The sequence below is a fragment of the Lagopus muta genome, chromosome 12 (assembly GCF_023343835.1).
Source record: "Lagopus muta isolate bLagMut1 chromosome 12, bLagMut1 primary, whole genome shotgun sequence".
In the NCBI taxonomy this organism is placed as follows: domain Eukaryota; kingdom Metazoa; phylum Chordata; class Aves; order Galliformes; family Phasianidae; genus Lagopus; species Lagopus muta.
The window spans coordinates 1,736,584-2,000,312 of NC_064444.1; the positions used below are offsets into that span (position 1 = coordinate 1,736,584).

Genomic DNA, 263,729 nt, shown 5'->3' on the forward strand with positions numbered 1-263,729 from the left:
ACGTTGCTTGCTGTTTTTCACTACAGGTACAAAGAGAAGCAGAGCGAGTTCCACTTCCAGTATAACTAAACCAAACCTGAGCACGAAAAGGAGAATCCTTATTCTTCCCAGTTTGTCCCCTTCCACACTGAACAACCTACCTCTAAAATTCACCTCCTTCTCAACAGTCTGCTCTGCCCAACTGAATTCACTTTTCTCATCCCGCACGAGGTGCATGTTTCTATCACCCAAAGCCACATGCTTACTTAGACTCTAGCTTGGTAGGATGAGCAGACAGCAAAAATGACCCATACCCTGAAAGCCTTCTATGGCTGCTGCTCAACTGAAGGCTTTTTTTTTTTTTGAGGTTAGAAAACCCATTTGCTTTTGGGCTTGTCAACTTCTACCCCTCTCTGGGAATCCATGGAATTACACCCATGGTCCCGACCACAGGAGGCTCAGCCACGTGGTGCCTTACAAGAAGTCATGAGGAAAGACAGAGCCCAGCCTGTGCAAGGAATTAAGCAAGGCGGAGGAGAGCACGGCCCAATTTACCACCAATACACTCTTTTTACATTCAAACAACGCTTCGTGTGTCCTATGGGCAAAAACCACCGCGACCACAAGTCTGCTAAATGTGAATGGTTGTATGGAGAGGTCCTGTTACAAGCCATGGAGGTCTGTCGTGGGGTTACAGATGGTTTATAGCCTCACTGTTCTTCAGGCAGTTGACTTCAGGGTAGAAAAGAGACCTCTGGAAAGCGTGCAAAAAAGAAAATCATATGTACCTTATAGCTATAAATATCATAGACCCAAACTGTGAGGTCCTTCTGCTGGCAAGTGGTCAAGGCACTCAGTGTAGAGAAACTGGATCTCCCACCCATGATCGAATCCAGTCTTGGTGGGGAACTTTCTGAATGAGAGAAAACGTGAGCCTGCTTCCAAAGCCACGCGGCTCAGACCTGAGTTATGAGCTCTCTGGTGATGCGAGAATAAAAGATGCTAAAATAAAACAAGAAAACAGACGTAGGTGGAAGCATCGAGGTCAGAGACAGGAGGAAAGGAAAACCAAAGAAGCAAAGGGCAAAAGGCAAGGGGAGAAGTTTTCCTCACCCACATATCAGACTCAGTAATACTACTGGGGGAGATCATGGACATCCTTTGTACAAGCAAACCCAAAGCTTGTGAACTTGAGAAGATTCCCATTGAAAAGCTGTGCTTATTCTTGTAAAACATCAATATTAATGACATCAGGGAAACTTCACAACAGCTACACTTCTCTTTGTATAACCAATGGTAGCTTGCTGTACAGCCAAAATTTGGTATTCTGAAAATAACACAGTCAGCATTGCCCCTTTATGGTAACATTTTTAACTGGTAGCACTCTACAAAACTTCCCTACCATTCCCAGATAGAGCCCTTTTTTCTTGACATGTAGGAGCCTTTCGGGAAGAATTTTGTTTTTCAGCTGTTTATAGTCATCCTCCATTCACAAGCCAAGACCTCAGCAGGGCTGGCTCATGGGAACCAAGGATTCACCTGCAGTCTTCCTTACAAAGACTATTTTTATGCTTGGCGGATGCATTTGGTTTTATTAGAAGTGATAAATGTGATCTAGAGGAGGTTCTGTTCCCAACCAAAGACACAGAGCAGAAAAGATGCAACTTGGGAAGGATGCAGCTGAACGGAGAGGGAAGAAAGCTGAGGAATAAGTGACAGCGCCATAACACGTTTATCACTTCCCAGCCCATCCTCACTAGTTTTGCTCATTCTGAAAGAGGATAAGGATTCTGGGCGAGCAGGAATAAAAAATTAAATTAAATTAAAAAAAAATAAGGAAAGGTTTCCTTCTGTTAAGCTCGATTGAATTTCCGCAGTGGGAAGGCAGGTTGGGGTGATGTCATCCCACCTCCTGCTTTCCATCAGTTGGACACATGGAGTGTGTATCACCACTTAGAGGGGAAAACCCAGAGCAGCAGAGGAGCTGGGGAAAGGAAACAAGCTGATCTCTTACTCCAATGCAAAGCATTACTGCGAGCTTCTTGCATTCAGGTACCACTTTGCTGCCCTCACGATGTAGTGATAAATGATCAAATCAGTATTTTCCAGGCAGAGCTCCAAGCCAAATCAAAACCTGAATTAATCCTTAAGGCTTCCTGATGGACCGTCCCATGGAATTGGTCTTTCAGAGCTGGATCTATGCTGGAGCATGCCCTGGTTCCAACAACTCACTGCCTTAAGGACACAGGTTCCTTCCCTCCTTCCACCCTTTCCTGATTAGGGCTGTTCTGGCTAGTTTGAAAGGATGGAAGAGGAGGCAGAAGGCTTTGAAGACATCTACTGTGTAGCATGTGTTACCAGCACGTAGTTTCCTGGAACCAGCACTGCGTCTCTACCAGAAATAACCTCAAATTAATTTGAGGAAACAAGTGCTGGACCATTAGAATTAAGAAGTCTGCTTCAGTGCAAGCATCAGCATGAGCCCTGGGCCCAAGGCTGTGCCTCTTAGCAAGCTGACTCCCCATAGGAAGAATTTGCTTTTCTCCCAGGCTCTGGAAGCAGTACCTGGAGCTGATGGCCTCTCCAAATCCACCCCACATCAGTGGAGACATTGGGGTTACAGGAACGAGCTGCAGGGCCTTTGGGGCAGGGCACCAAGCCTGGCACCCATCTCAACCACACCTGGCTGCTGAGTGCAGGGCCACCCCAGAGAACAGCAGGGATGTTGGCACGTGTGACATCTGCAGCACAGTCATTTGGGGGATAACTGTGGAGGAAAATGCCACTTGAGCATCTGTCCCCATCCCCCTGTGGTGCTGCAGACACTGCCCCACAGCCAGAGCTCTGTGTTCCTGCACTGCTGAGCACATCTGGGAGCGCAGCTACTGGGAACAAAGCAACAGCTGGAGCAGGAAATTAAGAGCTGAACGAGATCAAACTGCCACTGTGGAGCTCCGCCAGCCTCGGGAAGCTTCAGAGCACAATTAGAAGTGCAAAAGGTTTTGTTTGCTACAACTCAGAGACAAAACACGTCTAACTTTATCTGAAAGGATTGCTGCAAACCCAAAGCAGAGCCTCCGCTTCCCAAGCAAACACAGAGGAGACCAAGAAAACAGAACCAGAGACAGTTCATCCCAGCATTAGCTTCTCACAATTAAATCCGCGTGTGTTCGTGCAGAGCAGCTCACTGAAATTTAAGCAAATAGCAGCAAACCTCAAAGAACAGGAGAAATCTCAGTGCATCCCCAAAGTATGCAGCAGTGGAGTGTTGCAGAGATGCCAACTGGCAGGAAACGAGGAGGGAACACAGTATTCCTAAGAAACCTCCTCATTTTTCCCATTGATGATCCGAGCCAATCTAAAGGAGCTAAAACCTTTCCCCTAAATCAGGGTAAGAGGGAAAGAAAACACTGTAATTTCAAAATGAGCAGACCACACAGTAAAAGAGAAATTAAAATAGCAACTGAGAAAGCAAGCCTATATTTCCTCCATCTTTCCTTGTTGCACTGTTTACTCAGGATTCCCCTGTATGGAAGGCACCAATTCCAGCTCTGCCCATGGCCCACTCCAGCTGGGTTGGCCCAACACAATGGCTGTGGTCAGTGCTCACCTTTGGGCAAAGCCCTCAAGCTTTAGGATAAAGGGATGTGCCAATGGGTGGCAGAAAGGACAGAGGAGCCACTGTTAGAGCACCAGTCCACAAAACACAGAACGATGAAGGCTGGAAAAGACCTCAAAGATCACCCAGTCCAACTATGGACCCATCCCCATCGCGCCCACGTGAAGCCAATTTTCAGCAAACCAAGTACAATTGTTTGGCTGCTGTTTGCCAAGGAGAGAAGCATGAGTAAGGAGGGATTGGCTGGAGCTGCTGGACCAGAGAGATGAGCTCCTAGCACAGTGCAAGGCTCCCAAACTGACCTGGAGAAGGCAATAAGGAGAAGTGCTGTGCCCTTGGTTGAAATCACAGAGCTCACCTGCAGGATGCAGCAAGGTGCTGCTTTACCAGAGAGAAAGGACAGGTAAGTATCTTCCAAAAAGCCACTGAGGATCAGGAAACCAACGGCAGCTCTTAGAAACAGCTTCCTCAGACACAATAGGTGGAGCCAACTGCAGCCAGAGAGAATCACTTCTGCAAAACCCATCCCAGAAGCAGCTATTGCTCAAACCCACAACCCAGCAGCTCCAAACACTTACACAGAGGCAGCAGCTGCCCTGCTCAGGGATGGAGCTGGAAAACAGCCTCAGGTCCGGACCAGATCGCTTTGCTGCAGCACGAAGAGCCCCAGCAGCTCCCTCAGGAGACCTCACACAGTGGTGGTGGTGTCACCTCCAGCCATGTGCTGCCATCTCCCCAGCTGGGTCCTGCTAGCAGATCCTCCCCAGCTGCACTGCTGATGCTGCTGAGTGCCCAAACTCCTCTCAGAGGCACTCAGAGCTCCCTGCTTTGCTCGGGGAGCTGCAATCCACCAGGGACACAGATGCCTCCAAGCCCTGCTGCATCTGCCCGCGCCCTATTTAAACACCAGCCCTGGTACCACAGGCAATTTCTCCTCCTGAATTCCTTGCATATTTTCTCTCGGTCAAAAAATTAGCCAAATAATTTCAGGGAAAGAAAAAAAAAAGAAAAAAAAAAAAAAAAGCAGCAAACCACAGTGTTCTAACCAGGGGGTGTTTACACTGTGCCTTACAGCCCATGCACCGAGCTCTGCTGCCACCAGAGCTGACAGAGGCAGTCCCAGCACAGCTTGTTTGTTTGCTCTGGTGCTGCTAGCGCTGATTTCAGAGCAGAGAAATAAAAGCAACAAAAAAAAGACAACAAAAATAATTAGTTTGCATACGGAAGCATTACAATATATGAAATATGAGTGGGTGTGGGTGTGCTTTCCTGAATCACAGCCCTCATTCTGTCACCCCTTGCATGCATTTATACCCATGGCAGGCTGAGATCTGGGCACACATGTGCTTTGACAGCAGCTCACACAGCACCGAGCCGCTCCTGCTGCTGCTCTCAGGAGGCACAGAAGGATGCTCACCACCCAAAGGGAGCCCTCCATCTAGCAAAACCCTTATTGTCAGTCCATTGTTCTGTGTGAGAAATAAGCTGATGCCAAAGCTCTGGCCACAGTGCATGCTGGAGCAGCTGGGATGAGTGCCATGGGAACCCCCCAGCCCCATGGGGGCACAGCTCTGAGCTCCCCCATATCACTGCTGCAAGAGGGAAGCCAAAGGAAACCATCACAGCAAGGGCAATAAGCTTCAGCAGCTGCCTTAGGGCAGCTCCACTAACGCCTGCAGCACTCTGCAGGATGCACGAGCCATGAGATACATCCCAGTCCTGGTGCAAGAACTCAATTCCAGCAGCTCTGCAAGCCTCATCCCACTCCCCCTCCCAGCAACACTTGCTCTGACCCACGGCTCCCCAAACAGCCCCATTTGTTTGCTTGGCTGTCTCAATCTGCAGCACTGCCAAGAGAACCTGGTGCAGCTCTGGCAGAGACAGCACAACATCCCCCTTGTCCGAGCTGGCACCAGCCCTATACAACCCAACCACAGGCACAGATCCTCCAGCAAGGAGCTCCAAGCCTTTGGCAGCGTCCTGCACCGTCTGCACAGGAGGGTTCTGCCTGTCTGCAGCATCCTTCTCATCACTGGAGGCATCAAAGGGAGTGTGATGTGGTTTGTTAGGGTGGGGGGAAAGCTCAAAGGATCCTTTCTGCAGGAATACAGGCCCCTTGTAGACAAATGGTTTTTAATCCACGGATCACCTTTGCTGCTTAGTTTACGCTGACGGCTTCGCTTGACCTCTGCATACATAAGTGGCCTGAAAGTTCCCCCAAGCCACTTATTTACACCTACAAACCACCACTTTCTGTTTTACTTAAAACACCAGAGCATAGCCAGCGATGCTTTATTTTGATATTCCCCAGGACCAAACTGTTTGTTGGGTTCAGGGAATACTTGGGACTGGAAAAACTGACACCAGACAGAAACAGGATGCACCTTCGGGATCCGTCCTCTCTACAGCTGCACCATAAGACACAAGAAAAGGGAAAGACCTGGAGATCGGGGGAACACAGTGCTGGCTGCCCTGGGCTGCGCTGTGCTTTCTCAGTGGCTTTGCGTTCTCCTCCTCTGCCCTTTCTTCCTTTCTCCTCCAGTCCTCCGTTACCTCATTTGCACTTCTCTCTGCTTCTTGTTCTGAGTAGGTCCCACACTCAGCATGACAGATCGCAGCTACAGCCCCAGGCGCTTCCGCAATTGTCATGAATCTCTCTTTTAATCACCCAGACGCACCCAAAGAGCCTCCATGGGGAGCTAAGCACTCCATCTCCTACACCACTTCCCCCTCTGCTATGGAACTGGTGCCATACTGAGCAGAGCTCCCTGAAAGCACCTTGCCCAGATGTAGAGTTAAAGACAGAATTTGCAAAAAGAAACCTTTCAGCATCCACATGGAAAGTCCTTTTTGGCTGAAAACCTTTGAGCTTATTCTTAGCCTTAAAGGAATTCAGATTTGTGGGAAATCTTTGGTGGGGGAAAGGAGGGGGGGGGCTGGACAAGCCTACACCCAAATCAGACCCAAACCAAACCCATCTCCCCAGACTCACATTGCTGCCCCATCACTTCCCCTCCTGCCCAAACCCTGGGCACATAACCAGGGATTTCCCACTCCTGGACACCAACTCATTCTGTTCATCCCTACAACTCCGTGGGCTACAACTGGATAAAGTTCACTCTTTCCTGATTGAATTACAAAGATTCTCTCCCTTTTACATTTCTTCATGCTATTCCTGTCACAACCAACCAGCACATGCAGCAGCACTGACCATGGCTGCATTCCGGTTTCTGCACCCACCTGCAGAGACAGGAGGGAGCACAAGGATTAATGCAACACTTAATCTCAACACCTGGGGTCCTCCCTGGGGGAAACTTTTACTGCCTAATAGCCACCTGCATGCCCCATCCCTGCTTTTCCAATGGGAGCTGCCAGCTGAGAGCCCATCCAACATCCCACCACTTGGTTCACAACGCACACCCAACAAACGCCACACTGCACGGAAATATCTGCACAGGAGCTCAGCTGTCAAAGCGTGCACAGCTTATTGAATAAACGCACGCACTTTGCTGTGAAAAATTAGCCTCTGGAAATCCCTGGCTGTGGGGAATCATGCTGGACACAGAGCCCTTTCTCTGACATGAAATATTCTGCTAGCCGGCGCTCTGCGCTCCCGCGGACAGGATGTGGTCAGCGTATCTTCCCCTCTCTTCCTCGCCTGAGGAGCTGGCTGTGTGCTCTGGCTTTCATTGCAACACCTTCGTTACCCCGACGGCCTTTCCCAGACGCTTCCTTATGTCACAGCTCAGCCCACGGGATGTTAACGCGATGGAACGGTTCGTAAAGGTCAGCGCCGCTCGGGGATGCTCTGGGATGTCTGGATTCCTTCAGGATTCCCCTCGCTCCAACGAGGTTGGAATGAGGGAAGGGGGGCAGCGAGGCTCCAGGTGCAGCCCACCCCAACCCCCCACCCACCTCCCCTATGGGCGTCTGGTTCAAACCCTGCACACACCGTAGGGGCAAGCAGGTGGTCATGAGACATGGAGCTGCTGTCAGGAATTTTCTCCACCATGGTTTGAGGTTATGTAGTTCATTATTTTTTTCAGTCTCCCTTTTCTTTTCTTGAAAATAATCGGTTTGCTCAGATTCTTGCGGCGAAAAGCTTCCAGTAAGTTCCAGTGTGGAATCTAGGCAGAGGGACAGATTATCTGCCTGCAGTAGGACACCTCACTTAGAGCAGCCTAATAACATAAAAATGATATATTTTAAGTCCTGCTCCCTCAATAATACCTTTTAATGTACTCAACTTATTTTAACATTATAAATAAAAGTGCTGGCACACAGCAAGGTTTCTTTTGGAAGGGGGAACGATGTGCTCTCCAGCTCCATAGCTTCTCCGAGCTCCGGCTGCCAACCTCAGCACTGGAAATCCAACTTACTTTAATAAGCAAAATATTCCATTTTCCATGTATTGTTGCTCTTCAGAATGGATCCAGTTCCTGGGAGTGACGATGAAAGGCTGCAGATTTCTTCAGAGCAAGAGGTGAACCTCATCTAAACCACATTACAGCCTATTGCTACGAGGCTCTGACCATCTTTTGGGCAGTCTTCTCCTGGAGGAGCAGCTCCGATCTGCCATGATGGCCTCACCTCCATCAGCAGCTGCTGAAGGTTTGGTCACTCCTTCCATATCGGTCTCTGCACCACAAAAGCCAGAAGATAATTTCAAGCCCAAATCATCCTGTTGCTTGGAGTCTCAAAACACTGGAAAACTGGAAACGCAAGCCCAAAACTTGGTACCTTGAGCTCATCTTTTAATGTGGGAGGTTGAAAACAGCCCTGAAAAGATACTATCAGTGGTGTTTTCCAGAGCTTCGTGAACAAAACTTTCTCTACTTTTTGTTTTTAATAATTCCAATGAAAATTGGAAGCTCTGGGGGAATTTTTCCACAAGTACTAACACATTGCCTACATCCCCTTGGATGCAGGTCTGTTAGTGCAGGGATGGCTCATGTGGTGCTGACAGTGCTAAGCACCTCGTTCTCCAGGAAAGAAGAGCTGGGAGCTTTTTGCTGGAGGGAAGGGGGAAAAAAAAAAAAAGAGAAAGAAAGAAGGAAACTTGGCAACTTTGAACTGAATTGGGGGGAACGAGGCCGTATCGCTAGCACCCGCATTCACAGATGGCCGAGAATGCAAATACCTACTCATAATATGGCTCCAGATGTACCAGAAACTCACTATTGCCCTCAGGCATTCTGGAGGCAGGTTGGCTCCCCGGATAAATCACTCTGTTGCTTCCAATGACTTCATCGCAAAGAAGGGTGGCCACTGGGCTTGGGGGGTTGCTGGCAGCCGCGCCGAGCTGCTCTCCAATATTCCCTGGCTCAATCATCTCCCCAAGCCCCATTATCTCCAGTCGTGCACAGAGCTCATCTCGCTGCTCCACGGAGATTCCCCAGGCACCGGCTTCCATACGATAGGTTTTTCTTTTGCCAAAAAAACACTGAACAACATTGACCTCCACATTCTGGCATCACCGCTTCTCATGGAACACGCGTCTACTTTCACATCCAACTAGGATAACTGAGGCTGTTTTTGTTGTAATTCTGATACAGCTGCATGACTGAAGAGTCATAGATGGAGCTGTTGTGGAGTAATTGACCTGGTCTGCTGCTCCCCAGCACGATGATCGCAAGCAGACCAGCTGAAGGGTGGGTGTGGAACTGGCGCTGCTAAACCAAGGGGTCCCCACCCCATCAACTTCTCCTTCCCCATGGGCTCTGCATTAATAAAAAAGGGTGTGCCGATATTACACCAACAAACCAGAGCGGGATTTCAGTTGCATAAAGCGGGTGAGCAAGTGCTTGGGGCCTGGGAATGGCAATGGAAAGATACCCTGGGATAACGCTCTCAAGCATCTGCACAGCAACGCCAGTTCAAACCAGGCAGTCCAGGTGTGTCCATTTGCACCATACCTTATCCTAATACTCATGGCCTTGCTTTCTCCAATTGGGCTTCATTACCCAAAGGTCCTACAGAGCTCAGACTCCAAGAAACGCGCTGAGTACCCATCACGGAGGGAGCTGAGTTCATGATTAGCATTCCTTGGTGGGACCATAATACAAAAGCTACTCGTGATTTGTAGTGTCCACCCCTGGAGCTGAAAGCAGAGACTGCTGGAACAGTCTCAGTGCAGCCGTCTGAACGGGTGCAGCTGCAAACCCCTATAAACTTCCCAGCCGCGTCGGCGACAGCCAGTTGCTCTGCTGAAGTTGGATTGGAGCAGAGGTCCGGCGCTTTGAAGAAGGTAAGGTCTGTCTCAAAACATTTGTATTTTGAGACATGGCTTCATTCCAGCTCAGGAAAAAACAAGCTGAGAATTTTGAGCTCTTTGCAAAGAGGCAACAAAGTCACGGGGAAAGAAATCCTTCACCTCGAGTCAACCAAAACGTTCCACTGCACTTTACACGCCACATGTGTGCTCACACCTATAAGAGTTGGGTATAAACTTTCAAGAGGAAACATAAGGTAACGGAGTATGAGAAAAACGTTAGACATTTTCTTTGCAACGTACATCTCAAAATGAGAAGTCTCCCCTCATTTTTAAGACCTTCTTCTCTCGCAGACAGACAACAGCAGATCCAACTTCCCAAATCACATCGAGGCTGAGTTACAACTGCTCTATCTCAGCCAGCCTCCACGCTAACAAATACATCCTGATCCTATCAATCCTCGCAAGGCTTCTGGAGTGGCTTTTGTTTATAGAGGCGAGACCTACAGCAGGACACTCAAAATATCTCACACTCTGCTATGCTGCAGTGCCTTCTTGACTGGCATGTTCAAAGACACTTGGAATAGATATGACAAGGATCAGAGCTCACGAACGTTCTCCTGTCAGGGGGAATACACACACAAAGCCAGTAGTGATAAAAGGAAGGCAGGATGGTGAAAAGATGACAGTTTCATGAAAGGCACTGGCATCATCCAGCAACAGGAAAGCCTCACTGTAGGAACTTTATCCTGTTTCTACAGCTTTTGAATTTAACGCTTCACTGAAGTCTCTGTGCAGAAATACCAAGCTCTACAGAAATGAGGGAAGGGGAATGTCACTGGCTGTATTTCACCAACAGCAGTTTTACAACCATTTCCCCTTCATGCCCTTTCTTACATTTGTGCCACTGTTACCAACCAAGGAGCTCCCAGGTGAATGTAGCAACACAAAACTGTGACTTTCCTCCTTTGCAGAACCACAACTGAGAGGGCAGTGGTGTTACTGCCTTCCAAGGGGACAGATCTACCCTCTCTGTTCTTCTTTCCCTCCGTTCATCTCGCCCACAGATTTCAATTCCAGATCAGGCTCACCATGCAAAACCTCTCCCAGCTTCAAGACCATAAAGCTCAACTCCGTTTCTTAAGTCAACGATACGGCAATAGCAGAACTTGGTTTTGGGCAAAAATAAAACCTCCGAGGAAAAATCAGAGAGTATTAAATTAATGGAGACTTGAGACAGGAGAACTATACACAAGTCAGACTAGATGGCCTTTGTGGTCTTTTCCCACCTTAACAATTCCACAACCCTAAGTTGCATTGCTGTGTTTTTTTTTCCCTCACGGAGCATTTCAGGTCTTGAGAAGCTAAATGGGCAAGGTAGAGCTTCCTCATTTAGCACAGCTCCTTGGAAATAATAACAGCAAATAGCAGTTACAGGCAATGCTAGTGAGTAGATGGTCTATAGCAGGCTGCTGCCTTTCTACCAGGGCAGGAAAGTGCTCACGGTTGGGGCAGGACAGCACGGCCCTGGCTCCGTATCAGTTTTAAGCAAACGAGTTTCTAGGCTGGCAGAAAGAAGGTGAGAACAAACCTGCCTAAATCCAACAGCAATAACAGGGAGAAGCAGGGCAGGCATCACGTTTGGAGAATCATAATTCAAGGGCTTACTTCGCACGGTGTGGAAAAAAGAAAAACCTAGCAATGATCTCAGAGCCCAGAACTTGATGAATTTATGAACCATCCACATCACAGCAGGTTGGAAGCCCTGACTTCAGGAATGATCAGCACCAGGGAAAATTCAACCCTCCCTGGAACGTGCCCCAGTTTGGAGATCAACATCACCAGGGATCTCATCCTTGGCTTCGCAGAAGAGTACGATAAGGAAAGATTTGCTCACGTGCATACTTTTGAGAGGTCTCAGTGTGTTCAAACTTGGCTATACTTCGGCGCTTAAATACACTCCAGACCTGGATGGCTCAAAGGGACAGCATTGTTTGAAATCTCCAGACCTCCAGGAAATAAATGGAAAACTTTTCTACTTAGCATACAACAGGGGTCAAGAGCAGAGCATGTGTACAGCGCGTGAGCGCCGAGATGTACATTTAGGAAAACAGACTCGTGCATCTACGTTGGAGGGGTCACGGCCTGCTTAATCACTGGAGGACCATCTCCTCCACCCCAGCACATAGCAGGGAGGGAAAATGGGGGGACTGCTATGCTACACATGTGGTCCAGGAAAACCAAAGTCATACAGCCGCCCTTTCCAATGCAAGATGATGGATGTGAAGCGATGCATGAAGCCAGCACAAGCTACATCCCTCCTTGCAGTGAAGGGGAAAGGGGAGAAGCGGACTGACTCAGATTTGCAGTCTGCTCTGCCATCTGCTCCTGGAACAGCAGACTTGTATAGCAGCCATTACACAGGGTGTGTGGAAAAGCTACAGTCTGATGCCAATCCTCGTTGGTTGGAGTTCTGGGACTATATTTAGTCCTTTTGGAGAGCAAAGGGGTGTTATTGGTTGTTACTAGCACAAAAACATGTGATACAGTCAGTAACAGCATTTGATTCCACTGGACCACAGCATCATGTGATGCCTTCTAACGTCCACACTCCACATTTCTGACCTCCCAAGCAATTTTTAGCATTATTTTTTTTCTTATTCCTTGCATGATGCATAAAGCACCGACCAAAGAGAGATTTGCTGCGTACCGAAATTTAGATCCACCGTGCCCCACGCAGATCAGAGCAAAACAGCTTGGGGTTGGGAAATACAATCCACTACACGATGGGGTTTAACCCATAAATCTATGGTTTCACTGGCACAGCTGCTATGTTGTAACATCAGACTAGACATCAATAAGGAAAGAGTTTGCTGGCACTGCGGAAGCCTATCATGTGGCTCAGCTAATTAAAAACTGACCTCGTCCACAATCATTAAAATGTTGTAATCACATGCCTGCAAGAGATTAGATGTAGAAACAGACCTCCCCGTGCTCCCATGGATCGGCAGATGAATGAGTCTAGCTGAAGGGCCTGATGCTCAACCTTTTCTCTGAGCACACAAGCTCTGCATTTGTCAGAGATGAGGACCCGGAGGCTGGCTGTTTGCTGCTTCCTCTCTTTCCAAGCTTTTGCCAGGCATGGAGGAGTGGCATCAACTTCCTCCTATTTCACCAAACGCTTTTTACTTGAGCTGGGTTGCAGCCACGGTGCCAGGGCTAATATATCTTAAGCAGTACTGAGGTGATTTAGGTGGGGGTGATACCATCAGCTATCAGGGGACAGATTCCAGCCCTGGCACTCAATCCTTGACAGGTACATGAAGACAGAGAAATTGATTTTCAATTCTCTTGAAACTTTGTACTCCCCCTTAGTTAATCTCTGGAGTAGGCGCACTCAGCAGAATGGGAAAAGTTAATTAAGGGCAGATGAAAGATGATGGAAGCAGAAGAATGGATAAGAGGGGACAGATAAGAGACAGCGTGTTCCTTGGAGGATGGCAAGAAGGCGCATCGAGAGCTCACATGTGGGATTTTGCTATCCTGGTGCTTGAAATCCTGGTTTACAGGCTCCTCTAAGGTAAAAAATTGCTTTTCCTGAAGCTGCTAGAAGTGCCACAGCATTACTGCCATACCTCTCGGCTGCACCTACACACTGAGCATCTGTCCCCGTTCAGAAAGGGAAGAGGCCAGAAATTCCTCAAAACTGGGGGAAAGCAAAGGAAAACAAAGCAACAAGAAATCATGCTCAAACACAACAGTAACAGCCTATTTACCTAGCTGGCTAATAACTGGAAACACAGACCTTTATAAATCCTTCAGTTCTTCACAAATTCATTAGATTTGTATTGTTGGAATATCTGTACTCCTACACAGTTCAATGCTTGGTTACTCTTTTCAAACTCAGATCCAAGGAGCAACCTGTGGAGCCCATCACCCCAATGGGATTCTGCCCTCTGACAATCTGGTTTGCTGGTTTAACTGGGCATGTCACTTGTGCATTCTGAGAAATAACATCTAGCTCTTCTTCCCTCCTTGCTTCATACATCTATCGGTGATTTGAAAACCCATTCTGGGGGAAACTGCTCCAAAATGTTTAAATTCATCCCACCTCCGGATTCCTTCTTATTTTGCTATGCCCCTTATGAGATGAACTTACTAGAATGGAGGACCACATTTCAGGCAAAGGCATTCAGCCGATTTATATAATGGCAAGATATTTTCCATGTGTTTTGTATGCTTCTTAACACTTCTGTTTGCTTTTTTTGACCACTGTTGTGTTCCGAGCCAAAGGCTACACTGAGCAACCACAAAGAAGTTTAAGTACTTCTTCCCGATTAATATAATAAACTTAGAGGAGAAAAACTGTAGAAGCAGCTCCAATTATTCCCTCTGCTGTGGCTTACTTGGCATTTGTCAGTACAGAATTCATCTCTCCTTAGCTTATTTCAGCTTCCTCCTAGCACCCAAACAGCACTTGGTTCCAATGCCACGTTGAAGCTGGAAGTATTCCAGCACAGAGACCAGGCAGCCAAAGGCTACTGCACGTCCCATCCTGCTGGGCCGCTGCTGGGGATGGGGGCAAGAGGGGAATGACCCTCTTCAAAGCAGTGCAAACTGAAATACAGCACAGTTACCCAGTATTTGCTGGGTGCAGAAGAGAAAGAGCAAGCTCCAAGGGAAGGAGACAGCACGCACCCAGTACCTTCACCTTACTGGTTGCTTAAATGCAAAGTACTACAAGCCAGCACGTTAACCAGCAATGCATTGCAAAGGCAGATATACAATCATCATTCTGAACCTGTGCATTCCACTTAAAGAGGAACTCAAGGTCTTCCAAGTGTTTCCATAAAATCAAAAATGCTTACAATGTTTAGATGCTAATGGGAAATCCAGGCTCAAACCAGACACAAGGGAGTCAGCCTTCAGGAAGCCTACAAACAGGAGGGAGTCGGTTCTTTACAAGGGTAGATAATGGCAGGACAAGGGGAAATGGTTTTAAGTTGAAGGAAGGAAGATTGAGGTTGGATGTCAGGGGGAAGGTCTTTACAGAGAGAGTGGTGAGGTGCTGGAACAGCTGCCCAGAGAGGCTGTGATGCCCCGTCCATCCCTGGAGGTGTTCAAGGCCAGGTTGGATGGGGCCCTGGGCAGCCTGGTCTACTATTTAATGTAGAGGTGGGTGGCCCTGCCTGCAGCAGGAGTGTTGGAGCTTCACAATCCTTGAGATCCCTTCCAACCCAAGCCATTCTGTGATACTATAAAGCCAGGGCACTCCGGGACAGAAAACAATCCTCAGTGGTTCATACAGAGGAGAATACAGAAAAGCAGGAAATGGGCACACAAATGTTGTGCAACAATGTAGATTTCTTCAAAATTGTCTTAATGAAGACTTATCTTCCAATCTATGAGCTACAGCACTGAAACATCCTCTCCGATTGCAGCCAGAAGTGCACTGATTTCTTAACAGATGTTGATAATTATTTAGAATTAGTATTTAACTAAGCTCAGGCATACAAATGTCCTCTGCAGCCTGGTTTAGCAAAAAAGCTATTTGACTCGGGATGTGTCTCACAGGGTTCGTTCTGCTGATGTACTGCAGAGAAGTTTGTCTTGGTAATTGCAATTACCTGAAATTCGGATAATCCCCATAGAAGGATGCAATTGCCAGGGCTGCTCCATCCAAACTAAACTCTATGGCTAGACCATTTATATTTAGACTACCAATTAATACTGTGCTTTTGTTTTGCTCTCTGTAGCCCATTAAAGGCTGCAGTTCTCGGTTCAGCGCCAACCTGAATGACATTATTTCTTGGAAGGACGCACGCTGACTGGCACAAAGTCAGTATTTACCCTGGATCACAAACACTCTATGTCAGGATTTCAATGTGTCACTCCCTGGGAGTTCACAAATACCCCAGATCTTCTACTGAAGGAAGTGTCACCAGCGTGCCAGGTTGCTGCTTTCTGCTCCACCACGAGTGGAAATGCTGCATCTCGCAATGGGGGAAACGTGATGAGGAGGGCAGCCTCTCCTATTTCACTCTGGGGTTATTTCTACTCACATCTCCCTGGATGGACTCCATCACACGCCATCCTTCCCTCTCATAGCCCCAGATCTAACCTGCAGTTCTTCTGTTCCCCATCCAGCCCAATTCTCTCTCCTGGCAAGAGAGCTTCCTCCTCTACATCTCTTCCAATATCAAATGGAATTTTACATGTCTTCACCTGACCAGCAAGTCACGCAGTCCTTTCCTTGCCAGAAAGCTCCTTTCAAGCCTCACTCAAGCAAAGCTTTTTCATTGCTCTTCTATGCTATTTCCTTGCACCACTCAAAGAACACACTACAGAAGGATAACTTAGCATTCTTGCACAATTTTCTATTATAGAATGTTGTTCTTCCATCATTCTGAAAAGCAGAAAAGCTCTTAAATAGAAAGACCAGCTCCCAGAGGGCCGTTGGATTTACTAAGCATTGACAGTGCTCATACAACAGAAGAGAAAGAGGAGCTCCTTCTCTAAAATGCACATGATCTAAACTAGAGATGACAGGATTACGGCTGTGTTAAGCAGTGATCTGGCACTGCACAGCCCCCAGAAGATGACATGTTCCCAATCCTTACAGGCCAAATAGATGTACAGTATAAAACAAGCTCCAAATGAAATGTTTCTTGGAGAATTATATACTTTTTTTTCCCCCCTTAAATATTTCGGCTCCAATTCAGCCTGTTATTTCAGCATGAGACTGGTCTCTCTGGACACAAGGTTAGCCCCATGCCTTAACCAAGGAACGTGCTTCAGATGCACTGCTGAACTGTGACCCTATCGATGACGTTGGGTCACAAAGCATGCTTTACAGCAGGGGAGGCTCTCAAACCAGAGAGATGGAGCACAAACCAAGATCCAACCTCCAGCTGCGTTGGGCGTTTATTTTCATTTTACTCTTTAACATCTCAACACTGAGTGGTGTCATGCAGAAACTGTGCATATATCCAGCAGGATCACTCTAAGGAGACCCAAGTGTGCAAAAGCAGCAGCTGAACTTAAGTGCTGTTTTTTACATAGAATAGAAGCAGCTGGCTGTGGAAGCTTCATTCAGTATGACGTGTAGGCATTAAGAGCTGCAAGGTTGTCATTATGTAGCTGTGCAGCTCAACTTCATTGCAGAGGTCAGCACTGCCTTGACTGAGCATTGGGTACTGACCCAAGTAGTGCCATATGCAATGCAGCGATGGTGTTAAACAAAGTTCAGACTATCCAACAAGGCAGAGCCAAAGAGGAAGGTTTTACGGACCCCTTTTACACCAGCATACTTCCTAACACCAGCAGCTTTGTGCCAGCCCAATGATACTTAAGGTTCTTAATTCCAAATCCAGAGCTATTGCATACCCCAGGTTACACCACAGTGCAACAGCCTTGACCAGGCAGATTAACTTCCCACAGATATGGCAATAAATGGCACTTAGAGCTGCTAACCCACTAACTAATAATATATTTTGTCAACAAACAGGTTTGGCAATGGGTCCAGTCCTTCAGCATTCTGACAACCACATTATAAAGCCCCATTCACAACCTGAACGCAGCCTCTGCATTAAGCCCAGCACAAGTTCTGGCTCCTAATGAGCAGCTCTAGAACTTCCCCTTACTATAGAAGCCTTACATTAGAACCATCTCTTACAACTACTCCTCTATCTCAGTCAACTGCCACGTGTTCCCAGCCCCTGTTTGAGTCATTTCTCAAAGTCATCATGCACCTCCTCTGGGACCAAAAGGCCAAAGACCAAAAGGGAAGAGGTCATCCAATGGTGAGGACTGGCACATCCCCTAGCTACGATGCTCTCATGTTCCTTTAGCTCTACAGATAGCAAAGCTGTTGCACAATAGGCAAAAATAAATGTGCTTAGAGACTTTTTATCTTAGCAAAGAATAAACGCGTTGCTTTCTGATAACATCAAAAATCCACAGAATGGGAAAACTCTAGGAGGAAACTGAACACTGTAAAATCCTGGAAAATAATTAATAGATTTTTCTGTGCTTTCATAATAGCATTCACTTGGGTAACCATAAAAAATGATTATTATGGTAATAAAACAGGATGAATAATTTATTATAAATCGCAGACAAACTGTTCCCTTCCAGAATTCTAAGATGACTGCATGCATATGAAAATAATCTCTTAAATGTGTACGCTCGTCCTAACTGTTGGGAAAGAAGACATCTGCCATCCTCTATAGTTTTATTGGATTTCATTTCTCTTTTCTAAAGTTTTCCTAGGGAATTCAAATTCATAAAGCTGATCCTATTGGCACCCTGCTGTATCTGTGAGATTGCTTAACCTGCTTCTTCCCACTTGTTTAGCACAGGGCTCGGTTTTGTTGCCTGCTGCATTCTGAAACACGCAGAACAAGTTGGGAAAATGCTCACTGGCCCCTCCCTATTATATATTATATATTGCACCTCCTCCACTGATATCCAGCATACACTTGCTTGCAAATCTTGGCTGCAAACAACAGCATTCAGAACTGCAGGCATCTTTCTACATGGACTGACCATCACTGAGAAACCAGTTAAGGCACAGAGAATAAGCAAACCACTTACTTGCCAGACACCGCAATTGGAGGGGATCTTTTATCACAGAGCTCAGTTGTTAAAGCCTTTGCAAACCCAAATGTTATTAAAAAAAAAGCTAATCACAAAGGGGCCATCCTGGTGCAGTCCTCCAGCCTCATCATAGCCTACACCTCTCCTCATCAGTAACAAACGAAGCCCCAGCTGTAGCCTCAATCTCCACCACCACCAATTGTTTCCTGCTCCACTCTTTCTTCTGCTGCCCCCAAGATCTACATCCTGCACAGCTTGGGTCATAGGCCAACGTTAGCCTTCACTACACCCATGTGCTCAACAAAGAACCTTCCATTCTCAGGGTTTTCCTCTTAGTCGATGCACTGAGTAACAACACTGAAAGCACTTAAAAAATAAAAAAAGCACACTACTGTTCCTCTGTCTATTCAAACGCTTTTGGCTCGTTCATTGACATCTGTATCATCTCATGCGTGTGCGCTTGTTTCAACTTCTCCATAGCTTTACTGGAGCCCTATTGGCAATTACATGAAATTCATCTTCGTAGCAAAAACATTTTTCCTTTCTTTCTTCTGGAGACAGATGGCTGGAAGTTGGGTATTCCAAATAACGGGTTTAACCAGGCACTATCCAGGACTGTGTTACATTTTGAGCTCACACTGAGGTCCCATGAGAAGCCTACAGAAGGAGATATCTTCTTTTAAGCTCCAGCCCTCTCACCAGACAAAACAGGATCCCTCCATCTTCCCAAGCACACAGTGCTGCTGACAACAGAGAAAAGCAAGGAGGGAGAACATGGCAAAGTCCCAGCGATGAGCCAGGTCCTGAGAGGGACACACAATAGCCCTATGGTTACTACACGAGCAAAGCCATCCTCTCTTCGTATCTGCTATGGCAGTAGGCTCAACAGAAGCCCTGAGTTACCGTAACGCAGAGATTACCAGTGAGAACAAACACGAGCAATAAGCAAAGCTCCTTCCAAAACATACAGCCACAACTCACTATTTGAAACCTAACAAATTACCTATTGAGAAAAGTAGAAGCCTGATCTTAATAAAGCATAACTGCTTGGTTTGGCTTCCACAGATGTTAGAAATGTTCACAATCTGGAATTAAATGGGACTAATCTGAACAGTAAATACGAACCATCATTCGGGCTATATCTGTAACCCTCCAGTTCACTTCACAGCTCATTTTTCTGGAGTTCAACAAGCTACACATAAACCTTAGAGAAAGAAAAAGGATTCGCTTCATGTCTAATGCAATCCATTAAATAAGTCCTCACACACACGCCATCATAAAATTCAATTTATTATAGTTTGTAAAATGTGATTCCCCTCCGTGATAATTAAAAAGATATTGTAATAAAAGTCTTCGGTCTTCATGCACTCGCATTTGTCAAGATTTGATTTTTATCTGAGCAGAAAGATTGTAAGGACACGGAATCACTCGTACAGCCCTTAGGCAGCCCTAGGTGAGCCACATCCATACAGGAAATTGAGCGCCTGAAGATCCCTCCGCCTCTTCCAATGCACACAGATCCTAGGTACAAATGGGGGATTAACTCTGCTTTGGGTTCAATGAGCTCAGAGCTGGTGCTACAGGAATGGCAGAAGAACCAGAGGTGCTGCTCCATCCAACCTGTGTTGTTAGCTACTATCCTGGATCTCCCTACCTGGTTTCCAAATGAAGGAGCCCAGTAGCTTCCTGTTTAGCTGAAAATGTGTGCAACGCACAGTCATTTCTCCCTGACTCAAGTAGGAACAGAAGGAGAGTTTCCTTGTGCACGCTTCCAAGCCTACCTTCAATGCCAGAGAAACCTCGCGCTCTCTTGGCACCTCCGCAGGGCACAGCACCATCCCTTCATGGCTTTTTCCTGGCTCCTTCCTCCTCTCCTGACACATCCACACACACAAAACCCATCCAGGACTCCAGCCCTGTGCTCAGCCACACACGAGAAAACCCACAGTAAGATGCAGTAGATGCCCCATCCCTGCAGACGCCCAGGGAGAGGCTGGAGGGGCTCTGAGCACTGATGGAGCCGTGGCTGTCCCTGTTCATTGCAGGGTAATGGGACCAGGTGGCCTCCTGAGGTCCATTCCAACTTATTTTTAGGTGTCTTTATTGCACAACTAGTCAGAAAGCACTATAGTATTCCCAATCCTCTTGTCCACACGACACCTACAGGCCTGTAAATTTATTTGTTCATATCCAGCCACACATAAAAACCCAAAATCTCTGTAAAGAATTTAAGACCTTGAAGCAGGATACCTCAATCCAGATAAGTCAGTGTAGAAACAGAACACAAACTGTGAGCTATTTGGAACAGAGCCTAAGAGCAAAGCATGACAATAGATGGAGACTAAAGAGCACAAGGACCATTGCTACCATATGGAGACCAGTATTTGCTTTGCAGAATCCAACCAGCAAGATCATTTATTTATTTTTGCACAGTGTCAGGCCAGGACTGAAAGGGAAATCATGCAAAGAGCAGCACAGGAGACAGCATAAAGGCTTGTCTCTTTTGTAGGCACTCTGGCAAAGTAAAGACTCTAACAGCACTATGCATTTAAACAGCCCCACTGCAATGCCAAGTGATAATGCAAAAAAAAAAACCCAAAATCAAGCAACCAGCACTGTGTAATATGTATTAATTTACATATATATGCTTGGTTTTTTAAACAGGAGTACCCTGAAGTCATCTTCTACACCTTCCTCTGCAGTTTTTAGTAGGTGAGCACAGATGCTGCTGCCTGCATGCAAACTTCTGACATGAATGCTAGCCCTGGTGTGTGAGCAGAAGGAAAGCAGGTGAAACCTGCCAGCTCTTCTCCCCTGCTCCAGAACTCATGCAGTGCACTGATTCATCGATTACAAACAGCTTAGAAGGACATATCTGCTTACATAGCTTGAATTATCCACTCACAAAAGCCACCAAGGCCACGATGCCTCACAGAAAAGCAGGTAGAGCAAAAGCACAGCGATGGTCAGTCCTAATTTCTCACCAGCGCTCCAAAAACCCACATCTGGTTCTGTGGAAGGCCATCCCTTGCGGCTCATCTCTGAGCTGCACACGAGAGGGCACTGTTCTGTAGCTCAGGGGTTGGAGCACAAATTCATTGCGCTGCAGATGGAACTCTGTGCGAGCATCACACAATTAAACCTCCTCCAGGGAATTCACCGTGTGGCCAAAGGCAAACCTGGCAATTGGTTCAGCATCTGCAAACACCTCAGGTGATCACTTGTCATGAACAGAAAACGAGAAGAAAAAGCCAGTTATCTTACCACAACTGTTCAATGTTATCACTTTCCTATTGCAAACCCACAGATGACAGTGCAGGAGACAACAGCTTTTTGCTGAGGATATCAGTGCTGGACTCATCGTGGCACAAAGAGCTTCAGAGGAACACGAGGTCCAGCCCAAGCTATTGGAGCTTGGCTGAATATTTCAGGATGAAACAAATGCTCTAATTTGAGTATGCGAGGCCGAAGGAACCTCTAATTGAATCCAGCAGTAAAGCAACTGGTTGCAAAGCAGTGACACCACCGAGGCACCAGGCTTGGGCATCAGACGGAGGTGTTGCCAATGCTCCCAGGACCTCAATGTGCTGTTAGTTGAGTGCAGGGGATGTGGAAGGAACAGAAGCAGAGCAGCAAAGCAGCAAGCAGGTGCAGGAGGTTAGGAAGCACACAGAGCTGCTTCTCCTCCAGAATAAACACTGCAGAAGTTCCTTCATTTTAGCAAAGCCATCCCAGATCTGCCAGGCAATGCATGGACTGCACTTTCAGCTTTGCCCCCTGACTGACATCCCTCCGACTGCTGCTGGGTTTGTGACATTCACCCCTCTCTGAGTACAACACACACCATTGCCTACAGCCTTCCTCCCCTCCTCCTGTAATTCACCCAAACCAGATTAGCAGGAAAGACGTTTTTATTATTTAAAACACAGGCATCCTCCCCCCCCATCAAGACCCACTTTTAGGCTTCCTTATTCCTCCTGCAGCACGCGTTGACAGATGCCGCATTCCTCTCACCACCATATGTTTCTGTTACAGGGGAAAGACAGCAGCAGACTACGGCCTGGAAACACAAGTGAGGCAGGAAATTGCTATCTGTTCATTTGATATAAAGAGAAATATATGCACGGCTCCTCCAAAGACAATAGCAATAGGAACTGTGGCCAATGCCTTCGTATCCGATTACCTGTATCCCAGAGCATTTTATTACTCCCTTCTTCACCTATAAGATTTACAAAGCTAAAATGTAAGAGGCCAAACCCCATATCTGCCTAATCATTGTGTCTGTCTCGCGTACGCTTTCTCCTCTTTGTATGCAAGAAGAATGAGCCCCTCACCATAGGACAAGCAGAGCATTGTGCCCCAGTCCTACTGAGCACAGGCAGCTCATCTCTCCATCCTACACGGCAGCCCAGCCTATGCCAACCCTCAGTTCCCACATGGCACCTCAGCCCATGCCAACCCTCCATCCTACGTGGCATCCCACCCCATCTGCCACCATTCCATCCCTCCAGCCCACATGGCAGCCTAGCCCATCCATCCTACACAGCATCCCAGCCCATCCCTCTGCCCCATCCAACAACAGGACTTCCCAGCAGGAGCGTTGTATAAAGCTTCTGGATGAGAGGCATCCTGCAAGTGCCAAGTCTATCGGCCAGTGGAGGCTTTCCTTGTATTAAATAACCTGAAGATGGCCTCAGTCCAGCAGTGTTTGTGTTACCAAGGACAAAGCGCATGCCTGGAACAAAAATTTGTTGTCCTTACGTGGCCTGTGAACTTCCTGAACTCATCTGAGCCTACGAATCAGGAGTTCATCGCTACATGCCACACTGGGGGATATTCAAGTCTCCCTTGCCAATGCTCTGTATTGCTATGGAGTCATTATATCATCATCTGTATTTCAGAAAGATGTTTCAAACATCTGGTTAGCTTTAAATGCACAAAACCACATGCATGCATCAGTGTTCTTCACGTTAATCTGCTTCTCCCATGGTTACGAGGGAACGCAAGAGCAGATGAACCTCAATGACTCCTGACTGATGACGGCTGCTCTGTTTACATTTCACCTGACAACACCAAGGTATTTCCTCCCCATCTGCAGCCAAACAACAACAGCAAAGAATGAGCACCACCAAAACGCCTAAATGCCAGTCAGGGAGCCCAAGCCTGCTGTTTCCAGGCCACGAGAGCTGCGGAGGTGATAACATCACAGCAACAAACAGCATCCTTCAACCCTATTCCAAAGGGATGCAGATGGAGAACATTATTTTACCTATTGCTTAGAGGCACTAAGCTCCAATTTGGGAACCATTTAACGCAACAGTGATGATTAAACCAGAAAGCGAGCAATCTCCTGCTTGCTCAATTCCACGATAATAGAAGCAGAATGGAATTTGATCAAGAAGAAAAGTGGGCTCCTGTTGGGCTGCCAGAAAAGCACTGTTGGTTTAAGGATCTCCAGGGAACAGAGCATCAGTGAGATCAGTTCCCCAACTCCACCACAACACAGCATAGCACTGGATGAGAACAAGAAATCCCAAGCAATGCACTTGATCTGAAAACACGCTTCTAAATGAAAACCCCAAAACGTTTTCTTTTGCTAAAAGGAATGCTTTCCTCAGGGGATGACATAAGAGATATTGGGAGAGTGGGGAAGGGGAAAGATGATCACCTCTCTGCCTCACTACAAGCACCTCCTCTGATAAGAGCTCTGGGAAATAGCAGAGTATCTACAAGCTAGGTGTCTCAAAGAGAAGATAGGGATGAAAGGAAAGATAAATACACCAAGAGCTTCCCTTGCCTCAACAGTTGGCCTATACCTCAGAGCTCCTGGAACAAGGTGAAAAACCACGGCACGTTGTAAAGACAATTTAAGATGCTTAATAAAAACTGCTCTATTTGGCCAGCCTTCGACCTAGTTATCATCTACCTTGAGCTGTGACAAGAGGCAACTCCAGAGCCCTACAGCTGATAGCATACACCAGCTCCAAGTGCTTCAACTCCTTTGGAGAAGATACCAGTGAAGATGTGAAAACAGCTGTGCCTGCACTGCCTGCTGCCACACTCCAGCCAACGAGGACACGGTCACAAGTCTCAGTCCCTCCCCAAAATACATCAGTTCTTTCCATTGGAATATAACAGAGTTTGCAAAGCTTTATGGACAAATGCACTGGAGTCCTGCAAGGGATGGTGCTATCATTCTGACCTCCTGCAGCACACCAACCACTACGGTCATCCAAGCACTCAGCTGTGCAAAGCCCAAAAACTGAAGCCCTACAACCACAACCTCGTTTGAGCTCTGGCTAAATGTCCCTCCCTGTGCACACAGCTAAGCATCAAGAGATGGTAAGTTCTCTGTAGTGCTCAAACACGTGCTTCACATCTATGACAATGTGCTAGATTCTGCTTCCAGCTAGGATTCACAATGTAACATTTCCTTGTTTCCAAAGCTTCCCCCCCAATTATCCCCATGCATAAATACCGAATCACTTCTTTTTTTTCTCCCCATAAATTCAATGAATTAAATATCTCGTTTTCCCCAGCTCTCACGTTGTCTATAGCTTTCCCCTTCCCCCTTGACTGCATTGACAGCCCGTTACAAAATAAACAAGATCCAGCCCACAGCGTGATGAGAACACACAGCCCTCCTATACACACAACCCAGTATTGCCATGACCTCTTTTTTGCCGGCTGGGAGCACGGGGACCTCACCCTGTGACAGCCCCATCCCTTGGCACGAGCATTTATCTCCCCACCAGCTCCACAGGTACCGCCTGCCTGCACAGCTCTCACATGTGGAACTGCATCAAAGCACGTTGAGTTTCCGTGGGCTGAACTTACCAAAGCCTTCCAGACCACATGGCATCGCTTCTGCGCTCCCTGCTCTGCGCTTCCCAGCCAAAACATGAGCTGTACAAAAGCTTTATCAGCAGTAATTCCATCTTGACTCTAGGTTGCTGATGAGACGATGGAATAACAATGTGCCAAACTCCACACGGCCCAGCTAGCAACCTCTCTTGTTTCATGAGGGTTCCCTGATGATGACTATTTTTTTCAGATGTATCGGCCAATTCTTAATCTACTTGGTATGTGTGCTTGATGCTGTAAATTGCTAATTGCCTTCTTAAGATTCAAGTCCAGCACTTCCAAAAAATACCTAACTGTATTTCATCCACTTTTGTCAACCAGCTGAAAGAATAACAAGTTCTGCATGGCAGTTGGCCTCCATTAAAAAGCATCCAACAAAACCCACATTTGTCCACAACTGGAACAGTTGATCAGTGCTTTCTTCTCCTTACAGAGAAACTCCCAGGAAAACAGAGCAGTCAATCAAGCAGCAATGTTCACTCTTTTGGGAAGCCCAGTCTATCTGGGTGTCAAAGGCAAGAGCTGAGCTTTCCAAAAAGAGAAAAGCATCTATGAGAACAGGGCACACAGAGCAGAGAATTTGGGAATCCCTTGAGATAATCATCACTCAATAACAGCTCTCCAGAAGCGCACACATTAATTGGTAACAGCCTCAAGCACGCTCAGAACTGAAAGGTAAATAAAGTCTTCATATTCCCCTCATGTTGATCAAGTAACACTCTGCTCGTTTATCCTGCAAATCCAGCCCTCAGCTGAAGCCATAACAATCTACAAACAGCCCATCCACACGCTCCCTATCATTCAGCTCTGATGAGCAGCCTACACGGGCAGACCCAACGGGTTGCTACCAAGTGCCACTCCATCAGTCAACCCAGGGCAGATGCTTTCATTCCCATCCCAGCACTGACAATCAAAGGCTTCCATACATCCCACATCTGCCCAACCTGCCTGCCAGTTGCCCACCAAACAGCTATAAACATCCAACAGCTCTCTGTGCTGAGTAATCGGGAGAGAATTCGCCGGCGGCCGTGCGAGTGCTTTCAACGTGGATCCTCTTGTGAATATTTACTCGCGCAAGTATGCGACGTGATGTTGCTTTCCCACAAATGTTCTTGCCAATGCAGATTCGCTCATCTGAAGCGGTTGGGGAATAAACAAAGGAGTGTGGTCAGAAAGAGCAGCGCAGCGGCGAATTCGAGATGGAAAAACGTCGATGGTGGATGAGCCCGAGCGCGGCGAGGAGCGGCTCGGTGCCCATTGCACTCATCGTTTGCTCAGCAATTTGCCTTCCCCCTGTGGCAAGAGGGCAAATCCGACCCCCTTTCTTCTCCCCTCTATGCTCCTGCAGCCAAACGCTCGTTTCCAAGCGGAAATAGCGGAATGTAGCATACTGTAGTAAATACCAATAGGAAAACATATGAAAACGATCACATAAATGGGTGAAGCACTTCATGCAATTTAATTGTATAGCCAGAACTCAGCATTGCCTCACACCCTGCAGTCACCAGGGAGCACCGCAACCTCAAAGCGATGAAAGGAGGTTGAGGATCGGTTTGACAAGAAGTATTACAGTGCTGCAGACACTTCAGGAGTGTGGGATGTCTCAGGTCACACGAGGGGCTTTCCTCCTGACACGATGCATCCCTGATAAGAAACAGCTGGGAAGGCAACCCCAGCCCTCTGCATGGGCACAGCAATGCAGAATGCAGGAACGCAACGGCAATCAGCAGAAGAGCCAGTGCCCTTTGTGCAGCCTTGGCCTCCTACACCTCCAAAACCTCTATTATTAAGGAAACAAGGATTTCAGAAGGACGACACAAGACCTCCTCATGCTGCACAGCTCACTCCAAACACCACAATATCCGGCCCCTATTTCCACGAGCCCCATCACCCTCTGGTTTCCATGAGCACAAACATCTTGTGGCAGTTAGAAAACATGGGAACTTCCAAAAGCAAGGTTAAACACCAAACAGAGCCATCAGACCAAACATTTTTGCTTCAGACCACTTCAGAAGGCACAGAGCAACCCAGCAACCTATTGCACTTTTGATGAAAGAAAAAAAATAAATAAATACCTGGTGCTGGCATCCAGGAGATGGGTTCACACAAGACAGAATCAGCGTGTTGAATCAATAATCCTGCCCAAAAAAAGAAAGAATAATCAATACTTGTTCAGAATTTAAAAATAGAAGATATCTAACTCAAAAGCTTTCAAGTAGAATAGCTTTGGAACACTCTTGTTCAGTAAGGAAGAGGAGCTTTGGGTCACTTGAAGTCATGAACTCTGTCCTCTATTAAGCTCTGTAATAATATTGATTATTCACCCTCCTTCTATGGTCTCAAACCAAGATTTTTGTGCTAACATAAGCCTTTAGAAAAAATGTTGGATGGGGAAGCTTCATGAACAGGCTTCTTCAGCAGCTGGTTCCTCTATGTCAGCATGGAGCCTATCAGATAATTTCTTGATAACACAAACACTAACAGTGACCATCCCACCCCACAGGAATCTGTAAAAATTGTCATGACAGACTGCTTTCTTTCCATTGTTACTTATTTTACCATTTCAATGTGCAAAGAAGTTATGCGACAATAAAAACATTCAAGCAAAGAACTAAAACTTCAGGGACAGCACTGCAGTCTCCATTAACAGTGTCCTCCGCAAGCAGAAATGTCTGCAACCATCCTGATTTCTTGTGGCAGCAAGAACAGGGCTCAAAACCCAAATGCAATGAGGAGCCAGGTGAACTCCTTAACTGCTGGAGATGAGAAGGGCTTCTCTTTTTGAGGTTGGAACTAGATGACGATCTTTAAGGACTTTCCAACCCAAGCCATGCTATGATTCCAGTCCCTACAGTGAGTGGACAGCAGCAACAGCATCCCCATGCCAACCTGCAGTCCCTATCATGCTCCCCCCATTGCTTCCAGCTCCAAACTGGATCATTGCTTTAAAGCCTCAGCACCCCAAGGCTCACATTACAAACAAGGAATAAATCCCAAGCCACTCAGACGGTGGAGAAATCCAGAATGAAACTATTAGACTCACAGAATCATTCAGGCTGGAAGAGACCTCTGAGACCCTCAAGTCCAACCTCAACCCGTCCCACTGTGCCCACGTCCCTCAGTGCCACATTTCCATGGTTCTGGGACACCTACAGGGATGGTGACTCCACCACCTCCCTGGGCAACCTGTGCTGGTGCCTGACTGCTCTTTTGGAAAAGTTTCTCCTAATATCCAGCCTGGTGCAACGTGAGCCCATCACCTCTCATCCCATTGCTGCTACCTGGGAGAAGACACCCACTCCCACCTTTCTTCCAGGGAGCCAACTGGTTTTACCCAGAACCCAGCTGACAGAAGGCAAGCTGAAGCACCCCTATGTTTATTTACTGTCAATATCACAATCTGCAGCAATTGACTCACAACTTTCAAGTGTGCGGGGCTGGCAGAGCTGCAAATCCTACTGACTCATCACACGGATGGGGAATCCTGGGGGTTACAACGCCTCCCCATTCACTGCAGCCATCAGAGACTTCTTCTCTACGGCAAGCAGAACTCTGTTGCACAACCAACCATGCAAAGCGCCCTCCTCAAACACAGCCAGCATTTTGAAATCACAGAAAGAATGCTGAAAAGATAAATATTTACGGGCTTTGATGAACTGCAGCAGTGCACTAATGAAATCAAGACTTGATGTGCTTGGACCGCCCTTCACCCAAAAGGAGCAAGGCTCCATTGCAAATATCTGTAATTGCAAATTGCTGTGCGTTTGAGTGATTGATGCAGCCTCAATGGCAGGGAGCACACGTGGTGGATCAGAGGGCAAGCTGTTAATTGACACTAAGACAGCCGTGCTGACACTAAGGAGCCCAGCAGCACTGGGAAGCAAACCTCACCCATGCACCAAAACCCCATGGAGCTCCTGCAGTGCAGGAAGCAATGGAAGCCCGGTGCAGAGCAGCTCTGAAGTGCAGCTCCCTTCTGCAACCCTCACGACCAACTCTCACTATTCCACACATTCCAGCTAAATGCTTTTCATGTTGCATTATAATCCCCTGGCCAAAAAAGAAGAAAAAAAAAAACACCAGATAAGCAATGCCTGCCTACAAGTGTTACGATCGCATTTCTAACACATCTGAACTTCAAAAGAGACCAAACAGAAGTAGTGCTCATCCCAGCCAATACTCGCTCCTGCTCCCACCTCCATTGCCTTTCAGGTGTCTGATAATCAGGTTATGCCATGAAAAGACGTGCAAATTAAAGGATTCCCCAACTGCTCTGAGGTGGCTGATAAGCTTCTTACCCACTGACCTTCTAAACCCCTGAAATGATCAGCAAGTGAGATTACCAAAAAAAAAAGGGAAGAAAAAAGAAAACATGTGGTAGCACATCCGAATGTGATGGTCTTAAAAGGAAATAAAAGCTCTCTGCAGACTCTGTGTCCTCTAAACCCATTCTGCCAGCAGATCAAAGCCACGTTGTAGAGTCTCCACCTCAACACTGGGGCAGAATCTAGGTCAGCATCCTCCTGTAGGAGCTGACACATTAATCAGTGGTGCTTCCACTGGGGTTTGGACTTCTATATAGGAGCTGGCAGCCACCACCTTCAGCAACTCAATACTCCTTCGAAGACTCAAAGAGCCAAAAGTTACGCTTGAAAAGCACTTAGAAGCTGATTGGAAAAACAAGGTGGGTTTTGCCCTTACACAAAGTAAGAAAAGTACCAAAAAAAAAATATCAAGAAATTAAAATAACACCACGTGTCAGTCCCAGCAGTCATCCAATGCAGCACTTCCTACACAGCACTTCCCAACAGAGAGCCCTTCCCATGCAGGTAGATGGACCAGCTCCACGTCCTGCACACATGGGAGCAGCCACCAGCCCATCCCTGTTGGGATCTGAAATGGGAACCAGTCACAGGGAGCTTTGGGGACACTGGATTTCAAGTGAGACCACCTCTGCTGGCTGGAAACTCATTTTCTCATCCCAGTTCTTCAAGATAGGACTGGGGACAGGGTTCCTCTTGGCTGCAATAAAGGAACTTCAGTTTTTCTGCCTGAATAGCCCATAGAGACTTCCATTTGTTTTAACATTACTTGGTGGAAAAGAATGAGGTCCAGCTTGAGCCATTCGCAGCCCCCAGAGAGGCAGAGTGGTGGGAGGGGAACCTTTGCTATCCAAAAAGAAATGTTTTGTCTCCATTCCATTCGGAAGAAAAAAAGAAAAATCATATTAAAATCCTCATGCTGGAAGGTCTTGTTTTCATTCCTTTGTGGAACTAAACCACATTTTAATCCCCCACATTTGTCCAAAGCATCAGTTGGCTTTCTGGTCACCAATAACTCTCACTCCACCCCCAGTCTGCACCAAGGGCCGTCCCCAGCAATGGAGCAGCTGCACTCAGCTTCCCATCCTCTCCTTAGCAGAGGGCTTGGTTTTGTTTTCCCATTTGCATCGGTTTTGTATCCACGTGTCTGGCTTTATTGCATCTCCTCACTCTCCTGACCCAGCACCTCTCCCAGAGATTGCCATCTCACTCTATGAGATACTGATCTCAGAACAACAACAAAACTAACAAAGAAGGCTTCAAGGCCCTGCCATTGCATGGGAAAGATGGGCTCCAAGTTAACGGCTTGAATTAACAAGGCAGTAAAACTCAAAACGACCTTCTTTGTAGTTGTTGGCACCAGAGGAAACATCCAATCTGTCCCTTTTACTTCTTCTTTTTTTGTTTGCATGGCTGAAGATGGGTGAACGGAGAGCTGCTGATGGTATCAACTGCTCCATTTCAATTTTCATCTCTAAGAAAGAGAAGACAAACCTTCTCCTTCCCAAACCAGGCACTTCTCCAAGGCAGAGCTTTTAATGAATGATAAACGGTATAATTAAGCCTTAACGAGGCCGTCCACAAAGCAGCAGTAACCGTAGAAAAGGCTTTACAAAGAACATCGGGGAAAACATAGACACTATTAAAGTCACATTTCAACAGCATCCTAGTATTTCTCAGCACGGGAAATCATTAGGGGGCCAAAGCAACGCCTCTGCTGGGATCACATTGCTTGGGATTTGCACTGGGTGCGATGCCAGCTGCAGGACCACAGCACAACCCAGAGCCTCGTCCCCCGAGCCCTCCTGTTTCCTACCCCAGCTGTTAGCTCTTCTATTTTCCACCCAAACAGCTCCAAAAGGTTGTTTGCAACCAGTGCTGCTGTTTCGGAAACGTGCACCCCCACGTGTCCCATAAATCAAATCGGGTCGTTTAATCAAAGCTTTACTGTTTGCATCAATAGAAGTACAAGAAGCACTTCCCATGGACAGCCCAGCTCCTCATCCCCCAGCCCCACATCTGCCCTGTGCTCTCCAAAGCCACCACTGAGAGGACAGGAAAGAACTGCAGCAGGTGCTTAATGGGAAATGGCTCTTAATGGAAACGGCTTTCTTTCCCAGAGACACACACTGCAGCATGGATGTAGGCACTTGCTGCAGAGCCATCAAGATGAGGAGCACTAAATCAGGCTTTCAAAGCTCTTCACATACCCAACAGGTGAAAGGGAGCCTTGCAAATCAAACCTCCAGAGAGGCTCCTCACAATCACAGCTCAGCTGCTATCTAATCCTAGGAACACCTGGGGACTGCTGACACTATGGCCATTTTAAACATTTCCAGGTTTGCAATAATCTGCCTCCGAACAGGCAGGATGAGCAGCGCTTAGGAGAGCTCAGCCACTCAGTGTGGATTTCCGAGGCTCCATCAGACACCCCCCATTCTTCCTATTCGAGACTTGGCTCTGAAAGGGCCAGAGTGAGAAGGCTGATGTGGAGCAGATTGCAGCTACAAAGCAGACAATGCTGCAGAGGGATGGGCTCCCACAAAGAGCAGTGAGGGCTGCACTTGTTCCCTTATTGCAAGGCACAAAAGACAATATTTAGTTGCTTTCTTCAAGTAGAAAGTAACACAGTGCATCATCATGTAATTCCCTGCAATTGCCAGGGGGCAGCTGCCCTCCATCAGGCATAGAGGGTCACAAGGAGAAGAATAGAGAGAGACAATATCAGCATCCAGCAACAAGAAGAGACTTGGTACATCTACCACCAGCTCTTGGAAACCATAGACAGGCCCTGGTAAGAGGTAACACTCAGACATACCTTCTGGTGATGCTGAGGAGCTGAGACCAATCAGGATGAAGCTTTGCAAGAAAGAGAGAGCAAAACCACGAGCTACTTTGCTGCTAAAGAATGGCCCCCTGAAGCTGCAGCAGTTCCTGTATTCCAAGATCTCAGACACAGGGCTGAGAAATGCCCCCAGACAACAGGGGAGCATTGCAGCTGAGCCCCAGCTCAGGACAGGCAGCACAGTAGCACCAGGGACTGGAGACGGAGCAGAACCAAACCACAGCTCAGCCTCCCACCCACACACCAGGAAATCACAACCCATTAGCATCAAATAAAGGCACTTTCAGGACATAAAGGAGACACTTCACTGACCTGCAGGGCTCGTAGGTGCCGTTCTGGAAAGCAAGGGCAGTGCTGGGAGATGCTGAGGGCTGCAGCCAGGTCCCAAAGGAGATGATGAACTCCACGAGGTCACCATCAGCCCAAGCACAGCACCAAACAACCCAAATCCGGACAGAAGACTTTCACAAGAGGGAAAAGCTCCCTGCCCAGCTCCCACCTTGGTGCTGCTGTCAAGGAGAAACAAAAGCCGGCTCTACTCGGCTCCTGCCCATTTATAGCCCCCAGGCAGGGGGAGGGCAAAAATTGCTCCTCTGCAGCCAGCTGGGAGTTGGGCAGGGCTCTGCCAACCTGTGATCCCTTCCACCTGACCACAGTCACTGATTGCCCACCCGTGCGAGCACAGGCAGCACCTGCACAAGGGCTGCTCTCATGGCTGTGGGTGTCTGCAGTTGCTCTGGGACTTGCTTTGCAGCACTGCTGTCTGCTCATGATACAGATGCTTCTGGAACTCCTTGCACGCATGGCAAGAGCAAGGGGCTCTTGCAAGCTCTTCTGCAAGACCTGGCTAAGAGGGCTGTGTTGCATAGCTAACAATGGTGACTGTGCTGAAAAACAGTTTTGCAGCTGAGAATTTGCTCTATCAAACGGCGTTATTGTGCTCTTTGTAGCTGTTGTGCTTTCCATGGAAACAAATAGGAGGCATTAACTCTCTGAGCAACCCACATAAAAGCAATGAAGAACCTTCCAGAACGTGCCATAGGCGCATCTGCATTTCCCAACACAGAATTTGCCTCACCACCTTCACAGTAGAGCATTTTTTTTCTAGTATCCAGTCTAAATCTACCCTCTTCCAGTTTAAAACCATTTCCCCTCATCCTGTCACCACAATGCAGCTCCAACGGCAGCACCCACAGCAAACATTGCTGCTATGGCTCATAAAGTGCTTTATGAGCAGCAGCTGGGAGCACACACAGCAGCTGACATGTGTCCTTCCCCCTCCCCCCAAACCACTGCCCTGGGGAACGGGCACAGCTCTCCCTGCCTTCTTCCACTTGGGCTGCTCCACCTTTGCTCAAGATCTGTGCAAACGCAGCCACCCTCTTGCTGCCCACAGATGGGTTCCTGTGCAAAAGCAGGGATGGCAGCTATCAACCACAGCTGCCTTAACCCTGCTCCAAAAGCAGCCTTGAGTTTCCTTCCCAATTGCAGCCAACTGAAGCATGGAAGGTGCTCTCCCAAAGCTGCTGGATGGCATCGTACCGTTATGGGCACCACAGCCCTGGGGCCGAATCCCAACCACCTCCTCACTCCTCCTGAGCCTTTTTGCTGACTGCAGTGCGTTCACGGATGCGCAGAAAATGCAGAAGGACCCCGAGAGATCGCACAGCAAAATGCTATTTCTGGATGGCAGCAATGACAGCTCCACACCAGCCTTGCGTTTGCAGACTGACTTATGGGATGCAGTTCCTGTGGAGCGACCTTTAGCCACGCAGTAATGGTGTCAATTCTGCTTTTGGAAGAGCGGCGAGGCTGGGAAGTGCCAAGATTCCCCAGCAAAAGGCGGCCAGGAGAAAGCCAGCTGTGACACCCCTACAAATATGCTCTATATGAATGCTGGAGGGCTCGATGGAAACTGGAGAGCACACCTCTGGTATTTGCAATGTATGCATTTTTTTTCCGAGACCGAGGCCCGTTTCTGTGGGGTTATAAATCAGCCATAATAAAAATTAATTCTCAGCACAAAACACTGCCCCAAAGAAATTATTATTTTTTAACAGATTTTTTTTTTTTTTTTAAATATAATTTTTGGTCACATTTCCATTTTGGGTTCTGCTCCTGAATGTTTCTTCTCCCACCTGTGCAGTCCTGAGATCTTGCAGAAAATGGGCTCAGACCCAACAGCCTGGATGTGACAAACTGCATACAGAGGCCATGTCTGCCCCTGGGCCCTGTGGGATGTGTGCACACTGCTGACAGAGGTGCTGTGTGTGCAAGCAGCAATTGCATTTCCCAACCGTCCTGTGCCATGGAGCAGATTCCCCTTTTTATGAAGATAAACCAGAACTCAGCCAATATTTAACGACTGGAGAGGATTTCCAGCCACAAATGTGAGGCCCTGGCAAGCATTGGCTGAGAGCATTTCCTCTGCCCCATGTGTGCATGTGAGCAGCACTGGTTGGCAGACAAGGCATTGCCAGGCTCAGGATGGACAGCCACCCCGACGTGAGATGGATGGCTGCCCAGAGCCAAGAACCGGGGGGGGGGGAAAGGTTGAAATTCCAATAAAACTCAATCTGCAGAAAATGGGAAAGGTCAAACAGTGCCACGGCAGTGCTGTCTTTCATTTAGTTTTGGACAGGGCACAAGCCAGTCTTTCAGGGAGGAACATAGTGCTGATGCCGTCGGATTTTTCGTGTACATTTTGCAGCTGGCAGTGGGAATGGGGCTGGTGGAGGTCCCTATGCAGGCACTGCACAGCACGTCCCCTCCTGCAGCACAGGCACGTCCTGCAGGCAGCATCCCACAGGTCCTGGCAAGTCCAAGTGCCTGCACATCAGGGTAGGAAAGCGGCTCCCACACAGCTTCCTTTGGCTGCAGGAGATGCTGATCCCTTGAGAGGATGCTGCCTGCTGGTCTCAATGCAGGGACACCCTGGCAGCTCCCAGTATGGTCAGCAATTTGGGACTCATCGCTTCTAATCAGTGCCCAAAGCCTCACAGCTCTGTATATGGGAAAATGCAGGGGAAATCCCCTCTCTGCTGGGGAATTCCTGTCCCAAAAGCAATCCCAGCACCTGCCTGGAGCACCTTGCAAGGGTTTCCTTTGGATGACCAGCAGAAAAATTGAAAGAGAAGATGACAACAAGAAAAAACTGAGCTGGAAGAGGATGAAAGCCACTTCCAGTCCATTCCAGGGCACTTCCAGCAGGCGCAGCCCACACCACACAGCACCTTCCCTCTGCCCCAAGCACATCAGCAGTGCCAATGCCATGGGAAAGCCTATGGAAACCTCCCCAGGTTCTCTGCCTCACTCCCCTCTGCTTTTCAGCTCTTTGGCATCACAGCATAACAGCCCACAGAGCCACACTCCTACCTGCAGCTTCTTCCTGCTTGGGAGTCAGCAAAGGTGAGAAAAGGCAACAAATAAATAAGCAGCAAAGAAAGCTGCCATCTAAGAATAAAATTAAGCCGGGGAAGATTTCAAACGTCAGAGTTTGCACCATCCCCTTCTCATGTGCCCTTGAACAAAGACAGATAGTGAAATACCTCTGAAATAGGAAAAACATATATATTTAAAATGTGATCTGAACGCTGCTAGCACAGGGCAGCAGCAGGAGATGCATTATCTCTCTTCCCAGGACAAAGGGCTCATTAATCATCTTGCACTATTCCACGCACTGCACCTTATCTCATCTTGCTCCCTACGCTCCCTTTCACAGGACATCCGTGAGCAGAAGTGACAGCAGTAAAGCATTCATTCACATCATTCTGTATTGATTCCCCTTGCCAAAATGGGTTTAATAGTGATAGAGATGCTGACACTGCATCAGAAGGTGGTCACCTCCTGGGTGGGATCTGTCTGTGGCACTGAGCTGGGGATAGGAAACAAAACCCTGCAGCAATGAGGAACAACATGAGGCAGAAAGGGAGGTGGAGCACAAGGGCACGATGCAGGAATTAAGGCAGAAGAACTCAAGGTCTGTTCTCCCTTGGGAGAACGAACCATCAGCAAATAGGGCAGATCAGGTCCTGCCCCAGCAGCAGAAATCTGCCCGATAGCAGCATGAAATCTGAAGCCCAGCATGGATGGATGCAGCTCAGCCTCGTAACGCCATCTCATTAATAGCACCCTTCACCATTTCCCTGCTGGAAAGCCACTCCTGCAGCACACGGGAATGGCTGCAGGTGGAGAGAGGCAGCTGCACTGGGATGGGGGTCCTGGAGCACATCCCATCAGCAATGACCACGAGTGGACGGAGGGCAACATCACTGCAAGAGCAGAGATTGGGATTAGGGTCCAGGATGGGCGTTTGCTGCAGGAAAATGATGGGAAACACCTTAGGATTAAAAGGATCACAGGAATCCCTTGCAGTCCCCAGGGTGCAGGCTGATCTCACTGCTCCTGGCAGAGGACAGGCTGAAGCTTTTTGCTCCTGTGCTGCAGAGAGCCTCGCACTGCACCCGTAGGTGCTGCACCCCCACCAGCAGGAACACTCCTAGGGCACTACAGCAATTTAAATAATGCAAAATAGGGGCTGTCTGCAGAGAGAAGCAGCCCGGCAATGAAGTAATGACCTTCAGAAAGGTGGAGACTGATGAGTTATGAACCCACCGCCGCTCCCCCCGCGGCCGAACTCATGTATACACTTATGCAATGATTTATTTGCATCCCGCACGAAAACAAATGGATGTTTTACATATTTATATCGTAAGACAAACCAATATTTAAACTGATCAAAGACAGCGGCAGATCTGGAGGCGATTAGAGTAAGTGTTTGTTTAACTGAGGTCACGCCGCACTCGGTGCGGGTGAGGCTGCGGATCTGCTGTGCACATGTGGGTGCATGGAAGGGCAGCAGTGTGCTGGGAGCCTGAGCACAACCCAGCACAGCTCTCAGGTACACGCTGGAAATCCACACAGCCAGGGTTCCGAGTTGCAAAGCTGCAAGCTGCCTGCTTGCAGAGGGAGGTGCTTAATTCTGCCAAGCGGAGCTGGCACACCAAGGCTGTCCTCGAAGGGATTTTCCCCTGCAGGAGAAGCACCAAACTGCAGCACTGGGCAGGTGCCCCCGTGGAAATGGGCAAGGGGTAAAATAGATCCCACTTCTACTTGCAGAAGAAGCCTACCTTGGGTGAGCAGCCTGCTCCAGCCGGCTGACAGGGATGCACAGTGCCTTGGGGCAGCGCTGTGCTGGGATTTGACATCTGGGGCCCTGCTGGCGGAAGGGAAACGCTCCTCCATCCGTTTCACGGCATGTTGAATTGGAAACAGCATAGATCTCTTCCACCCCCTTGTCATCCCGGCTCTCTGCAACTCATTTCCTCCGCCCTGACCCCTTTTGGCACCTGGGTCACAGCGGGGAGGGATGGGGCTGAATCCTGCAGCTGTCTGCAGGGGCACATCCCTGACGAGCCCACGTGTCCCACGCAAGGGACAAGATGCTCCATTGCCCCCATGTCTGCAGCAGGCTCTGAGAGCCGATTCTCCACCTGATTCAGACAGGATGGGTCCCAGTTGGCTCTGGGGGTGGATGCAGTGCTGCTGATGTGCATTCTGCTTTTCAGCACACAGCTTCACTTCAGGTGGAAGGCTCCCCAGGAGGGCTGAGAGCTCAGCAACCACGGGAGTCTTCTGCAGTGCGGTGCTATGAAGGGCAGGCACTGCCTCAACGCCCTGACACCAAGCACCTCGGTGATGCTTTGGGGTGGACAAAGCCAGGCAGCAAGAAGGGGGCTCTGCTGCAAGCTGTCCCCTCCCCACACATCCTCACCATCCCCAAGAAATGGCTGAGATCTGAGTATTTGTCTTTCCCCTCCTTTTTGCAGCACACAGAGGTGTGCGGGCATCAGTGTGATCGCAGGGTCACACAGTCTGTGCACTGCAGAAAAGCAATTATTTGGTCTGCAAAAGGATTTTGATACAGAAGAGCAAAAGAAGTAAGACTTCCTGTAGCCAAATTCCTGCATAATACATAAAAGACACATAAAAGGGCAGCGACTTCAAACAGCATCTTCCAGAAACAGCAGACAAACGAGGAGCCGTGATTTTCTATCAGACAGGGATGAGGATCAGCCTCCCCCTAAAGGAAGAGCCCTCTGCAGGACCCTCGTGTTTCCAAGACCCGTCTCCCTGCAGCACATAGGCACAACCTGTGCATATCCAGTCCCACAGGAACACTGCTGGATGGCAATGGAACCAGGATAAACAAACGACCCCAAAACAAAAGGATGCACGCCCCTTATGCCAGCCACCAGCATCCCTTTGCTGTGCATGCATTCCCTTTGCTGTGCATGCATTCCCTTCAGCTCCCAGCTCTTGGCAAAGCCAACCCCAGTGCTCCACCTGCACCCCCCAAACCCTCTGCAAAGCCTTTGGAAAAGGACAGATTTCATCCTTCTTATCTCAACTCCGGAGACAACATTTATCTTCTCTGACAGAAATCAACTTGGGACGCGGGCGAGGAGATGAATTAAAGGCCAGCAGACCCAGGAGGGCCCGCACAACTTGGAGGGGAAGTCTGCACCATCAGCATTTGGTTCCAGTTTGTCCCTCTGCTCGACACTTTGTCAGCACTTGGGGGAGACTGAGCAGGCCATGCAGAGCACAGAGCTTGGAGCTGCAATACGTGACATTCATGGGATGGGGGCTGCATCCCTACCATGTCCCCCTGAGCTCTCCATGCTGTCCTGCAGCCACGTTGCTGCTGGCTCCCAGGCCAGCTGGGCTGCAGGACAGGGATGAAATAATATTTGGATGTGCTCAGTGGTAACAAGAAGAGTTTGCTTGCAGTGGCGTTGCATGCTGGCAGGTTGAGAAGGGTTTCAGGAAGATTAGAGGTCACTGGTGTCACCCCATGGGTAGAGAAGCAGTATTTGGTAAAGAAGGACGGGTTCCTCTGCCACGTGGCGTCCTGCTCGAGGTGGAGAAGTGATGCTGAAATGGTGGAACAGGTCCTAAAAGTCTCAGAGATGCTGGACATTGAGTGGCAAAAGGGTTCTAAGTGGGAATCTGCACCTCCAGGCCAGCAGAATTGGTCTCAAAGTGAGCAATGAGTGAAACAGGCAAATCCCACCCTGAGCATCAGCAGGTCAGACACATCTGTCTTCCTGGCATCAGGATCCAGAGCTGAAATGCCCCCATTTAGAGAAGTGTGGCAGCAGCTCCAGGAATGGAGAGTGAACCCAAGCAAATTCCCTGCCCACAGCAGAGCTCCAGGTTGTGCAGACTTGGCTCCTTTCTCTAGGAAAAGCTCTGTGCTCCCATGCCCTGCACAGCGCACATTCAGAACAAAGAGGGAGCAGGTGCTGCTCCATAAAGATAGGAGACATCTGATGCTCTCCCTGCGCACTGCACGTGGGTGAACAACTGTGTCTGAATCAAAAACCTCCTCTTGGTTCACCCAGAGCCTCAGCTGCTCTCTGCAGCACTCACACATCCAACACCCAGCTCAACAGAGCCCACTGCAAACTGCAATGAGCCAGGGATCTCCAGCCAGGCAGAGCAGCCCAGGCTCAAAAAACAGTGTCCTGCCATGGAGAGGGTGTCTCTGCTGACCTTCCTCTATCAAAGCTTCCAAGTTCTGTTTGCTTGGTTCCTTCTTCACAGTTCACTGGAGCTGACATACCATTGACGTCTGTGCGACCCATTGCACTGAGATCCAATGGCCAAACAGCCCCTGAGGCACAGAGCAGCCCAGCAAAACAGGTCCTTGGTGGTGGCTTCTGTAGACCCCATGCCCAGAGTCCAATCTCTGTGGAGAACTTGGAGCTCTTCAGTGATAGAGGTTCATTCTCCACCACGTGTTGGTGATGCCATCATTGGCTTCAATGTTTGATCCTTTACACGTGCTCTGGGGAAATGATGGGTGATGGTTCACAGGTAGACTTGATGACCTCAGAGGTCTTTTCCAACCTTAATGATGCTACAGCTCTATGCTCAGTGTGCTCCCTTCCCTCCCCACCTTCCTGGGAACCTCAGCAGTGACATCCCAGCTTCTGACTTCAGTGCCATTGGAAATTCCTTCCAGCAGGGCAGCACTTGGCTTCTGTAGGAGCTTCTGTGGGCAGAGCAGCATAGAGGGAATGAATTCACTGCTTCCCTGAAATAACTGCTGCACAAAACACACCTCTATAAAAGGATGCAGCTGCCATCCACCGTTGCACAAACCTAACTAAAAAAGAAACCAGAAAAGCAGTGGTTCCCTCCCTCGATCCCACAAAGAGACTGCAAAGTCCTGGGGGGCAGGCACTGCTATTCCCCACTGATAGAATGTGGGGGGAAGCAGGAGCCGGTCCTCTCCAGCATCTTCATGCCTGCAGGTGTTCACCCATAGTGCAAGGCTGGGACTACACCCTGCCAGCAGGATGCAGGCTCAGGATGTCCTGAATGCTCCTGAGAAGAGCAGCCCTGCTGTGCTCAGTGTGGAGCTGCCATCCACTTTAATGCTGTTTTTCAGAAATTCACGCTGCTGATTGGAACGAAACCCACATCCTCTCATGGCAAAGCCTCCATCCATCGGAGCAGCAGGAAATGATGATTCACTCTTGTAAGGAACAGAGGCCCTGTCGACATAAAGGGCCGGGGAAGAAGAGAAAGAACAATATCATGGGCTTGGAAAAGAGACTTTGGGTGTGGGTTGGGACCACGATAGAGCTCAGTGAAAGCTGACAGGGATACAGCTCCCCTGCAGGTAGGGACATGCAGCACTCCCCACTCACCATTCTCCAACACCTTTCCAATGGATAAAAACACACACACACAGAAAACCCACCTGAGAGCTGTCCTTGTTTCTTACAAAGGCTTCTGCAGAGGCCTCAGAGCCACAGTGAGCAGAATGTGAGTCTGTTCTGGTAATGCACAAAGCATCCCACTGCTGGGAATGGAGCAGGATGCTGGGGCCGGCAAGCAGGGACTCTCCGAGGGCTGGGCAGGGCTCTGCCTCACTCCTGCCTTTGAAGGGCTCTTCTCATGTTGTTTGAAAGTTTGTTTATCCATCTGGTTGTAATTCTGCTGAGGTTTGGGTGTTTTATAGTTAACGAGAAAACGTTTTATGCACCCCAAGCTACAGCAAGAAGGAGAAAGGGTGGAGGCTCCTGGAAGCTGCTGCTACGGACAGCTGAACAAAGCACATTTCCTGCAAGGCAGTCTGAGCTTTGAGTCTCAGCACTTGGGTCCTCCAATGGGCCCCACAGCACAGATGCTGTCCCCGTTTCCCTGCTCCTTTGGCTCAGAAGGCTGTCGGTGGGGACCAGCCCTCACACTCCTATTTTGCCCATTACCGCTCCCCAAACTGCCTCTGGCATGTTGCAGACCTCCAGAAAACCTCTTCACGTGAGGACTGTGTGACAGCGAAAGTGGACAGTGCATTCACTTACTAGAACACACAGATTAATAAACCTATTGCTGTGCTTTTAGATGGGATCACTGGAACTGAGACACATCCTCGGTGACCCACACATCCATTCTGCTCCCATTGCCTCCTCCATCCAGCTCCTTCCTAGCTGAAGATCTGCCTGAGCAGATACAGCTCTCAAAGGAGCACTGAGCTTAGTCAAGGCCTTATCCTGAGTGCTGTAGCAGCACAGCCCGTCCTTTCCTTACCATTTTCACCCTGTGGGTCCCTCTTCAGTCAAATCTGCTTGCCTGTGCACCATAAGGTTCTAACTATCAGCTCCCAGCTATCAGCTGAAGGATTAATTCCTCTTGCTGCCTTGCTTGAGAAATGCTCGTGCCCCTTGGTCATGGTCAGACTGAGTCATTTTCTGGCCAGACAACAGCAAAACTCTGCTGAATGGACAAGCAAAGCCCAAGGACCAGTTTGGTCCTGAAATCAACTACAAACAAATCATTCATCCACTGCGAATGAAGTTTTCCCAGCAGAGAGAGGGGAGAAGTTCCAGGCTTAGCACACAGCCTTTATGTGCTGAGAACTGTCCTTCTCAGCACACTCCTCTCACTGTTCTCACCCTGTGCTTTATTGCAGTCACGTAAGACAGCAGTGACTTCAGCACACTGCAAAGCAGAGGTGATGCACAGCCTATACAGCAACTACAGGCTGTGTAACCTCAGATCTGAGGTCTCTAGGATTAAATGAGTTTGGGGTATTTTATCATTTTTGACAGCAGGTGAAACACTGGAATAAAACCCATTGGGAGCAAATGCCAGGTCGGATGCTGGCAGGTCTGCAACCCCACTCAGCACCTAGCAGAGGAAGAGGGGATGGAGGAGTTGCCATCAGCACCCTCCAGTCCTCCAGCCCAAGAGCTCTCGTGGCCCTGCTCCCCCCAGGACACACATTCACCCATCCATAAAGAACAGAAAGGAATAGTAATCTGGTTTCACTGCAGCCACCTGGGGCTGCACTAAGCTGAGCATGCAGTGACTTGCTGGCAACATCATTTTGAGGGCAGCTGGGTTGTGTTTTGGCCCAGAATTTTCAGTGGTGGCACTGAAAGAGATCCTCCAGTCTCCTATCCTCCCAGTGCCTCTGGGAGCTTGAGAAATACAATGGGTGCTGCTGGATCTCTGGAGCTAATTAAATGAGCACCCATGCTCAGTGGGCAGAGGAAGCTTGCTGAGCATGGGTACATCAGCATCGCCCAGGTGTCTGCTCAGCAGGCTGTGCCCAGCTCACATCGAGTCATGGAAAGCCCCCTCCAGATATCCAGGGCAGAAATGCAGTGATTTTTCCATACCTGCAGTCCCTCAATGCTGTGCCCAAGTTTTGACCCCCACTGCGATGCCACTGCGAGGACAGCAAAGAGGGAGATGGAAACCTCAGCTGGATGCAGGGAAGGGGCTGCTGCTTCCCCTTGGCTTGCTCAAGAAACTGCTGGGCTGCCAGTGCAGGAACAGGGCAGCAGCAGCAGGACCTGCAAGACTTTGCAACCAAGAAGAAAAGATCTGACGAAGGGAAAAGCAAAATTAATAAACCCCCTTTTGTTCTGCCCAGCCCAGCTGAGGGAGGCTGATACAAAAAGCACGGAGAACTGAAGCAGAGGGAGCAGCTCCCTCGCCTGCCAGTTGTGTTGTTCAAATCCAGATCGCTCAGTAGGAAAACAAACCCCAAAGCCAACACCATCCCCGTGCACTCACATCCTTGCTCTGCCTTGCCCAAAAGCCACGAGATGCTCTCTCCCACCCTGAAGTCATCCCAGCACCGCTCTCTCACTGGCGGTTATTAACGGGTTTTAATCTGATGCTGAAGAGGTGAGGCCGTCAGTGCTGCGGGTAACAGCTGTCTCTGATTAACTCTGCCTTGTGGAGTCGGTTTCGTTTGGAAGCCCACAGCCAACTCGAAACTCCCTTTGGAAGGCCTTGGTGCCATTGTGCGAAGGGAAAAAATAATAAGAGGAATCTCAGGAGGAGATTAATTTATCATCCGCTGCTCGTTAACGTGTGTCCACAGGATGAACCTCTGTCACAAGACAGGGGAAAAGCCAGCCTTGGTCAAAGCCAATCTGGAGATTTCCTCAATCCCCGAGGAAAACAAATATCTGCTAATCTCAGAGTCTCTGAGCCAGAGCTGGATATCCATTAGACTGGGCAAAAGCCAAAACTTCAACTCTAGTCCTCTGCTTTTCCTTTTCTCTGTTGGCTCTTTGTATGTTTTTCAGCTAAGGGGTGAAGTGCTCGGTGACACCTCAGGTGCCAACAGCAGTGATGGTCCCTTTGGGGCACCACCTGGCTCTGCTGGAGCTCAAGCATCACCTGGCCGTTCCAACACAACCTGTGTCATGTTGCCAAGCCACCAGCCATGCCTTGGGCTGAAACATAGCAAAGTTATCCAAAAGGGACAAGGCGAGTGACCTCCAACACACATTCCTCTCCTTGGGATCTCCTGAGCTGTACCTCACCTGCACAGCAGCACACAGATGGAACCAGCTGGAAGAGAGGGCTGACATTTTTTTAACAGCCTTGTTTCAACTGATTGATGATAATCCTAGGAGAGGGGTAGGACATCTTGTTACATTTGCTTATGCCCAGCCTGAAATGATATTCACAGAGAAAGAAAACACCACCACTGAACCCTGTCTGGGTAAGCCTTGAATCTTTACACCTGCTTCCTAAGCCCCAGGACAGAGATTTTAGTTGCAAGGAAACCAACAGAGATACAACCAAGCAACAAAAAAAAAAACAAACAAAAACCCACTGACTGACCCAGAGGTTTGCCTCTCCAAACTGCAACCTACCCAGCTGACGACAGATTCCAAGACACTGCAATGGCCCTGGTATCTAAATCCTATGCATGGAGACCTCAAAGGGTGGCAAAATACGCCAATACAGCTCTTCTCTTCTGACATCCATCACACAGGATGCTGCTGAGCGCACATCCGTGTCATCAGGCTCCAGTCAACAGTCCAACCTTGCCACCTCTGGTCAATGTTATCAGTCCAACCTCATCATCTCTCACCAATGCCATCAATCCAACCTCAACAACCTGGTCAACATCACTGGTTTAACCTCACCACACCTTGCCAACATCACTGGTCCAACCTCATCACCTCTGGTCAATGCCACAGACCCAACATTGCCACGTCTGATCATCGTCGTTGGTCTAATGTTGCCACCAAGCCAACATCACTTTGCATCAAGCACAGGGCTCTGCCACAGCTCTCTGAGGATGGGCACCTGCTGTGGGGCTGCTGCTCACCCTCCTGCTATTGCCCTGAACCACAAAGCCACCAGCTCCAGCATCCACCACAGCATGAGATGAGCCTGATTATCCCAACTGCTCGCTGTACTGGTGAAGGAACGGTCATTTCTGCATGAAATCTCAGTTCATTTTTAACACAACATTTGCATAAGCCTTTTTCTTTCTGGTTGATTGTAAAACACGGCCCAAGGTTTCCTTCAAAGTGAGAAAAGTGTTATTGTAAGGGGTGAGAGGGTAAAACACATTGGAAAGAAAAAACCAGAGCTATGCAAACCTCAAGTCTTTTCCAGCTCTGCAGACAGAAATTACTGGAGTTCAAATCACTGCTATTTCTTGGAATAGCACCTGGGAGGAGGTTTAACTCTCTGAACAAGCATTATTAATTTTTTAAAAAGGGAGTTTTAGTAGCTTAATTCTTCAGAGGAATATAATTCCTGTATTATTAACACCACCAGGGATTATTAAAAATGGCGAAAGCAAATTAAAATCTAATCCTGTTCTCACCATTTCCTGACTTGTGCTTTTCCCATCCTGGAGCACGAGATGCTGCAGAGGAACAGAGCACAGGATGGGCTGAGGGGAGCTCAGCATGAGCTGGAGAATTTGCTTTTAAGCCTCTGCCACTGCTTTGCATTTCCCATTCCCACTTGTTTTCACTTTCTGGTACACACACACTGGGGAGAACAACACTGGGAGTTCCCATAGCAAATAGAAACTGAAAAGATCCATCTGCTTAGCTCAGGTTTTAGAGGGCCCCTGCCTGCCCCTGTGAGCCCTCGCTCTCCAGCAGGTGACTGCACAGGCAATTACAGTTCCACAAGTGTTCTTAAATAGACGTGACAGAAATCACCTTGCCTTGAGCTCCTGGGTGCAGAGCACTGCCCTCTCACCACCAAGCAAAGCCTTTATCCAGCAGCAGAACAAAGCCGCCCAGTGAGGAGGACTGGAACCAGTGTGCATCCATGTGTGCTTTTACACGACAGATCTCTGCCTCAAGGTGAAAACTAACTGAAGGCAGTTGTTAAACAATTGGAAACAAATGATTTCTATTAAATCCTGCAGGACTTTTCTGAGTCCTTGTTTTCAAGCTGTGTCCCATCTTAGAACATCAGACACACACAGGTGCCCGGCGTTGGGTGAGCACACACCACTCTAATCAATCACACATGTGCACACCCTGTTATCTACAAAGGACTGGTTTTCATCCTTTTGCCTTTGTCAAAACAAGAGTGTTCTCCAGCAAAAAATCTCCTATAGAGACATCCTGCCTGTGGCTTGCTGCAGAGCACACGAGGGGTTGCTTCTCACAGTTACTTCCATAGATTTCATGTTTCTATGAAACCTCAGATGAAATCCTTTGGGAAACATAAGGCAGAAAGGTGCAGCTCCTTCTGCCTGGGAGTTTCCATGCCTAAAAATGCTCTCAGACTATAGCTGGTGGTTTGGGACTAAGGTTTGGCTCATCTAAAACTCCAAAGAAAATCAAAGCCTTGGGAAAAGAAATCTATTTGATGAAGCAGAAGACATATTTGCAAATATATATATATATATTTTCTTTTTTTCCATCCAGTCCTCATCCTCATCTACCCAGAACGTCTGATCTTAGCAAAGAGCCACCTTTTGTCCCTGGGTGCTTTAAGAAATAAATACAGGTGTGCTCTGGGTTAGGAAAACAGCTGCAGGGGAGCATGCCCAGCAAAAAGCAAGCTACAGCCCTGTGTACCACCAGCAGCAGTACAAACCCCTCCAGCTGTGGACAGGAAGGGATGAGCAGGGAGAAGAATTGATCTAAACAGAGTAGGAGAAGTCTGCTTGCAGGTGAGGAAAAGGCACTGAACCACCCAGGACAAACAGAAATAGGTGTTATCAGAAATAGGTGAATCAGTCTCTTCTGTCAGCTTTTGCATCCAAACAGAACCAATTCTGGGGTGTTTCAAAACAGCTCAGAGAAAGCATCCAGCTGAGCATTTATTGCAGCACTTACCAGCTCTGTTTGCACTAACACTTCATTGATGTTTTTTTGCTAAGCCTGCAGAGGAAGCCTGTACAACAAAGGGAAAAATGGATTCTTCTCCATCTGTCATGAACGAAACCCTGACCTAAAAGCTTGGTTGTACCTCTGTTATTGATTCCTGCTCTTGCAAGGTAAACACACACAGGGATATTTCCTTGCCATGACCCCAGCGCCAGGTGAGAGGCAGCGTCTGGGGGCTGTAAGCAGAAACATTGCCACTTCCAGAGCTCCTCTGCTGAGAACTGAGAGCTCAGTCTGAAGTGCCATGAGAGCAAAACATGGACTGGTTTCCACCTCACTCAGCTCCCAGAATGCTGGGGACAAATTGGACAAGGGGCGCATAGGGCTCCTCCAGCCTGGTGGCTGCAAGCAGCTCCTGCTAGCATCCTTTGCAGGAAGAAATGCAATTCAGCCTCTGGGGTGACTTTGTTGGGGGGAAAAAAATTGTGCAGAGGTGCTGTGATCCAGTGCCCACATTGCTGCATGGCGCCTGCTTTGATCGCTTCCTTTTTGCTGTGTAATCACCAATAATCATTTCTCTGTGCCAGGACCATTAGGCATGCTTGTAAAGCTATTGCCTACCCCTGAGAGACCGTGCAGTCAGATGCCTCGTGTGCTAACCCGTGAATTGCATCCATTTCAGCACACACAGGGCCCGAGGCCTCGAGGAAATCAGCAATCCAAACAAAGTCTGCTGAGGTTTAAAAAACGAATTACTTTCATAATGCTGAACTTCAATTGGATTCTGGTTTGGAGACGGTTCTCTGCAAAATGAGGCAAATTGTCTCAAACTAAGGGGGGTTTGACCAAACTGCAGCTCGATTGTCACGTAGTTTTGTCTCTTTCCCAGTGCTGCTGATTAACAAGATTATTTATGTCTAAGCACAAGCCCAGTTCCTCTGTTTCCTTATCCAGAAGCTTGCTCTTTCCACAGAAAAATGAAAGCGAGTGGATTAAAAATGGGGGAGAAAAACCCTGCTATCTCCAATGACTGCTGCCTCTGGCACTTCAAGAGCAGTTCCTTGCTTTGTTTGCTCTGCTTTATTTCTTGCCTTTAAGTCTCCTTCTTCCCAGCAGCAAGCTGCAAAGGTCAGACACTATCATGACATGTGTTCTTTCTGCAATGCAAGAGGGAACACAACTCTTCCAGTTTTAGAGACCAAACCAAGAAAACAGGCCACAAGTTCCTACAGGTGACAACCTCTCAATGCCATGCATGCCCTAGCAGATAAATCATGTAGCCCACATGCACCAACATGAGTCCATCAACCAAGCCTTGAAATCCCAGCACAGATAAAGCAGGGAGCTTCCCTGTGTTGCTGCTGGATGGATGTGATGACTCCCACAATCTGTGTGATCTCAGGGAGGTCAGCCTCACCAGTGCTCATACAGACCATTGGGAAAGCTACAGCAGCAAGTCTCCTGGCTTGGAATTACTTTAGCAGTTCCCTAAGGTAAATACACCACAAAGAACAAGAGGAAAGGGATGGGGAAGGGCTCTGCCCTGGTGGAAGAGCGGCAACGTCATACCATTAGTGAGAAGATGTTGGTTTATACCTGTGCCACACTGTGATGCACCAGTGCACGTGTGATGCTGCACTCTGCCCCGTGCCCACTCTGCACAGGGAGATACACAGCATCCCAAAATTCAAGGTCTGCATCTGCACCACAATTCAGGACCTTAAGTTCCCCACGGGTGTGATTGAGCTCTTGTATCTGGCAGCCCAGGTAAGAGCTGACCCAATGGCATAAAGGAGATCCCAAATTTGGTCCCTCCATCATCATCTCAGTGGAAATGGTGACACAAGACTTGCAGCTCAGGACACCAATACTCACACTTACAGCCATTCTGTGCTGTGTGAAGGTGACGGAGGCAGACACTCGTGCTGTGAACCCTGAGAAGGACAACTCTCTGCAGGACAGCTGTGTGTGTCTGATGTCCTGCCAAAGGCGTGCTGGACCTCACGATGGAAAAAGATCTTCAGCACTAGCTGAAATCCAAAGCCTGGTGTTGATGCATTACAATAGTGTATCTCTGAAAGACCCTAGACATGCCAATTGTATCATGAAGGTGTTGGGCAGTGAACTCAGAGACCTGCCTTTAGTCCCTTGTCCTGCTGAGGGCCACACGTGGTGAGATACAGCTTCAAGCAGCTACAGAAGTAAGCTTAAAACACTGGGAGGAGTTGAATGAGTACAGTTGGTCTTGGCTTTGTCTCCCTGTCGTAAAAACAAGCAAATTTAAGGCACAGGATAAAAAGAAGTAGCAACAAGTGCAAAATAAATAGAAAGGTTATGTACATTAGCTGTTTATAGCAGGAGAATGAGTCAGTCTATCCCAGCAGTTTTCATTATGACCCAGATGAGGCCTTCAGTGAATCCCCACCTTGAAAATGGAAAAAGCCTCTGCATGTCACACATAAATAGAAATTTTCCAGACACATGAGGACAAGAGCTCAGACTAACTGGACAGACATCACTCTGCAATGTAAAACTACCATCAGGTTTTCTTATTACTGCTTAGAAACTGACCTTATTTATTGCAAAAGTTAGGAAGTGAAATCGTAGCTGAAAAGGAAAAGCTTTGTATGTCCACATACACAGGATTCTTTATTCCATGTGCTATAACGTGGTGCTGGTTACCTGCTCCCCCTCTGGGAAATATAAGGCTGTATAAATGGAGAGTCCATCTGCTCAATGTAGAGCCCCAAAGAATTAATAACACCAACAGGGATGAAAGCCAGGACAGGTTGAACTCTTGCAAAACAATGGTGAAACCCTATTCTCAACTTAGGCTTCTCCCATGGGCACTGACATGCACTTTGGCCTTGATCCCAAGACTTATGTTCCTCCCATAATCAGCAGAGCTCCAGCCTGCTACTTCCAGGTTCCTTTCATCCTATGGCTGACTTCCCTTGAGGATTATTTCTTCCCTGGCTCCAAGGAGACATCAGTGAGGAAAAGCAGCTGTTAGTGCATGCCAAAAACAAGCCAAGCATGGAGATGCTTCCTGGATTCTCAAGAAACCCCTTGGCCTATTTGCAAAGGGACTTACTACCTATAAAATCAAACTTCATCAAATGCAGCTGAAGGAGCTCTGGGCTTTCCCTAGAAAAATGCATGAGATCCCTAGCAAAGCCTAGCAGCTGTTTACAGCTGCTCCCTCCATAAGCCATGCCTTTGGAGCACACATGGACTACTTGGAGTGGGTTGGTGTGCAAGAAGGAGGACTGTGCTGAACAACACCGAGGGGCTGGAAGCACATCTACAGGGGAACTTGCCATCAGCATTGCAAATGCATGGCAGCACTGCATGGCCTCAACACTTTTGATCAATCTCTGGTTGTGGGTTTTGGTGCTGGAATGTTTTTTAAGCTTCCTGGCTCTGAGTAACTACTGAACAACTGTGGGACCCCAAGTAAAAGGCTAATCTGAGAAAAAAGAAAGAGCAGAAGGCTTTGACAGAGCTGAAATCCTTTAGAAATGAATTAAATGCAAAGTCTATCAAACAGCAGACAACAGCATGAGCTGAGTGAAGGCTTCATAGGAACAAGAGAGAGTGCTGCAGGTCAGCAGGCACTACTGCACAGATCACATCTCTCTACATAGAGAGGAGAGCTGCTAAACATGCAGAACAAAGCAGGAGTTACTGCTGCCTTCATGCAGAGACTGGAGGTTGGAAGGGCTCAGCACTTTGGGAACAGAGCAAGGAAAAGAATCAACAGATCCATTGTACTCACAGGTTACTGCGAGAAAAAACTACGCAGACAAAGATAACTGCCAAAATTTGTTAAAAAGGCACATTTTCCATTACCTACAAAGAGAGATTTTTGGAGAGCTGTCTGATGCCAAGCATATTTCTGCGCTCGATGCATCAGCAGCCTCCTGGCAGGTGCCCTTAGAAAAACAAAGTGCATGTTTGTGGGCATTCAATGCTCTATTTGAGAGGCACTTTCCTCAGCCCGTCACTTGGGCTGAGTTCAGCACCAGAGAGGTGTTTCACTGGAAAATCCAACATATTTTTGTCAGTGTATCCGGGAGGGTTCCAAAGTCTACAAAGCGGATGCTTACATCTGGGGAAAATGTGCAGAAAAAGCATGAGAGAAGCTCCAGCTCACTTTGGAAAGAGCTGGAGTTGCTAGGCTGGAGCTGAACTGCAAGCACTGGAAATAAGGAGAAGATAGGAGGCAGCGCAGGTTGGCTGGAGGCACCCGGCTGCCACAGCAGACAAGGAGGAGAGTCAAGGATTTCCTGGAATTACTGAGTGCAAACAAAGCTGCCCTACTTCAGCTGCTCAAAGTAGCAACCTGAGAGCACTACTGTTCAAAAAGCTGTCCCAGGGAACAAAGGATGCTGATCCTAATGGAACAGGGCTTCTGTGCTGCAAGATGCCTCCTGAGGGGTACTGCACAGATGGCACAGGCTCTGCCATGGTCAAAACCGAGAGCCATGCCATGCACACCTCAGTGCTGGAAGCACCGTGGTGATTTTGGCCATGGTGGATGGCTTATATGCTTGTAAACACAAGTCACTCATGTGCCATCTGCTATCAGCCACAAACCATGAGCATGAAGAGATACATGAACATCACCATGCCAAAAAATGATAAACAGGCACTCCTGGAGAGCACCTTCCAGTTTCGGCTATGAACACACGATGTGAGGGGCACGCAGAGCCTGGTGGTGGCAGAGATGCACCGAACACTTCCTAATCCATCCCTCTGCTACCAGCAGCAACACCTCACATACTGCATTCCCACCAGCACCACGACCAAGCTCTGGGTTCACAGACCCACTGTTTGGAAAGGGGCTGCTCCCATTCCCCCTATCCCACATCCACATTCTATATTCCATACATACACAGTTGGAAAAATTACAGATGGCAAACACCAGAGCTGCTGTAGAAGATAAGCACTCACAGGCAAGCAACAATGCTTGCCCAAGCTAATATACTTCTAATACACTTCTAATCTCAACAGGAGCTTTTCACGTTTGATAGGATTTAGTTTAAAGGCAGTAGGACAGTAAAGAGCAATGTTTCACACTGGCCTAAGGGAGAAATGGCACAGAATCAGTTGTTCAGGATTCACACAAGGCAAAAACAGTCAAATGAGGACAAAAACCAGTGCATTAAGAACAGCTTTTCACCAGAACACTGCAGGCATACTGTAATTAAGAAAACTGTATGACCTGGATTATTAACTGCCTTTTCTTGTTATGACTCACTAGAAGACACAGCAGCTAGTCACATCTCACCGAGTTTTACCAAGTGTGACACTTGAAATAATAGTCCTTGTGATGGGCTTGGCCATCTGCAGCAAGATCAGGGCTGGAGTTTCCTTTCTGCCTTGCTCCTGTTATCACCAGTGCAATGGGTTGGTGGGAAATGCCAAAACAGTAAAGGACCTACTGCTAAGAAACTGCTCTTGAGCTGGACTCTCTCACTGGAATGTTTGCACTGTGTTTCTAATCCATCACTTTGCTTCTTGGTTTTGTTAATGCATGCCAACGCCAAGCTGGTTGTGCTTCATCACTGCAAGTAAAATAATACAAAAAGATGTCCAATACTGCATATGTACTAAGGACCAAAGCTGGTGAGCTGGTGACAAGTGAAATGAATGACTGGATTACTATTGGCATCCTGTGCAAATAGAAACTGTGCTGGACAAGACAGACCAAGCCTCAAAGAGAAGGAGGGCTGATAAAGACAGGGAATACAGGAAGGCAAATAGCATAACATTTAAGAATAACACATCGTGCTTAGACTTAATATGGAGTTGTCTTAGTAACTGAAAGAGTCATATTCTTAACAGCTAGCACAGAAAGCAATGCACCACAGGAAGGGACCAGAGGGCAAGGAGTTGTTGGCACGCAAGGTTTTCTTCCTATCGAGTGGAAGGAACAGCATGGGGAAAGGAACCGATCTTCGATCAGATACGAGATGAGGACAGGCCAAGAAGGATTGCAGGAGTACCGACAAGGATTCGATGTGAGAGAGATGAAAAAGCCAAGCGAGAGGAAGTTTTCTGAATGGATGTGGTCTGGGCAAAAGTCAGCATTCATCGAAGCCAAGAGAAAAGGATGTTGCGTTAGTCGAGGCACGATGAGACAACAACTTGGACACGAGTTTTAGCTGCGAGGAAGAAAAGGTTAAACACTTATGGCTGAAAACACTTAATCTAGGAATGGGAAAACAAGAAGATGTTTATTGGCCAGAAATAAGAAAGAAAATCAATCCACCACCTGAGCTGTATCAGCTGAGACAAGTCCTCCCAGGAGACCTTCCTTCCCCTCCCACTTTGTCCAGCTTCCTCCTTCAGCCCTGCCTCCCTCCCCAGCTTTCTGTTATCATTTGGATGTCTATCTTTTCTTCTGCAAAGGGCTTGACCAAGGAAAACAGAGAGCTTGTAAATCCGCCTGCCTGGATGTGGCTTTTTGATGTCTGGAGTGCAGAGACACACTGCTGAAATTTATGTTCTCCAAGGAGGACTGAGAAAGGGAGAAATTTATGTTAGGAAAAAGTGACTGTCATCTCAGTTTATCTCCCAGTTTTGTAATGGAAAACAGGCTTCCTACAAACACATACACACAAAGCCCAGCATGAAACCGCTCATGAACTGGAGCACATTAACCAAGAACCATTCCATAACGAGTGGTAATAACAATATTAATAACGTGGTAAATCACACACAGCCTCCAACGTGCCTATCTCCCCAGCAGGGAGAAGGCACCCTGTTGAGAAGCAAAGCAGCAGCACCTCTGTGCTCTCCCATCCTTCATTCTGCCTGTATCAATCACACTGGGTCCCAGAGCAGCACACTGACCACAAACAGCAGCCCTCACAGAAGCTGTTGTGCCTTGCACCAGCAGCAAATAAAGCACAGAGCTCTACCAGAGGGTGCTTCAAAGCCTCAAAGTGACAGTTCCAAGCCCACCCCAAACACGTGCACCATCTGAATACACCCAGCTCCTCGTGCTGAATCAGGCAGGTAATCAGTGCAACTCAGGCAATGAGCTGGAAGGAGTTAAGCTGCTCAAGTAGAAACGTCCTCATCTGTATATTAAAAACCAAACAGATTGGCATTCCTGCTCAATGAGCGTGCTTTTCAATCCTTGGTTCATTTGGAGTTCTGAATTTACAGCAGGAAGCAATATAGATCACGCTTCAGACAACTACACTTTATTTCTTGAGACTGTTTGCAAAGAAAAGTGAAACTTGCATTAAGATAAAGAGCATCTATTTGAGCTGCTCCCAAATAACCTGAATGCAATGCTACTTCAATCTCTGAAGCTCGCACCATCTCAAAGTATTTAAACCATTCTGCAAGCGTTTAGACAGGAAGCTTTTCTATACTCACCCTGGAGGAAGTGGTGGCATTACTGATATATGTCCTGCACTACATTAAATGTGGCTGTGGAGTTATTTATGTGCTTTTCCTGACTTCTTTTGACACGGGAGTTGATTGCAGTGCTGTATGATTACGTCTGCATCCTCGAATCTTTCTCAGCTGGAAAGTCTCAAGTTCCAAGCTGGGATTCCCTCTCCACCCCCTTCTCATGCACTTAACCCTCCTTCTGCTGGAAGCATCCAGTAAACATCCACGCAAAGCTTTTAGGTACAGAGGCACCAGAGAGGCAGGAAGCGGGCAGGCTGCATTTTAAGAGGAAAACACAAGTCATTTTCTCAGATGCTCCCCGCTTTTTAACTCAGTGCTACAAGAAAACACTTTTTAGTGACGGTCTTTTTAACTATGGACTCTTAGAAACTGATCCCAGAGGATCAGGGATTTCAAGTTGTTGTTTTTTTCTAATTGTTTCTTTCTTGAATTCTTTTTCTTATGATCTCTATCAACCCTCCTCTTCCCACTCTGTTCCCAGACCACCTACAGACACAAGCATTGCTCACAAGTGAGACATTTGCTGTGGGCTACAAGCAAGCATCTGTGTACAAGAACCTATCTCACTGGTTTCAGTGGTTGCATCTAACCCTACACAGCCCTCATATGTTGGGAACTGTGGAGAAGAGCAGCATTGTGTGCTCTCCTTGCATGGACACTTGTGCAGAGAGAAACAGTTGGCACCTGATTTCTAAGCCAAAGTCAATCACAGAATCATTAAGGTTGGAAAAGACCTCTAAAATCATCAGGTCCAACTATCAACCCATCACCACCATGCCCACTGGCCCACGTCCCTCATCCTGTGACCTCCCGTGGCCAGGCATGGCTGCCACTCCTGCTAACCATCATCTTATTCAGGATGCAGATGGGCTGAAAGACCAGGGACAGCACCCTACAGCACAGCTCTGGTGGCTCAGAAGGTTTTGAGACACTAAGAACCCTCTGCTATCTGGCTCGTGGGTTTTATTCCTGAGTTTAAGACTGAACTCATCACCAGATTGGGATTTTGAAAGGAGTTTACTTCAAAGACACTGCGAAGAACGGTTCTCTCCCACCCTTACTGACTGTGTCCCATTCCTAGGGCTATCTGGGTACCTTCTCATTACAAGTTTCAGACACTACAGAAAATCAGAACAGCAGCAAAGCCCTCAGCCTTTTCTACTTCCACATTCTAATTGTATGGCTTTCAAATTTAGGATACTTCCAGCATCAACAGGCTGTGCTTTATAGCACGTGTTGGGAGAGAAAAGCAGCAACATCCTCTGCAGTTTTGAGTCCAGGGAATGAATTTAATGACCGAGGGCTTTACTGAATGGATGGACTGCTGTGGAGGTGCTCAAAGCTGCAGGACTGTGGGAACCACGGGCATCCCATGAGACAACTCTGGCACACTCACAATGGTGTGCAGCTGCTGCAGATCAATGCATGCTCTGTTACCATCACTTGGTGAGCTGCAGCATCACGTGGGTGGATTTGGTGACAGCCCATCAAGAACAGGAGATACCTCAAGCTGAGGAATCCGCCTCTCCTGACAGTTTGGTCCAGTCATTAATCTTATTTCATGCTCATTGTCAAACACTCTGTCTCATTTCCCACCTGAACTGCAGTGGCTTATGTTCATGTAATTCCCTCCCTGCCCAAAGCCAAGAGCTCAGCACCAGGCAGTGTTCTCCTCCCGAGGGAGACACTTCAAAAAGTGCTTTCATATCATCCTCTCCATTTGCCCAAGTCTGTGCACTGACTAAAGCAGCGAAGATTTAGAGGGACTCGGAGCCCAAAGTTTGCAACAAGGAGGGAACTCGAATATTTTCTGCCCAGTTCATTCCTGCACAGCACAGAATCCCCTATGGTGAAACGACACAGGTAAACAAAAACAAATAGAAGTATGTATATAAGCAATTCCCCACAGGTAAAACCTTCCCCCAAAAACGCAGCCACTTCCTGTGCATGGAAAAGGAAAGAAAGGATTTTCACTAACACTAAGGAGCAGTCAGACTTCTGCCACAGAAGAAAATCTGCATCAGAATGCATGCAAGTGTCAGGGCAGAAAGCAGAGAGATGCCCTGTTCTGTTTGCTGGCTGAAATGGTGAGAAGGAAAGTGCTGGAGAAGCTCCCAGTTACATTCGAATGCTCACTTTAATGAAACACGAAGCAATTCCAGGCAGAGCCCAAACCAGATGAAATACCCCCAGATGCTTACAAGCTATTTTACAACACTGTCAGTTATAAACAAGGCTTAAGAAACCTACCAAAAACAAAACAAAACAAAAGAATTAAATAAAAGCAGAGCTTGTAACTATTCTTCAGCCCCCCACCCTGCCCCTGCCTACCTCCAAAGCTGCTGCTCCTTGGATAAAAGGAGGACACTTTAGTCAATACTGTACTTCAAACACATGAAGGACTTCTCACTGTGAACCCCCCCGGGCTGCGTGCTCAGCTGCAGACAACCTGAATGAATGAGAAGGAAGGAAGGGATTCAAAACAAATGGACAAACAGCTCCTTTCTCAGCTGCTCCACGATTCCTCCCACCTCCTCCTTCACGAACATTCGGGTTTTCTGTTTCTCCTCTGGTTTTGCTGAAGAGAGCAGGGAGCCCATTAGAGCAGGGGGATTAAGAGAGTTGAAGTGGGATTGAGTAATAAAACTGCTGGTAAATAACGGCAATTATGCAAGGCAGATGGCTCCAGCCAGAGCTCAGCATTTCAAAAGCACGGGGCAGGGAGCAGAACTGCACTCTGCTGTATAGAGAGCACCTCATTTGTGTCCAATTAAACAACAGCAACCTGTGATCATTAGAGAAGAGCTGCCCTGAGAGGGGTAGGACAGCGGGGAGATGGGATGGAGGGCACCAAGTGGTGACTGTAACTGATGCTTCACCCAGGCTGGAAGGCTGAGCAGAGCACTGCATGCACTCCACGCTACTGCTTACTTGCATTAACACGAGTGCTTGCAAAAGAAGCTTTAATTTTGCTACCATGTGGGAAAAGCAGGGCAAAATCCGGTTATTAAACTGAAAAGGTTGATAATTAATTGCAGATGCATCATGTCCACACGGTGGTGGTTTTTTATATACTGGTAAGACAAAGAAGAGAGTTACTTTCCTGCTCACAGCTGCTTTCTGTGTCAGATGCAATTCAGAACGCAGCAGCCCAAGGGTTAAACATTTACTAGTTTTTAATTAGAGGTAGCTGGCCGAGCTCCTCTGCTAAGATCAATGCAGCAAAAAACAATATAGGCTTTGCATAAGACTAGAAGGAAAGATTATGGTGGGAGAAGTAAAAAAAAACCATATCAAAAGGAAGTGAAAAGAGGGGAGAGACCATTCTAGCACTAAGAGCTGAACCAACCCCAGGCCAAGGGAGGTGTATGTACATATCTATAATGATTCTATATCATAGAATATATTCTATATCTGTCTATGATTCTATGATATATTTATGGACATGTTATAATATAATATAATATAATATAATATAATATAATATAATATAATATAATATAATATAATATAATATAATATAATATAATATAATGGACACGTACACAAAGCAAGTCAAAGAGTACTTTTCAATTAGTCCAGTGGTATCAGCCAGCTCCCACTTGTTCCCTGCTTTACCAAGGAAGTCAAGGACAAATTCAATATATACTCATCTACTCATCTATTAAAAAATGTCTTAAATATATGCACAGGATATTTATTCTCCCTGTGGTAATAGCAAGAGTAAAGTCCCTTTTACTTCAATTGACTTGCTTTAATTCTCAGCTCCTGCTACGATGCACTGAAATTGGCAGGCAAACCCCAGCACATCTTTAACAGAAATCCCAAAGATTCTGCAAGAAAAACAGGGAATCAGTGTGGACAATGGGGGGGTTTTACTGCTTTCAAATGAAACACCATACGTGTCCAGGCTGGGCCACAGCGAGGGACAAGGAATGGTCTGTCCTTCCAGCTGCCATCATAGCATAGGATGGAGCGACGTCGTGCTCAACTTCGCTTTCCATCCAAGCTTTTGTCAATCTGTTGCACAACTGGATTAAGTTTCCATTAAATAGGATGAAAAACCCGAAAGAAAATATTTACTGGAAGATTATACAGCATATATTAACTCACGCTCGACTCGAGCTGTTGGAAAGAGATGAAACCAGATAGTTTGCCTAAACATTCAAAAGCACAGCTTAACTCCTGTGCCTGGAAGAAGCACAGAACATTTCCTTGCCTACTGGTTCAACGCAAATATCCACAGCCAGGAAAAGAATCCTAAAGATGTCATTTTTTTTTGCCCCAAGTATAAAATTTTATTAGGCTTAATTAGAAGACATTCTTCTTGGACAAATATAAACTTTGCCCATTTTAATAAGTAAGAAAAATAAGGCCATCAAACACAACACGCTCTTGAATTAAACATCCCATGTGAAGCTGCGGATGAGGATAAAAACAGGTTTTCCCCCAGTCCATTGGTTTATCCCACCACTGACCAACTCTTGATGAGGTCCCCTGACCTATTCAGATGTTGAGTTGCATCCCACCCACCTCAGCTCTCAGCTTTGCACAGCTCCTTCCATGCTTCCAGCAGCTCCTGCCTCCACCTGCTGCAGTTACTCACAGCTTTGCAGGGTATGAAACAACCCCTACATACATCAAACCACATTTAGCAGAGAAATTAAGCACGTCAGCTCGTAGCAGCACATTACAAGAGCAATCTCAGCTTACCCCAAACAGCAGGGTAACTAAATGACTTTCTTATTCCTGGCTTCAGTCAAGGAAATGAGGTTTGACTGTCGAGTACTCATCTAAATCAGCAGAGCTTACAGAAGCGCTTTGGGATCATCACGGGTGAAAGGGCCATTCTTATTCCTGATGATGGAAAACAGTTTTTGCTGAATTATAGCTGTGGCTCCAGATTTTCAGTGCCCAGATAGGAATTCTGAAGGAATTACCAATACAAGTTGGTGCAAATTACTCTGCAGTAATTTGTGTGGGTGTGGGTTTTTTTCTTCATTAGATATCAGCTTCCTCACTGTGTTTTCTAACCTGAAACTCCAGAGCAATTCTGTGAAGCAGGCAGATATCAAAGCCACGGCTACCAGAGCGTAGCAAACACGTGCCAGGTCCTCCATGATGGAGACAAGCACTAGAACAACATCTTGGCCAGCATTCCTTGCTTTGCAGGCAAACTGTCAATACTGAAATGTCTAAAACTGTGCCTAACGAAGGCATTCCAGTTTATTTGGGTCACAGAAGGGTGCTCGTTTTTATAGTTTTGTTTTGCAAGGCAAAATATGTAAAACTAATAAGGAATAAAAGAAAGGAAAACAAAACCAGAAACGAAACAAGCCAACAATGTATGATTCTTGGTCATAGGTTCTCACCCCCGGCCTCTTGGACTAAAGCAGCATCAGGAGAAAAAAAAAATGATTTTAAACCACTAGAAGCTGCAAATCAGTAAAGGAGACAAAATGAGAACTCATTCCTAGCAGATCAACCACAATGGCCAAACAGTTCTGGTGGGCAGAACTACCTCTGTGTGACCAACGTGGATGGAGAGCCAAGCCAAACCCTCAATACTGCTGCAAGAGCATCTTAAATACAGGTAGGATTTCTTACTGCTTACTTAGCAGCTTACTTACTACTTACTACTTACTTAGCAGCTTACTGCTGCTACGTTACTGTTATGATGATCTCTGTATGAACACACTTGCACAGGACCTTACAGATTCTTCATAGTTACAAGCTTGTCCTGAAATGCTCTTCTCTGGAATGTCTGGTTTGCACATGACATAGCCTGTGATGTCTAGAAAACATATAAAACATTCTTGAAAAGGAGTCATTTCCTCCGTGGACAAAGACATAAATCCTGCAACTACATAAAATCTAAGGGAGCAGGGACAGCAATTACTCACAGGAATACCTGACTCAGTGCTGAAGTCTCTTTGAGCCATAAACACAACGTGACACAGCTGAGACTAAACAACATTCACAGCCCAGGAAAAACCCAGGTCTGGAGGAACACTCAGTCAGAACATCTGAATGCACAGAAGGACCTTAACATGGTCCTCTGCTTACCTACATGTTTCAAATGATTTATACACTCTCCACACTGGTGCAGGTTTGTCCTGAAATCTAGCCAATGCTACGCAGTCACTCTGAGCTGAAGACTTGAGCATGCAGCACTCTAATGGCTAAAGGAAACCTCTCTTGAACTCAGTTTTTTTCCTCATACGCTTCATCTTCTACTTGAGCTGAAAAATGCAGAGAAAAAAAAAACTTCATCATATCATAAAGACAGGTATTGGTACAGTTAAAATCTGCGTGTGTGTTCCTCGTGAAAAAAGGAGATGCTCAGGGCTCAAAAGGAAAGCTGGGCAAGAGAAGGACTCTCTGATGAAGACAGGAAAGGCTCTTTGCAGCAAGAGTGTGGTATGTGGCAGCACGCAGGTGTGCCATCCCTATGCGTACTCAGTGTCATTTCCAAGAGATAAATTATTATTAAACACTCAAATGCACAGCCTTGCTTTATTTTTAGGCTTCTGTTTGGGTGCCAAGCTCTTTAAAAATCACCCAGTCTGAGAAGCACTATTAAAAGAAGAAACTGAAGAGCAGCCAAATTCTTAGCCTGTTGCAAACATTGTATTCTGCAGGCTGTGGTTCAGTTTGCATTGTATTTGTGCGTCAACAAATGCCCTGAAGGAAAGCAAGAATTTACATAAAGTGCAGTGCTTACCAAGGACAACATTCCCAGGAACTGGGTGTGCACAGCCTCCTCTCTTTCTTCCCAGAAAAACCTTTATCTTGAATTGAGCCACGTGGAATAGCTATGCCCCCACTCATTCACATATTCAATGCGCTATGAGCCATACACTGGCAACAACCATAGATCAACACAGCTGAAAAAAATACAAGCCAACCCCTCCCCCAGTGAATTCCATACTTTTCTAAGCAGGTTACAGCAGACACGCATCCTTTCCACTCAAGCTTAGCAAATATGAAAAGCTACTTTTGCTGAAATTGATATCCAGCTTCCCACAAGTCTTGGCAGGGAGAGGATTTCACCTTGCTGCTGCAGGCTGGATACCAAGACGGGTATCAGAAGTTCTGTAACTCAGCTTTTTAAGGCTGAATTCCAATCAGAGGTATTGCCCCGAACGGAGACAGGAGGTACTAAAAAGGAAACAGCTCAGAAGAATTATTCACATTTGTAAAAATGATTTCGTAGCATCACTGCGCAAAATAGGATTTGCAGACTCAAAAGCTTAACTATTCCATTTTCCTTGTACTGGAAATTCAGATAATAACGTTATCTAAGATTGATATCTTCCTTACAGACTTAATCTCACTTCTCAGTGAGACAGCAGAGCTCACTTGATAGCATCTGTCTTTGGATGCTCCAGAACTACACTGCTGTGGCACAGCCTGGTCAAACTGTACTCATTCCTACAGCAGAGAGCAACTTAGAGCTGCACTATTCATAAATACACATTTATTTTTCATTAGAAATGCATAATTACAGCATTTAAAAGCATTTTCCCCTAGAAAAGTAGTTAAGCAACAGTACAAACGAAATTGTTAGTCTTCTGCAAATAAACATTTTTCATTACACTGAACAGAAAACACCAGCAAAAGGCTAATACTCGCAGTTATGGGGTTTTTCTTTTTTTTTCCTTTGTTTTTTTTTTAATATTTTCCATTTTTGTTATAAACACCATTGCAAATAAAAAAGCTGTCTGAACGGTGAAAAATATTTGAGCTCTTGATCTTCTTGATACGTGGTAAAGCAAGTATTGCAAAGCAGCAATACACCTCCCAAGACATTTTGCAGACATTCAAATGGTGTATTTCACAGAAGAAACGACAGGATGAAACATGAATTGAAGTCTCACTGTTTCCATTAGTTGGGTTTCTTTCCAAACTGACTTTTTCCTCCTTAAATATACCTATGGGCAGGTCACGTGTTTGCTTTATTTTTCTGAGGGGTAAATTCTCAACAGACGCAGCAATGCAGCTCCAATTGCAGCAAATGGCTCTGGTTTGTTCTGGGTGAGCACAAACGGATGGTCAGAAACCTGCTGTGTGCACAGGAGCCACTGTCAGCCTATGAGTCCATCTTCCTGGGGCTGCACGACGACTGCAGGGCTCCATTTCCCACCGTGGCTCGCTGACATCTCAGCTCACGCAGCTTTTCACCACTCTCTTATTGGATTTGGATTGCTCCGTGTTCTATCTGCATCTCTGGTTGGATTGCTGACTGGAGGGTGTCAGTGCCCTGCAGAAAGAAAAGGGAGATCAGGAAATCAATACGAAAAACGTTTGTCGCTGATGCAACCAAAGGAGCAAATCACATTAATACAGAGTTCTTCTCTACACCAGTGCAATATCTGCACGAATATCAACTCCACGGTGGAGCTGAAATGTGTGCTTACAAAGGCACTAAAAATGGCCAGAAGAACAGAATGGCTTCCATACAAAACCTAAGCAGAAGACTAATGGCCTTCAGGATGGAAAAGAGAAGGCTGAAAGAACAAACCCGTAACGAGGGTCTGTAACATCATGAGTGGCACAAAGAGAGCAAATAGGGAAGAAAAGAAACCTATTTAAAGGTCTCTTCCCAGAAAGGAACCAGCCGTAAGGAGAACCAGAACTAAAGCTGTCCGTGCCCAAGAGGATGTGGGCTGGAGCTGAATGGTGCTACGGAAGAAAAACCCATCAATGGCAACTGCAGGAAGGCCAACAAGTCCCAGGGTGACAAAACTACTGTAGTATAATTATGTCTGCTCTGTGCTCCTAATTTTCTCTGCTGGTTCAGGACACAAGCAGGCTGCTGGCCTTACCCCTGCAGTCATTCTCTGCTCTGTGCCAAATGAGAATACTGCTACCAATGTTTTCTGCCTCTAAACTCTTCCTAAGGGCCTCAGGTTCTCCCCACTTTCCAAGCCTAAGCAGTCCTCCGTGAAGGGAGTTAACGTAAAAGCAATTAAAGGAGGTCTGATCAAAGATGGAGTTGCCCCACATCAGTAACTACTGGGGTAATACTGCAGTACTGCAGGGTAATCCTGCAGCAAATCACCCTTTGGACCAAGTCAGCCAGTGTACAGAAAACCAGATCACGGAGCATGTTAAAGCTATAAAATGAGAAGCATTTCAGAACAGCTGTACTGGCTTGGATAAAGTCCCTCACACCCAATAATCCTTCCCCTGATAGCAGCCAATATCACAAGCACAGATAAACTCTGAGAAAAGGGCAAGTGCTTAATGGTATTTTCCTGCACACTCCCACAGATTCCGGAGATCTGCCCTGGATGGATTTTCCCTCCATAAATTCATCTAATCGATGCTTTATGTAACGTCCTGGATACAGAAGTGTTTCCGTGGAATTCTTCTTTTATGACAATGTCTCCCCTGCTCTCAGCCTGGGTCTGAGGCTCGATGAACCACAAAGAGGCAGAGGTGGAAATTCAACCTGCGTTCCTCTCCCTTAGGCTTTGCCATACAGCCACAGATTATTTATTCAAGTGAAAATACGGGAGGTTCAAAATCATAAAGCACAGCTTCTATGCGACAACTTGGCTGTGAAATTTTCTCTCCATCTCTCTGATTTATGGCCAGTAATTGCACACCACTACAAGATCTGTACCCAGAGGTAATTCGGCACTTATTTACACATTCAATAAATTGGTGTCAATAGATCACTGTCAATAGATGAGTGTCAGAGCAGTGAATAATCCTAACATACTGCCACATCTGCTAGCAGGAAAGTCTTCAAGGGATCCAAGTTTTCTCTCCCAGTAGATGAAATCTTAATGGAATTAAAATAGCGACCAAATAACAGGCATAATGGTAATGCTGAATATTTCTCCAAAATTCAGACTAACGTAGAAGATTGCCCAAAGGGGACAAGAAGCACAACTTAGGTTTGAAATTGCCTGCAGAAGAATGTTACCACATTAATAGCTCGTATTTATATCTGTTCTATAAGGGAACTAAGAGCCTTTTGGAATGCTTGCCACTCTTAATTCTGCCCACAGCCAACTTGCAGATGCAAAACCATGCACTGCACTGAGAGCACTGAATGGAAGTGTGCAGTTCTGTGTGCTTCAGCTGGAGTCAGAGAAGGGACTCGCAGCAAACAGCTCCCTGAGATTCAAAGTCGTTGAGAACATCTCAGTACCTTGGCAAAGCAGCCCACGAATCCAATCGTTGCTCCAGTCTCGGTGAGAGATACCTCTATGACCTCTCCCTTCTGATGAAGGCCTTTCTAAGCCTGTAGGACTGTTCCACAACATTAGCCAAAAAAGCTACAGCTATCCCCATAACTCCAAGCAACGCAAATTCCAAGTTGGTTTCTCTAATTCATTATCAGATCCTTGGTTTTCAGTTTGTGTAAACCGAGGAAATATTTATGGCAAACTTATTTTTAGTCTGTTTTTCCTTTCATACTTTTCTTATTTCACATTCCTTTTCTGTTTCTCTTCAGCTCTGTATAAATCTGTGGTTAACCACAATACTAAAATCTAACACGGTGCAAAGTGTCCCTGAAAAGAAAAGTAGCTCCTCTGGTGGCTGCCAGTCGTGTGGGAGACGGATGCTGATGTTTATAACCACAGCCTCCTGCCATGGGAGGTGGGAGCCAAGGGGGGAGCACAGCCTCCAGGAACAGATCCAGCCCATGGGTGCTGGATTTGAGGTCTCCAAGGCATGGAGTGAGGACAGCAGCATGGCAGGAGAGAAACACCTCTTGCTATCTGATGCCTATATGCCCGTTAGTTGCATGGGACCAGCAGTACTCTTGGTACAGCTTCAAGAAATAAGGCACGACCCATCAGCAGTGCTCTCGTTGTCCAGCACTATTACAAGTGACTGTGAATCGATGACTGAGGAGGCCTGAAAGCACAGAGGCAAACCTAGGGAAGGAACATGACTTCCTCTATTTCTTATGCAGCTCAAGAGACCCAACATCCAAATGTTTGCAGCCAGATCAGAACTCTCTGCAAAACTGCGTATCTATCAGACAAAATTCCCTTCCCAGATTGGCTGCTGTGGATAGCATTATATTCTGGCTGGTAAGGCAATACACCTCCTACAAGCACTAGGCATTGTCTAGAAAAGGAGCCACTACAGTTGGGTTCATGGAAGAACGTGTAATCACCTTCAGAAAAATCTGACAACTGCCTTTTTGTCTTCCATAACGGCCAGCAGGAGTGGCTTTGAGTTGGTGCTAGCCTCAGCTACATGACTGCTCAAACAGACCCAGAAAAGACATAAAACACACCTCCTCCACCTTAACTGAGACCATCAAGCGTTCACTTACAATTGCATACATTGCAGCTCCCGTGGGAAATCCAGGCTGCGGATCAAAAGAACTGGAAAACTTCTGTCAGAAAGAGAATAACCTTTTTAAGAGAAACCTCAGTCTGAAAAACACTTTTTGGATAGTTTCCAAGCCAGTTTTTCCTCCATGTCCTGTAAATATGGCTCTCAGCCCTCAAGGATGCAGAAAAACAATGGTGACCAAAATAACTGTTCTCTGGGGGCACCGAGCAACAACGCCGAAGAAGGAATCGTCAGTCACCAGTTTTACCTTTAAGAAAATTATGTTTCTTATTATAGATGGCTCTATTTTTTTTTTTAACCAGTTTGGAAATAGGATCATATTCTCAAATGAGTGCTTGTGCCCATCCACACCTGAAGAAGATGACACTTCTGCTAAATTTTGTGTTTTTGGTTTGGAAACAGGGCCGTGAACTCACTCAGATAGCTCATCTGGCAGATGTTCCAAACGAGTTAAGTACATTGAGAAGGTAAATATATATATATGGCAGATATATATATATTGACACATAAACACAGGCATACTTGACTGGTTGCAGAGTGGTCTGTCACTGGTGTGAGCTGCACATACTGGACTTGGATATCGCTGCCTTGCAGTGGGGATCCATCAACTCCTCCTGATGCAGGCTCTGCAGATGCAACAGCTATCAGCTGAGCGCCCTGCAACACCTGCAAGCAGAGCAAAGGAGAAACAGCTTGTGAACAGGCACAGCCAGAAATGCATTAGGAAACAACGACCTGAAAACAGATGCAAAGCCAAAATTAAACAGAAATTTAAGAGAACTTGTCTTCAGTAACAGCTTAAACAATATGGGTCTCCAAGAGGACGTGGTACAGACATGGAAGATTCTCACACAAGGTTCTCACTGCATTTTGCCTTATGAGACCTGGATTCCTGCAGCTGTTCCCTGGAAGGGCTAACAAGCACCATACCTGGAAACGTTTGGCCCTCTTATGATCCCTAACACAAAATAAGTCATCCCCTACCTGTATCAACACTAGCAAAGGACTATATCACCCTGGTGGCCTATGCTAAATAGATCAATTCTAATTCCAATTCATTTGCACAATAGTTAGCACACTAATTCACCAGTCCAATTACCACATCTCTATTCTCTGGGTGCATCCAATTCCCCCCAGCTCTGCTGAGCTGTACTTGCAACCCAAACAAAAGCAAGGCTTGTAAACTTAAGAAGCCACACGGAAGGAAAAACCAAAGCAGTGATTGTGCTGCATAGTTTGTAAGTATGAGAAGTGTTCTGTTTCACAGATTGCAGCTATGAAAACTGATCTGTTTATTCTGCCAGCCAGCAGATGAGCACAGCAGTGCCGTCGGCTCAGGTTCCTCATAGGATGAGCTGGTGGGAAGCTGCTTCAGAAACCTCTTCTGCTCGGTTTTATCATGGCAGAAAGAGAGAGGGAGAAAACAAAAGGCAAACATTGAGTTCACTTCTAGCATTCTTGCACCTTCAGGTTGAAGATAAGAGGGTAGAAGACAGGTTTGCTGGGGAAAAAAAAAAGGACTTGTTCTGTTTTGCTTGTTTGCTGTTGTCTCTTTGCATGGAAATATTGGGCTCCTGTGGCTGGGAAGCATTTCAAAAGATGTTTTCTTGGCAAACTGCTTCCAATGAGAGATAGTGGCTTTCCTAAGGAGTGGGCTGTTGCCGCCCTCATGATAAACGACACCTCCCTAAGCACTGCAAAAGATAATTGATGAAGGATTCATAATTCTGCTAATGATTATTGCAAAGGGTAAGTGGGACAGACCGAGCAGTCTGCACTGCAGTAATGCCAACAGCACACAGCCATCTCCCAACTAATGTGTTCACTGTTATATAAATAGAGAGACAGAGCCAAGATACTTATTCTCACAGCCAAACACATTCAACTTTCGACAATTTGTTACAGTAATGTTTATCTTCCCATTGTATGTGAAGGTGTAGATTTACAAATTACTGCTAATTAATGCTCGCAGCCACTGACTCTACACATCTGCATGCTGACTGCTTGAGGCTGAGTCCCCCGATAGCCGAAGAGCAACAGAAGAGCAGATGGTTCACCCAAAATTGCTTGCTTAAATGCATCCCTGCAATGAGAGCAATTGTAATTTACTACTTGAAACACAAATCAGAATAAAATATACATATGTGAACAACAGCAAGTCCCCCGATCTCATTTTAAAATGCAGCCAAAATATACAAGTTCCATTTTGGTTTCTATATGCTGTGAGTGCCGTTTTGTTTTTAACCACCTCTGGTATTTGAACCACAGCGCTCAAAAGATGCCTTTCAAACGAAGGAAAGAGAACCGAGAGCAAAAATAACATTCTGAACAAAAGCCTCCCTTACCCAAGTATGATTTCTCAGCTGATGGGAGGGTGGGTGGCCATGAAGGAGTGGGCAGCACAGCCCCTCCTTGGGGAGGGTGGGAGGCCAAGAGGTGACCCCTAGGAAGGACCTTTGGGGTGTTGGCAGGGTTTTATGGGGATCTTGGATGTTCTGAGATACCTTCTGCACCAAGCTGCAAAAGGATGCTGCGTTCTGTTTTTACAGGAGTAAGCAAAAGCCTCTTGTCCTGCACTATTTACTTTGGAACGACATGATACGCCTCATCAGAACTACACGGCAGTCCGTCCTATTGATTGTCTGCAGCTCTAAAATGTATTTGGTCTCAGTAACTTCTGAAACAAACCTCAGGACGACTGCAAGCAACCAAACCAGCCCCTTTCTTGCCCGCTTTAACAACAAAGAAGCCTACAGCTGCTAACAGCACCAGCTTCACTGTCTTAGGATGCGCTCCCAACTGCACCCCTTACAAAGGGAATCTCATCACAGAAGCATAGAATGGCCTGGGTTGAAAAGGACCACAGTGATCCACCACTGGTTGGATTTGATGACCTTTAAGGTCTTTTCCAACCTGAGCAGTTCTAAGCCACCCTTTCTAGCTCTCTCCAGCAGCACCACTGATCGACACATGGTTCAGAAAACACCTAATGATGCCAATGGAGTGGGAAGTTTGCTTATGGTCCTGGGGGCTCTACAATACTTTCTTTCATAGTATTCAACGTGCCACAGAAAAGGAGGCACCCCAATTTCCTTTCACACAGGCTAGGAAGGTCCAAGATGAAGAAATTCTCTCCAAATCCCACGCTGACATGCAAACAGTCAAACAAATGGGAAAAAGAACAGAGTTCATACAGCAGACTGCAGATAAAAGCCCCAGCCCTACGACTTCAATCTGCCCCATCTCACAGTTCTGTCGTGTTTGCCACAAATTCTATAGGAAACTATGTGCAAAAATTACAGACATCAAGGGATCAACAGCTTTATGTGGCACAGTGGAGGAGTGGGGGAGCAGAGACCTCAGCAGTAGGTGCAGGTGTGAGGATATGGCTTTTCTTTGGCTGCTCACTTGGCTCCCAGACCAATACTTCAACTTTGTGATTCTTACCCGCCCTTGACCTTAAAATAAAGGAACTGTACCACAAAAATTAACAATCTGCCCTGAAAATGAACCTCTTTTCCCAACTCCGCTGGGCTCCTCTAACATCCTGCCTCGCTGCTCCAAAACAGGTAACAGAATATGGTTAAACTGAAAAATAATAAACTTTCCTTCTAACAGAAGGGATTAATTCGTGCTCTGGACACCCACAAACAAGCAGCTTGGAGGCAGCTTCCACTCACTCAGCACATAACCCAGCAGGACCCGACTCTGAGTTTTTGCTCCTGCTCACTTGGGTTGGTGAGGGCTCAGATCAGTGCTAAGAACAGCCCTACCAAAGTCCACCCTTAAATTAACAAGCAAACCTTAAAAAGTGTATTTTTTTTTTTAATAGGTCAGGGGAATATTTGGAAAAAAGGCATGTTTGGCTATCTGCTACTGCTTGATGGTAGTGTAAGGTGTTGTCTTGACAGCGATGAGATGTTCAGCTCTCAGAGCCTTTACATCACCTTTACATACCCCTCTTTGCAGATGCTTTGAAGCTACCGATGCTCTTCAAGCACTGTTGGTGGCCTGGCCTGATCTTCCCAACCTTCACATCTCAATGATGACAGCACTGCACGCTGACCCTGCTGCACAACCCACCTCAACCACAAAGCACCAGAGAGCCCCATCCCTCACCATATCCAGCAGCTCTCAGAAGAAGAAAATGTTCCCTGACTCCTTCCGAAAGAACACTGAGTGCGTTTCTATTAGTTTTGATTTTCAACCATCCTAGAAATACCAGAAGGAAAAGTATTTTGCTCAGCTGTTTATAATGATGTGTGAACTCCTGGCATTGCCCGCGCACACAACCGCAGCCTCTCTGAGCAAACATTTGCTCTCCTTAGAGCTTCCAATGAGACTCAAGAGCCAATGGGTCTGATAAAACAACCTGAGGGTTGGACACATCCCTCCTGTTCTCTTGAAGCATTTTGTGCCCATAGACATCATCACCCACCCCTCCTTACAGCAACACGTGGGCTGGATGGGACCCGCAGAGCCTTGCAGCAGCATCCAGCTGTGCTCCCATTCACCCCGACCTTGGCCTTCCTCCCCTTGGGTGCTTTTTGCTTCCTTCCCCCTCTTGTTGTTTTTCTACCCTTCTCTTCTCAAAGTCTTGATGGATGGAAACATGAAGGCTTTGAGTCGGGAGGTCCCACATTTCTATTTTTGGTCCCGTCTTCAGTGAGTTTGCCATGAAAAATGTGGTAATAATAAAATTAGTAGTAATAATGAAAACCAGCAATCTTCTCTGCTCTCCTCCTTTCCATTTTTGCCCATAACTAATAGTTCCATTCAACATTCATCTGCCAGGGCAGGAAATAATAATAATAATGAAAAAGAAAAAAAAAAAAAAAAGATTTAAATATAATAGATTTTCCTTTGGTTTCTTCCAAGATTATTCAAACACAATTTCCAACCATGGTTCAGTTCCTATCATCACATCCTCTGCTGATTTTACTTATCACAGAAAATGGTTCATCCTTTTAAAGCCTTTTAAAGTCATTCTCTATCCCCCGACCCTCCAATAAAGGTAATTGTTTCAGGATAACTGAAGTTTGCTTAGCAAAAAACCAAACCCCTCAGTCTGGTCCTTGACAGATTGAGCCTTCTGAAACACATTCTTGCTACTGTTGTTGTGTACTTTTTTATTAATCTAGGCAAGCCCATATGTTTGCCTACCTATAAAAAGCTCAAAAACAAGACACACTGGGATTTCAATGCCTTTTCTTTCCACCATTTCTTCCCATTCCTGCTGCAGGAATGCAATAAAAGACGACTTTTCTTTGAATAATGAGACTGAACCACTGAAAGGCTGGTTGTTCATGGATGGGTCACAGCAGAAAATGCTGTCACTGATGCACAGCACCTGAGCAAACGCCGCACGTCAGAAGTGAGTTTTGCAGAGGAAAATGGGAAGCTCTGTGGGATGCTGCAGCTAAAACACAGGTGAAAGGACACAAAAGTGTACAGACAGCAATGGCTTTACTGCCCTCCTGTCATCACCGATCCATCCAAAGGACGAGCACAGCTCCAAGCAGGTTGCCAAAGCTTTGGCAGCACACTGTTCTCAGCACAATGCATTACTTTGCATTTGGCTTAATTAAAAGGCGGGTGGAGTCAATCATATCAGAGAGCAAAGATGACCTTTTGCTTTCATTCTTACTTTCATTACTGAGCGTTTCATTACCATTACATAGCATTAATTATCAACTTTCTTTCATATCTTTCATTGAAACACCGAACAGCATTAATCAAAGAGATTTGGGGGAAAACACCACAAAATACAAACAGGAAGGCTTCAATGGCATTTTTGCAGTATATCAACTAAACTATTTCCAATAAGTTTAACACTACCTGCAATCATTTGCTATGGAGCTTCCTTTCTGTGATCTGAATGGTGTCTTGGAAATGCAAAGCCAACAAGTAGAGGCAGTCAAGTCCATAGAAAAGTACACAGTCTATTTTTGATAAAGTAATATTGATTCATATTAGGTACTGCAACATTTTAATTATTTACTAAGTGCATTCTAAACTTTTCCCTGAAAATTGAATTAAATTGAATTAAAAATGCACCCCATCTGTCTGTGGTCAGATGGGCCCCATCGAAATATAAAAACAACTGTTGCCAAAGGAAAAATCAGGCTATGACATCTGCTTTCCACTTGGGAAAACACCAGACACCAGGTAGGGACTGGGCTATGGAAAGAAACAGCCATGGGCTGTGGGAGACCCAGCAGTAATGAAGTGACTACAAGTGAGAGAACAGAGATTCCTATTTGCATTTCCCATCACCCAAATGGAATGGCTCCGCTCACCTGTCCTCAAGCACTGCTCTGTGTCTGATAAGGATTCTGCAGCAAATCACACGTGAGAAGATTGCTTGAGGCAATACATTCAGTTTCTCATTCCGATGCATTTTGCTTAGAATAAAAGCGAGCTAAACCGAATGTAAGTGGAAACGACATAAAAAGGATTCACTGCCCTTAAAGATTAAGGGTATCATCCTGAAGTTAATGACCTTGTTTGTAAAGCTTTACTTTGGGTCATTCCTGATTCCATTGACCCCCTGTACCTAAATTTGCTATTTATTTCCTGCATAAAACGTGCCAATACGAAAATAAATCCAGCAGATATAAAAGTCCAAGACAGAACCATTCCGGGAGAGAGGAACTCGCCCCGCTGTGTATTTCTAAGCATGCTGCATCGAACCGTGCAAAATGTGACCTTAAATCTGTCAAAACTTCATTAACTTACACCCCTACAGAGCCATATAACTGAGAGCACCTCCTTTACATTCCCCAAACTAAAGCCCATGAAAACCGAAACTGATTTCGGGTCTACCAAGTGTGGAAAAATGAGGAGAGTAATTCCAGAGTACGTTTTTATCAGTGGCACTATTTCCTCGCATAACAAATAATAAAGCATCTCATCTGCTTTTACTTGGAGCGTATCAAGCAGCACGGTTTTATTCCATAATGTCTACTTTAAGATTCCCTTAATGCGCCGGGACAAATCCCGAACACAAACTGCAGCGATTGTGGTTAGCTGAACAAACTTTACAAAAATGTCCATCTTTCTGGTTAATGTGGTTGGATCGAGCTAGATAAGGGGCAGCAAGCTGTGGCTTAGCAGATTTAAACCATCTGCAGCTTCTAAAGAGCAGGAGCCCCTTCCCAGCACCTTGCTCCCCACAAGCTGCGTTCAGAGAGCCCCAAGGAAAGTGGGGCTCTGCAAACCCAAGGGACAAACCTCAGCCTCTGAAAATCTATGGCATGCCATAAAGCCACCGGTATGCTTCAGCACAACAGCTTTATGGAGAGCTGCAGCCGTCGGAGTAACACTGCAATGGGCCCCGAGCACAGCAGAGTGAGAGGCACAGAGCTGGAGTGAGAGGCACAGAGCTGGAGTGAGATGCACAGAGCTGGAGTGAGATGCACAGAGCTGGAGTGAGATGCACAGAGCTGGATTGAGATGCACAGAGCTGGATCGACGTTTGGAAGGGAAAACATGGCAGAAGTTCATGATCTTTATTAGCATTCCCCTGTACGTGGTTTTTTTTCCCTCTAATAACTTGTAAATAAATAGTCTGGGGTCTCTGGAAAGCGTTCACATCTGATTTGGTAAATAAGCTGGAGAAACGTAAGGGAGCCCAATAAATGGAGTCAGTTCATGTTCTCTTGTTTCTCTTTTAAAACAGACACCTCTCACACCAGCACACTCCCCCCAGCCCTTTCCAAAGCACAATTTAACCAAAGCAGTCTGACCCACTATACCTGAATATAATATATATAGCATGTATAGTATTTACAAATGCACAACGTCTATGAAAAAGGCAAGGAGATCACAACCTGCACCCACATTCATAGAACCACAGAATGATCTGGGTCAAAAAGGAGCACAGTGCTCATCCAGCTCCAACCCCCAGCTGTGTGCAGGTCACCAACCAGCAGCCCAGGCTGCCCAGAGCCACATCCAGCCTGGCCTTGAATGCCTGCAGGGATGGGGCATCCACCATCCTGCCTGAACTAAGGGTGGAGGTGCAGACATTCAGTTTAAGCATCTCATGCTTCTGCTGAGCCAGCACAGCGCTGTGTTTGTCCACTCAGCTCTCCTAGTCCCTCTGAGGAGTGGCTGGTGGCAAATGAAAAACCTAATCAGTGTAATTAAGACTTTATCTTTGCACTGTTGCACTGGCTGAAAGGGATGCAGGCTTAATTGATGTGAAACAAAGGACCAAATTAATGGTCTTTCTATCACATGATCTAAGACTTCACACAAGCTCATCATACGTAAGCAGTTCAAACCTACATCAGCCTTTTTTGTTTGCTTTTTTTAATCCAGAGAATGATCCACGTCACAGGTAGATGGACAGTAAGGTCCCTGCCAGCATCAGAAAATAGGTAACAAAGCAAAGGAACAGGTATTGTCCCAAAATGCTTTGGGGTCACATCCTACTGATGCCAAGAAGGGTCCAATGCACACAGAACTGAACTCAAGTCCCATAAAATTATGCTCAATAAACCAAAACACAACACAGGCCCTCACTGAAAATGTACTTCAAAACTGGCATGTGTGCAAACCTTGATTATAATTAGTTGGCAGTTCTGCTGCAGATGTAATTTCAGTAAAAATTACTTGGATACGGAAAGAAAAATTACCTCATCTAAATCGACCGTATCGAATTAAGGGGCTTGTAAGGCAATCTGCACCATACATCTGACTCATCTATTGTACAAAGATGCTCTCAGGAAATGGCCCGCAGGGGGAAGTTTCCCCAAACGACTCTGTGGTTAACCAGCAGCTCTCCTCAGACCTTGTACTTCCCAAATCACAACCCGTGGCCTCACTGAGCTGTTACACAAAAGATAAGTTTTGTGCACAGGTACCTGAGTTAAGGAGTTTGAGTATTTCTTGCTCTCCTTCCCCCCTAGAGGTGAGGCTCAGGCTGCAGTTCCTCCATCTCTTTTCTGCATCTCTGCTTAGGTTAAGCAATGTGTTACCTTATTCAAGCTACACACATGCACATAAGCAGATATAATCAGCCCACCAAAATCATTCCACATATCTCAATCATCTTTCAGAAAGAAAAAAAAAAAGAAGAAAAAGCAGCAATATACCACCAAGCATTTCAGCCTCCTGCATCGCTACAGCTTGCAAAATCTTCTGAGTTAATTCAATCTAAGAACGTGAAAGATGATTCAAATCCTCACAGCTGCAACACTTTGTGATGCAGCACTTACTGTTAGCAGTAGGTACAGTGAAGTGGATGGAACTGCTTCCAAAAGCAAGGATTTTTAAGAGCAGACCATTAAACCTCTCTACCATAATTCACTATTTTGAGAGACAGTAATGAAGCTTTTGGCTTAAACAGTTTTTGTTGGTTGGTTGCTTTTTTTTTCCCCCCCCCATTAAAATGTTGTTTTTGGGATTTGGTCAACATAGAACTGAGTGCTATTAAGAAACAGTTTGGAGAGTGCAGAGACAAATACTACGGTGTCAAAGAAATGGTTTGAAGCTGGAGCTGCTGAGCGTATGAGCTGCAGAGGAGTCAGCCCTGAGCGACCCAGACTCACTCCCACTGACCAGCACTGATAGAGGTTATCCCAGTGAAAAATAAACGGTGACTCACCAGCATCTGGCTGGTGGGAAAGTTTTTGTTGTGACATAACAGCCAAGCGGGAGAGGAGAGCTTCGTCTTCCAGGGCTGTCTTCCTTTATGTTTTTGTGTGACAAGTCTAAAAATGTAAATATGGTTTTAAATGTCACCCCGCTGGTCTCATCCTCCAGTCTGCGGATCCTGCCAGCATGAGTTACGCTTCAGCGAAAGGTCAAGAGAAATGCTGGAGCACTTAGCTTTACGACAAACACACACTGCAGAACTCTGCTGAAGTCTTCAGCCACTTCCAGCACAAAGAGCATTCAATCCTTTCGCAAATAACTTCAAACTACAATCAGGCTGCTGGTGCTGACGAGAGGATCTGTCCCCTGTGATGAGACTAGCAGTAAATACACCACTTAAAGCAGCCAGCCCAGATCACTGAGGATCCACCAGAATCACACACATCTGTTATCTCGCTCTGAAACTCCTAAAACAAAGTATGGGCTTCTATTCAGAGCAGTGATTTCAGTTTGATTCCAAATAGAAGAGGCATGGAGGGGAGCTGCAAGTGTTTGCATCACAGCTGGCAGTGAATTGTTGGTTGTTTTTAAAATGAGCAATATAAGATATGAAAGTTTGGTGCTTGTTGCTTGGGCAACAAAACACTGCTCCCACCGTACGCCGCATGCTGCTATTAAAAGGGAGAAATATGGATGGGGGAAAGCACATGTTACAATGGCATGAGCCTAAATGGGTAGGGGAACTACAGATCTGGAGCACTGCAATGCAGGGTGGTGAGGCACTGGCACAGGTTGCATAAGGAGGCTGTGGATGCCCCATCCCTGCAGGCATTCAAGGCCAGGCTGGATGTGGCTCTGGGCAGCCTGGGCTGCTGGTTGGTGACCTGCACACAGCAGGGGGTTGGAACTGGATGAGCACTGTGCTCCTTTGCAAGCCAGGCCATTCTATGGTTCCTAAAGAGAAGAAGTTGAATACACTACCTCTCGTACTTTAATTATGGAGTGGTGTGATCAGTTCCATCTGTAACAGTCAGAAGTGCATAATGGCTCCAAAGGGGAAGCAGAACTGCAGAAGGAGGTGCCTGTAGCTGTGCCTGAGCTACAGATCACAGGAGCTGGAGAAAGCTGCAAGCACATACCTGTCCATTACAGAACACTTAAGTAAGAAAGCAGCGCTCCTGAGAATTGCCTGAACCATATTAAAAGTTTCTCATGAAAACTAGACAGAAAATTACACTATAGTCATAATACAAGAAAAAAAAAAGGCAGGAAGGATGTGACGAAGTGTAAATCTGACAGAAGTTAACATCAGGTTCAAACATTCAGTTTTTTTCCTGCCAGCAAGCCCAAGGAACCCAGGAAACCTAAGGCAGATGCCCTCTGACTGGCATAGATGGAGAGGGGTACAGAACTGTCAGTTGGCTCAGGTTTTACTTTTCCACCCCACGGCTTGAACACAAACAACTGAGAAATTCCATCAGGATGTGCACAGTTAGTATAAAATCCAGAACTGCAGGTTACAGACAGTCGTACCACGAGAAAGAGACACACTAACAGTTCATAACATTGCAACTACTTCCTCAGTAGGTATTGAGCGCGTTAGTGAGTAGCAAGCATCTTATTAAGTGGGCATCAACTTCTGTTTTGAATCCCAATTACATCAGGATGAGTGCTGAGGGAATCTGATGGATGATAGAAGGAGTGAGGCTTCTATGGGGCACACAGCAGAAGAGCTCAGTCTCCATTCCATGGCCACAGAGGTATTTCATGGAAACGTCTGTTGCTGTGCACACATCACTTCCATGCAAGCCATGGTTCCAGATGTTTTAAACAGAAAAGGATGACAAGAATGAATTGAAATACAAATATTTCAAAGTATTTCAACGTACCCCACAGCTCTAATCTTAGCTTTATCTAACAGTTAAATTCACGTAAAGAGAATCCAAACTAACAGGAACTTCACCTACACTGCTTAAATTCTAGCATGGAAAAGGACAGTGTGACTGCAAGCAGCTCAGTTTGCTCTGGCAATGACCAAAACCAAAAGCAGATGGAATGTATGCTTTAAGCTCTGTATCATGTTTCACTTATTAAAAAAAAAAAACACAAACCACCTATGTTTCACATCAAAAAGATTCTCAGACAATAGCGCTCCAAAGCCATTAGGAAAGAAAAATGATTGATTTCTTTTATTAAAGTAGGTGCTCTCGCTTCTATGCACTGTCATATTTGAAACTGTCATCTCTTGGACAAATTCAATCTGTCAGACAAACACAAATCTCCCTCCTCTGATTTCCATCAAAGCTCACAGATAAGAAATCAGTTATAAATGCTGCTGTGAAACCTCATCCTTTCTGCTCAGCTGCTCCATCGGCGCTCTGCTCAGCAACGGTGCTCTGCCTGTGCTTTCCCTTCACTCAGAGCACCACGCAGTCAGAGCTCAGCACAGCCCTGGAGAAGTGTTTTGCAACTGGTGCTTCCTTCACACCAGCGTTTGCAGTGATGAAAATAGGCTTTTTTTAATGTAGAGCCATAAAATGAAAATGGATCTTAACGGGGCACCAGTTTGGTGCATTATGTATTACGGCCACGCAGATGATACTTGCCCCATTTTGCAATTAATTCTTGGTTACTGATTTCCTCAGTTTATTTCTCTCGGGTTGGGGTCAATAAGCTGACCTTCAGGAGTTGCACGAAGTGCTAAAAATGCAAATTGCAGGTTGAGAGCACAAATAACATCCCTTTCCTGGTAGCGATTTCCAAATTGCAGCCTTGACTTGCACGCGTTAACCTCCAGCATGACGTCCAGTGATGCACAGGAAAGCATTTTCAGAGCAAAAAGCTGATAACCACAGCTCATCTGTTTCAATTTTGAACGAAGAAGTGACTGTTTATCCACTTCCCTTCCTGCACGGCTTAGAAAACCTCTATCAAGTCATTCTAAGCACATTAGGTAACATGTACGCACTGTTCTGCTATAAATCATTAAAATCTCTCCGTTTTGGGGTGGAAAACAATTGGCACAGTAGTCGAGCGCCTGTTCTCCCTCGTGGATTGAACTCTGGCCATATGTCTGCTGTCAGGGCAATTTCACCCCTGAAGAACAGCCTCGGGTCTGCACTGAAGTTCAGTGCTCTTATCTGTGCTCCGTCATTTATTCCATCACCGCTCGCGTTCATTTCCCACTTCTCAACCCGCGGCGGCCGCTTCCTATGGGCTGTGAAGGCAGGGATCGCCCGTGGGTGCTGAGGCTCCCAGTCCCCACTGCAGGGCTCCCACTTTCACCTCGGTGGGGCTCCCACCTTTCACGGCCTGCAGTTGAACTGAGCTCAGGCTCTCACACGCGGCGATGCCCTTCGCTACCGGCTGAGCCTGCGGGCCAGCCAAAGGCCTCTCCTCTCTGAAGGGATACGCAGGGAGCATTTGCATACACGTTAAACTTTCCCATCATCATCGTCTGCATTTTTTTTTTACGACACGCTTTGGAACAGCTCTCAGTCTTATTTTCTTTTTTTATTTCTCATTTTCGGCGAGAAAAGGAAGAGGGATACGGAGCTTGAATTTGAAGCAGACTTCAATGAAAGCTCTGAACCCATAACTATTGTTTTCTTAGAGCACACATCTGGCTTTCCCCAGCACACTGCCAGTTCTGTAACTCAGTTTAATACCCAGCTGGGATAATGTAAAACTAGCATATAACCTAAAATCAATGCTAGAAGCACATTTTTTTGTTCAGTAATACATGTATGCATTAAGTTCAACTTGACTAACATTCTACTCACATACTGAAAAGCTTCTATCGATGGAGGAGGGGGAGAGGAAAGGGAGAATCACACCCCAACCAGGCACTGTGCATGTGTGGCCACACAACTGGAGCCTGGAACCAAAGCTCACCCAAGCAGCATCAAATCATGCTCGTAAAAGGTTAAAATTACTTTGTTTTTTTTTTTGTTACAACAAAAAGGCAACTTTTTAAAGCGCAGACATTTAAAATGTGGTTTTCTCATAACATCAGAAAGGAATTATCAAAGAGTGTAGCACTGGTGTGTTGCAGGAATGTTCCCCGGGCTGTTGACAATCTTTTCCCTGACCAGCTTGAAACTCTCCTCTTTCTACAGCCCGTGGGAGGCACGATGTCTGCTAACAACATTTTTACTCTTAGGAAACTAAGCATACCACAGTGCACGGAGAAAACTGCTGCACACAGAGTGCTGAACCTACAGAACACTTATACAGAAAAGCATCTTCTTTTGGCAACTCCGATGGCCAAAACATAACTCAAAAGCCGGGGCAGCAATAAAAGCGACAACCCGATAATGTTCTCCCGAAGGCTGCTAATAGGTGAGCGCAAAGCAAGGAACACAGCGAGCTTATTTTAAAAGCAACTGGCAGAATAGTACTGAAGGAGTTGAAAGAGGTGTCTGTAACAGTTATTCCCTCCTCCAGCCCATTAATGCAAGAATTATTTGACTCAGGTTATCAGATTTTTGTTTGCACAGTGACTTTGCATCCTACCGTCAGAGCCTGATGCTGCACGGCTGGCTGTTCTTATGGAGGAGAATAAAGGCTTAAAGAGAATTCAGCCTTTTAGAAAGAAACATTTGGACTTGATCAAATCTGCTCTCGATACAAATTACGGTATTTACAAACCAGATTTGCAGCCTTCACGTGGCTCCTGAGACTGTCCTGGGAGCACAAAATGCCAAGTTGCTTTAAGTACAAGGATTCCATACAGCATGTACTCTAAAAATGCATTATATTTTTTTAATATCTCCTACAGAACATGTTACTTTTTTTTTTTTTTGTCTGTTTGTTTTCCTGAGAAAAAAAAAATCAGTCTATTAGACAAACAAAACGTGACATCAGGACAGCAGACCTGAGCACCAACCCGTCAGCCTACCTGCACTGCATTGCTCCAGCTGGGACTCCAACCCCAAACTCACCATTAATTGGGGAATTCAGGAAATACTTCCCCTTTTACGGTGTTCTTAGGAGCTGATCTCCTCCTAGGTACCAATATTTCCCCCTCTTCAAAACCCTTTGTATCTTGCTGGCATCACAACGGTCAAGGTGCAAAGACTGCACATTGAATACTACAAAGCCATCCCGTGACCTCCATTAAATCCATGCCTTTAGGGGGAAGGGAGGAAATCGGATTCAAGGAGAAGGAGGCAGCAAATGCCACTTCAGTATTTGCCATAACAAGAGAATAAAAGCAAGGGAAAAAATAGAGGAGTAAAACAGAACCCCCAGGGCTGCAGAAAATTTACAGCTTGCAAACTATTCCCTCTGATACTTGACATATTTATTTACCTGCTGGTGTGCCTATTGCATTTTCCCACGTGTCTGATTTAGAAATTAGATCACACAAAGCACAAAGAAGCCAATTATGTAGTAAATTATCCACACGGGAGATAAGCAACAAAATGGCACTGAAAAAGATTACGTTGAAAATGTTTTCTCCATTCAACCACAATTAGATCTTTTTAAATCCTTACTAATTATCCAACTTAGCATTTATGATAATTTATAAACCACTGTACATCACAGATTTTGAGTAGGCAGCGTTATAGAAGTGAAATAATAGTTAGTAACTAGATATTGAAGTTGAGATGCTGGCAGATAGGAGCGTGATGAGCAGGGAAACTTCTCCAACAGGTTTGAGGGTTTATGCTTTGGGAAGAATTTAATCTCCGAAATACATATAAATGAAAATTCCTGGCTGTTTTTGTAGCAATGACACTTCCCAAACACAACTGGCCAAGGGTTTATGTTAATTGCCCAAGTGTGCAGGCACAGCTGGAAATAATGAGAAGATAAGTATGAAATCTTGCCCAGCCTGAAGTGCTCAAGCTCCTCTCCCTGGTAATGCAGAGAAGAGAATTCATCCAAGGATGAATTTCTGCCTACAGTCCCCAGATTTTTACTATTAGGGCTCAGCAACTTAACGCTTTGCTTCTCTACCCTGCCAGGTCCTGAACAGGACGACAAATTCAGCTGCAGTGTTCAGCACTCCAAAACAGACACACTCTTCTGCTGCGTCCCTTCAAGACGCAGCTCATTTGTGGATTTTTCAACTGCTTTTCCCCTCTGAAATCCCGTGTCTCCTGAACAGCTGTGGCAAACATCAGCACTGTTCTGCCTGATGAGCTGCTCCATTGCTGGTCATGGGTCCGCACCAGACTTTTTGCTGAATATTGCATTAACGTGTTCCAAAACGACAAGAGGCAACTCAAAGAAAAATAAGCTTCCCACAGGCAATGCTCACAAAGGAAGCACCAGTCTGAACGTTTGACAACCTTTGATATTTCTTTACTAAAGTCAAGATTTGCTACAGTGGTCATTTCTACCACTGTAAAAATGTGCTGTCTTTGTGAACTAAATCACTGGTGACATTTACTGTGGTCTTTTCGGAGAGCCACACAGATCAGCCTCAGACCTATTACGTGTTTCACGTACAAAGAGCTCCTTTGAGAGCACGAGCAAGCTCCATACAGATCGATGCATGTCTTTAAACCATTACAGATCTCATTACAGAAAGCATAGCGGCAGTGGCTGACATTCAGAAACAAATTCCTAATGCATCAGGGCACAGGAAAGCAGTTCCGTTATACAATTCCCTTTGGACTTTTCGGGGTGTCTAAGAACAAGAGAGCAAAACACAGCAGCTCCCTCCAGGAACAGAGAAGCACTGTCGCTTTTCATGGGCAGTGTGTGATGCTGCTGCGTACAAATGCACAGCTCAGGCTGCACGTTCCCTTTTACTTTTCAGCCAGGAACAAAACTATACCCTGGAATGCCTACTGAAATTACTGCTGGTAATGGTTGCTTCCTCAGAGAGGTGCTGAGTGCTGAGTTTCACCAAGGCAAAGATGCAATCACGAAACTTTCAGTTAACACTGTAAGAAGGGTCTGAAAACTCCCGTTGCTAACAAGGAGGTAACGAGCACACGGACAGTGCTAACAACCAAACGGCTCTGCAGCAAGGGCAATGAAGGTGCACCTGAAAATGACCCAGCCAGGACACAGCTGTGAAAAAGTGACACAAGGAGGAGCTTGAAAACGTGCATTCATATGCAGAGATGTCGTATCTCAGTGCTCACACACGTTTTGTCTATCTCTGTAAAGGATCTGAAGTAAGGATGCGAGGAGAGACAGAAATTCCATTAAAGAGATGACGAGAAAAACGCAACGGCTCAAAGCAACAAAATCTGATTCTCGACAGACTGCTAAATTATGGAGGGATATTGATGACAGTCAATAAAAAAAATAATAAAACAACCAACTGCTGAGCACTACTGTTACTTGAGTTATGGGAAACAGGGTAAGAATGCATGACTGTATGTTCAGATAAACACAGGGCACAGTCGATAAGACCTATATCTTGATAAAGAGCTGAAAAATCCTGTCAACATATGGGTGAAATATTAGATTCCAAGATAAATCAGCAATAGAGAGATCTGCAATTAATTTGTTGTGTGCCAGACTCCTTAAAAGCTTTGAGAGGAGGAAAGTTCTGCATTGAGAAACAATTTGAAACAGTTAAAATCTGTTTGCAATGTAAGTTACGAAGCACGTCGGCAATTGATGTACTTGTTATAAACAACAGAAGTCTCTGTTCACACACTCAGCTCAAAGCACTTGACCAGGAGCTGCTTGTGCACTTAAAGCAATGCTAGCTTTCAAAAGCTTCCAAAAGAATATTTTAGATACACAAATAAAATTCAAAATATATTACACGCATCACAAGAGGGAAAGTGAAAAGAAAAAGAGGACAGGAAAAGCAAACATCGGTTTTATTGTTTTTACTGGGGCTGGAAATTAGATTTCGGATTGAAAGGAAAGGACAAACACTGTTTGGTCTTATTTCTAAATATGTTTGTCCGCTGGTGGAGAACTGGGGAAGGTTTCCGTCCAAGGAAAATAATGAGCCCGACCCAACAAAGCAAAGGGTGAGAGAGGATTCAGCCTGTGTGATATTACGGATACAAATCATGTTAAATTACATGCGAGCGAAGAGACAGCCCTGAGCTTCACACACCAACAATTTCTCACGCTGATCCCATGCCCAAAATGCTTCTGGCCTCCATCCTTCCCCGGGTGCAGCCGCTTCGCACGGAAGTACCGCAGATTTTGGCTATCAAGCAAGCAGGGCCATGCAGGAAGACAGCAGGGCTGCAGCACAGCAAGGCTGCCCAGCCCCATGCATGTGAGGCCTGCACCCATCGGAGCCCCTCTCAAGCAGTCTGCCTTTAGCTAAGCACCAAACCACCACCCCATGCACAACTCACGCATTGCACTGCAGTCGGGTTAGATTCAGCTTGCTTGAATTCAGCTGCATCCTTGGCTTTTCAGAGCGTTTAGCCTTCCCAATGCAGGTCTGCAGGCAGCAGCAGGTTGCATGTTTAGCTGCTAAAACAGAGGCTGTGGATGCCCCATCCCTGCAGGCATTCAAGGCCAGGCTGGATGTGGCTCTGGGCAGCCTGGGCTGCTGGTTGGTGACCTGCACATAGCAGGGGGTTGGAACTGGATGAGCATTGTGCTCCTTTGCAACCCAGGCCATTCTATGATTCTATAATAAAACATTTTTTTTAGTTCCACTTGCACGTCTGCCACACAGATTGGGACAGAGAAGACAGAGAGAAAGAAAAGCATGAACTGCCTTTAAGAGTGCAGTAAAACCTTCGGAAAACTGATCTACAAAACATGCCAGGAAACTTGGAAAGCCAAATCAGTTTTAATATCACGATGATGGAGTGCATTTAAAAGGAAAATGAAAAATAAAGGGAGGATGGTTTTGCTTCAAAATGCAGTTAGATAAAAATCTTAGATAACGAATGTACAAAAATAAATGAGTAATAAGCTGCTAATCTCCAAGCCTTTTCCGAGTTTTTACTTACTCAAGAAGTGAACGGTCCTCAAATCTCTTCAATAGGAAACACTTTCTATTGGTCATCTATGACAAACACTGCTAAAAATCCTCAGATCAACAACACTGGGGCAATTAGACAAGGTCTCCTGACTTTAAAAGTGCTGCTTTCCATTTCTTTAGCAGCATTTTCCTCTGTTTTTATGAAAAGCCCAGAACTTTAAATGAAGAATATTTATGTAATGCCTGTGTTGTTACTGACTTGATTCGCAGGGCAGCACAATTACCAAAAATTCCTTTGAAATGCTTCAGGATTTTGAACTATCTGGCTGAGGAGCAACTAACTGCCAAGGAACTGAAGTTGCTGGTATCCCAGGTAAATAGGAACTGCCCAGATACAGAATGTTCCCAGCAGAGAAGCCAGGGCTGTGGAAACTGGCTGACGGCAGGCTGTGTGTTTTTGGGAACGCGATGGGACTCCTATGGGACAGGCTGAGCTGAAGGAACGTTCGAAGGCTATGAAAGATTTATTATATAATGAAACCACCTGAGTTTTGCTATGCAAAACGCACTGCATTTTCAATGTAAACAGCTACCTAAAGGCTGTCGTCCTTTCTTCTGAAATATGCAGAGCATTATTACCAAAGTAAAGAATTTTGCAGTAACAACAGTGACAAAACACCAAGCAGATTAGATGACAGCTCAGTGTAAAAGCCTTGGCCAAATATCCTGAAGGACCGAGTGCTGAGCTCAATTCCCATCATCACTTAGAAGCAAAAGCGAAGAGAAAACAAGCCACTTTCCCCTCAACACAAGGGGAAAACCTTCAGAATGTAAATCACGTACGCTGTTTTACAGGACATTCCAAGCTACAGTATCCAGTTTTGCCAATATTTCTCTTTGCAACTGAAGAAAAATGTTTCCCTTCCTTACATTAGCAGGAAACGTAACGCTTTGCTGAGCTGTGCCTTGCAATGCACAGCACTGCTCCGTGCCAGGCAGCAGCTCCTGTCCCACACAGCCCAGCTCTGAGCTGATCCCACCTGGGCACACGAAGCCCTGCACATCTGAACCTTCAGCTCCACCTGGGTCTCTGGTCCCAACGCATCATTTCCAGAGCAGAACACCATACGACCTTACCAGCATCTAACGAAACACTGCCAAGTATTTTTCACAGGCTTTGTGATTTACGGCTCCGTGTTGTTTTATTGTGATCATAACCTTTTTCATTAGCTTGTAAATTAACGACTCGAAAAAGTGGGGGGGGGGAGGGGGGGGAGAAGCAAGGATGAAGCAGATATTCCAAAGTTGTCATGGTACTTTTTAATAAAAACATTCTGAAAGCGAGCATTTCTTTTAGCCAAAAACCAAAGGCTCCGAGTTCCCTCACAGTTTTTACACGCAGCTGTGGGCCACTGCTAGACGAACAGAGCATTCTGCTACCTAACTAATAGAAATCCTCGTTTCTCCTTATGAAAATCAAAGCAAACTCCTTAGAAGACACAAATTGCTGACTTCAGGCTATTTCTGGCAGTGTTCATTCAATGTTTTTTGCAAGGGATGCAAAGAATCCACAAAGCAGTTCTATGATCTTTGGGCTTCAGTTGCCATAAGCAAGGAGGACCGAATCTACTGTACTGGGCTACCTTAGCTGGAATCTTTGCTTATGGATTTGCACATCAAAGAAACTCAATCATTAACACACATAATATGTGATGCACAACGACATGCAGATGATTCAAACAGTAAAGCAATCTCACAGAAATGATGGAGTGCCAACTGGACCTTGTTATGGCAAAATTAAAGCCCATCCGTATGGTGCCACCAAGCCTTGTTTCTTATTGTTGTGGTGCACTGAAGACACGAAGGCCTGTCAGTACAGCAGTACTGAAAATGAACCACGGGATGGATGAATATTAGGGCAGTTCCAGTGACAACATAACTACTGGAAAAAACATCTATTTTTTTTCTTTTTTAACAAAACAGGTGTCATTCTTGAAAGACTGCTGTATTACCCATAGCAATATGGAATGCACAAATAACAGTGGCTGCAGGTAAAATTCTTACTGCAAGAATACTGAAGACACACAAGCATAAATGCTGAAGAAGAGCCTAGTGATTTCCAATGCCTTTATTCCCCTTAGACTCGCTTAAGAGATCCCAATCACCATAAACTAGCCTTTGCATTTCAGACAACTGCTTTCCCAGCACTAATATATTTAACATATGCGTGTATATAATTTAAAACAAACGAGTGACTTCATTTTGCCTCCTGAAACGACTGCATTTGCAACACAGCAAAAGAGAACTCATTCATATGAAACACAACAGGGAAACAACCACCACAAATACGTCAGGCTCCTCTGTTTGCTAAGTGTGATGGATTTGAATATGCAGAACTGCACTGTGTGTCAGAGCTATGAGAGCTCTCAGTGAATGCGTGGACTGAGTGACTTCTGCAGCTCTGGTTCCCATCTGACATGGTCAGGGGACTGCGGAAGAGTTTCCCGATGTGGTTCAATGCACAGCGATATACATTTTGTTAATTGCCCACAGAAGAACTGGAAGAATTTCCAGTTATTAGTCATAAGCTCCTCTGCAAAAAGGAGTGCTGAGATGTGATCTCAAGCACAGCAGAAGGGAATCAAGCCGTTTTCCTCCAAAAGAAAGCAAGCTTTGGCTTCTTCCCCAGTAAAAGCACGAGAAAATCTAGCATGAATCAGAGCAAAAGCTCAAAAATGCAAACAAGAAATCCAGGATTCCTAAGTTCTTATCTCTGCTCCCTATTCACTTAGGTGATTTGGGCAAATTATTGCTTCCATCCCCTCACGTGTGCACAAAGGTGGTTACTGCTTCCCTATGGGTATTTTTGGAGAACTGTCTGACAGAAAGGCTCCAAATACATAAAATGAGGGCACGGGCCGCTACCAGCAGCTCCACACATCTGGCAGGGACTCCACTGCCAGAGCTGCGCTTAAAAACAGGTTTAAAATAGGAAATAAATCCCCCTGTCCCCCCTGGAAATAGCGAGCCAATTAGACTGAGCCCTGTGCTATGTGCACTGCTGGGATTGTCATGGGATCCTGTGCTTCAGCTGACATTGCTCTGCAGCCGAATCCTTCATCGTCGCTGGAAATATCCACACAATTCCTGCCTGGGCTTTCACATTGGCCATTAACCACATTACTAATTCGTACATCAGCAGTCAAAACTCTACTCCTGCACAGTAGGTGTGAACAGGCTGGGAGATGTGCCACAACTAGGATTGTAATTCAAGAGGCATACCAACCAGTAACGGCACAGGGAAGGGACGGCGTGCAACTCACAGACAACTGCCTCATTCACTAATTAATGCACTTTCAAAATCATAACAACTTACAATGCACTTTCAGAATTACATAGAGGGAATGGGTTTAAATGGAGACAGTGGAGGTTTAGGTTGGATATTAGGAGGAAGTTTTTCACTCAGAGGTGGTGAGGCACTGGCACAGGTTGCCCAAGGAGGCTGTGGATGCCCCAGCCCTGCAGGCATTCAAGGCCAGGCTGGATGTGGCTCTGGGCAGCCTGGGCTGCTGGTTGGTGACCTGCATACAGCAGGGAGTTGGAACTGGATGAGCATTGAGCTCCTTTTCAACCCAGGCCCTTCTATGATTCATAAGATTCAACGTCGGTACCTCGCATCTGCAATCAGACCCCTGAGATCCTCCCCAAAATCTGCTGGTGGATTCAGACAACACAGAACTGACACAGTGCGGTGCAACAGCAGCCGAAACGCACATCTGAGCCTTTTAAATCACACCCCTCTGTGCAAAAAGAGTTCAGCTTTAAAACCGACAATACCACATCTCTTAAACTGTATTTCAATTATTGGTTATGCTCTTAATAAAAGGGAAAGTTTGTGAGCAGTGCATTCCCTACAGAAAGGCAGCGCCGCGTTCAGCTGAAGGCGACTGCAGTGCGCTCATTAGGACCATTCGGATAGAATTCAATTTGCAACCATAATGAAGCAACAAACCAGCAAAATCTGCACACGTGGAAAAACAAGTGCTGACACACGCGCGTATAGACATACCCAAAGTTTTTGTCTGCTTTTATAGATGCTGCTTTCATCTTCGTTATGTTTGCTGAGTGCTTTGGGGCACATCAGTACACGCACAGGGATTCTTCCACAAAGTCATTCCTAGGAAGCTCCCAAAAGGCACATCACTTTCACCTTAAAGTAATTAACTCCACACTTCAAAAATCAAAAATAAAACCCATTTTCTTTGTGAAATCTTTGGCTTCATTTACCATATTTTCTGGTCCAAAACGTAACTTTTTCCTCCTTACTGCTCTGCTTCAAACACCTGACCCTCACAAAATTCTTTTCATCGCTATTTTGTTCAACTTTTTCTTTCACTTTCCCATAGTTTGAGCCCTCCCAACAAGCCAAGGTTTTACAAAGCGTTTGCTCCACCCAACACCTCATTCCTGTATGTTTTTACAGCACCCCGTGGAAAAAAACCTCAGCAGAATAAAAGGGCTTTATCTTCTGCTTGATCTCTTCCTCTTTGGTCTCATTTTTCTTTCTATAGGTGACTTGCAAAAATAGCAGACAGAAGGGCCAAATCCAATCAGCGATGCTCTTTCTGTGACAGCAGAACCACCTCCTGTCCCCCAACCCCACGGCACAGCTCAGCAGAGCTCTAACCTAGGAAAAATCACTAACAAATGCTTACGTTGCACGCAGTGAAAACATTTCCAAGGCACAGCTTTTTTTGTACAGCATATGGATGTATGTGCATACTTAGACATATTTCACTAGCGTGGTCAGTTAGGGAAAGCGGTTCAACATGCTCCTAATTCCTCTCTCTAAAAAAAAACCAAAAACTAAAAATCATTTAGATTGCCTTGTTTTCAGATTTGGCCAATTTGAACCAGTTTCTGTCTCCTCCCAACACCCATAGGCACTGCACACACAGTGCCAGACCCCAGATCTTGAGCAGACCTATGGGGGACGCTGTGAGAAAGCTCTGAGTGCTGGGGAATGCTTACACTGTGAGCTGGTAAGAAATGCAGCCAGGAATGTCAGCACCGCAGGACTTTGTCAGCTGCAATGGAAAATGACACAGGGTAATCTGTTTCAAAATGCATCTAAGTTAAGATTTGCATTGCTCAAAGTGCACTATGGAAGCTTCAAAGGAAAGCAGCGTTGTAGGATATATCTTAATAAAATGCTCCCCCCCCCAAGGTGTGGTTATCTCACAGTAACCAAGCACTGCATTCAGCTACTAACAACTACTGAGTCCACAAAGCAGAAGAACACCAAGCAACTAAAATAACGGCATTTTTGTAGCTGACACTGAAAACAGGAAGGTCTGAGCCAGGTCCTGTCAGACCAACAGCAAAACTCCCAATTGCTTGAAATGGAACAACACGAAACCAAAGCACGACAAGCAGGACAACTGCTGTTTGCACACAGGAACAGGTCTGCTGAGAACACGAGCATCAAACACTTCAGCTGGGGCACCTGAGGTAACCAGGGCAACCCAAGGTGCCCCCCAGGAGCTGCAGTATCACAATGCAGCCCCTAGGATTAAGGTAAAGGTGGTGTTGTGCCCAAGTCCATCTATCTGTCCTGCTATCCAGACATGCACACGCTTAGCAGTGCCTATCTAGAACACAGAATATTTTTAAGAGAGTAAGCCAAGCTAGATCAAATCCCTCAGCAGACAATCTCATTCATAATTCAAGTGATTTCCACTCAATTCGATTTAATTAGACTCAAAAGCGAAATCAAGATACATGAATTAAATCTGCTTGAATTCTGTAAATTGCTGCCCACACACGGGCTTATTACAGTTTAAAATAATCCACTAAACGTATACCTTTGGTTCACTTAGATAAGCTTTTTGAAGTACTCTTGTAGAGAGAAGCTGAGAACACAGCATCTCTGCAGAGGATGAGCTGAGCAGAATTATCCACGGCATTCCTGCACACCAATCCACAACTTGGGGATTTAGCTTCTAAAATCTAACATGAAAAACGAATCTCTGTTGAGATGTTCATACGTTTAACACAGACTGTGATCACCTCCTGCAGCCACGTCACACTGCTGGCAATGTTTATTCAATTGCTGCAGGCATTGCTGGATGTAAATCCACCCCAGCAATCATCATTAAACACAGTGAACCCCAATTTGCCCCGTTGATGTTCTGTCTTCCAAGTCAGCAGAGTGCCAACAACTCTAAAAATAACATGGGAAATGCGCTTTTTTCCTGCAATCAACCTCACCTTCCAGAACATCATCTGAAAGATTATTACAGCATCATTCACATCACGATACAGATCATTCACAGCAGACGTTTTTCTCTCTGATCTCGTTGCATTTCAGTCTTTCTTAAGAGCCTTATTTCTTGCATACAGTAACCCCATATCCACCCTCTGTCTCCTCTAGGCTGTGTTGGAGGGGCTGCCCGGAGCCCTCTCTGCTGGCAGTCAGCCTGTATTGCTGTCACTCTATTGGTGCTGTGTTACCTCCATCCAAAACGATCTCTGTGGGTCCCCCCCCTTGCTCTTGGAGGTCAAAGTCGATGGAATGTGGGAAGCGATGCCAAAACCAAGCCCAGCTCTGGCAAAAGAACCACCTCATTCCTTTCTTAAAATGAGAAATAAGGGGAACGTACCCTGAAATACGGTGGTTGATACGCAGTACCTGCGGGGTGCATGCTGCTTTCTTCCTCTGTCTTTCACACCTCTAAATCTAAGCTCCAATAAAGGAGGGCACGGCAGGTGCTGAGGCCACGTCCTGCCCCATCACTGAGCACAAGCACCCAGCCCACAGCCCTGCGAACCACCGCACAACAGCAGGGCACAAACCCACAGCCGTGTCACAACAGACGGTCCCACACATCAGCGCTCGGATCTCAAATCTTCTTAATTGATGCCACCCAAAGCACGCTGCAGCCCTCCAAGTGTTAAGAGCAGGGAGAGCCAGCAGCCCTCGCATCTCACGTTTTCCATTTATCGGCTTAAAGCCCCTTTTGAAACACTGCCAAAACCCAATCAGAAAAACCTCTCGCTACCTCAAAGCCTCCCGTGCTGAATAACCCAGCGGATCCGTCAGGCACGTCTACACATTTTCAACAGTCTGAGAAATTACTGAACTTAATTAATAGAGCCATTAAACGTTTAAGCTTTCCCTTTCTCGGGGGAGGCTGGTGCCTGTCCCTGATGGATTATTTTCTAGGAAATTCCTAGGCTCTGTTTTCAGTTCCAAACACTTGTAGCTAAGGGCAGCGAGAAGGAACGACACGAAAAACATTCGAAAGAACAGCTTCATTTAAATACACAATATCCATTGATACGTTCTTTTATGCAGAAACTAGAATGAACCCGCTACTACTCAGTGCATGAACCTGCATAGGACACAACAACTGAAGCCACGCGAGGAACACGCACCCATTTGGTACCGGTTATGCACTGCAGATCGCTGTGCTTGCTGTGACAGCTCTGCCTTGTGGGCTTTCGTTTCCTAAAGGCAAAGCCAAGCCCTGCAAGCACAGCACTGCTGGAAGAGGCTCAGCTCCTGCCCTGCTGCCCTGGGCCTCTTCTGGCCATGCTTTGCCTTCGCCAGACTCACACTTGACGTTCACTTGTTTTCTGAGCCTTTACTCGGGTGTTTCTTGGAACTAATAAACCAAACCCATCCTCTTGACTCATTATGGCTTGGATTTTATTTTTCCACTAATTCTGGTAGGGATGGGTTTCCCATGAGAGATTCATTCCCTCGCTACCTAGGCTCTCCAAGATTCCTGTTTCTGTTTTAGCAAGCAATAAAGGAGCATTTTTGCTTGCGAGGAGCACTGTGATTAGAAGAGAAGCAACAAATGACGCTGCCTGCTGAGTTAGCAGTATTCCTTGTTGTATGGCAGATTATTACCAGTAGATACCTCTGGAAGCTGCAAAGGAATTTTTTAACCCGCACAAGACATCCATTCCCATTTCTCCCAAGCTTTTGTCATTTGGGTTTTCAAAAGAATCACTTGTGGAAAAGATGGAAGTTGTCTTTTGTTACATTTTCAAGAGTGCAGGGTTCAAGTTGGAAGATGCCAGGGGCTTGCCAGCTGTCTGAAGCAACGCATGGAGAAGCCTTCCTATGCAAATGGCCCCTGGGTACACGTCACAAAGACTTGCTTGGCAAGTGCTTTTTCAAGGGAAAACAATTAATATGATTTTTTTTTCCCCCATAAAAAGACACAGACTGAAAATAGAGAATGGTATCCAAGTCTGTGTGAAAAAAAAATAATTGTAAAAGCTATAAATGAAATTAACTCCATCACTGAAGCCTCTTCAGCTCCTGCACAGCACTCTGGAATAGGTGAGCACCTTTGAGGACACACTGGGCTTCGTTAAAGCCCAAACTCAATGATTTTGGCATCTATGCATACGGTCCAAAGTTCAATTCTTTTTCATTCATTGCCATGTTTTGCCCTGTCAGCTCAGCACAGCACACAGAACCCCCACAGCCATTGCTTCATTAGGCCTTAAAACCTCCGCACCAACCCCTGTGTGGTTGGATCTGTTTTCATTGCGGTGCTGCAGAGAAACCTATCAGGAAAACGGTGACTTAATTGGTGAATGAATTCATTTGGGTTGAAATTGTGCTGAAAATGCAAAATTTTCATAGAACCACAGCATAGCCCCAGTTGGGTGGGATCCACACAGATCATTGAGTCCAACTCCTGGTGGATACAGAACATTGGATGTGGCCAAAGGGAACCCCGAACTCCCCCAAATCTTACACTTTAATCCTGTTCCAATGGGAGCACGGCAATAATTACAGACAATTATCACCTAAGTGCCCTTGCTCTGAAGGCTGCATCCTCATTTATCTGCCTGCGCATAACTGAAAATGTGTTGAAAGCCTATTTTTATCTGCAGGGAAATAAATGCCATTTACAAAAACGATTCTTCCCGTTCCCCTGTAAGCCCAGCAGGGAAAGACACAACAACACATGCAGCAAGCTTCTCCTCCTTGAAAACAATTCTTCCTTTTCTTTTGCTGTGCATTTGAATGTGGAAGAAGGACAGTTTACAGCCTCTTTTGGTCAGAATTTACCCCAGCTCAGCTTGCTCTTGCCTGAGGTCTGCAATAAAACTGCATGAACTGAGCACAGCACTGCACTGCTGCTACGCTGCAAAGCCGTGGCACAAAAGGTTACAGCCCAAATCTGGGGAGACCTTGAGTGTCTGCTTGAAAACATGCAACTGTGCCTCCCGCGGCCTGCCTGGGGCAGCTGGATGTTGAATGTTTCTCGTCTGAGAGCATTTAATACAATTTGCAAAGACTGAACGAGCGGAGCAGATGTATCCAATTCCCCTCAAGTGATTTTACAAAATGAATTTAATTCCTCGTGAGCGTTTTGAATGATTATTTTTTTCCCCTCCCCAGAAAAAGAATAATACCCAAAACTGAGAACTTGCACTCAGCTTAACGGTAACAGAGCGTATACATAAACAGCCCATGGGGGAACACAGCCCTCCGTCCAGCTGGTGTCATATTTACTGGTGAAAAAAGAATACGTTAAAGGAGTTCACGGTACTTCCAATCAAAACATACTATTTACAGAACAGGTTTCTTTCCAAATGTATCTAAAAATATAAAGGCAAATTTCTATTGAGAATGGCAGCAACTCAGCGTATCCCCAAAAGGGGAAATCCTGAGCCAAGGAGCCCGTATTGAATCCCAACATCAAGAGAAACGCTATGGGATTTTTAACTGCTGTTTGTTTTTGTAATGCTTTTAATCTTAATACTCAGAAATACTCGTGGGAATGTGGAAATGTAGGGAGGTGACAAACCATTCTGATACAGCAGAAACCTCTGACGGAAGCCAAACGTCGTGTTCCCTAAGAGCAGAGCAGCACGACAGGTGAAATCTGTCCCAGCAGTGTGAAATCATAGACACACACGTTAACTGTGGGCACTCAGAAAGAAGAAACACAGGAACAGAGGTAATGTTCAGCTAAATGAACATGGAAAGGCATCGGAAAGAAGGAAATTAACAATTCTTGGCCACTATGCAAAATGGTATTAAGGATTATGCCCTTCAGTAGGCCATCAGTTTTAGCTTCCCCAACTTATACACAAAAAAGCATAACGAAAGTGGCCAAGGGCAAAGGAGTAAAACATACCACAGAGCTGGAAGTTCTTTAAGAGAGGTTGGAAGGGTTACCATTGCAAAGACACCGGGCTGCATGTGCTGCACTGTGACACCGAGTACAAAACGTCTCCTTACACTTCAGTAACGTAGCTCAGCACCACGAGATGCTTTTCACATTTGCTTCTTTGCAGTGCTTAAATTCGCTTCCAAATGTAAGTGATGCCTCCTGACACTTCCTGCAGCTTGCTTTGTGCAGCCAATGCCCTCTGTTCCAGCTATGAAGGATTAATGTGGGCCACGCAGGGTTGGTGCTGCTGCACCCCCAGCAGAAACTGCGGTTCCTGCAGGGAAATGAGCTGCTTGCACAGCAAACAGAGCTGAATGCACTTTAAATGAAGCCATGCTTCAAGCAAACATTGAAGGCTTCCGAAACTGACAATTATTTTTCTTCACTGCTGTCACTAATTAGGAAAAAGTCCAAACCGAACACGAGCAGCATCAGGATATTTTGGAAATTAAAAACTTAATCACAGAATTTAGGAAAACTAAGACTAAAAGACAACGACTAGACAGTAGAAAAGCATAAATCCTTACCAACTGCCCGCTCCTCACCAGCTCAGGGGGCAATGCTGGATCTAAGCTAAGTGCTGGGAGCAATTCCTCACTGCGAAGCGGCGCATCCTCCGCACTGCTGCTGAAATGTGAGCACCCTCCTATCTGCGAGCACAACTGCTCAGGGTGCTCATTCCAAACGCGTGTTTCTCAGTGCTTCCCTGAACAGACTTAAACTGAAATAAAGCAGATACAGCTGGAAATGCAGCTTGGACAAAGGAAACGATTGACTTCAACACTCAGAGCTCAAAGTTCTTGGTAATTTAATAAGGCTCTGCTGGCCAGGCAGGTGGAAGAGGAAACGCTGGTTTCTAACATCCCTCTGACTCAGATAAAAGTTAGAAAGCCCTCACCTTTAAGTTGAAAAGAAAAACCCTTCTGAATACAGTGGGGCTCAGAGTATCTGCACTGCCGACACGCTCATCCAGCTCAACACGCGTGAGGCTGTATGTAAAATAGCAGGGCTGCAATTGCTTCTTTTTCAGACTCAGAGCTGCAGACCAAATCCTGCTGCTTTTTACAGCCCGTGCACCATTACCGTGGGGACAGAACTGGTTTAGCTTGCAATGATCAGCTTAACTGAGCTGTGCCTCTTCCAAGCCCCTTTCTTTAACGCATAAACCCTTTTTCAAAACCCCGTCGCTTCAGATCCTACAAACATCAGCCATCAGAATCATCAGATCAAAATCACCAAGGCACTCTATGTGCAAAGTTCTCTTCTATCAGAAAATCTGCAAAAAAATGATTACAAAAATCAGCCATGGGCTTTTTTCACCCATCTGTTTCCCATCAATTTCTTTCTCAAAATCCTTCAGCCTAGACACAGCTTTAAAAGCAGCAGTAGTAAGTTAGAGAGTATTGTACCATAAGCTCATACGTTTCAGTAGTGCAGTAAAACCATACCTCCATCCATCAGCCTGGGTTGAAAATATTCTATTCAAGATATTAATCGACAGTAAAACATTAACAGAAAGCACTCATGCAGCAGGGTATTTCCCCCATATCTCCTGTAATCCATTACCCTTCTGGGTGAGTTTGGGATCATTCTCCAAAATAAAGTGCATTATTAACAAAGAATGTCCTCAGGGCATACGTTGCATGAAGGATCAGAAAAGCAATCAAACTGCTTTGCAGGTGTTTTTCTACCATTTCTTAAGCAAAAAGCAATAGAACATCCAATCTGTTCTTCTCTTTGGTGGCAACGTGTTACAGCTTTGCAGCTATCAGCTTCAATAAAAGCACCATGAAGTGTTCCCTTTCTGCACGCAGGCAGGTGGCTGTAGGATGTTATTCCCAGGATAATGAAGAGTAAATATGGAAAAGAAATATACTTTAAGCGCTTTCTTTTTTATTATTTTAATAATTATTTTAATAACTGAACTCCAGCAATATGCCAGGACAACGATGAAATAGAAACTGCATCCCTGCAATAGAGCTTGAGAAACATTGCACCTCGCAGCTGCCTGACAGCAACGTGCAGGTGCTGCTGGGGGAGGCAGAGAGCACCGATGAGCACAGTCCCACCAACCTCACCTACAGAGGAATTGGGCTTTGGAAAGGCACAGCCCAGGTTAAGCTGATCATTGCGAGCTAAATGAGCGCTAATCGTCCCTGCAGTAACGGTGCACACGTTGTCAAATAGCAGCAAGATTTCATCTGCAGCTCTCAGAACCTCAAAAAGCAGCAATTCCAGCCCTAATGTCCTGTGCACAGCCCCACACATGTTGAGCTGGATGAGCGTGTCAGCAGTGCAGATGCTCTGAGCCCTGGTGTATTCAGAAGCCTATCCTTAATTAAGAGATTGCTTTAGAAAGTCACTAAATCATCTCTCAACGCGCTGTTTTTCCAGCCTCCAGAGCCTTGCCAGCAGGGTCACTTAAAGGCCCTCTGGGCAACAAGCCTGAGCAGCAGCTCCAGAGCTGCACACCTCAGCCAGGAGGGCTCACACCATTGGTATCATTATATTTTGGCTGGAAAATCTTGACACAGGCAGCTGGGCTGACGGGGTGCAAACACAGATTCATGGTGATGTGCATGCTGACCTGCCAATGGCACCAGCACAGCAACTTCCCAACACGCAGAGTTGTTTCCTGCAAACAAAATGAGCTGCTGCTAAGCCTGCAGATCAGAACCAAAGGTTTGGCCTGCTGACTTTAAACCACTGGCGTGAAACTGCATGCTTAACACCTAACTAACCAGTGTTAGGGGTGCTTGATCTTTTTCCTTCTGCAGTCAAACACAAGATGCGGCTGATAGATTCTGCTCATCGCTAGGCTTTTGTTCCCCTCACATAAATATTCATTATTGCTTTTATTTTTGTTCACCCCTCACATAGGCAGTAAGAGCTGCAATGACTGAATCCTACCTCCCTACCATTAAAGTCAGAAGGATCAGCTGGAACAACTCTACCACTCTCCTGCAGAGCCCCTTGGAAGTCAGGCAGTGCTTGGGCATGCAGAGCAGCTCCTGCTACCTTGGACTCAATGGGAGAAAAAAAGAAGGTAAGAAATGTTCAGATATTTTATCTGTTCAGCTGCACATTCTGAACTGCAGACTTGCACTGGAGCAGCCACCAAGCTTTAAGGGCTGCTGGCAGTCTTTGCAGCAGCCACTGTCACCAAGCTATTGTTTAATCATCCAGTTTCATTGTTACAACTGTCAGTACGACTTAAGGCCAACCCCATCCCAAATGGCAGGATGCACTGCAGCTGCTGTCCCAGTGTCTGCTTTGGGGTGAACTCATCCTCACCTTAAAAAACAACTGAGGAGAAACTCAAAGACCCATGTAGCCATCTATTAAACTGTATCAGAAGGCAATCAGCAATGAAGAGGCAGATAACAGCAAGCCCATTACAACCACTGGTAGTAACAAATGATGCTGACACAGCAGGATTGATTGGAAGCTGATTCCACAGATGCTGGTATCTTGGCCAACCAGGTTGTTACAGCACAAACTGATAGTTTCTGTAAGAAAGTGTTCCTTTTCTCCATCATTACCATCACAACATGGTCAAGGATGACTGAGAAGCACACTGCTGGTACTCTTGGATTGGAAAAGAAGGGATGAAGACATGGGAGAAAGCAGCCTGGATTTGCAACTTTGCACTCATTTGTTTCCTGAGCCAATCCTTCACTGCTATCTTACTCATACAAAGTTACTCTCATTTATAAAAAAACCAATTCTTTTAGAACCTAAGAATCTTTACCATTATTATTTAATGTTTAGTGGTTTTTTTTTTCCTTCAGAAACCATACCTGGTGCACCCAACACACAGCCAAGTCAGTATCTAATTAAGAGACCTAATCAAGAGGCAGAGGCACAGGGATGGGAGCTAGAATGTGCCTGGCTCTTACGAACTTCCTAACCCCAATTGGATGGCTAAGGTTTGCTGCCTTTGTTCCGTCTGTCTCACCAGATGCTTTCCTTGGCACTGGTACAGGTGATGTTTTCCTGCAGTCAATGGATCAGCCTTCAACTACACAATTCTGAGCAGTTGTTCTGATGTTAAAGAGCTCTGATTGAAGCTTTGGCTGGGTTATTAAATTCTAATAAAAGACCAAAATAGTCTTATAAAAATGTATAAGTTATTCTTCTTACATTTTATTTATTACCACCAAGAGTATGAACCATGGAAAATTACACTGAAGTCATCAAGAAAGGCCATTTTTTTACATTCTAGAAACTGATAAACAGAAAGGATTCTAAATAAATTCTTTAAAGCTCCTAACCCAAGACAAACACGGTGATTACAATTGCAGAAGGCTCCTGCAGGGCATGTGTTGGGTACTCAAGAGTTTCACATGGTAGAATTAACCCCTGCCTTGGTAGGACAGCAGCTGTACTTGAAGGCCAAAGCACATCTGGTTATCGTACACACACTGGAAAAACTGCTCCTCGTTCAGACATGCAACGACCACCACCAAACAAAACAGTGAAAGTATTTTCCCTGTAAAACCATTCTCCCAATATCCATGCTGGAACTCCAAGCTGTGCCATTGCTTTGAATGGCGGAAGTAATGGTTTTCATTGGCCCAAGCTCTACGTCCCCTGGAACTCCAGGGCTCGCTGGGGCTCCTCCTGTGCCAGAAGTATCAGAGCCACAGCGTCAGGATGTTTGTTCATCACTATTGTTTGTAATGACTACATTTAAGTACATGCAAGGAGGTCCTTTGCTACTTGGTTTTCAGCTTCATAGAGTGGACCAACTTCCTCTACATTTGCAGAGGGTTTTGAATCACAGCCGTTGCCCCCCAACACTGCTCTCATGGTAACTGGTTTACGTTCTTTGTTTTGAAGAAGAAAAACTTGGATCAGGAAAACATTTAGTCCAAAAACCCATTTGATGCAGTCAAAACAAGAGGCTTCTGTACATTCTATGACCCGGAGCTCTTTGCTACCAGCAGAGTTATCCTCTCAAAATTAAGCTGGTTTTGAAGCTGCTGAAAACAAATGGCCAGCAAATGAAACAACAATGAAAAAAGAGGATAATGTAGAAAACAACTGGCTTGAACTTATCCTCTGGCTTCCATGTATTCAACCTGAGCTGTACCATGCATACTTCAGGAAGGCAGAGGCCTTTGTGAATCACCTTCATTCTGAACTTTTTGGTCTTCACCTTCTCATAACCTTGAAATCCAATAATGATAAAATTCCAGAAATACTGCAGAGACCACAAGGGCACTTAACTGAAGTGTACTGTTACAGATATGACATGTAGAATCAGGCCTGGACTCGGCTGGACAGATTCTCTAATATAATAAAAATAGCCTTTTCTTTCCCACATTTTACTATCTGTCTTTGTTTATTCAACCATTCAGCAAACCCAGCTGGATCACAGACATTGTCATCAAAGAAACATTCTAGGTCAGCCAGAAGTGGATGCCAATTGTCTAAAAATAAATAAAGGCTTTGTCACTGGAGTATAATTTTAAGGCCCTTGTAATGAATAATGGAGGAGAAGATCTTTCCAAGGCAGTGGGATGCACTGATTTCGAGCAGAAAGACTTCACAGTTAATCTGAAATTCACAGTTGTTGTCAATTCCAGATAACCTCATTTTTATTTTACTCCCATAAAAATGGCATGTGGAAGAGCTTATCAGAAAGTTTGGTATTAGTTTCAAGCACTTTATGAGTGGCAAAATACCTTGGGAGAGATGAGACCAGCAAATATCTCCCACATAGGCAAGAAAACCGAAATAATGCAATGCACCAGTTTCCTACGGTGGCAGAACTGGGATGAGATTCTACAATTTCTAGCATGTATCCCACATTTCCTCCAGGCTAACAAAACAAAACAAAAAAATAAATAGCTTTATCAGAATAGACTAATTGCTGATCTTAAAGGACCTTCAATAAGGAGAGCATCTACGGAAGTCAAAGATGCTAGTACAACTAGCTGAGCACTGTAAGTGCAGCAAATCACTTGAAAGCAAATAGTTATTATCCCAAATTAAGCTTACGTAAATAAGTTTTTAAAAGCAACTCCTTGGGTGGATAAATACAAAAGCTTTCCAGCTGACACTCATCCAGGTCCGCTTATCCAACCTTTTCCATTCAGTTCAAGGCGCCTTAAGAGTGGATTGCAGCAGAGGAGACACAAAAGGTTTGCTTTTGCCTCTATGCATTCTAACAGTGGTTTTTGTACTGGGCAACTTGAGATGTCAAACAAAATTCCAGTAAAGTGTGAGCAATGCACCACAGGTCATGGCACAACCACAGTCGCTCTCTCCTTGGCGCAGACCAAGCTCGCTCTGGATAATCTCAACATACCTGCTCACTACTGCACCCCAACACTGCTTCATTCTGCAGAGTATGAAGCAATGCTGGATGCACTGAGAGTGAATGAAAGATGCACGCAAAGGAAGAGGCATCCAGACGAATGGTTTCCTGATTGCTGTTAACTGTCACACCGTCAATTCAAAGCTGGAAGGGCCAATGAAGCAGCCTACAGAGGGTTGGGTGGTGCAGCATCAGGATCACTGATGACAAACTCTAAAATTTACCATTTTAAATTCTTTAGAAATGAATGTTTTTTGCCCCTAGGTCTTTCACCCTTCTACTATCAGTTCCTGCTGGCAAAATGAACCCAAGTTTTAGAAAGAACACGTTAATAACTTAAAGACTACAAGTTAGAAATCCATGAGCCACACAGAAGTCATCTCCTTGCTATCTCCCACATGCCACAAAGGGGTAAACTTCACATCTCCAGCAATTAAAAGAGAGTGTGGGTTACTGTGAACCCTTGCCTGCCATGGAGCAGACTGCATGTCACACAGCTCCACGTTTTGTATGAGAAATCCTTGCTCTGGCTCGGTGCTTACAGCAGTAAGGTGCTATGCTTTGTCACACAGCCTCCCATTTCTCACCCACTGTTAGTGGCCGTATTCCTTCACACCAATTACTGAAGTCCAACTGAGCAATGGCAGGCACAGGATCTGAGCAGGAGGAGTTTTGGCTTTCAGTTCAGCACTCAGTGGATTATATGACATTAAGGAGTGGAATAGATCCCCAAGAACCATAAATCCAAGTCCTAAAACAACAAAGTATTGTCAATATTTCTGTTAGGGCTGAGAGCCTCTGAATTATCTTCGCTGAGCTTGTCGTGCTTTACTCTTATTCAGTATTTTGAAATCACCAAGATAAAACATCCCAAGAATGACATCGTAACCGACTACAATTCAAGTGAATATAATCCACCACTTCTTGTAAAACCAGGGAATTACTGAACACACTGCTCTCCTTCTGGCATCGCCTCTGTGAGATATAAGCTTCCATATGCTCTTGACATCTGATATCGCTGTAACTTACATTAGGAATGATGTTTCATCTCTTCAGAAGGAAATCCAACCAATTTCTAACATCCCCCAAAGTTGCCGAAATGGTTCAGAATCTAATGTAAACTATCCCAGACAAATTATTTTCTTTTCTAATTGGTTGGAAGTCTACTGTTCCTTAAAACAAGCCTCCCAGCAAAATGCCTTTCCACAGTGCTCTCATTCTGCAAGCGCTACAACTCCAAGTTTCTTAGGTTTCTCCAAGCGTTCATGATAAAAATAGGCTGGAAAAAGAAGCACTGAAACAGGGAAGGAAAAGGAAAAAGAAAAAGATTTTGCACGTTTTTCTCATCAGGTTGGATTCTATTCTTCTACTAAAGTTATTCCAAGAAAGAAATGATTCACACTCCCCGAGTTTAAATGCTGAGAAATTTATGGTATCTTCCATCCTTGCTCTGCCTGCTCCAACACGAGCCTGCAAGCAATAGGAATTAGAAGCCACAGCAACGACAGGAACGTGAAACCAATGCTTCCCAGCCTCTCTGGGAGAACACGTCGGGTACTTGTGACCGCAAGCTTGCCTTTGTTTACTCTGTTGTGAAATACTTGGTATTCTGATCAGTTCTGTGGTTGCAAGGGGCTTAATGAATAAAATCTGCTCCAGCGATAATACGGAGACTGTTGTGAAGACAATTCCCTGTAAACACTGATAAACAAACACTACCATAAAGACAGAAAAGACAGAAGCTGGCTGAAGTTACTCTCATGTGTCATAGCATTAACTGACACAAAACGAGCATCGTGGTTTATCAACAGACCCGTCCCTTCGCAAGGAAGATCTAAAGCAACTCACAGCTCCATTTTTCTCCTCCTGCTGGGCTACAAAACCAGGCTGTGCTCTCAGAGAACACGACAAGGTGATGCAGGTTGTGCTGCATGCTGGAAGTTTATTTCTCTTAAATGAGCAGATGAGCTCAAGAGAAAAATGTCAGGAGCTGGAAATATTCACAGCCAACCTTGTGCCCAGCATTTCTTGCTCCGTGCCAATGCCTGGACCTGCTGACTCCCTGAAAGCACTGGTGTTGCTGGTGGAGGGCTGCTTGCTCGCTGCCCCTTGGCATTCACAGCCTGTAGCACTTACCTGTTTGAAACATTTCCTTGCAAAATCACATTTTTCTTCCAGAAATGGTGCATCTATCTTCTGCTGCTGTGCACTATGCCTGCGTGGGTCGGCTCTCACACACAACATCCTGTAACTGCCCCTTACCAGCAACCCCACAGCATCAGTTCCATACACAAAACCCAAATTATTAATAAATTATTTCTTGTCCTTCAGTTCAATGCTGACATCACTTTCTAAGCAGTGCAGGCATTCTTGCTTTCACTCCTCCATTGAACAAAATGCCAAAAGCTGATATTCAGTACTGCTATTCTACAATTTAACAATACCTCATCCAGCCCCAGTAGCAAGGGTTTTCACTGATCTGAGCTTACAAAACTTCCTAGCACTCCCTGAAGATCCGTTTTTAACTCTTGGACAGTCATAGTGCATGTTTTCAAGGAGTTATTTTTGCACAACACCATAAAAACCCTGGTTTACTACCTTTAAACAAGCAGCCACAAGGCCTACCACATTCACACAGCAACACTGGAGATACACTGCCTCTGCTGTAATCAACAGCTTGAGCTCCTTCCTGCAAGATCCCATCCTCTGTGCAAGCCCTGGCAACTGCAGGCCACATTGTGTCGGAATCTGGACAGGCTTTGTCTGTGTGTACTTGGTTTTGATCAGGTTGACATGTACTAAATTTAACTTCGGTCTTTGTTCCACTGTGCTTTTGGCTAAAGCTCCAGAAATCACGTCTGCAAACAAAATGTCTGAGTGTTGTTTTTCGTTGGCTTGTCCTCCACACAGTCAAAAAATAACCTCTGTTTTCCAGCAGGATATCACCCACTTGCTCTATTTGGCAATACCAGTTAGTGGCTGATGGTCAGCTGGCCTCCCCGAGACAAATCCTGAACACTTCTCACACGGCTGTACTGAGGCCAAAACCTCCTCCTCCTTTTCACTGCACCAGTGCCTAATTTATCCAGCAACTGCTACCTACTGGTTCCTGGCCTTTGGTCCCAAGAACATGGAGGTAACTGTATGGGAGTCTGAAGGCTGAAGTCATTCCTGTATTGTCACATCGCTGTGACTTCAGTTGGTTTGGAGTTTTTCCTCTTCTGGGGGGAAGGCAGCCCAAGGGCAGCTCTCCTCCCTCACTTACTGCCCTGGATCTGCCCACCTCATCCCAACATACACCAAGAAAACACTACCCAGCAGCTCCTTTGCAGCTCCTCCCTGCCCAGCTCGCCCCATCTGCAGCCATCATCCTCTTCCTCCTGCTCCCAGTTGCTCCCCAGCCCACGAGCATCCCCCAACCTGAGCACCTCCTGAGCTGCCCTCACCACAGGGCCTATTCCCATGGGCAAGCTCACGAGTGAGCCAGACCAGCTCCAGAATGCTATTCATCTCCCCTCCTCCCTGCTGCAGACACATCCAGAAACAGTGACAGCGCTGCAGAGGCTCAGAGGAGAACTTTCTAGCACCGCAGCCCAGGCAATAAATTCTTCAGGCAGGCCAAATGGCTGCCCTGGGCCACACAGCGGCCATCACTGCTCCAGGCTATCAAAACCATGCTGTAATTTCCAGCAGAGCATCTCCAGCACTGAACCGAACTCAGATGATAATCTGAAAAAAACATCACTGGCAAAAAAAAAGATTAAAATCCGCATAAAACCAGAATTCTGCTTCATATGGGCTGTTATGACAGCCCTCCCACCTTTGTGAGGAGGCAGAGCTGCTGGATAAAACAAAAGCAAAAGTGCAGGTCCCTTCCTCTGCAGGATGTGCATTCTGCACCATGCCACAGCAGCCTGGCCATACCCACTGCCTTCCCATATGGCATACAGCTTGCTTTCATTGAGGAGCTCTGCTGCTTTCAAAGGCATTCTGCTTCCGAGCTTTCTCCATCAGATTACAATTGCGATCTTATCTCTTATCGCCTTCCATCACACTGACAATAAAAAGAAATCCTTCAGAATTGAAAAAATAGCTCTCAAGTTTGATTACCACGGGATCTTCTATCATTTCAACCTGTTTTAGTACGCTCAGCCTCAGAAGGTACGAATGAACAGCTGCCCTGTACTTCAGATCTTACCCGAGTGCAGCACCGTTCTGATTTCTTCAATCCAATTTCACAGTTACTTCTCTTTCTCTTTCAGAGCTGAAAGAAAATGGCTAAATGCACCACAAGTGCCAGAAGCAGCTATTGCTGCCCAACCGCATTCCTTTTTGTTGTACTCAACCCATTTGGGTTTCAGCTTTCCTGCACACCTAGCAAACGCAGACTTCAAATTCTCTGTTCTCCCGCTGACTCCACTGTTTTCTTTTTATGCCTGGTACAGCATGGAATTCAGCCATCCCATGAGATTTTTGCATGTGTGCCTTTGTATGTTTTGATACATACGTCTTTTCTAAGTTCTATGGTCTGTTCCAAGTTGGCAGCCTAAGTTTGACAACCCTCTATGGATACCCTGCCTGGAAAACTCAGCTCCCCAAAGCAGCTGTCCCTGCCACCACCAAAGCTACCCAAGGAAGGTCTCCAGTTCTTCTGGCTGAAATTAAGCACAATCATTAACCCTAAACGTGACACTTTTTTCTGTGTTATGTGCAAGCGACTCACATTTTTCAGTTGTTTTTCCTTTTAGATACAGCACAGTGGTATGAAGCTGTAGGATTTGATGTGCAAGAATACGCTCAGTCTGTTAATTGGCAAGCATGGCAACCTGGCACAATGAAGTTTGCTTCTGAAATACACGTATTTCACAACACGTATCTGTTAGAACCCCCACACTGCTTTCAAGAGAGGTTACAGAGGAAGGACTGACTGCATAACACAACCAATTCACAACAAATAAAGATGGTATCAAAGAGGAAAGCAGTCCCGAGCAATTCAACAGAATACTTCCATAGAAGCAACAAACCAGCAAGCAGGAAATGAAAACAAAAAAGCGTTGCTCCCTTACAATTTCTAATCTCGGTTACGGCTCGCAAGCAAACGCTGTAATTTTTTGCATGAAGTCATAACTTGAGATCACATTTCTGGGGCTGTGCCAGCAGCTCTGTGCCAGGAGGCTGGCAGTGAATAGGATGCAGGGTGGTACCTGGCAGTCATGGGAGCCCCAGGGAGAGAGCTGCCCAAATGGCTTGGAATCTGAGAGAGGCTGCTGGGGCTTGAAACCAGTTATGCAAAAGTGGCACGAGCACACTTCAAAGGGAGCAGCGCAGGATATTCCTGAAGTTTCAGCAAAAAAGCACGGCTGGGAAGGAATGTCAGGGCAGGAGGGAGCCAGGAGGCAGCCTTTGATGGGCTCTGAGAACACAGAGCAGGGGAAACCAGTGCAAAGCCAAAATGAGAAGGTTCTTTGGGAGCCAAACTTTTCCTGGAGCAACTGGAGAAAAGAGATGCCAGAGCCCATCCTGAGGGAGAAACAAGCTCCTGATTAGACAGACGTATGGAGACATATGGAGAGGAGAGAAAGTCTAGTTTTTGAGCTAAAAAGAACGGTTCAAAAAGGCTTCAAAGAACAGCACAGAAATGAAGTCTTTATTGAAGCTGATTCCTAAGATGTTGCCATTTAATGCTCGGAAGACCCACAGAGTTTTTCATTAAATAAAAAATAATAATAATAAAAAAAAACAACCCTCCTAGATCAAAATAATTGGAAAGCAACTTCAAATTTACAGCTCAAGTACAATTGATGCCCTCACCTATGTCTGTGCAGAGCCACAAGCCACAGAGCTGACTTCTGTCACGGCCATGCCCAAACAAAGGCTTCCTCTTTCTAACACTGCCTTCAGAACAGAAAAGTGAGCTTTGTGGTACTGTTATGCAATGCATCTGGTGCAACTGGATTAAAAAGACAGCTGGGAGCTCCATTCGCTGGCTTCTACGTTCAGCTCCTCTGTGGTGGTGATGGAAGCTGTAGCTTAAGAGATTTCAGGCAAAACATTACCCAGTGTCCAGCAACATGTATGAAAGCGAAGGAAATAATTAGCAATGGAAATGCTCAGTGAAACAAAGAGCTGCTGTGTGTAACATCTCAACACAGCCAGCCATCTGATCAGCTGCATGGTGATCTGCACAAGATGGGTGCAACTCATAATTATTCTCTACCTACAAAGTTCTTCCAATTGTCACATATTCCTTGGATGTTTTCGAACATCCCGGGATGCTCAGAGCACCGCGCTGCTGCTGGCACAGTTCTGCAGCTCCCTTCAGTTAGGAGGTGATAAAACTCTGACCAGTGAAACAAAGCGTTTTCCTGCACGCTGCCTCGGAGGAAGCGCAGAATTACCAAATCGTGGCGTTAAACTGCTTTTGATTCCTCGCAGGGTCTGGCGGTCAGAGAAAATCATTTTATTTCCTCCGTGCTCCGTAAGCACAGCACTGATAGCACCGCTCCTCAACGGGATTTCGGCAGCAGCTCCACCAGGACGCACACAGGAGCTGTTCCTCCCCATTTCTTTCCCCTTAAAGCTCTCGAAACAATTCCCAACAGTGCTTCGATCTTTGCGTTACCCATAAGGATCGCAGGCACAAAGCTAACAGCACAAGATGAAGGTAACTTCTCTTATGGATGCCTGGTAACCTAAGCAGTCCCGACACACAGCAACCCAGCTCAGGCATAGCTGCAAAGTCACACTGCTATACATTACTTCTTAAATTCAACCCCAATATCACGCACAGCACAGCTGACACGCCGGAGCAACCGGGCTGCCGTGCATCTCTGCTGTGTTTCAAGCTGAGAGGAAATGCAGGGGAACGGCACTGAGATGCTATCAGCAGCACTGCACCGACCATAAAACTCCATGGCACCAAACACGGCGCAGAGGCACACAGGAGGCAGCCCTCGTTAAGCACAGCACAATTCTGACTTTCGTTTTCCCTTCCTTGCCGCGTTTCAATGTCACAAAATAACGTTGTTGTGCTGCCTGGGGGACATTTCAGCTTTCAGTTTTTGCCACGTAGAAAAAAGCAACAATTTTCATCATGTTCGAATATTTTGCCCCAATTTCTGCTTTAATAATAATTAAGTAAAAGCACAAACAAGACGACAAAAAAAAAATCCATTTCTCTTTCCTCTAAAACGCTCCACTCGAACTGGAAAACACAACTCTCAACACATTCAACATTTGGAACCAATATAGCGCTGGTGTGAATTCGGACAACAATTCAAACTAAAGCTCAGTTTTTGCACTGACAACGAGATCTGAGCTGGATGGAAGGCAAAGCCCTTAGCTGCTAGGGCTGGACTTTGAGACAGGAGCTGTTTCTGTGCTCAGCGCTGTTTGCAGACGTGGGGCAGCAGGCGCTGGATGCCGTGTGCCATGACAGAGCCTGGGTGCCATGACAGAGCCTGGGTGCCATGACAGAGCCTGATCAGGGGGAGCCACCAACTCTCCTGTTCTGCTTTCCTGCCGGGAGCAAAACAGGGGATGTTTTTCACTTCCCACAGGTAATTTAAGTTATTGTTATTTTTTAAATGAACTATGCTTTCCTCTTCTACAATTATACATTAGTCTATAATTAGAAGGCTTTGCATTCTTGGAAATCCCGAGAGCAAAAATTACATATTTGCCTGAAAATTTATAATACTGAAGGAGAGAAACGATGGGAGAGAATCACAAAAGCATTAAGGTTGGAAAAGGCCTCCAAATAATCCAGTCCAAATCTGTCAGTTTTGAAGTTTGAGAAGTTTGCACTCCTAATTTTGCCGTTGACACAGAAAGGCTCTTCTACTTCATATTTCAGGCTAGGAAAAAAATATATTCAATAAACATCAAAATCTATAAAAGAATCTGGCTTGGTCTGATGCAGTGGAACTGGAAATAAGATTAAAACCGTGTTAGAAAGATGGAATGTCCTTAATTGACTCCCTGGCTGCCAACACAGCACAGAAGCCACCAGCCCACCGAATCAAGAGCCACTGGATGGAGAGCACTAACAGCGTCCATTTGGTCAACGGCTTTGCAATGTTCGAGGAATTCTTTTGTTCCTCTGACTCTCTTTGCTGAAGCTTTCATTGTGGCTTTCCAGCAAAACAAACAATCGCTGGAAGAAGTTTAACAATTCAGTGATAACAAGCGGGGGCCTCAGGCAGTGCAGCAAGCATTAAACGTGCTGCTCCGCCAGGAAAACTCAGCCCCAATTCGGACTTCAGATGTTCTGACCCTATGAGAGTTGGAAGGGACAGATTTTTTTTTAGCAAACAAGTTAGACAGCAGCCTCAAAACGCATTGCACTACACTCCCATAGCAGTGAAAAATGCAGCGCTCAGAAAACTAAAGCATGCTGCAGTCAACAGATGAACTCCAGAAAGTGACAGGTATATTAAGGGCAAAGGGCGTTCTTTAAGGAACCGGTGTAATTTAAGTCTTCCCAAGGGAAGGAAGCATTTCCTCTGCAGACATTTGCAGCCAATGTACCCAATAAATGCTCCTACGTGACCATTTTTTCCTAAAAGACAAAACAGAAGGATCCCTGAGCAGTCCTACCACATCTACCTCAATCGTCCCCAGTCTTCCACAGCTACTAATCTGCTCCAAATTACACACACGGATCCATCTGAAGGTCATCTCAATTTGGAGTAGCTCCACAGAAGACAAACCTGTTCCTCAGCTCTGCAGCTTCTAAGGGTAGATCTACACAAACTGCCATGAAACACATTTGTGAACTTCATGAGCGATTTCATTATTTAGAGTCCGGTGTTGAACAGACACCAAGTAATGGAGCTCTTGGAATCACTTGGAAAAGAATTAGTCCAATGACAAACGTTTTTGACAGTTCCATTCCCGTTAAGCTCGATTGAGTCACAGTTTAATGTAGAACAGATGATTCACTGATCGCTCCTTCCCCTGTGTTTCATGCAGCATCTCCCTGATTTATCACCACTGAAAATGAAAAACACGCACCAAAAGGTAAAAATCTGGCATTTTATTACACATCTCTAAAGATCAGCGTCCTGTTCCAGCACTGAACAGACCTATGGGCAGAAGTGGCTTCCCTTTAGGAGATGTGCAATCCAAGTTCACACCAAATCACAACCCTTTCACACACACAGTCAGTTTCACTGACCAAAACTTGATATCTGGTATTGAGTTTGGGTGCATGCATCACTGGCATGTACTCTTTTCTGTATGCTTCCAAACCCTTTCACCGTTTGATAAGCTCTTTTTTATTGACCTACTATAGAACAAATTTATCCTGATGGAAAACATGATCCCAAAGCCAACAACAAAAAATCACTGTGCTATTGCTGGAACAACCTCTTTGGTTTTGCTCTCCACATCTCCTGTGTTCATGCAGCACAGATGTCCTATCCCTGACACACACACTGCTGTTTTCCTACTATTATACATGCAAAATGCTTTAATACAGGAAAAACTCCAAAAGAAGTTGCACAAAACAGTTCTGAGATGCATAAATTCTGATTAACATTTTGTCATTACGAGTCGATACCTCTGCTCAGCTACCAGCACTGCTGACATTTTGCTTCTACCTGAATCTGATCCATTATAGAGACTTCTACAACCCTTTTTCTTTTTAACAATCGAAACCAAGGGGCTGACTGAGGTTTGGAGTCAGAAGAACAGCCCCAAAGCAGAGCACAGAGTGCTGGGCACAGAGCAGAGCCTAAGTCGGATGAGTTGGGTGTAACAGCACCTCCTATGTCACTGCCACGGGACTGAGATTCCCCGTTATCAGGGTCATTAGCAGCACTTGCAACAAAACAGTTAATCAGAAAAATCACACTAACCTGACACGTGACTTAAATCTAACGCTTCCTCCTGGTGAACTCTGTAACACTTGTGCTGCTTAACATAAATACGTAGCGTCACTCCAAAAGCAGGGAATGATCTATTTCAGGAGTAGAAACAGTTGTTAAAAAAAAATATACAAAACAACAGAGCCATTTATAACACAGCTTCATTCATAGCCCAGTCCTGGTTGGAGCCCAGCATCACTATCAAAGAAAGAGTATCTCCACGTAAAGCAGTGCTGCTTTCTGCTTCCAGATCAGTTGGGAGCGATAGCTCTAGATGGATAATTGATGGAGCCTGCATCAGCAATTAGTCCCAGCAGATCAGATCAAATAAATTCAATCAAGCTTACAATTTCGAGTACTTATTGCACAAAGAAGAATTCTGTTCACAGAGCACCGAAGACATGGCTAAAAAGCAAGCTACTGTGGATAGCTTCCCAAATATACTTTCCAAATGTTACAGTAATAAAGTGAGATTTCGAATGCGCCGAATACATCTCAGCTAATTAAAATAGCATCTGAGGATCAGGAACTGAAAACTGCGCTGCTGATGTGGGATTTCAATCCCTAAAGCAAGCAGCAAATTGGCCATTTTGTAGTTCTTTAACGTCAGTGTCTGCTTGAAACAAAAATTAACTATTAAAAACTCCAGCTGCAGAAATATGCGGTTTTCTATATGGTTTGTTCCAAGTCAGCACACAAATCACAAAGGAATGTTCTTCCAACATCCTACTTCAATTTATTCGATATTTGCTCCTCTACTTCAAAATATTTTAAGAATTCTGAAAAACTGGACTGAAAAATCTGTTGGAAATATGAAAGGGATTAAATACAAAAAACAACACGTGCTCCAAGTCAATCAGTGGTGAAATCTCACCGCGTGCAGCATTATCTTACTAAAGCCTTTGTGGAAAGCCTGTGTAAACCACGTAGGTTTTCCCTCAAAGATAAACTCAGTGCTCATCTGCAAACGAGCCTCCGTGGTTTAACTTGGAGAACAGGGAGCTGTTGTGCCCCAACTCTTCAAGAAAGCAAACGCTCAAAGAGAGGAGGCAAAGCAGGGGAGTCCTCCTGTTTGTGAAACAGCAAAACATCCCCCGGACGGCCCGAGAGAGGCGGACAGCACGGAAACCTGGAGACGGGTTTAAATCATGGAGATTTACTGTTGCACTTAACGCAGTGCAAAGTTTAACCGCGCTAATGGCCTGAACTCTATACCTGCCATTTAGTAACCTGACAACGCGCACACACCAACACAAGCACTTTGTTTTTCATCACGATGAAATGAGATCTCCCCATGCTGAACAGTTAAGCAATCATCGGGGTCAGCCAGCAGCAAGCAAGTAGCTGGTTTCCAGCCAAAGATATACAATACATACAGCACGAAGCCATCGTGGGCACCAACGGCGCAACCCCACCATCACCACCACCCAGAACTCCTCGTGGGTTGCAGTCTGGAATGGGGGACGGCGATTTCTGAAAGCACACGTGGTCCACAGGGCAGCCCTGCTACTCCGAGTAACAGCACAGAGCTATCGGAGCGGTGATGGGAGATGGGCACGTCTGCAACACGGCTCGTACGGCACGGGGAGAAAAATCATAAATGAGGAGCATTAAAAAAACCCAAACAAAACAAAAAAGAAATGATTTCTCCAGATTAGCACAGCAGATAGCTTTGTGGGGACTGCTATTCTACAAGCAGAGATTTTTATTACCAAAATCTCTAATAAGGGATGGCTTAGACCTATGCCTTCTACGAAGGTAGAGAAAATTATTTTTCCTTATATTTAAAAGATTATCGCTTCATATCTCATCTCTTCTTATTAAGTTTACAGCAATATTAAAACAAGATTTGGGTGAATAAAGAACATAATATACTCAAAAATAGAGAACGTATTCTTTGGAGCATTATAAACGCTCCTGTCTGCTTGAATGGAATTTTAATGGAACAACCCACCCTCTTAGGAGGAAAATAGAAAAAAGATGACAGAAAATATTATCCTTTCCCAAAGCCTTCATTAAACAGCCTTGCTGTACAACCACTGCTGATCACTCTGTGCACTCTGTCACTCACAGACTGTATCAAAGTATAAGAGATGAACAAATCACCTTTATTCACTTCTTCCAGCAGCCCAGAGCGCACACACAAAACAAAAACAATTTGGAGGAAGAAAGCCTAATATTTTTTAGTATTAAAATAATAAGCTGACTTTAGCATCTCTGTGCACTCCATTACTTTTGATCAGTAAGGCAAGGAACAGCAACGAAGGTTATAATGTGAGTACAAGACTCCACAGGTCATTAAGACACTGCGCTGGGAGCTGGGACTTCTGAACAGAAGACAAAAATAGTTGAGTGACATAATGTCTAAGCCTTAAGAAGCACTAGGGAAAAACTTGGTGTTTAAAGCACAGACATTATATTATGCTCTTAGAGCCAACTATCTGCTGGAATTTACTATTTGCTCCCAAAACAAATCTTTACCTGCGTCACTGAAATGAAGCATGAAAGCAGGGTCAATTTTGGATCTTCTGTTATTAATGGGAAGCTATTTCCTTCATGTTTCGCTTTGCCAAGAGCTGAACTGAACGAAAAATGCCATAAATACATACGAGATTTTGCTACTGAAGACTGTTTACAGCCCCATCAGCAGAGGGATTTTTTTCCTGCACATAAGGGCAGGCTGAATCTCACAGCAGAAAAGGGCAGAAAAAGACAGAAGAGCACAGCTGATGAATTGCAGTAATTAATGATCACCAGAAGATGGAGAAAGCAAGTTGATTTGAAAGGCAATCGCAGTGTTCTCACTTACAGAGATCACAGAATCATGGAATGGCCAGGGTTGGAAGGGATCTTAAGGATCATGAAGTTCTGACCCCCCTCACCACAGGCAGGGCCACCAAACTCCACATTTCATAACAGCCCAGGCTGCCCAGGGCCCCATCCAACCCGGCCTTGAACACCTCCAGGGATGGACGGGGCATCACAGCCTCTCTGGGCAGCTGTTCCAGCACCTCACCGCTCTCCTTGGTTTATCTCCAAAGCAGCAATTCCTTTCTTCCACTCTCAGTGTACTCAGTTAAGCTTCTATCTTTCCTCCGTGCTTCCTTCCTTTCCAAGGATAAAACCTGATTGGATACATTTACCTGAAAAGGTAAAGGGCACAAAACGCTCCTTCCACTCTCTACGACATTCAGATGAAAACTTCACACCACATCAGTTCATTCAGGGACTGCAGGCGCACACAGCTACTGCCTATGGCAGCACACACTGATGCTGCCCATCACCACTTCAGAAAACGTTGATGTTTTCTCTCCTTTTCCCATCTTTAAGCAATAAAAGTCATGAAAATGACTGCATGTGAGCAGGTTAATGCAGTGAGACTGCTACCAAGAACAACTTGCCTTTCTTTAATCTCGAATCTAAAAATAATCTAGCAATGGTCAAGTAACAGATCATTAAAAAAAACATGCTAGTAAAATACTTAGAAGGTTTCCATTCTTTAAGGTACTTCAGAGAAAAAGAAAATACACATTTTGAAGTTTAACGCAATAAGAAAAACTGAAGCTACTTTCCAATCATTGTGGCTTTCAGGATGTGCCACAGCTTGGCACTGATTCCAGAACTCGGCCATCCAATAACTCACTGCTGAAATTTTACATTGTTAATAAGAGCAGAAGGCCAATCACACACAACGTCCATGGGCTCGCTGTGTATGAAGAGGTGCCTTCACTTTCAGGCTTCCCAAGGCAGCTCCCAGGCAGAAGGATCCCTGAACTCAGCGACACAGATGTGCAAGAAGTGGTTCATCAACACAACTGCATTACAGCTCAAGTCTTAACCAGTCAGAATCTCTGCATTTAAACACAGGTGTTTTTCAAAAGCGATACCTCATTTATAAAGCAAGGCCTGCTGATTTGCAGTGAGCATTCAAATGCCTCAACACTGCCTCTAGAAGTGGATAAGGTAATCAAATCTAATAACCTGCAGTGAACACGTCTGTGCACGTTTGCTTCAGGAGCCTCACACAGAGAGACGACAAGGACCATCGTGGCCATCCTGCCTACAGCTGTCCCACAGCACAGCATCCCATCCTGCTGCACCACTAGAAAAAGGTGCAAACCTTCCTCCATTCTTTATTCGTATTTATTACCTACCTGTAAACCTTAACCCACTTAACTGCTGTAAAATTTATTTGATTTGCATTTCCTGAAGCACCTGTTCAGCTACAGCACTGCCTCCTCCAACAGACTGAGCCTGCAGGACTCAGGAGCTCGAAGACTATTTTGGTTGGTCCAAAGGGAGGACTGGAATTTAAAACAGAGAACACCTCTTTGTAGGCTGCCAAATTAAGGAGTGTATGTGCACAAAGGGCTGTCAGCAAGGAAAAAAGAGAATAATCTCAGAATGCTTGTGCTAAAATTTAAGTAGTCTGACTTTATCCACAAATACAGAATGTTTCTGTGTTGGATTTGCATAAAGCACATTTTGTTTCAAAACTATTACATTTTTGCTCCCAAAAACAGAGCAGACCTGCAAGGCTTCAGTACAACTTATTACCGAAGAGGAACCATTAGAAAATAATCAGTTACTTATTTCAAGACCATCCAAGCAGTGCCTGAGCTCCAGCTGCACTATATTGGGGTTTTCACTCTGTTGTTTTTCTTCTAGCAATCCTGTTTGTTTCCCTGCGTGCGTTATTCAAAGCAGATGTGCTGCAGTGGGGATGAGCCTTCTCCATCTCCTGCTGCAGAAGTCACCTCTTCTTCCTCTCTGCCCATCGCACACCATCTCACACGCGTGCACGCGCGGCCCCCGATGCATGCAAAGACTCACGCTGTGAACGCGCCTCTGTCCCCGCGGCATTTGCAGGGCTGATGTCGGAGCAGCGCATTCCTCGTGCTTTGCATTGCCTCCTCATTCCTTCAAGCTTTTGCTCAGAAGGCAGCTGACAATCATCTTAGTGCTACTGCCCTCTGCTGCTTGGAAATGAGCGATAGCAATAGCGGTGTGCAGTGCATTTGGTCTTGACTACAGCCTTCCAATTTCAAAAAAAAAAAAATAATAGTATTTTAAAATCTTTTTTAATTACATCCATTATGTGAGAATTGAGAGCTGTGAAATACGGTTCTTCCCTCTGTTTCAGATAATATATTATTGAAGTTGCTAATATTGATAGAAACTGCAGTATCTATTTCCAAAGGCTTAGGAAAGGCAATTAAAATGCATATTCAGAAAACATATTAAAGTTTCCTTCCCAGCAAAATGCCATCTGCAGCACACATAGAAGTGAGCAGACACTGGCTTGGTCCATCCGTACATTTGTTTGTATCACTGAATACCTTGCTGGAATTATGAACTGAATTGGATGTTAAAAAACTGCCCTGCTCTCCTTGCAAAGTCTGAATATCTCAGTAATTATCAGTGAGGTAAACAGACACAAACGAGACCTCAGAAGAGCTGCTTTCAAACAGTCCCATACGTTACTAAGCAATTTCTTCCACAAACAAGCTATTCTCATCTGAGTTTCATCTGCTCACAAGTGAGACTCCCCAGGTATTACGTGGAATTACTAGGATTAGCAAGGTTTATTCTCCACATTTGGAACACTTCTCTCCCTTTTCTATTCCTGTAAGGCTTAACAGCTTGCCCTGCAATTCAGGCTGCAGCAGAGAACAGCAATAGGACAGATGTTTCAAACACAGGTGATGAGGTCATATCTCCTTTGAGCTTGTTACGGGGAGCTCTGTGTGTATTGAAACCAGACCTGAACGAGGCAGCAGACCCATCCTCCTCCTGAGGACATGAAACATAAGCTCTCACTGATCCGTTCCTCACACACGTGTCTGTTCCGACCTTGCAGGCCCAGCAGCAAGCTGCTACCCTGCAGCATCCACTCCATTTGCTCCAGTGTGATGGCAGCTTTGCAAGCATCACAGAATCATAGAACGGTCTGGCTTGCAAAGGAGCACAATACTCATCCAGTTCCAACCCCCTGCTGTGTGCAGGTCACCAACCAGCAGCCCAGGCTGCCCAGAGCCACATCCAGCCTGGCCTTGAATGCCTGCAGGGATGGGGCATCCACAGCCTCCTTGGGCAACCTGTGCCAGTGCCTCACCACCCTCTGGCTGAAAAACTTCCTCCTCATATCCAACCTAAACCTCCCCTGTCTCACTTTAAAACCATTCCCCCTTGTCCTGTCAGGAACAACTCTAAATGTTTATTGCATATGCATAGTAGGAAGGGTGGCATTACAAAAGCAATTTACAGTTGCTGACTTTTTGCTGCTAACCACACTCTGTTCTGGAATCCACTAACTACTCCAGCTTACCTACAGATACTCTTACTTCAGATTAAGTGAACTAATGCTGCTATTCCTATTAATTATTTGTTCATTGAGCAGAACAAATTGTCAGCTCTCCAGCAATATATATACGATCCTATTTTAGATTCTGAAGTGTATTAAATTTTTAATTTAAAAACTAGGGCTATTAGTTAAAGATCGTTTGCCTGGTGTCACTTTAATTAATTTCTACATTGGAGAAAGGCTGGCTGTGAGGATGCACTGAATGCAACGCCTAAAACACGACGCTGAGGAACGTCAAACTGCTCACGTTGTCATCTTCTGCCTCTCTGCAATCCAAAGCTTGCAAGCAGCCTGGCACCACGGCAGCACATCGTGTGCAGGGCACACATTGAACACCTCCTGATGTGCAAAAAGCTATGGCTCAACCAAGGAACGGAATGATGGAGATAGGGAGAAAGGAAGTCAGGTAATCAGAGGGAAGAGACAGATTAGAAACCTCCCAGTAATTCACAAGTACGAAATGCCCAGAAACTCCCACTGCTCCGAGGCTTCAAGCATTAGTTAATATGAAGTCTAATTATTTTTGCAGTTTGGTATTTTTATTAAACATGCATTGAAATATGAAACCTTCAGCTAATAGAACACATGTGTAGGTAGAGAAAGTTCTTTCTGGAATGATTTCATTAGTTCCATGAACAACGATGCCAGAAAAACAAGATCTAAATTCAGTGCAACTACCAGGACAGACAATTCAGAAGTGGGTGGAAAAATAAAAGAAAGAAAAAGAAGAAATCAACAACTGCAGCATTCTACAGAGAAGCTGCTGTTTACTGCCAGCATCATGAGCCTTAAAACATATCCGTCACCTTGGAAGCTTTACTGATAAAACTTCATGGTAGATTTATGCCATTTTCCCCCGTCGTTCAGATGAATGATCCCATGCTTCGCCCTGAACAAGAAGCAGAATGCTTACTAGGAGCTGGGGCTGCACATCAGGAGGCAGGACCAAACCTCATCTCGACAGAGAGGATATTTGGAGCCTGCTAATATGCTGTGGTTTAAGATCAAATGATTTACTAAGATAGAGAAAAGGATAATGACAATGATACAAATCCATACGAACACATACAAGTGATGCACAAGCAATTCTCACCACCCCCAAGCGATGCCAGAACTTCCCTTTGGCCAGTTCAAGTCAGTCCTCATTGTGTTCCCTCCCTGCTCCCTGGGCCCTTTGCTGACAACAGCCTTGGCTCTGCACAGCACTGCTCAGCAGCAGCTACAAACACCAGCATGTTACCAATGCTGCTCTTCTCCTAGAACCAAAACACAGCATCACACCTGAAGGAAACAATTCCATCCCAGCTGAAACTAAGATGTAAGGTTACAATAACACGTGGGAAACAGGAGAACAAGAAGCATTTTCAAAGGGAAAGTAAGCAGTCAAGCTGAGACCTAGTGCTATTAGTAAGTACCTATGTGTCAGCTGGGCACATTGATATGTGAATGAAGACATCCAAGTGATGCATTATTCACTTCCCTTATTATCCAACTGCTCAGAGAACCCTGGCAGGGAATGTTCAAGCTCTTAACCAGGACAAAAAAAGGCACTCTCCTAAAAAGCAATGCACAGGTGGGAAAACCACAGAAGTCCTTTTGATCGCAGGTCATGCACAGCCAATGCGAGCTACTGGATTGTTTTGACTTACATTACTGCTGAGCCGTATCGTATGACAGGTTTTTGTGCTCTTATCCCACTGCCAGTGCCAAGGAAAATGCATTAGTTTCAACTTCCATTCTTAAACCACAAACAGAGTTGAGTTTAACTCATTTTCCTTCGCAGTTTTTATGAGCTAATAGCTCCAGAACTGGTCACTTACCGCAGCTCAGCTGATGAGCAGGAGCCAGCTCAGCTGCTGCAGGAATCATGTGAGTGCTGCTCATCCACCCCGGGGCAAAAGCAGCCCACATGGCCTCAGCTGCTGCCGAAGGTTTTGATGTTGAGTGAAGAAAGGAGATAAAATGCCCTAAATAGTTGCTTGCTGCTTGTTTTTGCTCTGCTGGAACACAGCTAAGCAGCGAGTGCTTTTGGGGGACCTGGGTGCTGGATTTGTTTCATACATACACAGCCACTCAGAACCAAACTATCCCCACGAATATCTACACTGCTTGATAGCCCAGGTGTCTTTACACAGACAACCTACTAACATACTGTATATACACACACACACACATATAAGCACACAGCAAGTGCTTTCAGAACGCCATTTTCCAGCACTGTGTGTCCTAACACAACTGGCCAGATGAGCATTTGTGCTTTGGAAGCCTTTTTGCTCCGTAAGCATCTTAGCACGAGGCAGAGCTGAGTGCTACTGCTGTATGGAAGGACATGCCTGCCCCTGCCTGGCATGGAGGACAGGGTCAGGAAGATGTTCAGCATTCAAGCACATCCCTTCATATAGCACGAATTTGCAATGACAATTTAGACTACATTCTTTGGCTCTACTTAAGATGCCATTTGTGGCACACTGAGAATGCACTGCAGAGGAACAATAACGGTACTCAGCTGTGATTGACACAATTCAAGTTAATTCATACAGGCTGCTATCAAAGAGACATCAAACCACCTAGCATTAACCTTTTCAGAAGATGCAATTTTGATATCAAAACGTTGTCAGGAAGGAAAAGAGATTGCTATGTTCTAAAACAAAAGTTATTGCATGTACCCAAAACATCACCTTGCCCAGTCTTGCTTCTCAAAAAGTATTTTTGATTAAAGTCCCAGTAACAAATATTTAAAGCTTTGGGCTTTTTTAATCTCTATGTTTCATATTGCTTCTTTACTGCATACAGTCAAAAGCTCCGAGTGCTCGTGGCCTGTGGGTTTGTGAGCACTGCAGCCCAGGGCAGCGCTGAAACTCCAACCAAATATCTCAGCTTATTAATATTGAACACGAACAGCAAAGCCTCACAACAGTTTTTTTGTTTTGTAAAATCAAGTGGTCCACCTAGAAAGCTCCATACAGGAATATCGTTGTGAACACAGTAATAGAATTCAGCATTGAGCAGAGTGTGCCTGAGATCATACGTTAACAACACTGCCAACTAACGTGGACATTCTGCTCATTTAAACACTTACTGACTCATCACTCAAAGCAAAAACTCTTTCCTTACCTCATGTATGCACATGCACCCAATAAAACCATCTTATCAGAAAGAACAAAAGCAGATGTGAAAGATCTGTTTCTCCCAAAACAGCCATATAATGAAAAAATAGCTGCCTAAAACTCAGCAATAAACGTTCGTCAGTTTGCACAGCCTGCAGCCCACATCTGGCCCCAGTGACAGTTGATAACATGGAAAAGAACATACTGTACACCAAATAATCAATCCAGTTAGTAAACATTGGAGTGAAGAGGCCAAAGAAAGTAGAAAACACAGGGATAAAGCCTATGGCAGGAGGAATGGTGTAAGTTCGGTCACATGCTTCAAGCCCACAGACAAAACACTTGAATTTATGTTTTCACACTGTTGCTTGCTTAAAGCCCAGAACAGGCTTTGCTCTGTAAAACACTCATAATGTGAAATCATTCCATTCCAACTGCAATACCAATCATAAAGCAGGAAGGTGCTCAGAGCTCAGCTTGGTTCCTACCTGCCCATCCTGCCCGACGTGCACTTGATGTATCTGCAGGTTTCCCTGTAAGACAAAAAGCATTGACAATTAACAAGCTGTGAATCCAGAAAACTGCTCACTCGTGAAAAAAGCCCGTTTCTCATCTCATTATCAGACCACTTCAATATTAAGGATATCTACTAATTGAGGAAACATTTCTGAGGGCTATCTTGGCAATTCAGATACGCTTCAATGCTCAGTGCTTTAACCACAGAGGATCAACAGACTTCTGTTATAAAAAAAGCAAGGAGGGTTTTCAGCACCAGCAAGTTTTCCTAGGATTGTTCTTTTTCCATATACACACACGTATGTGCCAATGTAAGTCAAAGCCTTACTGAACTAGAATCAGTTGTGCAAGACTTATCAGCACAGGACGCTGCCAGAAAGTCACTGTCTGTGCTAACAGGTTTTTGTTTCACCAATATTTGATGCTGAAGGCCAGCACGGTTCTGTTACAGGAACTGCAGCCATTGCAACAAACTGAATAACATCAAGTGCTTCGAAGGGATCTGCAGCCACAAAGTCTAGAAGTGAAAGAAGAATGGTAACAAAGGGAAGCTTTCACCCATATGCTCAGGGATGCCCTGTTAAATGCACAAGGACAAAGCAAAAACCTGCTGCCCTAACACCAAGAAGGACATTGCTTTCAGGAAAACAAATTAGTTCTTTGATTTGCATATTTTCTACATTTTCTTTTACTGGCAACACTTCCTCTTCTCTTCTTTTTTTTGAAGCTGCATACGTTGCAATAAACTTAAAACCAGATGTCTGCATCTGTCACAGAGCAACATAACCCTTCACTCTCTCACACCCAACAGCTCCCAACTCATGGATGCAGGCATTTAAACCTCAGCATCGATTATAACTGGACACGATGAATGGCTTTTTTCTTTTCCAGCAGCTTTTACACCAATGGTGCACACTCCAGAACTGTCTCAAACTCACTGCAGCACATTCTGATCCTTCCTTGCTGCTCCCTTGGTCTGAAGAACTTTATCAGGAACACTGCCTTTAACTGTAATATTTATGTAGTATTTATCATAATATTTACCTTTCAATACCTCCCTGTGTCATCAATATTCCTCTATACCAACAGTGGTTTAAAGAATTTTTATTTGGATGCTTTGGAAATGGATTCAACTAACCCACAAAAAGGTATGGCTATGAGGAAATCATATACAGTAAATACTGCAGTCAGTATTTACTCTTAACCTTATTTTGCTATTGCTTCCTCACGTAAACAAAGTCTGAGAGCAGAAGAAATAAGACAGCAGCCCCTGCAGTTATGAGTTTCTATACGTGCTTAAATAACCAGCAGTTTCCCCACTCAGTTGCACGGAGCACCTGCAGTGGTGCTTTTGCCTGAGTGGAAAACAGAGCCCAAACTGCAGGGTTCAGTACTGGATTTATTCATTTCCCTTCTATCATTCCATTTTTATGGAAAAAATTATGAAGTGCAAATAGCGCAGCGCCAGATTGCTGGATGTGTAAGGAAGGTAAATTCACTTCAGTCTGGAATGTATCTTCATGAGATGAAGTCTGACTACTCTCCAGACTCCTGCTGAAGAGTTTACACAATTAAAGACACAGCATTCCCAACACAGTCAGTTTGCACACCTACTGAATGCTGCCTATCCTCAACGAGGATGCAAGCACCCAACCTAGGTTCCCTATAATGCTCCGAGTACCCAGCTCCATCTCCAACCATTTAGCACAGTCATGGACATCTCACACAGGCTCCCACATCAGGGCCCCACGTTGTACTCACGTGTACCCAAAGCTTTGGCTCACCTCGCTGTCCTGCGTGATTTGGACCTGCTCGCCTTGAGGAACCTGGGCTATGTGGAGATGGCCCTGCGGGATCCACAACAAAAGAAAACACCAGGAAGCATCAGAAGGAAACCAAAACTAGAGCAAGAAACTACTCGTTTGGATTGAATGCAGTTAAAACATTCACAGTTGTAGGTGGAAGAAAAAGACTTCTCCAATGGAAAATATTTAAGATTGCTTTAACTCAAGTGTACCCATATTTTGCCATCTTTCAGTCATTCCTTTTCACATCAGAGGAAAAGAAAATGGGCATAATAATAAAAAAAGCACATTTATATAGTACATTTCTCTACAAAGGAAGAACCTGCAATTGTGACTGATACATGGGACTAACAGGAGTTGGTAGAGAGGCATTAGCTCTCCCAAACCGATGAGTTCAAAATAAGAAACCCATTTAAAGGCCTTGGAAACTCAGTTCTTCAAAGAGCTATGACAGAACTACTCACAGATTGTCTCTAAAAGGTTATTTTAAAATCACATGCATTTTGTCACTAGCCAAGTTACGGCGAGGCACGCTGCCATGCTAACAGCAACCTCTCAAGCTGCTATAAAGTGGCATAAAGTTAGCAATTCCAATGCAGCTACACTGGCTTGTGTTAGCTGAGAATCTGCCCTAGGGGCTTTAATAAGGTTAATGCTCAGTGTGGCTGGCCACACCACCCCTGCAGAATGGCATCATGCCTGTCATTTGACTGAAACGTGGTTAAGAGGCTGGAAGGAATTCCTTGTGCATCCTCACCAGCCCAGAGAGGTCTTTGCCCCCATGATTTACCTGGAGGGAGATTGGATTCTAAATAACCTACTTGGGAGTTTATAAGGCTTTGTGTTCATTTTAATATGCCTGCATGAGACAGAGATTAAAGATAATCATTTGGAATTCTGTCAAAGGCTCTTCTTATTTTATAACACAAGAACAATTGCATGTGATTTTCAAAGAAACACAGATCCCTCTATTTCAAACAGTTTCATTTCCTTTGGAAGGAAACCATCTATTTATAGGGAGAAAAAACATACTGAAAGTATCACTCTGACAATAGAGACTGTATATAAAATTAGAGCACAGCCCAGTCCACGTCGAGATTAGAATCAGTTTCCCTCCTTAACACTGAGCTCTCAGGGCTCCCAGGGAAAAGCAAGGAACATTTAAAAGATCCATTTACAGCATTTTCAAACAAGCAATCCTTTCTGCCTGGGGACAGGGGGAGGAAGGGGGAAGAAGGTGACTTTATTTGCCTTTGTATCTCATAGCATTCCAAAACAGAACTGCTCACTCATCTTCTGCAGACACAGAGCTGGCCTTCAAGGACAGCCTCTTCAGTTTGTTTGTGAATTCCACCAAAACCTTTCTGAATCTTAACTCTTAAAGCTTACAGACATTCAGGAAATCCCCAGCATTCAGTTCAACACTGATTTGCTTTACATCCACACAGTATAAATGACTACTGTGATAGTAATGACTCTCAGCCTCATGTGCTTCATTCCTTAGAATTAAAAAAGCAACACCATCTTCATCTGCTTCATATCCCTCCCTACATGCCAGGCAAATTATGACCATGTTTCAATTGTGGGTATTAGTTGATTTTTCTCCCAGATTGCACAACAATTACTTAAAAGATGATTGGCAGATCCAGATAGTTTTTTTAATGAGGCAAACTTTCACCACTCAGATCCACAAACATAACCATTTTGTCCACTGCATCCCTGTATTTCACGTCATTCTCCTTCTACTTTGTCTTTCAAGACTTTAAAGTACTCTTTAACAATCAACTGACACAAAAAGCAACCAAGGTGTGTTCCTTAAGGTATACAGGGAAAAACCAAGAGACAAAGAACCTTACCATGTTATCTTGTGAGCTTATGACCAAAGTGAGATGAAAGTTCCTCTGTCTGCCACCTCTCTCACTTGAGTATTGACAGAAGCATTGGCCAAAGGCACCTCATGATCCTACCCAAACTCTTCTCTGCAGTGGCACTGACCAAAACCCTTGCAACAGGCATACCAGTGGGTATTATGGGCTGCCATGCTGCTCAGTAGCTCTTAAGATTCCTGCAGCCTGGTTTCTATGGACAGAGGGTTTACATCATCGCACAGGTCTGTACACATCTCTGCCATTCAGTCCTGCTCTGTGCTTCTACGCTGCCCACAGGCCCACACTCAAGGCTTCTGGGTACCTTAAAATCACGAACACAGCCAGTGAAAAAGCCTTAGAAAAAGGTTTACGCCTTTTATGAGAGTGCATAAAAGCTGCAAAACCCAAAGTTTCTGAAAGCTAATGGCAGGTGGACTGCATGCATTGCATCCTCAGGTTTCTACAGCAGAGTGGATGTGCAGATGTAATTTACTACTTCTGAATGTTGCATATCAGAAACCACATGTGTGAGGAACGCTGCACCATCCATCTTTTCATTGTTTTCTTCCTTTCTTACATATAATTTAAAGAAAAAAATGATTGTTGCAGTTAAACCGTGGCACACAGGAGCTGAACTAAGGTATGTTTGGTCAGAATACACAAATCTTGTCTAAAAAAGAAAAAATCGTTGTCTGAGCTTTGATAGCAGTCTTGCAGTCAAAAAATGTCAATATTTATAACTTCTGCTTATATACATGTATCTAAATGAATACACATGTAACAGTTCGGCCAACAGATGTTCAAAAATGCCTGAGAATGCAGTCATACTTGAAAATAAATGAAGCTATGATTCTGTGAATCACATAAATGCATTTTTGTTTCGAAAGTCATAGTTAGAACTATTACTTTAGGGTGAATGGTACAGGCTGTAAGACTGCTGTCAGTATTATGGGAACAAATGCAAGCAAAGGGCCGGGCAGAGACTTGACTTCTCAATTCTAGATAGAATCACAGACTGGCCCGGGTTGCAAAGGAGCACAATGCTCATCCAGTTCCAACCCCCTGCTGTGTGCAGGTCACCAACCAGCAGCCCAGGCTGCCCACAGCCACATCCAGCCTGGCCTTGAATGCCTGCAGGGATGGGGCATCCACAGCGTCCTTGGGCAACCTGTGCCAGTGCCTCACCACCCTCTGTGTGAAGAACTTCCTCCTAATATCCAACCTAAACCTCCCCTGTCTCACTTTAAAACCATTCCCCCTTGTCCCATCACCATCCACCCTCACAAACAGCCGTTCCCCCTCCTGTTTATTCTCTCCCTTCAAGTACTGGAAGGCCACCATGAGGTCTCCATGCAGCCTTCTCTTCTCCAAGCTAAATAAGCCCAGTTCCCTCAACCTTTCCTCATAGGAGATACAGAAATGAATGCATATTTATCTGCAATGATTTTGTGAGCAAGTCCTGCATGGATTGGATATTCTTGCCAATAACTCTTTACATAAGCCTTCAATGTTTATTTTCTGAAAGTCACCCTTACTAAATGACAATGAGTCATTATGAACAATAAGAAAAATTAAATTTCAGTTGAAGCAAAGTTTATATTAACGTGGATTGTCTAAACAGAGCAAGTTAGAAAAGGCTGAATACATACTACTTGGACTTGTCCATCTTCTCCTATTTGGTGGATCTGAACCTGCTGGGCGTTGGCCAGTGCGTAGTGCAGTGCCTGTGGTTGGTTCTGCTGGATCTCATTTGAAGCTGACACTGAGCTCTGAGGACCCTCTGAAAGAGACACAAATCTACCTTTGTTACATCTGTGTATCTCACGCCAGCAGCCGTGCAACAAAGCATTCTTAATAACAGAGGAATACAAGGAAGCAGACGCAGATCATTTCCACGTTAATGATTTTGTGCACATCGTTGCTTGTTTGCTACAAATTTCAATGGAGCCCCAAATGCTGTTTTGCCTCTGTGAAAGCATACATTTAAAAAGCATCTTTTGAATCTAGATTGAGAGATCAGCAAAGGTCAAATGACAGGCAAAGCACACAGACTTGCTATGCAGCTGAACACTACAGGACCTGGTTGGTTCCTTCTCCTCGCTGTGACAGCCACCAGGAAACTCAGCAGTAGATTTTACCTGACCAACCTGCATTACAAGCTGACAGACATTCATTTTCTTGGTTTTCCACCTTCATGGAAAAGATCCTCAAACATAAGAGGCAAGTAAACGAGCTAGAATTAGATCATAATACACAACCACTCAAATACCATCATTCCTTGAAACCTGAAGTTTTTATGCATGTGGTGGTCAATAATAACACAATAATGTTAATAATTCCATACCAGAAGGGTGTAACGGAATACAAGGGAGCAGGGGCAATCTGAGAGAAGACATCACTACAGGGAAATGGCACCAGACAGTGCATCCCCATTGGGAAGAGCCCTGAAAGGTCCCCATGTTGCAGAGATGAGTAAGATTCTGCACGAGTCCCAGCTTCTTTTCCTTTCTCCCTACATCTGAGACGACTATGAGAACAGCACTGTCATAACAGGCTCTTTAAATAATGTATTTGAAGAAAGGCTTTTCTATATACAGTGCTTCTACAATCAGTGTAATGGTTTTCTTTTGCTACGCTACAAAAATATTATCAGACAAAATCTTTGAAGCAGCAAGTTTGTTTTACAACATCTTTTCCAGAGTATTTATTGCTCTCACAATGACTTTTACGCTACATGGGAACATAAAACACATTAACATTTAACACACAGTAGCATTCATGCTATAAGGCTTTCAAACCCTTCAAGTGGAGGAAGCCGTAATAAAAATATTTAAGAAGTGCTGTCACTCTACTTCTGCTGTAGATAATTTTCTTACAAGATGTTATGAATTGTTTAAATAAAGGCTGGCAGGGCCTCATCCTGCTCAGAGATGGCTGATGTATTGTGTTTTTAAGCACAACCAATGTAACAGGAAGCTGGTTTTCCTAAGTTTTTCATACTTCTCCTTAATAGCCCAAGATTAGCCTGAGAACAGAATGCTGCTTTCACAAGACTGAGCTTTATTCAATCATACAAAAATTTTAATGGAAATGTCCTTTAATAAAATCATCCATTTGGTGTTCTTCTTTCATCGTGCCTGCAAATGTTTGTGGAAGAAGACAACTTTGAGCCCAAGTCAGAACATGGGGATTGGAAACGAATTCAATGCCACCAAGCTTGTATTTATTTCTTTGCTGAAAAGTTCAGTTGTTTAATAACCAAACAGCTGTAATTATGTCAACAATCCACAAATGTGTAACTACAACCAGAACACTAATGGAATAGCTCAGTAAACACAAGTACATGGCTTTGGTACCCATTGGATACCTTGCATTTGATTAGCAGGTAACACCCCAAAATGCATCGCTTCTTAAATGCAGCCCTGTTGGTCACTGTGCAATTCCAGAACCTCCCACAGTGCTGTACAGCACTCAGGACCTGGTTAACCAATTCTGTATGTGGTATGAGAAACATCAATGGCAGCCAAATAGAGGCACCACGGCCTGGTGCCATGTTATGACACCTGCTCATGCTTTCCATGGTCAGTGGCTTCATCGTCCACTTCAAGTGCTGATTCTGTCCTCCCATTGCCCTGCTGCAAAGCTCAACAGCTGAGTTACAGCCCAACATCAACACAGATGTCCAAAATGAGCCTTCATTTAGGTAAGCATCCATGTACCTATGTATCTTCATATCTACACACTGTACATGCACACACACAAGTGTCAAGTACCAATATATTATATGGAAAAATTCATTTTCAACTTTATAAACCATCTTTTGCTCACAGATGCCAGAAGTTAAGCTGTTCAGAAGGGAACAGAAGATAAGGACTGAATGCCATCCTGCTGCATATGCCTTCCACGGCCCATAAATAGTTTTCATGTTGACTTCACTGCAACAACCACAGTTGGCTCAATTTTATTTGTTTTGTGATTTTTTTTCCCCTTTTTTCCTCTTTGAGAATAAAGAAGAGGATTGAAATGTGTCTAATAACAAAACAGCCTTTATAATCACCACTTCTCTCCAAATATCTGACCAGACAAAAGCAATATTTATCCATTTTAAACATCCCCCATTAAAAACAAACACAAACATGAATAGCACACAGCTTGAATAGAGGATGTGTCAACAGTTATAAATCACCATCATGTAAACTATCTGGCTTTGCATGTACAACTTTGATATGTTAGAGAATCCCTGGCACAGGGAAGCCATACAGCTGAACTCGTGCTGTGCAATGCTTGGACATCAGCTGAGCAGCACACAGCACTGCTACTGAGCACGTTCCTATGGCAATCCCAAAGCACCCTCATGGAGATGAGCTTGGAGCCACTCAGAGAACAGCACTGCTGCCCTGACCATTCCACAGCTGCTTATGCTGTGATACAGGAGGGAAAAAAAAATGGAAGTACTCCTTCTTCCCTTTAGCATTTGTTTCTTCCTATTCTCCCTGGACTTTGTATTTATCAGTCGAGCATGCATTCTCATTCTGGAAGGAAATGGAGGAGGTTTGGATTCTGCAGTCGATGGGATTTCAGCTAAGTCCCCTCACTTGTATGCTGCCTTTCCAAAGTGCTTTGCTTCCCTGTAGGCTCCACATTTCTGCTTACAGCCTAGGATGCGTTTTCTTATCTCCTTGATATGTAGTGCTAGCAAGGAAATGTTAATGGGCAGATGAAGAAAAGCCCTCTTTAAAAACAAGAAAGAAGGGGGGGCAAAAATACACCATTACCCAGGACTACAACTCTTTCTTGTAAACCATTATCTCAACCTGACTCACCCAGTGCTCAACAGCTTCAGTTTTGCAGAACTGCTTTGAAGATTTGGCCACGCCATCTGTTTTCACATGTGACAACTTGGCACAGCTGAGCACTTGAGCCCAAATCTACATGTAAATCCCAAAGTCATGGCCTAACTAATAATTCCAATATGGAAAACTGTGATAACAGCTTTAACAATCTTAAGAGAAATTAAAAGAAAAGGAGAGAAGGCACTCTGCAGTTAATCCTCCTCTCAAAAAACTCATTCCCTCCTCCCTTCCCTCCACAGACTGCTAACGAATTTAATAAGAACATCTCTCTAAATTATCATGGCAGCCACGTGCACAACTTCTATCAGAAAAAGGGAGAGACAAAAGCACACATTAAGGAGTAGCACGTTGACTCAAAGATGAGCAACCCACTGCAATTAATGCCTCAAGTCCAACAACAGGCAATGGAAGAGCCAGAAAAAATAAGGAAACAACTTCTGTCTCCATTTAACAGTCTGCTACAACTTCATGCAAGCCATAAATATTGTGGATGCTGTCAAGCCGCTCAGTCAATAAATGTAGACCAATCTTAATAAGCATCCAAGGGGGTGGAGGACAGAGAAGAGGCATTCACTGGTATCTCCCTACCAGCTTCCTGATCCTAGTCTGCAGCTCAGTTCCTCTTCAGCTCTTAAAACATGAACAGTACACGACAATGAGTGCCAAAAACCTGTGGGGTCCGGGCAAGGACTGTGGGCTCGGCCATGTGCTCTCTGCAACATTTCCACGGCTAATTTTTCCTTATCGTGAACAGAACAGAGAGGAAATCTGTTATCATTTTCACACACACAATGCAAATCAAAGCCACACACCATGAGGATTTCTATGCACAAGAAGCAGAAAAAGCCTACAAGTTTGGATGCGTTCAACAAGTGGAGAAGAATTAAGCTCAAGAACAGCAATTCTTCTTGGATGTAAATATTTCCAAGTTATCTATTACATGTGCAATAACTCAATGCTCATAAAACCCACCAAACCACAGAGCAGATGAGGTTGGAAGAGACCTCTGCAGATCACCTAATCCAATCCCCCTGCTCAAACCAGGCTTGACCACAGCAGTTTGCTCAGGACTGCAACCAGCTGGAGATGGAATCCCTGCAGCCTCGCTGATGCTGTGGTCAACCACCCGTAAGATCCCTCGAAAGCAGAGCAGCACAAATCAGGTCACAGGCAGGTGAGTTCCAGACTGCTGTGTTTTATTTTATATTTTAAATGAAGTGAATTAATTGCTTCTAAAAAGCACCTCTGGTAAATCAAGAGCCATAATTCATAGGAGAGGGGAGTGCAGCAGAGCAGGAGCCATGCTGATCTGACACTATGTCAAGAACCAACACAAATACTATTTCCAATGATAGAGCTGAAACCAGGACACACATTGAGTTGTTCAACAATTTTTCACTGCCAAACCGAAAAGGATGAAGCCATTCCACACTTCTCACATAGCAACATTCAAGAAACACTGTGATACACATTGAGTTGGACTCCAGGATCTCTGTGGGTCCCTTCCAGTTCAGGATATTCTATTACTCTGTGATTTAACAAAGGAGAATGGTGCTCCTTTACAACATCTGAAGCAAGTGCCAATAACTTTCTGTTGATTTAAACATACACCATTATATGAAGATATAACAGAAAGCCACCTCGCTATTATCAGATCCCAGAGAGAGGTGATGAAAATAACATTACTTCAAGCCAAACAACTGCTTTGGATTTGAGTCTTTTTCTTTTTCTGTTGTACCTTTTCATCCCAACATGAACATGAACTACAATATATTACAAGTTTGTAGTCAGAAAAACACAGCCAAGCTACGGAAAAAGACTTCATTTGGGGAATGTGGAGTTCATTCATTCACACTCAGGTCCTCAAAATCGTATTTAATCATCACTTAATGATTACAGTTATGATAATTAAATCAACACTTAATGAGAACAGCTCAGCTGCATGGCAGACACTATGAATACTCAGAATATTTGTTGATAGCAGTGGAGCATCTTCAAAAAGAAGTGTTTTCTGAATGCTATGGGAACATAAAAATCACAGAATCACAGCATGGCCTGGGCTGAAAAGGAGCTCAATGCTCATCCAGTTCCAACCCCCTGCTGTGTGCAGGTCACCAACCAGCAGACCAGGCTGCCCAGAACCACATCCAGCCTGGCCTTGAATGCCTGCAGGGATGGGGCATCCACATCCTCCTTGGGCAACCTGTGCCAGTGCCTCACCACACCTCCAAAGCGAGCCCTAAAGCTTCCTTAGGAAATGGTGAGCATTTTGCTATTAATCAGAAGGTGTTATTCCATAGTTATTCCTAATCCTTTTTTAAGCAATACATGGAGGAATACAAAAAACTGCCCATTACATACAAAGGGGCATGGAGCAGGTATTACACAGTGAAACCAATCACAGATATTCCTCTGCAGAGCACACCTAGAAGCTGACCTAACAGCCTTGCTAACAATAGTGGGAAAGACAGGTTCTCAAGTAGCTGCATTCCAGACCATTTGAGGCTCACCTTAACTTGCCCCTTGAAACAAACACTACCATAAAAGCTGTCTGGGTTCATATGTAACACTTTAAAAAGCCATACTTGACAGCTATGTTGTCATAACTGTGAAATACAGACCTCCTTTACTTCAGAGCTGTGAAATATTACTTCTCTTTCCTGCTAACTGGCAGCAGGAATTCTGCTATATCCACTATACAGCGTATATAATAAGGAACAGATGCCTGTGAATTATGATGCTGTAATTCCATCGAGGGCTTCCAGAGATGTCAAACCACAAAGACAAAGCCTGAGCAGCTCACAGAGATACCTGCACAGACCAGGATCATTGCAGCAATGACAGTTACCTTTCTGAACAGCATGTGAATCCTCTTCCTTTCTCATCTTCGATTCTTCCTTTCTTCTGACTCAGCCCCTTGTCCGTTCCACCATCCTACTTTTCCTCCTACCTCTTCTTCCTTCAGGTGAAATCCCACTCCCACCTGCCTTAAGAATGCAATTAGTTTCCCTGAGGACCACCTGGCCCTGAGAAAAGGGCTGTTTTTCTAACACAGCTTTCACAGTGGGTGTGAATTCGTCCAACATCTTTACGGCCTCCAAGAAAACGATGCCAGTGACATTCTTAGCAAGAGCAATATTTTAAAGAAATTAACAAAAAACTCAGAATCCATGGAACATTTTCACGTACCATTACCAAAGGCAGATGTTAATGCTATTGCCAGCTCTCTACTTTTGGCTGCACGGCTTATATACAGTCCTGCAAATGACATGTCAAGATGCCTCGACTGACCTTCACCATACTTCAGACCGTATTTTGGGTCTCCATCATTTTTAGGAGCATGCTTCAGACGTGCAGCCGCCTCTTTGCTACCCAGAAGAGCTGAGACGTGCTGTACAGTGGGAGCCCCAGGATGCACAGAGCACTGGGGAAACACAGGAGATGGGAGGACCAGCTCAAATCCCAGGAGTTACCCCAGGTGCATTTGTGCCCAAGGAACAAGACAACGCTGAGTGGTGTTTGTGGAACTGGGATAGGGCTAAAAGAAAACACCTGGAGCTTTCAGCTTAATGAATGAAACAACCCACAACATATTACTTTATGGCTTTCTGAAGTTAAGAACTCCCTGAATCTGTGCTTTACGTCTCTCCAAAGCTCCCAACCAGATTAAAGATAATATTTTTTAACAATAAATCTCAATGACAGACAAAGTGTATGGCCTAATGAGCAGAGGCCTGTAACAACCCCTCACTACTGCGTTTTTACTCTAAGGAGACTGAAAATAAAAATCCCATCAACATATATATACAGCTTATGGTTATCATTAGGTTGATTAGTTGTTTTAATTTGAAAATTTTGGATTTGATTCCCAGTTCCAGCACATAAAATTTTCCATTGAAAGCAGATTTTGGCTTTCTTTGCATGAGATACAGTGGTTAGTGTTAACATGCAACCAAAAATTTTATGCAGGCAAATAAACTTGCTTCCTTTTCTTTGGGCTCACTTCCAAAGCACTGGTTTTAATATACGATGTACAAATGTCCCATAACACTGCTTTATATTAAAAGCATGAGCCAGAAACGTCCTATGAGAACACTTCTTAGCTCAGTATTTTTCATTTGTTATTATTATTCATGCCTACACACCTATGTGGAAACACAGAATCGGCTGCAACATATTTAATTTCTACAGAGGAAAATACTTTATAAGCAAAATTTAGCACGTCCCACTAAATGGTGTGAACACATGGAGGAAGGTTTATTCATTTGACTCCACTCATGAACGTCAGTTGCAAATGAAATGCTTTTACTTACAGTCCATCACGGCAAGTTACCCGTGTGATGCTGCAGACTGTGAACTGTTCAGTTAGCACACAGGATGGACGTTCCCAGCCATACCAGTAAAGTTCAGAGAACACACAAATCGCCAAAGGCAACTCTCTCATGGAATGTGATGTGCTACGCTTTCTTTCCTGACAAGTCCATATTTTACAACTTCTTTAGAGACAGTTTCCCTTCTCCCTCTCCTTTTGGTGTACAAACACACCTCTCGTTTCCTTTCTTGGGTCAGCAGTACGTTCCAATCAGTGGTTTTACAGCCACAGTTTGTAGAAGCAATAGATGTTCTTGCTACCTGAGACTGACTACAGTATGAGCCCCAGGAGGCCACCAAAGGCTCTACATACACCAGAAGGTGGCTGGATTGCATTGAATCTACAATGATTTAACTATGAGTGGCTGCCTCCAATTACTAAACGAACACTGCAGCCACTCCTCGAGGAGCACTGCAGAAATATGCTGGTAGTGTAATGAGTAACGGAGAGCTCTCCTTGCCAAAGATAAACAGTACTTAAAAAATAACAATACAAAATCCACTAAAAAAACCAAGAGAGGAAGATTGTCTCAATTTATATTTCTTATTAAAAATAATCAAATTTGCAGGTACAGTGTGCACCAGTCACAGCTATACCTTAAGAAAAAAAGTCTGCAATACAATGGAACATGCAGCAGCAACAGCAAAGAAGCAGAGCCCTAGGCTACAGCAAGCGAGGGCTTGCTCAAATGCAACAGCCATAGACACAGGAACAAAAGAAGCTGCTTACCTTCAGAAGGCCTCAGGTACACAGGAGCTACCAGCAAAATACCCTCACCTCCACTGCCAACCCTTACATGAGGGCTGGGAAGGGGTGGATCCTGGCTCCAGCCCTTCCATCACTCAGGTTCACTGCACACACCTGAGCTCCCCTAGGCTGGCCCTGCTTTCTCACCAGGTGCTCAATCACTGCTTCAAGCTGTGACTTAGCACTGCCACCACACCTGTGCAAGGTATATTGAAAGACAATTGCAGATATAAAGATTAAAAAAACAGTGGTTCTTTACCTGAACCACTGTAAGATGACGACGAAGGCGTTCTCCTGGAGAAGCTTTTCACAGCCAGACTCTGCCCCCGCTGCTTCCGCCTCCAGGCTGTTCGGCACTTGGAGTCTATGCTCTGCTTGATTCGATACCAGTCAGATTCTGAGATCCCAAATTTATAAAAGAGATGACCTGTAATTACAGAGAAACACAAAGGGATGGCACCCAGCTCAAATCCCTGTTTTCAGGAACACACAGCGCTGATGGACGCTGCCACGCACACACCGGGCAAACAAGGAGCTGAACGACTCAGAACAGCCTAAAGAAAAACAGTGAGAGTTAGAAACACACCAAAGCTGTACAGCAGGATGATTTCAGCAGCAGCTTCAACAATATTCACAAAATTAAATGTGCGCAGTTGTGTATTTAGAAGCATCGCTACCATGAAGTTTTCAAATGTACGCTTCTCCCCATGGAAACTGCATCGAAGACAAGCAATATGGCAACAGAAGGATCCAGCTCTCCTAAGCCCAAACTGGAGAAAGCTTTATTTATTGCTGATAGTGCTCACAACGTGTGTATGATAAGCATGGGGTCGCATAAAGCTGCATGTAAAACAACCTCTTAAAACTCAACGCGGGATTCAATAGGATCCAATAAAAACACAGCACAGAATTCAAATCTAAAAGCATTACTACTATTACGGAGTCATTTAAAGAGCCACATTCTGCACTTCCCAGCATCTGGTGCTAAGTTGCCAAACTCTTATAAAAACACCATGTTGACGACTTGTGAGTTGGACCGTTGGAGTATTTTGAAACAAAGCTGATACAGATGGAGTCCCACTGCCAACACAAACCACATTCGTTAGCATCTGCAAACTCTGCCATCGAAGTGGAAGCCTAATTGTACAAAGAAGCAGTGCAAAAATACTCGTCAGGCTCCAAAAAATACTCATTTCAACATCTGGACAAATAGATGAAAAATTGAGAAGGAAACCTGTCGTACATGGTAGCTTTTTCAAGGCACTTCTCACACCATTTTGCTGTAACCTTACAGAGGTTTACATCTTGCTAAAGCACTCTGAACTGGGGGTGTCTGACTGGATGCTAAAGGAAATTTATAACCCAGAACTGCAGAAAAAAGCACTTCAAAAAGCGAAGAAGCGAAGCCAACATTTCCAAACTGTGATGTAAACCAGAACCATCCGAGCATTCACCAATCTTTGCAATTTCAGTACTTCTAAACTTCTCAGATTTAGATCTGCAATAGTTAAAAGCCAACCCAAAGCTGCAGTATTTGGTTTCGGTCAACGTGGCTGTGCTTGAAGGAGCTCTTAAAATTCTTGTACTCTTTTTGTATTAATTGCTTGCCATGCCCAGCACAATAAAACCATCTTTTCAACCTACTGTGTTTACAAATTTACAGCCCAAGAGGATCCTGAGGTACACAAGTGGTTACACTCAAGCTGCTGTACAGCCCTTTGAACAATGCATGTCTTTTCCTGCAAGAGAAATGAAGGTGACAGCAGCAAAATGCCAGGCTTGCACAGACTAAGAGCTCTGTGCTTTCCTTTGCATTATAACAGAGCCCTCAGAATCTGAAATTCACAGGTGCTGATCTAACGTGCTCAAGGGGAATGTTGTATCCCTTCAGACATCATCACTTTCCATTTGTTTTCTGATTACTTTAGTATAGATTTGTTCAAAAAGCCACTTGAACACACAGGAGGAAAGCACTGGCATCAAGAATTTGGTTCCAAAGCACTCTACAAAGCTGAGGATTGATGACCAGCGAGCGACAGGGCCATGTTATTCAAAATTGCTTTACAGCCCCTGCTCTGTGTCTCCAAAACAAGGGTGGGAGTAGGGAAGGAGGAAAACCGATCGAAATTATCATCTGCTGCTGTGCAACAGTTTCCTTTCCATGGGTGTCAGCAAAAGGAAAGCACATACTGTACTGTAAATAGTGAGACCACACTTTGGAGTGCAATCTATTACCAATATGCGCTATACGGAGAAATGGGTTTATAAATCTTTGCAGCAATGTCCAATAAAAATAGTTGTGTTTTAACTCTTGGTATGACCTCAGCTGTCAGTGCACACAGGGCAGTTGTGTTGTCCTGCATAACACAGCCGTGTGCTGTGATTATTTTGAACAAATGTCTGTATTTTGTTCATCAAGACATTTTAATGACTATCATCTCGTGTGCTGCTGTTAGAGAAATGACTGCATTGACTGCAGGTCTGAGAAAACTCACAGTACAGCAGTACAGAGATTTTAACTCTTATGGTGTCAGTACGGCACATTCCAGGACGTCTCTTTGTTTCAACAGAAATCAAAAGCAAAATCATTTATGACAAGAGCCTCAGTGAGCTGTTTGCATTAGGAGAGCTTAAGAAAGATGATGGGCAGAGGTGAGACATAAAGCATTCCAGAAGCTGCTCTGTGGACAGAAGACAAGAAACATTTGGCTTACTGACTGCAAAAGTTAATTAAAGTGACAAGAAATAGTCACAAAAAATTGGATAGAGGGACCACTGCCTTCATGGAGAGAACTCGACAACAGAGGAAAGCAGGGAAGACAGAAGACAAGCTGAGGGTATAGTGAGAAAAGCAGATTTGGGACTGGAGAGACTGTCACAGCCGGGTGTATTTCTCTTCCCTTATCCACAGAATTCCAACCTAGCCACCCAAAGGCATAAAACTGGTGCAGGTAACACAGCCATTGCATGCACACAACTGTGTGCTCAGCCACAGTGACTGCACCTGCAAATTGGGCATAGCAAATCAGCCCTTAAGCACCCAGATAGCTGACATCAAGGTTACATGAATTACAGATGTACAAATCCATCTCCTTGGTACTCCAGCTCTAAGCGTTACCCTAATCACAGGTCTTTAGCAACTGCCCCAGAGCTGCCTGCTGATGGCTGAACAAGGACTAAATGCAAGTGACAGCGGGGTGTTTCTGAAGTGCACATGGACATATAAATATGATTTACCCCTAGCAGAGAGATACGACTCGAGAACATGTGCAAGCAATACCAGAGAAAGTAAGCGTGCTGCCTCGCTGCTCTCTTCCATAAGGGATCACATGCAGGAGAACTCTCAGCCCAGCGGCTCGCACTGCGTATGTCAAATGCCAGAAAAGAAGTATGAAAGGCAGGAATAAAGTGAGAGGCTGCACATGAGACCTTTAGCGTGGGGAAGCCCTTATTGGGAAGGACAGCAGTGCTTCGGTGAGAGATGTGACCCCTCAGAACGCTTGCTAGTCAAAAGCAGCACGAAGCGCCGTAATTTGCAAGCAGCACGGCTTCCCTGAGCCACATCACAGCCCTGATCGAAACATTTAGCCACATCCAGCAGTGTAATTCAGCACTTTGGCAAAAAGACAACGGCATTTTGGAAGAGAGATGCATTCAGAGCAGCGAAGGAAAGGACTCGGATCGCCTGAGAGGGGCTTTGGAGGTCTTTTCTCCAGGACAAGAGATGGCTGCTGGTAACGTTCAGAACAAAAGGATGTGCTTGTTCTGAAATGCTAAGAGTGCAGAGCTTGCTTTCTTGGAGAACCTCACCTCCCAAATCAAGCTTTATAAAACTTCATCCAGCAAAAGGAGGAAAGCAAGCACACACTGGCAAAATTCAGCAAGTCAGCATGAAAAGCAGCAGGTGCATCACTACAGCTACTGCTCCACTTCTGGGGACACATTTACAGAGGTTCATACAGAACTAAAAGAAACCACGACACAAAGTCCCAGGACACTTTTTGTGTGCCACAGAATAAATCTTTTTGTTGCTCATCTAAGGAAAAACAAAACAATGGGAAAGATGGTAAAGATGTGGTACGAACAGAAAAGTTGTCAGCAGCGATGTCTGAAATGACCACACATTCCCACACTTTTGGGCAGTGGATGTACAAAATGTTCGGGGGTTTGAGAATCTTTCACAGGGGGGAAAAGCAGAAATAATGAAGGAAAAAAAGAATGAAAACAATGCTCCTGAGAAAGTAATCCTCTCTTTCTTAAAGGTCAGAAGTCAGGCAGCAGACAAAGCAACCCGCAGAAAACACTAAATTGTAACAAAATTTAATTAAGAACAAATTGAGGAGGAAGAGAAGACGTTTGTAATATCAAAACCAGACACGAAATATTCCACTGACAAAATCCGCCTCCAAAAAAACAAACTTCATGTCAACAGCTCACATTTAGATCCTGAACGTTGCGCTGCTTCCCGTTCTCCACAAACACCAGATTTGCTCGCAGAATTAAAAGGCAAATCAATTGCATCCACGGAGCTGGCAGGACTCCTTTTGCTGCCCTTTATCCTGGGATGGCACAGATTTGTCCTCTTCTATTGTTGCACTTTGAAAGGCTGCAGGGAAAGCATTACCCCGGAGCACACAGAGCTGCTCCCATCCACGTGCGATCCAAGCAGGCAGACCTGGTGAACTGTTCTTTCCACTTTCAATTTCAACACGATTTTTCAAGCCTGCCCTTTTAACGAGGGTTCAAATTCGGTCTAATTTCAGATTCAAGTGATTGAATCGATCCACAGAATCTTAAGAAAACAAGAGCTGCTGATTTTGCCTGCACACAGTCACGCAAGAACCTTAAAACTCAAATATTAAAATCAGACTGAAGTGTTGTTGAAATCTCAACTCTTAAAAGCAAGTTCCACTGTCAGCTCTCAAAGAGAACAAACGTCCTGCTTCCCCCAGTGCAGAAGACACGGTTTAAGAGGATTTGTGCAAATAAGGTCCCATGACAAATAGATTATTCGACTGCACTCTTCAGTTAAGTTATAATAATACATAAGAGCTGAAATTACACATTAATCAAATTCCTTTCTGCGTGGACAACAGGAACCCTACCTACAGATCTCATTGAGGATATCATCTTCGATGACCTTCCAACAAAGTGCAAAGCTTCTGATTTCAGAGCTGTATTACAGCAAATAGCCATACAGCATTCACCCACAGCCGGGAAATTAAGTCTGACGTGACAAGAGAACAAGGGAATTCCTAAATATCATTAAGGACATCAATGTAAAGAGAGGAATGTTTGAGGTAAACATTCCAGATGTGAAAAACCAGAGTGAGTCATTGCTTTGAAATAGAAACGTGTGATTATACAGTGCAGGGAATGAGGACTAACATCGGGGACACCAAAAATACACTCCTTCCAGGTGTGCATTGCTCAGCACAACTGCGCTAGCTTCCAGATACCACCGTGCTCCGGGGTTACATAAATACACGTGTGAGCCCATTGAGGAACTAAATATGTATCCCTATTGCTTTACAAGGCAGCTGGGACAGAAGCGGGCTGGCAGACAGCGAGCTGTGCAGGCTGAGCTGACCTCAGCCACACAGTGCCCCTCTCTGCTCCCCACAGCACAGTAATGCAGCTCTAATAATTAATTACACGCGTCCCAATGGCCCCGAACTCTACCAGAGCTGGGGAACGAGATGGGTTGTGCTTTAGGATGAGAATCTCTCAAACGCAAATGGAAGCAACATGTTTTTAGCTATGTCAAGGAAACTACCGCTTCAAAACGATGTTATCTCAGCTGCTAAAACAAAGCCGAGTTCAAATGAAGTCTCTGGCTGGTAGGAATCCTTTTCTGGGATCAAAGGGGTGTGCTGTAATATGCCAACGTTAGAGAAGGGCAGAGGAATTGTTCAACTAGTCAGCAAGTAATTATGAAATGCTAATTACAGCGTTAAGACAACGTACAGACTACAATTGTATGTGGCTCGAACATGGAGGAACAAGGAAGAAAGTTTCTACCTGTAACGTCAGTCTGCCACATTTAAGGAGGAAAAAAAATAATCAGGAAACAACATTTAACAGCATAAAAAGCATCTGTCTATAGAGGCTCGTGTTTAAACCCCGACTGAAGTGAGAGCACCGAGGTGCAGCTGCAGATCACTGCTGGTTGGATCCCAGCAGAACCACGGCCACAGGGAGCATCTGCATTTGTCCTGAGCACCCCTGGGCACAGATCCTGTATGAGCCCTTCTGCAAGTGCTTGCCAGACGGCATCGTTTTGCTGTGGGTAAGGACAGGTTGGCATTTTATTTGTTATTTTTTCCTGTTTTGGGGGGTTTCGTTTCTTTTTGGTTCGGTTAGCTCAGCCCAAAAGGCGTGAGATTCCTCTCTCAGTTCTTATTGCCTTTTATTTTAAGGAATACAAAGCTGTAGGAACTATAAAGCATTCTGAGACCTAAAGCATACATGAGAATAGGAAGCACGGAGGGATGCTAATGCTGATGTTTTACACCAACAACTACTATCTGTTCTTCAAAATAATAATTAATATAACCTGAATGCCAGCTGCTGGCTCCCACCTACCCAAATAGCTAACACATCACTGTAGTTTAATAAGAGTTAATTGGTCGGAATAGCTCATTAATATTTATTCTAAATACTTGTTGGCTTTTTCCAGTGTAACACAGAGCCAGTGGGAACATGAAATTAAAAACCCCCCAGATCTGAAGGATCAACCTTGGTCTGCAAGTTTTCATTGCAAGTTTTAAGAACAGTATATACAGATATATATCTATATATGCACACATATTTTAGCATCTGTAACCTCAAAGCGTAGGGAATGAGGACTAACATTGGGGACACCAAAAATACACTCCTTCCAGGTGTGCATCCAATGCAGGCTGTTCACCAATGCAAGACCTCCTGCAGTCATACAAACACACACACACACCTTACCACCTGCCTGCTAACCCTCCTTGCCTGCTTCTAATTGCTGTACCAACAGCAGAACCTGTTCGATTTACTCAAGACAGCCATCAGCACGCAAATGATGACATCTAGTGGAGCAGCGAATGCACCAGCCTGGTGAGGAGGGCAGCACATCCCTCGTGCACCACTGCTGCATTTCCATCATCGCTGCTGCTCAGGGTTTGTGGGGTGCACAACCAGGATCTGCTGCCACGTGGCAGGGGGGCAATCTCTGAGTAAGGGAGTTGTTCCTCCTTGCACACTTGAAGGGATTTTCATGCCGTGTGTTTGATCACAGTGCTCTGATGGTGAACAATATTAACAGCTGGCAATACGTAACCACCTAATCATAGAATGGCCCGGGTTGTAAAGCACCACAATGCTCATCCAGTTCCAACCCCCTGCTGTGTGCAGGTCACCAACCAGCAGCCCAGGCTGCCCAGAGCCACATCCAGCCTGGCCTTGAATGCCTGCAGGGATGGGGCATCCACAGCCTCCATGGGCAACCTGTGCCAGTGCCTCACCACTCTGTGTGTGAAAAACTTCCTCCTAGTATCCAACCTAAACATCCCCTGTCTCAGTTTAAAACCATTCCCCCTTTTCCTATCACCATCCACCGTCACAAACAGACATATCCCCTCCTGTTTAATAACCAGAGTGTAATTATCAAGAATATTAAGTGTCTAACTCCTTAATTAAGTTTAACTCCAAATGAACTAACCCAACAAAAAAATAATTCCAGACCAAATCAGAGGGTTTACACTCTGAATATACTCTGCTGTCTCCCTGCTACTCTTCCCCAGTTACATGAAAGCGACCCCACATTGACAACACAAAATACAACCACTTCTACTTTCCCCCAGCTTTGAAAGAAAACAGATTCCCAGGGCTGAAAAACATCATCTCACCAATCTGAAGGCGCAGCAAATGAAACAAAATACTTTGGGGAATTTAAAAAATAAAAATAAGAAAAAAAATACCCCACAACAGAAGATCTGTGATCTATGCTCATTTCCTCCCAAAATGTATACATTCATGCAACATTTGGGTCGCAGGACGAAAGTGAAATTGCACATTTCATATATCTGTAGCTGAAAATCGCAATGGCAGCGTTCCATACAGACTGTACAAACGTTTTCATCTGAAACATCTTCACGAAGATTAGGACCTCAAGGACGCCAACCCCGTCCCTACCAATTCCCCTTCCAAATCAAAAGCCTCACGTGCTCACCTTCCTGCACAATAAAAATGCACACGTGCTTTTGAAGCTTCCAACACGTTCACCTTCCATTTTGGCACATTCCAAATGTCAGGGTTCATTTCTGATCAGACTGAGCAAGCAAAGATCCTCCCATTCCTTTTAGTCCCCCTTTGGGAGAGCTGCTCCCGCACGGCACATCAACTTTCATTCTGCTTTGGAGCAGAACGTACCTGGGTATACGACGCGTTTATTGCCAAGGGATCGATTTACAGGTTGAAATCAAAGCCTGATACTGAAAACAAATGGAATCACCCAATTTGAAGCAATAACGCGTGATCGAAATGAACGGCTCTGATGTGAAGGAGCCGCGGCCAACAATCACACATCAGGTCATTTCTGATCTCCGCAGCTTGAAAGAGAAATTGATTAAACAGCCGTTTGTTTTTTTACACGGCAGCACAATTCAACCCGACAGAACCCGCAGTAAAACCGATGGAAAAAAGAAAAGCAGAGGGTTTTGCTTTCAGCCCCCCCTCCTGAGCCACCCCGTTACATAACCCCTCGCCGCGGTGCCTCAGGATCCCATCTGGATGGCAGTCACTGCCCCACGTGCCGCCAAGAAAAACTCGCTTAGGAATCAACAACGAGAATTTCTCCCCTTCCGAAGGAGTTTGTGGCTTTGGAAAGGGCTGGCATGACAGAAACCTGAACGCTGCGGGAATTTATTTACATTTTACTTGCAGTCTGCTTGAAGCATCTCCCCATAGCGCTTTTTAACCCTTAGGAAACGAAGGAGAGAAAGTTCAAAGCGAGGGAGGAAAAACCCCACAACTTTCTGGAATGCTGTTTATGAGATGTTGAGGACTCTCAGATCCCAGCAAACGCGGCCGTGAGCCATCCAGGGCGGTGTGTGTTATGGCTGTGCTGACCCACCTGCTCTTGCTCTCACCATCTCAGGGATCAGATACGTTACAGCTCTCACTGCTCGTCTCTTTTAAAACCACACTGCAAAAGTTCAGTTTTCTCATTCGACAGTCTCTGATAGTAATATTACTTCTCCTCTAAAGGCTGCTGAAAGTTTGTCAGTGGAACTTATCTGAAAAAAGATGCTGGATATTGAATTATCAAAGATAACTCCACCAAATTATTTATTTATGTATGCATTGAGCCCAAGCAATGCTGGGGAGCCGTCGGCCTCCAGAACAGGCAGCAATAGAAAGGAATGCTCCTGGCTCAGAACCCAGAGGGGCACCTGCCCTGCAGACAGCTGTAACCCTGCAGAAGGGTCCACAGATGGAGAAATCAGTCCAAAGAAAACAGTGATCAGCACCGTGTGATGCAAAAGTCTTCCCTTTCACTTCAAACTCCACAGCCTGGATGGACCCGCAGTGCTGATGGAGAAGATCCCTGGTCTTTGCTGTCAGTGCTAACCAAAAAGGGCCCAGCCCTTCTCACTGATGTCACTGTATGGGGATTCTTCCTACAGGAATCTGCAGTAGCATCTGAAATCCACCTAACAACCCCTTGGTTTTCATTCTATAGCTACAATGCAAATAAATTACCTTGTTTGTAGCAGGAATTCTCACGTATCTTTCTAACCAACAGCACAATTTTGACGCTTTTTACATTACGCCCTCCTGAAGCAACATTTGAAATCGCTAAGGAAACTCTTCTTACATTCATAGACTGATCTGTTTTAGCAGAGCAGGGCACTTCAGCACGTATGTTAAGTCTGGCCAGAGCGCAGAAGCATTAACAGGATGGAACAATCACGTTTAAGCCGTAAAGAGATGGTCCAAGTGACCTCATGTTTTAGTTTTCTTCTTTCTCTAGAGCCCATGAACTCACACATGCTTGACAGCACATCGTGCACAATCAAGCTACATGCAGTCACAGCTACAACTGACAGGCTAGGCAGTTGGAAATGGAAAACTAAATTCATCACTTTTACAATGCAGGAACCACACGAGAAGTGCGAGACGGAGAGAGAAAACACCCTGCAAACAATTTATTTCTTCTTCCCCCAAAACTGCCACCTTTATTTCAGTTTATTAAACAGCAACTGGCTCGGATAGTAATTGAAATACACATAAGCACCCAGGAAAGAAGAAAACAACAGCCAGCAGTAAATTACAGCGCTTACATAAAGTCAGTAAGCAAGGGCCAGCATTGATGCCATTTATGAGAACTGCGGTGCCGAGATAAACTCGATGGGTTCTCATATTATCTTCTTGCCTAGCCTCAAAAGAGGTTATCACTTCCCTCCATGTGGCAGCGTTTAATTGATTCACAAAGCAGCAGCTATTTGGAACTGAAGCCAGACTTCTGCAGCTCTCAGGAAGACAACGTGTTTGCAACAAGCAGCACTGCTGCATCAAGGCCTTTCCTGAGGGTGCTGTCCCAAAAAAATAATGCTTTTTGGATATTGTAAGAGCATAACAGAAATGTTTTCTTTGCCTTCTTCTCATTCAGAGATGTGCTGAGCTCTCAGACTCTGCTTCTCGCTCTCTGCTTGAGGTATGAGACAGCTCAGCAGCCCTGCAGACTCCTCCTGCTCTCTCCCTGATTTCTCCCTGTAGCACTTACCACCATCACAGAAAGAAGCAAAAGCAGCCTTTCTGAACTTGTCAGATGGACGTGGTCCACTTAGTGAGATTCAGAGCAGAGGTTTTGAATAGCACTCAGCTCGGGAGAATCTGCTTCAGCTTCCCCATCTGCCGCAGGCATGATGCTGCAGATTTGGGCTAATCCTTGTTTACTTTCATTCAACCCTTTGAACTGTAAAATGGAGTTTGTCCTACCTCTAAACCATGATCTGGCAGTCAAGAAATGCACTGCAACATCTAATAACACCCCTGTCCTCAAAGGAACGGGCTGAAGTGAGTTCATATTTCCAAACTGCTCCATAGTATTTATTACTAGGAGAAGAAAATGTTGGCAAAAAGTATTTCCAGGGACCACAAAATTAGCTCATCTGTGTGGACACAAACCACACAACTTCTTCTCTGAATGCTATAGCTTGGAAAATTAGTTAACGTCCTATGTAACAAAGAAACAGAAGCACGGGTTAAACAGAAAGCATCAGCAATCCTGATGGAATCCACCATCGAGCTGCGTGACTCCAGTTGCTCAGAACCAGGACTTGGAGCAATCCATGCTGCAGTTATGTGCAATACTGTGTTGTACCACTGTACAAACGCCATATATTCTAGGGCAATATTCCAAGATGAGACACATGTGAAGCCCAGGTAATGAAAGGAAGACACAGTGCAAAACAAGCTTAAAGAGATTAGGAAGGAGAATGGAGACTTCAAAAGTGTAATTTATAAAAGCATTGTAACAAAAAGCTTTTTTGAAGTGGAAAAAATAGCAAAGGCGTTCTGCATTTGTAGAACACACTCTGAGTAACAGCAATGTTTATATGAAACATTCTGTGTAATGACAAAAGTCTGATGCACCTCCTAAGACAGATCCACTGCTGAGAAATATCAGAGCTAACAGCTTGTCTGCGAGATGCAACTTCTTACCTTTCCTCCAACACGTAAAAGCATGACGATGCTGATGGAAGATGGAACATAAGCATGCTGTGCTTCTTTATTACCCCACATTATTATTAAAATCTTCATTAAAGGCAAATGAGAAGTGAAAACATGAGTGAATGACTGTGACCAGCAGATTCCCTAGGACAGGCTCCAAGCCTGAAACTGGCCCAACCTGCACGATGTGCACGAGTACATGGACACAAACACACACACACTGCTCTGTGCAGCAAACTCTACACAAGCAGGAGTCAAATGTGTTTCCTATTAAACAGATGTGGGTGGTCTGCTCCTCCATCTGAAGCAGCATCGTCTTGATTAATTTTGTAAAGCAACACAGTGCTTAATTCTATCTGAACAGCTCTCTGAAGAGCTCTTTTCTATCGAAGAGTATTAATATCTTTCAGCCAGTAAAATATAAAGATGAAATAAGTGTTAACCCATGAACTGAAGGTTAATGCAATTCACTCTACAAAGCAGTCCTGGAAGCAGACAGGGAAATTCAGCAGTACTGAACTGACAGCCAGACATAACCACAGGGATCCTATTAGGAGGACTTTTGGTGTCCATCAACACCACAGAACGTAAGGGCACAGCTCTTCCTTCACACAGTTAGCGAATCTACATCTCTTTCTTCCACCCAAGCCCTCGCTTTGCATTTCATTTGTAGATACTGACCTTGTCTCCTCTTGTCTAATTTGGCCAAAATTGACTAATGTGTTAAAAAATGACAGGTGAGAGCCTGCAGAAACAAGCGTGCAGATGCAAGAGAGTCACAGAGCCGAGGCACTAACAGCAAATGGGGAATCATTCATTCTATTTCCTTTCTATTCCAGTATTCCTATGTTATACAACAAGGATTACTGACAGTGGTGGTGATCTTGAAAGGGCTAAACCTGAATTTTGTGTTACATACTGAAAATCAGAACTGCTGGTGTCCTTGTATTTCATGAGAAAATGTCTGTTTTCAGTAGGGCTGAAGTAATGAGCTACTTAATGACACAGAGTGCCTTTAAGTCATTTTGGTTCCTTGCCTAAAAACTTTCCTCACTACTGCTGCCACCCCACAAGCACATTTTATACCACAAATGAAAATGTATACTTCCAAAGATAAACTTTCATCTCCCTGTGGTGAACCTTATGCAGCACACCAAGAATTTTTCATAGACATGCATCCATTCGTTCTCTATAGCTTCTGCACATTAGTCAAAATACTTTCTATTAAATACAGATCTGGATGTCTTCTTTCTCTTCTAGAAAAAGAGAAAGGAAGAAATAGTTTTCCACTGGCAGAACTTAAAGAAACCTGAAACAAAAGAGAAGATATAAGCCTTTATGCACTGGCTTGAGCACTGCTAGCTAGGATTGGTCAAAGCAAGGCTGATGACATTAGATTTTCATTTAAGTTTAAAACAACGCATCAAAGTAGTACTGCTCAGAGCACAAGCAAACCACACAGTCAGGACAACAACATAACTTGGTTCCCATGCCAGCACTGCCCTCAGTTTTTGGTAGGATTTATGGAGCAACACAGAATCATGGAATCATAGAATGGCCAGGGTTGGAAGGGACCCCAAGGATGGTGAAGCTCCTACTCACCCCCTGCCACAGGCAGGGCTGACAACCTTCCCATTTCATAGCAGCCCAGGCTGCCCAGGACCCCATCCAACCTGGCCTTGAACACCTCCAGGGATGGACGGGGCATCACAGCCTCTCTGGGCAGCTAGAACTTCCCCAGTATCCAACCTAATTCTTTCTTCCTTCAACTTCAAACCATTTCCCCTTGTCCTGCTGTTATCTACCCTTTCAAAGAGCTGACTCCCCTCCCGTTTATAGGCTCCCTTTAGGTACTGAAAGGCTGCCATGAGGTCATCCCACATCCTTCTCTTCTCCAGGCTGAACAAGCCCAGCTCCCTCAGCCTGTCATCAATAACATCACCAATAAGAACCAGATGGGCTCTGCAGTAGTACTGCCAAGCAGGCACGGCGTGCCGGGGCTCTTCTCACCGCCCCTCTGACAAATGGAAGGATGAAATGGATGAAATCCTGGCACAGCTGAACTCGACAGGAGTTGTACAACGCAGCCAGAACCTCATCCTTAAATGTTATGAGGCCTTTATCCATATGCTCTCTCACATCACAGCAAATTCATAATCTGCCTCCCGAAACCGAATTGCATTTTAAATGAATTATTGGTAGTGATAAAATAACACGAAATCATTGTTTGTGGGCCAGCGTTGTTCCTAGTAAATTTATTGCTTCATAAAGTTTACATGAATTCTCTCCAGTTGTCACTATAGATGCAAATCTTGACAGCCATTAACATCCAGGCACCCAAAACAACAAACTGTGGGCAGGTTCATGCAGGGCACAGTTGTTTCCAAAGGCACTCAGCCTCCAGTTGGTTACATATTGGCTCCCAAAAGAAAGCAATGCACCAGTCAATGTGCAGAAGGAACTTTCAGAACTGTGCTTATGGCACAAAAGACACAAACCCAGCAGCTCCTGTGTCCATCACTCAGAATGCTGCTGCTTATGGCCTGCTGTTGGTTGCACTCCTGCCACTGCAAACCTTTCCCACATGCAGAGATCACCTCAACCATCCCATTTCTTAAGGATCACAATGCCTCACAGAAATGACATGCCCCTAGCATTAGCTCACACATTCCTTCCCAACGTCCACCTTTTCAAACATGTCTAGGTTTAAAAACAATGTAACGCAGTCATTTGCACTGATGAGATCAATAGATAAAATTTAGGAGATCCAAATTCCTTTGGATCATAATCTCCTCTACAAATACACATTTAATGTGATTGCAGTACAAGCCTGACATCTGCTTCAGGTACACAAAAAGACAATTGGCCTAATGCAGCAAACTGAATGGTTATTGCCTATTACATTCCCTGAGATAGCCAGTAAACTACTAGAAATAAAAACAGGTCAATAGGAGTTTATTTCTTGGCTCAGTTTAGAAAATAGAAAGCAGAGCAGTATCATCATCTTCTGTGTAACTATTAAACCCACTGCCTTAACAAAAGCATAAAAACAAAACATCAAATTCTTCAAACAGCAATGGAAATAAGCTCTTTCTGGCTACGTTCTTAAGCCTTAATTGGCATTTCAAATTGGCAAAGGCATACAAAACATTGTAGTGTAACAAATTATTCCTTCCCTACTAATCCATGGGTGACCTACATAAGATCTGGCTATAAAGAGTGAGATCTGGTTCAATGAGCCAAGCTGGTCATTTTCAGACACACTCAATTCTACACTCATGTTTAAAGCTTTCCTCCCTCTACATAACATACGTAGAAAGGCATCGCACAAGAGCTGAAGCACTGTATCAGATGCATGTCTGCAAGGCTTTCAGGCCTTCACCTACTTCCTTTGCAGTAAAATATTTACACCACAGCACGAGGAAGAGACTTGGCTGTCCTCATTAATGTATTCACCAAGTAATCCCCTACTAGAAGCCACTGTATCAGAGTGAGATGCATATATTCAGATTCTTTTTCACTCCTAACTAGGGGCTATGCTTACTATATTCTGTATGCAAAACATTTTCAATACCTTTCACACTGCCAAAAGCTCCATCTGCAATATAAGTAATATATGCAGTAACAAACAGATAGCTTTAATTACCAAAAAGATTCACACACACTGCAGCAGCCAGCAGTACATCAACACGGTGTGAATTCTTGCTGTGAAGCCACAGACTTTGTGACACTTAATCTCTCTTCAAAAGAGATGGCAATTTTTTTCCATCTCAACATCAGAGTGACTTCTGAAATAATACACACAAATGACAAGTAAAAACCTGAGATGAAAGGCTATTATTGTGAACACATGAGCAGTATTTAAATGCCCCTGTTCACTGTAGGGAGTTGGACTAGATGACCTGTCAGGGTCCCTTCCAACTGAAGAGGTTCTATGGTTCTATGAATAACTAAATAAATAACTCGTTTCCTTTTATGATCTCTTTCAATTTAGCCAAAGACTATTTGCTACACTTGGTGCGCTCGCAGCTGCTAGCTGCAATTAAATCTGAATTCAGATTTTGATACTGAGGCATTTCTGGCCCACAACAAGCTAACTTAAAGCAGTCCATTAGGATTCCTTCATAAACAACAGCTGAAAAACCATTTGTCTGGCAACATGCTCCGTTCTCATGTAGCGCAACTGCAAGAGGCCCGCAGTTGCTGTCTTACCAATGCAGAATAAACCTGGAACTTTCAGTACTGTACTCACAGCGGATTCCGTATATCATGAGAGGATCAAGCTGCTTCTTGCCATGCTTCCCCTGGCCTGAAAGGTTGGAGATGGCCTGAATTTCCCGATGGAAGAGATAATCGAGCAACGTCAGCGCCATCTTCTCGGCCGTGCGGCAGTTGGTGCTGATGTGCAGCATGTCAGCAGGGGTGATGGGGCAACGGACCCGCATCTCAGGGTTATTTTCATCTCCAAGCCACGTCCCGTTGGGATAATCCTCTAGAAACAGAGATTGTGGAAATTGTTATCGTGACCAGGAATGAGTCAGGTTCAGGTAGCAGCCAACATTTAAGTTCTTCCTGTTTTCTCTGTAGTCTCCATAAGCTTCTTTCAGATCTAGAATGACCGATAGGCTCACAGTACTTGTTGTGGATAAAAAGTTAATTCTCAAAGCTGCATCAACAGTGAGCAAAGCAGTGACCACTAACATCCTGTTCTACAGAAGGAACCCCGTGCAGTTAGTCCAAACATCTAATTCACTCTCACACAGCTTTCAGAAGTGTCTCGTGTTAGAAGCCAACAGCTGAAAGCACGCTGCATTCACCGTATTCAGTGCTCTCATTTTTTATCAAGTTAGTCATTCCCTAAAAATGAATTACTGCAACCCCGTAACATTCTCAAAGTATAGCTAATCCCAACAAGCCAGCAGCTTTGAACCACATTTCTCCCCAAAAGCATCAGATTAAAACAAGCCTAAGCAAGATTATAAATTTAAGGAGTTGTACTCAATAGTGGTCAGTACCTTATCTGATCACTTACAAAAACAGTATTTTAAGTAATAACAATCACTCAAAATGTAGCCAGAGATCCCAATCAGAATTTTGTTTTCCCCTCAAATTTACTGGCCGGCATTCTATATTATTTCCTAAAAACACAGCTTACCAAGGAATAGTCCCAGCACAAAGATAATAAATGAATCATTAGTCATCTCCCCAGTGCATCTTCCCTTCTAGTCAAGGATGAGGTCATTAGCAGGGCAATATATTTTAATTTTAATCACTGCCAGAGCTACACCTAACTTCTCTGTGTGCACACATTACTCTGTATGTACATCTGCAGATTTTTGAATTTGCCACAGTGTCTCACTTTAAGGGGAGCAAAAACCATTCACCTTAAGAGATGCCAAGCCCCCAGTGTAAACAAGTCCTTGGTAATGCCCAAAGTTAGTGGGTATGAGACTAACAAGGAACTGGAACAGAGCTCAGAGTGATGACCAACCACTAATGGAGGATGGGATGCAACACATGACAGAGGGCGAGATGCTCATTCCAAATGAAAGCAGGATTCCCAGTACAAATGTTAACAACATCAGTAGGAATTGGGAAAAACAACCAATGGTCACTGACAGAGGCCGTTTGATTTCTCTGTTTGCTCTTAGTAGAGTCAAACACAAAGCTTCCTCACTTAGGAACCCTTCGCTTCTCCCGCTCCAGAGCATTACAGCATCTTCCCACTGCTTCACATATCACCAGGATGGCAAACATGGGAAAAAGGCAATCAGTTATATGATTTATCCCACACAAAATGCCTTCGAAATGGAGCTTTATGGCATAAACGAAGTCATAAAGTCCTGTTTTCCATAATCCCTTTAGTCAGCTAAGTGACAGAAGTCCAACAGACGAGCACTCTTCGTATTGAACCCCAAGCAATCAGCAGCTTTCCCTCTAACAACTGGTACACGCCGTCAGCCCGCGTTTCACCAGGCTGTAAGCCAAGAAGATACGCAATAAAACCTACCATAAAAGCAGCTCCAACACACAGAGCAGTTTTTCAATACGACCTTCAGGTTGGGTCATACCACTGCTGTCAGATGTAATTTCATTGCAATGAATTATGACAGTATGGAGCAAACGTTAGATTGTGCAACGGTGATGTATCATCACAAAGAACAGATTATCAAATGTAATAACGTCGAAGGAAAAATACTTATCACTGACATACGGAGCAGCTAGCCCCTCCAATTTATTTCTGATGAAATCAGAATTTAATGCTCTGCTCTCAATAGATTGTTAGATGCCTCTTTCTATTCATACGTACGTAAAGTGCTTCATATGTATATTTTTGCTTGTACCTAAACTATGTAATAAAGCACACGGGTGGTTTTCTGTCCACAGCACCAGGTGCCATCTGAAAAATAAGGTGGTTCAGATTAATTACGACTTGTTTTGAATGCCACTGTGTCTGGCCTTACCACAAGTCTGGTTAACATTATCAGGGAAAATAACATTCTGTTCCTGAAGACAAATGGAGTGTTTGATAAAAATTTGGACAGAGCTGGCAAAGCAAAGATGTCATTGGAGAGATGTGGATGTTTTTCAGAAGAAAACCTAGGAAGCAAAAGGAAGGTGCTACATGCCTTCCAAACCTCACTACTTTACCAGTTCACACTATTACCATTAGGTGTAAGTAATTAATACATTGGGAAACTTTCATCTGTACTCTTGCTATCAGCCTACACCAACCAAAGATTCTTATCAATCTGCAAAATCAACACTTGTGTGGTTTTGTCTCTTTTTCTCTACTGGCACCAAGTCCAGAACATACTGTTTTCACCACATGCAACTGTCCTTTTATTGCTAGCAGCCTGCAAAAAAGACACTGCCTTGTTATTCTGACCTATGAATGCAAGCCCCATGTGAAATTCTCTCTTGTATTTCCATCCTGCTTTAAGGATGAAAGCTGAAACTGAAAGCTTCCTTTTGTCTGCAGAAATACAAGGAATCATTAAAGAAAAATGATGTGCATGAAATTACCAGTGGTCTTTGCATACATCCACTCAGTGTTGACGCCAACACTTCCATTCAGTCCAAACTAAACTGGTTTAAATATGCCACATTAATTCATTTCCTGCAGCCTTCTAAATGAAATTCTTCCTGTCCAAATGAAACCTGAACAGTACCAAAATGCTGATGGTAATGAGAGTCTGATGATGCAGAAGAGCACGGTAACCTAACAAGAATTCTGACAGCTCTATGGATGCGTCCAGCCTTTTCCTCACCTCTCCTTTTCCCGTGCACTCCAGGTCACATATATAAACACATATACATAACCATCACCCAAAGCCTTAAAAGCTGAGGTCCACAGGCTTTGCTGTGTAATCATTTAGTATCAGTGAAACTTACATGGGTGAAGTTACATGTGACCATCTTGCTGATCTACCTGATGGCACACAAGCTAAAATTCTCCATATCATGCATGAAAATATCTGACTTGTAAAGCAAGGCTGGATAAGGCTGTGGGCAACCTGATGGAGCTGTGGATGTCCCTGTTTGGAGTAGGGCAGTTGGACTAGGTGACCTCTGGGGGTCTCTTCCAACCCTATGGATTCTGTGATTCAATGAAAATATTAGCCATACTGAACTGTCAGCACATCTGGCACCTTGGACACAACTATGAAAAGACTGACATCCAAAATAACGGTGAGAAGAGGAAGCAGAGTGCCAGTTAGGAGGGAACCGGCTCTGAATGAGTGGAGAAAAGAGACTGAATAGGGAGAGGGACAAAAAGACAGAGTTTGATGGACGTTCTTTTCTCTGAGCAATTATTTAGCACATAAATACTATTGATTAAAGCTACTTTCATTCAAAGCTTCCAACACTCAAGCCTCCTTTTATGTTCACTGTAATGGCTCCTGATGTGAATTATCAGGCATTATATTTATATCTAGATGGGATCTAGATGGGCCGGGTTATTTAGTACATGCATTGCAACACTCGGATACTGAGCCAGGCCTCCACCAGGCACTGCACAACCACAGCAGCACAGCTTCTACTCTTTCAAGACTGCCAAAAGACAACAAACACTCAAAGGGCTGGGGAGCAAAAATACAGTCAGATAACAAGCTTTGCTTAAAAACCAACGCATATAAATGCACGCACTCATCTGTATGCCATGGTAAACACGAACCTTTCTGATTTCACCCCGAAGGATTTTTCTTTCATTAATTTTCCTAATGGCTCTGCCGTTCCACTTAAACTCTGGCATACAGAATGCACTCTGCAGAGGAGCTCCACCATGAGATATGTGCTGCAGAAAGGTGCTTCCTTGCACTTCTGTACGCCAAATACTGTATCACCAGCAAAGTGGCTCTCGATCGTTCCTATTTCCAGTGTTAAAAGTCCTGATGTTTTTATCTGATTTGCTCTCTGCACTCAGAAACTCATTTCAATGACAGACAATCTAAGTTTCTGGTTTCTCTTCACTGTTTTTTTCAAGATCAGAAAATTTGCCTTTATCTCCATCCTGCTGAATCCAGAACTAGTTTGCTTTTCAATGCTGTTTTCAAATCTTTTTGACTGTATTAAGTCCATTCCTTTTATCTCAGAACACAGTTGACCGTTTCTCTGTGACCAGAGAACGCAATGGTTTCAGCAAGCACGTGTGAGCAGGCAGAGGAGGCTGGGGCTGCTGCACTGCCATGTACTGCTGCAGAAACAGCGCAGGGAGCTTTGTGGTCAGCATCCAAACCCCAGTGCCAAGAGCACAGCCATGAGATAAGAGTCATTGCAGATCTCATGCCTGGTCTCACCACGCACATGTGCGTCCACCCAAGGAGATGGCAGACCCTGCACTGCTATTCACATCTTTCCACTGGGACATGTTCCCCTATTCAACATGTAAGCACCAGCAGTAAGACCAGAAACAAAGCTGGGCTTTGCTCTCTCACCCTGTGCTGTCGACCATCCCTTCAAAACAAAGGCAAACAAGATGGAGCACCTGCCCACATAAATACTGGAATTAACCCATTCCATTACTCAGTGCAGTTGCATTTGAAAGGCAGGGTGGAAGCTGGTACTTGCAGCAGGAAAAAAAACCACCTGGTAGCTGCCATAGAAAGGCAGAGAGATTACTTAAGCTCAAAACAAAAAGAAACCCCCAGTCCTGGAGACATTAAGTAATATTCTGGCTAACGTGTAGGAGATTCTGCATCTTCTTAAGTAAACTCCTGTCAAACAGCTGGAGGGCTTTGGCCCTGCAAGGGTTCATGGGGGTGTGATTAGCAGAGAGCTCCCAATAATCCAAACTCAATGCTGTCCCATTCCTATAGCTTTCCTTGGCTTTAACCCATCAGTAAGTTCGTGAGGTCTGATCAGTGTGCTCACATCAGCTGTGCACACTGCTATTTTAAGGATGGAAAATGTCTGCTGTGTGAAGGTTCACTCTTGCTGTCTGCATGTGGACACGAGGAGCTCAGCAGGAAAAGCAGAAGAGTTGTAAGCGATGATATAAAATGAAGGATTCCATCTTAACAGCGAACTAGAAGTCCTGTAAAGAAGTCCTGGCCACTTAAAACAGCTGTTTAGTATCACACTTCAAAAATGGTGAGCTCTGTTAAATACTACTATTGGAAAATAACTGCCTCAGATGCAAAGCTGAAGAAACAGATAGTGACTAAGCAGTTTTCCTTAGGAAAAAAAACCTATTTTTCCTTTAATTAACACACTACATAGACCAGCTTGCCCTTATCTTCTCCAAAAATATGCATGTTTACATTTCTACTTCTAATTCTGTCATAGTCTTAAAATGCAGTAAAAACAACACTGAGAAAGCAGATAGGATACAAAACCATCACACACGGTGCCAAACATTGCATGTCAGAGTTATCAAGTGTAAAGTTCACTGAACCAAGAGCTAAATCAATGGATCTTGCTGTTTTATTTATATCACTTAAAAATAGTCTTCAAGGGGCTCTCTTCAAGCATTTCACATACTCAGCCAGTGTGCTTCTTTCTTAGCAATTTCAAAGCCTTGGCTTTAGCTTAGACATTTCAAACAACATCTGCTTTTAAGGCAGCACAGCAATGCTGAATGGGGTATTCTTACAACACAAAGATGAGAGGTCCAGCTTTCCTTCCTTCCTTATTAAAAATAGGACAGTAACTCTATTGTCCAAGAAACAGATTTTAAAGGATAACAATGTGAATTAGCGTTTCTGGAACAGATGCTCTTCTTGTCTGTACTGCAGGTCACAGAACAGAAGCTTTAAATATTACCACATACTAAATGTATAAAAGAAAAACACTCTTATAATATTCTCTTCCTTATATCCTGAAATCTCTTTTACCTTGAAACCAATGTGTGGTGCTGATCAAAGTACTCTTAGGGATAAGTGTGTAGAGAATAATCAGAGTGCCTTCAGAGAGCTTATTACCAGAAGCATTCAGCATCTGAGCTTGGTTGCTAAATTCAATTGGCTCTTCAAGTTTGTACTTCTTCTGTGCACAAGCAGCAAGAAAAACCCAGCAAGTTCTCTTTGTATCCATGCTGTAAAGGGAAACTTTGAAGAGCAGGTGAGGAATGGCCACGGCTTCCTATAAACCCAACCACACAATGATCTCTAATCAGCACTGAGCATTGAGGGAAGTACTGTGGAAGTGCAGAATACATACAGAACCCAGAACTTTGTAATGTAAGGAATGTAAGGAAACCCATCATTGACTATTGAGGAAATGAGAGTTACTCTGAGGAGCGGAGATGGCAAATGGTCCTCACAGGGTGCTGTACAGAGGCATGGGATGCACAGTGTTGGGGTTGCAGTGACAGGTTGGGAAGGCTGTATCTGTAATGGCTCTTTCAATAGAAGGCCAGAGAGTTGAATAGGATGGGAAGGAACCTGGACAAGTGTTATTTTCATCTCACATGTTATCTATTAAGAACACGAAAGCCTCCTTTTTAGGTGTTGATCATTTGAAAGTCTATTCACCATTCTTAACAAAGCTCAATCGCTCCTGGTTACTCAGACTTGCTTTTCCTCATCTAACATGAACTCCCTGCAGTGAGAAAGTTTAGACAAACACATTTGAGAACGTCAGAATATTGTTTAAAGATTTGTGGTGAGAATGAAAGCGCGCAGGGCTGCCTGGTTACGGCTCAATCAACTGAAAACCAACCCTTGGCAGGATTAGTGCCACATACCAGTACCAGAGAACTCATTAAAACCAGAAAATAATATAGGTACCTCATATTGTAGGTTTAAAACTTCTGTAATTTAAAACTAGCGTGGATCTAATGTTCTTCTCAGTTTCTGCAGGGGAAGACAAAATCCAAAAAGAATGTCATGCTGTTAGGACCCAAGTTTTCATGATGAGTGATGCTGGAGGAGCCTTTCCACCTCCAAAACTGCACCGATGGAATTAAGGAGGTCACTTCCTCTGCTTACTTTTCGTAAGTGAATTGTACAAAGTTGGAGGGTGCTTGTGCCTGAAGTCACACAGCTCAGCACACCTTCTGATCACGGTTAAATGGATGAGAAGCTATCGGCACACACAGCTAAACGTTCACAACTACAAACCATAGGATCACCAAGCTTGGAAAAGACCTCCAAGATCATCCAAGTCCAACCACCCACCCACCACCAGCAGTTCCCTACTCAACCACGTCCCTTAATACTGACAAACTGTTTCTGGAGCAGTTCCTTAAGATCTACTGATGGCAATGATTTAAAAACGTTCTTCGTTCGTCAGCTGCTCATTGGCTTTAAGCCTCATTAGAAAGCTCAAGATGCAAAAAGCACAACTTTGTTCAAACTGGGAATATGCTGTATTCAAAACCTACCATAAAAACCCACCCATGTCAAAATTAACCAGACTCATAAAAAAGCAAAAAGCACATCCATCAACTAATGACAGCCACTTTAAACATGTTCTAGTGATAAACGTTCCTTCCTTATTCCATTCAATGAAAAAAGACCCTTAATCCGCACAGAGAACAAAAAAATTAGGACAGCAAACAAGAAAATTCCCCAAAATACTTAAACACAGCTTTCTTCCAGATTAAAGAAAAAGCACAGAGTGCCTCAGGAAAATACATAATAAAAATGAATGTTTTCTAAACTATCATATGGGATTAAATGTCTTTTGGAAACAGCCAGCAGAGAGCAAACAATGCATCCATGAGTTGCATCCTGAAAACCCCCACAAGTCAGGGCCATGCTCAGTGTCAGCTGACAGCACACCATGAACACAGATGTGTTTTGCTTTCTAGACAGAAGGCAACGAATGGCAGGCATGCTGAAAAAGGGCTAAAAGTTTGCCTTTCTTGTCCTCTCGTACCGCAGAACCAACCCAGATTCCTCTGCGCAACTCCAAGCCATTCAGAATTCTGCTCCAGACAACGAAAGCGAGCTGATGGGCACTGTAACTTTTGCCTTTTGCTGCTGAAGAAAACAAGTCTGCAGAGCTGAGCTGTTACTCTTCATTGCTTCCTTTTTTAATAATTTAATCTGTGACATACTGCAGGCTATGCTGCTTAGCATTCCTGCTGTGTGAGCAGGCCTCTCATCTCCACGAGGGCAAGAGAGGTAAGCCTGGGGATTACTAATCTGATCTCTCCAAGCATTCATCAATCTCCAGGAGATTTTTAATGGATGACTGTTCTAAAGGTCTGAAGAAAATCAGATCTGAGGACGTTAATGGATTAGCCATTTCCTCACAATTTACATATACAGCTGTGTAAAAGGCCAACATCACATTTGTCTGGGCAAATCCGTGCCAAAACCACCAAGGCAAAAAGGGCATAAGACAACAACCTCCCTCCTAATGCTAGAAACTTCGCTCCTGACACAGGGAATGCAGAGCTGTATGAAATATGAACAGACCCCACAGAGGGCATGTTTCATACACAAGCCCTGCCATTGCAGCAACACCCCATTTTCACTTGGGACATTTAAGATTATCTGAACATGTCTCAGTCTTTCCTGACTTAAAATCTGGGCCAACACATGCTAAGTGTGAGCATGCAAAGTATTTTCCCCTCTCTGGTAGCATAAGCTTTTCTACCTCATCTACCTCACAGCTTTAAAGCTCTGCAATGAAAGCTCAGAGAAGAGTTTCTGTAATAAATACTGAGTGATACATACATTGTATACTGTCACAAATGCAGCCTTTTCTGATGACGTTGTGCATACCAGATTGTGCTCATGAATGCCCAAAGTATGCCTGCTTTCATAGAAATTCCACAAAGTTTTTGGGGTTAAAAAAAAGAAGAAAAAAAAAACATCTTTAAAAATACTTACTTCAATTTCCATTGAAACAATACAGGGTAATTTGAATCACCCTGAGCAGCATCTGCACCATAGCAATTTTATCACTTCTATTTGTGCCATTCCTCCTCCTATCAGCCATATTAAAACCGAATAAAGAAATGAAAGTTGACAACCTCCTTTTTCATCCTTTCCCCTGGTTTCCACCAAAGCAGCATATGATGTGTTTTACTGGCCTTCTTACTGGCACTCCAACATGGAAAACAGCTACAGGCTGTTTCCGAAGACCTCAGTGAGCATACCTTGCATTCAGCCAGCTCCTATAGCCAGGGAGTTCTGGCTTTACATTCCACAGGCTCAGGATCTATCTCTATTCCTTGCATCATTAAGTTAGTCAGAGCCAAAGCTATTATCAGTGATGCCTCCTGCTTGCTGCCTTCAGTTGACTAATAAGACTCAGACCTTCCTCCCGCTGGTTTCACCAATCTGGAAGAAATAGTTAACTAGAACACAGCTTGTAAAACTGGACATTTTAGGATTTCCTTGTCATCAGACATTGATCAAAACTTGAGCACAAAGACTTCCAGATATTCCCTAATCCGAGGAAGCAGAGACCTTATGCTAAATTCATCTGATTCCAGAAAGCACAGAACAAATTTCCTCACGCAGAAGCCAAAAGGGAATGAAGATGAAGTTAATCAGGAAAGAGTTCAACAAGGAACTTATACAACTAGCACAATTACTTTATGTAGATTTAAAATTCATTTCAGCACTATCTGCAATCTGAATGCTTTTTGAGAGTGATTCCTGAGACAGCTAAGTGCCCTTTCATTCTCCATTGACCACTATGAAGTGTTCCTCAGGAGCAGCTCATCAACACAACACACACACAGGACAGATCTCCAAGGATCTTTATGAAACACTGTATGGGCATCCAGACAAATTAAAGAATCTCAGGTTCAAATGCTTCCAAACAGTATTTTTAGAAACCATCTTTGGTGCATGAGACTTTCAGTGGATCAACTTTTCAAGTTCAACAAAGAGCAGAATTGATCACAAGTTATTTCCATCTAAAACTCAGTGCCCCTTATCCCATCTTGTTTGTGCCTAAAACTGCCAACTAACATTCCATGTTGTAATATTTCCAATCATGTAAAATAGAGCAACTTTATGAGGCTAATTTAAAATTCTTGGACTTCATTAAAGGTGACATACCTAAAAAAATCTGTTGCAGAAGAAGCTGACACTGTCCACTATTCTGCTAATAGTGTCTTTCATATGAATTTACTTACAAAACTGTTAAGAGTTGCTAAAATAAATACTTTTCATTTGTGAGAACTAAAGGAGTGGGTTGGTGCAACAACTTGAGATGGATCAGTAGATTCTATTTCCCAGAGATAGCATTTGTTTTCCTGAAACAACCCAGTGACAGAAAAATCCTTGAGGTTGCGCTGCTACAGGGGGGCATACATTTTAAATTTTACAGGCAATTCTAATTAGCTGCTCTGTCTGTAAAGCTAGTATAGATTTTATCTAAATATATGTGTATATATATAATATATCTAAGTATATATATAGATTTTTATATATATATATATATATATATATATAAATATATATATATATATATATATATATATATATAAAATATATTCACTCAGCTTATTATTCATTCCTATCTGATGCTTGCTGTACAGAAGCTTCCAGCTGAATTTGGGTTTATTCCACCCTCCCATTTACTTTTCTCATGTAGTCTCAGACCAGCATACCTTCAGAGTTCAGCGTAATAAGAGTGACATTGTTCCCAATACTTTGGCTTCCTAATTGTCCACTGTTGGAAACGGAGTCACTGGCCTCAGAGCCACTCTCTCCATCTTCATTGTGACTGTCGTCGTGCCCTGGAACCTTCACCACTATGGTGTTCTGCCTACGACCAGGAACAGCACTGCAGAAAAGAGAAGGATGTAACTTTGGGGAAACACAATCCTTGATCAGGAGAAACAGCAGAATAAAGACAACGTTGCAGTACAACAGTTTATATAAATGTATTAAGAACATTTCCTATCCACAATCTCCAACTCCACTTAATTTTAACTATGCTCTTGATAGCACAAAGTTTAACAGCCTTGCTGGGCTGCTGTGTATTCTTTATTCAGTTGATTAAATACAGGATATTGGCACGTTCCCAAGCAATTATGTATCCATGTCAAAAAAAATACGTAGCTATGGGAACTCTTTCAGTTGTCATCTCTCAACCAACACTGAGCTCATCCCAGATCCTCTAAGATGTCCTCTGCACACCAGCAGCAAAGCAGTGCTCTGTACCTTCAAATGCAGGCTTTCTCCAGGCAGGACTGATGAATTCATTTAGCACTTGCAGTTATTTTACCTTTTCCCCCCACACCTAAAACATTCCTCACTTTCACTGGGAATTGCTGCAGACCGCTGCTGATCTGTCAAAGGAGGAAGAGAAGGGGGAGGATTCCCACAACTGCTACTAACTTGCTAAGGATATTTTCCAGAGAATCCGCTGCTCTGCTCAGTGGCTCTTCCTGCCCAACCATCTTGGCTACAATTGAATTCTGCCGGTCGTTGTTCAGTATTACAGTGGTCTGGGGAACAACACTGCAAGACAAAAGTCAGAGAGGAAAAGGGAATGTAAAGGAGAGAGCCTTTAAAAGAAGACATGAACACAACCTCATTGTTCAAGTAGCCTACTTAAAGAACAAGGCTTAGAGGCAGTCCCTGTTTTTCCCCCCGCATCACAGTTACGTATCGAATGCTAAAGCTGGTAATCCATTGATTCCAAGTTCACTTGAATCCATGTCCACTTGACATCTGTATCACTTTAAGCACTCATAACTCTTTCAGAGGACAGACAGCTTCAATGGAGTTATATAAAAGTCCACAACCCCTGGAAAAGTGATAAAGAATCCATCAACTCAAGACACACAGGAGGAAGTCTGCAAACCACAGCTCCAGAGAGTCACCGAATTCTTGTTTTGAGAAGCCTGGAAGTGAACATTTTCAGAGCTCCTACAGCCAACTCACGTGATAAAGCATCTCTGCTAGCAGGACAATCCCCAGAAAAAGAACGTGATAATATTGACAGCAGAATCAGATACGGAATTTAGTTTAAAAGTGCATATTGTTGGGTTGGGGGCTCTCAGGGGCACAGAGGTGAGAGCAGCACTGAGGGCATCAGAATAGAACATTAAATAACAACAAGACTAAGCTGTTTCTTATATTAAATCTAAAACAACAGAAAAGCAGTTAGTAGCAAGGAGAAACCAGCAATGAGAAACTCATTAAAAAACAACACTAAGTCTGCAATACAATACAGAAGTAAATGTAGTAAGCAAATGTCTTCGACATGCAATTTACTATTTGATTTTGTTTCTGAGATTACCATCGTTGTTCCCACACTGTTACTCCTTGCTCTATCTGCTGAGCAAGGCATCGTTTTGATGTCGGAGCTGCTTTTGGTCATGGTGAAGTGAAGGGAAGAGAGAACTCCGAAGAGATGTTTGTGTTTTAGCCACAGTGAAGGCTTTCTTCTTTCTCTTTGCTCCATACAGTAAACAGTCTGCTATTGTTTTTACTTGTCCGACATCTCAAACATAACTGATGGCCATTTATTTTTCCTAACTGTATTCCTTGGCTAATTGTTGAAAAGAAATATGAAAGACAAACAAATTAAACAAATGTGATGACAGCAACTCTGTTTATTTCAGCTGTAACAGCGCCCGCTCGCATGAATATTCATGTGTGCTCCTAAGACTTTAAGTCCTCCAATATCCATCGTTAAGATCCAATGGAAAGATAAGAAACTGTCCTAAGAGCAAACAATAAATGGATCTCAACTTTGGCTCCGCTGAAGTGGCTGATATGGGGTTTTTTTGGAAACAAAAATCCCAGGGCCTAATGCCCCGCTCCCCCACTCCAGCAATTGGAATCGTTGCTAGTAACAAATGGGATTCCTTGAGGACTGCCAATGATCTGTTGGACTGCAAAGCTCGTGAAGCTCTGGAAGATGTTTGTCTAATCATGGACGAGTACAGAGTGTGCTATGGCTTCCCATGTCCATGCGAAGTTCAAGTTCTATTAAGCAATAAATGGGTTGGGATTTTTGCTTTATTTTAGTTGCAATCTGGAGCATAAAGGCTGACGACGTTTTCACAGTCACTTTTTCAACAGGATCTCTCATTAAAACAAACTGTGCACGTTACCAGACACCACATTCTCCTACTTAAGTAAAAAGGCAACTTGTATTTCCCCCAGTTTTAAGGCCAAACACCCACCAACTACTTGATCAAACAGGCAGCAGCATTGGCAGCTGCCCCAGCCCAGCAGCCACGTGTTCTTGTTTCATCCCCCAAGTTGTCCAAATGGATGAAGTTTGTACAGACCAGCTTAAACGGTCACAAATTTCACGCTTCCTATCGGATGTTATTAACACCATCTTTCCCCCAAACATTTGCGAGTACCTTCTTAAAATTTCACTCACCAAAGCTCGTTTTTAACGAGCACTGAATAATTAATGGCATCTGTCGAGATCAATTCAATAAAGTTCCATTTATCAACTCCCTAAGCTTTGGCTCAAATTGAGCTCTAATTTTAAAAAAAATAAGTCTTAGCACTAAAAATAAGGAAGTTTGGTTTGGGTTTGTTTTTGTTTTCTTTTTTTCTTAAGAGAACATTCATTTTTAACAAAGACACTCTGGAGATGAAGCCAAATGGCACACACCTTATTTAAAGCCATCGTGAATGAAGAAACACTTTACTATAAACCATCAGCACACATTTACCCCTCCCTCAATGCATCAATATATGTTCAAGTTCACAGATTAAATCCACAATCCTTTCTTCCCTCCAAATTTACGCCTACAACAAACACCAGGTCCTCTCTGAGCATTCTCCTATTAACTAAGAGAGGTTATTGAGAGGAAAAATCCACTATACGGTTGTTTGGGAGGAGCCACTAACTAAACATACCATTTTACTGACACTTCTTTTCCTGGCTATACAGCACAAAGGCAAAACCAGACACCACAGACGCAAGGAAAATCTTAGTAACCAGTCACAGCAACAGCCAACTTGTCCATCAGTTGCTCTGCACTTGGAAATGAGCTGTTACCAAGTGGTAAGGATTCAGAGAATCAGGTTGGAGGGGAAACTGAGTCACACAAAGCACTATGGTAGAGAACAGCATCTGTTTGGGGCCGCTCAGCACAGCACACAGCAATCACTGATGGATCTTTCTCAGCGATTAACCTGAGTGGGAACTCTACATCTGGTTTCAAAATAACTGAATGAAGCTTCTTGTCCATTTCCAGGAATCACGAGGCGGCGGATAAAAGATCTCTTTCAGTGCTCTGTATTTAACACACACAGGCTCTGGTACAAGCCATTCCGTTCTACTTTGATCCTAAAAGAGAAAGATTATTATTATTATTATTATTTTTTAATGTGTAATGCTTAATTCCTGAAGACCGATGCTTCCAAAAGCAGATGACCTAAGGAGGAGGAGGAGGAAGAGGTTGCCTTTCTGTTCAAACCATCATGAAGGTTAACCCAGAAGCTATCATTCTAGTCCATGCTCTGCACATCAGAGCGCTCCGATGCTGCTGACCAGATCTGACAACGAAGCATCACGAGGCAGAAAGTTCTGAGAGCTGATGCTGTGAAACCTGAGCAGCTAATTATCTGGAAGGAGAACAAAATAACAGTTGGGACCAATACAAAAAGGGAGGCCTGATGCTTGCCAACAGGATTTCAGTCTCAGTTTGTACACAGGCAAAACAGACAGGCACAGGATTCCCTGCAGATATGGGAATGCGCTCCCCAGTAAATTCCCTGTGAGATGTTCTATTGTCTGTTCTCAGTTTTGTTTATTTTAGGGAGGCAGCAACAAGAAATTTGCTGAACCTATACAACTTTAAACAAGGAGTTTATGTAGTCAAAACAGAAGGGGCAGCCTTAAAGAATCCAACAGAGGAAACTGTTAAATCCTATTACAGCCTACTGGGCCCACACAGCGAATTATTCCGTTTTCTTTTTTGTTTTCTTTTTTCAGACTGCAAATCTTATCCTGTAGATGAGCCTACTGTAAGGATTACTTTTATCATTACAGTTATTTTATGCACTAAATGAAAATCACAAAGAAGAGGGAGGGCAGCTACCAGATCCCAAATGAAGCAATTCTTTCTACGAGTGCTGCCAGTACCATACTCATGAAAATGATGGAAAGAAAGTATTACAAGTACTTAAAGTACTAAGTATTCAAAGGGGTCAGAGGGAGTGCTTTGGAAACCCAGCATTGTTGCATGGGCTTCAGTAGTTTCCATTTATGTTCACGTATTCCTTTCCCCATAAGCATTAGAACTTGGAGAGTCTGCTTCTGCAATTCTGTCTGTTCTTGGACACAATTTAGTTAAAAAAAATAATAATAATATCCTAACATCACGATGCTTGTAGATAGATTTATATTTGGGGATGATGGTTCTTAATGTCACTAAACAATTTGCTAAATTACAGCAGAAAACATTTTTAAAAGAATAAACACGCCAGATAATGATTTTCAAGTGTGTACATTCAGCCTCTGGCCTTTTATTATTATTATTTTTAAATGCACAAGACCTTTATCTTTTGCATAAGAAAAACGCTGCCAATGGTAATTTTCAGTCTGGAAAATGAGAGTTAGATCGGATCATTACTCTTCACTCTGTCACCTTTTTTCTTGCCAATAACCTGTCAATCACACAGAACATCATCAATGCCATAAAGGAACTTGGCCTCCGTGACGCTGCCCGCTCTCTTTCTCCCAGATTAAGCTTTCATTTAGCAGAGCAAAACAGAAGGAACTAACAGAACTAACCTTCTGCAGTGCCTCTGGACATACCACTACAAATAGTTATGGAATCTTTACAGCAGTCCTCAAGCACTTAAAGAAAGAAGACAGTCCTCTCTTCAGGCCATTTCTGAGCCTCCTTTGCACATAAACGAATGCATGCAGCTCCTAATGTTTCAGAAGAGAGCAAACTTGCCACCAGCTAAATGAATGCCAAGTGAACACTGTTCACCAAGCAGAGCAGTAAAACACCTGCTATAGGGCAGAGCATGCAAGCCAGGCACTTGAACAGTTAAAGTTTTAATGTCCCTAAACTCTGCAGTCGTCTAGCCATAGGCAACTGCCAGAAAAGCAGCAATGCTATCCATCATTTTCAGGAACAGTTCAGTTACCCAAAATTATCTTTGAATTCTATGCATCTGGAATATCCCCTACAAGCAGACATTATAAAGACAGCATTAATGATTAGGTTTCATACGAAGACAAGCCAAAGTACACCAACCATCGTGGGAGAGAGAGATTCATGAATCTGACCACTGAGAAAGCTGTAATTCATTTATAACAAAGATGAAGTAAAAGCAGCATTTATTAAAACACAATTAACTTGAGCTGGAAACTCTCTGTAAACTCCAGACTTGCTCCAAGTCACAGAAGATATTTATGCAGAGTTTGTGGTGCTCAGCCTTACCTACAGAATCTGCCTTTCAGTTGGCTGACAATCAGGAAGAGATGAATTACAGCTTTCAGACCAATTGTATCAACCAACTTAACAACCTTTTAGAACAACCTGTTGTGGATTATCCTGCCAAACACGTCCGTATGACCAACTGTGATCATTCACAAACGCTAACATCCTTTTGCAGGGGTTCTCCATCCAACCAGAAGCCACACACTGCTACAAGGGATCCGCAGAACCACTGCTTCCCAGCTCAGCTCTGCATGGATTTCACAGCAGCTGTGTGTGTGCAAAAGTAACTCTCACTTTAAAAAACAAATTCTCTTGTTGCGAGCACAGCTGAAACTCTGTAGAAACTGAACACACAGGGAAACAGTCTTTGAAGGAGCTTTAGACTAAGCAGACACAGAAAAGAAGCAATAAAACAGTACAGCTGGGTCAGCTTGCAATCAGCAGAGAAGAACACTATAACCAGAAATAGCATTACTCTTCTGCTTCTGAATAAAGAGCAGAAAAACAGGTCACGGCTTACAGTCAGCAGGCTGGCACCAGCCTTTCTACAGATAAATGTACCCAAAAACGTAACAGCAAAGAGATAACACAAAGGTACATCAGTAATCTATGGTGGTTGGTAACAGGCGTGCAGAACAGCAGAGCAGACTCACCAGAAGACTGTTGTGGCTAAACAGTGCAGTAAAATGTTACTTTTTCCTTAGCAAACACACTCCCAGTCTGGGATGACACCTCTCCAAGTAGGGAACAAAAAGCACTGTTGTTTTTTCCCCTCAATTTCAAACGTGCAAAGTACTGGAAATGGAATGAGAACTAATATAAAATGCGTATCTTATAACCCAAATAAGAAACGGCTCTATTTCTAAAGGCAAAAAAGCCCAGAAGGAAAAAAAAAGCCTCATCCATTCATGTTATAGAAACCACCTGCAGCACAACCACAGCTGAGCACAGGAGTGTCAGTGGGGAGATGTGAGCAAAAGGGCCAGGAAGGAAACTTCAGAGTGGGGAAAACGTGCCCCATTCCAACACAGTTGCCTGCAATGAAAATCATTTTCCAAACTTCCCTGTGATTTCTAATGCCTGCATCAGAATCATCACAACTCAATGGACGATCTCAGCCTCCAGCATCACGAAGCAGCACCAGGTTTCTGTAGGCAGAACCAAAGCACACAGCAGTGGTGCAGAAGTGATTTTCAATGTCTATTTCTGTTTTTTCTTGCTTCACCCATTAGCCTGACAATGTTGCCTCTCTGAGAGCTGGTACTGAAGCTTTCATATATCCGTATTTTTTACAAATAATATCGTTTTGAAAGAAACTGGGAGCAGATTTCCTCTCTCATACCCCACCCTTTAATATGGAACAAAGAGATCGAGCTGAAGATATGCAAAAATGTACAGTTCCACAGAAGGGGAAAAAATTCCGTTTGGAAAAACATTTGGATTCCAAAGTGTGCTCCTGACGTTTGGAAACGTATCAGTTAAATAACAGCTGCTGCCAAGGGAGGCAGATGGAAGCCTGGCTCAGTGCTGTCTCACCAGCCTTGCTGATCCCTCGCTGCATGTACGGCTTCTCATCCCCCTGCCTCCAGCTCCAGCTCCTTCCCACCTCGTGCAAAGCAAAACCAGCGCTCTCCAAAAACCACCATAGTTTCTCTCTCTGCTAACATACTGTTTTTCCAGACATAACTAAGACCAGTGGGCTTTGCAGCCTTTAAAACCAGTACTACTGGTGCCTTAATCCGGTGTGAACAGGTATGTAAGTTACTTTCAGTCACAACATGGACATTAAACATCTGCCCTTTCCATAAGAAGAAAATTTACCACCAGCAATCAGTGCTTGATGAGGTGCTCTCCTTCTTTTCAATGTATCCTTGGAACAAAACGTTCCAAATTACAGCAGTGCTTTCAATGGAGAGTGCTCCTAACGCTGAGTTTTTCAACTCTAAGCATCTCCAGACACCGACATGAAAACCACATTCTCAAACCTGGAGCACAAAGCAATACATAAGACTTTTCTGCCCCCTTCTGTTCATTAGGTTGTTAGATGACTTAAAACACACAGCATGCAATGTGTGCTTCCAGGAGCCGCTGTACTGCTTCAGATACACTGAAATTCCAGAACTGCACTGAAATAAAATCTTAACAATCATTTTCACTCATTTTACAATGGTTGCTCCCTGGTATTAAAAGCAGGAATTCTTTTCAAACGTTTCTTTGGAAAAAGGAGAAGCACGACCCATCCAAACGCGTTTGCTCTGAACCAAATCTCTATTGGTGTGCTCTCCACCCTTCTTTCCTAAATGCAAAAGCTGGCTGTGCTCGTCGAACCACAGATGGAGGTGAAAGTTCTGCTTTCCCCATAACTTATACAATATCACCTTATGGGATTTGGCAAACGCATTGGTCAACCTACATTTTAATGCTTCTATAATTGGCTTTAAATGGCTTTTTTAATACACTAATTGCACTAGTAAATGTTCCCCCTAATCCAGCCACGGAACTCAAAGCTCTTCTGATCCCCACCTATGCCTCCCTTTTTCATTAGCAGATACCCTTACAACTCAAGGACGTCCATCCCTAAAACATCCCAGCACAAGGCACAAGCTCTGTGTGTGCTCAGAACTCATTCCTTAGCTTGCAGCTGAGAACAGTGACATACTGCAGGCTTCATCCAACTGCATTCATCTTCTTGTGCTGTAAATTTCAGATTCACTCAAGTGAGACGCCAAAGTTGCTGTATGTTAGCTAAGAGGGAACAAGTCTCCATTCACACGTGATTCGAAACAAGTACAAATTATGTTTCACAGCTCTCAATTTAAAAGGCTCTGGGTTGATCACAGGCAAAGATTAGCAAAAGGAAGCTTATGGCACCACAGCACAGTGAACAGGCAAAAACTAAGACCTGTGATGCCTCTGCAAGACTGAGACAGGAAGAAAGTTTAGCACTTCAGACTTGACTGTAAGCGTATATTGCTGAAAATCTTTGCTACCACTTTATTTCTTTTAAGAATTCAAAATTATATCTTTAGATTTTTTTTTAAAGCATGTTCTAACTGCTAATTTTTTTGTTTTAATCCATTTATTTTCCATCTATCTCTCAGGCAAAAGTTATCAGCCATGCTTGCTAAGCTATCATCCCAATCACTGTGCTGTTACAAAGGATATTTCATCCGAAATCAATAAGTTAAAAACATATGGGCTGGGAAGACAAATCAACACAGTTCAAATCTTGGTCAGCTCAGAACGTTCTATAGGTTAAGTTCCATCCATACACACGACTCCAAAAAACAGATGAAATGTTAGTATCAAATTGTTGTTTTAATCCTACAACTGACCTCACACTCTCAACCTAAATGCTATCTGAAAGTTATATATTGGTCCTGAATTTATCAAATCCCACCAACAAATTCCTACATGTTTGGCTCCTCGATATCTTAATGCAACAATAATGGAATGTGAAACTCCAACGAGAACTGCTGCACAAACCTCAGCAATCCAAGGCACCGCTTCTCCTCAGTCCCACTTGAATTTTAACTCCCAGTGGTGGAGAGATTAAATACAAAACGGACACAAATCAATGATACATGGAATTTGGAGCACTTGTGGAAGGTCTGTAACAAAAACTCCAGACAGGCAGAGCCTACAGGACAAGATTCATGTCTTAATATCTAAATCTCCTGCACAAGCGTCCAAAACAAGAGTTATGACTGCTTGCAGCACGGCTGCTGTAGATCTTGCCGGATACAGCAAACTGCAATAGAAATCAGAGTCAGGAGAGTTCCTCAACTATTTTTAATATAAGGATGTGTCAGTCCCAAATATAATGAATCACAGAGGTTTGCTGAAGTTACAGCGTGTACCAGCAACTGAAACGTGTGTGTCAGTGCATTTGAAGGATGTCAGTCACTGAGGAGCGGATTCACTCGAAAGAAGTTGAGGCTGATGAGTTCTTCTGACGGACCAGGAGATTCTGGAAAGGGTTACAGTGTGTTTTTCAGGGAATCAGACGTTAAATACTTTGTTCACAGTGCAGCCAAAAGCCAATGCTGTGCAGCTCAGGACCGGGGGGCTGCTGTCTCATTGCAGAACTGCAGTCTTTGCTTAAATTCAGTTCCCGACATTGAACTGCAATCATAAGAGAAACTAATTTTCACACACAAACACACCTACTACACCTCAGCAAGTTATTTGGGGATGTAATCTGTTAATTTATGCATTTCAAGCCACAACAATTCCTCCAGGCTACCACACAGCTGAACGCTTGCCGGGGTTGTAAGGAGCAGGTGGCTAATTTCCTTCCTTACAGAAAACCACAGAGCTCACACCTCACACTTGAAAACTAATGACTGTGTATGCCTGCATACTCAAAAACGGCAGTGTAAGAAACCCACCCCTCTGTTATGTCTTTGCTGGGAGGGATTTAAGGAAAAGGAGAGGTAGAATTGAAAGCAGAAGCCAAAAAAAGGCATGAAGGTAACAGCATCTCGGGGCAACAATGCAATTACAAAGCCCTGGCTCCTCGAGTGAAACTTCAGCTTTGTCTCAAACGGTTTGGTTTTTTGTTGTTGATTTTGTGTTTTTTCAAAATGCCAGCATTATTTTGCTTATTATTTAATTACTATTATTATTGACTGTGCCCCCTGATGGAGGATGTACCTGAAACGGTACAGATTTGCCATCTTCCTTCCCATGCACAACGCCTGCGGGTTGGACGGGTGCACAAAGAGCTGTTCAACACGAGGGCAGCATGGCCCCCCTCAGTTCTTCATGACACAATCCCATTAATTACAAACAGAACTCCTACTGGCTGAAGCTGCAGGTACGACACTCCAACTGCTAATTTAAAACAAGTTTGTTTGCACACAACGCCGCTGATCGACAACAGAAAATAAGGGGGAATGTTGGTTAGCTGATTGATAGCGCAGGGTCCGGTCCCAAACCATGACAGACACTCATCTGTGCTTTTCTCAGCCACTCCCAGACTTCAAGGGCTGCACTGAGAGCTCCGTTGGAAAGAGGCCCCACCATCAGACATCCCAATGGATAAACACACAGCGTTTGCTTATAAAAAGTGACAAGAATTTCTGAAAAGCTGATGAACTCCAAATATTTCCTAAAGATTCTCCAAATACGTTCTGGTCACCACCCCAAACAATGCAATGTCTTTTAAGACTACTTTTTTTTTTTTTCTCCTTGAACCTGGCTTACTTTTACATATTTTCCAACACAAAGGGCTGTTGAGTTGCCTTCAGGGCCGAATGTGGAACCGGAGAAATGTTTTTCCAGGCGTAAGTTCAGTGTGTGAGATCAGGCTCACGGCAGGCAGAATAATGTACCTGTAACTTGAAAAATAAACCTTATGCCATATGTCTTTCATGATACTGTACCCCTCAATATCTGCTTTGTTTCAAACTGGGGCAACCTGAAAAAATCCCACCTGCAAATGAAACACCTTCAGACTTCTCGGAAGGAACCGTCAAGCTCTCACCTCTGGTTCCAGATATTCACTACCCCAAAGGTTTACAATGCTGATCTACTTTGTCAATGAATGATAAAAGGAAAGAAAAAACAGCCAGAAATTAAACTCAGAGAGTAGCCTAACGAATGATGTCTTTTCAGCCAGAGGGTGGTGAGGCACTGGCACAGGTTGCCCAAGGAGGCTGTGGATGCCCCAGCCCTGCAGGCATTCAAGGCCAGGCTGGATGTGGCTCTGGGCAGCCTGGGCTGCTGGTTGGTGACCTGCACACAGCAGGGGGTTGGAGCTGGATCAGCATTGTGGTGCTTTACAACCCAGGCCATTCTATGATTCTATGTGGAAAAGAGGTTAACTACATTCCCCAGAGCCTCAGCAGCCACTATATAATGATAAGAACTGAAGAATTACAATTCTTTTTGAAAGCCTGGATTAGTATTGTTGGATACTTCATTAAAATCAATAACAATCCTTATGATAAAGAGGCAACAAAAATGAAAAAGCCATTCGACTCCTGATAACATGAAATTAGGTTGGCTCAGGGAGTTGTAATTCATAGAAATACATACAAAAAACTCCAGGTATTTGGTTTTTACACCAATACCTTCATTAATCTGAGTGGTCACAAACATATTAATGATCTACACCTACAAAAATACAGAAATTCTTACACTCTATCTGGTACACAACTGCATCAAGCCTTCTCTTTTGCACAGAAAAATCTTCCTATACCTCAAGACCAAAAAAAAACCAACAACAAAAAAAGACAAGAACAGTGTCCTTGAACCAGCTGAGCAAACCACCAGAAGGGAATGGCAGCCAGGACAGCCACAGGCAGCTTGAGTTGGTCAACATCCATCCCCTGAGCAGGTCTTGCTCAAGGACACCATGCCAGGCCCTTACCCCAACACCGACTGCACAGAACTCTGCAGTTGTGTTGAACTCTCCCATTAAAGGCAGAAATACATGAAGTTCCATCTCCACCTTTGGTGATCAGTACATCCCCAACCCTATTTTAACTCCACCATGACAAAGGTTCAAAGGAAAGATCCGAAGAGAAGAGAAACCCTACTTATAAATGAATTCCCATATTTCATCAGGAATGTTTTTATGGCTATGAAGAAAATACCAATTTTAAATGCAAATCCTGTCCAAAATCAATACATTTCAAAAACCATTATCCTCGATTTAACAGCAATAAAAAAATTACATCCTTGAGAACACAGCAGAATTGCACAACGTAACATTGGCAGAAAGCATCCAGAAAAACAAATGAGGGAGAGAGTTCTGTGAAACCAAAACAAATTCCTGTCTTATCTAAAGCAATCAACCTGAACCATTTATACTTGGGCTTACTCACTCGGAGGAATGATTAATGGAAAGATGCTAACCAAAATAACGCCGTTTCTGGACTGAAACCTTTCAAGATGAAAGATTTCCTTTAAAACACGGGTAGAAGATTTCAGCTGTGCTGTCACACCATACGTTCATCAACTTATAAATCTCAGGGCTGGGCACACGCTGCGTTTCAGACTTATCATGTGGGGCTGCCACTGTGACGGCCGTCAGGCACCGCACCAGCTCTGCTAGCCAAGAAGCTTTCAGCAGCTACTGGGATTTTCGAACAGCGTGGTACCTCATAAAGAAAAGTAATTAGGTATTTCTAATGGCCACATTGGCAGGAAACGTTGCAGACAGAGGAGGAGACGTAATCACTTCGTGGAGGGGAAAGCAGGACCGTGCTAATGCTGCACAGAGCTGGACACGGCTCCCAGCACCAGGACGATGCCACAACCAGCTCACGGCGTTACGCTGCTGCTGCTCTTGGCTCTTCTTCTCAAAGCCCAACACGGCTCTGTGTGATCCAGCACTCCTTGCCCTCCATTCTTCTAGTTTTGAAACTCTGACTGCCTTATTTCCAAATACAGATGAAGAACCTGTGCTTGTATTTAGTCAGCTCTACCAGCAGCTGGTTGCCAAGCCATGGGCAACTACGCTTTTGTTAGAGTGGTCACCCAGGCAGGAAACATTCATTTCTTACGGTGACAAGCTTATATTCCACCTTGTCTCATAAAGGCATGAACTGCAAGATATCATAATAAACCATGATTATGAGCTTGATAGTTTAGGTTAAAGAATGTATCTCAATTATTAAAATATCAATAATAAAAGTTAATAAAATACAGCAATGAGCAAGTAGTGGCATAATAGAAGAAGGCTAATGTTGGTGGTTTGTGTTTGTCTGCTTATCTCAGATGGATGCCCCTCACGACAAGAAGAAAGGAATTAATGTTTTCTGTGCAGCTCTAAAGCAGTGCACTCAGAACACTGCATTGAGCACAACTTACACAGTGTTTTTCAAGTATGAAGTTCAGAATGGGTGATGAAAAAGATCAGAAAGTGGAAAATCTGACTGACAAAAGACAATTTACATTCGTGTACTTCGACTACAGTGGCATTATGAGAACGTTGTTGATGGATGTTACACAGTTACAACAGAAAATAAACAGTAATTTCTTAGAGAAGTATCAAGATTTTCCTAGGAATAAAATTATCAGTGATGGAAAAGTTGTTACACAAAAAGCCTCTTGATCATCATATTTCTCTGGCTGGAAAAATATCCATGGTTACATGATAGGCACATCAATGTTTAAGATACTTGGAACCACGTTAGGCAACTCATGAAGGTGCTCCAGGTCAAACTTGCCCCTTCATCAAGGTGGATTTGATTATTCAACAGATTCTCCATCTCAGATTTCTACCTCCAAAACAAATACAGACACTGTTCTACTGACTGTCTTCAGAAAACAAGCACATGAAACAAACTCCACTGTATTTCTGGCAGATGAAAACGTGAAGTAATCAGAACGATGAACTCATTAACTCAAAGCAACCAGATAAATAAATAAAAGCAAATCTTCAAAACCATCTAAAACAGCCGATGTGACTTTTGGATGGATGAATCTGTCTTGTTCAAGCCAAAATGAAACGTGGAAACTGTTGCAAACTGTCCATGGCTCAGCGTGATGGGATTAGTGTTACTCTAACTAGAGGTAACATCACGACATCGGTACAAAAGTTGCCTTTGAGAAATTCATTCCACACTCAAAAGCAGCACGCTGAGATCCTGACAGCCATATGGAAAACCATCGAGCTGGATGCCAGAGAAATGGATCTAGGTTATTTTTACAACATTATTTCTATTATTTTCTTACCATCGTACTTTATTGCAGGTCTGTGTAGCGCCAAGAGGAGAACCTGCCACCATGGGGACCTGGATGGGGCTGTGCTGTTTGTTCATGACAAGATCCAACTTCTCTTCCAGTGATTTACAGGTAGCCTCTAGAGCCAGCAACTTTGCCTCAATGCTATCCAGTCGCAGGCATATTGTCTGATTAATGGAACACAGGAATGACTAGAAGGGGGAGAAAGCAAGAGAAACTGCTTTTAAAAACTTACACATTTATCTTCAAGCAACACACACATAGGGAAGCTCAGATAAGTGCGACTGGAAAACGACTCTAAAGTAACTAGCAGTGTGCCTAGTGACTAAACTCAGCCACGGACAAAACTGATGACATCCAGGAGCATTTCAGCATTCTCAGACTCATCCAGATCCTTATTTAGATGCCAAAAGCATTCAAGCCAAATACATTTGCACCTAAGCACTTTGTTAGTATGATTTCATACACCACACAATCATTTAAAATAACGTGCCAGTGCCTTTCATTCAAAGTATTTAAAAACAAAAGGATTATAAACATCTGAAAGCATCCTTCTGGATAAAGTTAAGATTTCTTTTCCTGTCCAAACAGATAAATTCACATGATTACAGTGGAAATTATTTCAACACAAATCACTTCAGAGATGACAAACACCGCTCACTTTGGTTTTCTCCTGAACAGCAAGTCAGGAAAAGCAAATAAGTAAAATCTGTTTTCCTAGGCAATTTGATTTAAAAGAAAGCATACTCCACTTGGTTTCCCTTGGGGAAATACAGGCTACTGAAGGGTAACACGTGCTTGTCTGCAAACAGCAACCACGCCATCTTGTGGCCCATAGCTGCAATTCACACAGCCCATCGGCTGCTCTAAACACACAGCTCCACTGTTCTATGAGTTTCTGCACCGAATCACATAGCATTGAACAAACACGGCAGCAAAATGCAACTCATTCACTTAAGCACCAAGACAAAAACACGACTAAATTACACCAGTAAGGGCAGCACAGAACAGCAGGGGTTGGAGGGACATCAAAGATCACCCAGCTCCAACCCCTTGCCATGGGCAGGGATGCCCAAGAGGAGGACAGGCACCAGGTCAGCATGGCGAGCTCTGTGAGCATAGAGAAGGCTGGGCTAACTGAGCCTGAACCAAATACAGTTCAACTCTCAGGAGAATGCTGATAGCTGAAGAAATAATTTTAAACATGCTGCACGTTGTAACGATGATGAAAATATTCATCTTAGATACATATTACCTATATGTGTATATAACCATATCTGGGCATTGTAATACACTATATCAAGTTTATCCTCTGGGTCAAGTTCACTTCATCAAAATGATGTCTGGGTCACTGGAATTAACTCTGCTTATATTTTATTTTGCACATAACCTTTTAGCTATTGATTTCACACCCAGAGATTTATCAGTTCTCTACATCTCAAAACTTCTGCAGAGAAATGAACGTACATTGCAAGAAGGATACAATTCCAGCCTTACACAGAAACATACATATAATGGGTTCGTTTCCCCCAGGAAAGCTTACTTAATTGGTTGTTTGAATAAGAACGGAAAAAGATTTGATGGTAACCTTAATAGAGGGATCCTGGCAGTTGATTTCTATGCGCTGACGTTTCAGAGTAGGCTCTACATCATCGTCTGTCACTTCATGATTCGCCAACACAACTGCAAAGAAAAATATGCCATGGCACATTCCACAAGAGACAAGAGTTACAAATGCATCAAGTGGACAAATCAAAGAATATAAAAGGAGTCTGGTTAACATACTGTAATTTTTTTTTCAAATTTGTGTTAAATTATGACAACAGCTTACTACTTCTCACGAAATTATTATCCAGATCTAAGACAATTTCAGCCCCACTGAGGGTGTAAAGCTTGGGTGTTACCTTGGATATTGTTTCTTTTTTAATTAGGAACTCACCATGAGGAAGCAGAGTTGCCACATCAGCTGTTCTGCTTCGACAGATCCACTGGCTTCTGAAACCCCAACACTCTACAAAACCGTAAGCAGTGCTAATGAAGTTCTAACAAACACAGGATTTCCCCCACTCTATGCAGGGTAGCAATAGATAGTTTTTCCCCAAAATACATTAACAAAATGCTGCAGGCTTTCCCAAATCAATAGTTGGCTATGCAGACCGTGTGCTGTGGGTGATAATCCTGCCCAGCAGGTTCCCAGCCAGGTTGGGGCAGGCAGCCCTCAGCTGCTCCTCCAACTCTTGGGAAACATTTTTAAACAAACTTTTTCCTTCTGCATCAGAAGAGGTGTTTTTGATAAGAGATTGTATTTTCTGTAACTGTGGCCACTGTTCTAGAAAACATTTCTATCCAACACTGAAATCCATTTCTACCAACACTTACTCACCTATGCGTGAGTAATAATCTGATCCAAAGGGTATTAAAGATGCATAAAGCAAGCTGTTCAAATTCAGCTGCTAGTCTTAATAAGCACTTCAGATTTCTAAAAGGAAAAGCTCAGGAGTGATTCCCACCTTGTCAGTGGGTAATACTGTACCTGGGTTGTCTGGAGTCAAGTCTTCAACGGCAATCTGAACAACATCTGCCAGATCCTGTTCTGACATCATTCAGAACCAGGCTGCACTTTGCAGTCAAACACCACTGCAGGCCCCCAAACAAGCAGTTTTATGAGACATGCAATCCTGAAAAACAGCAGCAAGAGGAGCATTAATCCCTGATATATAACAATTCAGCACTCACTTTTTCTCATGGCCATGAAAGAAAACTGCTCATACAATGGCACAAACTGCCATGCTAATTGGAAACCTCATCAAAGAGACAGCAGCTGCACTGTGGGCATCACCTCCATAAGTAACCTTTCTACAGTAGGAGCAGGACCACGCTGCAAGCCTTTCTTGCTGAGTCTTCCTACATATTCCCAACGGATAAAGAGGTGGGTTAGCATCAGTGATTTGGTGGCCCATGGGTCTAAAACACAAGAGAAAATGTCTTCTTTCCAATGTATTGACATCTTCTACTTTAAAGGCTTGTAAGAGTACACAAATCTATCTGTAAATTCTGAGGTTTTAATTTGCAAACTATCACTTGGCTCTTGGAAGCACTCAGACCCAACCCTTGATGCTGCAATAGCACACAAATCTGCACAGATCCATACACACACAGGCTCCTACCCCGTACAGACTGTAACAGGCCTCCAAATTCAGCGAGGACTGGGAGCTCTCTTGCTGCTAATTGCAAATCAACTTGTTTGCCCAAGGAGGCTGTGGATGCCCCATCCCTGCAGGCATTCAAGGCCAGGCTGGATGTGGCTCTGGGCAGCCTGGGCTGCTGGTTGGTGACCTGCACACAGCAGGGGGTTGGAACTGGATGAGCATTGTGCTCCTTTGCAACCCAGGCCATGTTGTGATTCTATGATTGAAACAAAAGTTCCTTTTTTTTTTTGGCTGTTGAATCTGTTTTTTCTACATTCTGATTCCAATGAAGCTATTTTCAGAATATTTCCTGATTTCTCAGCCCTGTTCCCTTCGAGCCCTCCATCAACTTTATTTATTAGGGTTTTAAGAGAAACTTTTTAGCCTCTAAAACTGAATTACAATCACTGGAATCGGTCGTATCTGTTCCTTCCCACAGCCATAAAAGGACAGGCATAAAACACAAAGAGATCGGTCAACATTATTTTTTTTCCCCCCCCTTTCCCAACCTGGAGCAGAAAACACAAGTAAAATAATTTGAGGTTTACCAGTGGAAACGGTAATTCATCCCTTCACATTGACTCTGAACCAGCTCCAGCTCTGCATAAAGATTTCCCTCTTCCATTGGAACACAAGAAAGCCATTAAAGCATGCAGGTGGAGCACAGGGTGCTGGGAGAGCATCAGAGCTTGGGAAGGATTGGGGGCCCGGCGCAATGTCAGCACCCATCTCCACACTGGGACTCCCCACATCTCAGAACTGTTTACTCAAAATATCAGCGTTGCCAACGTTGAGTCATTTACAATTCTGATGGTGGTGAAAAACGGGCTGGGATTGCGCGGCCGTGGCTGCGCGCCCGAGAAAGCTGGCAATGTCCTAGAGAGTGTGGGTGCCATTTGGCAAATGAGATTTGCCATTTCTGAGAAACCCTGGCCCGCAGCCAGTCCTAACATCATAAAGCAGCTGTGCTCCAGTTACTGGCCATAATGTCACACGCTGCAGTACTGAGAACCCGGCCCTCGAGTTGAAGCGCTAAAAATGGACCGACTGCAACAAAACCCAACTTTGAGAACTTCAGCCATTTACACAACGTTGGATTTCGCTGATGCTTTGTGTTGCATTCTAACCACAAACACATCAGTAACTCGTAAATCATTCCAAAGCATTTCTATTCTTTGCAAGCCATTCTAAGACGTACTTAGCTCTCCAAAACTCATCGTGAAATGACTGAGATGAATTAAACACAAACACAGGGTAATTTCACGCTTCTGACCTCTGTTCTGCATCTCTCGTGGGTCACAGCCCAAAGCACTCAACCTCAGATCAGAAAATTAGCCCTGAAAGATTCTGCTAGTCCTTAAACAACAGCACGGCTACAAAGTCGTGATGGGGAAAACAGCCATTACACACACACAGCAATGTTTCTTCCTAACATCAATATTTATTTCCATTTAAACACATTGTATTACAGTTTCAAGGAATCCCACACTGCTGCTGGGCAGTTGGCCAGCATCAGGCCAGAACCCATTCTTGGATTCTCTGTGGGTGGAACAGAACATAGCTGTGCTGTCGGCGCACTCAGCGAGCTGCAGAGTGGAGCAGGGCGCTGATGGAAGCAGTGCCTGAGCGAGCTGCACTGCCTACTGCAGCCATAGCAGCTTCCACAACTGGGAATAACTCTTCCCCATTCCACATTTCAACTTACAGTTGAAAACTCCCACAGCAGGCTAAAGAACCTTATGACCAACGCTTGACTTCAGAATCAAGGACGAATGAACAATGAATGTGATACTGTTAAATTGCCACCTTTGAAAAGCCTCAGCTTACAAACTCAGAACAGTTTCCTCAATCCATTTTCCACGTATTTTACTTGGTGAAGTATTCACCACCATTTCTGGAAGCCAAATATTTCCTCTAACATGGGCCAGATGTCCCCAGCCCTCCCCACTTACCCCTTCTGGCTGCAGGCTTTGCCCCCACTGACTCTAAATGAAGTGCACACATTAAGAACCTGATGATGAAACATTTCCTGGAGCAAATATGAAGTGATAAAAGAGAAAAGTGATAAGGCAAAAAGCTTGGGATAAGCCTCGATAGGGAAGGAAACATGCCTGCTTTGCTTCCCCCCAGCAGCATGCAGGTTGGGTCCTATAGGGCCAGTGCAGTGCTACCTGGGGGGGGGCATGGGGACACTGCATCCCTGTGAGCACTCTCATCCCCCATTGATGCACCTGATATTCTAGATTTAAAGTAGCCTTTGTTTAATTAAGTAAATTATTATTTGTAAGCAACTGAATCCAATTCGGGTCAGTTGAATTCTAAATTACCTTACCTGCACATGGGTTTAATTTAATTAATCCGTTTTATAACATTAATGCAGAGTAATTCCTCTGAGCAGTCGCTTGTAAACAAACCCATTTACTGAAATATCTGATGGCTTTACAGAATCACAGGGCATCATTCCAAAGCATATAACCAAACACACCCAGTGACTTGTTAACATGGGAGAACATGTGCTGAACATCGATCTTCTCTCCTGCTAATTAGTGAGGGCAAACACTGCATTTCTCAAAGAAAAACACCAACGTTCTCCAAAGCTTTATTCTGCTCACGGCATGCACTTGGACTTCTCTTATTTGAGCAGATCATTACAGATCACCCCCTCGCTGGCACTTCTTAGCACTGTTAAAGGCACAGAATCATTCAGGTTGGAAAAGCCCACTACGACCATCCAGTCCCGTCACCACCATGCCCACAACGCTGATCAAACAATTCCGTCATCCTTCATTCTGCACCACGGCCAACACTGACTACCAGCTGTGCAAAACAAGGCTGAGGAATGCCATTCCATTTCCGAGCGTTGTTCCTCTTCATTTCACTCATCCTTTCAATCAAGGACACCGTTTTGGTTGTGTTCCTCTAAGCACAACCCCTGCTAGCCAACCAGTCCATCTTCAGTAGCCTAACACCCATCACAAAGGGACAATGATCCTTATCTTGCCAAGAGCTACAACATGCAACAGAGGCAGCTGAATGGCACAACGCATTTTGCACATGCAGTAAGGGCAGTAATCCTCCATGTGCACAGATTGGTCCACAAGTGAGATGAGCTTATGGGGCAGAGGGACTAGAGAATGCAGATCTGCCCTCGTGCAAGTTATGTAGAAGCATGAAAGAGGCCCTCCGGGCAAAAAACACAGCTTTTCACATGAGATCCTCATGAAGAACAACCAACAAACCCAAGTTATAATCTGGCACAGCCACCAGCGTGCTGCATCCTAAAGGAAACAACCCCCAGGAGCAGTCCTGTGCAGAGAGATGGGAAACACCTAGTTGGATGGATACATGAAGTTATCATGGAACTGAGAGGTTCAGAACACATCAATGTTCTTTTAGTCTTGCTCTGAGGCTTGCAACAATTTCATGACACCAAAGCCTGCCTTTTCCCTAAGTTAAGGTCATTTCAGTTGGAATGGAGCCTTCCTACACCAACAAGCCACATTATTGCTTATGTTCTTACGCTGAAGCATGCAAAGAAGCTAGAATAGCAGTGGTGCAATAGAACATGGGGTTTGATGCTCTAAAGCTGCAGTCCCTCAATATACCAAGTCAAAAGTTGCTTTCAAAACTAAAAATTGAAAAGAAAAAAAAAAATCATATTTTGCACCTTCTTATCACTATTTAAAACTAAAAAGAAAAAATGGATTCTGATCTTCTCCAGGTTCTGTTTAGTTTTTATTGCTCTCAACTCAAATTAAAAGGGATGCAGAAGCATCGTGTTTCACATGAATTTCATGGTAAAATTACACGTGTTGCAGCTTAACTATTTTAAAAGTTGGTGTAATATATGGACATCTTTGGTTCAGCCAGGGATCAGAAGGACACTGTAGTGCTTGGGTGTCTTTTGGTAACTCCAATCTCCCACCTTTGGCCACAGCCCTAACACAGCATACAACAGCCTCAGGCAGGAATAGAGCTGTGTGCACCAACCCAACCCCAGCACAAGGAACCACAGCACTGAGCGTGGCCATGCACATCAAACAGGAGCTCCCCATTCACCTTGCACAAACATGGTACAATTTGTACAGCTGAAAACCAGCAAGAACCAAGCAAGAACTGCTCAGCTAGCAAATGCAGCACGCAGAACCTGATGCAGCCATGGTGTTTTGTTGCTTTCATCCACTAGATGGAGAATATTGGTAGCACCTCCACAAGAAACACAAGCAGTTGAAGAACAGACTTCTTGAACTTGTTTCCCATTATGTACACAGAAGGCTCTCAAGGAACCCTTACCCACAGCTGGAGGGGCACTGAGGTGGGTTCCCCACATGGCCTTTAAATGCAGTGACTGTACCACCACCTGAAACAGCAGCATTGCCCCACAGGCATCCTTCTGCATTACTTCACACTGACTCTGGGAATTCCAAACAGCCCCCTAAAGAGACCAGAATTATTTGGAGCAGATCTGAGTTCTTCATAAGAAGCACAGCGCTGCCAGAAGTGCATTTCATGTGACCCAGCACATCAAGATGGGTGCAGCCTTGGACCTTTCTGCAACAGAAACTGCCCCTGAAAACGTCAGCCCAAGGTTTGCAGGCATACAGGCACAGCCTTTGCAGACGGGTCTCCCCTGCAGCAGAGGGATGCGATTCTATGATTGCGACTCTGTGACGTGCATTCTCCCCTCACAAGGGACATTTATCCCAACACAGATGTGCAGATGAAGCAAGGCTTATCACCAGAGCTCTGGCCATGAACTTCTCTCCAGTGCCAGGAACTGGCAATGAAACTCCATTCTGGAGGTTCCTAATGCCCAGGACTAGAAGGAGTATGCTCCAAAGTTGCAGCAAACAGCAACTGCAGCGATAGCCCACAGGTCTATACATACTTACAGTAACAGTCAAATGGTAAAACTAACAGCATAAAAAACATGGAAACCCAGCTTTAGAATACACATATGCAAAGCAATCCAATAAAGAAACTAAAATAATTACTACCTGATGAGCAAAAGGTCACAGAAAGGCATAGGTGGACTTTTAATGAGGAAATAGAAACAAACATGAGATGGGACCCATCTGGATCTCTTCTTTTAGTGTCATTTAAGTATGAAAAAATCATTGCCATGCTCCAGCCAGAACCTTACAGTGTTGTTACTTAGAAACGGCAAGGAGCTTATGAAGAAATATTTCAACACATGGCAATTTAATATTCGAATCCCCTTTGGAAAGTGGGAAATAAGCAGCATAACAACATGGTGGCAACCAAAAATAACAGCTGTAAAAAAGCTGTCAGATGCTGCCAAGAGAGGAGGGGGTGAAAAAAAAGCTCTGAATGACCACAGTTGCTCCAACTGAACAAAGGAGAGCTTCCCAGGAGCAACCACCTACAGTGTGATCTATATCCATACAGAGGGTTTGTATGTGTTCCTAAGGCAACTCCAGCAACCTCTGCAATAGTCAGGAAGCACCGCCGAAGCTTCCTTCCTGCTTCATACCTTCATTCTATTCTACTGTGCAAAGGATTTTCAATAATACCTGTCAACTTGCGTTATTTAAAACCGTTTCCCTCTTACAAGACCACTTACAGAGTCAAGATCAAAAAATGGGAAATGGATTTTAAGGAAAGCACAGTTTTTAAGCACAGTTCTCAGTTTATGTCCCCGAACACCCAGTTTTCCCATTCCATTCTCCAGTTGCTTCAGTATCACCAAGTGACTTTGCATCATAAATAAGTAATTCCCTGTACTCAAGAGAACAGCTGACTGAAGAGTATCTCAGCGTATCAGTCTTTCAATGACCACTGGAATAACGAGGTCTATTCAATTCAGTGCAGTTATTTGCATTATTCACAAGAAATCTTGGAGGATATTATTTGCTCTGAATAGAAGACACTACTAAAACCATAGCAGTAAGCAGGTTTGTGTCTCAAACCAGAAAAGACCTGGCAGCCAGCTTCTAGTTTAACAACATCCACGTTGTTTGAGCAGAAAGAATCAGAACATCTCGCTGCTCAGATGAAACAAGAGCCCTGCGTGAGGCACAGCACACCTGCACTCCAGCCATGCACAACTAGTGAGAAACACCCATGTTGGGCTAACACTGCCCTGCTCGATGGAAATCCCTTTGGTGAAACCCAAAAAGAAGCCATGTCCCATGCTGTTCTGTCAACAGACAGCACTGTTGGGAAGCCACTTCCATCTGCTAAGCTCTTCCACGTGCTGGGCTGCTGCTGTGCTCATGCCAAGGCGCCAGGTGTACAGCACAGGGCTGCGCCGTGGAGCACAGATACTGAGCCAGAATGTATCTTTCATCATGAGAACTCACCAGGTTATAGCCAGCTCCTCTGGAGAGATAGGAAATAAACGGAGAGGCAGGCTGAGGGAACAAGTGTCATATTTGAACCTGGCCTCATTCCTTAATATCATCAGATCGCCTGTTTAGTGCAGCCTTTTCAATGCCACAAGGATTCAGACTGGAAGTGCTAGAAAGCTTCGCTTTCCCTTTGCAAACTGACTTGGCTACGGCATTTATAGGCTTTGCCTTGAAGGCTGCTCAGCCCCAACACTGCAGGGCCAGCAGGCAGCTCATCTGTGCTCTGCAATGCACACAACCAAGATCTCACTTCAGCCTGTAAATACCCAACATCTGGCTGAGGTTCAAAGGAGACTTGTGCAAATGCTTCATTCCTTCGTGCTTGGCTTACCTCAAACAGGAAGTTTACAGCAAAAGGGAAGAACACAACTTTGTATTTTTCCAACCATGTGCTCATCTCCGATACATTGGAAAAAAAAAACTGATCCAGGAAAAAAAACAAAAGCAACCAACCATGCTGCTACAGGTGCCTACTATCAAAAAGCACAGCAGCCAACATCAGATCTATGGCAAAACAAGCCACCTGCTTGCTCGGTAGTCTCACAGATTTACCACCTGCAACTACCTAAAAAGCATCCAAGCTCCTGAAACAGACCTCAGTGCTGCTGTAAAACCCAGAGATAATGTTTGTGAATTCTCATCAAAAAAATAAAATCTGAAGAGCATCACCAGAAGAAAAACACAGATCCCGTGCTCTTCTGAAATACCTCACAGTACAGTCTGAACCTGTTTTGCCACCATCCCTCCCTCCTCCAGAAAAGAAGTGATTCCAGCTCAAGCTTGCAAGAGTATATCTAGGTATGAGGGTAGAGTTGATACATGTAGCAGGCACAGCTGTGTTTGTAAGGAGCGCTTTTCTTCACGGTTCCTATGAATCCACACCACAGGGCGGAAGATGGGCATTCTGTCTTCATCCTAAGATATGGATTAATCTGAATGCAATGTATGCTTCCCTCGAGCAGTCAGGGCTTCCCCCTTCCAGTCACGCTTTTACAAACAGGAAATGAGATGAAAGAATTTTGTCCAACAGATATCATCATAAATTACTTTATTTAAGGTCCCAAACGCAAAGGATTTTATCCAGTTCACCTCTGTGTGTACGTTTGCACGTAACATGCAGTCTAACAAGTGGGAGACAAAACTAAGCACTTGACAGCACCTTTTTCAAGAGCTACAACTGCAAGGAAATAAGTGTTTTAGGCAAACTTTTAAGGCATTTTAATTTATTTTTATTTTTACTTGAAGCAGCACCACTTAACATTCAATGAATATGTTTAAAAGTAAAACAAAATTACTTCAATAGATAACTAAAGACCAAGTTTCAAACTAAAGCAAATCAGACCTGTGGAAGGAAAGCGTTTGGTGAAGTTCAGTACTCTCAGACATCCTGTTGTTTGAGTTGTTTGGCACACACTGCCTCCTCTACAAAAATGAAATGCCCCTTCCCTTCCTTTTAAAATGACTGTAATCAAAGTGCCTTTAATTTACTTCCTAAGGAGGAAATCTCAAATCAAGCCATTCTTCAGTGAAAGATACGAAGGCATTCAAATTCTGAAAACATAAAGATGTATTCTTCCTGCACAAACAGTGCTTTAAAGGTCAGTGAAAAGCTGAAGATAAAAACCAGAGATGAGGTGAAATGCTTGAAACGTGATCCTGGGACTGCAATGATCCCACAACAGAGCACTGCTCTGCCAGGTGGGGGTAAAACTGTAAGCAGCCCTTGCAGGAGGTACACAGAATCACAAAGCTCAACTTCCTTCACCTCATCTGTGTAGAACAGCAGAAAAAGCGTCGGTGGTGCTGTGCTACAACCAGAAAGGGCAGGGAACAAGCCTTAATGACACACATTCAGCAGAACAAGTGCTGATGGAATCCTGTCTGCTACCAACACTGACAGTCTGCACTGTGCTACCTCTGATATGCCCGAATACTCATTCTAAAGAGCCATACAGCTTTAAACCTGTTCCATATTCACACAGCCGTAGCTGGATAATTAAGTCATTAAAGCCAGTTTCTGTTACAGCGTAACAGATGATAAATTAAAAACAAAGAAAAATAGTTGCAAAATATTTTCATCCTCTCGAGCAGATGGACTGCTAACGCTTCCAAAATCCCAACGCCATCTTTCACTCTCTTAAATAAAAAGTCTTCCTCCCTAGCACGTAGTACTGAAAACTGAACTACTGCCAAGGAGCACTGAATGCACAGAGTCCAGTTTCAGCACGGCGTATTTGTTATTCTGGTCAGTTCCCATAGACAGCCATTCACAGGTGCACAAACTCTCCCCACCCACATCAAGCCATTGTTTCAGGAGGCACTGCTGTGATATGAAAACAAGCAGGAGTGGTTTAGCCGTATGTTAAGATCTTGGGTGAGCAGCCAAAACCCTACAGACAAATGGTACGTTTGCTCCTTGACATCAGTCAATAGGGTGCTATACCCAAGGTAACCTAACACGGAAGGAAAACAAGTAAAAAAAAAAACAAAAAAAAAAAACAAAGGATTGTTTTACAATGAATGCTCCAAGCTACTACTTTACAAGATGTTACAAGCTGCTCCAGTGGAAGCAATCCAGGCTGGATGTGGCTCTGGGCAGCCTGGGCTGCTGGTTGGTGACCCTGCACATAGCGGGGGTTGGAACTGGATGAGCATTGTGGTGCTTTGCAACCCAGGCCATTCTAGGATAAGCAATTCCTCTGCTGCTATACCCCCTCCCAACTTGTTTCCCTGGGATTTTTTTTTTTGGTCCCCAGAGAGCTCTAAAAATAAACCTATAAATAAACCATACCCACAGCAGGATAAAAGCACGGCCTTCAGCGCAGTGCATAACTTCCCACAGCCCAAGGATTGCAGGACTCCTTAAAACACTCCCGTGGTTGTTGTCTGTTGTTTGTTTGTTTTACATTACAGATAAGGACGAAGGGAAGAAAACACATGAAGAAGGGTGTGCCACCCACCCCCAAACTGAGCAGCAGACCGGGTGCAGATGTGGAAAAGCTTTACTGTGCACAGTAACGCAGCCACAGGGGGTTCCGCTGCAGCCCCCTCAGCGTCAATTTGTCGCGATAGGGAAGGAGGAGGGGGGAGGGGCTGCGACAGCTCGGCCATACACCCATCCATCCCACGACCTTACGAAAGGGAAACGGGGAAGGCCGCTGCCGAGCGGAGGGGCCGCACACGCGGAGCCCCCCGGCCCGGAGCGAGGCGTCGCAGGGCGGGCAGAGCGCACGGCCCAGCTCCGGAGCCCCGCGGCCGCAGGAGGCGGTGGAGGAGGAGGCGAGGCCCCGGCCGCCCCCCCTCGCTCGCTCTCTCGCTCCCCGCCTGCGAGCCCGCGGCCCCCCCGCCTCACGCCCCTCCCCGGAGCCGCCGCCTCGCGGCCCGGCTGCTCTGCCTGCGCTGTGAGGAACGGGAACGCTGAGAGAAGCGGGGCTCTACGCCCGGCCTGAGGCCCCCCGGGAGCTCGGCCCCAGCCGTCCGGCCGCGGGGCGCCGCGGTTACCGTGTGCGGTGCCGAATTCTCGTGGTGTTTGTCGGGCGGCTGCGATAATGGCGTCCTTCCTCGCGAGAGATCTCCGTCTCCTCAGCGCGCACGCGCCACCGCGCTGCGCCCGCTCGGCCCCCGCCCGCCTCGAGCGCCCGCGCAGGCGCACAGAAGACTCGGCCTCGCAACCGCCCTTCGCGGCCGCGCCGCTGGGAGAGACTATAACTCCCAGAGGGCAGCGCGCCCGCGCTTGGGCGCCGCCCCCGTCGAGCAGGCCGGGACCTGTAGTACGACCGGCTGGAGCGGTGCACTCTGGGAGTTGCAGTCCGCGCACGGCACCGCCGCGGCGCGCGCGTAGGCGCACACGCCCATGCGATGTCCCCTCTCAGCGTCATGTCACTGCTGCTCTGTGGCACCACCCGGCCCTGTCACTGCTCTGAGCTCCGTGAGGGGATTCCGGCGCTGTCTCAGGGCTGTTCCAAATGGCAGTGTCACATCTCCTTTTTTCGTATTGCTTTTCTGGGCGAAGTAGCTGTGAGTGAGCACATTAAAGGCATCTCAGCGCAGTCACACTCTGCCCTCCTCTACTCCCTCCTATTAAATCCCTGATTAAACAGATCCTGAGCACACGTGTCACTGAAATGGGATGATCTGAATGTGAGCTGTCGCATTAAGGAGAAAAATGTCACCCTGCACAGAGAGCAAGTGGAAATGAACTAAAATAGCACTCCGGAGCGATTCCTCTGTTGCCTCCTCCCTGCTCCCGATGTGAGCGCAGAATGGAGGAAGACTGCAAGCTCTTAAAGAAGAAAAGATCATTATGTTGTCACCAGATGCCATTTCTCAGCCCCAGCACAGCCGGCACTGGCTTTCACGCTTCAAACAAGAAGCTTAAATCTACTCTGCATTGTCACAGTATGTGATTGAATGCATTCTGATACACCAGACTTATGACCAGATGGTTTGGAGTCACTGCTGTAGCTGCTGGGTCAAAGTGCTGCTCTCAGGCCCCATAAACTCATGGTGTTCCATGTTGAGGTGCCTTCTGCATGACTTGTGTATCTGTGTGAACATAAATGGTCCAAGCCACAAAAGCTGCAGTTTCCTAAAGTGTTTCAGACCCCAGGGAAGCAGCAGTTCCTCCTGCTCAGCTGTCTGGGAGCTATGGGGAGAATCGGAACAGAACCCATTTGTTTCGCCTTTCAAACAGGGAAATTTATGCTGATGAGGCATATGCACTGTACCTTTCTTTGGAAGTGATAGTACTCACTTCTTAAACCACCGCTTCCAGTGTTAAAGAGTCATTAGAAGCCTGGAAATTAACAATTGGTACTTACAAAAAGCCTTGCTTCTGCTTCCAGATTTGCAAATGCTCAGCTGAGTCCATGGATTTATTTAGTGTGTTCTTTTCTTTCACAAGCAGATTAGGAAGTTCAGAGGTTAAACTACTTATAAACTGACTTTTCACATAGGATTATTTCATGCTTTGCTGCACAGAGTTGCCCTGTACCAGACTTGGCAAACTCAAGCAACCATTCTGCCCCTGCTAGAAAAACAATGGTAAAAATAAATACCAGTATGCAGTATGCAGTACCTGCTGTGCAGAGCTGCCAGTAAAATCCTTTGCTATCCAAACCTAAATCCATCCTAACAGCCCTCCTGTTTTCCCATCAGTGCATTCCCTCCCAGAGATTATTAACTCAGGTTCTGCTGAGGAGGTAAGATCCTGCTCCCCTCTGCAAGGCCAGCAAATCACTTTTCAGCTAAAACAACGCATCCACATATTATTCACCTGCAGCCATCAAAGTAACAGAGGAAATTAAGGCAGGATCCAGCTAATGTCTACACCTTTGATCAGAAATAGCAACACAATAAAAGTAATACAGCAACTTGGCACCTTCTCAGTGCTTAAATCAGGACCAATTTTGGTGCTCAGTCTTTATTTTGCTTCACAAAATCCCCTCAGCTTTATGAGCTTTCAAAAATGTGCTCACCTGAATGCAATGATGTATTGAAATGCAGTGTGTATCCTCTAAGCAAATGAGGGCTTTACTTTACCATGAGGTAAGAGACTGCTCATAAGCCAGCACCAGGAAGAAGCAGATGCGCCGTTCTATCCCATGTTTAACCCACTGTAACTTGTTCGAGTGCCTTTGTCAAATCAGCTCCTATTCCAGGCACCCCCTCTTCCCATAAAAATGAATAAGAACATCGTATTTTTTGCCTGGGGACCTGAAAGAACTGTATGGAGCTGAAGAGCAAATCATCATTCTTATTTTTTAATTTTATAGAAGAAAATACCTCTTGCTGCCCTGCTGGCTTATTCTCCCAAATGGAATAAGCTAGATATTTCCTCATTGTTTTAATTCCTCGCCTTTTCATCCTTATTTTTCAGACTTTCTCTTCCACTTTATGTGTATGCTAAGTTTTTCTCCATCTCATTATGAAAAATCATTTGGTTCCAGGAAATATCTGGCTTATTTTACCTTCTTATCAGCATTCACTTGCTTTTGTTTCCCAAGGAAGTTGCTGCTTTTAGACGTGTTTTGTGTAGATCAAAAACAGATTGGTATCTCGTTCATTGGTTTCTTTTTCTTTTCATTAGAAGAAAAACCTTACCATAGGGTCAGAGGTAAAAAATTAACACACTGTGCACACAATTTTGCAGCTGCATAAGCAGTAGGAAAACAAAGGTTGCCAAACAAAGCATTTGTTTAAACAAGTGACTGGCATTCATAATTACGTTCAGTGCTGAGCATGAGCGTGGAAACAGAGGCGAGAAGAGCACAGATGTGATCGGGGCAGAGATGTAACCCCAGAGCGTTTGAAATTGGAACTGGGTTATATGCTGTGCTATTAAACAAAAAAGTACTTGAAAATCTCCTGTTTATTAAGTCTCTGAGTTGCTTTATTCATTTTCTCTATGTTGATTCTCATCACTGGAGAGGAACAGATATGTCCTTGTGAGCACAGCATGCCCTCTCCTGTGACACGGTGGTACTTCAGGTGCTTTGAATTAATATACAGGAATTTGTATAAATTACACTTTTTTAAACCAATTAATACTAATGGCATTTGTAGACCTGCTGCAGTGTTTCTCCTTATTGATAGGAAACCCCTCTGCTGTTGAAGCTTGTAATCAGCCTTCCTCTTCCAACCACACGCTTCTCATCACTGATCTTTAGATAGCATGTCTATTTTCAGTTCTTTCTTTGATTTGATATTTATTTTTTACAAAACCCAGGTTGGGTCTGGGAGGCTTTTACTGCTGAACCTACTTCAGCTAGCTCTGTGACTCTGGGCAAGACACTGACTTTTCCTGTTTTCTGATCTCACTTCTGTTCTAAGTACACCACACTTGCTGAAGATATTCCCAATTTTCATGAATGAGGAATGAAGAAAAGACCTTGAATGCCCAAAGCAGAGAGAAAAACAGTGTTGCACATTTGGTCACAGTTCACGGTCTCCTAAGGACATCTGTGCTAAGAGGAGAAATTAGGTGATCTCAGTGCTCTCTTCCTTATTTACATACTGCTCCATTTCCACGTATGCATCATGGAAAAAATAACAGGAATCTATTCCCTTTGTTAGGAATATGTAATTCTAAAATACTCTATTAGAACTTTGCCCTTCAGTGACCTTCCCAGCTGTGCCTGCTGCCCTTTTACCTGCTACACAGCTGACAGCTTTGCCCAGTATTTGCTAGCTTGCTAGCTTTGCTGCAGCCTGTATTTATTTGGTCAGCTACATTATCATCACCAGTCTTTTTTTACCCCACCGGCATTATCAAAACGTTAAAGGGAAGCTCAGCATGCATGATGTTGATTGATTTTATCCTTTCCTTTAGACTGCAGGTTGCCTGAGAATCCTGTTTATTTACTCTGTAGTCCTCAGCTCCATACAGTTCTTTCAGATCCCCAGGCAATGTTTCACAGCATCACTGTACCATTGTTATTATTCAAAGCCAGATGTGTCCGCCTCCTATTCCTGGACCTGAATTTGTGTTAAAGTCTTTGCCACGTAACCCCACTTTTTCAGCTGTGAGAGGTAAAACAAATGATGTGACTATTCCCTGCCACTCAGCACCTGTCAGAGCACACCTGGAATACTCTGCCAATTTGGAGTCCCACCATGCAAGAAAGAGAAAAACCGGAGGTTGTTGCAGCAGGCTGGAAAGATCAGCCACATTAACAGCAGTTATGGCCAATTGTGCATGTGGAAGAAAAGCTTTCCTTAGGCTGAAGTAATGCGTGAGCCAATCCACAAAGAAATGAGTGTTAAAGCCAACAGAGTAACGATCCACTGCTGTGTGAATGCTACCTAGATGATATTTTTGGGTGCTCTGTTGAGGTTTCACACAGACACCTCAGCAGCAATGCCAGTCTAAGTAACTTCCATTTGTTCTATACTGTCAGCTGTAATAAAACAATAACTAGCTGAGGAAAATGTTAATTATGTGATTGCTTTAATTATACCTTCCTAGCTATGGTAAAATTGTCAGACTATTTCTTCTCTGAATTGTTGGGCTTGGCTTGCTGGTGTTGTAATTAAGCTAACATAGCATAGGAACACCTTTGCAAGCATAATGCCAGGAGAAACATGAAGCACTATAGGTGAAATAGCAGAGTGGGAAATGAAGGTTTTGTTTCCTTTATGTTCCCCAAAGTCTGAATTCCAAATGGTGCAGAGACAGCATGCTGGATGAAAAGATAAATATATCTTAATATTTCTCCTTTTGGCAGTGCAAAAAAAAACAGGAATGGAAAGACTGAAACTCTAGCAGAACATCCTATGTGTGTTTTCTTTCACAATGTTCGTGTTCTCACTCACCTCTGATGATGCTCTGTCCTGTTCAGGTTCTGCACTTCAGCCAGAAGCACCACATTTGTCCCCACTGGCTTAGCCTCCATACTTACAATCCTAAAAGCAACAAGTTTTTGCTCCTGATAGCTGTGAATTGAGCATGGGACTTCACAGAAATAGCTGTAAATCAGAATGTTCAGAAGCTTATCTTTTGGGGGGGGGGGGGGGGGGAAAGGAATGTTGATTCAGAATGATTTCAATAATTTTTCAATGGAATCAAAATGTTGATAAGGTTGCACAGAACTAAACGTGGGCAGGATGTACATATTGGCAACCCTCTAGTAAACATCAGAAAGAAAACAGATATCGATCCTCTCTGTCCAGTTTGGAGCACTTAGAGCTGAAATCAGGGACAGCAAGAAATCCCTAGATTTTTACTTTTCCAGTTTCTGGGAAGGCTAAGCAAGCACACTTTAATGTGGGCAGTCACACTCTGCATATGATATGTGATTACCCACAAAAGAACAAAAATAGAAGCTTGATTTGGGAGTTTTTCTGCTGGCAGAAGCCCTGGCTGGCAATGACTTGCTGGCACTTCAAAGCAGGCAGCTGAGGTAATAAATGACAAGCAGTAAGAAAGACCCTCCTAAATAGCTGATTTTGGATGAGTAAATGGCACAGATAAGCCTGCTGCTTTAGGATACTAAGGAGGATTCCCCAAGCCTTGCACTTAAACACTGCAGTAAGAAATGACAGACATACACATGTTTAATGAAAATATCACCAAATGAATTTGTTTCTAATATAAAACGCCACCATTTGTTAGGTAGAAACCAGACCTGTGTGTTGTCAGCACTCTGAGACCAATAACAAGTCCTGATCACCTTGAGGAGGTTCACCTGCAGCATCCACCATGCTCCACCCATGGCCTAGGAGCCCATGTAAGCTCAAGATTGAGCTCTTTGAGCTTTGTTTTTAGGTTTGCCTTTGGTTCTGTCAATAAGAAGAACTTTGGACCCACGCTGTTGCTTGGCTTTGGCCCTGTCTCTTTATTCCTGACCAAGCTCCCTGCTTGGACCTTGGACCTGGTTTCCTGCTTGTTGTGTTTTGAGCTTGTAGTGGACTTTCTTATCAGTGCCAGCTCTGCTCAGTGTCTGCAGGGTGGCACCCTGCTGGTAAGGATCTCAGTGGTGCTGGGCTCCCCACTCCTGTGCCCTTGGTGAGAGCTGCCTCTTGTTCTTTGACATGCCTAGGCACTCTCTTCAGATGTCTTTCCATTTTACTGCTATACAGCTGATAAGAACCTGCAATGCCGTGAAAAGCCTTAGGAGAATGAGTCGCCTGGTTTGAATGGGAAAATCCAATTCTAACTGAGAAGCTGCTTGTGAGGGGTTGCAGCTGTGCTAAGAAGAGCAATACAATGACTGACATCCCAAAGAAAGAAAAAGGGAGGTCGTAATACATAGATCTTCCATATCAATTTGCAATTGCGTGTAGAAATAAAGGAGTAGCTCTTCATGCTTTCATCTCTAAGAAACAGGTCAGAGATCCCTGTTGTCCCCAATGGAGAAGTGGTTCAGCTTGGCCAAAGTGACGTTTGTGTGATGTTCCATTGGTCTGTTCTTAGTCTATGTGAAATGATCTGTCTTATGAGGCCCCCTATAGTTCAGAAGAACAAATTCTTCACCTTGGGGTTGCCACAGTACTGTATTTTGTGCTCAGAGTTGAAATCTTTTTCTGCAGGAATCTGCTCTGAGCAAACCTCATCTATCTACAAAGTTCTGTGAATTCCTCAGCTTGGGCAGTCATCACTCCTCAGAATCACAACTGTCAACAACAGCAGTGGTTAGCTATCACTATTCTAAGAATGCATGCATGAAGAAATGATAAGAAACCTCTTCTTGCATATGAAAGAGTGGTTTCTGTAACCCCTCAGTGTTCTTGGAGCCACATGAGAGAAAGCCTGGAAAGCACACAAATAATCATCAACTAGCCCAGCCTACAACGAAATTAGAGCCAATGAGAAAAGCCAGAAGAGGGACAAGTTGAAAATTAACTATTTGGTTAGTGCTCTCTCCAGGCAAGAAAGGGTGCTCTCAATCTTTTTTTTTTACAAATAGGTCTGGAGATCCCTTGAACCTGTTATGCCCAGAGCATTTTTTTTCCCTCTTTTCACATTGCTAGATTCTGGAAGGTTCCTGGGGCTGTTTGACTAACAGAAGATTTGGAGTGCTAAGGAGATAATGATGAATAGCATAAAGGCAAACAGCCTGGGACGTTTATTCAAGCAGTTGAAAACAGTCTGGAGTTCGCCTTCAGTGCCAGCACGAAGCTGCAGCTTGGCCACCTGCACTCCCAAAAACAGGAATGAGGCATGTAAGTATTTCATGTTGTTAAAATAGTGCTGGATGCCTGCATGTGGTGGTGCAAAGATTGCAGGTGTAGCTGATGCTCTTATTTGTTGGCTGCAAAAAAAAGGGGAATTTTTTAGAATGTCATCGAAAGGTTATGGAAAGAAGTGAATGGGAGTGAAAGTAATACAGAAATACCTTGCCAAACTGCCTGATTGCTTTCCATGTGCTGGATTTATTTGTTGTTATTTGTGCTGTAGCAGTGTTAGTGGGTTGTTTGTGATTTTAACTTGTAGCTACAATGAAGATACAGACTTCACAATAATTAACTTTGCCATGCAAGGCTTTAACTAGTTACAATAAAATCTGGATTTACACAGTGGATTCGAAATGGCTTTGAATTCAATAGAGACTGCAGTGTTTAGATGTTGAAAATGAGGCCTACTGGAAATGCTAACCACAAAGCCTGCGTATAGGAGGTCTATAATAAATGACTTCCTTGGGTGCAATATACACATAACTGCAAATGCCAAAGATTTAGTTGTTTAAAGTGATGATCAACTTATCTAAGTGGGATTTGTATTGAGGCCAGTCAGAGATTGCCTGCTTGCTCAAGTGAATATAATTGGAGCAATAGTGAAAAATAACTTTTTACATCTACCAAGTCCCTTTGTTTCCAGTATTCTTTTTTTTTCTCAGTAAATGCATTTAGCTTATTAGTTTTTCTCCAGAACAGTTGTATCTCTCCTTGAAAACCACAATGTGATTCTCATCTATCATTTCTTTTTTTACTGACTTGGAATTGTTTGGTGGAGTCAGAAGGCAAAGCACAGGAAGGCTGAGATCTGAGATGTGTGAATTGTTTGGGGGTTATCCCATGATCCATAGGAACCCAACAGGGAGCTGGATGATGCCATGTCTTTTCCTGTGGGCACTTGTCCATTGGAAACTGCACTGAGAAACCAAAGCTCACTTCATGCTAACAGACGTTCCTGGAAGAGATCATACGAGGCTGTTTCATCCCGAGGCCACTCTGCTATTAAACTAACTGCAGATCCTATCTGGCTTTGCTCACGTTCCTCTTCGGTTTGAGACAGATGCTATTTATTACTGAAATCTTTCTCTATTCCTTGACATCCATGCAGGAAATGCCAAAAACAAACTGATTCAGAAAAATACCATCTTTGGAATGGTTGGTTTTGGCTGCCAGGGAATAGATATTAGCTCTGAAAAAGTCAGCCTGTGTGTTTCTCCATCTGGTGGCTAGACCACATACATCACATACATTGAAAGCAAAATGCACATTCAGTTAAACTCTGCTATGTACAGAAATAGCACAAGCAGCCAGATCTGCGACAAAGACTTGATTAAAGAAGTGGCCCATATTTTGAAGCTTGGCAAAAACTGGACTATTTAGTACTGTCTTCAGTGTAAAGTTGATCTTTCCCATTTCACTGTTATCCTGAAATTCATCTTCTACCTTTCCTTTTGTACCATTTCCATTCACAGAAGCAGTCTCTTGCCAAGCTAGGTGGTGATGCTCAGACTTTAGCTATGATAACACAGATTCAACCATTCAAAAACTGCTGCTTCCCAGTGCCATTTTCTGGATTCCCATTGTGACCTCCCAAAAGCACAAACAGAATTCCTGCAATTCACTGAGGAAGCAATGTTAGAAACAATTCTGAGGACCACAGGACGTATGTCAGAATATCCAGTGACACGCAGTACCATAGTGGCTACCTGTAGAAAGCTCTGTGTATCTCCCAACAATACATGCAGGTAAAGGGTTTCAAGCACCTTCTAATGCAATAAAGGAGTTGCTTCATCCTAATAATCACTGCCAGAAAAAAGAAAAGAAAAAAGAAAACCTGAAGGACTTTTTTCTTTCTCATTCTTTGAGAAGGTAAGAAGTTCTGTTTTAAATAATTGTCCAAATACAGCAATGACACACGATCCAGGTGTGCCATCTCCAGGACAGCACACACTATTGCAGTAACTGTACACAAACTGTCCACGAGACAGATTAAGTCCTTCCCATACAGCATTGCTAAACCCTGTGCATGATTTTAGCAAATGTTTTTATACAGCAAAGATAAAGCCCCTATTTACTTTACCTTGCCAACTGAAATTACCTTCTTATCTGGACTTAGCCTCAACCACTGCCTTCTCATCCAGGCTCCTATCTCTGCCAAACATTCTGGAAGCAGAGAAAAAAGCTCAGCATTTCACAATCTGCTGCTGCTTTCCTGTTGAGCTTAAGAGTGCTCTGTCAGTTGCATCCGTTTGATAAAAAGCATTGGGCTGTTTATCAATAAACTGGTCTACATCACAGTCCAACTCTGACATCAATTCAGCAGAACTTTCAACACCTTGTCCCGATGGACCACAGCCAACCAGCGCCATTATCGTCCAAAATCTTGATTCATACTGAAAACCTCAAAGAAATCAACCTATCTTGGATTTCCTCTCGAACGTTCAATCCAAGTGGCTGAAGCAGAGCCACGGTCCTTTAAAGTTTATATGTTTATTTTTCTAATTCCGAATGTGTTGCTATGGAAAGCGCAATGTAAGAAAAAAGAACATATTTCTTTCAAGTGGGTGCGGTTTCCTAACTGCTCCCACAGCCCTGTCCTCCTTGTTTTAGTTCAGAGCAGAGTGAAGCTTGTTCAAAAGGCCCTTTGGAAACAAAGGGCTTTATTCAACAGGCCTTTTATTTTAATTTTTGAAGTTTAAAACATACATCAATAATAAAGTCCACTGAAGCTGACACTTCCATGCGGTTGGAGATGATGATCTTGAAGGTTTTATCCAACCTGAGCAATTCTGTGATTCTGTGATTCCTCATTTTTACTTGACAACCTTCCAAACTAATTTTTGTCCTCTTTCTTCTAATTTTCTATCCCTTATACGGCAACTTTTAGCCCCTCTGCTCCCCCCCCCCCCCCCCCCCCCCCCGAATACTTAATACTTGAACTCTTTGAAAGGGTAGATAACAGCAGGACAAGGGGAAATGGTTTGAAGTTGGAGGAGGGAAGGTTTAGGTTGGATGTCAGGGGGAAGTTCTTTACTCAAAGAGTGGTGAGGAGCTGGAACAGCTGCCCAGAGAGGCTGTGATGCCCCGTCCATCCCTGGAGGTGTTCAAGGCCAGGTTGGATGGGGCCCTGGGCAGCCTGGGCTGCTGTTAATGTGGAGGTTGGCAGCCCTGCATGCAGGGGGGGTTGGAGCTTTGTGATCCTTGAGGTCCCTTCCAGCCCAAGCCATTCTATGATTCCATGATTAAGGGGATTTCAGGTAACTGTAAGCTATTCTACATTTGGTAAACAATGAAAAAAGTTTTGTCTCTTTAAATCAAGCTTACATTAGAGCAAACTGACAGTGAACCCTTTCATTTGACTGAATCGATTCTGGATTATGTTTTACCATACAGCTGTTGCTTTCAAGATGTTTTCTTGGAAACTGTTATAAATAACAAAAATCACATTAGTACAAGCAAGCTGTATTTGAGTTTGGATCTTTACTCACACCTTCAATCTTCTGATGATACATCTGCGCTAACTGAACTAACAATTAGTCCAAATGGATCTGTTGAAGCATCCATAGCTGCAATGAATGACAGAGAACAACTCACAGCATGGAGCCGCGGTGCCACTCTATCCACCTCACTTGGGAAAACAGAGCAGTGCCTCCAAGTGCTATGAAACTAAATGAAGCACTGCTGTTTGTGTCTGGAAGGTTTTAGAGAAAACAAATTGCTTCTAATAGGTCTTTCTTCATGGGTAACTTGCAAGATGTCATCGCTGTTCTGTTACAGCATTTGACTGTTCTGACAGCACCATGGATCTGCCCATAACAAAGGAAAAAATAAACTAGACCCATCCTCAATGATCATAGATGAGGTCAGTGTGCAGACTGCACGGTAACTTAATTCTCATAGTAGCTCTTAATTGGCCCGTTTGAAAACTGATCTGTTAAGTAAGGTTTTTATTTGCTTCCCACATTGGTTCTGTATCTCTTTCTGTTACCCCTTAGGCCAGTTGCCAGGTTCCTAGACAAGTTCTTAGTCAGAAAGCACAGTCACTTCAGGATCAACAGAGGGTGTAACTGAGATCCTCTATATGGTCCAGAAAGGTCATGATATCAAAAAACACTGGAGCCAAGCTATTGCAGTTCTCATAGCTGTCATTCTCTCCAGCATGAGAGCTGTGCCTGTGTGGAGAAAAGCACCTCTAACTGGGACACGGGCATGGAGAAGTTCTGTTTCTGAAATGGTCCAGAAAGGAGTGATTTGGGCCATTCTTCTGAATGCTGGGAACAAGATTTAGGGCTTATGTTTCTTTTTGCAGCTAGTTCTTGTGTTCTTCTGCAGTTTCCACAGCAAAGAAAAACAGCACCTTGAGAAGGAAAAGGGTTTTGTGTAATGAAAAGCTCAAGCTTTACCGAGATGCGTGTTCAGTAAGAAATAGCATGTGCATGTAAGCTGGATGCATGTTCTGTGAATGACTCAGAAGGGAAATAAACATGTTGTGGGGCAAAGTCATTTCCCTGCAGCTTTGCAGCTTTGCAGCCAGTTGTTTCCACAAACCTACGCTGTAAGAACTTCTCTCTGGTTGTGGTTCAGCCCACAAGAACTGACTCACTCTATTCAGTTTAGTAGCTCTATAATAGGCTTTTAGAGATCCTTGCAGGATGGAATCGCTAAAAGGCTTTGACAAAGTTTGGTCATCTTCATGCTTCTCAGTGTAAAGACGACTGAGTTGAGTTGGGAGGCTTATTTTTCACTTAGAGAAAAGTGGGCATGCAGGGCCACCAACCTCCCCATTTCACAGCAGCCCAGGCTGCCTAGGGCCCCATCCAACCTGGCCTTGAACACCTCCAGGGATGGACGGGGCATCACAGCCTCTCTGGGCAGCTGTTCCAGCTCCTCACCACTCTCATAGGAAAGAATTTCCCCCTGCTGTCCAACCTAAACCTTCCCTCCTTCAACTTCACACCATTTCCCCTTGTCCTGCTGTTATCTACCCTTCCAAAAAGCAAGAATTCAAGGCAAGCATTCATTGCACTTGCAATTGAATCCTAGCACCAGAAGAAATGACTGCATTTAAAGGGAGGCGTATTGAGGGGAGGGGAAGTAAAAGGAGATTCGGGTGTAATGAATCCTGCCATCCATATGAGATCGCATGCTGTCTGCTGACCCATCCCGTGGCTGTGCAGTCACTGGAAGCAAACAGCTCTGCAGATTTCAACTCAGGAGCCTTCAAGCTTCAGATAGTGAAGGGCCTGGAGCATCTCTCCTATGAAGAAAGGCTGAGTGAACTGGGTCTGTTCAGCCTTGAGAAAAGAAGACTGAGAGGGGACCTGATCCAGGTCTGTAAGTATCTAAGGTGTGGGGAGCAGAATGGCGAGGCCGGACTCTTTCCAGTGGTGAGTGGAGACAGGACAAGGGGAAACAGCCGGAAACTGCCGCATAGGAAGTTCCGCACCAATGTGTGCAAGAACTTCTTTACGGTGAGGTGACAGAGCACTGGAACAGGCTGCCAGGGAGGTGGTGGAGTCTCCTGCTCTGGAGATGCTCAAGACCTGCCTGGACGTCGACCTGTGCGACCTGCTGTAGGGAACCTGCTTTGGCAGGGGGTTGGACTCCATGATCTCTGGAGGTCCCTTCCAACCCTTACAATTCTGTGATTCTGTGAAGTGATGACTGGAGATTCATGATCCTTGAGGTCCCTTCCGATCCTTGCCGTTCCGTGATCGTGTGTGATACTGCGATGAGACGCTGTGGGTGCAACGTTGTAAAGCGGAGCTGACCCCAGCAGGGTACGTGAGGTGACAGCAAGCGTGAATCAGCCTGACTGCGTGAAACGGACAAGAAATGCTTGTAGGGAGACGTCCCTTAAAGCAGGAAGGCGGCTGGGAGAGCAGCGCCGCCCTCAGCTCTCCCGCCCCTCGGGGCGCCATGGCGGCGGGCGGGGCCGTGCGGTGAGCGGCGGAGCTGCGCGATGCTCCCGCTGCTGCTCCTACGCCGGGCCGCGGCCGCTGCCTCGTGGCGGGGAAAGCGGCATTGCAGCCTGGGCACCTGCTGCTCGTATCGCCTGCGGAACGCCCGTGAGTGCCGCTGCGGGATGCGGGGCGGTGGGTTTGGAGACCTTTGTGGTGAGGGGAGGGAATTCCACGGACAGCTTCTGCCCGGGGGCTGCTGGTATCGAGCAGAGCCGCGCGGAGGAAGCTGCGGGGATGTGGGGAGGTGCTGGCAAAGCTACAAAGCGGAGCTGCCTTAAAATCCATTTAGAAAACAATCTTCTAACGATCAAGAGGGGCAGTTTCTTTGATGGGCGTTTTGCAAGTGCCTCTAGAGGAGCTTCCCCACAGCCGTGAGTCAGACTGCTGTGCTTCCCTGCGTAGCTGACTCACACAAGTGGAATTTTTTGGGTGCAGTCTTGTTTTTGTTTATTGTTGTGATGAACAATTTTACTTTCCTATGCACCTGCTAACTTAAATGATCCTTTGCAGTCAATATTTCAATTTGCCGTTTGTTGCCAGAAAGTCGTTAGTGTGTAATTAGTTCTGTAATTGTGCATCAGAGCCAAACTTTCTCCATTACCTTCCAGTGCATCCGCTTTGGCAGAGCCCACTTACAATTCCCGGGGGCAGTCGCCAGTCTCCTATCAACATCCAGTGGAGAGACAGCGTCTACGACCCCGTCCTGAAGCCTCTGAAGATCAGCTATGACCCAACAACGTGTCTTCACATCTGGAACAACGGGTATTCGTTCCTGGTGGAGTTTGATGATTCTGCTGATAAATCGAGTAAGCAAAGCTGGGAATGTAAACAGCAAAGCTGTTTGCGAGGGTGGATGGTGATAGGACAAGGGTATGGTTTTAAACTGAGACACGGGAAGTTTAGGTTGGGTATTAGGAGGAAGTTTTTCAGCCAGAGGTTTGGTGACACACTGGCACAGGTTGCCCAAGGAGGCTGTGGATGCCCCATCCCTGCAGGCATTCAAGGCCAGGCTGGATGTGGCTCTGGGCAGCCTGGGCTGCTGGTTGGTGACCTGCACACAGCAGGGGGTTGGAACTGGATGAGCATTGTGGTTGTTTTCAACCCAGGCCATTCTGTGCTTCTATGAAAGATCTACTTTGCATGCTGTGAAAAGCTCATGTTGAATCACAGTGTAAATGTTGAAAAGGAGCATGTGGTGAATGCTTCATCTGAACACTGATTTTCAGTGGTGGGAATTGAAGTTACTAAAGTTATATCTGGGACTCACTGTTACCACTTGTACCATTAACGCGACCATTGTACGCATATTCTCTGTTGTAGGGTGAGACTTATTTTTGCTGCCAAAGCCTTAATGCCCTGCCTTTTCATTGGGTATTGTAATAGTACAGCTTTACTTCAGTGGGTCAATCTTCAGTCATATGTGCATGTATCTAATTACCTTTACATAAGGTTTTATCATTAAACTTTAATAACCTACTGCTTCTCTTTTGCAATGTAAACAGATATATTTAATGCTTTTGAAGTAATCAGTGGCAAAGTTGCTTTCAGTTGGAAAGCATGCATACTGTGGTGGCAGTGCTAAGTCACAACTTGAAGCAGTGATTGAGCACCTTGTAGGAAGGCAGGGCCAGCCCAGGGGAGCTCAGGTGCATGCAATGAACCTGAGTGATGGAAGGGCTGGAGCCAAGATCCAACCCTTCCCATTCCTCATTTAAGGGTTGGCAGTGGAGGTGAGGGTATCTCTCTAGAGATCTGTGCATGCCTGGGGCCTTTCAAGGCTAAGAAACTTCTTTCCTTTGTTTCTGTGTTTGTGGCTGTTGTGTTTGGGCTTATCCTCACCTGTTGCAGCCTAGGACTTTGCTACCTTGCTATTATTGCTGTGCTTCCCATGGTGTTATAGTGTTACATGTACTTATCTCAATGTGTTTTTAAAGAGTTAAATCATACTGAGCTGCTACTGCATGGAGCAGGTGTTTGTGTTCCTTTCATTTTAGTCTAAGCGGGAGGCTGCATGCAGAATCCAATTAAGAATTCCAGCAGTTTGTTAGGAATGAGCACTCTGACCTGGGCAATCAGTTTTTCTTATGTGCTTAATAGAGTCAAGTGATTTAAAGTGATGAGACTGCTAACCAAATTACAGACTTCCTGTTGGTCATTCCTTCTGAAAATTCAGTTTACCAAAGTATGTTGTTATTTGAAAAGGATATTTCATAAGGGTAGGTGAGCTGGTGGTGGTTGGTCAGGGATGTTGAGAAACATCTGATTCATGTCAGTTCTTCAGCTTGTTTTGGAGGAGAACACAGGAGGGACCCTGGGCAAATCTGAACCTGGTCAATTCGAGGCATTAATCTTTGAGATGACCTCTTACTGTGAGAAATGCTGAAAGTTCTTAAAGGATTTCAACAGCATTCTTGGGAATGAAGCATTTCTGGTTGGTATTTGGAAGGAGGCTGATAAACAGTGTGGGTTTTTTGTCTGGTTGTTTTTTACTGTTTACAGCTGTTCACCTAGGAAACGTTCTTGTTCATTTCAGGGCCTGTGGGTTGGTTTGTTTTTATTCTTTAGAGCTGTTCATCCAGGAAACGTTTTTTCCTTGTTCATTTCAGGGCTTTCCTATATGATAAATAAACTGTTCTTACAGTACAGACTGCAATTTCATTAACGAGAAGAGAGCTTATGATGGAAACTCTCTAACAAGCTTATCAGTGATTTTAGCCTACTGATTTTAGCTGTGGTTCGCTTTTAATTTGTCTCTTGTTTACATAAAGGCAAGCATGAGATGGAAATAGTCAATTGAAGGGGTGCTGGCCTTTTTGAGGCTCAGTATTCACAGAGCATCACAGCTCTCAACGATCTCTTCTGTTTCATTTCCAAGACTGAAAGCTCGAGGTAAATCTCTGTGAGGTTTCTCACTGCCTTTCTGTGGATGACTGCCTTTTCGTCTTCATCATCTTCCTTGAATTAAAGTCAGTTAAAGGTGATGATGGCTATTGGAGGGTAGTATTTGGTGATGGAAGTCCATAATGACTACAAACAACGTTCATGGGGTGTTGCTGTGTATGTGATCTGATTTCCAAGTGTCTGCATCTCTCACTTGACTTTCTATATACTGTTGTTGTTTTTCATTTGTTTTCTTTCTGCCAGCTTATGTCTAACAGTAATAGTAGTCCAGAGAAGGAAGGTTTTGAGTAAATCTAGAAAACAACAAAAAAAATTGAAATGGAATTTGTAGGCGTGCATCCAAGATAGGCAAAAAAAGCCCAACTCCTTGAGATGAGGCAAAAAAAAGCTTTGGCAAAAGATGAAGGCAGTGCTGCAGTGGGGTGTTTGCTTTTCAGCAGGGCAGGATGAAGTTTCTTTCCTGCCACTTCCTTCTGTCTGCTGGTTTTCTACACGTGTGCCTATTCCTAACTTGTGAGCAAACATCCAATCAAGAGTGATTATTCACATGAATGTAATTAGTTGTGGGTTTGCATCTTTGCATAGTCAGGAATGAATACAGAAGTGCTGCGTTGGTAGTGCAGGCCTTGCCTTCTTCCCATCCCTGAAACTTGTTGTACTTCATCATGGTTTTCTTTAATGATAGCCAGTTTGGTATTTATCCTAATTGCTCAGCAGCTGTGGATTAAGTTTAATGTCAATATGCATTGCTTGTTTTATCTCTTCTCTGCTTGTAATGAAAGAGCACTTAGAACTAAAAAACTGCAGATAAGCTTTCAGTCCCTCTCTTTTCTTTTCTACTTGGCATTAAACTGATTAACTTCTTTCCTGAAGTATTGTTGGGTTTTGTACTTCATGTGGTGGCTTGCTGTGAAATCGAAGCATGCTGTACAGTAAAGTAGAGAATGGGCAAAGAGGTCTCTACAGCAATGCATTTGTTATTAGCCCCCCTGGAAGCAATTATGAGCTCTAACTTTAAGCTGCCTTGATGTAATAACAAACAGGAAGGCTTGGCAAGATATTCCTGGTTCAGTTAGTACGAAATGAATGAAAACCAGCGTATGCAGGAAACCAGGCCTCAAGTTTTCATTGATGTATTTACCAAATCAAGGATGGCTTTCTGATCTCAGGGCAGCAGGCTGAATGTTTACTCCTGCTTAAAAGTGCTTTGTGGCTCCCAGAAGCAGGGAGTTTCCCACAGGCAGTCTGCTTTTGCGTGCTTGTGGAGCAGAAAGGAGTTGCATGAGGACTCTATTCAGCTTATCTTCAATTTGACACACATTATTCAGACTGCAGGGGAAAAACAGTGATGTGTGAGGACAGTTTTGTCCTAACAGTGTGATTTTTAGAGGTAAACGAGGGATAAGGGGATGTTTCAGCAAGATACTTGATCCAAATGACTTTTCTTTGGGTGAATTTGTGCTGCTTGTCTGGACAATTCCAAACCATGCTTGTTAACGTGGATGTCTTGCTTTGTTTTTTTCAGTCATTGTTGGAGGTCCTTTGGAAAACCAGTATAGATTGAAGCAGTTCCACTTCCACTGGGGAGCCATCAACGAATGGGGGTCAGAACACACAGTTGACAGTAAATTCTACCCAGCAGAGGTATGAGGAAAAACCTGAACGGTGCAGATAACAGAGGCTGCATCTTGGGCTGTCTGTGTGAACTGTCAAGCTTCTAGAAAGAGCTGTATTTATTATTATTTTCTTTTTTTAAAAGCAGCTTATTTATGAGTAAGTTCATATTGACTGTATTTTCTGAAGGAGGATGTGGGATTGAAGTAAGCATTGGCCCCTGTCTGAAAGTTTCAGAGAGATTTTCTTCTCCCTGAATGCCCACAGAGGAAGCTGCAGACGAGCCAATGGTAGGCAGCAAGGAATCATTGCTATTCCAGCTCCGTCAGGAGGCAGTGGCACAAATCCCTTGTCTGTCCTCCTTTTAAAGGGGAAAAGGGATCATAAATAGGCTCTGTAACAGTCAGAGCAGGTGTCTGTAAAGGTAAAATACACAAACTCACTTCTGTTTGTCTTGAAAAAGTGCTGCACTCCTGAGCTGCAGTGACCTGAGTTCATGTGGGCTGTGGGATCTGTTGAGGGTGCAGTGGGTGCAGTACATCTCAGCTGCTGCTTAGTGCACCTCCAAATCTCCCAATCCTTAATGCTTTTAAAGCACCTTGTTTGTTATTACTACACACTTAAAAACTGAATGCATACCAAATATTGCTTTTTTTCTCAATGTATAAAGAGAAACTGGAACACTATTTAGTTCTCTTGCACGTATCTGTGACTTGAGATCTGGCAGCACTCAGCTTATATGCAGTGACTCCCATGTGCGTGTGAGCCTGCAGTCCTGCCTAATGTTGCAAAGTTATTTCCAATTACTAACATAAAGAAGCTTGTATGTTTCTTATTTCTGTGGAATTGTAATGGTTATCGTGATTGCTTTATTTTCTGTTTTTAACTCTTATGAAATCACTGAAGTGGCAAAATTCCCCTGATTAGTTAAGTACTGAGGCAGCAAGTGAGTCAATAAGGAGGATGGGGCCAAGGGGGCAAAACAGATGAAATTGCTCAGGGTGGGTGGTATAACAGCAGGAAACATAGTTATATACCTGAAATGGAGTACTTCAAAGGGGATTTTTTTTTTCCCTAAGAAAACTTCTCTCCTACTATTGTGTTCATAATGATGTCAGTCAGCCTTGTGAGATGCTTGTTAGCAGCAAGGCTGTGACTGGGTGCTCACACTGGGTAGGCTGGCTGTTATACACAAAACCCTTCAGGAGGATGCAAGTATTAGGCTGTAAGCAGCACTAAGGCAGCTTGTATTACATGCAGGATTAAGTTCCTTATCAGAATAACATCTTCCAACTGTGCTTTGGTTTTGTGGCCTCTGATTTCCGTGGTAGTTCACTGCAGCATTGTAAATTGCAAAGAACCAAACACAGTGAAGATGAGAAGTCAAGCTTCTTGCTGTCGTTGCTGTGTGTGTTGATGTCTCATTGATTCATGTTTCAGCTGCATTTAGTACATTGGAATGCTGTGGTGTACCCAACTTTTGAAGAAGCTGTGATGGAAGGCGATGGCTTGGCTGTAATTGGAGTCTTTTTAAAGGTACTTTGGTATAACAAGCTCTGATGGTTTAGTTTTATTTTAGTAAAGCTCTTTTAGTGCAAAATATCTCTAGGTGGCTTTTTGTTTGTCTGAAAGCTGATAAGGTAGATAGGTGGGATGTTGGCTTAATATTCTCTCTTGGTCATCTTTTGCAGCTAGGAGCACATCACAAAGGGCTGCAGATGTTGGTGGATGCCTTGCCAGCAATTAAACACAAGGTGAGTGTTTTTACATATCCCACCAGTTATCATTCAGCACAGCCAGCAGTCGTTCAACAGAAATAATGCTTTGGGCGTGGGGAAGTTCTAATAAATGTTATGTGTCAGTCTGATGGGCACATAGAGTCAATTATTGACTGTAGTGCAGATGAAATGCTGTATTTCAAGGAGGAGATTGTACACACTTCAAGCTTTCCAAATGATGAGAAAAAGAAATGATGTTCTGGAGATTGTATCCCCTTGAAAGAGGGTAAAATACCTGTGCAGAAAATGAGTTTCTCATAATGACTGCTGTCTCACTTGCTGCAGTGTGTTGTTTCTTTCCATGCTCTTCTTGTGTCTGCTCAATAGCTGCTTCTGCCTCAAACCCACCTTAATGATCTTGGACAAGTTTGAGGTTTTCAATTACTACTTTATGTAGATTCCTACTAATACAGCACAATTTTACACTTGCAGTGTTTAATCTCATTGTTAAGATCTCTTTAAACATTGTCTTTTTTTTTTCCCTCTCTCAAATTGCAAGCTTTAAAACGAGTTATTTCTGGGTTTTAGGACACTGTTATTGAGTTCGATGTCTTCGACCCCTCCTGCCTGTTACCTCCATGCCCTGATTACTGGACGTATGCAGGCTCTTTGACCACTCCCCCACTTACTGAATCAGTCACATGGATTATTAAGAAGCAGCCAATAGAGGTTGATGAGAATCAGGTAAGTCTCTTGCTGATATTTAATACCACACGTCTGCCTGTCTGCTGCTGTGGAGGGAAAGAAGCACAGAAGCAGCTGCTTCACACCCACTATTTTGTTTTGGGGTATCCTGATCTTAACCACAGGTAGTGCTGGGAGGCTGAAGACCTCAACAGTAAGCAGTTCAAGGTGTGTGCCTTGTGGAGGCAGGCTCCCCGTATAGAGTTTCATCCTGATTTCTGGTAACGAAGCCTTGTGCTGAAAACCACACCATGAAAACTTACGAGGTTGTTTACTAGAACACTGCATCATTTTTCTCTTTGCCGTTCTGCTCTCCTTCGCATGACAGGGAGGGAGAAGAAGGGGCAGTTTTTGTGACACTCTGAACTCTGACCATTTGTGCATATCCCTGATAGTGTGTTCACTTGCACGGCAGTCTTGCAGAAGCTGCAAGGGCTGTTCCTCCCCCTGGGCAGGCTCTGAGGGGGCAGGAGGAGTGGTAGCTCTGAGTCCTGGATTCTCTCCTTTGCCTCTGTAGACGTGTCTGCTCACTACTTGGCTGTATTGTCCTTGAGGCTTTTTATTTTTAATTTCCTTTTAAAAGGGCAGAGGTTTCTGCAGAGGTTGGTTCAGGTGGTTGGCAGTCTGCTGACCCCCAGCCCTGACTTATTTCGTGCTCTTTGCTGCTTATTATTGCAGTACTTTGTTGTACAGTGTGATGTTGGTATGAAATAGATACAGGGAGAAGTGAAAAATGGTCAGGAGAGCTGATCAGAATTGGACAAAATACTGATTCATAATGGAACTTCTGCATGCAGCTAGACCATCTGGGAAGTCAAACTTGAGGCAAATATTAATGGTGAAGAATAGGCATGTACACAATCTTAATATTTTAGTTCTGTAAGGGAGCAGAATGGGAAGAAAGCAAGGAAAAATGAGTGCATACTTTTTTTGCAGTTCAAACTTTTATACACTTTCTTGGTTCTTCTCTCATTCTTTCATGGCACAGAAGATCTTAATTGCTTAGCATTGTTGTGCCCTTTGTGAGAACCAAACATCTGATCTGCTGCATGCTTCAGTCTGCAGTTATAAACCATTGAGGACAAAAGCCATGTAGGTGGTTGCAGGTTGGGATTGCTTTTTTTTTTCCTTGAGCATCAGTGTAGGAATATCTGTATAAGAAAACCAAACTCCAGGAAGGGGTTTGGAATTCCAGGAGCTAAACTGGCCATTTCTCATTCTCAGCTGGAGGCGTTTCGGATGCTGCTCTTTACTTCAGATGGTGAAGAAGAGAAGAGGATGGTGGACAACTTTCGCCCCCTTCAGCCATTAATGAACAGAACTGTCCGCTCGTCCTTCCAGAGCAGGCATCTCTTAGATATGGAAGCAAAATACTTGGACCACGCTCAGCAGATCAGGCCATAGATGGCCCATGGAATGTCAGTCCAGACTGTAGTAACTGGGTTTACCTTACTCTGTAATGATTCCTCCTTTTTTGCAGGATGTTTATGCCATGCAGTTTCACAGACAGCTAATTTCGGTTCTGAGAGTCAGTTGAGCTTCAGTAGAGAGGCTGTGTGTATTTTAATTTGTTTTTAATACAAACTCTTAACAAATTGCTCACTTAAAAGCAGGGATCAGTGAGGAATTCTTTTGAAAGTTAAAGGCAAAGTAATGCAGGAGATCTTTTCTCTTTCTGCCTTCTGAATTGTTCTGTGCCTCTGCATAACTCCTCCAGTGATTTGCTTAAATTAATAATTGCAACATGTTAACAAGCAGGAGGTGTGAAGAAGTGAAGTCTGTTAAGGTCCTTTGTGGAACTTTTGGAGGTATGAGGCTAGAACTGTCTTCTGCAGTCACACATGTAAAGGTATTTTAACTTTGTCCTGTTTTAAAACAACAACAAATGGTGCATAGGATGATGAGGAAAAAAAAAAAAGCATTGGCTGAGTGACCCATGTTTATAATGGATGTAATGTAAGTCTGCCTTATCTGTACTGCAAACAAGAAGACTTTGCAAAACCTTACAGGAAATGTCCACAAATCCCATTCTACAAATTCTGGCTTTGGTACTCATGGAATGGTAGATGAGTGTGGACAAAACACAGCAGTCAGATGCTTGATTTTTATTTCTTTTCAGCAGTTTGTAGAGCACCAGTGCAATCTTCCCTATGTTTTGTCTGAAGCTGAACTTCTGTTCTTGGGAGTTACCCACCCTCATGGTTACTGGGACCATGTTGTTCTATATAGCACCTTATGGTAACACAGACCAGTGGTGGTTGGAACTCAGTTGAGGAGCAGACCAAATTGTTTTAAGTAACCAGCTGTGGAGCTGTATACTGAAGTGATGGTCCAATTGCCACAAACAGTGCCTACCTCTGAAGTATGCTACTAGCCATAACTTTCTCTAGTGCACCTTTCTGAATGACTTTTTATGCTTTGCTGTGCTTAGCAGTGTGCTTGTGCACGAACTCACCTGTAGAACCTGTGATCTCGTTTGTTCTGAGAGCAGTTCTGGTTGTGTGCTCATGAGACAATCTTCATGGAGTCATAGAATGGCTTGGGTTAGAAGGGACCTCAAGGATCATGAAGCTCTGACCCCCCTGCTGCTTGCAGGGCTGCCAACCTCCATATCTAACACTAGACCAGGCTGCCCAATCTTGATTGATTGTATTTCATGTATATTTTTAGAGGATGCATTTCTTGATCCTCTCCTGCCATTAAGCAGTCAGCAGTTGCTGGTGTCATTCAGGACTCATGATGCCAGGAGACCAGCTTGTCAGTGACGTATTCACATCTTTGGAATCAATGCTTTCCCACTCCAAGTGTTCACTTTAGAAGCACTTTAACACTTTTCATCATGACTCTAATGATTTCAAAGCTTTTGAATATCTTTCCTTAACCAATTAAATCCGTGCCTTTGCTTCCTCAATATCTCTACCTCACACTTCTGTTACATTTCAGCAGCTGTGCCTTTCTCCTCTCACGTGGCTGCTTAATATTAGGGTGACTACTCAGTAGATCTAAGAAAATCTCCACTGGCTTCTGCTCCCTGTGTGTTGCATGTACATCTTTATAGTATGTTCCAAGTGGCAGTATGTATCTTCAGTTTCATTCTCTCCCAAGCCCTTACAGCTCAGTTCAGTTATACCGTGTTTCTACTCTGCTGAGCCACTTCAGTAATGGCGTTGCCAGAGAATGGCAGGTTCTGAAAATCATTTTGAAAGGGGCATCTGCAAGTCTGGCAATAGGAAGAGATTCCTTTTACTTTGTACCTGAGTGCACTCAATCTTCATTGCTGAACTTGCCTTTGTTATTAGCAATTAGGAAAGCCCTGTAATACAGTCATCGTAATGCTGTCTTTGCTTTCAACAATGCAGGTGACTCAGTGGAACTAAGCTGGATAGAGGCAGCCTGCATCAACCAAAGTATTTAAAACTGCTGCCTTATAAATGTGGAAATGGATGTGGCAAGAAAAACTGGAATAAGCTCTGAGATCAGGGAGAAGCCAACTGTTTGCTTTACTGATGGAGTAAAGTGTTAGGATAACAGAGGGAACAACTTGGCTTAATTTGGGTCAGTTTGAATTACCAGCTGAGAAGAGCAATGGGAAATCAACCTGCTTACCAGCAGCTTAATGTAGTATCTCTGAATTGTTATATAAGTTACTCTGGTTAGGAAATGTCATCTTGTGGTTGTTAAAGTTCTTCAAAGCAACCACACTCTTGCTGTCGTAAGTGATTGGGTCTTTAGAAAAGCTTTATGCGATTGCTCAGAGTGTTTTAGTTGCCTGCTTGCCCTCAGGTTTTGTGCACCTCTGATCCACCAAGCTTATTTCACCAACTAATGCCTCTTTCCTGGCATGTGCAAGTACAAGATATGCATTTTGTTCTTAGGGGGTTACTGTGGTGTTCGTGTTTTATCTTCTACATGGAGTAGCACCTAAATATCCTGATGTAAAATCTATTTCAGTTTCAGTGCTGGGTTTCATATATGTATGTATGTATAAGGATATACATGTGTGTGTAAACAGGGTCAGAAGAGGAAAAAATGAACTGGAGTGTGCTAAAACAAGTAAGCTTTACAGGGATTTGCTGTTACAGTTGTGCTGCTTCCAGGATGCCTGAACGTTTCCATGTCAGTGTCTTAGCATCTCTGGTTCCAATGGGCAGTATTCCAGTTGCAAGCTCTGGTTAAAATTAACAGGCTGGAAATGAAAGTGGGTCTTTTTGTTTGTTTTTTTTTTAGGGTTTTTTGTTGTATTTTGCTGGGTTCTCAGCTAATTTAGTTCATGTCTGTAACGACTTTGCACAACTGAGTTAAACTGTATTTGGAAGGTGTCTGCATAGGAATCTTTAGGCTCTTTTGGAGGGTACAGTAGGGAAGGGTCAGAACAGACTTTTGTCCTTGAACCTGATTGCTTCTCAGTGAGCATCATTCAGTGTTAATTAACACTGTTCTGAGAGACATTCCTGTGGCAGTCAGCACTATGACTGAAATGCTGTAGTGGGACTCGTGTTGAGGATGGCTTCATGAAGTGAGGGTGGAAGTTCTCAAGTGCATATGGTAATATATATTGTGCCTATTACTGAAATATTGCCTTTGTGGACAACATACATAATGAGAAGTGCCTTTTTACTCATAGCATACAGACCTTTCTTTTCAGTTTTGGTGTAAAGAAACTTCTAGTCACTGTATTTTTTTTAGCTGTTAAACTAGTGTGCAACCATGCAATAAAAAAGCACAGCAACCCGTGTCTGTATTTCATTGTGCAGTTAAGCTCTCCAAGTTAGAAAGGAGATTCTCCATCAAGAAAATAATTCCTCCTTCAGAATGACCCAGTTCATTATGAGTGGAATATGATCAGATGTCAGCCTTTGATGCTTCAGTCTGTGAAAGGCTCTGCTGGACTGTATTGTAATTGGAATGAAAGCACAATGAACTCTGTGTTGCAGCCGTGCTGATGGATGTTCAGTTAGCTGCTCCATTGGGATAGATGCAGCATGCTGCCTGCAAGGAGATTCCAGGCTTGAAGTTCCGAGCTGCCTTGTTTCATATTTAGTGTTAAACTCAACCTAAAAACTGTCAGCTAAGTTCCTTTCTCTGTTTTCACTGTAATTAGTGTTGATAAAACTGAATAATTTGATGTGTGGTGCAGCTCTTGAGGAGTTTCACATGTAGTGATTTTGCAGTGCTTCTGCTTCAAGGTGGTATGAATCTTATTGAACAATTGCTTTTATCAATAACAATTGGCTAATAACTAAACACGAATTCATCTAGTTGACCCGTAGTAGCCAGGCTGAGGGCCTGGGTATCACATAGATACCCAGTTGTGCTAAGCTGAGATTATTCCCACTTCTTTTGGTGGAACAGTAGGAGACCATTTCTGGTTAAGGGATTTGAGCCCTATGAGTGGTTGCAGACCGTACTGACCGTTCTTTGGGGGCTGTCCAGAAAGGTAAGCCATTTCAGTGGGAAGAAAGGTTGAGAATAATACCAGCTCCAGCTCTACTGTTGCAGTTTGAGGATTCCAGAAGCTGCCACCCATTCCACTTTGCCCAGCAAAGAAGCTTAGGAGGTCTTATTGTGTTTGTGTGTGTAGATAGACAGTATATATGTAGTACAGCTGAGCTGTTTGCTGAAGAGACTTATCTTTTGGTTTACTTGGTTCCAGTGGGCTCTCTTACTTTGATCAAGGCAGCTGCAAGATGTGCATTAATTCCAACAAATGGCCAATTTACTGCTGATATTGGTAATTACTGTCTTGTTTGCTCTTGCTTTTCGATGTGACAAAATTGAAGTGTCTGAATGTTAACGTGTGGAGAAGTGGCTGCATAATCAAATTGCCTTCAGAGGTGCTGCAGAACAACTTGGGAGCCTGAAGAGTTGGTGGTCAGAGCTGATAATCACACGATAATCCCACTTGTGAAGTGCTTGGAGGACGGAAGGCACCCTGTGAACACATCTGCAACTGCAGAGCAGGTATTTTCCCAGCCCAAATGGACAAACAGCTGCAAAACGAACTCAGGTTAGTGGGCAATACAGCCGTCTGTGGGTGACTTCAGGTGGGGCAGTGGTGTTCAGCTGCTTCTTGAGCCCAGCGTTTCCAAATGGCAACGGTGTCGAAACTGAGCTTGAGATCTGCAAATTCTTAGTGGTCGTTCTGCTTGGAAGTTGCTTTTTAGACGATTTGGGTGCGGGGAGGGAAAGGTGATCGCATGCCTTTGAAAACTAGTGGGAATTGTTGCTTTCTTAGTACGGATGCTGAACTGAGCAAGGCAGTTTGAGGTCTGCGTGTTGCTGTGGCTCACAACCACTAGGTGTCACGTTCTGACAAGCTCTCCCAAAGCGGCTGGACGGAGCCCGGCGTTCCTCCGCTGCCTCAAGGGAGTTCCAATGTCACTGTCCAGTGTGAGCGACCTGAAAATGTCACTCAAATGTTACAGCTTGCCCCCAAAACGCTGACCTGGCTTTTCTCGAAGGTATCTTCCAGAAACGCCCTGACCAACCCCAATGCCTGGAGCTGGTTGGACCTGCCTGGAGGAGCATGGTTTGGGGAGGAAGGGCACTGAGCCTTGGTTTTGAAGCCTGGACGTGACTTCATGTGTGATGCCTGCTACCCTGCAGCTGGGACACTGCTCCTCCGAGGTACCACTTCCCACTCACAGTGAGGATGCTCACTGCCAAGTGTGGGCTCCTGGGTGCTAAACTCGTCTCCTATCCTGCAAAGACATGAATTTGTTACAGGATAGGCTCCTCTGGCTCTGTTGTGAAGTTGCCAAGAAAGTCTCCTTGGATGCAGATCCTGTGCCTTTGCTGAGGCAGTGTGATGGAAACTGCTTGTTCTGCCTGCCTGCTTGCTAGGTTGGCAGGAACTGTTGTGAATTTATCTTTTCAGTGTAAGAAGTGAGGGCAGATTTCAGCAGTGCCTCTGCAGAAATGCAGGCAGCTGGAATGTGGCCTGTGTTTGAGTCAAACATGGTACGTAGAAAATCGCAGTGAGCACAGTTACAGAATGGCCAGGGTTGGAAGGGACCTCAGGGATCACGAATGTCCAACCCCCTGCCACGTGCAGGGCCACCAACCTCCACATGTAATGCTAGACCAGGCTGCCCAGGGCCCCATCCAACCAGGCCTTGAACACCTCCAGGAACGGGGCATCCGCAGCCTCTCTGGGCAGCTGTTCCAGCACCTCACCACTCTCTATGTATAAAGAACTGCCAGCACCCTGAGATCAGATGAGGCTGCGGGATTTGGGTGATGTGGGCTTTGCAGAATTGGTTCCCCCTCCTCCTCCGCCATGTTCTGCTGTGTAAGAACCCAGCCTGAGTCGGGTAACACGACTCCCCGCCTGGCCGGCGGCCTTGCGGTCTTCCAAGAGCCGGCGGCTGAACGGGGGCACAGCTTCGCCGGCTCGCTTTTCCCCATCGCCCACCTTAGGGGGGAGAGCGCGGAGCTCGGCGCTTTCCCGAGGCGGCACCGTGCGGGGCCGCAACCGGTTCTCCTTCTTCCTCCTTCCTCCTCGTCCTCCCCCCGCCAGGAGCCCGGCCCCTCCGCGGGCATCTCCCCGCCTCACCGGGAGGCGCTCCCCGCACGCCGCCCACCGCCGACGGAACAAAAGGGGCGGCTGCATGGTGGCAGCCGAGCGCCCGGCTGCGCCCGCTCCGCTCCGCGCCCCGCCACGATGTCGGGCAGCGGCGGCGGCAGCAGCGCGGTGAAAAAGAGGAGCCCGGCGGGCTCGGCCTCCTCCATGGCGCAGGAGGAGGAGAAGCAGGCGATGGAGAAGATGCTGGAGGCGGCTGGAGGCGCTCAGGAGAACGGCTGCGCCCGCACGCCTTCTCCCACCGCCGCTCCCGCCGACGGTGAGGGGGTGGCCTTGCAGCGCTCCATCACGCTGATCAACGGCGTGGCCATCATCGTGGGGACCATCATCGGCTCCGGCATCTTCGTCACCCCCACCGGGGTGCTGCGGGAGGCCGGCTCGCCGGGGCTGTCGTTGGTGGTGTGGGCCGTCTGCGGGGCCTTCTCCATCGTGGGCGCTCTGTGCTACGCCGAGCTGGGCACCACCATCACCAAGTCCGGCGGGGACTATGCCTACATGCTGGAGGTGTACGGCTCCCTGCCCGCCTTCCTCAAGCTCTGGATAGAGCTGCTCATCATCCGACCCTCCTCGCAGTACATCGTAGCTCTGGTCTTCGCCACCTACCTGCTGAAGCCCATCTTCCCCACCTGCCCGGTGCCTGACGAGGCTGCCAAGCTGGTAGCCTGCCTCTGTGTCCGTAAGTAGCCCCGCGACCCCCGCATTCTCCCCTGTTCCTGCGGGCTCCCGCGGCCCCACGTGGCTCCTGCCTACCATCTTCTGCCTTCCCCAACCCGCCCATGCCGGGGGCTGCTCCCTTTTCTCCTTTGCCGTGCAGTGCGGGTTGATTTTTAATTGATTTTTTGGAACAATACGAGTAGAAGACCCCATCCCCGATAATCCAAGCGAAAAAATAAGTCCCTATCTGGCATTCAGGGCTGGGGAACCATTAGGATTGTCAGAACCGCAGCAGAGCAGCGTGCTGTAAATGCAACGTGTTTGTGCGCTGCAGTGGGGTTTCTATGGCCCCACGGCAGGGCTGGGGACTGCCGTTCATGGGGCTCTGCTGGGCAGCCCTCTGTCTGTCACGGCTGATGTCCATCACGGGCAGCACCAGCAGCCGGTGCTGAATGCGGTGCTGCACTGCCCGGCTGTTTTCAGCACTGCTTTTAAGTCGTTTCTCTGCTCTGCTTTCGTGCTTGAGAAGTAGGCTTTGGGTTTGTAGTTTTTGGGTATTGGGGTGTTCGGTTGTTGTTTTTTTTGGCCCTGTTTTGGCTAGCAGATGTTATTTCTCATGACAGTTGCCTTTCCGAGGAGTTCAGCGTGCCATGATGCATTTTGGGCCATCAGTGTCTCTGCTATGGCAGATGCTGCTGTAGTCCTCTGCTTTTTGAGCTCTGGTGCTGTCAGTGCAGCCTCATTTTTCTTTCCTCTGTGACTGCAAAGTCACCCCATCCAGACTCCCCGTTTCATAAATACAGGAGAGTTTTCTGCCTCTCCTAGACCATCAGCATCCTGTTCTATTGATAGCTCCTGTGCCATTGTAAAGATGTGTGTTCCCATAAGATACTGCCTGTTGGTGAGGGCTTTATAAAGCATTTATTTGGTGCCTGGAGTTCATGCTTTGTAGCTTTGGGGCTGTGGGGAAGGCTCTGCCACGCGAGGGGAGGCTGTGTTAGATTCTTTCACCTCTGGAGATTGCAGGCATTCACAAGTTGCAATCATTGTGGGGTGATAGGTTATCTGTAAATGTCTTCATACACAAACTGACCAAGTCTTTGATGCATATTTGGCATTCCTTGCTAGCAGATAAAATAAGAAACAGCCAGGGCAGCAGACTGTGCATTTCTGGGGGCAAGACTGGAACTTACTGACTGGATCAATTTTTCGTCACATCAAGGCAACTGGGCAGATGTTCAGGCTTTTCTTCCAAGCCATTAACAAAATGGAATGTGTCTATTAACAACAATATAGCCTCCTGTCTAATAAAGATGCAGCAGGCTTAGAAAGCAGCTCTGCTGGTTGGTTCCTTGCACATTGGGATAAAATCTGCTTTTACATCTTTCTTGATCACGTGCAACATTTTCTTCACTGACACAGAAAAAGGTGTGCATGCACTTGGGGTTCACCTGGTTTATTTGCTGAGAAGCCAACAGCATTAGGGAGCTGATTGCATTGAGTTTCTTACTGTTTCATGTCCAAGTGCAAGGCCATGCTGAGTTGATAAAATCTGTGTCTTTACCAATGCCTGACTTTTCATCTGCAGGAGCTTTGCTGGAAGACTTGGGCCCAGGTGTTTCTGTTCCTATTTTGCTGATCAGAAAATAGATACGGGGGGAAATTGCCCACGGCAAGATGTCTTCATCCATGGGATGGATTGCATCATGAATCTTGAGGCCAGGTCTCCCTCTTGCTTTTGCTTCTCTGATAAGTACTATCAGTGTCTGCAATATCCTTACACTAGCAATTAGTTTTCCTGCAGCAGAGTTTGTTCTTGAACCTTTACACTGAAAGAACAAGGGTAGAGCTGCTACTCCTATAAATGTGCATCCTTTTCATGCATTTCTTCTTTAAACCTTTCTCCTCACAACCCCTGGTTAGCATTCTGTTTGGGTTAAATCTCTGTCTCCGTTGCTTTGCAAGGTTAGTTCATCGTGCATCACCTTCAGCAAGTCAGATCTCTGTAACTTTGTTTTCCTACTGCCTGGTGCCAAAACCACATCATGAGATGGGAACAACAAACGAAGTAAATCTGGTCCGAGGGCTGAGTTACACAAAGCTTCGGTGCACTTTCAAGGCACTTTGTTGTGGGGTTGTTCCAAACACCCACAGCCAGCGACTGTTTGTTTTTCCAGGAGCTCTGGGATAGGAGAGGTGACCCATTTGGGCATGTGCTCTACAGTGTGTGTTAGTGATAGAATGGTTTGGGATATCTCAAAGGGGGAAAGAGTGATTTGGGAAGGAACAAGGGAATTTGGGCCCTGCACAGTTGACTTGCTATGCAGCCAACACTCAACCTCCAGCACCAGCTGTATTCTTTGCAAAGCTTGTGTCTCGACATAAAATGCAATTGAGTGTATGGTTTCTGTAAGAGGAGAATTACAAAGTAAATTGTTTTGACTGCACTGATTATTGGTGTTGAAGAGTTGAATGAGTTACAGTGGCAAACCCCCACCAACACTTGAAAAACAAATTGAATTCCTGGGCATTAAGGTGATGTGAATAAATCACGGTCTTGAAAGAAAGAGAAAACAGTTGGAATAGGGAGCTTGGTTCCTCATGAAGCACTGAAGAAAACAAAGTGGGTGGTAAGCAGATTTTAACTTCAAACGGATACTTTCTGCAATCAGGGTTGTAATCTGCAGTTGGTATGCAGGAGTTACTGCACAAGATGTTATGAACGCTCATTAAGGTTGCCAAACAAGTGCAAGAATCCACTAGAAGAAAGTCTTCCTGTAGAAAGATGGGTCAAGCTGTTCATCATTAATTTGGGTTGTTTTACACTCATTGCACAACAGCTCGTGCTCTCTGGCTGTAAGAATCTGTGGGTGATGGGTTTCAGCCAGTAGGTTACTTGAGCAGCTTGTGGCCATATCGACTGCATGTCGTTTAGTGTGTGAGATGGGATGTCTGATGCTCCTAGGGCTGAGAAGTCATGAATGTTACCCCTTTTACAGAGGGTGGAGGAATGGTTACGAAGTCCTGACTTCTCATAGTTCATGGCATCTATGTTATAGTATCACTATCCTGATACTATTATATATATAAAATATACATATAATGTATGTAGGTAATATATGTACTATTCTGACCAGCTAAGGAGCCTGCTTCATGTACTATCAGGTGTGCATGTAGTTAAATGAGGATCCATCATATTAATTTGGTGGTTCCTCTGGTAAGTCTGGATAATGGTGTGAAGCAGCATCCATCTGAATGCACATCTCTGCTATCTTCATGGCTCAGATTTGTGTTTACAATTGGCTGCTGCTTGTTAAATTTCATAGATTGGAGCTGATGATTCTTAAGAAAAAAATTAAAACTTACAGGGCACAGCCTGGGATGCAGTCCAAAGATAACATGCATATTTTGTATTTCTAGCTGTTAATTTAAAGGTTTCCTACATCTGATAGGACTTCCAAGTGTCGTGCAATAAATTCCCTGTAGAGGAGGGAGGTGGGATGATGGTACTTCCAGGCATGAACTGGTTTCTGACTGGTGTTTCACATGTCCTAAGCTGTTCTTCCTGCATACATCCTCACACCCTGCCTGCCCTCCCACCCAAGTGCTGCATAACAGGTTATTCTATAATTCCCTTATTTCTTGGCAGTGTCGTCTGCTCCCTGAAAGCTTGAGGAAGCAGCCAGTTGCATCTAATTTTACCCTTTGGTATCAAATGGCTGATTTGACTGTTAGCTTCTGAAACCCTCCATTGCTTGTCAATTATATATGCTAATCTGGCGCTAAGAGCCCAATATTGCTGCAGCAGTATCTGCTCCTGCCAAGGCTGCGACGTTTTAATCTTCTTTCCAAGTTCTTCAGACCTCCTTTGCTGCTTCTAAAGCATTATTTTGGACAGTGCCACGAGCGTGGGATTCCAGGAACATCATCACACATTCATCTCTTCTGTTATGAACGACCTAAGAAGAATTAGGAGCAGTCCGTGCAGAGCTGAGTCGTGCCCATAGCACGTGCTGTGTGGAAGTGCCTGCCATTGCCCTGAGTGTGCTGTGAGTTACAGGAAGGGAATGGCATCAAATCCAGCGGTTGACGGGAGTGCATAAGTGTGTGCCTTGAATGCCTTCCAAATTACAGTCCATATTCAGTGGCTGCACGTGTTGCAGGCAGGATGTCTTTTATCTGGTGCTGATATCTTACTTCAGGTCTGTTTGGCCAGTTGTTTAAAGTGAAGCTGTGGGCAGATTTTGAGCTCTTCAGGCAAGCAAAGCAAGCACAAAGTGCATCTTGCACTTGTCTGCTCAAGGTAGGTTCATTCTGCAGCATGGAATTAACCTGCCGTGCTGAGCAGGTTGTGAAGCTTTGAAGGCTTCTTTTTTTCCTCTTCCAGAAAGGTGGATTAGGTAACTAAGCTGCGTCTGTAAACACGGACCTGTTTGATCAGGTTGGAAGGAAGGGGTCTTTGCAGAATCCCTGCTGTATGGCTAATGCTGCAAGGCAGAGATTGCTTTCTTAAATCTGCATTTAATTAGAGAGAGTAGCATTAATGAAAACAGCTTCTGACACTTGTAGGGCTCTCCTGAAATGGATGAGGGTTGGAGCACTCTTGTAACACAGCAAGCAGCTCCTGCATTTCTTGGCATCCCCCTCTTGGCTCTTACAGCAAATGTCCCATTAAATTTTATTGTATTTGAATGATTTACATTACCACTGAGATCCTTCCGACTCTTGCTCTCCTAACATGAACAAATTGGGAAGGCTTTTGCAGAGAAACTCCCTGTGATCAGTCTAATTCAAAACAACGTGGCAGAGTGTTTCAGGCATCCCAGCAGCCTCGCAGTGTGGTGTCAGAGGTGGCCAAGGGAAGGTGCTTCTGTGTGAGCACAGCATAACCATGGGCCAGGTAAGAATCCACGTTTAGCAGGTCTGGCAGCTCTTGGCAAGGATGATGGTTGGATCTGTTGGACTCCGTGTGCACATAAAATATTGGTCAGGTGGTGTTTGCTGATAGAAGATATGTTGTGTGAAATGATGGGGGTGATGTCCAGCTTGAATATCTGTATCTGCGAACCTGAAATTAGTTGTGCAGCCCTCCCTGCCCTGTGCTGCGCTGTGTTGGCACAGCTCTTGGAAGGCAGCACAGCAAGTAAGTGCTTGTTAAGTTTTATCTTATAGCATTCTGGAAATTTGCAGGTGTAGCTGCTTCTGGGAGCTGTGATACGTGGTGAAATGCTCACTTCTGTGGGTGCCTGTTCTAAGCCTGATACAGCACTAGGGCTTCCTGGAACAGAGAACCAGCTGGGAACTGTGACAGCAGCTTTGCAGTCCCTCTTTTAATTCTTCTGTGCAACAGGAATTGAAGTGAAAGCATTTATTTTTTTTTAATCCAGGATGGTGATTCTTCTGTTCCTTCCCACCCTGTTTGGAGATGGCACCATCACGCACATCTTGTTGCTAACCCTTTTCTTCCTCCCTTTGGTGTATAGATACCTCTTTTCTTTTTTTCCTTCATTCTATATGCAACCTGTGTTCTGATTACAGCCCCCCTGCCCCATTGTGTGTTTTGGTTGAAGCTGGCAGGAGAGGCCATTTTTTGGAGATGCACAGGGTTTGTGATTGCATCAAGGCAGCAGCTTTGGGAGGAATCCCACTTCTCATCTCTGGTGGGAGCAGCAGCCTTTGCCCTCTCTTCTCACCTGTTACTTGCTAATGTGCTCACACCTCATTCCTCTGGGAAGAAAAACGTAAAGGAAGCTGGAAACTCCTGCAAAGATACATGCAGTATTGCAAGACAGTTTTAATATAGACGCATTTTCTCTGGTGCCATCTGCTCCTTAGAATCATAGAATCCTTACGGCTGGAAGGGACCCCTAAAGGCCATCCAGTCCAACCCTTTCCCTACTGTGGACTGATTACAGTGGCTGTTAGGCTTCTCCAAGGGTTTGTCCTTGAAGAAATATCAGCAGAGGTTTTCTTTCTGTCTCTTCTGTTTGCTGCTATGCAGGGCACAGGGCTTCATTCAATATCTATCAGGTTGAAGTTTCCCTTATCGTTTTCTGTCTGTGCCCTTGTATGTGTGACTTGTGCTGCTAGAAATAGATACCTGAGGCTGCTCACTCACTCTGGAGCGAAAGGAGCAGCTTTTGCCGTAGGATGGTGCAAGGAAGGAGCTGAGATCTGTGCTGTAAGTAAGTGCAAGGAGAAAACCAACATCACCCTGTGGCAGATGGTAAATGGGAGCATGATGGTACGGCTGTAAGGACTAAGGGAAATGCATGAGACATAAAGAGGAGTGACTGCGATTCATCCTCTGTGTGGCACAGTCTCTGTTATCCTGGTGAGGAAGCTGAGGTGGAGCATACCCCATCAATTCTTCCTCTTTCACAATGAATTCCCTGCTGTGCTATGCATTTTCATTCTGCTCTTGCAGAATCACAAATAAGAAACCATGGGTAACTTGCAGTAAGTTGAATTTGTGTTAAAGCAGGCTGCTTCTGCGCATTCATCCTCAGTATGGAGGTGTATATGGACTTCCATAGGAGGCACTGCAGAGCAAGACCAGGGAAACTGATAGGAAGTGAAACAAAGGACAATGGGGACATTGTGCAGCGCTCCTGATGTAGAACATCACGCAGAGAGCGTGGGCAGCAGCGCCAGTGCCTCGAGAACTCCAGCATCCATTTCAGCGCTGTTTCACCTGAAAACCTGCTAAGGATCTTTGATAAGTACTGAGCAAACTCTGTTTTGCTGTCAGAGGGTGACAAAGGCTGCTGGAATCGGATCCTTTGATGCCCCATGGACACAGAGCTCTACATTGGCTGCTTGTCCATTTGCATTTGTTCAAATGGAGCCGCCCCGAGCGCTGTCTTTTTTCCATTTCCTATCCCTGGCCACCTTCCATTACCCATGAAAGCTGCAGCCCTGCCCTTTTCACAAGGATAACTGCCAAGACTGTTGCATCATAACTGCCAAGCCCTGCTTTACCTGTGTTAGCGCTCCATTCATACACTGTTTGCTTTGGGTAGAAGCACATGCCCACAGGGGAGATTTCCTCCCTCCTGTATTTAGTTTTTTGGACACTGATGATGTTACTACAGTGTGTTCATCGCGGGCTTGTCTCTATCCCTTTCTGTATCTGCTTTGTAGGGGTTTATTCCCACTGTTATCCTGTGTTTGGGACTTGAGACCAGGAAAGCTTAAAGGAAGGAAGTTTAAAGGAAGTTCAAAGAAATATCCCTATAAAATATGAAAGGGAGTGGATGTTGTCCTGGGTTCTATGTTGTGTTTGTCAGTTTATCCTTGGTTCCTACCAGTGTAAGGGGGAAATCACCCAATTGTGCCAGCGAATGCCAGCTGAACAGTGTGAGCGACGTGCCTGGGGTAAGCTGACACTACCAGGGCAGAGCAAATAATTGAAGCTGGACCCAGTGTTACCTTTGGGAAGCCTCATTTCTCTTGGAAAGCCCCTGGCTGTCAGCTGGTGTTACCTTCACCTGCTGGCCTGGTTGGAGTGCCCTGGAGGGAAGCTCACCCAAATAGCTGGGCTGTGTCGTAGGAGAGGTCCCTAGTGGAGATGAAGGTGCGTAGTACTTTGTAAGAATACCCTGTGGAATGGCAGCGAGCATCTCTTCCACTTCCACCAAGGAATAAAATAAAAAATAGTGCCCTCTTACACTTGAGATCTCCGCAGCAGTCTGGCTCCCATTATCCCAATTATGCAAAGCCCTTTTGAGTGGGGCTGCTGGGTCGGGCAGATCGTGGCACTTCAGATGGTGCTAGAATGCATATCCATAGAATAATTCCTCGAATCCCTCCTAAGAGCTGCCCCATGGGGCACACTGAGCACAGGGCTGCCCCGTTGCAGAGCTGCTTCCTGGCAGCACCCAGCAGCTGCACCTTCAGGAAGATGCAGTGTAGTTGAATGTTTCCCAGTGCCGTTGTGCTGGTGGACCTCAAAGCTGTGAGAGCACAGCTTCATATGAAGCACTTGGAGGTGCATGGAGGGATGCCAGCAGTCCCTCAGCTCCACGGGGGGCCCTTCAGAGCAGAGGAATAAAACCTGGAACTTGGGAGAGCTGAGCTCTGCTCTCCTGAGAAATTGAGCAACTGCTGGGATTTGTCTTTTGCTGAGAAAGCACTCAGTCTGTTGTTGTGTGCCAGGGTCTGTGTGGTTCTGGTGGGACAGTCTGTTGTGTCGGTTTGTTTTTGTAACCCATCTCGCATTGGAAAGCATTTAAGCGTAGTAACTTCACTGCACTCATTTGGGAAAGACAAATATTATTGCATGGTGAGGAAAGCAAAGCAGGGAGACTGTGACTAGAAGGGCTCTGAACCACGACTGCTGTGGGAGAAGATCTCAGCCGTGTTCTGTCTCTTGCCCAAAGTGTTCTCTTGTTTTTACAAAGGCACCGCTATGTTCTTAAGGGCTAAATGCAAAAGCTTGTGTTGCTTTTGGGTTTTGAGCTGCGTGGAAGCTTTTGCCTTTTATGTACAGCCCTACAGCCCGACCAGCAGGCTTTGTACACAACCAGAAGGTGAAAAACGATCCCAGGCTGGCAGCCTGCTGGTTCAGCCTCCACACTATTGTCAAAGAAACAGAATGCCTAAATGGGGAAGAGAATGTCCATGTTGCACCTCCAAGGGCTGTCTTCACTAACGGGAAAATGTGCTTTTAGATGTGTTAGCTCATGCTTTAAATATCCCTCTGTAAACAAGGGGAGGTTTATTTTTAGCTTAATCGCTAGTCAAAGTGAGTCCTGGATCCGCAGTTCTCTGCTCATCCTCTCCGCTAGGATTCACCAGGGGTGCTTCCAGCAGATGAATTATATCTGCTTGGCGTTGTCTGTTTTCCTTCCCATACAGTAAGTTGACCTTGCTGTCTCTTTTAGTCCTTTTTCCTCCCCGTTTATCTGCACAGTGTTCCTCTCAGCAGATGTTGGAGGCAGATGTGCCCCAGCCTCCACTGCTCGGTGTTGCTGGACCTGGGGACGCGGTGTCTTTGCAGTGTGCCCTATCTCCTGAGCAACACGTGGTGAAGGCGTTGTGTGATAGTGGGTTATATTTGGGGGAACATGCCTGGTGTGTGTGTTGCTTTCCTCACCGCTTGCTTTCTGCCACGTGCAGTGCAGCCAGAATGCACTGTTCTGTCACCTGCAGCCTTGCTGCACTGGGTCAGTTCCAAGGCACCACCTTCCAAGCAGCTGTGCTCCTCTAAGTGCCAAATATGTGATTCCAAAAAGAGTGTATCTAAAAATCTTCATTCTTTTAGTTTGTGTTGGCTCCTTTGCTTTTCTTTGTGAAGATTTCCAGCTCTCTCCTTTTCCACCTTTATGCTCTCTTGTGTTCAGATGACACGAGATCCATAAAGCTTTGCAAGGAGCAAGGTAAAAGCTGACAATCCTGAAAGCAGCTGCAGTGTTCTGGGACATGGCAGGGTGCTGCTCTGGGGCTGGTTGCATCCTTCCCTGCCCAAGGTTCCTCTACCAGCTTTTCCTGCAGCCCTTAGCTGAGCAGTTTGCAGCTCCTAAATCCTCTTATGCTGATGCCTGTCGCCATGGTGCTAGGCTGTAGCAGGCTTTTATAGGCCCTTGTGAATGAATGATGCAACTTGCTTCCCTTCTTGCCTATGTGTGCTCTGAGTCACCAGGAAGTCCTGTCGCTCTGTGACATTCATTGGAGCTGTGAGCCTCATCGTTGCTGTCAGATCCAGAAACTGGAGTCCCTGGGGACTGGGCTCTGCAGACATCTGAGCACACTCATCAGTTCCAGCATGGCCATTCCCAGCCCTGCTGTGGGCTCCCTGTGCTTCTCTGAGCTCTTCCCAATGTGGTCACTCAGGATAAGGGCGGAGGCTGACTGTAAGCCAATATGACCCTTTAAAATGTCAATGCTTGTTCCTCCTCCCATCGTTTCATTTCTCGGTATGCAATTCAGTGTGCAAATTCCCCTCGTGCCCTTCCTGCAAGCAGGACGTGAGCTGATGAGCAAGAAAATAATCCTCTGTGCCATGAGCCAGAGAGCCAAGGCACTGCTGCTCCATCCTACTGCCTCACATTGGGCTGGTGCCCACATCAGTTTGGGCATGGCTGTAATTTAGGGGTCATCTTGCTTCAGAGTAGGGGCCTGGTGTGGTTTTCACTATGATGCTGTGTGTGTTGGGGATCTCAGGGCACGGTGCACTCTCACTGGGCAGTGATAGAGCCATCCAGCCGCTGTATTTCTCCCTTCTACCCCATCAGCCTTCCTCCCCTCTGTCTGTAGCACACATGCAGCTTAGCTTGCCTGGCAGTAGTCTGTCCCAGCAGTCCCCTGTACTGCAGGTAGAGCGCTGTGCTGATGGGCTGCCTCGCATCTCCTCTGATGAAGGCTGAAATACCTCTATCAAATGCTCTGGGCTTTAAAACATGAGCGTAGCCTGTGACCAGGAGAAACAGCTCTTTGGCTCTCTGAAAAGGTGCTGTGAGGAGTGAGAAGAGCCTTGCCACAAGGGCAGAGGCCAGAGCGAAAGGGCAATGTGTGACAGGCACATGAAGGAGTGCAGTGGCCAGGCTGTATTTAAGCACGTCCCGTAATGGGGCAGCACTTCTGGACTCTCTCCGTCCTGTACCAGCTTTAGAAAAGCTTGCCTGGCTCCCGGGGGGGTAAAAATACAAGCTGCAATCTGAGTGGGAAAGTCTCAGAGCCCTGGGGGGGGAGAAGCCTGTGGCTAAAGAAGGCAAGATGACGTCTGTCCTGCTGGCTGTGGAGGCCTGCCATGGGCACTGTGCTGACACTGTGCAGGGAGTGAGGGGTGACATCCAGCACGTGGGGCAGCAGCATTCCCTGCGTGACATTTGCCTGTCTCTGTGACATGCTCTGGCAGTGGCTGTGACAGTCTGTGTGACCTTCCTGGCACTATGGGGGGTGTGGGTCCAGTGCAGGAGGAGAGCTTCCTTGGGTTCATGGGGTTCTCTTCCCATTCGCCCCGCTGACCTGTGGGCTTTGTTTGTTTCACAGCTCGCTGAATGTGTCAGGTCTGCCTTCTTTTCTTTCATGTTTAGGCAGCACAAAGTGGCCCTGATGGCCTCTTAGGTGCTATTGTTAAACTGGGAACAATGCATCAGTTCTGGAAGCTGCCCAGCCATCTCTATGATGTTTCCGCACAACTACAACATCAATTGCCTGGGCAGGGATTGCAGAGGACTGCTTTGATGCCATTGGCCCCAGTCACCACTTTTATTTAGATGCCCTCAGAAATGTTCTTTCCAATGCAGAAGGACGATTCCTCGTCCCTAAAAGCGCGTGCTTCATTCACACTGCTGTAGAAACCCAGCACAGAATGGAGGAGCATGGAGAGCAGTGTTGGGTCTGACAAGTTGCTATTTCAGGCCCTGGGTGACGCAGCTCAAAACGTGACGTTTGGTACCCAAAATTCGGCCTATGGTTGAGGAAGATGGCAGTGCCCTGAGAACCCCAAAACCAAAGCACACAGCTGCAGCTGTGAGCTCAGTGGAGTGCATCTGTTTATAAGCTGCTCCTCGAGTTTGTTTGGACTGTAGCAAAAAGCAAATGCTGATCTGTCCTGATTTGTTCTCGGTGCTTTGCTGAGTACTGACGCGTTTGTCCCATCTGTTTCTTGCAGTGCTCCTCACAGCAGTGAACTGCTACAGTGTGAAAGCTGCTACCCGTGTTCAGGATGCCTTTGCTGCAGCCAAGCTGCTGGCGCTGGCTTTGATCATCATTCTTGGCTTCGTTCAGATTGCAAAGGGTGAGTACGTCTCCTTTTCCTTTTGAAGGTGGTGCGGAGCTGGAGCTTCAAAAAACCAAGTAGATAAAAATGGGAAGATAAGAAAAGAAGCCGAACGTTTGCTTGCTTTCTTTTTTTCTTTCTTGCTTATTTGCCTCATGCAAGTATAAAACCCCCTCAGACCTGCAGGAACGTTTGGTTTCAAACCCCTTTGATCAGCTAATGAGTACAGATGTGCTTTACTGGCTGCTTTTTTTAATTAGTTTGCTTTTATAAAAGCAACAGGCTGCCCATTGAGGCTGTGGATGCTCCGTCCATCCCTGCAGGTGTTCAAGGCCAGGTTATATGAAGTCCTGAGGTTATATGAAGCCCTGGGCAGCCTGGTCTAGCATTAAATGTGGAGGTTGGTGACGCTGCCTGTGGTGGGGGGGGGTTGGAGCTTTGTGGTCCTTGAGGTCCCTTCCAACCTGGGCCATTCTGTGAAAAGCAAAAGGAGTTTTCTCAGTGGCCTGCACAGCCCTGCTTGGTCAAAGTGGACGTATAGAAATCCCTCCCCTCTCTGCGAGGAGGATATGCATGTTGGTATTTTAATTCCTGTTTCAACTATGGGAGCCAGTGCTGTCTTTGCAGAATTTCTTGCTTTATCAGAGGTTTTCTTTTCTTCCAGTTCAGTGCCTGCACTCAACAGGAACATTGTTGAAGGCTTATCACAAAACACACCTCCCTCCTCTTCACATCTCCCTTGTTTTGCCGAACGTTTTTCTCTCTTAGAAGTAAAAATGAGCCTTTGTTGGTTCTTTCATGTTTTACAAGTAAAAGTCTTTACGATTCTGTTTGTTTGTTTGCAGATAATAATCTTAATTTGCATGCTCAGAATCCCCTGCCCTCCCCCTGAGTCTTTGCTCCTTCTGTTGAGGCTGAACCCTTCCCTGCCCCGGTTCTGTGGATGCAAATACATGTTGAGTCTGCAGGCTCCTATCTGTAAACAAGAAAAGCTTTTGGTCTCGTGTATAACGTCCCATACCCACCTGTCCCACTGGCTCTTTACCTCCTGATAACTTGTCATCTCCAGTTCTTCTCCTCTCCTTATGTTGTGCAGTTTTCTGGCTGCCAGCGATGCCTCTGACCTATGAATGGAGCCTTTTGTGCAGCTCTCTCGTGCAGAGCTGTCCTCAATGCTGCTTTCTCGTGCCCTTAGCTGACCTGGCACAGTGCACAGCCAGACAGGATCAGGGGCAGGGCTGAGCACGTGGCTTGCACCTTCTGTGCTGTCTCAGAAAGGCTGCTCTCAGCTGAAGCTGTGCTGTGTATGAAGCTATTTCCCTCTGCATGCATCTTTGGGGTGGAAGTAGTATGAAACCTATTACAGCTGCAAGTTTTTTGTAAGGTCTCAAGGTCCTCTGAGCTGTATACATGTTACCATACAGCTCCTTTCGTGTGACACTTATTTTCCCATTGCACCACGTGGCTGCTTAAAGCAGGGAGAAAACACAAGGAGAAGCAGTAGTTAGACCATAACATCTGAAGGCAAAGACCTCTTTCTGCTGTGTGTGCACAACACTCAGGATAAAGGATCAGAGTGGCAGCCTGGGGATGGAATGAGGCATTCCTTAGAGAGCCTGTATTTGTATGCAGGGACACACTGCTGCTTGTCTGAGCTATTTTACAGCATGCTGCCTGGGTTTCTGCCCATAGTCTAACATGGATTTTATTAACTTCCTAATGGAAGTTGCAAGCTCTCTGGTAAATCATTGAGAATATACCCTTCCCTTTAGTTTCTGCAGCTTTCTCAGCTTTTCTTCAATGATCAGCAGGGCTGGAGCACCTCTCCTATGAAGGAAGGCTGAGGGAGGTGGGTTTGTTCGGCTCAAAGAAGAAAAGGCTCTGGGGAGACTTCAGTGCAGCCTTCCAGTACTTGGAGAGCTGCAAGCAGGAGGAAGACTGACTTTATACACTGTCTGATAGTGATGGGACAAGGAGGGGTGGCTTTAAACTAAAAGAGGGGAGATTTAGGTCAGGTTTTAAGAAGAAATGTTCTATTCAGAGGGTGCTGTGAGGCACTGGAAGAGGTTGCCCATAAAGGTGGTGGGTGCCCCATCTTTGGAGGCATTCAAGGCTGGATGGGGTGGGATCCTGGGCAGCCTCATTGAGAGGCTGGCAGCCGTGGGATGATCTTTAGATCTTTAGGGTCCCCTCCAACCTAAGCCACTCTGTGATGGGATTCTATGAGATCACACCAGGTGACTCAACGCTTCTGTATCAAGGATACATCGACAGATTTTTCTTCTTCTTATCATCACTTGCAGCATGTTGAAAACGGGGAAGCACTGCACTGCTTTCTGTCTTCATTACGATGAGGAAAAATGAATGCCATCTGTGAGACAAGGGAAATTTTACATCAGGCTTTAGGCAAACACTTTCAGCTGTACTGCAGAGCCCAAGTGGATGTCCAGCGATTTTCAAGGATAGATTAATAGACATCTCTCAGGCCTTGTTTAATAAGGCAGACCTGCTTCGAAGCAGGGAGACAAGCTGGTGCCTTGAAGCCCTCGTGTCTGCTTGGAGAGGTTGTGCTGCACGCTGCTACTACAATGCAGAGCTGCTGGATCTTCTCCAGCAGAAATACTAGAGGGCTGGTCTTTGGAAATGCTGACACTTTGAAATGGATAACTTGCCTCTAAGAGGCCATTTAACCTCTCTGGTAGGTGGGTGATCCGAGCCCTGTAACCAGCATCCTGCTTTTATTGCTCTCTTATCCCAGCCCGAATGCTCCTTGCACAGAGGGCTCCCAGCACAGCCAGCTCAGTCCCACGCTGGTGGCTGCTGTTGGGTGAAGTGCACACTGAGCCCAAATGAGTTCTGTGCTGTTGGGTCTGGTGTTGAGATTTCAGCCATGGAAGGGCCGTGTGTTCCCATGACACTCATGGTGGTGCTGTTGGAGCCCTGCTGGTTACTTCAGTGCTTACTTTCCCATTGCTGTTTTGTGTTTACGTATCCATAAACAGAAGAGGAGCAATCCCACGTTTTCTTGCTCAAATGTGGAAACTTCTGAGGCTTCACAGAAGTGTGTCCTCCTCTGCACTGACCTCCCGCCTTCAGCTTTTGGGCTTTTCTTGTTATCCTTCCATTGAACATGCTCATTATTTCCCAAAAAGCAGCAACGTCTCAAGACAAATAAGTGTGTGGCAATATTACCACACGGAACACAGGCTTTCCTTGTGATCTTTCTGCAGACAGCTGTTTTATATCTTCTTTCATGCCAACTTCAAAAGGAGGGGAGAAATTGGTTTCCTACTTAACGCAGCCTTTCAACTTCTGGACAGTTGGCTCAGTATAATCCATCCCCTTGGGATGCACTTACTGCACCAACACACGAGTTACACTTTTAAAAGGCTTTGTGTGATTGAAGTTGTGCTGCTTTGTAAGTTCAGTGTCCCAGACTTAGTGTGTAAAACCTTATATTTGCTCCCCCAGCTGTACCACCATGCAGCCTGTCCCTCTTAGGCAGTGTAAACAACTTCCTGCATATGCAAGATCAGCATTTTTTGCCCTTCCTCTTACTAAGAACTGGGCGTTGTTGTTCTTTTTTTTAATCAGCTCTCAGGTTGTCTTCTGTCCAGTCATCTCCATTGCTTTCTGACCGTGGTGTTTGTTGGGTGAGCAGGCAGTAGGACTCAGCCGGAAGGAGCAAAGCAAATCAGGGTGTGCATCCTTAGAGACTGGCACTCCTGCTGCTTACATGTGAGGAAATCCAGCAGCTTTCTCAGTGTCAGAAGTCTCGAATCACGTCTCAGAAAGGATTTTCAACCTTTTCTCTTACTGAGGATTTGTCCCTTTCCCATCTCAATGCCTGCTTCTGATCTTAGATCTCTTGTCTGCGCTGTCTCAAGCGCCTGCTATGATGGCAGCAGTCAGCATTATGCTGCCTGGCTCCCTTTGCTGTGCTTGTTGGAAGCAGAGCTGCGCCTGCTGAAGCAGCACAGGGTGAGCTAAGGACAAAGTGGGCACGTCCAGCTCCAGACATTTCCCATGCAGAATTTTGACGAGGCTGGGAATCTTGTTTGTGTCAGCCAGCGCTGGCGCTCCCTACATCAGTATTGCCCTTTGCAGATAGGGATTTAAAGGTGGCAAATTTTAAACTCAATGCGAGAGGGCTTCTGAAAGTGCAGAAATTAAGACCCAGCCAGGTTATTTTGCTAGTTCTTTCTTTAAATTTCTTAAGCTTTCCTTCCCTCAGGTCTTTCTGGGGCCCCAGGCAACCTGGTCTGCTGTTAGATATGGAGGTTGGTGGCCCTGCGTGCAGCAGGGAGGTTGGAGCATCATGATCTTTGAGATCCCTCCCAACCCAAGCTCTATTCTATGATTCCTTTGAGATTTTCTTTTCCTCTGCCAGTAGTAATAGCAGCTGAGTACCTAAGGAAAGCCCCTTAAAGCCAAATCCACACCAAGAGCTGGGGCTGAACTCGGCAAACAGCGGAGGAGGGAGAGCAGCTCTGAGCACAGAGGACAGGGCTGCCCTAGGTTTCCTTCTGACCAGTTCTCATCACCTCTTGTGTGCAAAACCAAGAGCCAATCTGATGGATATCGAGGACATGTCTTACAAAGAGATGCTTTCTCATTTTCTGCCCCATCCCTTATGACCTGCCTTACTGATAGCTGAGTTTGGATGAAGTGATGCAGGCAGGGTGCCTGTGCTCTAGGACCCAACCTGTGCCATGGGAACCTTCTGGTGATGGAGCCTGTGGGTGTTTGAGATAAGCTTGGAGGACAAAGCCAAGCCAGATGGGTGTTCACTCAGTTGTATGGTGACTAACTCGCACTGTAGATCCATTTTGGTGATGAGACAAAGCCTATAGATAGTAAACATTCCTCCAGCTTTTAATTGTACCTGTGCAAGTTGGGGCTGAGGCTTTTATACAAAAGATTGCAAGAAGAGTGCCCTGCAGCTGCCCGTGCTGTTTCTTGTTACATTGGCAATCAGAAATTCACACTTCATTATTCAGACAAATGTTTTCCTAAGAGCAAGCTTTGAAGGAACGCCATTGTGCTTCCCTTACTCACCCTCTTGTTAACGGAGGGCACGGGGAGTGGAAGGCTGCACTGAAGGAGAGCACGAGAGAATGGGCTGGGAAGGCTGCCAGCATTCTGCACCTCTAAATCACATCAAGCACATGGCGGGGATTAATCAGGCATCTTAACGTTAGCTGGAGGGTTGTTACAACACAATTATGTTTTATGGGCCTCTCGCTCTCTCATCTTTGATTTCACCCTCAGCCAAATGGTGAACGCAGACGCTGAGGCTGGGTGGGCACGGTAGGTTGGTGCTATGCTATGCTGTTCTGCTTTGGTCATGGAATCATAGAATGACCTGGGTTGAAAAGGAGCACAATGCTCATCCAGATCCAACCCCTGCTGTGTGCAGGTCACCAACCAGCAGCCCAGGCTGCCCAGAGCCACATCCAGCCTGGCCTCCAATGCCTGCAGGGATGGGGCATCCACAGCCTCCTTGGGCAACCTGTGCCAGTGCCTCACCACCCTCTGTGTGAAGAACTTCCTCCTAATATCCAACCTAAACCTCCCCTGTCTCAATTTAAAACCATTCCCCCTTGTCCCATCACCATCCACCCTCACAAACAGCCGTTCCCCCTCCTGTTTATTCTCTCCCTTCAAGCACTGGAAGGCCACCATGAGGTCTCCCTGCAGCCTTCTCTTATCCAAGCTAAACAAGCCCAGTTCCCTCACCCTTTCCTCATAGGAGAGGTGCTCCAGCCCTCTGACCATCTTAGTGGTCTTGTTCCAAGCTGGTGGGAGCTGGGTGGATGGTGAGGCAGCTGACAGGAGAGGCTCTGTTGGCTTCTCAGTTGTCTGACTGCAGCTATCCCAGCAATGCAGATGTATTTAACTAGAGAGCAGCTAACACTTTGGCATTTGCTGTTTGCTTCTCTGCATCTCTGTCTGGGTCTCTTTGGTTGCATCAGAAGCATTCATTCGTGCCTGATGTGTATTGATGCATTCAGCAGCTCTGTGTGTGCATTGTGTTTTACATTGATCCTCTCCCACAGTTAATGACTTTGTAATTAATGGCCTGGGTGTCTGATGCTAGGGGTCTGAGAGACAGGCAGGTAATTTGTCCACCCTAAGTGCTCTTGGCTGCCTTGCTTATGAAGTTGGTTGCCTGTAGCTAGCCCCTCTTTGCCCTCTATCTGGTCAGGTGGCACATTTTTCTGTTTCACTCCCAATCACAAGTTTCTATGGATGTGGACTGAACCCTTTGTGCATATAAACAAAATAAAGCCAAGCTTATGGGAAGTGCCTGGAAACCCCCTGGGTGGTTTGTTTGGGGTTAGCACCTTGCTGTTCATCTGCTCTGACAGGGGTGGACAAGGGGCATTGAGGAAACACCTTTCCTATTGTACCCAGGATCAAAGTGACCCCATTTGTCCAGGCTCTCTGCACTGCCTCTGCTTCCTGGCTCCTGAACAAGGCACAGCATGCTCTGTGCCCACACCTGGCTGCCCCTGATGCTGCTTTTGGATCTGCTTATTTATTTTTCATCAGCAGATGTTAAGCTGGCAGACACGGAGGTTGGGAAAATCAGGAGGTGTTTGCACAGAGGGAGGAGAGTGGGGACATTTTTGATGATATCAGCAGGATGGAGAGGAGGTGGAAAAGGTAACAGAGTCTCATCTGGCCCAGTGCTCAAATGAGTATTGGAGAGGAACTGTGCAGTGTGAGTTCTGGGGCTTCCAGAAACTGCTCAGGAAGATTTCTGTCTGAAGCAAATGGATTTAAGCAAGTTCCCATGCAGATCAGGGTGCAATCGCAGAGTTTAGGAACACGTGGTGGTGGGTTAGCTTATGAACACAGCTCCAGCAAACTCCTTTGCAGGTTCTGGATGCCCTGAATGCCTCAATAGACCTCATAGTGTGCTGTGTGGGTGCAGATCTGGCAGCGCAGACCCAAAGGAGAAATAACAGCTCTTTGTGAACTGCATTTACAAAGCTTCCCTGCTCTGGGAGAGGCATTTTTCGTAAGATAGAAGGGAGCAATTGAAATAAGGAGTGTCATAACTCATCCACAGCCAGCAGTGAGAATCAGGAGTGTAACCCCTGAGCTGTGCCTTCTCCTTGGACGCTCTGCTAGTGCTAGATTTGCAATGGTGCCTTTCAGACTGTATGCAGACACCCATGAGCTGGGCCACGATGGGATGCAAGTTTGATAGCTGCGCAGGCAGAGCAGCGGTGTGAAGGTCAGTGGCTGCCATAAGGGAAGCACGAGTGGGCACGTGCTGGGTGCAGCTGTGGGGATGCTCCTGGCCTTAGCGTGCTCCTTGCTGCCTTATTTTTTGGCCTATCAGCTGCACTTGGCTCAGGAAATGTCTCAAGTGAATACATTTTTTTGTATATGCAGCACGTGCCTCTTTGTCTGTTCTCCTCACGAGGGAGACAGGGTGATACCCTCCCCCCCTTCCTTGCTGAGTTCTCTAGCTGTCTGTGTTCCTTCTCCTCGCCGTTTAGGCAAGTTAAAAATAATTATGGTTAACTGCTTTCTGCAATAGAAGATTACTGCACTATTAAAACTGGAGGGGACACAACTGGGGTGCCAATGAACGTTCTCACAGGAAGGGTCTGAACATGCAGCGCATGGACCGAAATAGGGCCCTCCTGCTGGAAGGCCCCAGGTGACCCATTGCTCACTGGCGCAATTACCAGAGTCTTGGCAGCTGGCAAGATCAGCAAATGGGGTTTCTGTCAGAGCTTGTTACCTTAATTTGGTTAATTGTAGAGCAGAGTGCGGTTGAGAAGCCAGTTCAAACCAGGTTTCAGAGCACCAGGGTGCCAGGCACGGGCAGGGCACTGCCTGCTCCCAGCAGCTGGCGGTGGGATGGAATGGATGCAGGAGCTGAGGGGATGAGCAGAGCACACCCCTGCCTGCAGCCTGGGATGGGTTTGCTCACAAAGCCCTTGCACAGCCGTTGCCATGCTTGGCAATCTCAGCTGCAAATTTGTACCCGTTGATTTGATCCCAGGCCTGCTTAGAGGCTTGAGTTGTGCACGTTTGGGCTGGAAAGGGCAAGATGGAGTGTCTGTCTGGAGCAGAAGTTCATCCCTCTGTTTTGAACAGCAGGGTGGGAAAGTGTCTGTGATAGAGGAAGGAGGTAAGAAGGACTGAGCTGCACCACCCAGCCCAGTATCCCCAGTCTCCAGCCCAGTATCCCCAGTCTCCAGCCATGGCCCAAGAGCAGTCACCTGTGGGTGAACCTAAGAACATGGAGGCTCTTCCTGGCACCTTTTTCAGCCTCCAGATCTTCTGCAGCAAATGTAGATTGATGGATTTCTCTTCCAAGAGTGAGTCCAACAGCTGCTTGAACCTCTGACTAATTGGTGATGGGGTGGCTCTGTTAGCAAAATCAGCTCTGGGTGGGTGCAGTCGGAGTTCACCTGCTGTCTTTTAAAGCTTAGCCCACCTAGAAAGACAGCTGGCATCCCTTTCTGGCAGTCTATGGTGGGTTGGTTTGTTTCACCCCAAGATGTGGTGCTGGCTGTGTCTGTGACCACACTGCTATGATGAAATGCTAAGTCATTTACTGTCTCTGGCAGGGCAGGATGGAGCTTTGAAAGGACAGCTCTGAGCTGAGATGTCATCTTCAGAGTGGGCTTGTTCAGAAGCCCAGGAATAAACCTGCCATTCCCTGCTGCTTCGTGATGCTGCATTCAGCTGTGCTCTTCTCCCCTTCTGGGCAGCTGTGCCAGCTCAGCCCTTCCCTGATGGCACCACACACAGCCTGGGGAGGCTGGGGAGACACAGAGTGAAACCTGCAGGTGTGGCAGAAGAGCAAATGTGAGAACAGAAGGTCAGCAGGTCTTTGGGAGCAGACATCCCGAGGGCTGTTTGAAATGCCCACAGAGCTCTCCTACACCATCAGCATGTGATTCCAGCAACTAATTAAAATCCCTGTTAACGAAAACTGTAGCTTATTCCCATAACAAAAGACCTGGAAAGAACTAGGCTGGTAATTATTCAGGAGGTGCTGAAAATAAACTAAGGAGAGCTGAGGCTGTGGGATGGAAGGAGCAGAATGTGATGCCATGCACACCCACCTCAGCTCCATTGTCAGAGCCAGGCCAGGGCATTAATGCTACATTAAGATGATGTGACTGAACTCATAAACCAGGAATTAAGGTTAAACTTTGCAGCATTGCATCAGTCTGCGTTTCCACATAGCTCTCCTGTTTCAGTTCCTCGTTTCATTCAGGAACAGGCAGCTGGGCCCTGCTTTGTAGCCTCCGTCAGCTTAGTTAATTGTAATTATTGTTGGCTGATGCTAGACAAGTCACAGCACTGCCTGATCTCTTTGCTTCCCTCTTTTCCTCTGCCCCCCTGCCCTGCTTTTGTACTTGTTTTTGTAATGCTGCTCCCAGCAGCAGATGTGTAGCAAAAGAGGGTGCTGAGCTCTGGGTGGGACTCAGCAGGAGGGAGAAATGGGCAATGGCTGAGATGGAAAGGATGGAGCAAGGGATGCAATGCTCCCACATGTAGGACAGCTCTGTGTCACAGCTTCACATCACTGGCATGGGTTTGGAGCAGTCTCTAGCAACATGCCACAAAGGGAAGCACCCCCAGCAGACCAGAGCCTGGCCCTTTCTCTCTGCTGGGAACGTAGTGCTGTATGTTTAAAGGTCCCTGAAGGCATCCTTGTTTTATCTGCCCTCACAAACAGAGCTATTGGTGGCACTTCCAGTGTGAAACTTCCCAGTGTAAGGGGGGAAGAAAATACTGCAAGAGTTAAAAAAAACTCCTCTTGTTGTTTGTACCCTGTTTTTTCCCCACCTGCAGGGCTGGGCACCCCGTGCTGAGAGCAGAAGAGATAAGCTGCAGGCGCTGCTGACTGCCACGTGATGCAGTGGCTTGGGTGATTAGCAAAGATCTGTGCCCTAAGAGGAATCACATGGGCTGATGGGGGCTCCCTGCATGCAGCCAGGGCTCTGTGGCTGCAGTCTGGATGCAGTTTATGGTGCTGAGCCCTGCTTGCTCCCCTTCCTTCCTCACCGAGGGCACAAAAGGGAGCATGACTTTGCCAACGGGGCAAGCACAGAGCCTCCACATCAAAAGGCAGGGAACAAAACAGCTGCAGAGTGTTGTGAAGCAAAATAAATAAACCCTTGGCTGCACTGGGGGAGTTGTGACCAAGTATACAATCGAGTCCTCTATTAATGGCTTCTTGTTTCAAAAGCCAGCTCCATAACAGGAACTTTGGATCCTTGAGCCCTAAAGGAGCTAACTTCTGATATTCAAGCCCTAAAAAAGCTAACTTCCCACAATCAAAGCCATTGCCACAACCCTCTGCTTTATCAGGTGGAACTGGAGGAAATCCTGGGGTTTTTATCGAACGAAAGCAGCCTTCAGTTGAGAGAACAATGCAACCATGTCTGTTTGCTTAGCATCTTCCAGCAGGAAGGCCCCCAGAGTGTTTTCTTCATGGGGAGATAGCTGGGAGATTACCTTGGTGATAGCACGTTGCTGTGTGAGAAAGTCTGACTGCTTGCTAATGGCCTGCTGCTCAACAGGGCAGACCTGGGCCCGATTATTTGGTGCATTACCCCAACTGAATCAAGCACTGTAAAACTGGAGGAGTCAGCGCAATCTGAGTGGGTGCAGGTGCTCTCCAACACAGCACCAGAGTGCAGCAGTGTGACCATCGGGTGTCTGGCATCAATCCTTTCCTCTTGTTTTCCTCTGTAGGTGATGTGACGAGCCTGACTCCTGAGCACTCCTTTGAAAACACAAAAGTGGGCGTGGGGAACATCGTGCTGGCCTTGTACAGTGGTCTTTTTGCCTATGGAGGATGGTAAGATGCAGCCCTCTTCCTTTTCTTAGTGTTAAATGCTCCAGTTTGTTCCACTTGTCCCTAGGCTGTGTTTGCAGGAGCATCATCCAGGATCTTCCCACTCTCTGTTGTTACCAGGGCAGTGAGGCAGATGGATGCTCTGGGTTCCCCTAGTAATGTCAGTAGTTGTTCTTCACGTGCAATTTCCAGCCACTTTACTGCAGCAGAAAGGCAGCAGATGATGGATTGTTTGAGTTCTCTCCTGAGAAGAAAGCAGGAGGGTGGAATCCCTTAGCAGACACTGACTGCATGCTAACAGATGAGTTTAGGTATGGCAAAGCGGGGAGACTGCCGTGTCCATCCATGGCAGCACCAAACTCCTGGAGGACATCACTATCAGCCCCTTTGAGCACCGAGCAGCCCAAGGAGCTGCTCAAATTGCAGTGAAAGCCATCACACTGCCCAGAGGCTGACCTTGCCACCAGCCCTGAGCCTGCAGCCAGCTCTCCTTTCCTCTTGCAGGGCAGCTGGCAGCGTGGTGCAAATTACAGCAGCCAGGGCTTGCATTTCTGCAGGTTTGCAACTAGGCATCACCCACTGCCAGTTTTACAGCAAGATCTGGATTCTATCCCACCTAAAATTCCCTTGTAGACAGATAGGGGTGAAGGGCTTTATTTACTAACCTGAGTTTATTGCTGTTCTTTTCACGTTACAGGAATTACTTGAATTTTGTTACAGAGGAGATGATAAATCCCTACAGGTGGGTGACTTCCCTGGGAGGGAAACTTCGTACCTGTCCCTGTTGTGTGTTATTATGGGTTGTTCATCAGCCCAGCAGCTTAAGTCCCTCTTTCTAGGGAAACAGGCTAATGGCATTGTTCTACCTTGGATTAAGGGAAGGGGAATTATAATCTCTGTCTGAGAAGGGCTGTTGCTTACACTGGATTCCCGTGCTGCTGATATTATCTGCGTTGTTGGAGAGTCCTATTTCCTTGGCATGGCACCCCTCTGAATTATAGGCAAGGAAGAGGCACTTACAGCTTTATTGCTTTATTGTGTAAACTCCCACAACAATGTGCAGGCATGCATTTGTCATGTGCTCTTCCTGTTCTGTCGAGAGCAACGGGCTGCTTTCTGCACTGCTCGTGCCATTCAGGGCAGTGCCAAGGGAGCTGGAGAGGTGAGGATGGGCTGCACCAAAGCAGAGCATCGCTGATAGATCCATTCTGCCTGTAGGGAAGGTGCAGCCCTCCCATCAGCACAGGCTTTGGGATCAGAGCCTGCTCCTGGCTGGCCCAGTGGAGATTAGTGCCTGCTGGGAGCTAAGATTGGTGTGCTCTTTTCTTGACTAACGCAGTTAAAGGAAGTTTTTGCAGTCTGCAGTAATTTTCTTGTCTTCTGGATGCAGCCATGGCATTTGAGTCTCGCCACCTGTGACTTTGGACCAACTATATGGGGAAATCAAGCAGGGTTTCCTCTTTCAGTTTCTGCTCACAGATGAGGTTAGGCTGCTGGGAAAGGCACATTTGTACCAACGCAACCTCAATCTTGCAGCTCCACTCAACCCATGCCTGAACTCATTTTCTCTGAGTTCAACCAGCTGCATAGAATTAGAGCTTAAAAACAGCCAACTCAACCCCTGCTCTTTCCATCCCCCACAAAAAAGCCACCAGCACAAATGCACATCCGTTGTCCAAAGAGGATGACAGTGCTGATGCTACAGCTACCAAGAGCCGTGAGGTTTTAGTTTTACTTGATTGCCGTGACGGTGACCGTGGATTACTGCCTGCCCAGACAGCCAGAGTCTCCCTCTGTAAGAAAACCCCCTTCTGCCATCATCCTTCACTCTGTCAGCACCAGGCTGTTCCCATTTTCTGAAGGAAAGCAGTGTGACTGAGATACTGTGTATGCTGGAGAGCCATGGAGGAGCAGAACGGCTCCTGCCAGCTCGAAGTGAGTGCAGGAGGGCTGCAGCGTGAGCCTTCAGCTCGCCCTGTCAGCAGCTGTCTCCTGAGCTCGAGCTGCCTTACAATTGATGTTTTCTTCCTAGAAACCTGCCTCTGGCTATCATCATCTCACTACCTGTAGTCACTTTGGTTTATGTGCTGACAAACTTGGCTTACTTCACAACCCTGTCCACGGAGCAGATGCTGACGTCCGAAGCTGTGGCAGTGGTAGGTGCATTTCTGATGTGACTCATCTGGCTTCCAGGGCTGGTTAAATTGAACTTACAATCTCTGCATACATCTCCTACTTTGTCCCTCGTTGACGGTGGCTGCATGTAAAATAAATAAATAAGCTGTTGTTTGACGGGAAATAAAGAGCAACTGTGACGGAGCAGGGAAGAATAGCATGATACCAGGGGGATTAATCACAGATGGGGGAAGGGGGGGTCAGTTAACACTGCTCTTCGTTCAGAAATAGCCCAGGTTGCTGCTGCTGGCCCCATGACTTATCATCAGTTACCGGAACGTGATATTTATGGGAAAAGGTCACTCAGACAATAGTGGACTGAACTGTTCTCTCTCTCTGTATCTTCCTTGTTACAATTAAGAAAGCAAAAAGAATACCTCCATTAATTAAAATGTCACGGAGGTCAGAAATCTGATTGCTTCAGAAATGAGTGGTGTGGCATGACTTTGCAAAACTGTGTGTGACCAGGATTGTTTGGTGCTTTAGGGGGAATCTCCTGACCCAGGATGGTCTGCGTGGGCCATCAAGTGACAGCTCCATCCTTTGGTCAGCACAGAGCTCCAGCCTGCAAGCCACCATGTGGCAGCAGGGTTGAAACTAGGTGATCATTATGGTCCTTTTCAACCCAGGCCATTCTATGATCCTGTGACTATATGAAACAGCAGCCTGCATTGCATTACTCTAATTGTGTTCCTTTGCATGTCTGTCAAAGTCGACATGACTTGATGGCTTGGGACTGCAGTGTGAGTGAGTTTGTAATTCAAAGCTACGACTCCATGTCACTGTGTTTGTAAGGGGCTGTGTTTCAGTGTCCTCACTCAGCTCCATGCCTGCAATTAGCAACATCTGAATGGCTGAACCTACTTCCATTTGGCTGCGAGCTTTTGGGTAACCGTTCCAATCAATCTGGCCTCTCAGTTCTCAGGGAAAGAGTTAGCTGCTCAGGTTACTGCAAACGTTACAGCTTTGTAGGCAGCCATGAGTTCTCTTGGGCATTTGGGTGTGATGTACTGTTCTTGTTGACCCCATTTAGGACTTTGGGAATTATCACCTTGGTGTCATGTCCTGGATCATACCTGTCTTTGTGGGCTTATCGTGCTTTGGATCCGTTAATGGATCCCTCTTCACCTCTTCCCGGTACGTTTCTTGCTGAGTTTTGGGCTTTGTTTCTTGCTTTATTTACAAGCAGTGCTCGATGCCTGTGGGTTTGGAACAGTTGTCCTCCCCAGAGCAGCTGTGGGTGGACACAAAATCTGAAGGGTCTGGAGGCCATGTGGGGAATGATAGAAACAAAAATAAAACCATATCTGATTTAAAAAGAGAGCCTGCAGTCATCCGAGTCTTCTGTTCCTCAAGCAAAGTCCTGTTGAAGTTAATTAAAACATAAACAAACAGAGGCTTGGAGCTCATTGGCATTGCCTGAGAAAGTGGGTGTAATGAAAACCAGAAACTTACGAAACTTCAAGGCTGAGAACTCCTCCAGAGCGAGGAGAAAGGATGGGGGCAGGACACGGGCTGAGGGGGCTCAGGTCTGATGCATCTCCCCCAGGTTATCTTAGGAAAGTCACTTAACTGTTTGCTCTGGAAAGAAGGACATAAATACATCTTTCTGGGCCCTCCCTACCCAGAAGACAAACCCCAGCCCAGAGCTGAAGGTTGTGGTGCTGATAGCTGCTCTGTGTCCCTCAGGCTGTTCTTCGTTGGATCCCGAGAAGGACACCTACCTTCCATTCTCTCCATGATTCACCCGAGGCTTCTCACTCCTGTACCATCCCTCGTCTTTACGGTGAGCCCTGGGGTGTGATGGGGAGCGTCAGGCTGGTATTGAGAAAAGGGTCGGGGATGGGATCCCAATGAATCATTTGGAGAAGGACTCCGAGTGCAGCCGTTTCTGCTTGCTGCTATGAGAGGGGATAGGTCCTTCTTCTCTTCATATCTTATATTCAGTGGTTTAGCATTAAACGTGGAGGTTGGTGGCCCTGCATGTGGCAGGGAGTTGGAGATTCATGATCCTTGAGGTCCCTTCCAACCCTGGCCATTCTGTGATTCTGCACGATTCTGTGATTCCACTTCTGTTTAGTAATCATTCCAAGCACCATTTGAAAATAGCTTAAATGAGTAAAAAAAATGATCAACCTGATTCTCTTCTTGGCAGACAACTCTCGCGTTCGTTGCTTTCATACATGAGGTTTTGCCTACCTTTCCCTTTGCTAACGGCTTTATTTCTTTCTGGATGCAGTGTGTCATGACCCTGCTCTACGCCTTCTCCAATGACATTTTCTCAGTCATCAACTTCTTCAGCTTCTTCAACTGGCTGTGTGTGGCCTTGGCCATCATAGGCATGATGTGGCTGCGTTACAAGAAGCCTGAGCTGGAAAGGCCCATCAAGGTATGAGCAGTGCAGGAACTGTTTCAGGTCTTCCCAGTGCTGGGCTTTTTCATTTGTGCTCAGAGAAAACATAGGGAATAGCTCCTTCAAACCTGCCAGAGGCTTCACCTGCTTTTCCTGTACGGAAAAGGGAGTGGAATTGGAAATGTATTGCCACCAGGAGAAAAGCTATGGAAGCATGAGCTGTGTAGTTAACGCTCATGTCCCAGATACATCAAAATCTGCCAAAAGAGTGCACAGAGCAAGGGAGCAAGGGAGAAAACCCTTTGTCCACTGGGTGCACTCGCTATTCAGGAGGTGAGGAGCTGTTGTGACTGTGAGAGCCTGGGGATGAAGGATGCTCTGGGTGGCAGAGATGTGGGGTGGCCCAGCACAGAGCTCTCAGTGATCAACATGCTCCCCAGGCTGTGGCTCTCAGTGAAACGCTCTGTACCATCGTGGAATTCACTTAAAATGATTTAATAAAGTAGACAAACCCACGCCTGCAGAGATGAGAACTCTGTTCTATTTGTCCTTGGCCAGCTTGGCAGCGCAGCATCCCGGCTGGGAGGAGGCCAAGACCATGTCAGCCACAAGCATGTCTGCCTTCCTTATGGGCATGTTTCTCACTCATCCCCCAGAGCACACTCAGGTCTCTGCCAGGCAACAGGGGGCCAGAGAGAAACAAACTCTCAGACCTGTACTGACGCCTTCCCAGAGTAACTCTTTCTATGGCTTGTGCTGCGTCTGCTGCTGCATTTGATGCTGTCAGTTCAGATGTTTTTTACAAGGAATCATTCAAGAATGGTTTTCCCTCTTCCCCTGCTATAAGTTCTTACCCCTTCTTTGGTCTGTGTTTAGGTGAACATCTGCCTGCCCATTTTCTTCATCCTGGCTTGCTTGTTTCTCATTGCTGTTTCCTTCTGGATGACACCAAAGGAATGCGGGATCGGCTTTGCCATCATCTTCAGCGGGATTCCTTTTTATTTGTTTGGGGTCTGGTGGCAAAACAAGCCCAAGTGGATTCTCCAGGGCATCTGTAAGTACTGCCAGGGCAGAGCAGGGGTGCAGCAGTGCCTCTGGTGAGCATGCTGCAGCTAGCAGCGCTGGCTCTTGTTTGTGCAGTGAGGACTCCCAAAGCTTTGGCTCTGATCGATGCTTTTAGTGCCAACAAGTTTTAGCGTGACGATTACCTTATCTATCAAGCACCTAAAGTGCACCTTGCCTTGTGATAATTGCAAAATTTGGGCCAATTATCTGCGGTGGAGCGTAACTCAATGAGCACGTTACTGCATTCTGCCCCTTGTAAGAGCACAGGGTCAAGCCTTTGCCAGCAGAGAATACCTCTGGAGTGGTGTTGGGAGGGAAAAGTAATAACAGCTCAGCAGTCTGAGCACAGTTGGCCTAAATTTGACTGCTGTCAGATCAGAGTTGGTCCCACTTCATCGCTCAGCCAGCGCTAGCATCTATTCCAGTCAGAGCTCCCTTTGACATCCAAATGTGACAGCAGAGCAAGGGGAGGAGAAAACCCTTTGCCCACTGGATGTTTTCTCTTACGAGGCTTATTTTTAAGGCATCTTTGGGTAAGGTTTTCCAACAGGGTGTATTTTGAAGGGCTGGAAAGGCTGTGCTTGGCACAAGCAACTGCTGTCTGAACAACTGCATCAAGAAAGTCAGTCCGTGTTGCCCGAGCACTGAGGTCTCCCATCTGTCTCCCAGCCCTCGTGCAGCAGGCTGACCCAGAAAAGCAGACGTGTAGAAATGCCCAGCCTCAGCTGGGTGCTTTTTATGAAGAAGAAAAAGATGTTTAACGGTGCTCAGCACTCATAATTCTTTATTTTTAGCTTTTTTTCCCTCACTTTTTTTATTATTCTGAGTATTAGGCTCAGTTCCTGGAAGAGCCGTTATTGCTGTGCCCAGGTGGTAAATTACTGTATTAATTAATTTCCCCTCACCAACAGCTTTTAAGGATAAGACAGAAAATCTCTAGGAACACACAGTGATAATCCTGCAAATGCCCCATTAGAAACTTAGTGAACTTTAAACGTGTGTATATGAATACACATTGTGAATAATTTGATCACCTCCAACGAATCTGAGTTTGACTCTGCTTGCGTGCTTTTATAGAACTGCTGCTGGTTTTCCTTGGCAAGACTGCTTTGTGGGCATCCAAACAGGGAAGCAGCAGAAAGGTGTGCTTGGATAACAGCCACCATCATGAATGCTGGGAAAATAATGAGGTTTAAAGAAGGTGCACGCATGTACTGCTAAGGTTTTCCAAATTGGAAGGAAGCGCTTTGGCCTGTGCCCCTTCCTGCTATTGTGCTTGACTCTGTTTGGACTGCTTACAGCTCTGGCATTCAAATGCAGTTACTGTGTCATCATGCAAGTAGAAACTGGTGCTGAGTGGTTCCAGGGCAGTGCAGCATCCATCTGCAGGAGCAAAGCTCCCACTCTTACGTGCTCGAGTTCTAGGCAGGAGTGGAGAGCAGCCTGTGGTTTGTTTGCTCTCAGCTTTACACTGTTCTTGGACTAACCCTGCTCAGAACGGCAGTGGGTTGGCTAGGAGCATGCTGTGCTTCTTCTGAGACAAAGAGTCATGAAATGAGACCAAGATAAATATGCCAGGCCCTCTGTATGCAATCTCTTTGACCCGTACTTTGCTTTTTCTCCCGTAGTCCACGCAACAGCCATGTGCCAGAAACTGATGGAGGTGGTTCCGCAAGAATCGTAAGCAGGAAAAGCAGAGACGTTCAGCCTGAGGAAACGCACAATATTGTTTTAAGACGACACAAGGAGAAAAAACACTTCTGACCCTTCATCAACAAAACCTAAGCACTGGAGCACCCTGTCAGAACTTCATGTCTGACACGGTGCCGCCTGCTCTGCCTTGCCTCCTCCAGCCCTCCTGCTGCCGCCTGAGAAGTTCTCGGTACCAACGTGGGCCAGGAAGAGGAATTCCTGCTGGCGACTTCTTGTGCATCCAGTCAGCCTCTGTGCGTGTGAGACTGAGGGCCGTACCTCAGTTCTGTGTGGGTTTAGTAAGACGAGCGATGAGCCTAACCAACCTGCCCTGCCTGGTCAGGGGGTGGATGAGGAGGAAGGGTTGTCTGAGGGCTTGGGTTGGTGCTGGCTCTCACGCACGTGCAAGCTCACGTCTAAATCTGTGCTACTGGTGCTTTGTGTTCTGTGCAGGGAGTGCCACTGGTGGTGATGGATAGAGGTGAGACAAGGCAGAGCAGAACTAGTGTCAGAGAAATGAGAATGAGGACTTGGCTGTCTGGTCCCCGGCTGTTGTGTGGTTGTAGCTCTCAGCTCCAAACCGTCTCCTGCTGTTGAGCCAGATTGCTGGGATGCCCTTCTCAAAAATGCCCACCTTGAGCCCCGTTGTGATAGCGCTGGGATGGAGCAGGCCCTGTTGCTCCCAGTGAGCTCAGGGAACTGCAGGAGGTCGGTTCCTTGGCTTGCTCACCCTTGTTTTCATGTAGATGTCATCCAATGTGGGGTGAGCCCTGCTTTGCCCTGTCCTTGCCCTCGGGGTGATCAGTGCATGCCCCTAAGCCAACTACAAAGATAAAATATGGGTGGGATTCTCCTGGTTTGTTCCCTGGGTTCTGCATGGGGACCAACTGGGTCTGGGGAGTAGGAGAGGGCACAGACCCCAAATGGCTGGGGCCTGCTTTAATCCTGGTCTGCTGTTTTGCTCAAGGAAGCCAGGACTGGAGGCTTCTTGAAGAAGTGGCTCATATTGCCTCTGCACTCCAGGTGATAGTCAATTAGAAATCAAATGCATCTTTTCCCCACCAGTAAGCTGCACTTGTCTCTGTTACAATCTTCTTTGTGCTTGTGCTTCAGAAAATGGTTGTTGATTCTTTTTTTCTCTACCATACTTTTGTAAAGTAAGCTGTTTGGAAGCTGGTATCCTCCAAGAGCAATTGCTATCTACTGGATTCTCTCCTCTTAGCATAGAGTCATTTTGGAGAAGAGGCATTAAGGACACCAATGGTACTACTAGCTCATGCTTTGTCCTTTTAAGAAGCTCTTCAGCAAAAAAAGCATTTAAGCTTCTGTCCCAGCGTGTGTGGCAGTGACCACAGCTATGTCCCACATGTGTCTACGTGCAGCTCCTTGCTACTGCTTTGCCAGGCGTGCATCTTTGCTTTAAGGCAGGAGTAGGTGAGACAATCATCACGCTGAAACCTTTGTGGCCACATGCTTATTCCTTGGCAATACAGTGCAGAGATACCCAGCCCAGCTCTGCTATGCTTCACATGTGTCAACACAGAGCTCTGCTCGAGCTGAGTTAACCTATGGAGAATTGCAGCTGGTTGGGGTATGTCTGCAGTGCAGAAGTACCCAAAGTTCTGGCCAGTGCATGGCTGTTCAGGGACCTACGTGCAATGAACTGGAGCATCTCAGAGCCAGCACCCATGGAGAGACATTTGCATAGATAAGGTCATGAGCTATACAAATCCTGAACTCAGTTTCCCCTCTTTGCAAGGAGTCCTCTTCCAGCTGAAGGCTGATGTTTTTGCAGGGTAGCGATGGGAGGTCGCTCCTTATGGCCTGCTTCAAGGGGAAAAACCTGTCTCTCCCCTTCCCCTTTGGTCTTGGCAGGTTTTGGCTGCAGCGGTCTCAGGACTGGTTTCCTGCAGGGCCTGGATTGAACTTAGGGACTCTCAGTGCTAATAATATAAACCAGCAGAATTAAGTCAAGTACTGATTTACAGCAGATTTAACTTGCATCACAAGACCAATCCACAGAGAGCTCAGAAATGGGTCCAAGTCTCCCAGACGTGTGGGGATTGCTTGGTTTGGGCATATCTCTTAATGAGTTTCATCAGTGATGAAGACCATCAACAGACGATATCCTCTTGGTGACCCTTTCACACTGGTTTTACAGAGGAGATGTCACACTGAGATTTATTTTTTTATTAACTGATCTTAATTAAAACCTTAACTCGCTCGCTTGCTTTTTAAGAACGTTGATTATTTTCTACTTGCTGCTAAGGATCTTTCTGTTGTGCTACTAAACCTGCTGCCTCTGGCGTTGACATTGCACATTGTGCGGTGACCTTGTTTCCACAGCAATAGAGGTATAGGGAGAAACCCAACCAGGCACCAGCACAAATTCACACAACTTTTGTATTGGACCAGCTCACATCTCAGCCCTCCCAAAGCCTGATTTCTTATATCCCTGGTTCATAGAGGCTGCTCATTCCCCACTGCTAGAGCTTGGTGGCATGGCTGGTAGAGAAGGCTTTTACACTAGAGATCTGGGAGGTGATAAATAAAGAGATAAGACCAAATTTCGTTTCAACAAGAAAATGTGACTAAAGCCATTTCTCCAAGGGGTGAAAGCTGTAAGTGGCCGTGGCTCTGTAGTCGTGTCCCTGTGAGCTGTACTGTGCAGTGACTGTTGTACAAAGCTGAGCCCTGAGCCTTGCTGCTCTTCATGAAGCTTGGCTGTGAGTCTTTGGAGTCCCAGCACTGTGGGTGTTATGGAACAACATCCCATGGGATTCAGAGGAGGCCACAGCCCATGGCTTTGCTTCAGGTTCCTCTTCCTGAGCACGAACCTGCTCTGGTAAACAAACCATTGTGTTCCAGCAGTCCCATCTGTGCACAGCTGAGTTCAAAGGGGCTCCAGTGCTTGCACAAACTTTCAAGACCCGTTGGGTGGAAGCTGGTGCAGAATGGCTTTGTTCTGTGTGCTGAGCACCATGGGAAGAGCTGTGCGGTGCTGCTGGCCCTGCAGGAAGGTTTCCTCTGTCTGCTGCTGCCTGTGCCTTTAGCCATGGCCACAGTGCTCTCAGGCTTTAATAACAATCCAAAAGGAAGCAAACAACTGTGTGCTGTCCTTACACAACACACTGGCTGTCTGGGTGGGACAGCAGCTTGTGCACAGCCTGGTTCCCAAAGACATCCAAAGGGAAGGCACAGAACGGCCAGACCCTGCTGGGATTTTGCCTTTGGAAGCTGCTGAAGCCACACTGCAGCTGGGGAAGGGCAGCCTGAGAGCTGTGCTGGGAGTCAGCACCTCCCCAGAGCCCTGCATTACAGTCCCATGTCTATCCATGGTGTGGATGGGAGGTGGTCCTGTGATGGAGCTGCCACAGGGCTGTCCTTTGCTGCTTGCTTCAGAAGCAGCCGCAGCCTCATGGCTGGCTTTGCCCATGAGTGGGAAGTTTCTTCCCAGTTTACACAATCCAAACTGGAACTGGCAACGGGGTGGGGGCTGCACGCTGCTCAGGGTCTGCCGTAGCCCCTGGCATGGCACAGCCCTCCTCCCAGCCGTGGCGGTTGGTGATGTCCCTTGGGTTAGGTCATCCCTAAGGAATCCATGTCCAGAGGATTTTTCTTTGCTTTGAGCTCCTTGCGTTACAAGGGGTGATGCTTCCCCCAGCTGCTGAGCGTCAACGAGAAAAGGAAGAAAAAAAATAAATAAATATTTTTTAAAAATACTGAATTAATTCTGAAGTAGCCTAAAAGAGACTTTATATCTGCATCGTAACTATTTCCATCGGTGACACCCGTCTCAGTGCAGGCTTCTGGCTGCCACGTGCCATGCGGTCCTGCACAGGGATGGCTTTCACACCCCAAGAGATGTCCCCATTTGTTCAGGGGACAGAGTGGGGCCCGTGTCCCCCCCCAGAGCCCTGCAGAGAGGGACTGTGGTGGGACGTGGACCCGGTGCTGACCCGTGGAACAATGGCGAGAGTCACTGCTGGAGAATGAGCTGCCTTTTCCGAGCAACCTGTCTTCTGAAGTTCATATTTTTGTCCTTTATTTTTAAGCAGGAAAGAGTTATCTCGACCTCCAGAAAATCTACACACCTGTTTTACCTTTTTTGTTGCATTTGGTTGCTTTGCAAAAGAAAAGAAAAGAAAAAAATTACTAATTTAAATGTTGCTGTAGATGACGTTCTATTTATTTTTAAGGGGTAAATATCTTTTAAGTCTTAATACTTCTACAGTCGATGCTATTTACAGTGTCTGTGTCCCATTGGCACAGCAGTTCAGTGGCTGGCTGAGCTGCTCCGCCAATGGGAACGCCATCAAACTGCCTTGTAAAACAAAATGTCTCCCACCATGTATTTTTTCTAGTATTTCTTGATTCTTTTATGTCGGTGGTTAACAAACCTGTTCCGTGTTCGGGTTGTTTTATGTTTTGGGTTGTCTGTTGGTTTTTTTTTTGTTTGTTTGTTTTGTCGGTTGTTTTTTAACAAAGAAAGCTGAATTACAACTCTCCCGTTGCTGGTCTTTGCCTCCAACTCTTTTCCTTTCGCATAAGGTTCTGTTGTTGGTCCTGAGGTCCCTCTGCCCTTCCTGCTCTCACGTGCACATCCCTGTGTCTGGTTGGGCCTAACGCAGATGAAGGTGATGGGGAATGGGTGATGGGAGGCACACAGAAAGGTGGAGGTGTGAGCAGTGCCACTGTGGGCACCAACTATAGAATCATAGAATCACCAAGGTTGGAAAAGACCTAAAAGCTCATCCAGTCCAACTGTTCATCTATTACCAACAGCTCCCACTAAACCACGTCCCTCAACACAACATCCAGCCTTTCCTTGAACACCCCCAGGGTCAGTGACTCCACCACCTCCCTGGGCATCCATTGCAGTGCCTGACCACCCTTTCTGAAAAGTAATACTTCCTAATGTCCAGCCTGAATCTCCCCTGCCATAGCTCGAAAGCATTCCCTGGTCCTATCACTAATGACACGAGGGAAGAGGCCGACCCCCAGCTCACTACAACCTCCCTTCAGGAAGTTATAGAGAGCAATGAGGTCTCCCCTGAGCCTCCACTTCTCCAAGCTGAACATTCCCAGCTCCTTCAGCCTCTCCTCATATGGCCTGTGTTCCAGACCCCTCACCAGCTTTGTTTCCCTATGGGAGAAGATGGGGCTGAGGTTTCTCATTCGATGCTCTTGCAGACACCAACAGAGAGAGGTGGGCAGAGAATGAAGCTCCAAGCCCAGCAGTGCGTGAGGCTGCAGTGCTGCTGCACACACTGATATGGGATTTATGCACTGCGGCCAGCTGGGTGGGGGTGGTTAGTGAGCTCCCAAAAGGCAGTCCCAGCTTCAGGAGTGAGTGTTTCATCTGCTGCAGAAAGTAATGCTTGGAGAGAGTGGTGGCAGTGCTGCATGGAGCCCTGCAGCCACCTCAGAGCAACCCCAGCTGCTGCAGCAACATTCTGCTTTATATGAAGTGAAGGAGGAAGTCAGGGTGCAGAAATGAGGGCATTTCAGGGCTGTTGTATGCAACCAGGGGCACTTGCTGCGTTAGAGGTGCTCAGTGGAGGTATTAATCTAAGGAAAACATCTCTAAAAGCCAGCGTGGGCAGGGAGCGGAATAGCGTGTGCCACCAGATTTATAAGAGATCACTCACAGAGTGACAGCTGTGGCCAAAGAAGGAAAACAGAAGAGAGAATAAACCCTGATAAGACTCAGCAAACATTGCATTCACAGTGCTGCCACCAGCATGAGAACGGGATGGGGCTGGAGCCTGCGGGAAGCTGGCTCTGGACAGGGCTGTGCAGACAGGGAAGGTGGCAGTGGAGAAATGACATGAGTTATTTGTGTTGTGTTCATTACAGCCTTGCTTAGAGACGTTCCCAAGCTGGAGCTTTGCAGGGAGCGTGTGCAAAGAGCTGTGCCAGATGAAGCGTGGTGCTTGGAAGCAAAGCTCCAGATCTGAGTTTGGAGACTTGGAAAGATCCTGGTAGGCAGGTCAATGCATGGCCCAGTGGTGACGTCCATGGTGTGGGAGGGGGCAGATGGAGTGCTGGGGTGGGCACAGGGTGCAGGGATGGCCTGGAGCAGTTGCAAGAAGCTGTGATAGGGAATACAGTGAGCAGAGACAGAGAGAAGAGCGTCCTGGGCAGAAAGACAGCCTTGGGATGGGGTCGGAGCTGACAGCTTCTGGTGACCTGTGTGAAATCCAGTGAGGGATCTCACATGAAACAAAAAGCAGAATTGCAGTGCTGCTCTGTGGCGTTACTCTGTGCGTCCATCCTGAGCACAAAGCTGCCTCACTCATCCCAACACAAAGGCAGGAAAAGGTTTCAGCACACTGTGATGTTCATCACACGCTTGTGGGCAGAGGATGTTGGTGAGACCAGAAGTCTGCCCGCACCAAAGTTCAAAAGGAGAGAAGAAAAGGGGCTGTTGTGAAGCACAGCAGTGCTGAGGTCCATGTTCCCAGGGCTGGGAGGGCTGAGTGGGAATGGGGCTGAGCTGTGATGGGAGGAGAAGGCTGGGAACGCAGCCCTGGAGCACATCAGACATGGAGATCAACGTTTTCCCATTTCTCTCCCCAAAACCAAAGTGGTATGGAGATGCTGGGGGGTCTGCCACTGAGGATGGATGAAGCAGCATAGCAGTAACTCTGTGAGCTGGAGGCAAGCCTGGCAGAAAGCATTAACCCAGCCATTTATTTGAAGGTTTGTGTACAAGATGAAAGGTACCAAATAAATGTGTTTGCAGAGGGGAGGAGGCAGCCTGAGGGCAGGGTGTGATGCGCTGGGAGATGTTTCAAGGGCACAAATGGGAAGGAAAGAAAGGAACTGAGGAGGGGTTGTGGCTAGAGCCTCTGAGGGGGGTAAATTAACGTAGCAAAATGAGATCCAGGTGTGAGGAAAATTAACAGTACTGGCATTGACCAACTGCCCTGCAGCAAAGTAAAGAGGAGAACAAAATTGTCTTCTTAAAATTGGAGCAGTGGAAGTTCTGCTTTTTTTTTTAACAAAAAGGAGCCACGAGGAGCGGCCTCCATGTCCCCTAATGAAATAGAGGTGTCTCTCAGAAGGTTGGCAGCCTGGGCACTCCTCTGGCCATCCAGCACTGTGCTGTGCTCCTGCTGCTCTGCTCGCACTGTCATCACTCATCACTTTGTCATCTTTCGGAGCACAGCACCAGCAGTGCCAGGGACATGCAGGAGGGGTAGAAATGCACTCGCCAGGGCTCTGATAAGAGCAGATGACTGACTTCTAAGGCTGCTGCTGGAAGAGCTGAAGGTCTTTACCCAGGCTCTGTCCATGCGTGGTGCCAGTGCAATGCAAGCTGTGAGCCGGGCATCAGCAAACACCTCCCAGACTGCTGGAAATGAGGTATTGTCTGTAACAGCACCATGGCAGCACTCACAGCCTCCAGAGCAGCCAGCAGCATCCTCACCAAAATGAGTAATAAAAATAAAATGTGCAGAGCCTCCCGCACGCTGTGTGCCATAAGCAAATGGTGCGGACGTGGCAAGGCGCCTGTACAAACCCTGCAAGTGTAACTGCGTGGTGGGAACTCAAACATGTTCTCCACTTGGATTGAGTTCCTGGCGGATCCAGGCAACGACTGCAGGAGCTCCAGAGCTCACAGAGGTTCCTGCTCCACTTGTCTGGAGCAGCAGTGGCCGCTGTGACAAGGAGCTCATCCTTCCTGGCTGGGGGAGCTCATAAATCAGGTCTGGGCATCGCAGGTATTTGGGCTTGTGGTGCAATGAGGTGTGGGGTGAGGTGCTGCTGCACGTCCTGTCTTGAAGTCAGCAGATCAGCTAACACAAAAGGCAATGTCTGGAGGGTGTGCTGTACTTGCAGGCCAGGAGGGACCAAAGCTGCTGTCATAAAGGGCACGCAGAGCTGCTGGGCCTGCAAGGACTCGCAGTGGGGCTGCTGCTGGCCCCTGCTTTCATTAAGCAAAGTCAGCAGACCAACTGCATGTAGGTAATAAACCCAACTGTATGTGCAATCTGAGCTGAGTAAAGCAAGCTGAAGGCATTTGGGGTTGCAACAGCTGCAGCAGGGAGCTATGGGCAGATCAAGGGTGCAAAGCACCGAGGAGCTTGTGTGAGGACCTCAAGGGAACGTGGCAGGGGGACATTGCACCGTGAGACCAGGGACTGGAGGAGATCCCCATCCTTGTTGTGTCCCAGAACTGCAGCGATGTGGCACTGAGGAATGTGGGCACAGTGGGGTGGGCCTGAGGATCCTAGAAGTGATTCAAACCTGCACAATTCTGTAGTTCCAAGATGTGGCTTCACCACATCTCGTGCTTGGTGCACGCTGGGCTGCTGGCTCCCAATGCCACTGTGTCCGTCTGTCTGTCTGTCTGCAGCTCCCCCCTGCTGAATGGCATTTCACTGTTTGCCAGCATTGTGTCTCCTTACGAAAAAAAGCCCAGATGGACAAAGCTGCTTTCAAAGAGGTGCTGCCTTTCCGTGGTGCAAAGGTTTGGAGCTCTCACATGCTGTGCTCTCTTATGCAGTTGCTGCAAACATCCGTGCTGGCTGCAGGCAGTGTATCACGGGGCAGGAGCAGGAGCTGCGGTGCAGAACAGGGAGGTCTGGGCTGACCAGCTGCTAATTGGAGCCTCCTTCCTCAGGTGGGGAGAATAATTGAATGAACACAAAGTGCCAATTCCTAGAAGAGGGTTATTTAAAGCCACACTAATCCAAGTGTACAGCAGTACCTGTGAGTAATTGGAAATTATCGTCGCTGGTAACATTTTGGTTTCGGAAGGAATATCTGGGGATGGAAAAATCCTTCTGCTGATTGAACAGTCTGGAACCTGAGCGAACCCAGGCAGATGATAAGACCAAAAGTCTTGAGAATCATCTTCTATAGGATTTTCTTCTTGCTGCACGGGTCCAGTGCCACCTGGGTCTCTGCGCTTGCAGGAATGGAGCCCTTCACCCCAAAGTTTGGAGCTATGGTGGGATCACAAAAGTGGAATTCAGAAGGGGATCTCCTGCAGGAACACAATTTACAAACCTCAGCCACTTCAATGCCTGCTTGCCGTGACCTGTTCCCTGCCCAGACAATGGGGAAATGGGGAAAGGCTTCAGCCCAAGAACACTGCGAGAGCAGAGCTCTGTTGATTCATGCAGGGGGTTAGGTGGGGAAGGATGCTTTCATGTGGTTTTCCTCGCCCTTATTACACAAATTCCAGGCTTTCTGTGGAGCTCGCTCCCTCCACTGCGTGCCACCAGTCCTGGTGTTGATTTGGGGATGCTTGCTCTGAGTATCAGCACGAGGGCTGATCTCCTGCCTCTGTGCTCCAAAAAAGAAACCACAGGCACAGGGCAGGCTTCTCTCTTCCCTCCCTGGGGCAGAGTTAGTTTGGAGACTGCTGAACTCCATCCAGATGCTTGGGAGGAGATAGGGAATTGGAAACCAAGAAGAAAATTGGCCTGGCACGCAAAAATGGAGCTTAATCCCACATTAGATCAAGGAGCGAAGGTGCGTTGGGATCTACATCCATGCCAGGTCGTGGTGCAGTAGGCAGAGGAGCAATGGCAGGAGCTGGCTTGCAGTTAACTCACAGTGGGGGCAGGAGGATCGGGGCTGTGCCCTTTACGTTCGTTCTGCAGCACCTGGGAACACATGAAGAGCTCTGAAGGCCAAGCCAAGCTGCTGGCACCGCCTGGGTTTTGTTTCCTGGGTGTTGAGGCTGATTCTCAGGGTTAGAGGATTTTCCCCACTGCGTTTGGTGGGTTGAGCAGTGCCTGTCTCATTGCCTCCCCTCAGCAAATAACCATAGGTGCAAAGGCCACTGCCCTGCAGGCACAGGGGAGGAATTGAGGGATCTTGTAGGAATGAGGAACCCAACACCAGCCCACACCTACAGCTCAGCCCTGTGCAGGTGAGCCCATGCCTGGGGAGAACTGCCAGCATCTCCAGCATCTCAGAGCATCTCCAGGTCCCAGTGCCATGTATTCATCTGATCTGCAGTGACAGAAAGCTGTAATACACACAGCATCCCTCAGCAGCCAGCTTCCTGCCCGTGCAGATGGGCTGCTGCTCATTCCAACCCCACAACATGACAGTTTATCTTGTGGGAGAACACGAAGCTGGCCCAAGTGTCAACAGCCACCATAGAAACGCAGCTCCCCACTGTGATCCTGCCCAGATAGCACCGCAGAGCAAGCAGCAGATAGCAGAGCAAATATTGGTTTTCCGCTGGGACCCAATTCCGCTCTGCTTCATCAGCAAGAATGGATCATCTGTGGTGTGTCAGATTGTTTTTCATGTGGAGTTCTCCATAAGAAAGCCTTGCCTTCCGTTTGAACATCACAGAAAAGAGAAGAAAAAAAAAAGCCTGATGTTACATATCACCAATGTCTGGTTTTCACCTTCCTGTGTGCCTCTTTTATTCTAGTGTGAGAAATGACATCACGGAGGAAATGATGATGGTTATTTCCGAGAGAGAACACATACATTAACAGAACACCCCTGAGAGATGCTAGTCGAGATTGCAGCTGGAGGTTAAAAATAAACCCTTTATTTGAAAAAGTAGGTAGACAGATATGGAACCATTACCTCCTGCATCCTGTTGGTGAAAATGCTCTGAAACTCGTTCAGAAGTGGATGTGATGTCATCTTTTACAAACGGGATCATACTGACTGCTGGAGTTTTCATCTAGCCTGATAGGCCTGTGTCTTTGTGGTAGGGTTTGTACACAAGACACTGCCATGTGCTGGAAGGATCATAGAATCATAGAATCATAGAATCATAGAATCACAGAATGCCCTGGGTTGCAAAGGAGCACGATGCTCATCCAGTTCCAACCCCCTGCTGTGTGCAGGTCACCAACCAGCAGCCCAGGCTGCCCAGAGCCACATCCAGCCTGGCCTGGAATGCCTGCAGGGCTGGGGTATCCACAGCCTCCTTGGGCAACCTGTTTTACCTGCACCTCATGATGCAGACAACCATCCCTGCAGGGAGCTCTGAGGTCTGGGGTTTGCTATTGCTGCACCCATGGAGCGTGCAGCTCGTTTGCTCCATGCATGTTATCTCACAAAGCACAAACCCCATCAGAGCAGGCAGCCCCTTCGCTGTGCCCCGGCAGCCCAACACCTTAGGAGAACATTTCTACTCACGAAGGAGTGGTTGATATACCCAGGTTTACCTTTCTAAGCCAGTGAGAATGAATCAATATTTTCTTTTCTTTTGCAAGACCACAAGGAATCTTGTCAGGGTCAGCATTGCCCGAGGGCAAATGTTTAACATGATAAGGGATGCATGGAGCTATCTTTATTGGGAGGCGAACAAAACCTGACTGAACTGGAGTAGGAGAAGGTACTGAATCCCTCTGCAAAGCATTGCTCAACATGGAAAGTTGTCAGCTCAAGGAGATGGCAGCAGGAGACAACCTGGCCCAGTCACGGTCAGACTGGGGGCAGTGGCTTTTTGTGAAGACAAAACACGATTAATTTAATCAACAGTAGAATTAAATCAATCAGCATTGACATTATCAGGACTGAGGTAGGTGAAAATCAAATGCTAAAGGTCAGGCTCTGTCCTTTCACCTCCTCCGCTGTAAAAAACTGCAGACTTTGGGCACGGCAGAAGGGTGAGGAATGCTCCCATCTGGCCTCTCTGGGGGGCTCCAACCATCTGCAGCAGGCACTAGGTTCCCCACGCCTTGGCAATGCCTTTGGCGATGTCACACCACTGCAGGGAGTCTCTGCCTCCCAGGCCTGGTGCTCAGTTTACTGAATAGTCCAAATTCAAGTCTGCCCCTGTCTGCTGTCATGCTATGAGGGCTATCATCCTCGTGGTGCTGGTGTTCCCTGTTCCATGATGAATGCTCCTCTCCCAGATATATTCAGGGGTTTTGTGATGAAACAGTCTTCAATACAAACTGAGGGTTGGCGAGGTGCTCACCAAGCACTGATTATTCTTAACAAGAGAACTAGTAAGCTGTCTATGGATGGAAAACAGGGCTGAGAACGACAGGCAGTGGGTGATCCTCTGTGTCCACGTGCAGCTTGACAGCCATGGACACAGAGCAACAGCAGTACCACCACATGCACCAGCTCCTGAGGCAGAGCAAACCTAAGTGGGTGAAACAAATCTGCTTGGGCTCACTCTCAGGGCAAGCAAAAGCCTTGCACTCAGCTCCTGCTGGAATTTGCTCCCTTTGCCATCTAATTTGTGACAACTGAAGAACAGTTTGGTGCTCTTCACCAAGCCTGAATCAGCGAGAACGGCAGTGACCCAAAGACAGATTTCCTGAGTGCACTGTGCTGCTTTCCTCCTTGCATCCTCAAGCCTGGCCCTGGGCTGCGTTGCCCATTTCCCAGCGGTGGGAGCCCTGCGCCTCCACAGATGATGCAACGCCGCCGCTGCTCTTGCAGCACTGCGTGGGGCGAGCGGCCCTTCGCTGCAGAGCTGACACCCGGCGGCACGCAGCAGCCATTGCAATCCAGTCTTAGCACATTCCACCCTGGGTTGCATCAGACTCAGAATTTGAATAACGGGGAAAAAAACGGGTTGCATACGTAAGGGCCGGAGATTTGATGGTGGTTTTGGCTGCTTTGCTCTTACTGAGAGATAAGACCATCGCTGCCTGGAATTCACTGCTCAGCCCGAGCTCTGGGGTTTCCCTTCACTCGCTCCTTTCCCACTCATTTCACTGAATTATTTATCCTCCTCTTCAGAAATGCAAGGGGGAATTGAAAAGTGCCAGGGTGCCAACTGAGCTCTGCACCCAGGTCTCCCTACCTACACTTGACCCTCAGGTGGAGTGAGCCAATGCACAGTGACACAGGCATTTCAGATGAATGTTCTGCGTCATCTTTGTACGTAAGAGAGCAGAGCAGTACCTGACCACGTTCATCAATACAACAGGAATAAAGCAAAACAAGCCTGATGACAGGTGAGGAGAAAGGGGTCCAGCTGTTACCAGCCACACTCCATCCCTCATATTGTGAACCATATAGCCTTCCCCAGGGATGATTAAGCATCTCTAAAGAAGCTTAGGGAGCCTAATGAACAGCTTGCTAGCCTAATTAATTAAGATTCAGGTCAGACATATAGGCAGCCTAAGATTTCTGCCCTCTCAACCCCATTCTGGGAACCAGCACAGTGGCTTGAGCAGACTGATGGGGGGCAACGGCACAGAGAGATGTGACAACAGCCAGACAGACATCGCCTGTGCAGCTGCTGGAGCATTTTCATCAGAAGCAGCCTCCAGGCTGGGCTGCTAAATGCTGCCAGGCTCAGTGACGCTGCAGACACCTTGCACACTTGAAATGTCTGCTCTGATGAAATAGCAGAGGCAATGTTGCAGTCTGCGTGACAGGATGCTTGACAAAGGACGAGCAGAAGAAAGCAGTGACACGTGAGGAAGAATTTTGCTTCTCTAGGAGGAAGCCTGAAGATTTGGGTGTACTGAAACATCAGCTCCTACAAAAGTCCCGACCCCCTGTGCTTTTATACCTACAGCATGCACATGTGCTTAACGTTAAATAAGCAAAGTCTGGTGCTTATCAGCTTGGTGATAATTTTGAAAGTCACACTCAGCAAACAGCACAAGAGGGCACTTCTCAGGTGGCAGCTGGTCAGGGTAAGCAGCTGACATAATTTAGCAGCCTTGAGCTGCTCACCAGGAGCAGAGGTGTGTACCTCAGGAACAGGATCCCTGGGCACTACCAGGCAACCAGCACTCTCTTCTCACCCTTGCAGGAGGTCTCAGCTGCTTTACATAAATCAGTATATAATCCTCCCAGTACACAGCCACCCTTAAAGGCTCCTCTGTTCCACCCATCTTCATCTTCAAGTGCACAACGACCTTATTTGCAGCCCCAGAACTCTTTCCAAGCAAGCATGCCGTGATGTTGAAGAGCAAAAGAATTGCAGCAAGAAATACATCTTAATGCTTCCTGCTCACTACCTACCACGCCTTTCATCCTGGCACTTTCACTGCAAGAACATTCTCTCATTAAAAACAGAGTGCAGCTGGGCTGGGCCAGCTTCACACACACAGGAATACAGTGTGAAGGGGCTCCTGTTGATCCTAAAAACAACCTTTTCAGTTTCAGGTGTTAGATATTCATTTTAGTGCTCAAATGGACACATCTGCATCTAAAAATTGGACAGGCATATTCATTTGCCCTCACTGAGTCTGGGGGTTTGTCCCTTCAGTTTTTTCCTATACATCAGCTGGAGCTGCAGCCTTCAGTATTGCTGCTACTGGTGCTAATCGTTAGTGCTATAGAAATCATTCTCACCCTGAACTTGCAAGATTGCTGCATCGCTATTAATGATTAGAAATGTGAATTTCTGAACAACCCTCTGGCTCTGTCTCGCTTCAATTCTTTTTCTGCAGTTTTCTTTCCAAAACTGGGTTTTAACCCAGCCACGTCCCATTGGCACGGTGAGAGAAAGAGCCTTTTCAGATGCGCTGGGAAACCAGCTTCACATGTGACAATCTGCTGATGGATTTAGATCGATATCCCTTGGGATCTGCACCTGAATAAAGCCATGCTTTGTACTCCACTCCAGGGAAAGCTCTGCTTTCCTCTGCTTCCTCTGTTTGCAAGATATGAAAGCACCGATTTCAAAAAAGAAAATACAGGAAGCCAATTGAATGGCTGTGAGATATTATCAGCCCCTGAATGGAGCAAAGCACCGTTGCTGACTCCGCAGCAGCTGCCTGCTTGGTTTGCATCCAGACTCAGGTGCTGCATGCATCCGCAGGGACTGAGGGGCCTCTGCTGGACTGTGAGCACAGCCAACATGAAACCCAGGCTGTGCAATAGCAGGGATTTGTAGCAAAGCAAGCATGGCACGGTTACATGTTCCCTTGCAACTCGCTCCTCTTGCTGTGCAGAGTTTATACTAAAATGCCTGTGTTGGATGCTGCCAGAGTGTTTGAAGTGGTGACCTCTCAACAGCCCCACGGTTCTCTGCAGCTGGGCTTAGCTTCATCCTCACCTTTCTATAAGGGCACTGTGGGAATACCAGCTCTTGCTAGCACTGCAACACATTTTGGTTGACTTAGTTACTGTGCTGTCAGCATGTCCTCCTATTTAATCTGTGCCATTAATTCTTGCCTTGCTACTGGCTTCCGAAAGCATTAACAAGGGAAAGATAAATCAAGTGTTACAGCACAAAGAAGACTTGTGGGAAAAAGCTTTTGAGTCTTTTCTGAGGCTTTCATGCCTGTTATTCCGAACTTTGCTGATACAGCTGGATTTGCCATCCTGTTGAATGAGCATATTGCAGACCATAAAAAAAAATAACAAAGTAAAACCACGTGCTCTTTGTGTAGGTGGGAGTTGGAGACAGGCTGCCAGCTATAACAGCATGGGACACTTGGTAGCAGCAGAATTAAAAGTGCAAACGCTGGCATGGCATGGCTTATGCCATGTCCTTATCAGCACACAGTTCAAAACACCAAAACAAAGCGAAAACAAAACCTGAGGCTGGGATTAGAGTGCACAGACATCTGAATGCAGCAGCATGCGTGAGCCTGAGCTTGTCCATGTTCGGGAGCACACATCTGTCCTCCAGCTGCAAGAGGATGTTTGTGTGAAAGCGTAGGCAGACATCCGTGCAGGTCGTGTGGGAACATGCAATGGCCCTGGGTTTGTTCGGGGTGATGGGAGCTTGTAAAGAGCCCACCTAAGCCAGTTTTGGGGACATACTTTCAGGTTGCAGTCTTTCATCTCTGCTACTCAGCCGAGGTGTCCATCAGATCCATTCAAGACCTCTTAGCAGTTATGATCATTGCTACAGCAGGACGGTGTAGCACATCATGGTGGAACAGGAGAATATTTATCCCTGAGAAGTTTGTGCCCCGATTCATGCGTATGTTGTGCTTTGAGTTTTCAAATAGCAGTACAAGGTTTTCTTTGTCCTTTTTTCTTTGTCCTTTCATCCTCTTTTTTCCACATAGACCATGAGAAACCAGACTGCATAGTTCAAGAGTTCAGAGAACTCACACTGAGAATGTTCTGCCCCACGCAGTTCCCCACACAGTGGCTAGTTCCAAGTGACCCTGAGCATCTGAAACTACATTCAGATATAGAAAATATTCAAATGTAGAAAATAATGACTTGTGAGTGTAATTTGAGCTCACAGAGCTGAGGATCACTGAGTTATGGAAACACTATGAGTGGTGCGGCACCAAAAAGGCTGATGCAAATGGAGACGGGTGTACAGGACGCGAAAGGCTCGTTGTTTCTCCATTAACCTCATGCCTGATGAACATCTCAGGAGGATGTTCTGTGAAAAGGCAGACTTTTTCATGTCAAAGTCTCCTCCCCAACCCAAAAATTTGAAGATCTGGCCCCATGGGGACTCGGTGACCAAATTCCTGTAGACATCAGGAAGGGACATTTTTCACACGCTGGTTTCTTCTTGAGGTTCAACACCAAGAAGCAGCAGGGGAGCTTCCTACTCTACGTGTAGAGCCAGGGAACTCAGCAGAGTGCTTGTAACTTGTTGGCTGAGAAACTGCCCCGTTCACTTGACCCGGTCCCTCTGCAGCTTTCTGTTCTCTTCCTGGGCATAAACACTTTGCAGGTGGCAGCTTTAGTTGTAACCACAATGTTGTCAGAATGACCAGGCAATCAAAATCCTGGTCAGGATGTACACTGTCCACAACTGTGAAGTATTTTCCCAGCGCTCCCCTTCTCCATGCTTTGGGGTCATGTTTCCAACATGCGAGGTTGGTGTGTAGGCAGGTTTTGAAAGGGTAGGAATTCCCCTGCAGTTTCCAAAGCACGTATTGGATGTTTGGGGCTAACCTGAGGGCACTGAACTGCGCCTTCTGTGATATCCTCACTAATCTGAGGTAGGCATTGGGTTGGACAGGAATGAAAACCACCCTGCCTCTAGGCAAGGCAGGCTTTGAGGGAATTCAGTGAAAAATACAATTGAATTCCCTCTA

At 45.5% G+C, this 263,729-nt stretch overlaps 3 protein-coding genes and 2 long non-coding RNA genes across 15 annotated transcripts; 2 read left to right on the plus strand and 3 right to left on the minus strand.

Moving 5' to 3' along the window:
- Positions 1-564: 564 nt before the first annotated feature.
- On the minus strand, positions 565-32,941 carry LOC125699468 (uncharacterized). Its single transcript, XR_007379573.1, has 3 exons — positions 32,751-32,941; positions 27,347-27,409; positions 565-733 (listed from the first exon to the last, which is right to left on the minus strand). It is a non-coding gene; the product is annotated as an uncharacterized LOC125699468 (long non-coding RNA).
- A 7,912-nt stretch (positions 32,942-40,853) lies between these two features.
- On the minus strand, positions 40,854-45,809 carry LOC125699469 (uncharacterized). Its single transcript, XR_007379574.1, has 3 exons — positions 45,601-45,809; positions 41,212-41,447; positions 40,854-41,002 (listed from the first exon to the last, which is right to left on the minus strand). It is a non-coding gene; the product is annotated as an uncharacterized LOC125699469 (long non-coding RNA).
- A 16,161-nt stretch (positions 45,810-61,970) lies between these two features.
- Positions 61,971-188,818, minus strand: LOC125699466 (BTG3 associated nuclear protein). 10 transcript variants are annotated; one of them, XM_048959025.1, is made up of 15 exons: positions 188,597-188,813; positions 178,070-178,214; positions 177,476-177,547; positions 177,125-177,219; positions 175,528-175,727; positions 161,804-161,926; positions 161,071-161,246; positions 150,301-150,540; positions 134,602-134,769; positions 126,020-126,150; positions 122,482-122,544; positions 120,670-120,714; positions 66,356-66,499; positions 65,811-65,873; positions 61,971-62,768 (listed from the first exon to the last, which is right to left on the minus strand). In XM_048959025.1, the coding sequence occupies exons 2-15, from the start codon at positions 178,137-178,139 to the stop codon at positions 62,697-62,699; spliced, it is 1,662 nt and encodes a 553-aa protein (XP_048814982.1). In that variant the 5' UTR covers positions 178,140-178,214; positions 188,597-188,813; the 3' UTR covers positions 61,971-62,696. The 10 variants fall into 10 exon arrangements, 8 of the variants coding, with proteins under 8 accessions (XP_048814982.1, XP_048814981.1, XP_048814985.1 ...); XM_048959024.1 differs by having other exon boundaries at positions 122,482-122,553; XM_048959028.1 differs by lacking the exon at positions 65,811-65,873 and having other exon boundaries at positions 188,597-188,777.
- A 6,619-nt stretch (positions 188,819-195,437) lies between these two features.
- CA5A (carbonic anhydrase 5A) lies at positions 195,438-214,601 on the plus strand. 2 transcript variants are annotated; one of them, XM_048959033.1, is made up of 7 exons: positions 195,438-195,757; positions 202,341-202,538; positions 206,159-206,277; positions 207,688-207,783; positions 207,939-208,001; positions 208,554-208,709; positions 209,934-214,601. In XM_048959033.1, exons 1-7 carry the CDS (start codon positions 195,625-195,627, stop codon positions 210,111-210,113), a joined length of 945 nt encoding a protein of 314 aa, XP_048814990.1. In that variant the 5' UTR covers positions 195,438-195,624; the 3' UTR covers positions 210,114-214,601. The 2 variants fall into 2 exon arrangements, with proteins under 2 accessions (XP_048814990.1, XP_048814991.1); XM_048959034.1 differs by lacking the exon at positions 195,438-195,757 and adding an exon at positions 201,399-201,837.
- Positions 214,602-215,894: 1,293 nt separating this feature from the next.
- SLC7A5 (solute carrier family 7 member 5) lies at positions 215,895-251,311 on the plus strand. Its single transcript, XM_048959023.1, has 10 exons — positions 215,895-216,967; positions 228,563-228,688; positions 239,411-239,516; positions 240,211-240,255; positions 241,546-241,669; positions 242,722-242,825; positions 243,378-243,474; positions 243,928-244,077; positions 244,918-245,095; positions 246,735-251,311. The coding sequence occupies exons 1-10, from the start codon at positions 215,989-215,991 to the stop codon at positions 246,788-246,790; spliced, it is 1,965 nt and encodes a 654-aa protein (XP_048814980.1). The 5' UTR covers positions 215,895-215,988; the 3' UTR covers positions 246,791-251,311.
- Positions 251,312-263,729: the final 12,418 nt, after the last annotated feature.

Bases quoted from the DNA above. Each gene is read 5' to 3' on its own strand.
- LOC125699466 (XM_048959024.1), bottom strand. From the start codon at position 178,139: ATGATGTCAGAACAGGATCTGGCAGATGTTGTTCAGATTGCCGTTGAA. The intron at 175,728-177,124 runs GTTACCATCAAA...TCCCCCTTCTAG, and splicing joins GCCAGGATCCCTCTATTAAG to TCATTCCTGTGTTCCATTAA. The intron at 161,927-175,527 runs GTAAGAAAATAA...TTTGTCTTGCAG, and splicing joins ACCTGCAATAAAGTACGATG to TGTTGTTCCCCAGACCACTG.
- CA5A (XM_048959033.1), top strand. From the start codon at position 195,625: ATGATGAATAGCATAAAGGCAAACAGCCTGGGACGTTTATTCAAGCAG. The intron at 195,758-202,340 runs GTAAGTATTTCA...ATTACCTTCCAG, and splicing joins CAAAAACAGGAATGAGGCAT to TGCATCCGCTTTGGCAGAGC. The intron at 208,710-209,933 runs GTAAGTCTCTTG...TCTCATTCTCAG, and splicing joins TAGAGGTTGATGAGAATCAG to CTGGAGGCGTTTCGGATGCT.
- SLC7A5 (XM_048959023.1), top strand. From the start codon at position 215,989: ATGTTCTGCTGTGTAAGAACCCAGCCTGAGTCGGGTAACACGACTCCC. The intron at 239,517-240,210 runs GTAAGATGCAGC...TTCACGTTACAG, and splicing joins CTTTTTGCCTATGGAGGATG to GAATTACTTGAATTTTGTTA. The intron at 240,256-241,545 runs GTGGGTGACTTC...TTTTCTTCCTAG, and splicing joins GAGATGATAAATCCCTACAG to AAACCTGCCTCTGGCTATCA.